General features: G+C 52.2%; 7 protein-coding genes across 8 annotated transcripts; 1 reads left to right on the top strand and 6 right to left on the bottom strand.

Annotated features, from left to right (window-relative positions):
• Positions 1-2,335: 2,335 nt before the first annotated feature.
• TUSC2 (tumor suppressor 2, mitochondrial calcium regulator) lies at positions 2,336-7,336 on the bottom strand. 2 transcript variants are annotated; one of them, XM_082487628.1, is made up of 4 exons: positions 7,173-7,336; positions 6,737-6,857; positions 4,752-5,194; positions 2,336-3,717 (listed from the first exon to the last, which is right to left on the bottom strand). In XM_082487628.1, the coding sequence occupies exons 1-3, from the start codon at positions 7,322-7,324 to the stop codon at positions 5,129-5,131; spliced, it is 339 nt and encodes a 112-aa protein (XP_082343754.1). In that variant the 5' UTR covers positions 7,325-7,336; the 3' UTR covers positions 2,336-3,717; positions 4,752-5,128. The 2 variants fall into 2 exon arrangements, with proteins under 2 accessions (XP_082343754.1, XP_082343753.1); XM_082487627.1 differs by lacking the exons at positions 4,752-5,194; positions 6,737-6,857; positions 7,173-7,336 and adding an exon at positions 4,021-4,733.
• A 581-nt stretch (positions 7,337-7,917) lies between these two features.
• Positions 7,918-13,494, bottom strand: RASSF1 (Ras association domain family member 1). Its single transcript, XM_082487676.1, has 6 exons — positions 13,213-13,494; positions 12,131-12,252; positions 9,516-9,620; positions 9,138-9,432; positions 8,241-8,356; positions 7,918-8,132 (listed from the first exon to the last, which is right to left on the bottom strand). Exons 1-6 carry the CDS (start codon positions 13,472-13,474, stop codon positions 7,986-7,988), a joined length of 1,047 nt encoding a protein of 348 aa, XP_082343802.1. The 5' UTR covers positions 13,475-13,494; the 3' UTR covers positions 7,918-7,985.
• Positions 13,495-14,595: 1,101 nt separating this feature from the next.
• Positions 14,596-25,318, bottom strand: ZMYND10 (zinc finger MYND-type containing 10). Its single transcript, XM_082487863.1, has 12 exons — positions 25,203-25,318; positions 24,366-24,474; positions 23,681-23,797; positions 22,489-22,542; positions 22,231-22,383; positions 20,025-20,113; positions 19,646-19,746; positions 18,135-18,307; positions 17,778-17,903; positions 15,886-16,007; positions 15,558-15,683; positions 14,596-14,869 (listed from the first exon to the last, which is right to left on the bottom strand). The coding sequence occupies exons 1-12, from the start codon at positions 25,292-25,294 to the stop codon at positions 14,785-14,787; spliced, it is 1,347 nt and encodes a 448-aa protein (XP_082343989.1). The 5' UTR covers positions 25,295-25,318; the 3' UTR covers positions 14,596-14,784.
• Positions 25,319-25,470: 152 nt separating this feature from the next.
• On the bottom strand, positions 25,471-29,119 carry NPRL2 (NPR2 like, GATOR1 complex subunit). Its single transcript, XM_082487864.1, has 11 exons — positions 29,011-29,119; positions 28,656-28,747; positions 27,985-28,153; positions 27,634-27,742; positions 27,191-27,327; positions 26,807-26,904; positions 26,679-26,715; positions 26,432-26,525; positions 26,240-26,357; positions 25,877-26,019; positions 25,471-25,602 (listed from the first exon to the last, which is right to left on the bottom strand). Exons 1-11 carry the CDS (start codon positions 29,080-29,082, stop codon positions 25,535-25,537), a joined length of 1,137 nt encoding a protein of 378 aa, XP_082343990.1. The 5' UTR covers positions 29,083-29,119; the 3' UTR covers positions 25,471-25,534.
• Positions 29,120-29,375: 256 nt separating this feature from the next.
• Positions 29,376-30,385, top strand: CYB561D2 (cytochrome b561 family member D2; the record flags this gene model as incomplete). The annotated part of the gene is made up of 3 exons (XM_082487889.1): positions 29,376-29,508; positions 29,620-29,657; positions 29,882-30,385. The coding sequence occupies exons 1-3, from the start codon at positions 29,382-29,384 to the stop codon at positions 30,383-30,385; spliced, it is 669 nt and encodes a 222-aa protein (XP_082344015.1). The 5' UTR covers positions 29,376-29,381.
• A 1,272-nt stretch (positions 30,386-31,657) lies between these two features.
• On the bottom strand, positions 31,658-34,584 carry TMEM115 (transmembrane protein 115). Its single transcript, XM_082487954.1, has 2 exons — positions 33,649-34,584; positions 31,658-32,888 (listed from the first exon to the last, which is right to left on the bottom strand). Exons 1-2 carry the CDS (start codon positions 34,500-34,502, stop codon positions 32,687-32,689), a joined length of 1,056 nt encoding a protein of 351 aa, XP_082344080.1. The 5' UTR covers positions 34,503-34,584; the 3' UTR covers positions 31,658-32,686.
• Positions 34,585-36,567: 1,983 nt separating this feature from the next.
• On the bottom strand, positions 36,568-237,372 carry CACNA2D2 (calcium voltage-gated channel auxiliary subunit alpha2delta 2; the record flags this gene model as incomplete). Its single annotated transcript, XM_082487826.1, has 37 exons — positions 36,568-37,611; positions 38,268-38,356; positions 38,573-38,682; positions 39,173-39,296; positions 39,400-39,455; positions 39,562-39,614; positions 39,734-39,886; positions 40,040-40,111; positions 40,479-40,526; positions 40,837-40,931; positions 41,031-41,129; positions 41,214-41,317; positions 41,465-41,527; positions 41,667-41,757; positions 41,996-42,093; positions 44,562-44,622; positions 48,221-48,297; positions 50,272-50,333; positions 50,513-50,584; positions 50,885-50,956; positions 51,131-51,205; positions 51,676-51,750; positions 52,174-52,242; positions 52,539-52,628; positions 53,507-53,556; positions 53,750-53,828; positions 54,530-54,637; positions 55,186-55,344; positions 56,165-56,264; positions 56,436-56,486; positions 58,654-58,711; positions 58,975-59,106; positions 63,018-63,156; positions 70,473-70,517; positions 81,616-81,675; positions 173,875-173,991; positions 237,292-237,372. 37 exons carry the CDS (start codon positions 237,370-237,372, stop codon positions 37,483-37,485), a joined length of 3,216 nt encoding a protein of 1,071 aa, XP_082343952.1. The 3' UTR covers positions 36,568-37,482.
• Between the last annotated feature and the right edge of the window lie 47,752 nt (positions 237,373-285,124).

Below are 285,124 nucleotides of genomic sequence, written 5' to 3' on the forward strand. Positions count from 1 at the left end.
ATCATGTTGTCCCCAAAATGGTGGTTACCCCAGAATGGTGGTGTTCCCAGGACAGTGGTGTCCCCGGAGCGGTGCTGTCCCCAGGGTGGTGCCGTGCCGGGCAGGATGTCCTGTGCAGGGCCGGGGCAGCCAGTGCTGCTGACTCAGCCACGGCCCCGAGGGTTTCCTGCCCGGGGGGACAAGGGAGGCCACGGGGGCAGCAGGGCCAGGGGAGGTTTCCTTCCCGGGGCGCCGCCGAGGCTCCAGTAGGTCCCCCCAGGTGGGCAGTGGGACAGGCAGGGCTCAGGGAGCAGCCATGTGGCAGTCCCCATGTCCTGCCTGTCCCCTGCCCGCTCCAGCCAGGGCCGGGGGCCATCGGGGTGTCCCCGTGGAGGAAGCGCTGGGGCTGGAGCGCGAGGGTGTGCCGGGGCCGGTGGGGGGAAGGAAGCGGGGCTGAATCTGCGGAAGCGCTCCCCAGCTGCCCGCCAGCTCCCCGGGGAGAGGGTGGGAGCGCCGAGCCCAGCATTGTTCGGTGCCGGCTCCCGGTGCCGGTCGTGCCAAGCCCAGGGACGCCGGCACCCACAGATGGCTCCAGTTAGTGGGACCCGCTTGGGCACCAGCTTTCACGGTGAAGCTCCCACCGAGAGGGGGACAGTACCGCTGGGGACGGGCACAGTGTCCAGGCTGGCCACTCTGAATCCGGGCTGCACCCCATGGCTTGGACTGCCCTGCGGGCAGCGCCGGGCACCGGCCAGGAGAGGGGCAAGGATGGGCTGGGCGTTGGCTGCCAAAACCCTCGGGGAGAGATTTCGGGGAGCCAAGAAATCCCAGCGCCAGCGGGCGCTGCCCTTCCCCTCCGGGCAGTAAACAGGCTCCCTTCGTTGGCAGCAGAAACGCCTAAAATTTTCCATCCTCTGCAGCCTCGTGCGCTGAAGGTAACCAGCCCCGCCGGCAGCGGGGTGACTGGAGGGGTCACACACAGCTTTCCGCTGCCGGAAGGGCTGGAAGTCCTCAACGCAACGCAGCTTCTTGCTCGGCATCGCCTGCTTTGGTTTCCCTCCTCCCTTCCCACGGGGAAGACCCTGGATTTTGGGAAGAGGCAGCCGGACAGATCCAGCCTCCCCTCTCTCATTTCGCCCCGCTGAGCGTGAGATGATGCTAAGCCGTTCCCAGCTGGACACGAGCGGAGAGGGGCGTGGGGCGGGTGGCTGCGAATCCCTCATGGATGCCGGATAACGGGGCGTTAGTCACATCCGCTCATGCCGGACAGGTCCGGGCAAGGTGTGAGAGATCAGCTTGGGGACGCAGTGGCCATGGGGCCAGGAAGGGAGGTCAGCACCCACCCCTGCCCCGGGGGGGCTGCAGGCACAGCCCTGCCCCATGGGTGACAGGAGGGGGACTGGGGTGTCCCCGGCAGACACTGAGCTGCTCACAGGGCCAGTGAGCCACAGCCATCGCCTTGTTTGACCTCCCCAAGCCATAACACCCCACGCAGCCGCCCAGTCCCCCTCGAGGCCACCACGATGTGTCCCTCCTGGAGCTGGGACCCCTATGGATCACCAGGCAAAAATCCCAGCGCCTCGTCCTCCGCAAGCCGAAGTGCTGGCAGGACATGCCGCACCACTCACTCTCATTACAGCTTTCGTCAGCGGCTCGTTTCCGAGCCGGCTTGCGCGGAGGAAATGATGAGAGGTGTCGGCGGCCACAGGAAAACATTTGCAGGACGGCCAGGGGGCACAAAGTGAGATCACACTCGCCCCACAGGCAGCCGGCACCACTCGGGGGGACGGGCAGCGTCCCAGCACAGGGTCAACCGGGTCCGAGAAAGTCGTCAGGCTCTGGTGATTAATGAGACGCTGATTTGGCCAGGCAGGCGATGAAGGAGCAGACAGGCAGATCCTCCCCCTCCCACGACACCCGGGTCCCTTGCTGACGCCCAGGTCCCTCCAGATCTCCCTCCCCACATGGACGGGGAGAGGGGCCTGAGCTCCAGCACCACTGAGCTGAACAAGAAAATTAAATATATTTATATAAACACATTTTAGTTTTATATTTAAAGGATCTCACAGCAGCTACAAGCAGAGTCACAGTCCAACAAAGTCACCAACTCCTGCTAGCGCTGCTTGACAAACTGGAGCACCTGGAAACGGCCGACACTCACGGCCCCTTCACCACCAGTTCAGCCACGTGTGCGCTGACACCCCCTCTCAAAAAAACAGGGGGCTCAGAGCGCCAGCAGCAAACAGACTGGCACAGCAAAGCCCACCTCCCCTCGGCTCTCCAACATCTTCTTCCACCCAGGGGCACAGCCACTCACCCACCCACCCTCTCCAGTAAGACAGCTCTTGGACTTGCGGGCTCTACAAATAATTTTATTGAAATTTAACAAAAGTGGACAGATGCACTGGGAGGAAGGACCATAAATAGTGTACGTTTCCCAAACCCATGGGTCCTACCCACACGCTAGAGGAGCAAGGAGCCTAGTGTTGGTGAGTATGTTTCGGCTACACATCCACACGGGAAAAACACGTCGCACAGAAATCATTAAAAAAAAAGAAAAAAAGAATCAAAAGGAAATCTTTCCTTATTTTTTTTTTTTTGCTTGCTCCAACACCACAGTGGACACAGATACTATTTACAGCGACCTTCACATTTTTAAGATCCCTACGGGTGCTCCCAAGGCCCTGCTGCCGCAGGAGGGCTGGAGGCTGGTGGCAGGGAGGGGGTCTGGGGGTGGTGGTGGAAGGGGTTGGCTGCTCCAGGGACCAGCCTGGGAAGAAGGGGGGCAGGACGCAGCTTGTTGGCAGCCTGCAGAGGTTTGCTGCCGCTCGGGTGACATGGCGGGGTGGGAGAAAGCATGTTTTTTTGGGGAAGCACGTTTGACGCCCTGGGGGAAGGGTGGGCAGCCTGTCAGGGAGGACAAAAGCATCCTCGCTAAGCCGGTCTCCGTCTCTGCCCCCCCCCCCCCGCCCCGCCTCCCCGCGGGGTACGGGCCCTGCCTCGTCAGCAGATTTTTGGCCAGCAGCCAGGCAAGGGGCTCCCAGTCCGGGCAGGGAAACGGCACCGGTCCCCTCCCCACTCCTCCTCCGCCTTCCCCGGGTACCCGAGGCAGGTTCGGTGCAGCTTCCCACGCCCTCGGACAGCAGCAGGTCAAGGCAGTACAGACAGCCAGACCACAGCTTTCTCTCCTCCTCCTGGGGACAGCAGCTCCTGCTCTCCTCCAGAGCCCGAGGGACACCCTTCCCAGGGAGATCCAGCCCGGGAGAAACTTGAGAGCAGGTGGTGCGAATAAGAAACACTTCAGTGGGGGGGATTGTTTTAAGACAAGACTCTTTCAAGCAAGCAGGAGAACAAAAGATGTTGAAAGAAGCGCCCAGCATCACAGTGTAGACAAGCTCCCTGCCGGAGCCCTGCCCAGCCCTGCCTGCTTCCCTGCCCGGCGGCAGCCAGCACATCCGCTTCACCCTCTGTACTTCGCCCTCCGTGCTCGCTCCTGTCGATGGGAACAGCGGGTGGGGGGACGCAGAAGGAAGAGGTGGTGACAGGAAGACGGCAACAGCCACGCCGCTGTTATCTCCCCGAAGCCGGGAATGTGGCCCCGCGCCCAGGCGGCTCTCAGCAGGCGCGGGGATGGATACATCCAACGTAGACACCGACAAGGCTGGCAGCCAAGTGCCAGCGGCTTAAATTAAAAATCGAGGTAGCGAACGTCTGAAGTGCTTAGAAAGTAAATAAGTTCTGGAACGAAAGAGGAGGAAAGCCGAGCTGGCTGCTGCGGCGAGCAGGCTCTGACCCAGTTTAAAGCTGTGCCCGCCGCCCCACGGCCGGTCCTCCTCTGCCTGCCCGGTTCGGTGGCAGCCGAGCAGGGAGGCAGTGGCTTCCAGCGCTGGTGAGGCGCAGCATGGATCAGGCCTTTCCCCAGCCCTGCAGCGGCTGGCTCGGCGCCCCAGGGCCCGCACACAGGGGTGAGAGATTTTTTGGTGCTGCCGAGGTGACCCCGACCTTCTCAAGTGGGAGGAAAGAGGAGAAAAAGAGCAGGACCTTCCGAGACGGAGCAGAAAGCCTCCCTTTAAAGTGCATTGCATTTCTCCTCCTGCCGCCAGCTGGGACGCGGGAGGAACCGTAGCTCACATCACCAGGGAGATTTCCAAGCCAGGGCAGGCGCACCGATCGATTGTTTTCAGGGGACAAGGAGGAAAGAGATGATTTCCTTCCTGCTCAGCTCTGTCAAGGCCCACCCCACCAGGAGGTATGTTCAAGACAGGAGCTGGGGACGAGGACCTTACAAGGAGACCCCTTGCCCAGCAGCCTGGTGCCGCAGCAGGCGAGGGACAGCGCTCGGCAGGAGCCAGCTTGCTAACAGGGGAGGCAAGTCCGCTGCAGAGCTAGGGACCTTGCTGCCACCAGTGGCGGCCGTGGACGGCAGAGATCTCCTGCAGGCAGAGGGATTTCAGGCAGCAGCGAAGCCAACATCCCCAGAGCCGGCATAAGTGGGGAAACGCACTGGGGGAAGAGACCGAGGTCCAAGATAGTGGCATCTGATCTCCATCCCCTTCCCAAGAGGAGCACAGCAGCCAGCCAAATGTGCTTCGAGATTGACCCCCCCAGCCTGCCCCATTTATCCTCCATCAACGGACCCATCCAGGGGAGCATCATGTAACACCCGTGTCCAGCAACACACTGCAACACTGGCCATCTAACCGCCGGGCCCAAGGGATGTCAGGGCCCCAGACAGCGCATTACCTTGGCCTGGCTCTCCCTAGGCCACATACCTGAGAAGCGGGGGATTTTGTCTGGTGAGAAGTGCAGGCTCGCTCTCCCTTTAACAGCTCAAACACAGCAGCTCACTTGCAGTTCCAGTTACCCATCAAACATCGGCTAGAGGCTACAAAAGGTATTTTAGTCTTCTGACTCAAGCGAGGATGTTTGTAAGCAGTTGTTGCACAAGGTCACCCATCTCCTGCGAGGAGCGCTAGCCAAGCCCAGCCCAGCCTGCTCCGTCCCGTCTCACCTCCGGGCGAGGGGTGAGCCACTGTCCCCGCCACGTGCCCAGAGTCCTCTTCAGGTGGGAACACAACGCAGCCTCGCCTGGTGAGGCTGGGGACGGTGGGACAGGGCCTCCTGCCCGCAGGCAGCAACGTCTGGCGACTCACACCTCGCAGATGATCACCGGGAAATCCACGTGAATGCGAGGGTGCTCTAGTTTCACTATGCCCTGAAAGAAGAGTCAGTGGTGAGCAGAGGAGACCACCAAACAACAGCCCCAAGCCCTGCAAGTCACCCCGTACGACAGAGGACACCGTGCCCTCGAGGAACAGGAGTCCCTAAGGCTGCTGTGACACCAGGTATGCCTGAACAGCAGCACGCAAAGTGAAAGTACTTTGCCCTTCGAACTCGTCCCTGGAGAGCCGAGGGCGGCATGGCTGGCGGCCACACATGGCGGGTTTGGAGCTCAGCAGAGCGAGAAAGGAGGGAGCTGCTCTGCCAGGCACTGCCCGTGCAGCAGCTGGTGCGTGACTGGCAGATATTGGCCGTCTGGGCTTTTCATCCGGCACCTTTCATTCACGGGATTTAAAAGAATGAAAAGAGCTCTCTGAGAGAAAGCAGTCAGGGCAGCTGGCGGACAAGAAAAGCAGCTTTCTATCCAGAGGGGAGGCTGCTGAATGCACGCTCCTTCCACGCCAGCTACAGGCGCCTTTCCCATGCTCCGTCCAAGCCTTCTCCTGTTACAGCACCGGGACGACCCGATGGCAGGTGGGGGGCTGGGGGTGGAGGGGAGGCTCAGGGATGGGCCTGGACTCACAGAGCCAGAGAAAAGCCTGGGCTAGCAAAGGGCTATTTAGTGCCGGTGTTTGCTGTCTCTGGCTCAGCCGAGCTTTCCAGCCGCGTGGTGTCAACACACAGTGAGGACAGTTAGGAGACAGTCTGCCTCTGCAAGAACCCCAGCTTGGGGAGCAGTGGCAAATTCTCCCCTCCCCCATAACTGTCTGCACAGTACTCAGACAGATCCCATCCCTCTGAGGGACTGCTCACCCCTCGGAGCACACCAGGTGCTTGCTAGAGCCATGCCTTTTTGCATATTTAAAAAAGACTCCTGCAGGGTCTCTCTCCAGCCCTGGTTTGATGCTCCCTCTTCTCCAGTTAGGCCCCCAGAAACTTCCCTACAATGCGGGCTATCTTTCTCCTGCACCGAGACCCTTAATTGGTGGCCCAGCTGCTGCCCGGCTTCACCTCAGTGGCTTAATAGGAGACTTTTGCACTGAGATGCAAAACACATAGCTGTCAAAAACACTGTCACCACTGAGCAGCTGGGGGGAGTGTGCTTTGACTGCTGCTCCCGAAGCCAGGGCCTGGCCCTCCACAGTGATGTGACATCAATTGAGCAAGTGCAACACTCCATGCCCTGGGGAAGGTGGTCAGTGATGGGACACCGCAGCAGTGCACAGCTGCCTGGCACTCTGCGCCCCACAACACACACTCAGCTGAGCTATCTTCCCCAGCCTGGCGCTGAGGCACTGTTTCTCTCTGGAAAGGGGCGCTGGAGGGTGCCACCAGCTCTCCTTCTTCTGCCACAGCCTCACTAGGTGACATGGGTGTGAGTCAGGACACACAGGAGCCATGACCCCAAGGCAGGGTGAGCAGAAAGCCTTCGCCTTCCCAACAAGATGATGCCCCAGGGGAGAAGGCAAAGCTGGGACTTCAGCTGTCACCATGGCACTTTGGGATTCACTATCACCCACCCTTCCCCACACACTACCTGAGGTATCAGGTTCTTGTGTATCCTCTTCAGCTTGGCGCGCTTCCTCCCATTCTTGGTAACGATTGTCTCCTCGTAGAACTCATGGGCGAGATCCCCATCCTCATCGTAATACATGGAGCTGCCGAGAGCAGAGGGGAGGTGGGTAGGTAAGAGCCTGACAACAGCTGCCGGCTTCCCGCGCCCCGAGCAGGGCAGGGCAGGCAGCCGGAGCAGGCCGCCACCACCAGCCCTGCGAGGGCTGCGGCGACCACCGGGAGCTGCCCTCTCCTCCGCCGGCGCCCCGCGGAAGACTAGGGCCTGCGTTGTCCCCCACCCCGCCACGCCGGTGCCGCTGCTCGGGCAGGCCTGGACCGACCCAGCAGCGGAGCCCGCCCCAGCTGTCATGGCAACCGCCCCCCTCCCTCCCTCCCTCCCTCCCTCTTCGGCCTCTCACCCGCGGCGTGTGAAGACGAAGGGGGTGGCGGCGCGCGCGGCCCGCGCCCGGGCCAGGGCCTGCTGCCCGCCGGGGCCCTCGGCGCCGCCGCCGCCCGCCGCCGGGGAGGCGAAGGGCCACAGCCCCCGCGACTTGGAGCCGCTGGTGCCCATGGCGGCGGCGGGGGCGGCGGGAGCGGGGCTGAGGGGGGGGGGGGGGGAAGGGGAGGGAAGGGGGGCAGCGGGGAAGCGGCCCGGAGCCTCCCGGCGACACCGACCGACCGCCTCCCTACGTGCCCCGCGCCGCCGCGCTGCGACACTTCCGGCACCCGCGCTGCCCCCCACACGTGACCAGGGAGGGCGGGAGAAAGGTGCCCGCGTCACGTGAGAGCGGCGCGGGGCGTGCCCGCCTCCCCGCCTGCCGCCGGCGGGAGCGCTGGGGACGCGGGTTCGAGCCCCGCGGCGGCCGCATCACCCGCGGCCCGGTGGGTGTTCGTGCCTCTTCCCACCCCAGCCCAGCCCGCCCCGGGCCTCCCCGCCAAGGACACGCCGCAGGCCAGGCCTCGTCACCAAGATGCCTTTATTGGTGCTCAACGCCCTGCTTCCCCCAGGGGACGCTCACGCTCCTTGGGGACACCCACTCCCCTGGGGACACCCGCCCCCCGCGGGGACACCCACTCCCGTGGGGACCCTCACTCCCCGGGCCAGCCCCATGGGGGCTGCGACGGCCCGGTGGGTCCCGGGGTGCCCCATTCCACCCCCCTCCCCGGTGCCCCCACCCGCCGGCGGGCGAGGGTCCCGGCGCGCTGGCTGGCCGCGGGGACAGGCGGCGTGGTCACCCCGGCGTGCGCGTGGCCAGCGCTTCCTGCATCTTCTGGCGGCAGCGGGCGTAGCGGTGCCGCAGCCGGCGCACGTGCTCCTCCTCCTCCCGCTGCAGGATGCGCAGGAAGTTGTGCAGCTCCGGCAGCGTGAAGGCGTCCCACTGCGGGCAGACGGGCTGCCATGGCAACGGGGACATGGCGTCCCCCCCGCCACGGCCACGTCCCCCGGGGGGTGTGGGTGCCAGTCCCCTCCCCGTCCCCGCACTCACGTTCACCTCCCCGGTCTCGTTCTCCTTCAGGACGAAGCTGAGCACCTTCTCGCTGGGGCCGGCCAGCAGCCGCAGCCGCAGCGGCTGCTCCTCGTCGGCCAGCTTCCGCAGGTACACTGCAACAGCGGCCACGTGTCAGGGCGGGGACACCGCCACGGGGACATCACCGCCATGGTGACACCGCCACTATGGGGACACCACTGCCACGGAAGGCAGGGGACACTGCTACCAAGGGCGATACCACTGCTACAGGGATGCTGCCACTACAGGGATGCTGCTGCTATGGGGACATCACCACTACGGGGGACACCACTGCCATGGAGGACACTGCTGCTATGGGGGACCACGCCCATGGTGACAGGGAACACTGCTACCAAAGGAGGATACCACTGCTACAGAGATGCTGCCACTATGGGGACACCCGTGTCACAGGGGAGACTGCTGCTACAGGGGTACTGACACCATGGGGGTGCTGCTGCCATGGGGATGCCACCACTATGGGGACATCACCATCGGGTCACTGCCACCATAGGGGACACCCCCCCAGCCACTGGGGACACTGTCACCAAAGGGGATACCACCATAACAGGGATGCTGCCACCAAAGGGGATGCTGCTGCCCAGGGGAAGCTGCCACTATGGGGACATGACTACCAGGGAGGACACTACCGCCATGGGGGACACCACTGCCATGGGGATGCTGCCACCACAGGCGACACACCCACTGCCATGAGGGACACCACCACCAGGGGGATGCTGCCACCACAGGGGACATGACCACCATGGGGACACCACCACCCCAGGGACATTGCCACCATGGGGCCGCCCCCACCCAGGGGAAGCTGCCACCACAGGACACAGCCACCGTTATGGGTACAGGGCCACCCCAGGACGCTACCTTGCTCATCCTTCTCAGACCTCTCAAAGAGAGCGAACTTGCGGGGGTTGTCGACGACGGTGAACTTGCGCAGGAGGGCGTCGATGACCTCGCTGGCGCGGGTGTGTGAGAGGATGTGCAGGTGCTTGACGGTCCCCTTGGGCAGGTAGAAGGACGTGCGGCGCTTCACCCCCTGGGCACGCGGCCCCGGCCGCCCCGCATGCAGGGAGGGGACCCGCTTGGTGGCCGGCACCGAGACGGGGCGCACCAACTTCAGCTGCACCTTGATGAAGCCGGTGTAGGAGCCATCCTTGTTCTGGGAGACACCAGCGGGGGAGGGGGTGAGCGGGGCCAGGGCAGGGTGCCATGACCCACCCTAGCCCTGCACCATCCCCGTACCAGGCTCATGAAGAGGTTGCTGTTGATCTGGCTGTTGTACTCCTTGATCCGCTGCTCCACCTGCGCCTGGTCCAGCTCTGCCTTCTCCCACTCGCTGGGCTCATCCTGCACGACAGCACCCAGGATGAGCAGCACTGCTGCCGGAAGAGGGGGACATGGGAGACACCCCTCTGCCCGCCCTGGCGTCTTGTCAACCCCCAGCCTGCACCGAAACACCGGCTGACACACGCACAGGCGGTTGCGTGGGGTTGCATCAGCCCAGCTGGCGCTGAGCTGGGCTGTGCTGGGGAAGCACGGCTGACCTCACCGCAGCCCCAGCCCTGCTCTGGGGATATCAGCACTGGCCACCACCACCACCACCCCCCACCGCAGCCCTCGTCCCTGAGGCTGCAGGGATGGGTGAACCTGCCGCGAGGACACCCTGGGGCTGGGTGTCCCCTCCCAGCACCCCAGATCAGAGCAATGTCCCCGAGGCAGAGCGCTGGCAGCCGCCAGCCTGGCACCCAGGCGGCAGGGCAGGCTGGGCGCCCGTGGGGACGCCCCGGGATTTGGGGCAGGAGGGCTGGGCTGAGGGGTGCAGCTCACCTGTGCCGCCGGCGCCCCACTTCAAAGTGCCGGCCCCACACAGGGTGGACCCAGGCGCCCTGGCTCGGCATCCCCACCACCAGCACCCACTAATGAGTGTTTACGTGGGGCCGCGGAGCCGCCGCGCAGAGCCGCACGTGTCCCCACGGCGCCGTGGGGCTGGGGTGCACCCGGAGGTCCGAGCCCTGACAGCAACCCCACGGCATACAGGCGCTGCCGGGCCTTGCCGCGGTCCCTGTGGGACAGGGACAGCTGTGAGGCTGCCCCGGGTGGGGGTGTCACCCTGACACCCCCCAAGCACTGTCCTTTGCCCCCTCCAGCAGCGGCTGCAGCCCCAGGCGGCCATGGGGTGGTCGTGCCAGGCGGCAAAGCCCCGTTTGCCCCACAGTGCCACATCCAACTGGGCAAGCACCCAACGGCCACGCTCACCCCAGTGGCAGGGCCATGGTCGCCCCCCCCTCACACCACGGCAAGACCATGCTCGCCCCACACCTGCCCCACAGCAGGATCGCGCTCACCCCATGTTTGCCCCCAACTTCCCCCGCACCAGGACCACCCTCGCCCGCTCCCCGGCACCCAGCCCCCGGGGGGTGCGCTCCCCCCCCCCCGGCTGACGTCACCCCGTCCCCCATGACGTCACGGCCGGCGGCCCGGGAACCGACCTGGCGGCGGCGCGGGCGGCGGCCGAGGGAGGTGCGGGCGGTGTAGAAGAGCTCGGGCTCGGAGTCGGAGTCCTCCTGGCTGCAGTAGCCGCTGCTGGTCGTGCTGCCCCCGGTGCCCCCCGCGCCGCCCCGCCGCAGCGCCAGCGCCGCCGCCGCCGCCCCGCAGCCCCCGGCCCCGCCGCCGCCCCCCGTCCCGGCCACGGGCACGGTCACGGCTGCGGCGGCAGCGGCGGACACGGCCCGCCCCGCCCGCCCCGCCGCCCCGCGGGCACACGGGCACACGCGGCCCCGCGCCAGCCCGGCCGGACCCCGGGCGGGGGCCCGGCTCAGCCCGCTCCCGGTCCCGATCCCGGCGCGGCTCAGCGCAGCCCCGCTCCTTGTCCCGGCGCGGCTCCGCCCGCTCCTATCCCGGTCCCCCGTCCTGGCTCAGCCCGGTGCCTATCGCGGTCCTGTCCCGACTCGGCTCAGCCCGGCGCCTATCGCGCTCCCGTCCCGGCTGGGCTCGGCGCGCTCCCCGGCCCCGCTCCCGCTCCGGCCCCGCCCCGCCCGTGGGGCTGACGCGGGCCGGGGGCGGCGCGGCGCGGTCCCGCTTCCGGCGGTGAGTTCACCCGCGCCCGGCGCCGCCCGCACACACCGAACCCGCCTGTGCCCCGGACCGGACCGGCGAGCACTGCCCGGGCACGGCACGGCATGGTCCGGCACAGCCCAGCCCAGTATGGCTTGGCACAGCCCGGCATGGCACACCACAGCCCAGGCCAGCCCAGTATGGCACAGCCCAGTATGGCTTGGCACAGCCCAGTATGGCATGGCACAGCCCAGTATGGCTTGGCACAGGCCAGCATGGCACAGCCCAGCATGGTGTGGCACAGCCTAGCATGGCATGGCACAGCATGGTATGGCATGGCGCAGCCCAGTATGGCACAGCCCAGCATGGTCCGGCACAGCCTGGCATGGCACAGCCCGGCATGGCACACCACAGTCCAGCATAGTCCAGCATGGCCTGGCATGTCATAGCACTGCCCAGCATGGTTTGGCACAGTCTGGCATGGCAAAGCCCAGCAAAGCCCAGCCCAGCCCAGCGTAGCCCAGCACGGCATAGCCTGGCGCAACACAGCACAGCATAGAATCATAGAATACCAGGTTGGAAGAGACCTCAAGGATCATCTGGTCCCACCTTTCTTGGCAAAATCCAACCTTTCTTGGCAAAATCAAACTTTTCTTGGCAAAAAGTGTGGCACAGCACAGTTTGGCATGACATGACATGGCCTCACACGGCACAGCATGGCACAGTCATCCCCAGCCCGGGCAGACCCCAGGTTGGCCACCCCCGACCCGTGCCCTCCCTCGCAGACACAGGCCAGGCCCTACCACGTTGGTGTCCTTCTCCAGCTCCTGCTCGGTGCCATCGTCCTCGTCGCCGGCACCTGGGGGGCCGCTGCAGTCCAGCCGCACCAGGGCCCGGCACCGGTAGTGGCAGGTGAAGCTGCAGTCTGGGGACAAGGACAGGACAGGGGGGTCAGTGGGGCCACCCATCCAGTGGCACCCCAAATCCAGCTGGTGGGATTTCAGGCTGCTTTGTGCTGTGTTCCCACCGAAGCCAGTATCACCACCAGGGCCTGGCCTTGGCGGCTGTGCCAGGGAGGCTTACCGGTGCCCAGTGGGGCAAGGGTTGGTGTGTGGTGCCAGTACTGGTACCCAGTACTCCTGCCTGCACCGCTATCGGTGCTGCTACCTACTGCCTGGGATGCCACCACGCCTGGTGCCGGATGCCTGCCCGTGCTGTGCCGGTGCTGGGGCCCTGGGGGACAGCACCCACACGGGACCGGTTGCTGTGCCATGCTGCTGGCCAGTACCGTGGTGCCCGTGCTCCCTGCCTGGGCTGGCCAGTTGGGGATGGCCGAGATGCCCAGTGCCCACTTCAGGTGTCTGGTGCCCAGAGGCCCGGTGGCCAGTGGGGGTGCCTGGTATGGGGATGCCCAGTGGGGGTGCCTGGTACCGGGATGTCTGGTGGGGGTAATTGGTACCAAGATGCCTGTGCCTGGTGCAGGTGCCCAGTACAGGGATGCCTGCTGCTCTGTGGGGCTTCCTAGTACTGGGACACGTGGTGCATGGTGGGGGTTCCCACTACTGCCTGGTGCTTGTTAGGGGTGCCCAGTAATGGGATGGCTGTGACTGGTGGGGGTGGCCGGTGCCAGGACACCCTGTGCCTGGTGGCAGGATGGCCGGTGTGGGTGCCTGGTGGTGGGATGCCCATGTCCAGTGGCAGGATGCCTGGTGGGGGTGCTCTGTACCGGGATGACCGGTGCCTGGTAGGGCTGCCCGATGCCGGGACGCCCTGTGCCCGGTGGCAGGATGCCCGGTACCGGAACGCCCGGTGGGGTGCCCAGTGGCAGGATGCCCGGTGGGGGTGGCCGGTGGGGGGGAGGCCCGGGGCGCGGCGCGGTACTCACGGCGGCACTGGAGGCTCTTCCTGCCGCCGCCCCAGACGAAGTCCCCGCAAAGGTCGCACCAGGTGTGCAGCCCCCGGCGCCGCGGCTCGAAGCGGTGTCCGGCGCCCGGTACCGCCGTCAGCCGCGGGTCGGGGTGTGCCCCGGGGCCGGGGCCGGGCCCGGGCCGGCGGGCCGGGCTGATGCGCAAAGCGTTGGTCCGTTCCAGGCGGCCCCGGCCCGGCCGCGGCTCCGGCTGCAGCTCCCGCAGCTCGATGAGCTCCATGGCCCGGCGGCCGCGGGCGCTGCGCGGCGGCGGGGCGGGGGCCGGCACCGGGGATGGGGCCGGGGCGGGGACCGGGAGGGGCCGCCCCGTCCGGACACTGCGGGGGGGAAACTGAGGCAGGAGTTGGGGGCGTCCCGGGGTCCCGACCGCCCTCCCCGGTCCCGGAAAGCCCGGCGGGGCGGGCTGGAGGCGGGGATGAAGCTCCCGGAGCCGCTGCCGGGGAAGGGGGCGGGGGGGGGGCCGCTCCGGCAGCCCCACCGTCTCCACTAGCTGTCCCAGCAGCGGGGCGAGCCTTGCTCCGTGCCTCAGTTTCCCAGCGGGGAAGAGGGCTGGGGAACCTTTCAGTGGGTGAGAAGCAGCCAAAGCTCCCCCAGAGAGCCCCCATGCTCTGTTCAGCCGCAGCCTCTGCCGAGCAGCCCCGGCTCGGGGCGAGAAGTCAACCCCTGTGGCCAGACCGAGATGGTTTCCTGCTCGCTGTTGTGGCTCCTGCAGCAGCAGCACTGGTGCAAAGCCTGTTTTGGGGTGCGTGTGTGTGTGAGATCCCAGGTACCCCATCAGAAAAGAAGATGCACCATCAACCTTTCCCAGCTGTGCTCAGACCAAGGCTCCAGCCCTTCGTCAGCCGCTGGTGGCCAGGGAGAGAGGTGGGGATGCGCCCCAAGGCAGAGCAGGCCACCAGTAAACCCTGCTGGTGGGCAGGGGGCCAAGCCCTCGGGCTAACATCACATCAACTGAAAGAGGAGCGTGTGGGGGAATCGCCCCTGCGAGATGGCAGATGACGAACACCCGAGAAATTCATCTGCTCTCTCACAGCGAGGTGCTCGTGCTAACCACATCCTCTGCCTCCTCCAGTTGCTCTAACGATGGTGGCCAAAAGATAAGAGGTGGCATGGAGGCTTTTTCACCCCCTTCCCTCCTCCGGCTCATGTGCCTCGGCTGCAGGGGGCTTGGCTCATCTGGTAACTAGTATTGGCTCTTTTTTTGGGTTCTCTGGGATTTCTGTTGTTGCAGAGGGGAAAGATGGCCACACACCTCTCTCCCTGGGTGCAAAGGAGGGGAGGAAGCGGTTTAGCAACTTGAGCTAGGAGCAAAAAAAGTAGGAGCCGAGCAGCAGTGGGTTGCATAAGGAGGTTTATTGGAGAAGGCTGCGTGGCAGGGAGGTGGGAGAGGAGAGGCTGAGCCCGACCAGCACAGCCAAGGGCTGGGAGCAGGGAGAAGGGGTCTTTGCTGGCTTCTCTCCAGTTGCTGGGCTGCACGCAGGGGGAAACTGCCTTGCCAAGCCACGGGCCAGATGCCAGTCACCGCTTCTTTTATGGGTTGTCCGCTCTCCTCGGCTCCCCGGCCATCAGGTTGCAGGCAACCTTGTGCTTCTGCCAGTGCTGCACCTGGCACTCCCTGTGGAGGGAAAGGTCATGGCTCAGGGGTTCTGCCGCAAAGCAGGGTGCCTGCAGCTCGAGTGGGGATGCAGCAGGGCCACATCCATACCTGGGAGCAAAGCAGCGACAAGGCCAAACCCTAGCACCACACTCCTCAGGGCACTGGGGAATGTAGCATGGCTGAGCATTAGCCCAACAGGGAGGTGGATGCAGCCCCCAGTTCCGCGGGCTAAGGGGTTTAACGACACAGCTATAACCAGACCAGATGGTTCAGGACCAGAGAAGATTTAATTTACTGCCACCATCCCAGCTGCCACATCCTAGCCCAGCACCCACACCCACAGAACGATGGGTGCTTTCCTCCCCACTCCTGCTCCGCCAAGGTGCAGGGGAAGGAGGGAGGGTCGCCATGGGAAATGCAGCCCATCGCTGCTGTGGGTGTGGGAACAGGCAGCTCAACACCTGGCAGTGGCGACACAACACTCACCAGCACCTCCTCCACCAGCGTCCTGGTATATCAGCCCCACTGTGAGACTCAGAGAGGTAGGTGGCGAGCGGAGAGCCAGCGGTGCTGGGAAGTAGTGGGACCCCTGGCTTCCCTCGGCCCTTTCACAGCATCCTCTGGTGAGGTCTGTCGTGCTCTGCGGAGCAGCGGGCACTGATGGGGGTGCTGCAGGGGACACTGGGGGGTGGCAGGGCTCCCTTACCGTGTGCAGTACCACTCATTCCGGCAGCGAGAGCACCTCTTGGCTGCCTCCACGCCGCACACCCCGCAGCGGGGCTTGTCGGGGGCCAGAGCCTCTATCATGTCCAGGCTGTAGGTCTGTGCCCACCTGTGGTGGGCAGAAATGGCATGAAGCTGTTCATGGGGAACTGCTGACAACTAGCGAGCTGTCCCTGCTACACCCTGCCACCGAGGGGACATCACCAGTCAGTACCACAGACCCCTCTGTCCTCCCAGTGCTGAGCTCGAGCCCCTGCTAATAGGGATACTGGCTCCACTGCGCATCCTCTGTACATGTGCCAGGGCCTCACCTGCGTGCCTGGAGCTTCAGCTCCTCCTCGGTGGGGCTGAAGACGCGCTTCACCTGGTGCTTGGCGATGGCTTCCCACTTCCCTGCATTTTTCTTGAGGATGTGGTCCCAGATGACAGGAATCTGGTGGGAAAGGCAGAGCGGGAGGAATGGGTGCTCGCAGCCAGACTGAACACGCTGTGGTACAAAGGCATTTGGGGGACAGAGGTGCAGCCAGCCCTGGGCATGAGGAACATGTCCTCCGTCCCCCCAGGGAGGATGAGCGAAGGCAGCACATGCAGAGGTGAAGGCACAGGGAGCAAGGGTTTGCTTTTGGGTAGAGAGAGGGGACAGATCCTCTTGCCATTGAGCATTCAGGTGAAACAAGGCAAAACCTTTGGGGTCCAGTTGGGAGTGAGAGTTCAGCCCCGAGGCCCAGGCTGCCTCACAGAAAGCCCCGGAATCTCAGCGCCCTGTGTGCCGGCAGTGGCGTGAACCCCATGATCTGAAGCCGTTTGCCTTAGCAGATTTTTCCACTCGTCACTTCCCTGAAGACGAACACTCGGGGAAGGGCTGGCCAGCGTGAAAGGGAAAGCGCCAGCCAAGAGCGGCGCGTGGAGTTCAGGCTCTGGAGAGGACGATGCTGCTTCAAACAGCGCTGCCTTCTCCAGCGGAGTAAAAATAGCCAGGCCTGGAAGGGGAGGAGGCTGCTCTGGGAGCAGCCTAACGGAAAAAGGCCTTTTTGAAGCTTGGCTCAGCGACAAGGAGTGAGTTCACCGCTTTCTGGGCAAAGCGGGGAGCCCACGTGTGTGCTTCCAGCTGGCTGCCCCTGCCCACCCGCGGGGCTCAGCCCCAGCCCTTGGCGGAGGCAGGAGCAGCACTGGCACAAAGGCAGAGCTACAGCGAAGGGCAGCAGCCTGGGCGAGGGCTGGATGAGGTCCCCGGCGTGGCAGCTGCCTGTCCCTGCCCCGCTGACACGCTGGCAGTTGAGGCACATGGAGCGAATCCATAACCACCTCCGCCCTGCTGCCATCCTCAGCCCCAACCGCTCGGCTTGATAGTCTGCAGCCTTCCCCAGCCCCAGCTGCCGGCACGGCCATGCCTCCGGCTCAGCCCCAGTCCCGGCACACCACCCTCCACCTGAGCCATGCAGCCAGCCACACTGGGGACGGCACGGTCCCCCTCCGCACAGCCAAAACGGTCACCGCCTGACCTACACATCTGCTCTGGGAAACGGCGTGGGAGCCTCCAGCAGTGGGGAAGAGCCTCTGCTCTCCCAGCTCTTATCAGCTGCCTCTTTACAGATCTGCCCCCACACACACAGTTCCCCCCACCAGCTCACGAGGCGGCTGTAGAAATGCTTTGCTCCAGAGGTTACCACTGCATGGATTAAAAGCCCCAAGGACCCCACACTGTGTGAAGACCCTCAGGGACTCCTGAGCCCCAGACATCAGCTGGGACCAGTTTGACTCCAGCCTCTGCCACCAGACCTTGGCATCCCTCTGTACACAGTGTGCCAAGCAGCGCTGGGCCAAAGGGACTCTTCCATGGGGAGTTGAGATTTCAGCAGGAAAACACTGATAAATGCTAAATAAAGAGTTAACTGTAAAAACAAGCCAGCAGCCACCACCCCAAGGACTCAAGGAAATCTGGAGAGCTGTTTATCACACAGCATTTATGTCTTTAGCTGTGAGACTGCTTGGCCACTGCTGCAGCAGGAGAAGTCCGTGGATGACGCGAGAGCCAACTGTGCCGGCAATGACAGTGTAACAGTGAAATAGGTGCTCGGATGATTTACCTCTCCAGAGGTAAATCACCTCTCCAGAGCTGAGCTTGGTGGGAGGACAAGGGGGTAGAGAGCTGTCAGGCTGAAAGCAGAGTGGCTGGAGAGGTGGAGGAAGAGCCACAGGATACCTGCTCCAGGACGAGATCGGTTTTGGGGGGAGCTGGCTCTGTCACCGCAAGGTGGCTCAAAAATCTCTGCAACTCCACCAGGTTGGGCAGCTGGTCAACGAGGACGTCTGTCAGGAATGCACGGAGCTGCAGTCACAGAGGGAAAAAGAAGAACGAACAGAAAGAGGTCAAGACAAGGGAGCCAGAGCTGGGGAGGCAGCATGGTAAGAGCAGGGATCTGTGGGGCACTGGCAGAGTGACCTATGGGAGTCCCATGGGGTGCACTCACAAACACAAGCTTTGCCTGGAGGTGCCTAGTGCTGGCAAGGTCCTACTCTGTGCAGCAGGGCCCATGGCCTTCATGGTGTAGGCTCCTACCTTGAGGAGCTGGCTCTTGTTGAAGCCATCGAAGTGGTATTTGCGCTGGCATTCGGGGCTGAGCAGGAGGTTGAGGAGGGCAAGCCACACCTGCCCATCAAGTTTGGTCATCTTCACCTGGTCTTCAGGGGGCACCACATGCCACGTGCCATTCTCAAACTTCTTGAGCTTGCCTGAGGGACGGAAGAACACATGGCTCCAGGGAGAGACAGCTCAAAGATGGGGATTCTGGCCTATGCCTACACTCACTTCCTCGCAAGCCCGTCTGCTTCTGTCTGCCTCAGTTTCCCCACCCCTTTGCTCAGCGTAGCAGCCTTCTTGGTACTGAGACAATATATTAGAGAGCATGAAAAGCATAAAGAATACGTATTAAAACAACAGGGCTGCGGCAGGAAATGAAAAATCCCTGTGATATCTCCCTCTGCACTTGGCCAGGAGTGCAGAGCACTGGTAGATGGTGGGGGAGCCCATGCTGCAGCAACAGAGTGGCCAGAGAGGCATGTTTTGGGGTATCAGCACAGCCAATACCTGCTCTTAGGGAGATTCTTCTGCCAGTGAAAGCCAGAAGTAGCATGAATACAACAGAAGTGACAAAACAAGCTCCAGGAGCTACTGTGCTGCTCTGGGGGGTGGAGGAGGATGTAACCCTACATCTGCACAGCCTGGAAATGCCTTTGCACTCTTGTTTCTTTCCAGTCCCTCCCCCAGGGCCCTGGATCAAAGCTGCCTCTGACACCCCGAGAGCACAGGCGGAGAGAAGGGATGCGTTTCCTGGCTGGAGGAAGGAGAAAAGCTCCCACATCCAGCTGGGCTGCTCTCGGCAGGCGCAGAGCCACGTGCTTCCCAGCATCTCTTCCTCCCCTGCCCGTGCTGTGACCCCCATGGTGCAGGATGGGGAGGGGACTGTGGGTTCCCACGCCCCAGGCTGTGCCCCACTGCTGCTCAGAGGCAGGCAGCAGGGAAGCTGGGGGGCTGCAGAGGTGCAGGAGGCAGGGCTGACGGCACAGGTGACAGCTGGTGGGCACAACCTGATCAGAGGCATTCGGCAAGAGCATGGCTCAACCACCAGCAGCTTCTGGGCAATCGGTTTGCTGTGTGGGAGAGCCCATGTCTGGCTCCAGCTCTCAGTGCTGTCCCAGAGAGGTGCATACAGGCTGAGACTGGCACTCTGGTCTATCTGCATTCAGGACCAGACTCCTCAGAGGAGCAGGTGGGGTTGGCAGATGTGCTACACTCCGACTCCTGTCCTGGCTGCAATCAGATCAGACAAGACACAGCCCTGTGTGAGGATCAGCTTTTGGGACCACTGTTGAGTCCTCAGCCCAGCCATGTTGCTTTTGAGCCAAAATGCTTCAGGCAGGGAGCACTAGCGAGAAGCAAGGGCAAGGGGCTGGAGAAGAGGGTAGAGGGGGAGATGCTTTCTGCAAGGGCTCCTGCAGCAGACCTGTCAGTGGATGCAGGTTCCAGCACGCCACCACAGTGCTGCAGGTACCACGAGACACAATAAGTACCTGCTTCCCAGCAGCTCCAGGGACAATGCTCCACCAGCTCGACTAGGAGGCAGGGCAGGTTGTGGGTATTCAGCATCCGTGTCAGCGCGCTCAGGGGCAGACTGGAGATATGACAGAAAGGGTGAAATGGCACTCGCGGACAAATGACAGAACAGATACAAACACTCCCCGAGGCAACTGGGAGAGGCAGGACAAAAACAAAGATCTGGGTTCCCACAAGTACCACAGAGCAGGGTGGAGTGCTGTGCCTCCCAGGGCACAGTGCCACTGCCACCATGGATACAGCCAGCTGCTGAAAGGGGTCCAGATGCCCGCTGTGACCACATAGGAATCTCAATTGGAGAGCTCAGCATGTCCTCTGCTGCTCCTGGGCACTTACCTCTCCACCTGATCAGTAATGAACCGCAGCACGGACAGGGCTTTTAGGGAAATCTCAAACTCCACAGTCTCTGCCTGCTTCTGCAGCTCCTGTGGAGGGACAAGCACAGCCTTGGGATTTCAGGCCTCATTTCCCAGAAGCTGCAGGGAGCCAGCCTGTTGGCTGCACATCGATAACCACAGACTGGGGAGAAAACTAGAGCCCTGCAAAACAAACTCTGTTTCTCATCTCGACCATGCCAGTGCTGCCTGTTTGCCAGGGCAGCCACAGGAGTGCTTGCAGCCCACTGTTGCTCGTCCCTCATCTCCCTACCCCTAACACATCATGGGTGGCTACCAGCAGCAATGCCCCTGCACAGGGACACCTCCTGAAAGAGGACAGTCCCAGACTGCTCCTCTCACCCTTTCTGGGATCATCTTGTGGCCCATAAGACATGTGAGGCTGAGGGAGGGGGGAGCTGCATGATCAGCAAAGGATCTGGAGGAGGAGGGAGAAACTTGGCCCTGACAGAGCTGCAGTCCTACATCCACCCTGCCTGGATCTGCCTCTCTCCTCCAGCTTGCGTACAGCCAGCTAGAATATCTGCCTGTGGTTACCCCAGCCTGCAGCTACACCACTGTCTCCAGCCACTCGGCCTCCTTCCCTTCCCAGGCAGTGTGGACACCCTGTACATCCCCCACTCACTCAGGCTGACAGTCTGACCCCTCCTCTGACTCAGCCTCTTTCAAGACCATGGGGATGGCTAGGCTGAGATCTGCCAAGTCCTCCTCCCTGGCCCAGGCAGAGCTTCTCCTCTCCAATCCCAGATGCTCAGCAGCTCACATCTTTGAGTGCAGAGCACTGACCTCAGCAACTGCTGTTCCTCTAAAGCGCAACTGCAACTGTTTCCTTCCAAATTCCTGCAGTGAGAAGCCCTGCACTCCCCATGCCGGCGCCCCACACACTACTAAGAAAGGCTTTCGGGCTCTTTCCCCCCACCTCCCTCTTCAAACTTCCCCAGTGAGGCCGCTTCCTATAGCTCCTCCGGGTACCCAGACCTCATCTGTGCTGCCCTCAGACAGGAACTGGTTTTTGCCTGTGCTTCTGAGGGACAGCAGAACAGGCCCTGCTCCAGTGTTTACCACCATACACAGTCACAAAGGACAGCAGGCTCCACAACACAGGAGAGGGCAGGAACAGTTTTTTAGTAGGGTATTATTGTATGCAGAGTCAGGAGGCACTGGAATGAATCAGAGGAAACCAGGCTCCTTGGGAGATGAATGCTTTTTTAAACCCTATTGGCTAGAAAAGGTCTTTTTTTTTTTTTCCTTAAGCCATGTCGAAGCGCTAACAGAGACACCTCTTTCCCCTCCCAGCTGGGAAAACATTTCCTGGAAAACAGCCCTATTGTGCTCTGGAGCCCTCCACTTCCTTCCCTTTTCTGGAAGAGGAGCACGTGCTCAGGCAGTAAGCCAAAGGATGGAGGCGACATGGGGAGGTACGGCCAAGCTTGCAGGCTATCACTTTAACCCTGCTTCTCCAGATGCTTCTCCTGATGTGCGCAGTTTAAGGAGGAAACTTGAGGTGCTGAGAAGCAAAGTCCCAGAAGCAAAGAGAGCTCCCACACCAGGAAGGTGTGGGCGTGTGTGTGTAGCAGCCCTGAAACACCTGACTGGGAACAGCTCCAGAGAGGACGTAGTTCTCAGAGAGCCAAGGAAGTTGGGGGAAACACATTAGGACAATTCCTAGTCATATCAGACTTTGCTTTAGGGAGGGATCCCTCTCATAGTTAACCCTGGCTAGCTCCAGCGGCAGCCTGAGCTAAGGTGGTTTCACAAGCTCCAGGCAGACATACCCATGCAGTTTTTAAGAGCAAACGGCCAAAAACCCTTTACTGAATATTTTGCTTAACTGTCAAGTCTCCACTGTCCCCCCACTTAGAACGCCAGCTCAAATCTTGTCCTGCAGGAAACCTCAAGCTGGTACTGTCACAAGAGAGGGCAGAATCGCTGCTGCGGGGTGGAGGGAGGTGGGTGCAGCCACTGGCCCAGCCAAGCTGCTGGCGTGGATGAGCACCAGCACCAGATGCCCTCCAAGATGGGCAGGAGGTGCTGGGGTTGCAGCCAAGGGGTTCTCCACAGGAAGCCCCCCCCCCCATGCCTCTTCAGGGTGCCCACATCCTCCACATCACACGTACCCCCAGTGAGCTAGGGGACTTTCTCCTCACCTGCATGGATGAGGGACTGGCCAGATCCTCAGAACGAAGCTCTGTTGGGGTCACTGTCTGTCCATTGGCGGTCTGAGCTGCGAGCAGGGTCAGTTTCCGGTGGCAATAATCAATTAAATCCAGAATGCTGTCCTCTGCTGAGTCGCAGATCTCCTTCACAATGACAAAAGGGCCTCTTCACAGAGGGCCAGCCCCCATAGCTGTGGCTTTCCACCCCCAGGGGCTTTACACTGAAAAAAAGCTGAACCTGCCTCTTACCTTGTAAAAAAACATGGTCTCCAAGAGGTTAATGATGGAGGCTTCATGATGCAGCTGAGGAAGGAAAATGGCAAGAGTGAGGTAACAGCAGAATGGTCACCAGCACTGAGGACACAGGCAATGGGACTGGGAAAAGGGCTCTTCTAAGAAGCTACTTACGTAGTTGTGGCCAAATGCAAGTCCAAGAGCCAAATACAAATGAGGTAATCTTTAAAACAACTCCAGTTCGTACAGTTCATACTAATATTTATGTTAACATGCCTATGACACTATAACACACTGATAGAGAACCACGCTTCCTGGCAAACAGGGCTCTGTCTCTGATAGTTCAGTCACAGAACAACCATAGCCCTCGGGCAAGCTGCAGCCCCTGGCCCTAGCACAGAGCCACTGCCTGAGATGTGAGAGTGCTCTGCATGGCTGCACTGCTCTCAGCCCCCTGGGACTGGGACAGACAGCCTTGTCCCGAGACTGGGAACCATGAGATAACTGTCTCAAGGCAATGCTGCGACAAATGGCTTCCCAGGGAGGATACCACTTTGCTCCAGCAAGGTGTTACCCTGGACTGAAAATGGGCTAAAACTTCCAAGCCTTGGGCAGATTGCCCTTAGGCCAAGGGCTGCATCCCTCCAAAGGGAAACCAAGTTCCCGAGATTGCTCCCTTGCCAAGAATGGCCCAAGGGACTGCTGCTCCCAGAAGCTCAGTAAGAAAAAGCTACATTTTTCTTAACCCAGAGGCACATAACCTTGGAGACCCCTCCGGTTACAGATGCCAGAGAAAACCAGTGCTCAGAGGGGGGCAAATACCCCAGGGGCACTGCTGCCTGGGAGCAAGGGTAGCACTGAGTTGCTGGGAGCTGCAAGCCAGGAGCACAGCTACCTCCAGGAGTGGCATTTGCTGCATCCAGCAGCTCTGGCAAGCCCCTGTGTGGGATTAGGCAGGGGCGCAGCCCTCCACAGAGCTGAGCTCCCCTGGCAGTAGGTCCCTGTCCCTCCCGGGAACGAGGACATGTGCTTGTCGCTCGTAGCTTTGTGAAACCAGGTGCTTCCCACTGTCACGCTGTCCACTGCAGCTTCTCAGCTTGGCAAGATATAAAAACCCAGCTCCGAGATCTTCAGGGTGAGATTTATTTTTAAGCATAGAGGTTCCAATCCAATTTCCGGGCTCGTTCCCACTGCCCTTTCTACTCACCACCACATAGATGGGGAAGGTGCTTCTTGGCTTGAAGTCCTCCAGCCGGCACAGCACAGGAAAGATCTTGTGCTTCCAGATCTCCACAGAGATCAGCTCCCCAATGAGAACAGGAACCTAGACAGGGAAGGGACAGGAGAGTGAAGCTGTCCAGACCAGTGCCAGAGCAGGAACCAGTTTTACTGCTAATGCTCAGGTGCACAGACTTCAGTCATCCCGCGGAGGAGGGTGGCCTTGGGGCACACAGTCTGTATTCACCCAGCTCAGGAATCAACAGCTTTTCCCCAAGATACCAGAGGGCAGAGAGCTCCTGGGGTTGCAAAGCAGGAAGATGACCCCAAGGAGCTGGGCAGGTCCAGGGCACCATATGTCCTGGTGCAGCCCGGCACATTCTGGGACTGAGAGACCTTGGATATAAGGCAGAGATCTGCAACCAGAGAGGGGCCGGTGCACAAGAGACCAAAACAACCTCCAGAGAGGAACCAGAGACCAGCAAGCAGAAATACCACAGCTTGACCTTTAATTATTTTTTTTTATAAAGCAACAAACCATCAAACATCTTTGTCAGAGATACAGCAGATTCATTACCATTTTATTCCAAAATTGCACATTGTCCACAAAACAACCCCAGCTCAAGGCTAAAGGCCTGGCACTGGGGATCTCCCCCACATCTGAGGAGGCTCACCTTGGCGTAGGTGACCAGCAGCTCAGTGAGGAGCTGCTCCTGGCCTGCAGAAGCGCTCAGGATGGCATGCATATTAAGCTTCTCCACGCACTCGTGCTGCCGAAGCCATCTGCAGGGCAGCCAGCAAAGACATCAGTGCCAGAGACCTGCGGCCACTGGCTTCAGGGCTCCACTGCGCTCCTGGAGAGGGTCCCTCATTCAGGGAAACCTGCTCCCAGCACCCCTATCCCCAGGAAACGCCTCAAGTCTGCCAGGCACCCCCAAGCCCCACGCTGCCCTCTGAGCCTGCACTCCCTGGGGCAGCAGCTCCACCCACAGCAGCCCCAACCCCACTCTCTCCTGCCTGCCCCCAGCAACACCCACCATGAGACACCCCACTGGGGACAACCCAAAACCTGGGGTCCTCTTCTCCATCACTCCTACCTGCGCAGACCCTCTGGAGACATCCCAGGTCTGGATCTCTCCTTGCCTCCCCACCCCACATGGACTCTCTTCTCTTTCCACCCCTTCCCAGAGGGCTGCAGAATTAGGGTCCCTCCTCTCTCCCCACCCCACCTTGACCCTCTGGGGTCACCTTAAAACTGAGCCCCCTCCTCTCTAACCTAGACCTTCTGGGGACCCCTCCTTATCCCCACCCAGACCCTCGTGCGACACCCCAAAATAGGGACCCCTCCTCTCCCCCCAGCTCACACAGCCCCAACGGGGACAAGCCAAATTTCGAGCCCCTTCTTTGCATTCCCCCACTCAGACCCTCTGGGGACACCCCAGAACCGGGGCCCTCCCCCCCTCCAGACCCCATCCCCAACAAAGCCGCCCGTCCCTCCCCATCCCTCGCACCCCTGCCCGCCGGTATCCCGTAGCTCGGTGCCCTGCAACGCCCGCACCAGCGCCTCGGCCTCGGCGGGCAGCAGCGGCGCCGGCCCTGCCATGGCGGCGGCGGCGGCGTCGCTATGGCAACGGGGAGCGCTGACGGAGTCTCTACTGCCACCCGGCGGCACGGAGGGCCCTCCGCCCTCCACGGCGGCGGGGAGGAACCTCTACCGCCCCCTGGCGGCGCGGAGGAGCGACGGCGGCCGGCGGGGGGACACGGGGACACACACGGGGAGACGCGTGGGGGGATACAGGGACCCCGGTGCGGACCACGGCCGGCCCGGCTGCCGTCCCCGCCGTCACTTCCAGCACACGATGATGTTGGGGTCGTTCTCCAGGCGCTCATCCAGCTCCTTGTAACTCATACCTGGGAGGGGGGGGCGAAAGGCAGCGGAGTGTTGGTGGGGCGTCCGGCAGCGGTGTCGGGGCGCTGGCTGTGTCCTCCACCTCCTCTCCCCGGCTGAGTGGGATTAGCAGCCCAGTTCAGCGCAGAGCCCAGCACAGAGTCCCGTCTCCCTGCGGTTTGCAGGCTCCCAAAGGGGTGAGGCAGACCCCACAACCAGCCTGCAGCCCTGGGCACGCAGGCAGCCTCCTGCCTCCCACCAGCCCCGAGAGCTGCACGAAGGAGCCCGGATCCTCACCAGTCTTGCAGCAGATCTCATCGTAGCTGTGGCAGCCCGTATACAGCCGGGCTGGGTGGCTCCGCTCGTCCCGGGCGACCTTGACAGGGTATTTCTGGAGCCGCCGGATAAGGCCCTTCATCAAGCCAAACTGGATGAGCCTCCTGGAGACGAGGGAAGAGATGGGGACCATGATGCTGAGGTCTCAAAACACCCCAGCTCCCCCCATTCCCTTCTGGCTCCACCATACCACACCACTGCCTCAGTTTCCCCATCTGCAGGGGTTGGGTATTCCCTCCTCACCCCCCCCTCCCCACTCGCCCTCGCCACCCCCAGTGTCACTGCTGCCCTTGGGGACTAAGCAGGAGGGGTGCTGGCTCTGACCTCTCATCCACCCTCTGAAGCTGCAGGGTGTAGCGGGAGATGAGGTCTCGCACCGTCGTGCCAGGGCTCAGCCCGCAGTACAGCTGGAAGACGTCCCTGAGGCTGGCTCGCTTGTGTCCTGCGGGGACAAGTCACCAGTCAGCCGCCTTCTCCCTCTGCCTCTGCCAGCAGCCCAGTGCAGGGTCACCGTACCTTGTTTGGTGACGTAGGACAGACACTCTTCCTGGAGGCACTTGTCATCCACCAGGTCCTGCACCTTCGGCGTGGTGCAGTAGACGTTGGAGTACTGGAGGGCAAAGGAACAGAAGCTCTGCTCGGCCACGGCTCCGAGAGACAGACCCGCCCTGCTCTGAACCCCGTTGTCCCCACTACATGGCCACCCTGATGGCACAGCCACACAAATCCCACTCCTGGCCCCACACTCTGTGGCATGACCTACCTGGAGTATGGAGACGAGTGTGACAACCCCGTAGTACCTGCAGAGGGACAGGGAAATGTGAGAGATGCTCTCTGCCAGCACCCACCACCCCTCCGGCGGGCTGGCCAGGCCCCCTTCCACACACTCACAGCAGGTTTTGCACGGCAATGCGCACCAAGTTCAGCTCCACGTCAGCTTCTGCAGAAATCTTCTGGACGTGCCGAAAGCCGTCGATGTAGGGCAGGATCTAGGAGGGGAGGAGGACAGAGCTAAGAGGGGAGACAGCAGAGAGACCCAAGGCATCACCCCGAAGCCCAAGAAACTCCCCTGCGTCTGGGAGCACACTGGGACAGGTGGGATTCATCCCCAGCAGCATTTTATCCTTGTGTTGGGTGAATGGGTTACTCGCCGGCCCAAGCACAAAGACAAGAGGAGCACCAAACCATGCTCATTAACATGGTGATCTCCAGACAGCCCAACTCCCCTCTTCCCCCAGGCAGGCTGGAAACAGATCTCATTCAAAGAATACAGACCTGCTGCGTGGTGAGATCCCACTGGGAGTTGAAGAAGTCATCCTTATCTTGGGTGAAGACAGGGACGTCGTACTCCTGCACGATGGGGGGGTCTGGGCGCTGCTCGATCACCTTCAGGTGGATGGTGTTTGACTCATCTGGCCAGGGAAGGGGGAGCACTCAGGTTCCACAGAAACCTCCGATCCCTCTAGAGCTCATGACCATCAGCCCCAGGACACCACCATGCCTTGTGGAGGAAGGTGTTTGCAGCCCATAACCACATCCCTCCCAGCCCTTCGAGCCACCCAGGGCAAGGCCAGCTCAGCTGCCCTCCAGCTCCAAGCATGGACAGGAGCAGCATAGGCAGAGCTGATCCAAGCAGAGGATGGCCCAGCTGCCTCCCAGCACCACCCTGTCCCGCTCCTGCCATCGCTGCCAGGCTGGGGACAGCATGGCCGCCGTACCTATGGGCAGGGTGCACCTTCCTTTGGCATTCAGCTCCTCCAGCAGGATGGTCATGATGGGAACCAGCTTCTGTTTACTCTCCTCGTTGGAAATGAAGCCACTTTCCAGCTAAAGAGAGCAGGAAATCGAGTCAGCTCCTCCCCACAGGATTACTGGCTAGAGGTACCACAAGTCTCTGCTCCCACCCTCCCTCAAACTTCAAGTGAAACCAGCACAATCCCCTCCTCACTGTAAACCTGGCCCCTACCCCAGCAATGCCCAGTGACCTACACCGTGCACCAGGACACTGGTGACTCTGTGGGGCGGATCATGAGGCAGGCAGCCTCCGCTCGCATTGGCTCAGGCCTCACCTCGAGGGTGGTGAGGTAGCCAGCCAGCTTCTTCACTATGGGTTCCAGCGCACAGGCCTTGGCTCTGGCATCGCACACGAAGCCCAGGTTGAAGAGCAGGGCGTTTCGGCTGTACTTCTTGTGCTCTATACAGACGGGGCAGCCGATCAGCTTCTTCTCCATGGCTGTCCTGTGGGAAGACAAGTATAACCTGCACCTATGCCCTCAGGGAGGCCTGAGCCCCATACAAGGCTCTTTCCCTGTTGGCTCTGGAGGTGGGGGCTTCTCTGCTTGGCAGGAAAAACGATGTCTAATCCCCAAATGCTCAGAGTGCAAAACAGACAGTCTGAAAGAAGTGCGTGGGGGGGAAAGAGTAAAGTATCAGAGAAAACAGTCTCCTTTCAAAACCAGCAGGGCTCTCAAGACTCATTTGAATTTCATGGATTTGAGGCTGGCAGAGAACCACATGCAGGACCAGCCACCCCCAGAATCAGGTACGCAACCCTCCTGCACAGGTAACTGCGGGCATCGTAATGAACCTGCTGACCACTGGGACAGAAATCCACGTGACCCAGAGCTGAGAGCTGGCACTGTCACATCACCAATCTGTCGTCTCCTGCTGGTGGAGACCTGCCCAGTTGCGGTGAGGTCAGCGGATCCCACGGAAAAGAAAAACACTTGCCAACACTCACACGGTGATCAGCTTGTTCTGCAGCTCGGGCTTCGTGATGACATACACCTGGATGGTGTCAAAGAGCTCCCGAGAGATGAAGTCCTCCGGCACCTGCAGCAGCACAGAAGGCCCCGCTCCAGTCTCACCCGCCTGCCCAGCCCCGGGCCCCCACCAGCCCTACGGCCTCCACCCGTGCCTCCACCACGTTCTCCCCTGTGGGTGCTCCAGGGCCCCAGGGCCCCAGCCCCCCAGCGGGAAGGTGTTCCCGGGCTCCGGTTCCCCGCCAGGGCCCTGCCCCGGTACCAGCCCCCGGTAGGCGCTCTCAGGCCCCGCTTCCCCTTCGGGCCCAGGCGCAGACTGCCCCCCCCCCCCACCTGGTAGGTGATTTTAGGCCCCAGCGTGGGGTGGAACTCGCTGAAGAAGACGCACTCGATCCTGCCGCCCATGGCGGCCCGCTCGGGCCCCGGACCGCCTCCGGTGCTGCGGCGGTGGGGGAGAGCCGCGCAACGCGCATGCGCTGACAGCCCAGCCGGCCACCGTAACACCGATCCGGAGGGACCTGGCGTCACACGGCCGCGCCGGAGGAGGCGGGCTCTCACTGAGTGACAGCGCGTTCCACCAATCCAGCGGCGGTGCGGAGCAGGCGGGCCCTAGCGCGGACGGACAGCCCACCTGGCCCAATCACAGTCCTCGCCCCGGCCTGCCCATCTCGGCGGCGGTGGCGGCCGTTCCCCCACCGGCCGCCATGGCCCTGACGGCCGAGACTGAGTCCCGGCTGTACCGCTCGCTGCGTGCCGCCGCCGGCGCTGCCGCCCACCTCGTGGCGCTGGGCTTCCCCACCGCCGTGGCCGTGCTGGCGCGGCCTGGATCCAGTGAGTGCCGGGGCCGGGCCGGGACTGGGCCGGGGCTGGGGGGTGGCGGGCAGGGCCGGGCTGGGCCTCTCCTCAGCTCACCTCACCTCAGCGCCTGCCCTTCCCTTGCAGGCCTCTTCTCCTGGCACCCGCTGCTCATGGCCCTCGCGGTAAGTCCCGCCGCCCCGGTTACCGGCCACCTCCCCGTGCTGCCCTCCCCTGCCCCGGGCACCTCCCTCGGGAAGAGGAAGGGGCTCTGCTGGCGGGGAGCGCCCGGCGCAGAGGATAAGGCCCCTTTGCTTTCCGTGGGTGGCGGGAGGCTGAGCCCCGGGAGAGGCAGACCCACTGCCGGTTCTGCCCGCGGTGCCAATCCCACCTGCCCTCTGTCTCCCAGTTCTCGTTCCTGATGACGGAAGCCCTGCTGATATTCTCCCCGGAGACCTCGCTGCTCCGCTCCTTCTCCCGCAAAGTCAAAGTGCGGGTGCACTGGGCCCTCCAGCTGCTCGCCCTCCTCTGTGCCCTCCTGGGGCTGGGTGTCATCACCTACAACAAGCACCTGAACGGCAAGGCCCACTTCGTCACCTGGCACGGCCTGACGGGGCTGCTGACCGTGCTGTACACCAGCGGGCAGTGCGTGGGAGGGGTGCTCCTGCTCTACCCCAAGCTGATGAAGAACTGGACGCTGGCCAAGCTCAAGCTGTACCACGCAACCTCGGGGCTGGTGGGCTATCTGCTGGGCTGTGCCAGCCTGATGCTGGGCATGTGCTCCCTGTGGTTCACCACCTCGGTGACCAGTGTCTCCTGGTACCTTGCCATGCTGTGTCCCCTTCTCACCAGCCTGGTTATCATGAACCAGGTGAGCAACGCTTACCTGTACCGCAAACGGAGCCAACACTGAGGGCTCGGTGTGGATCTGAACTTCCCCTGCACGAGCCAGCGAGGCTGGGGCTTGTCTCCGCAGGTCCCCGTGGTGGTCCCCTGCTCGCACAGGGTCTCCTCAGAACTAGATTTCTGTCTACTCGTCTCTTGTTAGTCCTGGATTGTCTGTAATGTCTCATCCCTGGGGAGCAGCTACAATGTGTGTGACACTGAGCGGGCAGGAGCTGCCCATCTCATGCCTGCCTTAGTGGGGACATTTCCCAGCACAGGTAACGCTGCTGGTCCGCGCAGCAGCTTGGTGCTCGTTTCTGGGAACTGAAGGGTTCGCTCAGGATTCCTGCTCCTTTTCCCTTCCCTTACCACCCAGGGCTGCTTTGGAGCAGGCAGGACAGGAGCTGTCGTGTTCCTGGTGAGGAGGGAAGGGAGTCCCTGCTCACCTGGCAGGCTGCAGCGGGCACTGCACTGCTTCTCCTGCTGCAAAGGCAGCTTGGCCAGTAAAAGCGCAGGGCATGCAGCCCCAGGAGGGCTGAAGTGCGGTGGCAGCACCCAAAGTGTCTGTCCCCATGGTGCAGCCCTGTACAGGGTCCTAGGGGCTCTCTGGGACCAGTGCAGACAGCCCTGCCTGACAGCTGTGGATCTGGGCACCCATTACCACGCACAAATCCTTCCCACGGGCTGGGACAGTGAAGCTTCAGCCTGGTGGGAGGTGGGGGTCATTTTACAGAGCAAATTACCAAGCTGAGATGCAAACTGGCAGCCTGCAAAGGCGTTTTGTTCTTCTGAGGGACACAGGGACCAGTGCAAGCATGGCAGGAGCAGGGCACAGCATGAGCCCTCGAGCCAGCCTGTGAAACGGCCCTCGGGAAGGCAGAAAGCAACCTCCTTGCGTCTCGCCTCGCCAGCACAACAGGCTTCCTTCCAGCCTGTCCACTATCAGGGCAGCCAGGTGCTGCAAGGCTCCATCGGCCATAGTGGCTCCTCCTTGGCATGTATCCTGCTCTCGGCAGGGCCGGAGAGCTGGACGCAGTCCCTGGGCTGGGAAATTCCTCTGTATCCAGAGCTTTTATTCAATAAAGATTTCAGGCAGCTACAGCACGAAAAGCCCTGTTTACTGCCTGGGGAGGGGCTTCTGGGGTGCAGGCAGATATTCCCTGCTGGTTGCAAAGGGTCTCTCCCAACCTGCTGGGAGCACTCTGGAAAAAATTCCCTCCCCAGGCTCCCATGCATGAGCCCCAGTGGGCTGCTCTGTGCCCACCCCCAACCCTGCCCGCACCCTGCTGCGGGAGCCGACTCTTTCAAAGAACTCTTTATTGATAACGAAACGTCTGTTTTTCCCAGTTGACAAAACCTTCTCGTGTGGTCCTTTAAAAAAAGTAATCACGACACCACCAAACCATGTCCCGGGCTGGGGACTGCCTGGGGATCAGGAGCTGCGAGGAGGTTGTCACAGGAGTATCCTCTCCATCCAGAAAAAAAAAAAAAAAGCTCACCAACACAGAGGGAGGGAAAGAGAAGGGGGAGCCCGTATTCTACCTGCAGGAAAGAAAACCTGCTGCTGGAGGAAGCAGTGAGAACCCCGCCATAAAAATTAATTCCAGCTTCTAGTGTAATCTGACAAACGGATTAGCCAGGGAGCGGCCGAGGGCACCAGCTCCTTGCAGGGCTGCCTTTGGGGGTAGGGGAGGGAGGAGGAGAGAACCTCCCACGCGAAAGCCCAGAGCTGGCGGTGCCAGACCATCACCAAGAGGGGCTGGGCAACCCCCTCCTGTCCCCCCACCTGGCAAACCTCTCACTGGTCACAGCGAGCTCCTGATGGCGCAGGGGGGAGGTTTCCCACGAGAAAGGGATTCAGAAAAGAAACCCGCCAGCCTTCCTGTTCCCTCAGTTAGGGACAAAACTACCTTCAGAAAGGAGAAAATAAGTGTTGAGTGCTCTGTCCAACTGCTGGCAGAGAAGTGAGGAAGCGCCGCTGACTTTGCTCTTGTGTGGGGAGGGGGCAGGCTGGCTGTGCACGGGGCACTCCTGAGGCTCGATCAGCCCCATGTCACCCTCCCAGAGCAGCCCCTGCTGCCGGCACCAATGTCCACGGCCCTCCCTACACCGAGGGGAGCGGCTCGAGGAGCCCTCGTCCTTCATCCTGGGTGCCTGGTGCTGGCCGTGAGCGGCAACGAAGCATTGGAATGAGGTAGCCCCCTTGCCTCTGCCGCAGGAGAAGTCCCTGCTCCCCGCTGAGCGTCCTGGCTGCACGGGGGGGACACGAGGGGGGTTAGCAGCTCTCCAGTGGAGATGGGGCGGGGAAGGGGGGCGGTGTGTCGGCCGGTCACAGCTGGGATGGGGCATCCTGGAAGGTGATGAGGCTGGACTCCTGGCTGGCGCCCTTCGCAGCCGTGCCGGGGTCGGGCAGCAGTGGGCTGTCAGCCTTCGCCGCCGCCGCCTCCTCCTCGTCGTCCTCCATGCTAGGCCAGGCTGACTGGTCTTCCACGCGCTTCAGCCGCTCGTTCAGCGCCTTCAGGGCCAGCTGCCTGCAGGGCAAGGGCAGATATGTGGGTTAACCCTGGCTCTGACAGGCAGGGCAGGGGTTAATGGCTCTGCCCCACAGGGCGCTGCACAAGCCCATCCCTGGCTTTTTCTCGGCAGGAGAGGGTGGATTCAGCAGCGCTAGAGATGACCTGGAGTGCCTGGGACTGCCCCACAGAAACCCACTCAACACTCCCAGACAACCTATGCAGAGTTTTCGTGCCACATGGTGTGCTCAGAGGCTGTCAGACGGCACACCGGCAGCTCCAGGAACGGGAAGAAAGGCATAAAACAGGGCAGGGGAAACTGGAGCGCCAACGCCTCATCCAAACCATCCTGCCGGGGCTCGGGAAGGCCAAGGCTGGGTGTGCAGGAGGGCTGGGGCATGGGGCTGACTCAGCGCCTTCCCGGGTGCCACGATGACGAGTGCACGGCTGCCACCAACGGGGGGATGGCACTTCCCCAGGCAGCTGCCGTCCCCTTTCTACAGGGACCCTTGATCCCAAACCCTGCCTGCCCCTTCCCCAGGGTCTCCCTGCTCCTCCCCTGCATTTCCACTGCTGCTCTGCATTTGGAAGAGCGGGACAATGTCCCACCAGCCCCCTGAAATGGTCCCCACCACCTCAGCAGCAAGGAAGGCAGCCCCCAACAGACCCCCCCCGGTTCATGCTGCACCCAAATCTCCCCATTCCTCCTTGTTTTGATTTTAAACCTAAACCTTGCTGCCCATAAACATGATCCCCATGGAAGTGGGGCGAGTGGTACCTTCTCCTCTCGGCATCCTGGGGGTCCGTTCCTGGCAGGCTGATGGTGATGGACGACGGGGCGCCCACATCGTAGCGTTTGACTGTCTTGCGGCAGACCTTCACCTTCACCAGGATGCTGTGCACCAGGTTGGCCACCAGACCCACCACAGGCTGCAGGATCTCGGGGAAGAAAGTGGCGAAGGCAAAGTGGTCGGACATGTCTCCACGGCCTCTACTGTGCCGCTGGTAGAAACGGAGATAGACCCAACTGGAGAGGAGCCCAAAGCCATATGAGGCCAGTACATTGCTCTCGATGAGGGTGGCGAGCCGCAGCAGAGCCAGGAGAAGGAGCAGAAGCATGGGGACAGCCTTCATTCTGACCTGGGGCACCTTCAGGACGGTGCTGTCCCCCATCGTCTGCTTGAGGGCCACCAGGACTCCCCCGAGGAAGCCCAGCCCGCCGTGGATGCGAATGGCGAACAGGTAGGCGAGGTGGAAGGAGGCCACGTAGGTGAGGAAGTAGGCGAGGGCCCCCAGGAGCCCCACCGAGATGTTCACCACCGCGAAGAAGACCAGCAGCTCCAGGGCTCCCCAGAGCGGCTCCAGCAGCCGGCCGGCCACCCCCAGCGTGGCCAGGCTGGCCGCCAGGCCCCAGGCCCTCTCCTCCACCAGCCCCTGCGTCAGCAGCGTCCAGACCCAGAAGTTGGGGGGCAGGAGGTAGCCGGGGGTCACCCCCAGCCCGTAGGCCGTGTCCAAGCCGAAGGAGAGCAGGTAGAGGAGGAGGACGGCGGCGCTCAGCGACTTCACCACCACGCTGGTGCCGGCCAGCGCCGCCAGGAAGTGCTGCCGGGCCACCGGCAGGTACCGCCGCATCTTCGGCCCCCGCCGGCGGGACGGGGCTGCCCCGCGGGGGCTACAGCACCCGGCCTCCCCCCCGCCGGGACCCGACCAGCCCCCGACCAGGCCCAGGCCCCTCCCGCCGCCGCCGCAGGCCAGGCCGCGCTCGGCCCCGCTGCTGGGCCAGGCCGGGCGCGGACAAACAGCGGCTCTGCGCACGCGCAGGGCTGGGCGGGGACGGGGCGGGGTCAGCCCTTCGGGGCGGGGCCGGGGCCCCGCCGCGAGGTACGCTGGGACATGTAGTCCGGGCGCGTCGGGCGAGTACAGACATGGGGGGCTGTGGGGAGAGTCCCGGGGGGACACGGACACGGGGGGGCGTGGGGGAGAAGCACAGGGGAACACAGGCGTAGGGAAGGGATGGGGGAACACAGCTATGGGGGCATGAGGGGGACAGTCATGGGGGCGTGGACACGGGGGGGACACGGACACGGGTGGACCAGGCATGGGAGGGCGCTTGGGGACATGGACCCCACAGGACACGGGGACATGGATGTGAGGGGCACACACACAAGAGAACACAGGCACGGAGAGTGTGTATGTATGGCATCGGGGACATGGACACAGGGACGTGGGGATGTGAGGAAGGGGGGGGAACAATCCCGAGGGAACACAGGGAGGTGGGGGAGCCCCGGGGAGGGGGGGGCGGCTGAGCCTCTGCTGCCCCACGGCCCCTCCTCTGCAGCGTGTGGGTGTCTGGGAACCCGCAGCTCTGCCTGCGCCCCTGCCTGCACCCCTGCCTCTACTCCTGCCCGCGCCCCTACCTCTATCTCTGCCTGAACCCCTGCCTGCATCCCTGCCTGTATCCCTGCCCATCAGCCTCACAGCAGAGGTGTAGGCAGGCGTGAAGGCAGCGCCCGGCTGGCAGGAGCACCCCAATGTCCTGCCTGTGCTCCTCCACCCACCCCACCCCACCCCACCCCCCCGCGGTACCGTGTCCCCCCGGCCCGGCCCACGTACCCGCACCCGCGCAATGACGCAGCCACTGCCTGTGAAGTGAAAATATGAACATTATTTAATAACTGAGTCTCTGTAATAAACCATTTGAAAATATTTTACAAGGAGTCACACGCACAATATCTTACAAATTGTCTTTTTGTTGGTTTTTGAAGTTTTCCAACTCTTCTGTACAAAAAAAAAAATTAAAACCCAAAGAAATTAAAAATAAATTAAAGAAAAACAATTAAAACCCCAATGCCTTTGAATAAGCAGAGAGAAGCTTTCAGGTGGGGACGGGGCAGGAGGCGACCCCGGCGGGACGGGGGGGCCCGGGGCCGCGCCACCTCTTCGTCTCATTGGTTTTTAACTTAAAATAGACTATATATGTATATATTTATAGGTATGTATAGTGGTGGTTTTCTGGCAGAGCACCTAACTAGACTACAGAAGTACACACACTCCCGGTAACACAGAGCCATCTGTTCAAACACGGTTCCCAGAGACAGTAACCAAACACACACTGAAAAAGCTACAAGCAGAATGACCATTAATTAACCCCAGCACTAATTAGCGCCTGGCACCCTCCCCAGCACACCCCCTCTCCCCCCAGGGTGGCCGTGACGAGGGGCGCCCCCCGTCCCCCCCCCGGCCCTGGTTGATGGGGTGGCTCTGAGTGGGGTGCCCGTGGGGGGGTGAGGGTCCCCGGGGCTGCCCACCGGGGCAGGGAGGGGGCACAGGTGATGGGTACGGCACCCCCTGCACTGTAGCACCCCCGGGGTGTCACTGCACCCTGTGCTGGCCCCCCCCAGCCCCGCGGCACCTCTCCCAGCTGGGGCGGTGGGATGCAGCGGGGTGCAGTGGGGTGCTGGGGCTGAGCAGTTCGCCTCCTCGGCACCCAGCAAGGCTGGGGGGGGACACCCCCCCCCCACCCGAGTGCCTCGTTGTAAGCCCCAGCACCTCGGGGCACCCCGCTGCAGGGGCACCTCCTGCCCCCCCCTCCAATGCTGGGTGCCCCCAGTGGGACCCCAGCAGCACCCGGGGAGCAGGTCCCCCTGCCGCAGCCGGCCAGCAGCCCCCACACCGGCACCCTGAGGGTGCCTGGCACATCCCTTCTGGGGACATGCAGCACATCCCGCCGAGGGGCACATGGTACACCCCATTTGGGGACACGTAGCACGTCCCCCTCGGGGACAGGCGGCACGTCCCGCTGGCCGAGGCGGTTTCTTTGGCAGGGCTGCCGGGGCGAGGGCGGCCGGGGGGAGCGGGCAGGTTTTCACAGTGATCTGCAGAACGGAAAAGAAACAAAATACACTTCCCCCCCCCGTCCTTTTCACCCCAATATCTGTGCCCAAGAACGCAGGAGAGCGGCTGAGCCCAGAGCAGGGACCAGGGCTCCCTCCCGCCCCGGCACAGGTGACGGCCGGTGCCCCCCACCTCTGCCCCTGCCCACACCCAGCCCCGAGCCCGCAGGGATGCTGGAGCTGCCGTCCACCCCACACGCCTGGGGGGGCTGGTACCCGCTCAAACAAATAATACTGACCCACACAGTCAAGTCAAGTCAAGTCCTTTTTTTCTTTTTTTTTTTTTCTTTCTCCTTTTCCCCCCCCTTTGTTTTTTTGTGGTTTTTTTTTTTTTTTTTTTTTTCCCCATGTGTCCTCATTGCTGACAATAAACACCGCTGGTCTCCAGGCGAAAATGTCGGAAACTCAATGTAGAAAGATCTGGTTTAAAATTTTCAGGCTAAAAAAATAGGCGAGGTGGACTGGGGGGGGGAAGTCGCGGGCAGAGGGTGCCGGCGCCACTTTCCGAGTCCGAGTGGCTGAGAGGGCACGACGCCGGGGCACCGACCCGGTCCCCGCTCTGCTGGGGAGCCCCCGCCCGCACCCCGACTCTTCTTTGGCTGCGGCATCGCGGGGGTCCCCGAGGCGGCGGAGGGGACATCGCTCCCGCTCCACCGGGCCGGGGAGGAGGATGGAGATGGAGCTTGAAAGAAAAGAGAGCTGGGGGGTGGCTGGGGGGGCTAAAGGCAGGCGGCCGGGGGCAGCGGGTGCCGGCTGGCGCTGGAGTAAAGGAGCAGCAGCTGCAGGGAGAGCAGGACCCCCAGGGAGGGGGCGAAGGAAGCCCCTCGGCCGCAGTCTGAGGTATCTTCCTGGGGTGGGGGCAAAGGGAGAGGGGCTGTGGGGCACCTCCTGCAGTGCCTCCACACCCCGGGGGCACCCGCCACCCCCCCCTGCAGCCCTGCTGCACCTCCTGCCCCAGGACCCCCGTGGCACAGCCCCCCACGGGACACCCCAGGGCGCTGCTCTCCCTGGGACCCCCATGGCTCCGCTCCCCCTCCAGGAGGGCACCCCATGGCATCTCTCTCCTAGGGACCCCCCCATGGCTCTGATCTCCCCAGGGGGCACCCCATGTCTTCCCCCTCCTCCCCGGGTCCTCCCAGGGCTCCAAACCCCCAGGGAGGTCCCCCCACAGGACTGCACCCCAAGGATCCCCCCATGGCTCTGTTCCCCTCAGGGGGACACCCCATGGCTCTGCTCCCTCATGGGGGGGAGGCACTCACCCCTCCACTACCCCCAGGGGAGAACCCCTCAGCTCTGCTCCCCTGGGGATCCCCTATGGCTCCATTCCCCCCCCTCAGGGGGAACCCACTGCCCCAATGCCCCCCGGGGGGGGCCCACAGCTCTGCTCCCCTGGGGACACCCCCATGGCTCTGTTCCCCAACCCAGTGGGCACCCACTGCCCCCATCCCTTCCCAGGGCCTCCCCCCCCCCCCCCCAGCTCTGCTCCCCCCTGCACCCCACGTACTGTTGCATTGTAGTCGAAGCAGATGTGGGGGCCTTTCCGGTAGCGGGGCCTGTCCACCAGCTCACACTGGTTGGGGTCCCTCGGGGGGGCTTTGCAGGTCAAGGAAACCACCGGGGGACAGGGCGGCAGGGGCCTGTGGGACACCCCATGGCCACCCCCAGCCCCTCTGGCCACAGGCTGGCTCCCTCCACCCTGCTGGTCCCCACAGCTCCCGGCCCCCCTGCCCTACCCCGCAGACCCTGCCTGGCCCCCCACTCCTCTGCCACCACATCCCTGGGGGACACAGCCGGGCCACCAAAGGATACCTCTTACCTCTGCCTGCAGCAGCTTGACAGACTCACACTGGCTGCAGAGGGGCTTGTCGGCCACCACGAAGAGCAGGTTGGTGTTGGCCAGCCTCTGCGCATGGAAGAGCCTGGGGGTGCGACGGCAGTGAGGACACCAGTTACCCTGTGCCCCAATCCCCCCCTGGCCCCTGGTGCCAGCCCTGCTGAGCCAGCAGGGTGTCCAGGTCCCCAGCCTCACCCCCGTCCTTGTCCCTGTCCCCAGCCTCATCCCAGTCCCCAACCTCATCCCCGTCCCCATCCCAGTGCTCAACCTCAACCCCAACTCCAACTGCATCCCCATCTCCACCCCACTCCCTGTCCCCATGCCAAGGGGCTACCCAAGGAACTGGCATCGATGGGCTTTCACAGGGCTTGGTCCCACTTGGAGGAGCCCTGGGGGCATCATCATCACCCCACTGCCCATGGGCACGCTACCGTTGCTCTCTGTCCCCTCCATACAGGTACCACAGCCCTCCTGAGCACTGCACGACATCTCCCATCGCCCCCACACAGGTGGCTGCATGGGGGTCCAGGCAAAAGCAGTCCACCTGGGTGGTGGGACAGTGGGGACAGACCCACCTGGAGCAGTTGCCGCAGTCGATGATGGCGTTGTAGGTAGCGTTGACGGTGCTGAAGTAGTACTGCGTCTGCTTCATGATGCAGCTCGTCTCCCTGGCCTCCATGCTGTCCCCCGCCACCTCCTCTGCGCCGGCACAGCGCCATGGGCCAGGGGCCACAGACCCCCCGCCATGCACCCCCACCACATCCCCTGCCCGCCCCCAGCCCGGGGCTCCCCAGGGACTCACCCGTCTGGAACCAGCTGCTATAGGTGAGGCCGTACAGGAACTGTTGGAAGAGGGACCTGGGGAAGGACAGCATGGCCACGTCAGCTGTCCCAGTCCCGGGGACACGCCAGTGTCAGCCCCTGACGGAAACAGCCCCCGGGGAGGAGATGTGGTGGGACTCACCAGGCTGCGGCCGAGGTCCACCAGGCGAGGTTCAGGAGATCGGCCACGGTGGGCTGTGGACAAAGAGGGGGACGGTGAGCTAGTGGATCCCTGTGCAAGGCACTGGGGACACCCCCACGGGTGCCTGAGCTCTGGGATCACCTGGAAGCCACCATCCCTTGTGGGTGCTCACCACAAAGACGCCACGGGGCGCAGCACCCGTGTTGCTCTGGGCCTCGGGAGCACAGACGGACTGGAAGTCGTAGGACTCCTTGCGGGCGTAGAAGGAGTTGTTGTATAAGGCAGACATCAGGTTGGCATCCACCTCGCTGAAGAACTTGCCCACCTGGGATGGGGACACCGAGTCTGCACCCAAGCAACACCTCACCACGGGGACTTGAGTGGGGCTGTGTCATGCCACCCGTGACACAAGCTTAGAGGTCTCAGCTCCCTGCTGGTATCCCATGTCCAGGAGAGCTGCCACGCGGGCACTGCTCACCTGGTACCAGTGGTCCTCCTGGTTGGAAAGCACCAGGAAGCCCCCATCGTCGATGAGTACGCAGATGAGGTCCTGGGGAAGGAGGATAGTGTCACCTACCCCCGGTAGTGTCCAGGACAAGGCAAGACAGGCAGGGCAGGGGGGTGATGGGCAGTCAGGCAGGGGGGCCAGCCGGGTGTCCCCAAGCCTGGGGGCTGCTCAGGAGCATCTTGGTGGCAGGAGCACCTGCATTGGGTGCAGGGAGCGGGAACCACCACCCACCCCGTGGGGTTTAAGAGTCCCCTGTCCAAGGTCCAGGGGGGAACACCTGGGTCTTCATCCCTGTGACAGGGGGTGGGAGCTGGATGAGCTCTGGGAGCAGCAGGGGGACAGGGGACAGCAAGAGCAAGGCGGGAAGGGGATGGAGAGCCGTTCCAGCCATCCCCTGCCCACCACCCACCTTGTTGTTGGCCTCGCAGTCCATCTCACAGCTGGTCGAGGGGTCACACTGTTAACCGAAACCGGGGCAGAGGGACAGGTTATCAGGACCGTCCTCCGTCCCCTGAGCTGTCATCCTGGCCAGGAGGGGACACGTGGGGTGGTGTCCCCAGGGTCGCCCCGAGCAGGGTGATGGGCAGAGCTGTGCTGGAGGTACAAGCCCAGCAGGACCACAGGAACTGTGTCCCAGCAGTGCTCCCCAGCCACATCCCCAGCGAGCAGAGCTCTCTCCCTGTCCCTGTCCCTGTCCCTGTCCCTGTCCCTGTCCCCATCCCCATCCCCATGCTGTGCCAGCGCTGTGAGAGCCCCAGGGGACGTACCCGGCGGGCGCCCAGCTGGTCGCGGTCCGTCCGGTTGCTTGCCAGCACTTTGAACTTCTCAGCCCAGGCCTCCAGGTCCAGCTTCACCCCCACCACTGGGACAGCAGGGAGACAGGGTGAGCCCCCGGTGCAGGGCAGAGGGACGACAGGGACCCCCTGAGCCTGGTGGTGGAGGAACCAGCCCCCTTGCCTACCTGCCGGCTTCAGTGTCTTGCCCCCGATGCTGAGCTCCACGGCTGTGCTCACCAGGATCCCGATGGTGTTGTTCTCCAGGTCCAGCCCCCGGTAGCCAGCTGTGGAGGGCAGGGGTGGCATAAGGGACATGTGGGGCCAGTGGCAGCCTGTGCCACCCCCTGCTGTTCCCAGCCAGTACCCACCATCCCGGTAGGGCGGCTTGAAGATGTAGCCCTTGTTGTCCAAGCTCCTCCGGTAGAAGCTGGCGTTGAAGGGCTCTGGTTCCTCCTCCCAGTCGTCTGCAGCCCTGGGGGGTAGCAGCCAGGGCCGTGGCTGTCACTCAGCTCCAGGGCCATAACTGTCACTCAGCTCCAGTCCCACCAGAGATGGCCCCGTGGGACCAGACGTGTCACCACAATGGGGCCTGGCACGTGTGCACCCCCCGATAACTCACTTGTTAGGGAAGACGCGGGTGATGCCCCCATCAGTGGCTGCGAAGACAGCCAGGAGGCTGTACCTGCAAGGAGAGGGGCAGGCACGCCAGCTGTCAGCGGGGTTTGGCTTTGCCCCTGTCCCCATAGCCCATCTCATCCCCCTGATCCCCACTCCGTCCCCGGCCAGCGCTGCCCATCCCCAGCCACCTCGCCCCCACCTACGTGTTGAGGTCCTGGTCCTTCCAGACCCGCTCCACCAGCTGCTGCGTGATGCCCGTGTCCAGGATCAGGTTGTGCAGGAGGAAGTTGTCGCCTTGGGAGGGAGATGGAGAGGAGGGAAAGGAGGAGGTGAGGGCTGGCCCCATGGTGGCCACCCATGCCCCCCCCTCCCCCTCCCCCATCCTGGCACTGGCACCGGCACCGGCTCTGCAGTGGCTCCCAGGACCCCAACCCCAGCACGGTTCACCCCCTGCCCCACCATCTCCCCCCATGCTCCTGTCCCCTGAACCCCCCCTGCCAGCCACCCTCCCAAGCCATCCCCAGCTACTCACACTGCTTGGAGTCTGGGGTCACCTTTTCCATGAGGGCAATAAAGTTTTCCAGGAACTCGGTGTTGTTATCCGACAAGTCGAGGTCTTTGCAATACTCTCTGGGGTTTGGGGGACAAGGTTTGTCGTTCGCGAGGATGGAAAAGGCAAGGTCAGTTCTCCCCCGGGGACGGCGGGGCAGGCGCTGGCCATGCTGCCAGCACCTTGGCTTGCTGAGGGACACGACGGTGGTGACGTGCCACCGCTCCCATAAGTGTCACCCCGCCGGGGCAGCCGGCTGTGGGCATCTCTGCAGACTGCCTGGCACCCAGCCCTCTGCAGCCCACAGTGCCACTGGCTCAGCCGTCACACCGGCCACCGGGTCTGTCACTGTCACGGGCACCGAGGTGCCGTCACCTCTCTCAGGGCCAGGTTTGATGGATCCCAGTTTGCCCAGAGCGGTACAACCCTAAGCCTGGCTTTCCCCATACTGGTGGGGCTACTGGTGGGACTGGGCACCTCTGCCACCGTACTTACCTGCTGGGCCAGGCGGGCGCCACTGTGCCCACCCTGCCCTGTCCCTGCGGCACCCCGGGCAGTGGGGGCTCCGCTGCGGGTGCGAGCGGGGGTCTGCCTCGGGAGCCCCCACGGCTGTGCCGGCGGCACCACGCAGGTGCTCGGCAGCCATATGTGCACCCTTTGCGTAGCTAGTTAGGTGCTGGGTGAGGCCCGGCCGGCAGAGCTGGGCACTCACCTGGGGGCACCGCTGGCCCCAAGCCCCTCCTCGGATGGGCACCGCGGGGGATGTCGTGTCCCCGCTTTGGTCTGAGGCCACCCTGAGTACAGGGACACAGTGTCCCCCGCTGCTGGGGACAGCCACGACCCCGTCAGTCACCGCAAGGCTCTAGCCCGATGGCACGGGGCTAGATGGCACCCACCCTGGGGTGCCGAGAGCCTCCCAGCCTCGGCAGTGGGGCTGCAGGCAGTGCCAGGGGGCTCAGGGCTCCCCTTGCTCACATCCCCTCTGCCGAGCTCCTGACTCTGCCAAAAACCTCGTTAAGAGGACAGATGCCGGAGCAGGGGGTGGCAGGGAGTGTGCCCACGGGGCAGCTGAAAAAGCTGGGGCCCCCCGGCCGTCCCGTCCCAGCCCCCCCCGCCCCCTGCTCAGGGGGAGCAGCCACCTAAATATCTACACCGACACGCACAGATACAGGTACTCACACACCCACGGGGGACGGGGGATATACGGTTTCTGAAAATTTCCAGTGGCCCGCGGGCATGGCAGATCATACAGTCGCCCTGGGTGCCGGCCCCCCTCCCTGGGCACGCGGGTCCTCCCCGCCGCCCGCTGGCACCGGCCTGGCACCCACCGCAGGGGAGGGTGCTCGGAGCCACTTTTTGGGGGGGCACCGAAGGACTCGCCTCGATTTTCAAACCCCCCCTCTTCTCTCCGGCTGCACCGGCTGTGGAACTCCACGCTGGACACTGGCCCCCATCCCTGTAGCCTGCGCAGGGCAGTTGGGGGGCAGACCCACTCCTTGGGCCTTGGACTTGTCCATCACCCCCTCATCTATTCCCTTAGCACATTTACGGGCCAATTTTTTAATAACAGGGTTTTTCTGCTTCTCATTAATCCTCTGACTCTCATGTTTCCTGGACCTCACCCCCACTGTCCCATGCATTGCCCAGAGACCAAGTCTGTCCCCACCCCCGTCCCCCCTCCCCCGAAAAGCCAGGGCTGCACAATAACTGCATTTTGGGCTGGTTTACCCAGAATTAGTGTAAGTGAGCGACGGCTGCGGCAGGCAGGGAGGGTGGGGGGTACCCGCAGGTGGCGCAGGTGGCTGCGCTGCAGCCTCAACCCGCTGCAGTCCCCAACAACTGCAATGATAACGCATCTCCTAATGGGGCGTTTAGCTGTTACGGTGACATATAAGCACACAGGTGATTAGCTGGTGATGTTAATTGGGGCTGGTTAGAGGTTGCACTGCCGTGGCGGGAAGGGCAGGGTGCCGGCAGAGCCGCAGGGCTCCCCGAACAGCCCACCGAGGGACAGCCCTTTGTCCCCGCTAGGTGACAAGACTGGGCGGCAAGACCCAGAGGAGGGGTCACGTCTGTCTGTCCGGGGGCCACTACACTGTCCTCACGTCCCTGTTTGCAGCCTGTAGCCGGCAGCCTCCCCAAACACCTGGGGCACCCCAAATTTGAGTTGAAACCTACTCTTCCTTCTCCTTACTCCCCCCCTGCCCCGCGACCAGCGCGACTGTATGATGCCACCGCCGGCCTCTCGCTCGGCGGGGGGATTTTCAGAAACTATACCTATATATGCACGCGCAGAGGTCGGGCCACAACCGGGTGCATATATACCGTGCTGGATGCAACCGGGTGGCAGAGCGGGGCCGGGGTCCCGGCGGCAGCCCCCCCTTGGCCGAGCGGGCACACGACACACACAGCGACAGGGGACGGGGACGGGGGACGGGGTGGGGGGGACAAGGCACGATGAGGCGAGGATGGGAGGCGATGGGGTGGGGGGGTTCGGCAGCGGGGCCGGGGTGGATGCACACCTCGGCAAGCGCACACGCAAAGCTACCTGGGAGCAATGAACACATGTCCCTCCGACTCAAAGCTGTTGGGCAGCAGGTATTCAAAATCTGCAACAGAAAGGGAAGGTTATCCGGCGGGGAGGGGGGACGGGGGACGCCGGGGGGCCAGGAGGGAGAGAGACGGACAGAGAGAGAGGGGAGGGAACGTGGGAAAAAAAAAAAAAAAGAAAGGTTTTGCTGCTCTTGGTAACAAGAGAGGAAAGGAAAAGGCCGTTCTGCTGTCGCTGGCACCGCACGGGAAGGAAAGTTATAGCCAAATCGGGAGAGGTTTGCCCATCTCGGCTCGAATTTGCTCGGTCGCGGGCTGAAGGCGGGCGGTTGCGTACACGCGGCCGGCGGCATGTACGCAGGGACACACAGAGACATACACACATATATATATGTGCGCACATGTATATATATGCATGTTTGGGAGGGCACGGGGGCGTCTCTCTCTCGGGGTGGTGGTGGGTGGCGGGGGGGGTGGTGGGCGAGGGCAGGGAACCACATGCTGCGCTCCTGGCCGGAGGAGGATCACCAAAACACTTGGTTGTCGGGAGGAAAAACCACAAAAAAAAAAAAACAACCAAAAAAACAAAACAAAAAAAAGGAGTTTTCAGGCATCAACATGGCCAAACGGGACACCTTGCCGAGGACAGTCCAACCAGAGGCCGCCCGCCCAGCAAAGTGCCGTGCAATGCGCTGCCGGGCGCTGGTGGCCCCCCTCCCTCCCCGGGGCAGTTGGGACCCCAACGGGGATGGGGGCCCACGCTCGCCCGCCAGCCCGGCACCTCGCTCTGCGTCAAGGGGGGGCGGTCACAGCCCCCCGGCAAGGTTTGGGGTGCCTCTCGGGGACCCCAGCAGCAGATGTGGGGTTCAGCCGGGTTAGGGGGTGCATGCGGGGGTGCTATGGGGCCACCGGCCCCCCGTGGTGGGCACCGCCACCCCCTCGCCCTCCCGCCGGCCCCCGGTGCATTGCAGGGCACAGCCAGAGGTTGGACTGTTGCTCTCCGAGGGCTGTAGGCAGGGGCTGGGTACAAGCCGATGAGAGGAAGAGGAGGAGGAGGAGGAAGAGGAGAGGAGTACAAAACACTCGTAGTTGGTCCATCAGCATTGCCATCGCAGGGGCGCCGGGAGGAGGCAACTCAAAGCTGATAGAACAGGGCTGAGGGTGACACTTCCACCTCCCCGCTGTCCTGCCCGCCTGGCCCCCATCCCTCCTTGTCCCCCTCTGCGCTGCCGTGCCCCCCCGCGGCTGTCCCCCTGCCCATGCCGGGGAGCGGGTGCTGCCGGCGGGTGCCGTGTGCGGGGTGCCGTGCGGGGTGCGTGCGGGAGGGAGCGTGGCGGCAGGTCCCCCGGGGACCATGCGTACCGGGGCGTCCCCTGGCCCTCCGTGGGGCTGTGTGGGAGCTGTGGGTCTGGCCCCACAGGGCCCCCCCTCCTGCTTCAGCGAGCAGCCAGGCATCGCGGGGACGTGGGCCAAATCCTGCCCTGGGTTGCATGGACGATGTCCCGCTCTGCTGCAGGGGGGTTACCGGCCCCGGCACCCCCCCGCCTGCCTCGGTGGGACTTTGGGCTGCTCCCGGGGGGCACGGACAACATGGGGATGCTGTGGCTGCCATGGGCTTCATGCCATGCTGGGCCCCAGGGCAGGCCACCAAGCAGCAGTGGGGGCAGGCAGCGCAGCACCCCGGGGCTCGGCCACCCCACGTCCCCACGTGGCCAGGCTGGCCGTCCCCCATGCAGCGGGGTCACATCGCCCCAGGGTGGTCCCATCCCCACCTCTGCCGAGGGCTTCTGCTTGGGGGGGCTTCCCCAGAAGAGCCTGTCCCAGAGAGCGACGGCGGGGGAGGACTGAGTCCCCCACCCGTTCTCCGTCCCCGTCAACTTGGGGCGCCCACCCCGCAGCCCCCCGCTCCCTGCACAGCCCTATCCCTTTCAGGTTGAGTTGTCTTGGGGGGGGGAGGGAGGAAGCAGAGGAGCAGAGGGGGGAGAAGGAGCTGGAGGAGGGCGAGCAGGGGGGAGAGGAGCAAGAAGAGGGAAGGGGTGGTGGGGGGAGGAAGAGCAGGGTATCAAACTAGCTACGAAAAACCTCGTGGATCGAAAACGGCAGTTTCATACAAGATCGGCTCTTGAACGATATCGAACCGGGTTTGGGAGCGATGCACGGGGAGGGAGTGGGGGGATTGTCGTGACAAAGCTCTCATGGACAGAACAAGACATGTTGCTTTCAAATAAAGGGGGAACTGGAGGAGAGGAGGAGGAGGGAGGAAGGGCGAGTCGGTGGCGGTTTGCAGGTTCGGCGTGGCAAACGGGCAGGGAGATGGGCAAGCAGGGGGGCTGGGGGGGGACTGGACACGGGGCGGGGGACGGGGTGGTGAAGGTGAGTGGTCTGAGACTGAAAATACTTGCCCTTCATTTTGATGTTTGGTACTGTGTGAATCCACCATAGAGAGAAAGCAAGAAAAACAACAAACAAAAAAACAACAAACAAAAAAAAAGGGGGTTGGGTGGAAAGGGGGAAGGGGGGCACAAACAATATTTTATTCAATCGCCGTTTGAATAAAAATATTGTGTATCATAATCATACCAAAAAGGAAACCTCTTGCAAAAAACGACATGAAAAAAAGAAAAAGAAAGAAAAACCCACTAACGAAAGGAAAACAAAAGGCCACGGTGAAATAAGAATTAAAAAAAAAATGCAAAGATATAACTAGAGAAATATATATATATATATATTCAATACTCCAAAGGAAAATGAGAGTCAGTAGCAAACAGTTGCAACAGTCTTGATATCGAAATGTCCTCACTGAGTTAGGGGGCATGCATGGCACGGTGGGCAGAGCCGGGGAGGACTGGGGGGGTCCCCCCTCCCAGGGATGGGGACAGCCTGGCCTCGTCCCCACAGGGACGCGGGGCTCCTGGCGATGGATGGAGGGGGCGACAGGGGCCGGATCTGGAGTGGGCCTGGGGTCGAGTTGCCGGAGTGGCAGAGGGGGAGAAACGGGGGGAACCGGAGGGGAGAGGGGAAGGGTCCGGTTCTCTCACGGAGGAGAGGGTCCCCGGGAGCAGCGGGGACCTGTGGTGGGAAAAAGGCTCGGGGGTCGGAGGGGGAGAGAAAGAGAGAGAAAGGGGGGAGGGGGCCAGGCTAACACACATGTACACAGACTAATTCCAAACGAAAAGTGAAACCAACTGAAACTGAACTCATAAAAAGAAGAATAAATGGCTTAAACCGAAACCAAAGAATCGTAATAAACCAAAGGAAATCAAAGAGATCCATGCAAACTTTCCCAGGCTCGCAAATTAACTGCCTGCTACAGCACCATCCCTCGTCCCCAGGAGGCGAAGAGGCAGCGGCACAGCCCCTGCCTGCACCGGGCAGCGCCTGCCTGCAGCCTGGGGCTGGGGTTTTGGGGTGCAAAGTGTTAAGGACCAAACCCTGGCACCCCGGGGCACCCCAGGCAGGCAGCTCCTTTCCCTCTGTGCCTTCACCTCTACTCACACCTCCTAATTTTTCTTTTTACTTTTGTTTTTTTGGCCTCTCATAGTGATCCCTATCTCTCTGCAAGTTTCTGCTTCGTGTTTCTCCCCCTGACAGTCGCGGGCTGGTGTGGGGGCGAGCGGGAGTGCGAGAGGGCGGCGGGCAAAGCCGGGGGCTACTTACACTTCACTTGCAGGATCTGGTCACTGAGGTTGGCCTGGATGTAGTAGGTGCTGTAAGGAGGCAGAACCAGCCCCAGGCTGCGGAGGGGGAGAGCAGACAGGTGGTGTAAGGCTTCACACCTACCCAGAGCCCTTTGCCAGCCCCCAGCCCCTGCCTGGCACCCCCTGGCAGCACCCATCCCTGGCCCATGGCATGCAGCAGTCACGCTGGCCTCCGGCACACCCTGCCATGTTCTTCTCTCCAGGGACTGCACCCAGCGCCCTCCTGGTGGCACCCAGGGTTGTGCACAAAGCACCCAGGGTCACCCTGGAGCACCCATGGCCATCATCAGAGCACTTAGGGTCATCCTGGAGCACCCAGGCCACCCTGGTGGCATCCAGGGTCATCCCCAGCACACCTACTGCCATCCTGGGGCACTCAGGTTCATCCCCAGAGCACCCAGGATCATCCTGGCTTGTGCAGGACCATCCTGGCGGCACCTGCGGTCATTCCCAGTGCACCTAGGGCCATTCTCGGAGCACCCAGGGTCATCCTGGTGGCACCCAGCGCCATCCCAGGGGCACCCCCCAAGCACAGGAGGTGGCAACCCTGTCCAGCCAAGGCTGAGATGGGCAGGAGGTGCCTGCCTGGAAACCAAGGGAGATGCACGTGGAAGAGGGACATGATATCCCTGTAAAGGAGGAAAGAGGAAAGAGACACAGCCCTCAAAAGAAGGGACAAAAACTTCCCAGCGAGAAGAGACCAAAGACAACCATTACACAGGCACCAGCTACTGGTGAGCCAGGAAGGAGAGGGATCCACCAGCCAGGGGTCTGGCACGCAGGGTGGAGGATGGGGGTGAGAAAAGAGGTGGCAGGAGGTGGTGCCAGGGCTGCTGAACCCATGGGACACGCTGCCAGAGGGAGCCGGGCTCCTTGGTGCCAGCTCCAGCGGCTGGTGGCCTCCCGTGATGCTGTTTGTGCCAGGTACTGCCAAGGATAAGGGAGCACCAGTGGGTGAGGGCCACATTCCTGACTCTCACTGGATGTCATACATCCACCTGAGCCACTAGGACCTCGACTTGTACCCCAAGCCACCCCTCCACCTTGTCCTGTATGTGCCTGGCAGCACAGACTGGGCACCCCAGCAAGCATGGCAGAGGTGGTGGCACCCCAAAGAGCATGACAGAGGTGGTGGCACTCCAGCATAGAGGGCAGAGGTGGTAGTACCCCAAACCACAGGTGGCAAGAGAAAGGTGGTGGCTTTTTTCTGTTCCATGCTGGTGCCACCCTGTGCTGACAGTGTCCCAGGGAATCCTGGGGAAGATCCCTGCTGTGGTGCGGAGTCACGGGACTGCAGGGCTGCCAGCAGCACCTTTCACCCTACAGATCAACCCACAGCCCTGGCCACAGCTGTGTCACCCCATGTCATTGTCCCCTCCTTGAAAGCACTGTTTGGCTCTGGAGGGGTGCCACCGTGGGGGACAGCACCGGGGCTGCGTGGGGGACACCTGGCAGCTCTAGGAGGTGGCTGTGACCCTTGATGGCCTCACAGCATGAAGGCAGCATGAGTTGGACAGCACAGACATGACGATGCTAGGGTATTTTTTTTTTTTTTTACACATCTGCTGGTGCAAACTGGTGCAAACTGGGCAATAAACGCAGTCCTCTCCCTCCTCAGCCACTGCCTTTGCTGCAGGCTGGGTGCACTTCACCATCACCCACTTGGGAGCAGGCAGAGACCCGTGGGAGCCCTTGACTGTGCATGCAGGTGGCAGCAGGGGTGTCCCTTGTCCGGCACCTCGCACGCCAGCCCTGCGGTGACTGTCTTGAGCCCTGGGGACAGTGGCCCAGCGCCGCAGTGCTGAATACTGGCAGGCAGCGCTTTTGGGAGTGCCCTTGAGCATCACTGGCTGTGTGCGTGCAATGATCCCATGGCACGTTTGCAACCCTGCAGCCCACGGGACACGTTTCTGGTGGCCTCAGGGACCTCCCAAGCTGCAGGCACGAGGCCAAAGCCCTGTGCTGGTGTAGGTCCGGCTGATAATGGGGTGCGCCGGCAGCGCCGCTCACCTGTAGTTGGTGCTTTTGATGGGGGCCCACGTGTAGGTCCTGAACACCTCGTCGATGTATTGCTGTGGGTCAGAGGGAGCCAGTCAGGCCTCTGTAGCACAGGGACCCTGCCAGTGCGGTGGCATGGGACACCCCAGCTCCGAGCCCGGTGCCTGACATGGCCCCTCACTCTCCGTCATTGGGGCTGGGTGCTCAGCACAGTGGTAGTTTTGGCCGTGACCCCCTCCCCCTGCAGCCTTACCTCGTCCAGGGACTTGATGAGGGTCTTGATGAACCTCTGCCCATCGTTCCCGTCAATCATGCTTCTCCGGATCTGGGGGACATGGAGGAGGCAACTGAGGGCCACGGAGCCTGGCCACCTGCCCGCGGGCACCCAGCCCAGTGGGGTGGCAATGGGGACCCGCAGGGTGCAGGGGTGGGGGGTGTCTCATCATGCTGGCACCCAGGGGACAGCGACCCAGCTCCCGTCCTCGCTGTGGCCCCACGGGAGCTGAGCTGAGGCCCTTCGGACGAGGTGCTCCCCAGTGCAGGCTGGAGGGGCTGAGTGCCCTTTGCAACTGCAGACTGGGGGGGTCCAGCCTGTACCCCAAGAGCTGCGCCCAGATCTGCCCACCTCCTCCTTGTTCTCGTCCTCCAGCTCAGCATCCAGGAAGTCCAGCGTCACCGGCTCGCGGAAATTGATGATCTGCAGGCAGAAAGGGAGAGCCGGGGAAGGGCTCAGGGCTACCGCAGCCACTGCTGAGTCCAGACAAACTCATCATATTTCCCACAATTAGCTCCTAATGACCCTGGGAAGCTGTATGTCCCACAGGGCCCAGCTAAACCCTGTTGCCGCCCCCCCCGACGGGCCCCTCCTCACCTGGGGCTGCAGGTTGGGGTGCAGCAGGACGTAGCCATTCAGGTCGATGGCGAAGACGTAACCATTTGCCCCCAGCTGTGGGAGGACAGAAGGAAGGATAAGGCTGGCCAGGCGGCTCTGCGGCATGCCGTGCTGTGCCGGTGTGATCACCCGCACGCCTGTGGGCAGAGCTTGCCCCGCTCCACCCCCGGGGCTCAGCCCTTTCTATCCATCTATTTCTATTCTCAGGCCAACAGCATCTTTCACCCCGGCTCTGGATTTTGCCCACTGCCCCTTTTCCCAGGCTGGTAAGGTTTATTCCTCGCTGACTCTGCAAGGGTTTCGGCTTTGCTCTGGGTCCCAGAGCATCATCCAGCTCTGATCCCTGCCCGCCTGCCTACCCCGGTCCCTGCCTGCAATCATGGCTTCTGCTGCCTGCTACCGCCAGCGCTGCGGGAGGTGCTATGGGGTGCTGGGGGGTGCAGCCTGGGGCTCCCTGCAGCGGGCTCCCACGCTGGGCTCGGGGAGTGCAGGGCAGGGACGGAGGGGAAGGGGCCCCCACGCACGTTGTATCGTGGCGTCAGCCTCTTGATGTCGTTGAGAGCCACGTCGATCCCCATCACGCCCAGGATGAGCTGGTTCTAGAAGGAAGTGCATGGAAAGAGGCAGCTGGGAGCAGGGCTGTCACCTGCCACCACCAGCGCAGGGACAGGGAAACAGGGAGATGGACCTCCTCGCCCTCTGGGGACGTGTGGGTCAGATCTGGGCACCACAGGGGCACAGGGTGGTCCCCCAGCAGCCCTCTATAGGATGCTGCACCCCTCAGGGACCCCAGCTGTCCCCATTGAACCGTGAGAGCCAGCCAAAGCCATTTTGGGTCCTGGAGACAGCAGCCACCCCGGTCTCATGCCAGGGAGGGGGTGCAGAGCAGGCAACACCCCAGGGGTGCCGATGCCCCCACCCCACAGCCACGTGTCCAGCATCAGGGCACCCTCCCCACCATGCCACGGCCCCACCCCAGGGGTCCCGGTGCAGCCGGGGTGGTGGCAGCCACAGCCTCCTACCTTCCTGTCACTGCTGTCCTCTGTCAGGTTGAACACTGGCAACGTGCCCGTCACCACCAGGCCCAGCCCCTGCACAAGCACAGAAGGGTGTCCCATGGCCCCTCGCTGGCCCCAGAGCTGGGGTTGGGCAGCAGAGTGGGGTTACCCCCCTGGCAAGGGAGATGGGGGCATGTGCAGTGTGGGACCCTGGGGCTGGTGTCCCCATCTGCATCCCGGGGCTGTGTGGGACCCTGGGGCTGGTGTCCCCATCTGCATCCCGGGGCTGTGCGGGACCCTGGGGCTGGTGTCCCCACCTGCATCCCGGGGCTGTGCGGGACCCCTGGGGCTGGTGTCCCCACCTGCACCCTGGGGCAGCGGGTCCTTACCAGAGCATCCTGGTAGACATTGGTCCACTGAACCTGCTTGGCTCGGTTCCCGGCCAGCACCATGGGTCTGCCCAGCACATCCAGGTACTCCTGCAGGGACACAGCGCAGGGGAAAGCATGACATGGGAGACAGGATGCCTCCCTGCTCCAACCCAGTGACACCCCTGTCCCCATGCATGCCCCAGAGATGATTAAGAGAGCGCTTGGTGCAAACCCCCTACTGCAGGCTGAGCTGGGGGGGGGGGGAAGCTACCAAACCGAGGGTAATGGCTCCAGCTGGGAACAGAACAGACAGGGTGCTGCTCTCCATCGCAGTGCCAGCCAGAGTCCCCCTGGCTCCCAGCCATCCCCGGGGCTGGGCTTGCTCCCTCACGCCTGGACCACCGTCACTGCTGTCTCCCTGCCTGCCACCACCAGCCTTTTGGGGTCTTCTCCCAGGGCAGATTTCCCTTATCCTGGCTCACCTTGCCAAGGCAGACCCCTGGGCAGGGGGGCAGCCCTTGTGCCATGATGCCAGCCCTGCCCCGCTCGGGGACCCCTGTCACCTGCCCACCGTGGCACCTCGTGCACATCCAACAAAGAAAAGGGGCAGAAAAGGGGCAGGGAGATGGGGTGTGGGGTGGAAGTGCCTGGCTCTGCCCCAGGGGTGCTGCTGGGGCCGGCCCTGCCCGCGCTTGCTCCCTGCCCACACTCGGCTCTGCTCTGTGCTGATTAACGCCTGATGTTTCATAATTAGTCACTCAAAAGGCGGCAGGTCCGTGGGGAGCTGCAGAAGATGAATTGCTTATTTCAATAGCGTGAGGCTTGGCGGAGGGCAAGGCTCGGCTCCCCAGCTCGCTGCCACACCGGCTGCCAGCCGTTAGGCTCTCCGCAGCAGGGCTGGGGCTGCCCAAGTGCGCCCCCAGGCAGGGCACCCCTGGAGGGCAGCGCTGCCTGCCTGCCTGCACCCTGCCTGCACCCAGCCATACCTGCGTGTTGATGCGGATGGCGCCAATGGAGGGGATTTCAAAGTAGTAACCTTGGAAAAGAAAGAGAAAGTCAGCTGGAGAGCTGTCTATCTGCCTGTCCAGCTGTCTGTCCAGCCCTCCAGGGCATTAGCCAGTGCCTTGCCGGCAGCGGCATGCACAGGAGCAGGGGTGCCAGCCCCCATGTGATGGGTGACCCCAGTGGCCCGCAGCCTCCTGTGCCAGCTGGGTGCCGGCCCTGCTCACCTTTGTTGGCGCAGGCCATCCATTGCAGCGGGGTCACGTCGTAGTTGTGCTGCCCAACGGAGAAGGTGAAGACCCGCACCTATGGCAGAACGCGGTGGTGAGGACCGTCCACTGGGCACCCTGGTTTCTGCACCCGGTGCTCCCGGCTGATGGCAACCTCCCGGGGACAGTGTGGCATTGCCTGCCATGGCCCACAGACCGTGCTACCCACCGCCAAGCGCAGGTGGGCAGAAGGCGGCTCCTGTGAGTGCTGGCTGTGCTGGCAGCAAGGGAGCCCCTCTCTATTCGCCCAGCCCTGGCCAGTCCTGTCCCAGTGTCACTGCGTTGGCCCAAGCCACCTACCACAGGAGTCCTCGTGCTGGGGCAGCACTGCACCCAGAGGGGTCTGTGCTCTCTGAGGGTCCCACGTGGACCAGAACTCCCCTACCCCATGGGTCTCCAGGTCCTGGGAAGCAATGGGGACCCTTCTGCCAGTTCATCTGCTTGCTTGTCCTCATGCTTGGGGTGTGCTCCCTTCAGGGCTGGCAGTTGCAGAGCCCACCAGCCCCTCCCCAGCAGCCTGTGGGGCACCTGGTCCCTCCCAAGGTGGGAGCCGGCTATAAATGGCACCAGGGCATCAGCAATCCCATTACAGGGAAGCAGCTCAGTGCAGGAGCAGGCTATCAAGGAGAGAGGATAGCGATCAGGCTAATGAGGCAGAAGCCAGCAACGGAGCTGAAGCAGCCATCTCCCTCCTCCGTGAGCAGCCCCAGCCTGGCACTTGACCCCACAGCCCCTCACCGTCTTATTGGGCCAGTTGTACTTCTCAAAGACGTCCTGCACCCGGTCCTCGCCGCCGTCCGTGAACATCATGATCATCTTGTTGCAGTTGGCACGCGTGATGTTGGACTGCGGGGCAGAGAGACGGCGCCTGAGGCCAGGCCCGGAGCAAGCGGTGCCAGGCGTGGGGTGGGATGCGGCTGGGAACCGGGCTGGATGTGGCCGCGAACAGCGGTGGGCCAGGAGGGCTAACCCTGACCCATCTCTTTTTCCCGGCCTGTTTCTCCGGGGTGAGAGAGTCCAGGGTGAACGGGCAAGAAGAGGGATGCTGTCTGCTTGGAAATGATGCTGTGGCTATTGCCGCCCGGCACCTAATAGCACCATTCATCTTTATTTTGGTTCTGGCACGTTGTCTGGCTGGATCCGGCCCCCTCCACCCAGTCCTGCTAACTTTTAATAACCCAGCGGGGCAGCAGCTCCAGCAAAACCTCTGCTAGAGGGTGCTGGGGAATGGGATATCCCCTGCCATGGTGTTACAAGGGAGGACAAGGAGCCCTCTGCATGTCAAAGCCCCAGGCACGGGGCAGCAGCCAGGTGCATGGAGCCCTCCCATCGCCCCCAGCACCCATAGGTGCCCTCTGCCACCCCCCCAGCCCCCAGCCCGGCCCCCAGCTCACGTTCTGCAGCTGGTCGAAGGCATACTCAAAGCCAGCCTTGTAGTCCGTCGTGCCCTTGGCCACCATCCCCTGCACGTCCTCCTTGAAGACCTTCTTGTTCCGGATGTTGGCCTGCACTAGGTGCTTGAAGCATGACACCGGCTTCGCCTTCTCGTTGAACTGGGAGGCAAAAAGGAGGGGAGAGGGTTGCAGAAAGGGGACCCAAAGGCAGCCCCCTGTGGGCATAAACCACCCACCACACTCAGCTCCCATGGGTGGGAGGCGGCTGGAGCATCCCATGTCCCACGTCCCAGGGATGGCGGATGCTGAGACCGGGGCTTGGCTCGGGCCAAACCCAGCACTGAGCTGCTCGGCACGGCTCGCCTGCACCGTCACTTCCGCAGGACCCCCCGGGCTCATGCAGGCAGGTGTGCCGTGCTGTTCCGTGCTGTGCTGTGCTGTGCCGTGCCGGCAGCGGGAGCAGGTGCTGCCTCTCGCTTACGGCTTCATTTGCTGGCAATAGGGCCCATTCATTAGGGGAGCAGCGATCCAGCTAACGGAGCCAGGCCAGACACGTTAATTAGCTCTGGCGTGCTTGCGGCCAGACAGGGGAGGGCCGGCATGGGCTGGGTGCCCAGCGATGCACAGATGTGGTGGCACAGCCACTGTGCTGCGTGAGGTCACGGGCTGGTGACATCGCCACGGGGGGCGTGATGTCACTGCCTGGTGACAGACAGAAGATGGCTGGTTGGGATCGCCCCCAGAGCACCTCTGCCAAACGCCCCGTGATGGAGGTGGCTTTCGTTCACCACCACGTACAGCCGAACCCTGAGCAGACACTTCCTTGCTGATGTGCAGGAGGGTGGTTAAGAAGAAGAAAAGGCATTTATCCCTCTGCAGAGCCACTGGCCAGGTGGGTCTGGGGGCAAAGGGCTCCTGCGGTGGGGAGCTGGGTGCTGCCCGGGGGGCACAGCCCAGCTGCCTGCCCCACAGCACTCACCGAGGCCACGTTGACGTAGTCATCATCTGAGAGGGTGTCCAGCATCTCATAGACAGAGGTCTTCATCAGCTTGAGGGTGAGGCCGCTCACGCTGCCGCTCCTGGCAGGAAAGAAGGGTGCTGGGGGCTTGGCAGCGAAGGGGCATGGGGCTCCCCGGCAGCACTGTCCCACACAGCTTCCAGGGCCACTGGTGGGACAGTGGCTCCCCGGTGAGTTGTGCCACCATCCTGGCCTGGCTCAGCCCAGCCATGGCCCCCACTCGTGTACTCACACGTCCACGATGATGACCATGTCCTTCGGGGAGGAGGCGCCTTGGATGTACCTGCGGGGCGCAGAGCAGGGTCAGCAGGCTCGACTCATTTTTGGGGGGGACCCCGACCCTGCTGGATGTAGCCCAAGAGCAAAGCTCTGCCAGGGCACGTGGCCGGGGAGCCGTGCTGAGAGTGTCTGCATGCCCGCGGCTGCGGTCACCCTGTGGCGAGGAGCAAGGACAAGGCAAGCAGAGGCGAGGATGCGGCACAGCACGGCAGACTGCCAGCGACCCGCCGCTCGGTACCGTATCAGCCTAATGAGCTCTAAATGCTAAACTCTTCCATCATCGCAGGCCCTTTTCTGCGCGCTGATTATGCTGACACACACATCCATATTAAGATGCTATTTACCCCCCTGGTAGCTTCAAAGGCCAGGCTGATTAGGTTATTTTTAGCAACGAGGAGGAAAAATAATAATACTACGCAAATCCTCCCCCCTGAAAACAATTAGGGAACTCTTCCTCACCCCTCGAAGCACCCACTCCCGGCCCTGCTGTGCCATCCTGCGTGGGACCGAGCCAGCATGGTGCTGAGCACCCGTCCCGGCAACGGCCAGGCACAGCCCAGCCTTCCCGCCCCACCGCGTGGGGCCTGATCCTGCCACTGCTGAAGTCCAAGGGAGCCTCATCATTAGCTTGATCAGGATCAGGCCTGATATGAATTAATTAGTGTGTTATTAGTATCAATTACTCACCATTACTGGGGAGGACCGGGGAAGGGGCAGGCTCTGATTGCTAATCCCAGGTCCTGATGTTCCCTAATTACAAGTGATTACCCTGGTGGGATGCTGGCATGCTGGCACATGGGGCGCTCTGGGCATGGCTGCCACATCCCCTCAACACCCCTCCACGCTCATGCTGGGGTGCAGGAGGTGCAGGCAGTTGCCTGCAGGCTTCCTGATGACTGGAGGGGCCCGGGGGGCTCGGTGCCTGCCCCGCTCCACCGGGGCTGGGCTGCCAGTGCGGCGAGGAGCCCAACTAAGATGCTGCCCTTAATGGGTTGTGGCAGAGCATCCATCTCTGGCTGCCCTGCTCAGATGAATACCCCGGGCTCCGCGGGAGAAGGCTGTGGTTAATAGTGCCATTCATCAAGGGAGGGGAAGGCAGGCGAGCAGCATCGGCTGCCCTGCTGAGGCTGCCGGCAGGCCCATGGCCCCATCTGGGTCTGGCAGTGGGGCGTCGAGGGCTGTGTGCCCCACCGGACCCCGGCAGAGGGGCAAGAGAGGACCCCAAAGGGGTGTCTCAGGGGATGTGCTGCCCCCCAGCATGAAGGGTGCTGCTGCTCCTCCATGGCTGGGTGGGCAAGTGGGTGGCCAGCCTGGCTAGTGGGCACGCAGCTGGGCTAGCTGGGCTTGGTAGCCCCCATAATACGCATCAGCAGGCCCCCCCCCAAAACAGCCTGCCAGTCCCCCCTCTGCCAATAACCTGCACGGACTCTGCGGCGGCGAACAGTTAATAATTAATGTGGAGCAATCAAAGACAATTAACCATAGTAGCAGGGCCATTAATTTTCTGACAAGGAGCGGGGGCAGCTCCCGGCGCGGGCAGGGGGACGGGCAGGGGCTGCTCCCCTGGGATACACAGCTCCCCAGGCACGTGCCAGAGACCTGTGCCTGCTTTCATCTCCGTGCCCACGTTTTGAGGCAGCAACCGTGGGCAGGATGGGACTGCAGCTCCCCCAGCTGCATGATAATTACCAGCTGATAATTAGCGCTGCCAAGCCGGCACCTCTACCTGGGCTAAGGGGAAGCGATTCAATCCCGCCTCACTCAGTGTGCGGCTAAATGGCCGCTTGCAGCTATCGCTTAAACACAGCCTGGCACTGCCTGGCTGCTTCCCTCTCCATCCTCCCAGCTCCCCGACTCTGTTTTCCCGTTTGGATGGGAATGCTGGCCGGGACTGAAGGCCAGCAGCCGCGGCTGCAGGTGGGACCAGGATGAAGGGCAGCTCTGCGTGCTTGATCTGTATCCAAGGATTTATCTCTCTGTCCCGCTCTGCTTTCCCAGGAAGAGGGGAGGGAAGCAGGAGCTGAGAGCTGCAGCTCGGATGCCCCTGCCTGTGTTACAGTGTCTGCTTGCCAATGCCAACCATGTGTGAAAAGAAGAGGGGAGGGAGCTGGCTGCTCCTGGCCGGGAATGACTGGCAAAGGGACCCCCCATCCCACCTGGTTCCCCCTTACCAGGGCCGCCTGCGCACGTCGTAGAGGTCGATCTTATTGGGGGCTCTCCACGGGGTGGCTGCGGGGGCAAGGCAGGCGATAAGTGAGGTGGACCTGTCCCAGGGTGGATACAGGGGGACGTGGGGGACAGGGCAGAGGGATGACCACGGCCAAGGAAGCAGCAGGCTCCGGCGGGGAGCTCACACCGATGGGCACAGTACAGTTACGTGTGCCAGGTGCCTCCCAGGGGATGCTCACCCGCATCTCACGGTGAGAAGGGCCCAGGATGCCCTTGGCCAGCACCCCCCCGGCAACCGCCCCCCGCTGCCCCCCACCACGCACCAGGGTAGTAGCGGGTGACGCCAGTGGCGCTGCCAAACACCTGCCAGAGCAGGGAGGGATCCTCCTTCCGGTTCTCGATGAAGACATCCTCTAGTGCCTGTGTCCAGTTCAGCTCGTTGAGGATGACGGTGGCTGCAGGAGACAGAGCCGGGGGCGGTGGGTGAGTGCGGGGGAGCACCTGAGCCTGGGGTGGGCTGGGAGTGATGGGGACCACGGTGTCCCCATGTTGATGGCAGGGAGGGAGAGGCAGCATGTCCCCTCTGCCCCTTCCCACCGAGGAGCCCACAGGGGCTTTGCAGCTGCTCCTGCATCCCCCCGGCCCCCTCGCTCCCATGGGGCTCCAGCATCAGCCTGCTGTCCCTTGTCCCCAGAGACCAAAGCCACCCTCCAGTGCTCCCCCGAGCGCTCACTATCCCCATCCCCTGGCTCTAGGGCAGGGACAGTCACCACTGCGGACAGCAGTCTTGCCATCTCACTCCCTTCCTGGCAAAACCCCCCGCTCCTCCCACCACCGTGCCAGTCCCGCTGCCCGGGGACAGCCACCAGCTGGGAAACCGAGGGGCTGTGTCCCTGTGGGGCCACGCGGAGCCTCCCGGGCTGCACTCTGCATTCCCGCTGGCCCTCGCACCTGATGCAAAAGCAATTAAGATGCTGGTAAACAGCAGTTTTAAATTATTCAGCTATTAAAGCAAAAGATAAGCTGCCAGCAGCCCCAGCCTGTGATTAATCAAGGGGGGCTGGCATGGCAAGGCAGGTACGGGGCTGGCCGGCCAGCAAGGAGGCTGCCTCGGGGACAGCGGGAGCTCCCCACGCTTACAGGGCCCTTTGGGGTACCCCAAATGCCACGGGTGCGCCGAACCCTGGGCAGGCACCATGGTGTCCCCCAGCAGCCCGTGCTGGGCCACCCCAGGACCACCGTGTGGAGGAGCCAGGGGTGCCACTGCCGGCAGGAGCAGGCAGCCGGCAGCACCCCGAGGCCAGGTGCTGTTCCCTCCCTGGGGGACTCCCAATGCATTTTTGGGGTGCAAGAGCTCCCTGGAGCAGCTCCTCTCCTCCGCATTGGGCAGAGCAACCGGTGTAGTGCTGCAGGGGAGCTGCCATGCGTTTGATGAGTATATTTAGCTCTCCTAAAGCTTCCTCGCACACTTGTCCCTCTTTGAAACACTGTCATCACCCATTCAAGCCTTCACCACAGCCCCGAGGCACTGGTAGGACACGGGCAGGTGAATCCCAGGTCACTCATTCCGAGCACCACCGCTGAAGAAGACTTCTTCCCTCGGGCAGCTGTGCCTTCAAACCGCGATTTACTCTGTGTCTCCCCAGCCGTTTCTCAGCACCGTGCCTGCGCACGGCGCTGTTATCTGGGCACTTAGGGTGATTTCTTGTTTGGCTCTGTCACAGGATGTGTTTTTTCCCAGGAGAAGGGGCCGCGAGCAGGCTGCCAGGCTCCTGCCCACCGGGAGCAGCCCCGGGCAGTGCTGCTGGCACCGTGCTGGGCACCGACATAGCCCCGGCAGCCCCAGCAGTGCTCGCACCCCCAGTCCCTCTGGGCCTGTCAACCACACCAGGCTCGTGACGAATGCACAGAAACACAGCCCCTATATCGTCCCTGAGCATGAACGGAGACCCTGTACATGAATGTAGCCCCCATATCATCCCTGTGAACAAACACGGCCCCTATACCATCCCTGCACACAAACACAGCCCCTATATCCTCCCTGTGTACAAATGCAGCCCCTATACATTCCCTGTGCTTGAATTTAGCCCCCATATCATCCCCGTAAACACAGTCCCTATACCATCCCTGCAAACAAACTCAGCCCCTATACATCCCTGTGCATGAAAGCTGCCCCTATACCCTCCCTGTGAACATACAGAGCCCCTATACCACCTCTGCAGGTGAACGCAGCCGCTATAATCATCCCTGCACATCACTGCAGTCTTTATACCATCCTTGCACGTGAATGTGGCCCCTATACCATCCCTGGGCGTGAATGCTGCCCCGACACCCTCCCTGCGCACAAACAGCCCCCACACCCTGCTCCTGCGTGGAGGGATGAGCTGTGGCTCATCGGGTGGGAGGTTGTGCCTGAGGTCGAGATGGCTCCTGTCCCCCTTGGTCAAGGTCAGAGCTGCCAGCCCCCCCCCCCCAGTGACATCCCCGTCCCTGTCCCCATCTCGTCTCTGTCCCCATCTGGGTGAGCCCAGCCCCGCCCCACCAGCGAGCGATGGCAGATTTAATTAAAAACAGCACAGTAAATAAAACACATATAGGATGTAATTTGTGTGTGTAGCGAGGGGTGACGGCGGAGGGCGTCTCCGCAGTGGTTTAATTAGCGTGCCAGGCAGCGATAGTGCCTCTCCGCCAGGTCCCACTGGGGAGACGCTCCCTTCCCATGGCTCTGCGGGGACTGGCCATGCTTGCCGGTGTCCCCAGCAGGGACGGGCACACAGGAGGCCCTGTGCCCACACCCCAAACCCACTCTCCGGGGTGCAGTGGCTGAGCACCCTGCTTTGCACCTTGGCTTTTGGTTGCTGGGCAGGGTCTGATCCCTGTGCCCACGCACCGCTGTGCCTGTGGCCACAGCCCCTTTGCCCCCTGGGATCCCCCACCGCCCCGTTCCCTCTCCAGCATCCCTCTCCACGTGGTGGTGAGTCCACGGAGCATGTTAAGCTCCAATTTGCCCTCATCCCATGGTGAGTGGGGTGATTTACGTGGCCGTGGCAGGGCATCAGCCGCAGCATCGGCTGGAGAGCAGGGGTGAGGAGTAATGAATATTTCATCCTGCGCAGCCCACCCCACTCGCTCGCCCGCCCCCTGCTCACCTGATGTGCTTCATTAGCTGCCTGGCCCGCGCTAGCTGGGTAATAAAACTAATTGCAAATTTCTAATCCACTGACACCACTGACACCGCGGTGAAATCGTCACACCGATGCGGCTCTGAGTGCGGCCGTGCTGCTAACAAGCCCATACTGAAAAAGTGCCACTTGGGGCAGGAATGTGAGTTCAGCCCCCGGCACCACCGTGACCACGCAGGAGCCCTCCTGCCACCAAGACAAGAGGGAGCAGGGACGGTGGTGCCCTTGGCGGTGTGGGGAGATGAGGAGTGCCCCCCAACAGCAGGGTCTGGGGCTGGGCACAGGATGTGGCCCGCGGGTGCTGGAGGATGATCTCCAAGCCAGGAGCAGTCCCCAGCTCAGTGCAGAGCAGCCACTAGAGGGAAATGGAGACCGACTTGTCACCATGTGCCACCACAGCAGGGCCAGGTAGGAGAGAGCTCTGGAAGCTCAGGGACTCTGTCACCTCCCGCTGGGGACTGCAGGCTGGTGTGGCACATCCTATCCCATCCGTCTGTCCGTCCATCCATCTGTCTGCCCATCCCTCCCTGCTCACTCCCGGGCTGGCCCCCGACCTGGTTCCCCTTCCTGGGGCAGCCCGTGCCCTCCGATCGCAGTGTCCTGCAATCACCCTCGTTGCCTTCCTGCAGGATTTCAGCTGCTCTTCTTCCCTTTTAACACCCTCAGCAGCCCGAAAACAGTGAGGAAGCATCCCTGCTTCCCCCTCTCCCACTGCTCAGCCCCGTCTCGCTCCCTTCGATGAGCTGGGAGTTGCTGTCTCTAATTGCTCCTGCACAGAGCTGCTCTGTCCCTCTGATCATCTCCGGCGCCCGCTTTGAACCTCCTTGAGCTTTGCTGAGCATTTCTGCGGGGAGGATCACAGCCGTGTGGGCGCAGCTGAGCTTTAACCTGTGCCATAATTATCAGTTCTCCTTTGCTCTCCATCCCTTCCCTAATAATCCCTAACCCCCGATTTGCCTCTTTGGCCCGTGTTGAGCTCTTGAGAGTCCCTGGGGAGGGACACGCTGTCACCTCTGTCCTAAACATGGTGACTTTGCCTTTTGTCAGCGCTGTCCTGGCACCGAGACCCAGCTGGGACAACCCTGGGGTGATGGTCCCTGGGGCTGCAGCACCCTGAGCCGGAGAGGCAGAGGCTGAGCCCGGCCCAGCAGCGCAGAGCGGAGCAGGTGAGGAGGGGCACTCACAGCCTTTGTAGATGTCCGTGGGGATCTGCACGGCAGCGTACGAATAGTTAACCTTGGTCTTGAAGTTGGTGTCATCGGTGAACTCCAGCTTCAAGGAATTGGACTTCTCCCTCTCAATCTCTTCTCCGTCGGGATCGTCCTGGGGGAAGGAGCAGAGCACACGGGGTCACTCACGGCTGCCAGACTCAGACTGCATGCCAGGAATGCCACCGCCCAACACCCACCACCATCCGTGCCCCTGCAGAGACCAGCAGTGCCGGCTCTCACCCCGGATTTGGCCCACAGCCCGTGCCAGCCCTGGCGGCGCAGGGGAGTGGGTGCTGGGAGCGGGTGGGCACGAAGGCAGGCACGGGTTACCCTCGCCTCTCCGGCTTTGGTAGCACGGCAGGTATTAAATCAGACAAAAAAAAAAAAACCAACCCCAAACCAAAAAAAAAAAAAAAGCCTTGAAAATCAATTAGCAGCAAAAGGCAACTATCAAAGAACAAATTAAAACGGAGTGCAGCTTAGCGCTCTGTCAATAAGCAATGCAAACAATATTTAATTATGGTGGAGAGATGGTGAATTCCCCACTGCTGGCGCTGGAACACACTCCCTCGCCTTCCCAGCCCTCCTCTCCCTTCCCGGGGCCCTGCTGCCAGTATGGTACCGCTACCGGTACCAGGGGTAATACAGAGCTGGGGAAATCGCCTCCACCATCCCACTGGGAGCAAAGAAACCCAGGAGATGGTGCCGGCTCTGAGCTGCCGCATCCCCGCCATGGGTCCAGTGGCCGGGGAAGGCTGTTTGCAGCTGGCTGTGAGACGCTCGGGGTCGGGAGGAGGGTGCTGCAGCACCGGCCCTTTGTGCCACCGGAGCTACATCCCTGCTGAAGAGGGGCAGAGACGCAGAGCTGCCTGCCCCATCCACGGGCAGGGACAGGCAGCACAGGAGCAGGGACATGCCAAGCCCAAGCTGGGGCACAGGATGGCTCCGGCCACCTTCCCCTGGTTCTGGCTGCTGTAAAGCAAAGGGGGTGTTCAGCAGCGGATTCGGCTGCCAAGCTGCCTGGCAAGGGAGCGAATTCTCCTTGAGAAGCAGCTCAGTGCCTCTCCCTTTGTGCCTCCTCCGGAGTGAAGTGCCTATCTCGGGGCCCGTGTAAGGCCGTCTGATTGCGGTGGCAGAGATCAGCCCCGCGGAAACGACAGCGGACGTGACTGGAAGCGCGAGCAGCTCCAGGCAGGGCTCGTGCGGTGCCGTGCTGGGAACGGCTGCCCCGAGGGACGCCGCACACCATCCTGCGGCAAAGCACCCCCACACTAGCAGGGACGAGAGGTAGGGGACGGTCCCATCCTGCTGTCCTCTGTGGCCCAGTGTGAGCAGCTCTCCCACCAGCCAGGCTCCTTGCGACAAAACTCAGGGAACAAAAGATCTGCATTTCTCATGGGAAAAGCCATATATTTAAAGGAAAATGATGTGTTTGGGAAATAAACTATGAAGCCAATTTAAAACCCATCCTGGCCTCCTCCCCATTTCCCCTCTGCAGATGACACAGAGATGCCACCTCCTCTCCCACCAGCTCTGTCCGGCCACCAAGGCAGTGACATTCCCCTGACATTGTGAGGTGTGGCCAAACCATTTGCCACAGCTCGGGAGAATAACAGGATTGATATGCAAGGTTTGGGATTTAATTCCAGCCGATGGATTGCGAGTGTAAACACGCCACCAAGCCGAGCCTGGCGCGGGGGCTCCAGCCGCCCAGAAAGATGCTGAACTCAATTACAGCCGCAGTCTCCAAGCGGGAGGCGGGCAGGGACCGTCCCCACCTCCCTCGAGCCACGTCGCCAAGATCGAAATCCAGATTATGCTCTCAATTTCATGTAAATCCGGAGAAAAGGCACAAAACCGACTGCTGGAACCCTGCAAAGCCGCGATGCCGAAGCAGAGCCAGCACCCCAGCTGTGTGCCGGGCCGTGGGCTGTCTGGAGAGCGGAGCCGGCCCCGAGCCTGCCATCAACGTGGGGGCTCAGCTCTCTGGGGGGAAGTGGCTGCACACACAATAGTTTGTCCCTGCCAACCTCTCTGAGCACCAGACGGTGATTTAGAGGCGCCTGCTGAGAACAGGCATTAGAGGAGATACAGCCGTGGCCCCGAGGGCACCCGCAGCACCAAAAACTCTGCTTTGACACTAAAACCGTTCTTTTTCCTGAGCCCAGCAAAGTCCTGGGGACACCTCCCTGTCCCTCTCCATCTCAGATCGGTGGGGCAGCCTGCCTGGGTCTGGCCCATCCACTGCCCCCCCCAACGCCGGCAGCTGGGAAAATCCAGCCCTCCCTGTTTCCCCCAGGCTGGCATGGTTATTCCCCACTTCACCCGAGCTGGAACAACTGTAGGTAATTACCACTCCTCTGTTTATCATTATTGCGTTATACCACCCACTTCTGAGGGGCTAATTTGTATTCTGCCAGGTTGGGCACTGTCTGGCTGCTCTCATTCATGTAGCTGTAAAGAAGCATATGTATAGATCTTGGAGACAAATATACAGTTATCTATACGTAGGACACTTCATGCATCACTGACACCTATACGGCAAACAGCCCTGAGGAAAGAGCTGATGTTATCCAAGCTATGTTTATCCTTTATCCATAAATCTCCTGACCTCAACCAAGTTATTCCTGTTTAAGCCAGGCTGAATTTGGCCCCTGAAACGGGGTAATTTCCAGCCGGATGAAGGCAGGCAAAGCAGTCACCAGCCCAGGCAGGGATGGGAGCATCTTGGTGCTAGGCTGGGGCTACAAGGAGCCACCTTGGGATGGCCAGAGGAAGAAATTCTGCATGAAATTTATATTAGAGCAAAGGAAAAGATGATTCAAGTTCTCCTGGATTTACACCAGTTTAACTGCGAGCATCTCAGCAGGCCCCCAGCCAGATTTTGCAGCATTTCTCATCATCACACTTCAAAAGAACTTGGAAACATCTATTTATCTGTTACAATATGTACAGCGTAACGCAAATAGATGCTACGGTTTGAATATATTATTTGCTACACACCATTAGAAATCGACTCCATGGCAATATATCAATATTATATGTATTTATTGCTTCAGCAAGAAGTCATCATGCCCCGACAGCCTTTGCCATCTTCAGCGCTTTAGCAGCTGGGTTGCCAGTCACAACATTTTCTCTTGAGTCTCTCAAAATGACAGACAGAGGGGAAAACCCAGAGATGCCCCAACACCCAGTAAGCACCAGTGGCACTACCCAACAGCTTTACTGGGGACTGCCACGCTCTCGGCGAGTACCTGCCCTCCACCGCATCCAGGCCCACGGGCACAAGGACTATATCGGGGGGTCCCCACCAGTGATGGGGTTTGGAGTTGTGGACACAGCTGGGGATGTGACCTGGCACAGCACCGATGCCTTGGCCAGGCAGCTCCCGCGGATGCAGACACCCCCGTTCGTTGCTCATCTCCATGGGAACGAGCCATCACAGCTAATGATGACTGCTTAAATGGCAGCACCGATGACAAACGCGGGGCTGATCCGGCGAGCGGCGCAGGTGGCTGCTCTGGGATGTCGGCTGGAGTTTTGCGGCTCCAGACCAGCTAGGTAGCCACAGCCTTCCCTCGCGGTGCTCCTCCTGGTACCTTTGGCACCAGCAGAGCTCCTGCGAGCTGCAGCACCCTGACAGCATCCCTGCATCCCACCTCCTGCCCCTCACACGCCCGATCAAGACTACAGCACACCGAGATCCCAACACATCCTTTTAAATTTCCCAGGAAGATGTTAAGTGGGGAAAAGCCAGCGAAATACTCATATCAACACGTTGTCATTGCTACTAATAATGAATATAAATGCCAGCCCCCAGCACATGGCTGAGAAACGCCAGGCCCGTGCAGTAGGGCCTTTCTCCTTCTTAAATATCTCAGCTTTTCCTGAAATGCAGCAATTTAATGCCGGGGAGGGAGACAGTGTGTTCTCCAGCCACGTTCCCGCTTTTATAGCAGCCCAGGTTATAAATAACAATCAGCTTCTCCCGCCAGCCTGCTCCCCTATCCCACTTCGCTTTTTTTAATCTTTGCCAAAGGTACTGTTTAGAGATCTTTCTAGACCATTTATTTTTAAATTACCAGCCAGAGGAGAGAAGAAGGGAAAAAAAAGAAAAAAAGAAAAAAGGCAAAAGGCAAAAGAAAGAAACTTCTGGGGCTGATAGCTTATCGGAAGGAAATCCAAATGTCACATTAGTTGAGAAAGTTGGAAGATTAAATTTTCCAACACCCTTCATCTGCTGCTGACATTTAGGGGCTTTTTTTTTTTCCCCTCCTCCCTCTCCTCTCCGCATCTCCCATGCAGGGTGAGCAGTGCGGCCCCTGCCTGCAGCCGGCACCGGCGCCGGGCTCTCCCCTGCGCCGCAGGGTGCTGAGGCTGGTGCATAGCCTCCCACCGCCAGCCCCGCTCTCCCCAGGGACCTCCAGCAGGCGGGTGGGTGCTTGGGGTGAGCAGCACCTTCACCTGCAAACTGCGTGCCTACGGAGGAGGAGAAGCGATGATGCTCGGTTCGGAGGGGGACAAAACGACATGACCCCACTTCTCCTCCTCGCATCAGCCCTGCGTCCTGTAGAGAGGATGGGGACGAGGACCAGGGCTTGCACGGATGTCCCCAGGCCCTGATGGATGCTGTACTGCCACAGGGTAAATCTCTCCAACCATGGGAGGAGCAGCAACAGCAAAAACTCTCATCTGCCACTTTACGGCCTGGGAACCAACAGCTACTGGGTGATGCGAAATAGAACATGAAGTCCGTAACGTGGTTCTCCAGCTGGGACCTGGGCAAGGCTCCATCAGCTCCCACCAGAGAACGGCACAAGCCAGGGGATTCTGGCCTCAGCTGTGACTTAAGCATCATCCCCGGCCATAAACACAGTACTAAAGATGGAAAATCACTTTATTTCTGTGTTGTTCTCCCTGTGATACCCAACTAAGAGCGTCTGCTGACTTGAATGCTTGTCCCCGGATAAACCCCACAGCCCTTGCTAGCGGGGAAAGGTGAAAACTTTGCTTCTGCAAACGTTTTGAGATCCTTGGGGACCCCGAGGAAAAATTTCTGATGTTCCCATTTGTTAAAAAACACTTGGAAATCCAAAATCTGTTTAGGAAGATAGCGGAGCTGAGGTGCAAGCAAAATGAATAGGAAGCTCATTTCTTTCTCTCCGTAGTTAAAGCCGGCATAAGGCTTGTGAATAAGCCCCAGTTACGTTGAATAGGCATTGTCCATCAGAACTAACTCCATTTCAGCTAGATCCTGCTCAATTTAAATATAAAAATTGAAGCTAAATAAAGAAAAGATAGAATGAGCGCTATTTAGTTCCATTCAGACCTTCAGGTATCATCTCCCTCCTTTTTTATTTCAGCGTCACCTTTTCTCTCCATTATTTTTGCCGGAATTAAATTTGCTAGGATTTCACTGGGAAGCAGCAAGGGCATTGATAGGGAAGCGCCCTCCCTGCTGAACCCACGAAGCTTGGCAAGAAGACCCCCCCAGTTTTGCTTGATTTTTCCCCAGAGGAGAGCTGAAGTCAGTGGGGCTGATGATGGATTTGCAAGGCTATTGCTCCCCGAGAACCTCCCTTGGCGAAGGGCTGGGGACCAGGGAGCTGAGCCTCACCATCCCCTGGGACACCGTGCCACGCTGTGGTGCGTAGTTTCTCCCCGGTGTCCCAGGTGCCGGGAGGGCTCAACGGCCACAGCTCCGAGGTCGAGATGCCTCCTCTTTCCTAATCCTGCCTAAAGTAACCAGGATGCTCTCCTCGCTTGTAGAAATATCTAATCCCAAAGCTATTGGCCAGGAGTTGCCAGCTCAGATTGCCACTGACACCAGCTGGGTATGGGCAACCAGGACCGGTCAGGATAACACCAGACATGGGGATGTCCATCTTCCCTGTCCCATGCCCCACGGCAGTGACGACAAAAGCCCTGCCCAGCCTGATGGATGCATCAGTCCTGTTCCTTGGCGCCCCGGGCAGGGAGCTGCACTGCTCTCTGGGCCATCTCCTGCTGCCAGCCAGTTTTTCCTCTGCTTCTATTCAAAATCTGCTTAAATGCACTTTAAGCCCATTAGCTCCATCCTCTCCAGAGCTGTAGTGGAGAACAGCATCCTCCCCTCCCTCCTTTGGCAGGCCCCCCACCCAGGCAGGGGAGGGACAGGAGACATATCCCCTGCTCCGAAGAAGTGGGACTCTGAGCAGGGAGACCCACTCGGGAAAGCAAGCGCCCTCCCCTTGGGTCACAGCACCTACCCGACCTCTCCCTTCCACCTCCCAGCTCTCTGTGGCTCTGGCTTCCCCTGCCGAGGACCCCTCCTGCTGCCACTGCCTAAGGACAATGGCACCCATGGTTTGGCAGTAGCTCTGCGTTGAAGGCATCCATCTGCCGCTCCAGCCTGCCCCGGCTCTGCTCTGGGGCATCGCCTCCACGGCAGGGTGAGAGGAGACCTGGAGCTTGGTACAGGGTGCAGTGCCCGAGCTGGTGGGAACTCATCAAGCCTGCATCCTCCCCTCCCCTCTCCACAGGGCCTTTTAAAGGCTTGTGGAGTCACCCGAGTGTTATTTTTGGATGAGGCCATGTGGTTTGAAAGCAGTTTGCTGCCAACACCACATGCTGCCACTCCTCTGCTCCCACTGCAGTACGATCCCCGACGGCACATCTGCTGCCGGCGCTGCCTTGGGGCAAGGATGAGTCCTGGGGCACCAGTGCTGGCTGGGGCTGTCCCCAGACTCCCACCCCACTCTGCTCGAGGCTCCTGGCCAGCTCTGAGGACACTGCAACACACCTACTCCTCAGTGGCCCCACACCGAGGGCATCACTGACCCGGCGAGCCCCTATTTTGGAAGGATCCCACAGCACAACATATGAGCCAGCTGACCCCATCACCTTCCAGCAAAGCGGGGTGCCGCAGGGCAGCAGCCATTGCCGGCGGAGCACCCTGCGCCCACGGCGTGGCACCTGAGTGCCGCCACCATCACCGTTCGGAGGAGCCGGAGAATGCCAGCCCCCTCGGGAACGCCGGGAGAGCGGAGCTGTCGGGTCTGTATTTAAAGCACTGATTGCCAGAAATCACAGGACGGCTGTGCTGGGAGGGGGGCAGAGAATTAGATTCAGTCTCTAATTAAAGGTTTGCTCTTCATTTGAATTTCAGATGCCAGCTTTAATTTTAGAAACTTTTGCAGGCAGTGGAGCGACCTGCCCACCTGCCTGCTGCTGGGCCTGGCACCCGTGGACAGATGCCACCGTGGCTCGGCTCAGGGGGACACGGCTGCACACTGGGCACTCACTGCCCACCGCAGAGACTCATTACGCCGGCTGTAACGAACGCTGTGCCATGCCCCACTGGTACAGTGCTGGAACAGCCCCGGCGAGGGGCTCAGCGCTGAGCCAGGGTGGTGACTGTGCCAGTGGCGCAGCGGGGACGGTACTCACGTATTCGGTGTCAGCCTTAGAGTCGTAGTACTCAATGTCTTCCTCCTGCAAAGAAAAGGGAGAGCTGAGTTAGTACCGGGCAGGGATAGCAGAGGGGTCCCTCCCCTTTACTTGTCCCCTCAGCACCTTCGTCATGCTGCTGGTAGCCACCACATCGCTGGGGACCGAGCCCTGCCCACCCCATGTTGTCCCTGGGACATGGTCGGGACCCCCCATCCCCCTCGTCCGCCCTTCAAGGACCGGCCATCGCCTGCCATGCTTCTCTCTGCTCATGGCTGCTGCTGAGCCGCAGCAGTGCGGGGCCATGCACAGCCTCCGCCATGGCCAAACAGCCCCGTGATGGTGACATTGGTGTGACCGCGGCCTCTGCGCTGCCACCAGGTGTGAGGCTGCACCATGTCCCTGTGCCCGGGATGCTTTGGTCCTGCTGCAGGCATTGGGAGCCGCCGGAGAGCCGGGCATGGGCAGCATGGCAGCAGCTCTACAAGTCAGCAGAGCTCCCCTCCTCATGCGCCAGAAACATGAAAAAGAATGTCCTTGCTTCTGCGGAGAAACGCGTGTCCTTAATTTGGGGTATTTAGAGCCTATTTAGGCAGAAAGGTCTGCTCAGATTCCTCTTCCCTGCGTGTCAGGACGCGAGGCAGCTGATAAAATTCCTAAAGAGGCAATTCAGAGAGCAGCAATGCTGTCACAACAGCGTTTCGTGTGCCATCAGAAGGGGTAATTAAAGGGCACTCGGAGACTCTTCCCCGCGTGCCGGGACACGAGCACGATGCAGGCGCACCGGCAGCCGTGGCGGCACTAACATGTCTGCCACTCAATCAGCCGTCAGCAGCTGCCGCGCAAACCAACCTTCCGCCCGGCACGCACAGCCAGCGCTTTGGGACGATTGTTGCTGTTATTATTTAACGAGGAAAGTGATCTGAGTCCAGAACAGAAACCCAGATGAAACCTTAGCAGTGCTGACTGCATCCCCATCCTCCCCACTCCTGCTCTGCTGCTGCCGTGCGGCACCCAGCCCAGCCATCGGCTCACGCCAAGGCCAGTGGCACCGTGACACTCATCCCAGCCTGGCTATGGGCTCATGCCAGGGCCGGTGGCACTGTGACACTGAGTCCAGTCTGTCCGTGGGCTTGTGGCAGGGCTGGTAGCACTGTGACATTCAACCCAGCCTAGCCACAGGCTCGTGCCGGGGCTGATGGCACCATAACACCCAGCCCAGCCTGGCCACAGGCTCGTGCCAGGGCCGGTGGCACCGTGACACCCGCGGAAGGGGACCAGCAGGTCCGAGCAGCTCACTGGGCAGCCGGCACCACCTGCTTCACCAACCCAGCCCCACCAGGAGCTGGCAGTCCCTAACTCCTTGCTGGCATTATCCTCTCGCCACAAACCTGCTCCCTCGCGCCGTTTGCTGCTGCTGCTTCCCCAGGCTGGTAAGACACAAGACCACCAGGAGGTGGGAAAGCCCCTGGAGCAGGGATGCTGCTCTCTCGGGGGCACTGGTGGCAGAGGGATGCTGGCAGGCTGCACAGCTGATGTCCCCCCGGGATGGGGATTGCAAAGGGCAGTTTCAGCATCCTGCTGGGCAGAGGGACCGGTCCCTCCCGTGGGCTCTGCGACTTAATCATGGAGATAAGACAGCACCGAGAGGGGAAAGTGAAAAAAATAAAAATCAACACAGCATCTTCCAATTTCTGCTATTAAAAAGCCTAGTCATTAAGGGAATGTACTTATTAATTATCTGTGATTTGTTGTGAAATGCTGAGGGGTTTACAACAACAAGAAAAGGGGAAAAAAATTAATTTCTCTTCAGATGCCCTCCCTGCCCTGCTCCCGGCCCCACGCACGCCCCTGCCCCTCGCCAGCACTGCCATCTCCCCGGGTCTGTGGCCATCTGCACTTCCTAATTAAAGGAACCCCCGGGAGACCCGTAACACAAACGAGCTAATTTCATGTTTAATGATCTTTAATCAGAAGTGAGTGTGACTAACAACAGCCATCCAGAAGGTGCTTTGTTATTCGTTTTGTCTCCCATTGGCTCCTCCAAAAAGCTCAAATCCCCTCCCACACGTGGTGGCCCGGCTCATGCGGTGGGGAAGAGGGTGGCAAGGTGATGCTCAGGGAGGAGAGCCGGTCCCCTGGTCCTGCTTTCACCGGCTCCAATGCTCCAATGGCACACCACGGGGAGCAGACCTCCTGGAAGTACAGCTCTCCTACCAGTTTCCCTAGGGATCACAGAGCGTTTCTCATGCACTTTTTCAAGCCCTGACAACCCCAGGAGCAGCCGAGTAAGATCTCGGCCCCATTCCACACTGCGGCTGAGATTTGCACGTGTGAGACAGCACGCGTGGGATGGTCAGCGTCACCATGGCCCTGGCCCCAGGACGTGCCTTGATGCCAGGCTCTGCTCTCCTTGCCACAATTCCACTGATGCTGTGGGGCTTGGGGGATGCAAAGGAGGGAGCCTGCGGGAGCTGGCAGGGCATCCACATCCCTGGCATCCGGAGGCTGGTGGAGCCAGTGACAATTTATTGCAGGAAGGAGGGACAGAGCGCTCAGAGATGCTCCAAGGAGATGCCAGGGGGCCTCCCAAGAGGCAACACGGAGCCCTACAACTTCCTCTCCTTAATATTTGTTTTTTAAACTGTGCTTGCCTTCTTCACATAATCCTCTCTTCCTCCTCCTCTGGTCCACGTTAAATCCAGCACTCGGTCTGTGTAAATAGCAGTGATATTTCTAGAGCCTTTCAGAATAAATACCAATAAAGAAAACAAGGGAGTGAAGATGTCGAGGGATTTCAGGGCAAAACATTGCCCCTGTCTCTTGCAAACGAGCCTGCAAAAAGCACTTGGTGAAGGGAGGCAGATGCTGGGTAGCTGCTCCTCGATGATGTGTCAACTGCTGCCCATTTTCTCGCGCCGTAATTGCCAAATGGCATTTGCGTAATGGCACTGCAAGCGCCGTGCCGCTGGCGGATAAGCACGGGGTTATTTCAGTCTCCCAAACCCTTAGTGCAAGTTAGGGGGGAAACGACTTTGGGAGTTCAGTGCAACGGCAGACAAACCTGCAAACACTGCTGAAGCCATCGCCTGGGCTTCTCTGGCAAAGCCACCGAGCAATCACCATGCCTGCACCAAACCTCTGTGGTTCGGTGTCCCAGGGCAGCCCCTGGCCAGGGCTTGACCCAGGTGGGACCTCCTGGATGGGGCTCCAGGGATGCTGCATGCTGGAGTCTCCCTGGTGACCCTACGTCCTGCTTGTCCCCCTTGAGCCCTCCCCGCCAGCCCTGTGCTCCAGTCCTTTGCTGATTTTACAGCAAAACGCCATGCAAAAAGCTAATCAACGAAAGCAAGCTGGCTGGAGAGCTGCCAGTGGCTCAAGGGAGGACCCTGCTTTGGCACGGGGATCCCTGGCCACACGCCGGCAGACTAGGTTTGAGCCAAAGCCCACGACAAGGAGGGGCATGGGGGGGTCTCAGGTGGGTGGTGAGGAGCACTCCTGCCCGCCACCCCCTGCACAGCCTTCTCCAAAAGCACTCAAATAGGTCTTTTTTTCACCTAAAACAATTCCAGCAACTAAAAATAACATGAGAAAGGTCAGTGCTCTGCCATCTCGCTGCAGCCTGGTGATGTCAGGACAGAAGGGTGCTGGCTCAAACCTCTGAGTCAGTGGTCTAACGAGGTGGCAATCAAATCACGTCATGCACACAGCTGCCACCACCCTGAAAAAGCCTCGGAAGGAGCTGCTGGTGGCACATCATCTCTTTGCTCCAGCCTGTCCAGCCGGAGCATGCAGCCGGCAGGAACACAGTGGAGATTCTGTAATTCTGTGAGAGCCCACGGGTCGCTCTCCCCTTACAGCTTTTCTATAAGACTACCTAAGATGGCTAATCCTTCTCCCACCAATCTGTTGTGTGCCGCAGGATCACTTGGAGTCGTCTTGTAAGGGTCACCCTCTTGATGGTGTACCCTGGGGACGGTGCTATTTTGCAGGTAGCTCCCGCTGCACTGCATTGATTTTTGTCCATCTCAGCCCTCCGGCTGCAGGTTTCCTTTCTCCGAACGGCACGGGTGACCCCTGCAGTCAAGAAACCTCTTTCAAGATTTAATTGGCTCTGGAAGAGCCAAATCCTGCAGTGGTTTGCCTTCCAGGCAGTCAGGAGGAGCTCGGAGGGCACTGGGGAAGACGGATCGCAAGCTGGCACCTGCCCATTTCCCGGCCACCGGATGGGGCCGGGGGCAGGGCCACCATCCCAGCCCACAGCGTGCTGATGTGGGGATGAGCCAGATGACCAGGACCCGAGCCTGGGCAATTCAGCAGGTTGGGAGAGCAAGTGGGAGCCAGCGAACCCACACAGCACCGATGGCTGTGCTCATTAGCCTATCTTTCCTCTGCCTTCAGCACTTGTAATAAGCAGTGAATATTTAGGGAGTTCTTCATGTCTCTGAACCATTAAGCACATACAAATAGCAACAGATTTTGCTTATAGTTGCACCTTGCGTACAGAAGACAGCCTGCAGCGTGTCACGCAGCTCCCGCATCTCCCATCGCACGTCTGTGCCAAGGGATGGGTGGCACCCGGGGACGAGCAGGGGGACACAGTGCATTCCCACTGCAGCGTCGCCTCTGCCAAGCCTGCCTGCAGCGAGAGGAGCGGGATAGGACTGGCCAATGGCCATGCCTGAGGACAGGTCCATGCTGGCCAGTTTGCCCTAGCTGGCAGCTGGGGCTGGAGGTCCCAGCTGGGTGAGGGCTCACCCCAAGGTCGCCCAGTCCTGCAAGAGGCACAGCAGCCTTCTCGGCTGTGTAACACGGCAAAGAAAAGAGTTTCTGTAACAGCTGCCACGGGGCGGTGTGAGGGCCATGGCCAGGAACAGGCTCCCAAAAGGACAGGATGAATTCCTGGGTGAAATTCCTACCTGCAATCACAGCTACGCCTGGCTCTGGGAATCAGGATAAACACTAGCAGCATCTCATAGAGGCCAAACCTTTTATTTCCACTGGGCTAGAGCTGTCCTTGTCCATCCGTGTCATGATGAATCCTCCCCCAGTTCCCAGGAACAGGAAAATATACATGGTTAGCCCCAGCCACCATGGGCTGTGGGATGGACCCAGGACCGTTCTGGTGCGCACCGTGCCTCTCCTGCAGCCCTTGCCGGGTGAGTCCCCTAACATCCCATCCAGCAGCAGAAGCCACAAGCATTACCCAGGACAGGTGGAAACAGTCATCATAATCTGCCTTGGCATCTTTGGTGGTTTTTTTTTAAAGCAATTTCCTCCCTCTGCCTCTCTGACAGAGCTGGGGAAATATTTAAGTGACCCGTCAACAGTTTTTTCATCTCCCCGAGAAGATGTTTTATCTGATCATGCCTCACCAGCTATCCTTCTTTACATGGCATCTCCCGTCCGCTCCCGCTCCTTTGAGCCTGCCTCCAATGAGATGCGGCTGCCTCTCCCCTCCGCTGCACTCGGGCACCACAGGGATGCCAGCACCCATGCAGAGCCAGGTGGGTGCCAGGGACCCCCTGCCCTGCCTGGAACGGGATGGGATGGGAGCACCGGCAGGAAAGCCAACAGCCCCTGCACCAAACCACTGCACCTATGGGACCACCATGGGTGTCCCGGCTGTCTTGCAGAGCAGGGGGTGTTGAAGGGAGCCCCCTCGAGCCCTGTCCTTGGCTTTTAAGAGGGAACAGCACCAACACGGGGTTTTTGTGAATGATTTTCTTGTTCTGCTTTTCGGCCAGAACGGCTCTACAGCAAGGTTGGTGCTTTAACACAGTAATTCTCCGAGCGTAATGAAAGCTGACATTATATCAAACACAATAAAGACTCTCAGTTGATGGAGATCATTCCTGAACACACAAACCCATTAAACTGAAAAAAAAAATATCAATTCTACACACTTGCCAGCCAAAAGAAAATGTGATTTGTTATCTAAAAGGGGGTTATAAACACAGCTTCAATGCACTTTCTGTGCTGTAATGAAAACTGGGTTTGAAATGGCAAGACGACTGCAAATTAGAGTATTTGATTTTATTTTCTAACTTTTTAGGTAAACCTTCTACAAGGGCAAGTGCAAGGTTACGGTGACGATCTTTCTGTTCTTGGCCGATAAGTAGGATCTGTAATTAAAGGAGGAGAAAAATGAAAGGGGGATAAGGAGCTGGCGTTCGCCCTTCTAACGCTGCTTTGAACACAAAGCCCTGCCTGCATCACCGCAGCAAACCTGCAGAAACAGCTGCCGGGGGCCACGCATGGCGTGGCACGGCCACGGCTGCCACTGCAGACACGCGCCGGGCACACCGCGGCGGCACCGGCTGGTGCAGCTTGTTGGCAGGGCCCTGTGCCCAGAGGGGTGCTGCATCCAGGGCTGTACGGCCACAGAGGGGCATCCAGCTGTGCCGCCACATCCCCCCGCTTTATCCCTCACCTTTCTTGGGCGGTCAGGAGCGCAATCTCCGTTATTCCTCCTGTCCTTCCCTATTTGGCAAACAGCAATCCCGTTTTCCCTGGAGTTTCGTTTCTAATGGAGCTTGAAATTATCTGGGCTTTGTTATTTGCTTGCGTGCTTGCAGGCGAGGGGTTATGGATGGAGGCAGCAGCGTGGGGGCTGCCCGTGCTCTCTCTGCCACCTCCGCGCACGCCGCCGCACCCCAAACCCACCCATGCTGTGCCCAGCAGTTAAAGCCTGCCCCCAGCAGCTCTTACATCCACACCTCAATGTATAGCTATTTTTCTTTCCCAAGAAGAAAGGGACTGCTGGGCTCTGACCCTTCAAACGCCCCTTTCCAGCACGCAAAAGGTGGGGAGAGGTGGGAGGCGGGGGGGGGGCAGCAGGCGGAGGAAGAGGGGAGCTTCCCAGTGTAGCGACGGAAAATGTGGCGAGAAAGGAGGACTTGGAGAAAAACAACAGTAATAAACATTTTATGAAGCAGAAAATGGCTTATAAAGAAGTCAACTTTTAAAGGCAATTTATATAATCCTGCCAAGCACACATAAATGCGGGGATGGGTCTCTGCAGCATTGGAGTGTCCCTTAAAGGGACAAATAGCTCCGGCCGCCCCAGCAGACCGTCAGGCAGTGACGATGATGCCCTGGGATGCATTTCACGGCTGGCGGCGCAGATCTGTGCCTTTGACGGCATCCCCCGGGTCAGCGCGGCCCCTGCTCCCACACACCGTGGGTTGCAGGACACCCAAGCCCCACTGACAGCGCTGGGTCGTGGCTGAAGGTCTGGAAATGCACTGGAAAACCCGGGAGGAAAGCAAAGCATGCGGTGGGAGAGGAGCTGGGAGTACATGGAGTCAGCTGAGATGCCCGTCGTGCAGCACGACAGCTTGTCAGCAAGGATGGATATGAAGGATGGCAGCAAAAACCTCCCCAGGACCTTTCTGCGCTTTTATAGGTACATTTTGCAGGTGTCACGCCCGAGCAGGGTCGCAAACAGAGGATGGAAAGGTAGCAAACAGCATCGTGGTGCAGGCTGCAGCCCTGGCACCTCCAGCTGCTGCTGGGGATGGTCAGCATCACTGACATGGCTGGGGGACACGGCTGGGGACATCTGGTTCAGGAGGAGAGCCCTAATGTGCCTTGAGGGACAGACCCCCATGGCTCTGTGCCGAGCGGAGCCAGCCTGTCCTGGCAGACCCCCTGCAGAGCCCTGCCTGCAAATCCAGAGGCCAGAAGCTTCTCACTGGGAAAACCGGTTGGCCAAGACACTGCAAACTGGGAGCTTTTTGTGGTCTCTTATTGTACCAGCGCCAGGTGGTCCCAGTGCCCCGTGGTGGGAGCCTGACCTGTGGCAACAGCACCCAGTTCCCACCTTCCTGGGGTCCTGCCAGTCTTCGCCAGCGGGTGAACCTGCATCCCCGAGAGACCCTCGCTGTGCAGGTGGGGAAGGGCACGGCCTCTCCCCCCCTCCAAATCACCAAGGGTGATACAACAGCCCCGCACTGCAGCCTGCCCTGGCACCCACCTGTCCCTGCCCAGCGTGCCACCCCGAGCGGCCACCCAGCCCTGGGGTGAAATGAGCCGGTGCGACAATGTGAGGGGGGTACCCTGGTGCCATTGCACCGGCGACCTCGGGGCTAAGAGTGCTTTTGGCCAAGCAAAGTGCTCTGGTGTGCAGGGGAGCTCTGGGGACACAGGGGGACGTGGCCCTGGCTTGGCCTGGCCAGGAGATGTGGGGGGGCCTGAGGGTGGGCAAGGACAAGGAGCAGGGATTGGGCAGGAGAGCACGGGGCAAGGGGAGTGTTTTGGGAAGGGAGAAGTGCTTTGCAAAGCCCCCCCCCGAGGCAGGAGGCTGAGCTCAATCCCTCTGGGAACGCCAGCACAGCAGGTGTGCAGCTGGGAAAGACAGGAAAAAAAAAGGAGAAAAGAAGAAACTTCCCCCGTAGAGCTGGGTCGTGAGCGATTGCTGGCAGCAGCCTCCCAGCCACACGGGTTCCTGCTCCTGTTTCCATTTCCCCCGGACTTCCATAGCAACCCATCTGCGGCGAGGTTTAATGGGGCTGCCATTAGCACTAATGCAGCGCAAACACTCAGCATCTGCCGGCGCGCCTTCGGATGGAAACACAAAAATAACCGCGCTCGCTGCAATCTGTCATCGACTCCGGCGCGAGGTTAGGACGCGACACGCCGGGAGAGGAGGGGAGAGCTGCGGCCAGAAGGAACAAGCTGCTCGGTAGGGGAGGGAGGAGAGGAGGAGCTGGAGATGCTGCGCTGCCGTCTTCCATGCCCAATGCCCATGCCAGCACCGGCAACAAGCCGCGGGCAGCAGCAGAGACGGTGTCACAGTGCTGGCACACAGGTCTGACTGTGCCCTGCTGATTTACGGCTGAAGGATGGCAAAAGGAGGCTGAACGCCGGCAGTGAGAGCCATTGATGCAGCCCCTCCATCCCTCTGCTCTGCCCGGGAACCAGGGATGGCGCAGGCAGGGCTGGCGCAGTCAGGGCTGGTGCAGGCAGGGCTGCCTGCTGGGGAGAGAGCAAAAGCCCATCACCCTGGTTACTGTGCACGAAGCCGGACCAGTCCATCAAGTGTCCCAGCCGGGTCTGGGCTGTCCTGATAAAAGCTGCGGTGAGCTCTGCGGTGACGCATCGCTGCACATTGTTTCTGGGTGACTCGCTCCTAATTACCTTGATTAAGTGGTTGCAAACAGTGCTATTAAAAATATTTTTTCTACGAAAGTGGATTTCTGAAAGGTTTGTGCCGCGAATGGTAAAACGAGCCAAGAGCTCCCCAGTGCTACAGCCTTTCCCAGACTGTTTTGTATCCCAACTTATCCCCCTTGCAGCAGAGGGGAGCTTGGTCTGGATGGAGAGGGAGCTCTGGGCCTGTGGATGAGCCCGGAGCAGGAGCGCTGGCAGCGTGGCAGCTGCCCACCCCTGCAGCCCAAGGGATGAGCAGAAGCACCAAGGACTGCTGCAGAAGGCAGGGACCTTGCTCCAGCTCTGCCCGCCCTGCCCATGCCACAGCCACAGGGCATCCACCCCTGGGCACCAGCCCAGCATGGGGACACCACCATGTCCCCAGGGTGTCCGTGGCCAAGCTTCGGGTGCTGCCCAGGGATCAGCTGTCCCGGGGCTCCGGACCCCAGAGGACAACACAGATCAGGCCAGTGCTAGGGATGGAGGTGCGAGTCCATGGGAGATGCTCACTGCTCCCCCGGTGCTGCAGCCTGCCTCCCGCAGAGCCCGCAGCCAAGGGCGTCCCGGCAGGCTGGGGCTGCCCCCGGGAGCTGGCGAGAGGGTCCAGCCTTTGCTGTGCCCCCGGGGACAGTGACCGGGACTGCAGGCAGCATGGAGGCAGAGCTCTCTCCAGGTGCCGGGAGGCACCAGCCTGTGCCCACACCAAACCTCGTCATCCTCCTAACCTCCCCTCCACCAGCCTGCCAGAAAGAGGTGACAGTAATTCGGCAGCGCTACCATGCAGAAATGTCTCAGTGACAACCAGTGACGATGACAATGGTCTGCTGGACGGGAGGGCCAGCGGGGACACCTCACCTCTCCTTAGTGAGGCTGCATCTGCTAAGGAAGGGAAGGTCCCTGCGAGCTCAGCCTTTCTGGGTGCCTATGAGACATAGCTCCCGGGGGAACGAGAACTGGCCACGAGCATCCACCCCCTGCTGGCCACGTGGCAAACAAAAGCTAAGCAGCTCAAGACTTTGCCTCCTCTGCTGCTCCTCCTGCCTCTTCCTCTCCACATCAAACCCTGGTGACCATCACCATCATCAGGAGGGTCTGCAGAAGAGGATGTGGTTTCAGGTCCTCATCTCCTCTCCTCCCTGAGTGGATCGTAGCTGCAGACAAATACCCCCCAAAACACACCAGCAAGGCTCGGCAGTGGGGCTGTCCCCAGGCTGTCCCCTCAGTGACTGCTGGGGGTTCCCCGGGGCAGGGCAGGATCCGGCCCGACCCGGAGGAAGGTGCTGGGTAGCTCAGGAGTATTTTTTATCGTAGACTCCGTTTGCACTGGAAGGAAAACAATCTTTCCTTCCTTTTGTATTATCGTTATAATTTGAGAGCATTTCCAGGCAGAATCCTTCAGGTTCCCGCTGAGCGCTATCACCGCCAGAATTACAAAGTCAAATGCAATCATTAAACCTGCGTCTTCCCTCTCCCAGCCCAGATTGCTCCTTCCCCCATAAACAGCCCCCACCGCAACTGCTGGCAGCTTCCACGGCCGTGCCGGCGCATGACCACAGCCGCTGCTGTCACCCCGCGCGAGACCCCACTTGGCACTAAACCCGCCAGCCGCTGGAGATGGCTGGGGGGTGAGGGTCTCCTTAGCCCCCACAATCTCAGCATTTAACCACCAGCTTGACCTTCACCTCCTGCCTTCTCCTTACAGAACATACTGGAAACAAGCTCCAAATGGCTTCATTTGCTCTCGTTAGTGCTGGCAGGCGGCGATGCCTGGGCTGCCTGCGTGCCGATCAGCGCGGCACAGCCAGCGGTGGCTCATGAGGGAGCCAAGACCGCGGGCAAGGAGGGAAGGAAGACCCGAGGGATGGGAGTGGGGATGGGATGAAGAGCTGATTCCTGTGCCAGGAGTCGCCCCTGAGGCTGGTGCCTCCACAGAGCTCGGCGTCCAGGAGGGAATGGGGTGAGAATGGCCAGGGCATGCGTGGAGCCTTACCCGGATGTTGTCCTGCCAGTGGTGAGCCTTCTGGAACTTCTCCGCTGCATTGGCCAGTCTCTGCAAAGCAAGCGGGAGAGAAGTGAGCCCAGGGAAAGAAATTGGAGCCCTGCATGGTCCATGTCAACGCAGAAGCACGGGTGCTGCACCAGTTCCCAGTTGGGGATCTCCTGGGACCCCAACACCTCTCTGCTATGCAAGGAGGCAAGCATGTGGGCAGCGATGCCTGGAGAAGGATGTCCCCAGACACAGACAGACATTGTTTCTCTGCTTGCTCCCGCCATTCGCAGAATCACACAATCACAGAATGGTCAGGGTTGGAAGGAACCTCTGGAGATCATCCAGTCCAACCCCCCCACCAGAGCAGGATCACCTACAGCAGGCTGCACAGGATGGCATCCAGGAGAGTTTGGAATGTCTCCAGAGTGGGAGACTCCACCACCTCTCTGAGCAGCCTGTGCCAGTGCTCTGCCACCCTCAAAGTAAAGAAGTTCCTCCTCATGTTCAGATGGAACTTCCTATGTCCAATTTTGCTCATTCCTGGAGCAAGCCAGTGTCTTCAAAGGGATTGCTGCCACTTGAACTCCATCAGGGCTGAGCCATTGCAGCTTGGCAGCTGCTGGCATTACCGCACAGGGCAAGGGCTGAACCTGGATCCCTGCGCCCACGGCCACCAGCTCTCTGCAGGATAGGGCAGACCTTTAAAGATGAAAAACCTTTCAAAATACCCCAGCGGTGGGGCCCAGAGGTATGCAGCTCTGCCCACACGGATTAACCTCTTCAGGTGCCCATGCCCTCCTTCTCCCTGTCACATGTACCCAGGGCCATCGGCTTGGTGGCACTGAGCCCATCTGCCAAACACCAGCGCTCCCAGGGAGCTGGCGAGCAGGAGAGGAACCGGCTACGAGAGGCAGCAGCTCTGCCTGCAACTGCTGCCTGCAGCGGGAGGCTCCGGAGCTGAGCTGCCTCGCCAGGTCTCACCCCAGGCTGGGGCAAACACAACCTTCTCCCACAACCTTCTCCCACTAAAGCGCGCGAGGCTTCAAAGGAGACCCAAGCGTCTCCATCCCGATGGCTCCGGAGGCAGCGGGCAGTACGGGCAGGTTGCTGCTCACCCTGGGGCAGTCGGAGCAACCAGGGCTCGCCGGGAGCAGGATGGGGCGATGCTCACCATCAGGGTGGCCTCGCTGGGCTCGGGCTGAGCCGTGAGGGGCCTCCGCAGCACGGAGGGTGCAGCAGGGCAGGGCTGGACACCAGGCAGTCCCTGGGGTACTGGCTGCACTGGGAAGAAACTGCAATCTGGCCTTTAACGGCGCCAAAGGCGACAGACAGGGTAAGAGCTCCAGGCTTTCCAATGGACCCACTGTGCAAAACGAGCGACCCAGACCTTTCCCTCCGTCCCTCAACCAGACCCAGGTCCCCGGGGGGTGCGGGGATTAGCAATCCCATTAGCACCAAAGCCCTGCTGGAGGTTGCGTGGTGCCCTGATCCAGCCTGCGGAGCCGAGGGCCACCCGGACCCCTGGGTGCCGGGCACCCTCGCCTCTCGCAGAGGCACAGGGTTTATCTCCGCAGCCTCGTGGCACCCAGCACAGCCCACCCACCCTGCTCCACACCAGCCCTTGGCTTTACAAGGCTCCTGGGGAATACACACCACAGAGGTCTCAGATCCAGGGTTGAGCAGCTAATCTGTACAGGGTTAATTAGCCATGAGACTGATGAAGCTGTCGCAGCCCAGGAAGGCTCCCTCGCCAGTTAGTGGGAGATGCACCAAGCAAAGATGTGCCTAAAGGTGGGCGCTGCTGCATCGCCGGCTCCTCAGTTCCCTGCATCCCCTAGCAGGGTGGGATGCGCTCTGTTCCATGCTCTGCTCCACACAAGTGATGCCAGCGGCCAGAGTGCGGGCAGGGAGCGAAGCCCTGGCCACCTTCAGCCCCCCGAATCAGCTGGGAGGAGGAGGAAGGGTCATAGGGTGACATCCTGGGCGAAACAACCATCCCAAATCATGGCCTGGGGAGCACCACACAGACACACGTCAGACTCCCAGTGGTATTTCATGCCCAACTTCCACACCGTGAACCACAAATCCCAGAATAAAATAGCACTTCTTTGCTCAGTGAGGACCCGGCATGCTGGTGTGAGTCCAGCTACGTCCCCAGGTATTTATTTCCCCAGGGCCTGGAGAGTGCCTGGAGAGCACGCACGCACAAGACGTCCATCTCCGGAGCCCTGGGCACATCCACATGTTCCACAGCCGCCATCCCTGCTGTCACCAATTCCTCTGGCACTCCCGTCAGCACGCAGGGATGCAAAATGCCTCCACAGCCCTTCTAAGGAGATGATCGAGGGGGAAAGGAAGCCTCGAGGCTTCATGGTGTTTCCTCCACATGCCCCCACTGCCTGCAGGAGAGCGGCAGCACCCAGCATGGCGGGAGCAGGGTGATGACGGTGAGTGCTGTATTACCAGGAGCACAGCAAAACACAGGTACTCGAAAGTAAGGCAATGAGCGGTGAAAGACATCATAAATCTGGCTCTCCCCAGCTGGAGAACGCCGCTTGTTCTTATCAGATGTGGGGAAACGCGTATCCATCACTACATAATCTCGGCGCACCCACTGGTTGAAACTTTCCTGTTTAATCTTTTCTCTTTTTTTTTTTTTTTTTTTAAATCTTGATTTCCAAATCAAAGCGCTTGCTTTTGATGGCCAGCATCCAAGGGCAAAGATCAGCTATCAGCTGAGCACTGAAGCAAAAGACCTACGGCTCCAGTGGCAGAGAGAAAGAGAATGGGAGACGTGTGGCTGGACAGAAAAGCCAAGTAATGTCAATTTTCAGGGCAGTTTGGAGGGGGGGGGGGTGTCACCTGTGCAGCCGCAGCCCTGCCACCCCCGAGCCACCTAGAAAAGCTGTGGCCCAATTCTGCACCTCAACCCCCTCAGGCTTTTGCGCTCTGTTTATATATCGAGATGGCTGATTAAAGGCGAGCATTTATTCCGAGTCATGTTTAAGGCAGCAGTGATGAAATATGCATTTTTCTATACTTGATAAGAGGGTGTTTGTTTATTATGGGCCAGGGTAAGATTTATGGACATCTTTAACTATTCATCGCCTTGTGCCAAGCGCCTAGAGGGTTGCAAATGGTGCAGTAAGGGACGGCTACACCCAGACACAACGCTTCGACAGAAGATATTTTTCCTCTGGAAAACGTCAATTCGTCAAAGTCGATCCGGACACAACTTTGTTTTAAAAAAAAACAATAAATCCAGATGTTCTTGCTTGATAAATAGCATGTTGCAGGGACGGGGGAGCCTGCAGCAGGATGGCACAGCCATAGCAGGGTGCCGTGCCGCCTCCCGGCCACCACCGGCCACCCACCCCAGGAGAAGTGTCCCCGGAGCCTCCCAGCTGCTGCTTCTGCAGCGTTTTCCTCGCTAAAGACATTTTGGTCCCGTGACCAAGATGGGGATTGGGAGGAGAGAGGGACCAAGAAGGCAGCCATCCCTCCCTCCTCTGCAAGGGGTGATCCTCTACCCACCTCCGTCCCTGCTGGGGGACACTCCTGGAGTGATGCCGTGTCGGGGGGCTCCCATGGGAGTAGCCCTGGCCCATCCCATCCCTGGCTGGAACTGTGGCAACAAGGACAGGATGCCCGAGGGAGCTGTTTAGGACAGCTTTGCTCACAAGCAGGACCTGGAGTTGTGTGTTAGGGCTGGGAAGGTGCTGCTGCTCCAGCAACCTCCCCCTGGCCACATCTCCCGGGGAAAGGTGACGGGTCTGCCTGGGGCCACATACTGCTGCAGGACGTCCCTATTAATACCAAATGAGTTCATCATGAATAATGTCATCATGATCGATACAGCTCAAGGATTATTTCTAATCCTTAATAATGATTAAACCATTATTTTTCAAGTGTTACTGATCAATCAGTCCATCTCAAGGTGCGCCGCGTGCGGGGACTGCGAGATGCCCGGGATGCAGGCAGCGTACCGGGGAGCCGGGCAGGGGTCCCGTGCCCATACCTGGCAGTCACCAAAACCTCCCAGGCACTTCAGACCTGGGGTTGCCAACTGTGTGGTTCCAGCAGCAAGAAAAATTAGAGGAATTACCAAAAATAAAGCATGGGTGTGAAATACCTGCAAATCCCCAGCAGGCTCTGGTGCAGGGACTGCCCTGGCTGTGGCACTTTAAGGAGTGCGGTTCTTTCCCCAGAAGTCACTGAGGGCTAAGGACAGGAGATTTAAAGGCTGAAAACATTGAATTGAAACGACTCCGCAGGTCATAAAAGGCCAGCAGGAGATTTGCAAGGGATTGGAGATCCTGATGGCAGGGTCTGCGAGGAGGAAGGTGCTGAGCGGGCTTTATCACTCCCCGGCCTCTTTCGTATTCTTCACGGCGCTTCTCTCCATCTCGCTGCTCACCCGGGCAGATCCATCAGGAGCTCCCTGCTCAGCGCACCAGCTTGCCCAGGATTAAGGAGCCTCAGGGATGGCACGGACTGGGGACGGGCAGGCGGCGGTGAAGGCGGCACGGTCGGATGCACGCCCTCCTCCCGAACGCCACGCGGGAAAGGAGAGGGGGGACGAGGTGGGTGACATTTGGTCTGCCTAGAGTATGGCACACCCAAACGCACGGCTGGTTTTTTTTAACCCACTTTGCTCCAGGACCTCGTTTTTCAGCCTCCATCACCCACAAAGTCACCCTCCTCATCACCCCTTCTCCCCATTCGCACCCGGGGCTCTCCTGCACTGCTCTAATATTTTTGCACAGTGATTTTCCAAGAGAAACCGGTCCAATGCTTTGCTAAATCCCTCTTCCCAGACCCCGCATGGCAATAAGCACGCCCCGGCTGCTCCCACCTCAGTCAGATCAGTGGGTTTAACTTGGGAGGCAGCGGAGCAGAGACCAGGGCGGCACAGGGAAGCCAAAGGCCAAGGTTGGATTTATAAAACAGGATTAGGGCAAACACCCTGTGAGAAGAGACCCAGCAGCCCTGCGTAACGGCAGCAATGCCACCCCTGTCTCCCCAACCTCCCCACGGACATCAAGCGCCCCACACCTGCGTCAACACAGGGGGATGCTCCTCGGGGAGCCTGGGATGGTGTCCCTGGGTCCTCCCAGCAGCCAGTAAGGAAGGGCCCAGCAATGGCCTGGCACGAAGCAGCTGCGTACGCCCAGGGATGTTTGCTCTGAGAGCGCACTGCTCCTGCTAAGCCTTCATTTAACTTCCCTCTGCGCGGCTGTTATCACCCTCATCTCGGCGTCTTCCCCAATGGCGGGAAGTGTATTAACCTCCCGCACCTGAGCGCACAGCTGGAAGGGGAGATCTTTGCTAGATTAAAATAGCCCTGTGCTATCAGGCCTGAGAGGTCCATGCAGCATCTCATCATCCCAGCCCTCCTCCCAAAGCGAGAAAACACGGGTGAAAGGTTAAACCCAGAAGGTGAAAAACAAACACACACGACAAAGCCAAGCAACCCAAGCCCCAGGCAGGAACACCCCCAGCAGCTGGTTTTGAAGCTCTTCCTCCTCCACAATGAAGGAACAAGGATGGCACAAACCCTTTCCTTTGGCACTGACCCCCCCTCTATGGACGAGGCACCCCGAAACTGCAGACCATCCATAAAGGTGAAAGCCTGTTCCCTGTGCTTCACGTGCCTCCATCCTGGTCTGCCTGCGTGCAGCAGAGCAGAGGGCACCTTCTCACAGTCCCATCTCCTGACGCCAGCTCCAGGGTGCCCCCAGCCTGGCTCTCCCTCTCGTCCCCATCCTATCCCCATTCACTGAACTCGCTGCACACCCCCCCCCTAAGCAAACCCTAATGGCACAGCGCGCATGCCAGCATCAAAAAAAATGATCAACCAGCGACAAAAGATGACAACCCCCTTATATACACATAGGGAATATAAATCTTGAGTAAACACAGTAAAGCAGCGGAGCATCTCATCCTGTAATAATCTCCGAGACAGTTGATCCCAGGGCTCTTATTACCCCCACAGCCATCATCTGAAATCCAGTTGGCAGCGGGCTCAGCCACGGCGGAGTATTGATCAAGGAGGCAGCTTCAAACACGCTGCAGCGTTTTTCTTTCAGAGCGCTAACTTGTTTGTCAATAACTCCCTCGGCAGCACAGAGGGATAGGGGTGGCCGAAGTCTGTCTCTCCTCCTCTCTCGCCCGGATCCAGTCCATCCCCGGGGGAGGATGGAGCTGGAGCCAGCACTGGCTGCTAACGCTCTCCTGCCCGTGGGAGAGAAAATAAAGCCCCAGTGAAACGCAGACCCCACGCAGGGCAGTGGCACAGCGAGCACCCGGCCCTGGGAGCATGGGACCAGCCCCACAGCCACAACTTCCATCACTTTACTGACTATCTCAGTAGCTCCCGCCTCTGCAGGCCAGCAGCACATGGCTCTTCTTCCCCTGACAGCCTCTCTCTCTGCTCCTTCTCCTCCAGAGCCACAACTTTTGCTGGTAAGAAACACCATCACCAGTCCCAACAGCCACTGGGAAGGGAGGAATGAAACACCCCAAGCAGAGAGGTACCCATGTGTTTACAGAGGAGGGGGGAGGAATAGGAGAGCGTTGCTGGCTGGGGGGAAGTTCTCCTACTCTGAAGTATCACTCAGGCCTCCAGACCAGCTTAACTTCTTGCGCATGGAAAAGCACCAAGGGCAAAAGGACAGTGCAGCTAACCAGGCATCCCACGGCAGCCGAGCCTTCCCGGGCATTCTTCTCAGCTCTTCCTCCCTTGGAGAAAAGCCCCTTCTTCTCCTTCTCCCGTTGTTTCTGCCCTCCGTGAGGGCTGATGTTTGCTTTCCAAAATCACAAGCAGCTCTGTCCCTGCTCCCCATCGCCCTGACTGCTCCCCAGGAGAGGAGGAGGAGGACAGGGGGATTGTGCCCCCGCAGGGATGCCTGTCCCTGGGGATCAGCAATAGCAAAGCCCCAGCTCAGCTGCTCAGACTCTCCCCAGCTCCTGTTTTTACTGATACAATGCCAAATAACCACTGTTCCATCCCTCCTGGGAGAGGAAGGGTGAGCACGAGGGTGCAGGATCTGTCCCCACCTTCCCTGGCAGTGAGATGGAGACATGGGATGCAGGATGGAGAGATGGGGACAGGCACAGGCAGGCTCGGGCTCTCACCATCCCCTTCCCCTGCACGGAGCCAGCAGAGGGGCTTCAGCCACACCAGCATCACCACTTCCTGCATCCTCCTGCCTGTCACCCTGGATGTATGGCAGCAAATCCTGCTCCTGCATTAGATATGCCTTTAAACCACACTGCTAAATGCCATCGTCCTTAAGCCCTGCTGGAACGTGCTTCACCCTGGCTTTGGGATGCAGCCAAGCCAGGCACACTCGCCTCTTCTGGTCAGGACCTGAGAAAAATCACTTTCCTCCGTCCCCTTTGCCGTGCTATTTGCAGTCACGATACCTTTCTGCATCTTCTACAGTTGATGGAGAAGAAAGCAGGGTCTTCTGCTCCAAGAACCCAATATTCAGCCAGAGGAAGAGCTGAGCAGGAGGCTTCAGGGGCCCCATGGCAGCACGGCTCCCCACGCTGTCCCTGCCCGGGGGCACCTGGGCTGTCCCCGCCAGCGGGGCAGGGCAGGAACGCTGCTCCAAACAGCCACACTCTGCCATGCAGCTCTGGAAAAGGCAGAGGTGAGAAACTAGACGATGTTCCTCAGCAGGTCCAAACTAGAGCAAACACTGCATGGCTCTGAGATAGGAGAGACGGTAATGGGGGACGTGCTCAGCCAGGCCAGTGCTCTGACAGCAGGCACTCGCTGGGTCTCAGCTGCAGGAGAGAACTCCTCTGGTCTCAGCCTGATCCAAACCCATTCCTGGGGCTAGAGGGTGATGGAGTTGCTGCAGCAAGCTGCTAGCGGGACTCTCGCATTCAGTTCGTTACTGTCCTCAAGAGGAAGAAGACTCAGGACTGCACACCAGGCATCCTTTTCACCTAAAATTTAGGGAATGTTTGATGGTGAGAAGAAAACAAAGGATGTAAATGGCTTTTCAAAGGCTGTTCCAGGTGATAAATCCAAGCCCAGCAGCTTTAAACTGTGTTCACTTCACACCTCTCACTCTCTTCTGGAGCATTAGCTCAGGAGATGAGCGGGGTAGAGAAAGCCCAGTCTGTTCCTGATGGAAGTTTCTACCACTTCCATAGCAGTCAGATCAGTTAAAGCCTAACTATTCCCTAACCAAAATTCTGTCTGGCAAGGAAGAAAGCCTCTCTTGGGATGAAGCTGGAATAGTGATGGCTGGCTCCTGGGAGGCGCTGAAGGGCTGGGGCACATCAGCAGTATCTCAGAGGGGCGATAGATACAAACCACCCAACGAACGCGGCTCCAGCACTGTTTGTCACACATGTCTCAGCAATGGCATGGCTGCCCAGCTTTGGGGCTGCCCATCCCCCTCTGAGCCCCCCAGTAATTGCAGCACCGCCGCTAACAAGAGGGCTGCCAGACCCACACACCCCAAAGCTAAAAGCCTGTCAAGCGCTGCTACCAATGGCTCTTGTTATCACCTGCTTTGGGGACAGCAAATGCCAGTATCCTCCTGTGTGCTTGGAGGCACCGGCATGGTGTGGACATGGTGGGTGAGCAACTGGGCACAAACACGGCATCTCGGCACGGTGCAGCAGTTCTGCTGGAGGTCTGCCATGACAGGGAGGGCTTGGGGACTCTGTCCCCCGCGGTTCTCATTAGCTGGGTGACGGGTGGCTCGCTGGCTGCACAATAAGTTTTCAGACAACCAGAAATAATTCAGGTCGAGATGCATTTGCTAAAAGGTCACGGCTGGGGAAAGGTGATCGTGGGAGGTCCACCAAGCTGGGGAGGAAGACACGGTGCTGCCCTGGGCTCCTTCCCTTTCCTCTCCCTGCTGGCTCTGGGTGAGCAGTGGGCTTGGAGGGACGCAGCTCCTGTGAAGGGATTCGGGAGACGGTGCCAGTACAAGGTCTGAGGGCGGCCTCAGCTTCTGTGGTGTCAAGAGGGTCAGCAAATACGTTAGTTGGCATCTCGCCCGCTGCTCCAGCCCCGTCTTCTCCCAATCCTTCACTCCAACGGCGCTCCCTAAACCACATTCAAATAATCTGTGGAGCTCCAGCTATGATCATCAAGTAGGACTTGTCACAGTTCAAAATCCATTACAATAACCATGAAATATTTCATCAGCAATTATAAGAGATATTTACTCTTAAAAATCAATTTTATTTAGAGCTTGGGGGAATAGTTTTTTTAATAAATAAAGGAAAACAAAAAAAAGGAAGCAATACAGCTTACCACTTGGGCAGGAGAAAGAAGAATTTGCCCAGTTAAGTCTCAGCAGCCAGAGTCTCCAAAGAAAACAATAATCCTTCATAACCCTTATCCTTCCTTATTTTGGAGAAATAAGTCCCATGTCAAGGCGAGAAAAAGTTCAAGGAGTGTCTCCCCTCCCCAGCCAGTGCTCCACATGGTACCAACAACAGAGAAGCTCCCATGAGACGCAGGAGGGCATCCCTGGGAACCTAAAGCGCAGCCGGTCATCATGCCTGTGTCCCGGCGGTCCCCCAGCTCACTGCTCCGTGGAGATGAGGCCTTTTTGTGCCTTTGAAATACTCCCCTTTATCTCTTCGCCTTTCATTCAAGTGGACGCTGTTAGAAAGTTTTCACTGGAAACCACTTACAATCGATTTATTTTAAGGCATCACCTCTTGCTGCGCTGTGATGTGCGAGCTTTAAAAAGCACCTCGTTTATTATCTGCTGCCGCGTGGGGATTTCCATACGGCGCATCATGCCACAGTGAGAGCTCCTCTGTTATTAAGTTTTTATAGTAAGGCATATTTTCAGTGCGCGCAAACCTCGCCAGAATGCACCAAAATGTCACCACCCCGCATCCCCAGCAAGCCCCAAGAGGAGCCCCCAAGATTTCCGAGCTTGAAACCCTCTGGAGACACGTGTGGTGTCCTCCTCATGTCTCCCAATGCCACCAACAACTCTCCTGCAGCCTGAGAGGGGTCAGGAACGCTGATCAGTGACTCAGGCCCCGCTATCACTGCAATATAAATGTGACCAGAGTAGTTTCAATTGCCAGTTTAAAACACCAAAGAAAAGCAACTGCAAGGCAAAAAAATCCTATAAAGGGCTTTTTAGTGGTGTTTTGCTCTAAAAAAAAGCACCGTAGTTAGAATCAGCTTTGCTCAAACTTTCAGAAAAATGGCAATCAAGCCCCAGCAGCTCCAGGCACCGGGGGAAGATTCAGGGAGGTGGAAGTGAGCAAGCTCAGCGGGTCACCAAAGGGCTCTTCCCAACGTGACAACTCACAGTGACCCCAACACTCATCCACCTACCCCCGGCACTTCCACGGGGCAAGAGGCAGCTTCCCAGCTGCAGGTGGGTCTTCAGGACCCATTTCCATCCCTCCACTCTTTCTGCGTTTTTTCCCATCCTCTTCTGCCACGGGGACAATGCTGACAGCACCCAGGTGGAGCACTCAGCATGGTCCTGGACTTTGTCAGCCCCCATGGCCAGCACTGCACGCAGCCCGGGAGTAAGAGAGGTGCCACAGCAGAGGGGGAATGGCAAACACGGAGAAGGAGATAAGATTGAGCAAAGTCACTATCAGAGGGGTGAACAGTGTCCTTGAAGACTTGAGAAGAAAGTACAATGAGCAAAGCCTCCCAAGGAGGAGCCATGGCTTTGGATACTGCCAACAGGAGCGGATGGAGCAGTGGGACATGAGGCAGAGCCTTGGAGAGGGGCTGGGCGGCCTCTTGGGGCTTGCCCATGGCTGCGGTTTCACAACAGTCATACAGAAAGATGGCCTGACAATCTATCAAGTAAATTCTATGCTTCCTTTTGAAAGTCCATCGTTATGAATTTACACAATAGGAATGTAAGCAAAAGCTTCTGGAGTTTGGCTTGGCCCCCGAGCACCAGCGATGCTGGCATTGCCACCGCGCCAGGAACACGCACACCCAGCAAACAGGGAAAAACAATAAACTGCTCGGGGAGGTAACACACAAATCTCAGGCCATTTCTCTATCCTGGCCTTGTTTTGCCAGGGCAGTTATTCCCCTTTCCTGAGAGATGCAGGAGAGTTGGCTGAGTGGTACTTCAGGCCGATGGGATCGTTCCCATTCTTTCCCCCAGTGTCCAGGTTTGAGAAAGGATCGTGAACCCCCTTCTGAGATCAAGATGCTCTCTCACCTTCTCTTGGCTCTTCAGCACAGCTCAAAGCTCAAGCTCTCCAGGCTTCATTGCTCTTTGGCAAGATGTCCCAATGTGCTTTCCCACTCCCATGCCTCCTTGCCCAAGTCCCCACGCAGTGTTTCCCTTCAGCACCCACCCCTGTGTTGATGCTTATGGACCATGCGACAAATCCAGGCTGCTGGTCGGCTGCTGTGGTGATGGAGCAGGATTGTTGTTGCTTTGGTTTTGACCTCCATTCACCTATTCTCTCTTGTTTGCAGCCTGAAATTTAAGTGTTGTTAGACTGCATTTTTACAGCCCAACTGATGACCCAGCTTCTTTGTTGTTACAATAAAAGAAGGAACCAAACAGCAGCAAACAAGCACCATGGATGAAAGGGGGTCTGACACCCACCCTTTCATCCAACACCCAGCCCAAGCCCTGGCAGAGATGCCTTCACCCCACGCCTCTCCATTTTCTGGCTTCCCACAGACGTTCCTTTAATATATTTTTTCCAATGAGCTTCAATACAGATCCACTCCTGACTCCATTATTGTTTTTCATTTCTTTCTTTCCTTCTCTTAGTCCTTTTGTAAGGACAGCAATCTCACCTCCTGCTGCAAATCCAGGCACGTAGCTCCTGTCCAGCAGATGTGGCCCCAGAAAGCATTGATGCTAATAAAGCCCTCTGTAATGAGAGCTCAGCTCCCCCTCCCTCTCCTTTGGTGAACATGACTTCCATTCTCACAGCAAATAAAGAGCTGCCCAAGCCTAGGGAGAGGGACTCAAAGTGCATTCACTCACCACTGTGCCCATGGCTTGGGCTACATCTTCACTCATTTCATCTGAGACGTGTCCCCGCTGCAGACCAGCTCCCCTAAGGAACATCTCCCTTCCCTTTGGTGCAGGATTTCTGGCTGTGCCAGCTGCCGGCTTGCTCCGGCACGGCTGGAGACCCCACAGCCCTCCCTTGGGGTCTGCATTTGTTGGGACAAATGTCTCCCAGATCAGGTTTTTCTCATTTTATGGCAACACTGGCCTGATCCCACAGCTCCCCAAGGGCAGCATCACTGCTGGGGAACCTGCAATGCTCTTCCCTTCATCCCGCTCCAGGAGCACGTTTTGGTGTTACTGTTAAACCCAAAACTCATGGCAATTTGACACTTTGTTTTAAAGACCAAGGTGGGGGAGGAGAAAGCGCAGAAGAGCTCCCCTAAGGGAAAAAGCCGTCAACTGGAACAAGATTTCAACAACTACACGTTTCTTGACCTTTTCCACAGTCGTATCTTTAATGTTTCACGGACGGATTTGATAAAAAGAAAAAATTAATAAAATAGATTTCATTTTTAAAAAAAGGTCAGGACATGTGTTAGAGGGAAAAACTCATTTAGGTCCCTACCTGCTGCTTCCTGGATGCCGAGGAGCCCTCCCCTGCCTCCCACCCGGGGCGCTCCAGCCCGGGCATCCATCTCCCTGCCTTGATTTTTGTTGCATTCGGGCTTTGATCTCTTCTGGACTTTTCCTTCCCCTGCCAGACATGGAGTCAAGAACCATAAGCACTCAGAGACACTGACAAATGCTTGGGAGCCACCAACACCTGGTGGGATATGGCACATCTAACCCGGAGAGGCAGCCAGTGAGCTCAAATGTGGAGAAGATGCTTGTCCAGGCTCCAGCAGAGCTCTTCCACCTGCTGCTGCTCAACCTGGGGGCCCAAACTCAAACGTACAGGTAGATTTTGGGGCTGTTGCAATGCTCAAGCCACAGACAACACAACGACCACCATCTGCACTCTCTTGGTCACCATGATGGCCATTCTCATGGCTCTTGCACCCACCCTATGGACATCACTCCTTGCCCCAGCCTATGGACACCAACATAAATCCAATCCGCTGTGTTTGTCAAGAGCAAGCAAAGCAAAATAAATCCCCTAAGCACAGAGCCAATTCCTGCTGATCAAGATGTTTTAAAAAAGAGATGTTATTTAATAGCAGCTCCTTCCCAGCTGGCCCAGTGGCCTGTTCCCAGAGGCTCAGAAACAAAAGCAGCCCGCACTCCAGCTACGGACATTTGTATTATTAAGCCCGCTCTGCAATTAGAGCAGATTTCCGTCTAACTTCTGCCTCTTTTCACCGTTCCCTGATTTTTTTTTATTCACTAAGAACAAAATATAATTCATCAAAGTTTGCAAGAAAATATACGAATTACCGTGATAACATCATACTAAGTTATTAAGTGGTGACAATGGGGGACAATTACAGTATATAGTCCATTATATAGCGCTGCCGTCAGGATGAATCAAAGTAAAACACATGGTGAATGGCGAGGAGCTTATTAACGGGAACATTAGTGCGCCAGAACATAATACCTGCCATTCAGCTGGGGAGTTATCGCCGCACCAGCACCGGTGGGGACCGGGAAGGAAAGTTGTGGAAAGCACTGGCAGCTTCACCGCACAGCTCAAGGCACCAGCCCCGCGCTGTGGACACTGCAAATCAACCCTCAGTGATTGAACAGGGAAAAAGGGCACAACCTCAACGCGAGGTCACCATCACATGGCATCTCCCTCCACTTCTGTTTCTGGAAGGCCCTGAAGATTTTTTGCAATGGCTCAGCCAAGCACAAGCAGACAAGGATTTCCCCCAGCTCCCACCAGCGCCCGTGGGAGCATCCTCTCTGTGCTCACCAGCACCCCGGAGGGCATCTCACTCCCGCCTTTTGGGCAAGCGCTGCCCAAAATAAGTGCACTCATATCCATTGCTCCACCACTGTCAGCAAGACTTTGCAGGTTTGGGTTTTTTTATTATTTTGAGGTTTCCTCCTGCCTGAGCTCCCATGGCAGCGAAGCGGCAGCAAAGCCATTTTGCCTCCAGTCTGCGTGGCAGCAGCTCACACGCAAGATGCCACGCTGCGGCCAGGGCAGCTCTGCAGCCTGCTGCCCTGCCTGCTCTCACGCCCTCAGAAATATATTTTTTCTTTTACTTTTAATTTTGAAAGCCCAGCAGAAAATTCAGAAAAAGGTGCCCACATGTAATGGCTTGCTGCATCTCTGAAACCAGCAAAAGAAGGGGCAGTAACGATGGTGCTGAGCAGCACGCAGCACTTCCCTGGTCCTGGAAAGCAAGCCGTGGGAGGCAGCAGGGCACTGCCAGAGCAGTGCAGGCAGCAGAGGCAGCTGAGGGGCAGTTGACAAGTCTCGTCCCAGTGTTCCGCCTGGCTCTGAATGGGTGAGAGCTACCGCGAGGCAGCAAACGCCACTGCCCCAGCACAGGGTGCCTGGCTGGGACGGCGCTGCGAACACCACCACAGCCTACATCAAAAGAAGGATATTTTTTTTGGAAGGCTTTGGGCAGAAGGAGCATAAAACCTGGCCTGTTTCCCATGCTGTCATCTCAGTGACCCCACCAGAGCATGCCACGTGGATAGCGGGTCACCGCTCTGGCTGAAACGTGTGATGCTTGCTCTCAGCTGGCTGCTCAGCATCGGGTTTGGACATCCCGATCCTACTCACTGGCCTCAGGGACATCCCGGGCTCCATTTTGCCATCACCCGAGGCTACCCCTTGCCTGCAGCATCAGGCGAGGTGGGCCATGACGCTGGGACATGCATGGACTAATCTATCTGGGAAGTTGCTGTTTGATGGGAAGGGAAGCACGGGAGAAAGCTGCACGGCCGCTCCCTCAGCACAGCAGCAACATTCCGAGGTCTGGTTCTGCACAGGGACTAACCCGCGGGAAGGGCTGTTTTTATACTCTTCCTCCCAGGCTCCGCAGCCCTCTTGAAGCCAACGCACCTGGTTGTAGTTCAGGCAGGTCCTGTCCCTTCCCTCTCTGCTAGCCTGAATTTCTTGCCCGCGGTGAAACCCTTTTCTCCTTTGCCACAGCAGCACTGGGTTCCCTGCTGCTCCCGCAGCTCCGGCTCGCTCCTTCTAAGACGTTATTTTTACACTTCTCTTAAAATACAACGCTAAGAGAGGCTTCTTGACTATATTAACATTAGGAATCTAATCAGCAATCAGACAGCTCATAATTTTCTGATTAGCTCTGATTATACTCAATCTTTAGGAATGGAAAAAAAAAAGAGGAAAGGGAAAGAAAAAAAAAGCAGGAAAAATATAAAAATATTCTCTGCTCAGTTTTCCCACCCCGATTCCCTCGATGAGGCACAGAGACATGGCAGCAGCAGCTCTGCTGTCCCTAGCTAAGCAGGACACTGTCACAGTGACGTGCTAACCCAGCACTGCTCAATAACCCAGTGCCATCGCACTGCTGATCTTCATCCTTCCGGGCTCGGCTGGGATGTTGTCCCGGAAAGGGGCTGGTCAGGGAATGGAGCAGACATCAAGAGTGCCCGAGCTGCTGACAAACCTGGAGGAGTATTGTGAGCTCTGCTCCTGGGCGTAACATCTCAGCTAATACGCTAAAAATCACGATAGAAGGATGCCACAGAGAAAGGAGATGATGTGTGTGCATCCAGCTGGCTTCAGCCTGGAAGGAGGAGCCTCTCCAGGTGACGAGGAGGAGGAGGAGGTGGCTGAAGAACACTGTGAGATGAGGCCATGGCCACACACTGGCTTGGTAGGGGATGACAACTGCTTTGTGGCAGCTCAGAGGGAAAGATCCCGAGGATTCACGACCTGAGGACTGCCAGAAGCTGGGAGGGAAACAAGGAAATAGCCTGAAGACCCAAGGTCAGGAGCAGAGGATGGACCTGGCAGGTGGATTTACCTGAAGACCAGGCAGCAGGACCCATGACAGCATCTCAGAGCAGGCTGCTCCTCTGAGCTTCTCCAGCCTCCAACAACACCAGCAGGAAGGATTGAAGGGAACTGGAGAGGCCTCAGGTCCCCAGCGTCACCTGGCCAGGGTGCCTGGGACACGGCTGGGCAGACAGCAGTTGTTGGGGAGCTTGGGGAAGATTCATGCTTGGTGTGCCTCCACCCATACCAAGGGACCTCGGAGGACAACTCTGTTGCTGGGCGTTTGCGAAGGAGGAGAAGTGGATGCCCTGGTGCTGAGCCTCACAGCTGTGGCTGGGAGGAAGAAACAAGAAGATATAAAGAAACCCCTCTAAGAGTTAATCAGTCGTACAGGCTCTGCGTAGGAGATTCACTCCTGACTGCAGCGAACGATCAGCTGATGCTGTGAAGCATGAGATTTAATTATTTGTATCATAGCCATGGCCTGCATAACTACAAATGATATTAATGGTCATAAAACTGTCCAGCTGGCTCTTCAAACCTGCCGCCGCCCTGACTCGCTGCCTCCCACGGCGGGGACCGGCTGCCTGGCAGGGACTGTTCACACCATGGCACAACCAGTGGCAAACTCCATCCACCGAGCATCGCAGCAGGCAGGCGCCATCTGGAAGGGCCATCCCACCCCTGCCCAGGGTCGCTGAGCACAGACCGTGCACTTTGTGCCTAGAAGACAGCCTTGATAACGAGAGGTGTTCCATCACAGCCCGGGGCTGGCCATGCATTTATGTCGGCTTAGGTGAACCTCTGAGGACCCTCGTGCCTGGTCGCAGGCTGGGCAGCAGCTTTGCTGGGAAAGAGAGGGCAGCCCCGGCTCCCTCCAAGCTGCTCACTGCTTGCCTTTGCTCCAGGCATTGCTCCTCACCCTGGTCAAACGGAACTCGGTTGCCAAAGATCTATGCTAAGCTATGAGCCTGCCAGAAAACAGGGTAGGATAGGAAAGGATAGGAAAGGGTAGGACAGGACAGGACAGGACAGGACAGGACAGGATAGGATAGAACAAAACAGGATAGGACAGGACAGGATAGAATCATAGAATGGTTAGAGTGGGAAGGGACCTTGAAGATCATCTAGTTCCAACCCCCCTGCCATGGGCACAGACACCTTCCACTAGAAGGTGCCTATATTCTATAGGATAGAGTAGAGTAGAGTAGAGTAGAGTAGAGTAGAATAGAGTAGAATAGAATAGAATAGAATAGAATAGAATAGAATAGAATAGAACGGTATGGTACGGTACGGTATGGATAGAACGGTATGGTACGGTACGGTATGGTATGGTATGGTACGATACAGTATGGTATAGTTCAGGTGGAAGGGACCTACAATGATCATCTAGTCCAACTACAAGACTAAGCAGATACCAGCCCAGTTTGAACCCAAACTAACAGCCCAGGCAGAACTCAACTGTAAAAGCAAACGGCCCAGGTCTGAGCAGAGTCACTACGACACCATGCCCCCAGCAGTCTGACACCACTTCTCCTGGGGACCTCCTTGGCTGAGGTCCCCAGTCAATTTTACACCAACTTCGAAGAAAACACCTTGAAATCCCCACTTGAATTAAACGGCAGTGAAGGAAAAGGCGCAAACACCCCTGGGCTTGGCTCTCCCAACCCTCTCCACTGCAGGATCTCAAGCGGGCAGTGGGGTTCAGACCCAGGAGGTTGTGCCTTCGCTGGAGTTAACAACGGAGGGGATCATCCCCTTTCACATGCTGGGGCTCGAGCCCTGCTGCTGTCATCTCCCATAGCAGACACAGTGCTGGGCACCCACACGTACCCAATGGGGCTCTCTTATTAAACTATCTCAGGGCACGCACAAAAACCCGCCCAAGTTCACGTGGATGAGGTCTCCTTGCTCCCCACACCGGGAAAGTCTCCTCCTCACACTCCAACCCTGCCATCGCCGCCGCAGAGCCCTCTTTTGTAAAGCGGCACTGGAGCTGTAATTAGTTTGAGGTGACCTCTGGAAAAAAAAAAGGAAGTTCAAGTTTAAAAAGAAAATCTCTCTGGTTAATGCTATGCAAATTGCCAGCAAGGCAATCAGGCTGACTTTTAAACACTGGCCCCCGTTGGAAGGGCTCACAAGACAGCCTTATTGTCTCACTATCAATTTGCATCTCATTACCCACAATGCGCTGCTGGTTGGAGGTAACCTTTTGGGGAACACGCCGCTGCGGCGGGAGCCTGGGGACAATATGGTTACTCCTGTTTACGAGGCTTTCTTGTGGCCCGGCACCCAAAAGGCGATGGTTGAGATGGCCAGGTCATGGCCAGCCCTGCCCGCCACTCGGCTGGCAGCAATGCGAACTCCTGTCACTTGGACCTGAGCTCGCTGTCCCATGAGCACTTGCACACCACGCGTCCTTCCCATCGGGCTCACCAGCTCCTGTTGTCCCCAGAGGCTGCATGGCAGCAGCCTACCTCCGCCTGGCTCTCAGACATTTCTGAGAGTCTTGGCACGCTTTTTCACATCTCCGCCAGCCCTCACCACCTTGGGGAGACAGTACTGAAATAGCATTTTTCTATACGAAGGAAATCTGCCACATCCTTGTCCTCAGCCTGCTCCTGCTTCTCCAACTACCTCAGCCCCTGCAGCAGCCTCCCATACCAGGTATCTCTGCCCTCTTCTCCATCCCTACCAATTTTGGGTCAGGAAACCAAGTGCTCAGCCATCATCTCACCTACACGAACCACTGCCCCCCGATTGAGCTGCCCTCGACATGCTGCCAGGCCCCATCCTGCGTTCACAGAATCACGGAATGGTCAGGGTTGGAAGGGACCTCTGGAGATCATCTAGTCCAACACCCCCACCAGAGCAGGGTCACCTACAACAGGTTGCACAGGATGGCATCCAGGCGAGTTTGGAATGTCTCCAGAGTGGGAGACTCCACCACCTCTCTCTGTTCCAGTGCTCTGCCACCCTTAAAGTAAAGAAGTTCCTCCTCACGTTAAGATGGAACTTCCTATATTCAAGTTTGTGCCCATTACCTCTTGTCCTATCGCTGGGCACCACTGAAAAAAGACCTCCCATTCCCCTGGCACCCTCCCTTTAAGTATTTATAGGTATTGATAAGATCCCCCCTCAGTCTTCTTTTCTCTAGACTAAAGACATCCAAGTCCCTCAGCCTTTCCTCATATGAAAAATGTTCTAATCCCCTAATCATTTTTGTAGCCCTTTTCTGGACCCTCTCCAGCAGTTCCCTGTCCTTCTTGAACTGGGGAGCCCAGAACTGGACACAATACTCCAGATGTGGCCTCACCAGGGCAGAGTAGAGGGGAAGGATGACCTCCCTCGACCTGCTGGCCACACTCTTCTTGATGCACCCCAGGATGACATTGGCTTTCTTGGCCACTCAGCTGCACCCCACTGCCACATACAGCAACGACCTTCTGTTCCCCAGGGCAGCAGCAAGCTACGTGACTTCGTGCACCCTTCATTAGGTCATTCACCCAGTGAGCATGGGGATGCTACCTCCAGGATGCTCACCCTGTGCACCCAACTCTCCACCGCCTCTACCTTGCTCCAGTGCCTCTGTGGGTCAAGACCAGGGATGGGACCATCAAAGCGCTGATGAAGCACTGAGACCTCCCCAGTGAAGCGGCAGAGCTTTTCTGCATCGCTTTGTGCGGCCGCCCGCAATGCCCAGCTCCCCGGCATCCCACCGGAGCAGCCGCGTGGCACTGCCGCGTTGCTAAGTGCTGGTGGGGCCCTCCGCCAATGCGCGGGTGCCACCTCCGCCACCCAGGCCGGAGGTGCCAAGGCAACAAAGGGGACTTTTAATAGGCGAGAGAGCACCACTGTGAGGAAGAAAACCCGACCGTTTAAAGCCCTTCTGAATAATGGCGCTGCCTCCCCGCCGCTCAAATCAGCTGCAGCACTTTGTTATTATGATAACTAAATACAGAAGATTTTAACAGCTGGAAATTCAGCAACAATATTTAAAAGAGTTTTTTAAATTGTTGGTATTTTATTCAATAATGGTAATGGCTTTTTTAATTTTTTTTTCTTATTTTTTCATATTTTAAAGGCACAAGGTTCCCTACTCTGCTGGTTTTGTGTGGTGCCGGTCAGGCTGCGAAGCCGGCTCTCGCCTGGTGATGGCAGGGAACAACACTGAGACACAGGGCTGCTGGAGGGAGCCGGCAGAGGCACAGCAATCACAGCTCGCTGCTCGGACAGCCCTGCTCAGCCTCACGTCTCCCTGGCTGGGGACTGAAGGCGCAAAACCCCAAAGTACAAAACCCAAAGGTGCTGGACAGGAGCAGCAGGAACCAGGCAGAAATAAGGGCAGCAGCCCTGGCCAGAGGTGAGAGCTCCATGCCTGCTGAAAGCAGGGAGAGGAATGGAGGTAGCTGCCGTGGTTATCAGCTCATGCCCTCAGATACCAGAGCCCTTCCACCCTTGGAGCAAAGGAAAATGATTGGTATCCCCGACACTGCGTGATAACAGCTGGGAAGCATCTCCAGTTCAGAGGAACTGCAGTGCTGGAGGGTGGGGGAGGTTGGAAGTATGCTGGAATCAAAAGAAACCTCTAGAGCCCCGGTGTGAGGCTGAAGTGCTCCAGCATCACTTGCCCGCACGGACGTGCAGACAGTGATTGCTCCTCTTTGGGTTTTTCAAGTGAGTGTGAGCGCAGACCTTGCTGGTGTTCAGGCTGTGGTGGTCGATGTTACGAACCGTCTGGATGAAACCTGGCGAGTCGGCAGTGGCTGGTGGGACATGAGCTCCTGATGCCCATGCAAAGGGATAGGACCCTCTCTCCTCCCTTCCAGTCCTGCAGAGTGCTGGTCCAAGGGTGGCTCATCCTACAAGGGATCCATTAATCTTGGAAAATGCACCATAGTCCATTTGCAGGGTGTCAGCGAGTAATTAAGAGAATACTAACAGTGTCAGTGTAAATAAAAAGGGACATTTTATGACATAGTATTTTGAGACGTGGGTTGTTTTTTTTTTTCCACATTGCGCTGTGCCAATTCATGAGACACAGTTGGCAGCGGCTCTCCCAGTCATCACTGAATCGCACCGGCGTCCAGCCCTGTGACCCAACATCCCCACGCAGCTTTGAGTACCCGCAACACTGAGCCCAGGCGGAAGAGCTGCCTGCTAATGTCACATCTGGGAACCCACCTTGCCACCTTGTGCTGAGGCCCTTGTTGCTCTGGGACTTGCCCCCTGGAGCCAGCAGCTGATGGGGATGCCATGGAGAGCCCAAGCAACAAATCTGCTGCAGCTCCTCCATGAGCTGAACCAGACCATCACAGCACTAGCAGGTGCTGCTCCGAAGGGGAACATCCCACAAGGTCCTGGGAGCAGCATGGGATGGAGACAAGGCTGCTGAGTGCCACTTTCCCAGTTCTGCTCTTGCTTAGGAGTTATTGACCCTCCCAGTACACCCAGCCCCGCTTGTGCCCTCACCCACACAGCTACAGCATGGTCGTGGTTACGCCTCATCCCCACATCCTCCAGCGCCCTGGCACCTCCTGGGGACAGCACAAGCAGACCAGTGGTCTGAGAGTCAACCACCAGCTCTGGGTCCTCCAACAGCCACCCCTACGCCAGACCCATCAGCTGAAGCTTCACAGCAGAGGGACAGTCCCCTGCCCCATCCAAGACCCCTTACATGGAAGCTATTAATATCACAATGGGGTTCATTGCTACAGTGCTCGGTGCTGTTGTAGAGGTCTGTTTGTCCTACCAGCACTTAAATAAATAAACCAGGGTTTGGAAGCACCAGCAAAACCAATGCAAGGAGAGCAGCCCCTCCTGCCACCCTGGTTTTGGGGACAGCAGCCCGTTGGCTCCGGGTACACCCCTGCTGCAGCAGGGAGAGACAGGATGCCCAGGAACTGTGGGGAAGGGACAGAGAGATGAAATCGGGAGGAGTGGGGGGACAAAAGGAGGGTCTGGGGTGGGGAGCAGGAGCAGTGGCAGAGGGAAGCAGGGAGGAGGAGATGGAGCTGCCAGGGAGGACAGAGCTATTCCGATGGTTCATTCGGAGGCTTTGGTGCCCTTCACCCTGATGCCTATTTAATGTCATCCTATTCAGCAAGTGTCCCCATGATCTGGTAATTATCTTTTACTTACAAAAGAGCATCTCTGTGTCACAAATGCTCCCCTCTCCGGCTCTGCCACAGATCAATATCTCCTCAAGGCCTTCGCCATTGTTTGGGGAATGGAATTGATTTCTCTGAGGCGCGAAGGGAGGAGAAATATATAAATAAGTGCTGCGAGATGTGTCCCTGCTGAAGGCTGTGCTGCGCAAGTGGCAAAGCAGAAGAAAAGCGTACAGATCCCACCTGAGCATTGCAGGTATTGCGTCCTACTGCTGTCCCTGCTGAACTGGCTGCAGGGGATGCTCGGTTGTTTATCATTCCGTGCGCAAGCATCTGAAACGCCAGAGCCAGAAGAAACCTCTAGCTCAAGGCATCACCAGCTTTCAAAGATTTTACAGCAGGATAAGAAGCGCGGAGGTGCTGGTTCAACCCTGTCCACAAAGATGTGTGCATGTCCCACTTCAGGGTTGAATCATGTGGTTGAACAGTTGCTGCTGTGACCCTGGTGGGCCCTAGAGAGGAGCCTTGGAGACATCCTTGGCTTAGACGGAGGCACCTTGGTGTCACCAGCACAGCACCAACACTGAAATCCAGAGCAATACAAGAGCCACCAAACCACACGGCGGCCGGGCTGCTGTCAGCGTGACCACAGCAAGCACAAGCTAACCCCGGCAGCGCCAACCACGCACCCTTTGTGCTCCTCTCACCTGGCTGGAAGATGACCTTCAAAATCATGACATAAAGGACAAATACAATTCGATCTTGTGTTTGCATCTGGGTTGCTAAACCTCTGGGGTCTGTGAGCTGAACCCCACCTCCCTGCATCACTCAGCTCCTGCAGCTGGGGCTGCAGAGTGATGGGGAATGGCACGGGGCAGAGGTGAAAATGCTCCTCCCGCTCACGCGGTGCAGCGGCAGACAGAAGCTGCGGCGAAGGGGATGAACGCAAGGGAAGACACCTGAGGGTTTATAAAATTACGCAGGTGTGCGAAAGGAAGAGGTGTTTGTTACTGCCTCCTCCCCAGCAACAGCAACCTTTTCTGTATTTAAAGGCTATTATCATGTTTTACCTCTGTATTCTCCAGAAAAAAACAAATCACTTCTTGCAATATCTGCGAACAGGCCCTTGCTTTCTAATCCTCTTTTCTGTCCTTCTGTCTGTCTTTCATTTTGCATCCCTCTTGACGCACGCCCCCAGGCAGCGGACCCCAAGCCAGTGCCAGCCGGGGTCGAGGAGGGAGCCAGGGTTATGCCACCTCGTTTGTACCAGGCGCTATGGGATTGTTATTTGTCTCCCCCGCAAACACCTTGGCAGGGCTGAGCCGTGCCAAGCCCGCAGTCTAGCAGAACCACCGCCATCCATTTCAACCTTTCCCATCATGTCCTAATTTTTTGTTGTTCAAGTGGGAGGAAAGGGGGAAGGAAAATAAAAAGGGTGCAGGGGAGGGTGAAGATTTGACTTGAGAAACCCTTGAGTCTTTTTTCCAAGGACCTCTAAAAGTGCGTTACTGCTCAGCTACTGAAAAACCTCACCTCCTGAAAAGCAAACGAACCTCTTACGTGCAACAGATCCCAGTTGAGCCTGGCCAGTCTGGGGAAGGCGAAATGAAAGAGGATGGTAAAGAGCACAAGGTGAAGGAGAAGGATGTCTTCCAATGCACTGGCATCAAAATGCTGGCTGTAAGATGGAATAGTGGAGCATCCTAAGTGGGAATACATATGCAGTGAGAAGGCGGCAATCCTTTACAGAGGGGAAAAACGTCAGATGGGATTAGATACACACGCAAGTAGCTTTGGAAGGAGTCAGCTCACTCAGGGAATTCAATAGCACGTCGACAGATGAAATTCAGGGCAAGAACATCCAAGGTACCGCTTTTAGGGAACAACAATTAGGACCTGTCACGCATGCTGATGCAGCTCCAAATTAACCCCAACCATTGTAGGAAGAGATGGCGGCACTCCGGAGCACAAACATCTCCGTTCAAGTGATGGTCCAAAGATGCTAGTTTGTGCTCAGAAGCCAGTGGTAAATAAAACTGTCATATTAGCTAGCAGGTCTATAAATCAGTGGGTCCCTCATCTGTGACACCACGTGCGGTTCTGCCACGCCGAGCCGGGGGAAGAGGCAGATGCGGGGCAGGGAAGAGCAACGACGGCTGCTGGGAGGACGGGAGGAACCTGGGCAGCAGCAGACTGAAAACATTCAGGGGATTTGATTCACTCAAAGGAAGAAATGAATTTCAAAGGACACAGAAGTATAAACCCCCACGTAAGAAAGAAGGCGCCTCTGAGCTCGACTATTTAAACGTTCAGATCCGACAATGAGAAACACAGCTCCCTGTGGAACTCAATGCCTGGAGACGCTGGGGACACGATAGTTTTTTTAAGGAACAAAAATCAGATTAATCAGAGTATCATCGGTTATGCCAGCTGAGATCAAAGTACAGAGGAATATAAGTGCTATCACTCAAGGATTTATACCTCCCAAGTAACTTCTCAGGATTAGAAAGAAATTTCAATAATCTGCCAGCTAAATATGCATTGCGAGAGTAATAATCCTTCTCTCCCAACATCTGCTAGCAGCTACTAATGGAGATAGTAATAAGCTAGGTGGATCGTAAACCTGACTTGATCTGATTGCTACCTTATAAACTGGAACACGAGGGTGTTACCACCTCTCCTGGGGTAACCTGTCGTCAACCAGGACCGCACCGAGGCGGGAGCTGCAGGAGCAGAGCTCCGAGATGTCTTCTCCTGGAGCTCCCCACCCGTGGGAAGGCAGACCCTTCAGCAGCACGTCTATTGATTTTTATACAATTTGTTGTAAACATTTCTAGTCGCTTCCTGAAACGGAGCATTTCCACAGCAGACAATGTATGTACAAAGCTACGGGAGGACGAGTGCTCAAACACGTGCAGTTTCTCTGTGGTAGGTCTACGGTTTGAGCTGGTGCTTGACACAGCATCAAACCCAGGCAAGCAGAATTAGCTCATGCCTTAGCCAAACTGAACCTCGCCGTCGCTCTCATTGGCTTTTCCTTTGTGTCTCTGCTTTTTTTTTTTTTAAATATGTGTCACACTCAATGGAAGGCGACCCCTTTGCAATTTAAGATTGAACATGGGGATATGGGAAGGCGCTGCCCACTCCCCCTCTTGCTCAAACACTCGATGTTACTCCAGTGGGCTGGGACACATTTGGGGTGGGACATGGGATGGAGTACACTGCCTACGTCTGAACGGCTCCAAACACCATCGGGGAGGGCCGGCCTGAGAGACAAGGTATGGAAATAGCATAGCAAAGAAACAACATGCATGAAGGGAGGAGGAAACAGAGGGAGAGGAGAACTATAACACCAAGGCATCTGATATAACCGATTTCCTCCAACCAACTCCGACTGAAAGGTTAGCTCTGGTATTAGAGCTGTGGGAAAAATGTCAAGAGTTTTTCAGAGAAGTGAATAACATTTTTATTCCCCATCATCTTCACAGAAGGTAAAACAAGGCAAAACAGGAGCGGGGACCGGCACCTGCCTGGTTCCAGCCCCTGCTCTGCACACACAGAATCAGCACGAAACACATAGGAAAGAAAAAACCATCACAGTGTCATTTCCTTCCAAATTCACTACGGTTTTGGATAGAGTAGTCATAAAAAAGATTCTTTCCTGAATCTCTTACTGGCCCACCTCCACCAGCAGATGGTCTGGAGGCAATGCCCCAGCACCTCGGTCCCTGTCCCGGAGGTTGGGGACACCCTGCCCCTGTCTCCCAGCTCCCCACCCAGCTGGGACACCTTCAGGGCACATTTGGCCCCGTGAGATGTGACACCCCAGGTCACAGGCACCAGAGCCTTGGCAGCGGTGCCAATCCAGCCAGCTGGGCAGGCTGCGTCCCCACACCAAGGTCACCTGTGTGACTCCTGCTGTGCTGCGAACGATCCTGGCTGGTACAGCAAACCCTGAGCAGCTCTCCACGCATGGCAGGCTGCACTGGGGAGGCTGCAGGGGTGATTGGGCAACCTCCCATGTCCATCACCTCTACCACTGGGTGCCTTTGCGCCAGACCTGACTGGTGACAGCCTCTCTCAGCTCCGCTTTTCATTTTTACAGGCCCTAAAATGCGATTTTAGGAGAGGGAAAGCAAGAAAGACCCTTCTCCAAATTCGTCTCCAGAGGAACAGGACACAGCCCCAAGTCCCACCAGGTGCCGGCATGGTGACACCGCTCTCCAGGCACACCTCCACCAAGCTCGGTGGAACTGTCTTCCTTGGCAGAAGAGGAGCATGAGCCATTGCAACAGCATCCACACAAGCGCACTGGTGTCGGCAGGAATACATTTGGCTCATAGCTTAAAAAGACCAAGGAGACTGTAGGAAACGCCTTAAAAGCCCTCACAGAAAAAAAAAAAAGTGCCATAAACATGAAGCACTGCTGGAGGCAGAGCACCCGTGGGGGCCAGCTCTGCATGTCATCTCCCTGCCATCCAGCGAGCAGTGGGAGCCCAATGCTGGCACGGCTCCCGGCTCCCCACTGCCCTCCTGGGACACCGACATCCCTCTCGTTAGCCTCTGGTGGCCACCCATGGCCAAGCACTGAAGGGTGACGGGCAGGAAGCATTTGCCAGTGGTCCCTTGTGTCCCATCAGTGGCTTTCCCCACCTTCGGGAGAAGGGTGAACCCTCCCTTTGCAGCGCATGTTTCTCTTAATACAAATTAATCCCCTATCGATTTCCAGCTTAAGTCGAGCTGAGCTGCTTATCCTTGCCTGGTGCAACCACTGACGCTCATGCACCTCCTGGGCCCGCAGAAGGAACGTGGTGTAGGTGACAAGGGCCAGTGCAGAGCTGAAACAGGTCGTTTGTGGAGACCTGGCACTGCGGAGAGGGTGGCTCACTCCTGGCAGAGACACCCCAAGCAATGCAGCTCCTGAGCTGCTCACCCCAGCCTAACTAGAGGGATCTGATGGTTAAAGAAACACCCTCCGTATGCACCCAACTCGAAGACACCGGGTCCTTTTCTCCACTGGAAAATCACAGTTTTAAAAAGTAGGAATGCTCAGCAGTGCAGAGAAACTGTGCAGGGAGAAACGTGCTCAGGTCAGGTGCCTCCTCTGGAAGCTTTGGCCCCCAACAAGACACCTCCCTGGAGCCCCATCCTGTGGCTGAGCTTGTTGTAAGGTGCTGGCATCAGTCCTACACTGCATTTCAGCCACGCACCCAAGGGACTGTCACCACGTGCATGGTACCGACCGCTGGAGCAGAGGCTGGAGTGAGGAGCCCCAGGAGCTCCTGGCAGCACAGCTTCTTCCCACTGACACCTACCTATGTACCGTCTGCTAGGTTATTTGTCATCTCAAAAAGAAAAGCTCCAGTGGGTATTCCCACCACTACAGCTGACCTGGAGGGTGATCCTGCAAGGGATGTTGGGGAGCGGCCGTCCCTGCCCTGCCTGACACAGCCTGCCAGCATCAAGGACAACGTCGGAGTCTCGTCATGCGTTTCACTGGGCACAAGCAGCCGAGAGAAAGCATTGCTATGGGAACAAGATATCGGAGCTGACAGAAGGTGGCCTCTGCAGGCTCCTAGGAGGACAGGGATGTGGTGCTGCCTCCCGTTTTAGGGGACTGCTGTTTGAGCTGTGCTGGGAAAATGTGCTTTGAAGGGGATTGAGCTCCAGCACCGGCTGGCAGCAGGTCTAACGGGCTCTGCCGGGGCTGGGGACACACATCAGACACAGGGTGTGTGACCAGGGCAAGGCAGCCTGCCCACTCAGACCCATCATCACCTCTATCCACTGATGCTGGCTACCTGGCACACAAGCCCTGCACTGGCTCTGCCCCCTCCTTGGAGTTCAACATCGCTTCTCCTGGCCTTGGCAGAAAGGGGGAAATCAGCACAGGAGGAGGAGAAAGAGCTCAGTGAATGGGAATGGTGAAAGATGGAGCTGAGCAGAGCCCAAATAATGGGGCTGGGAAAGACAGAGGCAGGAATAAGCAGAAGTTAACATAAGATGGTGTGCTGGACAGGAGACCTTCTACTTCAGACAGTTCAGGTTGCCCTACAGCGAGGGGAAGAGTGATAACTGAGGAGGTGAATTCCACTGTCTTTCCACCAAAGGGCCTGGTTTTAAATAAAAGCAGGTTTGCAGAGTCACCTACAAAACCACTGGGAACTTGAGGGCAGCTGGTTGTGGTGTTGTGTCTCTGGGTCCAACCATGCAACCTGTGTGTGTGCAAATCCCTTCTAGATCATGATATCCTCTAAGGCTCACCTCCAAAAGTCTCAGCACTTCAGCGTGTAGTCCGGAATTGGCAGCGAAGTCTCTTGAGCCCCGAGGAAAACGGGCAACAGAAAGAGGTAGCCAAGTTCAGTCTTTTGCTACTTTGGCGGCTCAAAGATGCAAGCTCTGCTCAGTCTTTCTGTGACCTTCGTCAAGTCATTTAATCTCTGTCTGCCCCAGCTGACTTCAAACAAGAGAGAACAACTCCCGTCTCGCAGAGTGCTGTAAGGCACTACAGGCAGAGCACAAGCAGAGATGAGACGAGCAGCACCAATAAGGTTTTTTTTTTATCATAGAAGTTGACCCTAAAAGTTAGGAAAACAACAAACAAACCAAATCTGCTGCGTGTCAACCGGAACATTTCACTTAACGTTTCCCTCTCCATAAAGCTTAGAAAAACATAGTATCATTTCAAAAGTAGCACAAAAGACTACCTTGGCTTTTTCTTGCCTTATTCTGCCCTCCCTTCCTTTCAACAATGAAATCTGTGCTTTCATGGAAAACAAAAACATCTGATATAAAACATGCCCCCCAGACGGGTACAAAAATACCGCCGATAAAACAGCAACAGGCTCCTGTGACAAAGGACTGATGTCAGAGACCCGAAGGACGCTGTGGCCAGCTCCACCAGTGAGACCCTAATCATACCAGAAGGCTTCTGCCTTGGGCCAAGACGATGCGATGGCTTTTTAATTTGCAAACTGTGCATATTTTCCTGATGATGTTTACGCCGAGCTACAGATCGGTGCTCTGCCATTGACCAGATAATTGCCAAAGAGTTAGCTCCTGTCTAGGGTACTTTAACCTTGCTGTTTATGTTCAGCAGCACAATGGTTTGAAGTCCAACTCAGAAGCACTTGAGGGTAATAAATTGGGAGAGGGGAGGGGGAGGGCTACGCTATACTGTTATGATTCTGCAAAGGTTTCTGTTTTCTTTCTTGTTATCCTAATAACCCTTTTATAGAGCACGTTGTTGGCAAAGCCCTCTGCTGAGGCAGCCGGTTCTGTGTAGGCACAAGACAATTTGCAAAAGCAATAAACTGACATTCAGCTGAAAAAGCCTGCTAGAAAGATGAGCCATCAGCAAATCCCCCTACACATGCGTGGCCTTAAAGACACACTGGGTTTATATTGCAGTGAAAAAAAAAAATAATAAAAAAAATAAAACCAAACCCAAAACAAACAGGCAGCATACCACAGCGCCTCAGCCCTGGAGGCACAGCAGCTGGGGAGGTGCCCCAGGGTCACCAACCACAGGACCTTGCTTGGTGGGAACCCCTTTGGAAACTGCTAAGGAACCTGCCCGAAGACAGGTTGGCTGATTGCCTCTGCGACCACTGGTAGGGTGATTTTCCAAAATCAGTTTCCTTTGGTGGTTAGAAACCTTCAGGTTTGCAGCCCAGAGCTATCCACTGGAAATTTCTCATTTATTCTGGGGTTGATGCTGTACGTGAGTGTGAACAACCTTTGTCCCTCTGCACATTTCCCCCCTTGCTGTATTTACAAGAACTGTATTCAACATTTTGGCTCTGACTCACGCTCACAGGCAGATGCCCCAGATGAAGCGGGGACAGGTTACCCCCGTTAGCCCCCATCTCTCGCCTCCTTGGAATTTGCCACCCCATCGCAGGGGTGGCTGAAGAGGACAGGTAGTGGCTCCCAGGCTGATGGGGTTCCCAGGGCAGCGCACTACACATATGGCTGCTGATCACAGGTTTACACCGTAAACTACAGTTCACCAGAGCCCTGTGGGATGGCATTTTCAGCCCTCATCTCACTGTGTGGGGTTCCCCTACGAGCTCCCCTAGATGTCATGTGCTTTTTCCACCAGTGCATCATGTCAGCAGTTCATGGACACCCTACAACCAACAATCACAGCCCAGCCTTTCTAGTTGGTGAAACCCACATTTGCAGAAGCAGCTCTTGCGCTCACCCATGCGCTGTGTTATCCTTCCGCACTGTGTCATCCTTCCATCCCAGCATCTTCACGTTTGCCCAGCCCTCAAGGTCATGGGGTTCCTTGGTGACAGCTTGACCCTCCTCTACCTGCACAATGCACATGGCACCCCAATAGATTTGACTAGCACATCCCCTTTTGTGTCCAGGCCATTAATCAAAAATAAGATTAATTTGGAGACCGGAGAACTGCACCAGTAACATCCTTCAACCCTAATAGTTATACGCATCCTGGTCCTTTCTGTAAGGACCTCATTGGTTTCAGAATAGGCAAGCACAAAATTCAGCTTTGAAGGGTCTCTGGCTAGCCAAGGACACAGGCTCCAAGGAATAAGTCATCAGCTGAGGTGTAAAGAAGAGCAAAATTTATTGCATTCAGAGCCAGGCTGGCTGGAGAAATCAAGCCTGAGAAAATAGAGACATATTACCAGGGCAAAGCCTACCGCCGAGTCTTAAGCCCATACTTTTGCAGACGGCTAATCCGGCTAACATTAAAACAGGAGCTGAGTTTTTTTTAATGGCAGAGCTATTTATGGAGAGCTCATCTAGCTCTTCATCAGCTCCCTAAGATCCTGGTGGAGGAAAGAGCCTCATAACTCAGAGACCTGCTGGACACGAAAGGCAACCAGATGTCAATGTGAGCAGGGAGAAGACACGGGGAGGATCTGGTGGCACATCTGATAGTCCTGCTGATGGCCCCGCTCACTCGGAGAGAGCAGGCTGGGCACAGGGTGCACAGCAACACCGCTCTTGCTCTAGTGATAACATTTACAGACTGAGCAGCTCAAACAGCTCATTGTGCTGTCGCCTTCCCTCTCCAGCCCTCTACCAAGCCTCATCCCACCTAAACATCATCGGGGATACCTTCTACTGCATCCACCACACTTCCCCCCGGGAATCGTTTCCACTAGTTGCAGACCTTCAGGGACACCCAGCCAGGTCAGGCAATGAGCGCAGGGCCACCATTCAGCTGGAGACCCTCACTGCCTTTGCAGCATTGTACCCACCTCTGCTGCTGGGACCGGCACTGGTGGCCCAGTTGTGCCCGTGCCCAGCAGACTGGTCGTTAATCAAGGAGAGAGCAGTGGCAGAAGAGCTGGAGAGCAGGTGGAGCAAGGGGGAGCAGCAGCTTGCTGCTTGCTGGAGTCCTGGCAGCCCTGCTCAGCGCTTTGTCAACACTCCCTCTGCTTAATCTGCTTTTCAGAAGAGCATCTTGTTTAAATGGGATGATTCTTATTAAGATTGTTAACTCCTGCAGTGAGAACTGACCTGACATCCTGTTACCCTGCTCTCTGCAGCTCCCTTCCACTGGGTCCACATTCCCCTTCATCCCGCACCACCCCGTCCTTCTCATGTGCTCCATTACCACTGACTCAAAGCTGCCCAAGTCCTTGCATCACTTAGCTCCATCCCCTCCCTCCACAGGGCTCTGCTGCCCATTTAAATCCCTTTTTGGGCTCCTCGCTTCTTCCTCTTGCTTTCCTCCTGCCCATCACCTTCCCAGGGTGCCACCCTGCCAGGCAGGAGGGAGATCCCACCCCACGGAGGATGAGCAGGAACAGATGCAAGACGTGGGTACCGCTAGTGTGGTCAGAAAGATGCAGCTCAGATGTCCCATTTCTCCCCAGCATCCTTCAGCCTGTCCATCCCAAGCGCCCCAGCAGACCCCAGCTCCCCAGCCTGTCGCCTTCCCACCTCAGTGCAAGCTGTTTGCCATCACACACCTAAAAGCACTCTAAGAAAGTCCATCACATCCCAGCTCAGGTAAGCAAGGGGGGGGGGGGATTTGCTGCTCTAGCTGTCATCCAGCCACCAGCGAAGCCTTTAATTTTGATCAACGGTTGCAAGAAGAGAGAAACCAAACCCCTTCTCACACCAGCACACTCACGCTCTCTCTCCCCACCCGCTTCTCAAAATAAGGGCATCTTTCTGGAGGAAAAACTTCAGGGGATGGGGAGGGCTGAGATTATTTTTTATTTTTTTTTGTCTCACGTCCATTTTATTTAAAAAACGCTTTATGCAGCTGTCAGAAACCAAAATGAGAATTTTGTATTTTTTTAGCAGTCTTTGAAATAAGGATGCTATGTGGGATCAATTTTTTATGGCAGTAAAGTAAAGGGGGAAAATAGCAGCAATTTTCTCTTTTGAGCATGGCCTATTTAATGGCATGGATGTCACAGTGCAGCTTTATCCAGAGAGAGGGAGAAAAAGCCACAAAATGGTACTGTGGTCAATCAAAGACTTCTACACTACAATCTGCTTCTCCGTCTCTCCTACAGCCAGCTGAGATTTCCATCACTTCTCCTCTTAGCCTTTCTTCCCGTCTCTCCCCGCTCCGCAGCCCTGACAGAAGTTAAAATAAAGCACTAAGTGCCCAGATCCAACAGCCCTTCCGCAGAAAACACTGGCACGCCAGGCACAGCCACTCCTCGTGAATCACAGACCGATGCAGCACGTTGGAAAGGTGCAGCTGCAGGCAGGGGGCCGGGGAAACGCCGCTGATGATGCCTACTGCCCTCCCCAGCACGGCTCTGCTGGGACAAAGCGGGACACAAGCCCTGGCCAGAGGGACATGTGTTTTCAAACCACGTCCCCGGAGGTGCTGCCGGCAGCACCCACCCCCGGGCAGCTGGTGTAACAGGCAGCTCCGCTCCATCCCTCAGCCTCCTCCAGGGACCCCGACGTCCCTGCCGTGTCCTCCCATGGAGCAGGGGCTCAGTCCCCATTCCCTGAGGGCCAGGCGGGAGGGACATCCCACCCCACGGAGGTGAAGCAGGGACAGATGCAAGACACGGGTACCACTGGTGTGGTCGGGAGGACTCAGCCACAAGCTTGTCCCAGTTTGCCCCGGGGAGGGTCTGGGGAGGAGGTGACCCACACACGCAGGTGCTGCTGTGCATAAGAAACCGCCCCAGAGAGTTTGGGGAGAGCTGGCGGTCACAGGAGCCCTGCCTCCCCCAAAACACCCCACAGTGCTCCGACACCAGCAGCGGGGAGGCTACAGGCAGCAGAGCTGGGGGAAGCTGCACTGGATACAGCAGCACACCAGCGACTCCGCTTGTCCTTCGTCCCCCACAGCGGCAGAGGGGGCCGGGGCGGGCAGCGAGGGCTCCCAGCCCCCTGCAGAAAGCCTTTCCTGGTCCTGGCCTCTTTGACACCCTCCTGCATGGCGGCAAGCAAGGCAAACAGGGCTGCAAAGCTCGCCTGGCTCCATTTATCTCCTGCCAGCACCCTGCCTGCCGGCTGGGCAACCAGCAGGGCTTGGGAGGCTGCAGCCGTACCTCCCTCTGCTGCTGATGGACAGAGGGCACGGACTCATGGCACACCGCGGGACAAGCAGCCCGACCCTGGGCACTGCCTGCCCACGGCGAGAACATCTCCTGCCAGCAGCAGGGACGGGCACCATCACCCCACCGAGCGGCCACAGCCGAGGCTCCGGGACTGGGGCGGGAGGAGAGCGGCACAGAGACAAATTTATTTCAAGCTCTGTCAGCTTGTTTAGGTCCCATTTTTAGGATACCTTTTTTTTTTTTTTTTTTGCAAACAATCTTACAGAAAACCTTATATGGAATAAAACACATGCGGGACTGCATTTCTTCCCAATTTCACTTAAAACCACGGAGCAGAGGCCCAGCCACACGCGTGCCCGGCTCCAGCAGGCAGCAAGGAGCACCCAGCCAGGATCCAACCCGGTGAAGGCTGGGCACAAACAATGTTGGGAAGGAGCGGGAATGCCCATCGTCTTGATTATTTCAGCCTTAATTAGACATGCAGCGGAGGCTTGGAGCCAAGTTTCAGCTCCCAGCTTCCCTGAGGCTTGGGAGCACTGGGGTCTGGGGTTTAGTTTTGGAGCCAGAGCCAGTTTAATTCTCATCATTAACAACACAGGGAGGGACTTTACCCCCGCCCAGACTAATCCCTGTCATAATTAGCTGTGAACAGGGAGGACAAACGGACCTCTGGCTTTCAACACAGCCACCCTTCAGATGTCAAACATCTCCATGTTCCCTGTCCTGCTCTTGATGCTGGGGTTGGAAGCAGGGACGTGGGGACAGCGGCTGCGGAGGAGCTGTGTCATCCCAGGGACTCCAGCCTTTGTTCTTCCCACACACGGCCACGGTGGGGACTTCCACCAGAGAGCCGAGCCCCGGGCGATGACGCTGCCACGCACAGCAAGGGAGCTCTGCACTTTTTGTATCGGTCACCATCAGCTTCGCTTGACCCATGGGGACAGCAAGCACAGGGGCGTAAGTTATATGCCTGAGCCCAGGCGTGAGTCAAAGGCAAAATAAGAGACCACAGCCAGACCCCACCTGATACATGAATCCCACACCCAGAACAGGTACTGACTGCATTGCGTTAAGGGTTAAAAAATAAAAATACCAGAGAGGGAATACGTGGAAAAGCCCCTGCGGGAAGGCAAAGCATGGTCTGAAGGATGGACGCAGCCCAGATCTTTGCCAGCACTTCCACTGAAGCTCCAGGACGGGATGGGGAAGCAACGAAGCTCCAGCTGTGAAGCAGAAGCAGAGAAGCACAGCCCACGAAACTGCACTCACAGACAAACCCACCCCGGGGCTGGAGCAGTGGTGGGCGCTCAGCACCGCCCGCTCTCCCGGGCTCGGGCATGGTGCAGCCCATTGCCCTCCTGCTGCCCAGGCAGCCTCCGCCACCCCCAGCTCTGCGCTTCTGCCCACTACCTCCCACGCAGGACCCACACCGGCACTCTGTGGGGACCCCAATCCCACCGGCAGCACAGCAAGCACCACTGCAGGGTGACCCCAAGGTGGCTGCAGCTGCCTTGCTCTGCCAAAGGCTTCTCGGTCTCCAAGGGCACAGGAAGGACACAGGGGCTGCCAGGGTCTCACCATGGCGCAGAGGGAGTAAGGGGCGTCAGGGCAGCCGCAGAAGAAAGGGGCTGCTCCCGGGAGAGCGGGTGGGCAAGCGAGGCTCCAAAAAGGCACGTGCTTCCCGGGCGCAATCCCTGCTACTGCCCGCATCCACCCCCGGGACCCCCAGGCACAGCTCCCCCACCCCAGGAGAAGCTGTGCAGCCCCAGGCCTCGGTTTCCCCATGCTGGGGCACGTTGGGGATGGCAGACAGCCAAGCTGAGGGTCCCGACAGCACCAGGTACCCTCCAAACGAAGGGCAAGGAGACAGCTCTGACGCAGGGAGGAGCACAGCCCGGTGACGTCTCTGCCAGGGGACGGCACGCCAGCAAGCTGCTGCTATCGCAGCAGCTCACACCGCTTTCCACCTAAAACCCTCACCTAAACCAACTCCTGGCAGCTCTGGCGGCGCCCGCATGGCCTGGCTGGCGGAGCACACAGCCCCACGCCGGTGGAGGGCCGCCGGAGCGCTCTTGCCCAGGGCCCGCCATGCCCACGTTCGCCAAGCGCTGTTTGCAGAGGCAAGCGCCCACCTCCGTCTGCAGCTCGGCTCCGTCTTCGGGAGGACGGGCTTGCAAATAATTTATGTTAACCGCCTCGTGGCTCCTGTTAACTGCTTTTGTGCATCTTAAACCTTCCTCCCGGTGCCAACCGGGGCACGCGAGGAGGACTGAAGGGGAGCAGCACTCTCCCAGACTTACTGCAGTGACCTGGAGCACCAAGATCATGCCATGACTACACTGACAGCACCGGCGCGTGCCAGGCTGCCTGATGCGAGGCGAGCAGGGGGAAGGCAGCTGGCCAAGAGAGCAGCACAATGGGCAGCAGGGCAGGAGCAGGGACAAGCCAGCCCCGGGATGGGCAGCCAGGCTGCAGGAGGTGCGTGCCGCTGCTCTGACTCCTGCTGCAGTCCCGTGGTGGCACCACAAACCCGCTGTCGGCACCAAGGTCACAGCAGGGAGGGCACCCGTGCACAGCAGTGCTCAGAGAACCCCGAGGTATCCCTAATGTGTCACGGCACTGTGGTACAGATGAGGTGGCTGAGGACCACAAGCCCATTTCAAGCGCCACGGAGCTACAACCCGCACAAGAGGAAATGCTGCGCGTCCGGAGGGGCTTTTGGCTACAGACGGGTCCTGCCACTGCAGGGGCTATAGCCTGAGCCGGGATCCTGTGCCATGGGGGCCAGAGTGCTCTGCTCTCCGGCACATGAGGAGGGTGTGTCAAGGGGACAATGCCAGGTGGCAGGTACACCTTTTACACCAGCTGCCAGGCTTTGCCCCACGGGCTACATGACCCACGTGCCAGGAGTGCCCAACCGGTGCTGCATGTACCGCCATGCACTCGCCAGCCCTGCCTGCTCTGCCTGCAACCGGTGCCACACAGGAATGGGGGGAGAGCAGGGCAGGGATGGGTGCTGGCACGGGGGGACTGCCAGGAGGCAGTTCCAAGGCCGAGCAGGTGGCTGCGGTCAGCAAGCATTAACAGGAAGGCAATGGTGTTCATCCCCCTGGGTCCCCGGGCGCCGGTGGTACCCGCTACCTGCTGACAGCCGCATCCTGCTCCTCCCGCAGCACCGAGCCTTCCAAGCAATTAGCAATTCTGAACTACAAAACATTGTCCCAGTGGGATAATAAACTCCAACATCTGTCAGAAGAGCTAGCGCCTATCAAATTGCCAAGAGAAACGTTTTTCTTCTCATTCAATTCACAGCTAAATTGAAAACAACCCCAGAAAGTATCCAGTGGCACCGGCTCACCATCCATCTCTGCGAGCACACAAGCTGTTCGCCATTGCAGGAAAAGCATCCTGGCCACGCAGTGATCACTCACTCAAATTAACAAATCATTTTATTTAGATATGAAAAGAAGCTGTAATTGACTGATGGTACGCTCCCATATGGCACCGTACACTGGAGAAGTAGTAAAATACTCAGTGCAATCACCCCCTTGGAGCATGCACTTGTTGCAGCTCTGGGAGAGGAACAAGCCAGGGGGAGAGGCTGTGGGGGGCCGGGCTGGCGATATGGGGGGCTGAGCTGCTGCTATGGGGGCCATGGTGATGGTTTCCTGCACTTCCAGACCCAGCAGCAAGGACCACCCCAGGACAAGCTGCAGCACCATAGGGGGGACCCTTAATAAAGCACCGCACCAGGGGAAAAAAAGGAAGGCACCCTAATTTTATCAATGGGGAAGCCAAAACTCATCCATGTGAATCAAGTGGGTTGACAGCATCTCTGCAGGTCTGTCTCCGGCAGGGACTGCCATGGGAGCCACAGGATGGTGTCTGCCCTGTCCCTCCGGTCATCTAGGGATGAAGCAGGCAGCTTGCCTGAGCACTGGTGGTCTCACAGGGTCCATGCAGGGATGAGCTGGATGGGAAGGGCCCACAGCCACTTAAATCCTGACTGGGCCTCCAAAGGGGCACTTTAACACACGATATTGAAATCATGGTGGGGGGGGAGGGGGTGTAACGAGCTCCTATCTGCTCTAAAACCTTCCTTCTGACAGTGACCTGGGCGCTGTCTGCCTGAACAGGCAACAGAGGGGATCATCCCAACACCACACACAGAGCTGGACAATGCTCCCACTTCATCTGAATCGATTCAGAGCATCAGTACAAAAGGCCACATTAGGAGGAATCAGAATAACACCGTCTCAGGGATGCTTACCGAAAACAAAAGACGGTGCGTTCCCCATGCCACTTTTCCTAGCCTGCTTCCCACTTTGCTGGGAAAACCCACCTGCATATCAAAGAGTGAAATGGTGAAGTGGGGTGCTCTGAACAGTTTCCCCCGGGGAAGAAGTCCTAGGAAAGCCCAGCATCCTGATGAGCTGCAAGGTGGCTCCTCCTGGCTCACTGGGGATGGATGTCCTGGAGCAGCGTGTACCAGGGCATCCGTGTGTGGGGCAGGACAGACAGCCCCAGTGCTGCCAACACGCCCAGCGATGGCCAGACTGGCCTTTTGACAAGAGCAAAACAAACCTTGGTTCTTCATCAATGACATCTGCCTTGTAAAAGTTGTTATATTTGAATGCTCCACTCCATGGCCAGAGACAAAACAAAGCCTTGCTCTCTGCCACATCTGCTAAGATCTGAAAAAGCTGCTTCTCTTCAAAATTACTGCCCAGGATCCACTTCCCACCTAACCACATCAACCCTCATGGCACATCAGGGTATACAGTGTCCAAAATCCCCGCTGCCGCTGCAGCCCCCGAGGCTCTCTGCTCCCTTAGGCATGTGCTGTATTTGCAACGCAGGGAATAAATTGTTGCCAAAACCCAAAAAGCAAGTGGTGATGCCAGTAATGATCCCCGCAGGACCCTGCAGGTCAAGGAGATTTCTCACCTTCCTGCTCCGCAACATGCTGAAAGCCACAAATATCATTATAGCTCAAACCTAACACAACACTCGCATACAGAATCCTCCAAACTGATCTGAAAGATGGTTTGCTGACAGTATGTCCAAATTAGAAATAAATAGCAAAGAGAATTTGATTGAGAGCCGTCCACCTTTATCCATGTTGTCAGCAACAGTTTTACCAACCATGCACAATGCCGGGCGAGATTTCTCTCCTTTCCCAAAATGTCAAAATCGTTCTGACTGTGTGGTCAGAAGCATTTCGTCAACGGAGGAGAGCTGCCCCCGGTGCCTGCCAGCCCCGGGATGGTGGCGGGCAGCACAGCCTGGCCTGACCCTGCAGCTACGCAGCACCGGGGGTGGAGATAGGCAGAGTGGGCGGGAGGCGCTCGCTGCATCCCTCTGCATCCCTGCGTCCTCACCACGATCCACGGGGACTGCTGGTTTCCAAACAGAGGATGGACACAAGAAGGGGAATTCTTTTCGAGTCTCTGGAGTAGAGGGAGGGGAAAATTCACAGGCCAGCAAGGCCAGAAAGGTCCAAAATACTCTGCAGGGTATCTCTGCCCTCCAGTGTGAGCATCCCCCGGGTCTGGCACTCCCTCAGTGCGAAGCCACAGTCAGCTGTGGACACGCTGGGAGCAGCGTGCGAGATTTTGCCTGATGATGAAACCCACCCCAGACTCTCTCATTCACACTGGTGATGGGGGAGCAGGGAAAGTTGGGAGGGGGGGAGCGCTTGGGGTTGGCTCAGTTTCCTCCTTTGAAATCCAGTTCAAGGGAGCGTGCGGTGTATAAAGCAAACAGGATGGGGGCAGCTGCCCTTCCTGTGCCCCGTGTGCTCAGCGGCTCCCAAGTCCCAGCCACGACCCTTTCCTGAGTCCGTCTCCATCACACCCCCCACAGCTGCAGTGCCCGAGGCAGAGATATGATACCCTTGTTCCCGAGGTGGCTTGCAGATCACTTTAGGCTCAGCAAATATAAAAGACCTTGTGGTCAAAGCCTCGCTCAGGCTGGTGGTGGTCTCAAGAGCATCCCTGCGCTGCAGGATCTGGCATGCGGCGTTACTTACTGTCACAGTAAATGAGCGCTGGGGCAAGGCTACGGTTTTGCAAGGGCTGCTCCTCCTGCACAGCCATGAACCGCAAGGATGCTCACCCTCAGCATAGCGGGGCATCTCGGGGAGCCGGGTGACATGTTGAGACCTTTGTAGTAAATGAACAAGGCAGCGAGATGATTTCCTGGAAATCATCGTGGATTTCCTCCCCTCTCCAGCTCTGCCACTGTCGGAGTGGCTGTTTTGTGGAGCCGGGAGCCTCCAGCAACACCAGTCTCACTCGGAGGGAGATTCCAGGAGAAGGTTTCTGTGAGCAGGTCCTCCACCTGCAGCAGGAGCAGATTCAGCACAGCCACACCTCTGCTGACCTGAGCCTGCTCACAGCAGGCCAGAAAGGCCAAATGGAAAATAACCAAAAGCAAAAACCCCAGCAGTCCATTCTGCAGAAGACCAGCATGATCTCAAATACAGACACATCGCCACCAGGCCCATCGGCACAGTGCTCTTCAGCTCAAAAAGAAGGTAGGGGCTCGAGGCAGGAATTACTGGCTGAAATTCCCTGGCCTGTGTTAGGCAGGAGGTCAGAGCTGATGGCTGCAACTGTCCCTGCTGGGCTTCGTGTTTCTGAACCTCAGAGAACTGGGAAAGAGGGAGAAGCTGTTCCCTGAGTGCTGCTCCTCAAGGTTAAAGAGAGGTGGAGGGATGCTGAGTGGAGGATGGAGACAGCTTGGGCACACCGAGACAGCACACTGCTGTCAGACGGCTTTTACGGTGGGTTTATGGTCCAGCAGGGCACAGCAGGATGGAGAGGAAAAGAAACCATACAGAATACACACAGCCTTGTCCAGCCCCAGGACTTCAAAGGGTTCAGAGCAAAGCTGTGAGCACAGCCCCATGGGTAACCCGCAGCCCCGGTCCTGGGTTTCCTCCTAGACGCTCTGCACACCTCTGACCATGCTTTGGCATAACAGTTGCATCTTCCCAATGCTTGCTTGCTTAGAAACCCTGGAGATTAATGACCAGAAGAAGGAGTCTATCTGGGAGATAAAAGCATTCTGTTAAAAGCATGACAGCAATTATGTCAGTATTAGTCACAAAACACTGCACACTTGGAGAGATTTTAAGTTGGACTCCTTGTTTATTTGCTTTGCTTTCCTCCTCCCTACACAGCTTTGGTATTCCTGTGCTCCCCGGAACGGCAGCAGCACTGCAGCAGCAGTGACAACCTGGCCGAGCACTGAGCAGGATGTCAGGGTCAGGGACCACCAATGGCCACCAACAGGTGATGCTATCACAGTATTTCTCATTCCCCACCTCTCTCCATGACTATCCAGCTCCTTTACATGAGGGTAAGAGCCCAGCACACCTTCATGAAGGCAGGAAAACAGGACCACGAAGGACCTTTTTGCCCTGAGATGCAGCCTGTGCCTTCCAGCCTCACAGGGACGCTGGGTGCTGCCTTGGTGACATGAGGAGCTCCGATTTCCACTCCATTTACAGCTCCTCGAGTGATACCTCCTGCCTAGAGATATCCCCTGGGAGCTTGACTCTCTCCATACCCCCAACCCTCCTGTGATTGTAATCCTCACACCTGTCCTGCACTGTGATTTTAGGGCCACCAGCCATCCTCACCCTGGTGGTACTCACTGCCGTGCCAGGTATGCCAGCCCTGCAATGGCCATGCTCGGCTCTCCATTGCTTGGCTCCTCTGCACTGTAGGCTACCAACCCACTGCTCCACTTGTGCAACACGCGCAACTGTCCCCAACAGAGCAGGGCGAAGCCACCCAGAGAAGAGATGAACCAGTTTCAACCAAAGGCTCACCCAGTCTGGCACCATCTCCTCAGTCACAGCCACTGGGGATGCCCAGGGAAGATCGTGTGGTCACACAAGCACCCACTGATGCTTCTGCATCCTTCTGACCTTCAGCAGCCCGTGGTGCAGAGATTTAGCTCATCACTGGCAGTGCCAGCAACATTCTCAATGGTATTTTCCTCTCACAAATTTGGCTAATTACTTCTGTAAGCTTTCTGAACTCATCTGGCAGCCAGTTCCACCGCTCTCCTTCCTCTTGCCATAGAGGAGCCGTCACATGTTTGCTCTGCTCCTGACATCTATTAATTTAATTCGATGCCTCAGCATCTGATTAGCAGAAACAAAGAAAAGTTGTTTCTTACTGACCTGGCAGTGCCCACCCCTGCCAGCACAGCCCCGGGCTGTGCTCCCCTGGCCACCCCTCCGCAGCTTTTAAGTGTTGCTTACGTTGCCACACCTTGTATGGATGTCCATCGCCCTTGTCACCCTGCTCTGGCTCCTCTTCTCCTTGCAGCAGGGAATCAGAGCTGCACATAGTATTTATTTCACATGCAGACACATGGTAGATTTATGCAACAGTCTACAACCGTCTTCTGCATTTTGTTTTCTCTTTGTTTCCTCAAAGTTCATTACATTCAATCTGCTTTTTTGACTGCTCCAGAGTACCGAGTCGATATTTTCATGGAAGTGTTTATCCTAATGCCAAGACGTGTCTCCTCACTGGCAGCAGCCAGGTCAGAGCCTGGCACTGCTTACGGATGTGAGGATTGTTTCGCCTCGCTTGCGTCACTCAGCTTTCAACAACGCTGGATTTTGTCTACTGCTTTACCAAGCAGCCGCTGGCTACCTGACGTCCTTTGCAACTCTTTGCACTTGACTCATTTTCACCACCCGGGACAAGCCAGAAGCAGCAGGCACCTTTGGCGTGGTGTTCTCAGCCTCCTTCACCACACCGGTATATGAAGACACTGAGCAGCACTGATCCTACAGGGAATTCAACAGCAACTTCCCTGCACTGGGAAATCTTACTCCATACCTTTTAATTTCTCATTTACCTAGTTATCCATCCTCCTTCTTATTCCAAAGCAGGTTAATTCTTTAAAAGCCGGTGCTGAGGGACCAGACCACAGTGCTCCTGACAACCCAAGCAGGAACATGACACCCAGAGTACCCATCTCCCCCAACAGATGTTTGCTTACAAACCCCTCCTTGCTGTACCCCACTTGCACACGTATCTGCTGATGCATCTGTCTGCAATTGCCCTGCACAGCAGGTGGGGACACTTCTCTGGTGTCCCTAACCCTGGTCCAAGGCAAAGACATCTCCATCACAGATGCACGTTACCAGTGACATGGAAAATTCAGAATGGAAAGGAAAGGAGAGAGATCCAGAGTCTCCAATAACGAGGCTTTGGGGTGCTGCCACTGTGCTACAAGTATAAGCCCCCCCAGTCCGGCAAACAACACCCGCAGAGAAAGCGGAGCGAGACAGCAACGAAGTGGGGACACCCACCATCCCGTCCCCACTCTGCGGCAGGTAGGGACCGCCGGCGCCTGGGCAAGGACTTGCTGTCCGCACATTTTCTCACTGTTAATGATCTCCAAGGTGACGGTGACTTTAAGCAAAAGCAGCCATCAGGTCTCATCACAGACCCAGATGTCAGGGCAGAAAGCAGGTACTCCGTGGGAGTCAGCCCCTAATGCCTGCGAACAAGCTGCCGGGCTCATTTCGCTGCTCGCTCTTCTATGCCAGCTAATTACTGGATTGTCAGGGACACTGATGCATGCTCCACACACGGCAATTCAATTGTCCTCTCTGCTCCGTACGCCTTATCAATATATATGCAGCTATATTTTCCCTGAAATCTCACAGAGGTGCAAAGAGCTGCCTACGGGAGATGGATTTTGCTCCCGGCGTACCTTGCAGGCAAATAGAACAGCCGAAAAGCCACTGTCAGTGGGAGCCATCTAGGAGCTCTGCTTGTGTTTTTGGGGGCTGTTGCACAGACGTGAGATAAGATGGAGAAACGCCCTTCAGGGAGAGCAGAGGGAGCAGGAGGAAAGCTGAAGGCAAAGAGCAGGCGACCTTGGCAAGGGGGTATTTTGAAGCAGAGAAGGCAATTCGCAAAGACAAAAGAGAGAAAAATGCCTTTGCAGCAGCCTGGCAGGAGAGTAACTCTAAGGGTGATGGCTTGGAGACCCGGGAGAAGCTTGGGAAGGGCACGCGGGAGAAAAAATGTCAAAGACAGGCAGGTCGGGCGGGTGAAACTGGTCATGGACAAGTGCTCAGTGCCTGAAGATAAACTGCAGTAAGAGAAGGTGGCAGTGAAAACCACCTATGACCAGAGGTTGTGACCATGCTGTAGAGAAGGATGGAGGTGGCAGAAACAATAGAAACAGTGAGAGGAGCAAGAAAACCAGCAACAAACCCAATTGCATGGGCACTGGAGAAGGCAGGGCAAGCTGCTGGCGAGGCAGAGGGGCTTTCAGTCATTGATGGAGAGACTCGCCCTTGTATGCCCAGAGCAGCAACCCTCACCCACACTCCCCCGGAAAAGAGGTGGTGGCTTTTGCAGTGCCAGGCAGCACGTCCCTAAGGGCTCCAGTGCCGGAGGAGACCTGGGGCTCAGCAGGACAGCAATGCAAACCAAGTGTTTGCGGTGTCTCACCTGCTTCCCAGCTGCTGGTTTGGCAACGTCCCAGAGGTCTATGGCTGCAAAGATGATCAAGGCATGACATAAAGACATTTCCATAAACCCACGTCAGGCACACATCACTCGCACCTGTGAAATCTGGTGCAAATATCCTCAAATGTCCTCAGCCAGCACTCAAGGTACCGCAGCATTAGAGAGATCGCTGCTCCATCAAAATTGCCCTTAGCCACCAGAGTGCAGCACGAGGTCAGGGTTGGTACATGAACTTCACTGAAGTTCAGAGCCGAGCGTGATACATCGACACATCTGATGTGTTTTCAGGGCGACTACAGAAAAATTTCACAACTCTCCATAAAGAGCTTGGTATTTTTAAAGTGCACAGTCACTGATCGTAGCATCATGGTTTGCAGCATGCCAAGTGCATCCCATAAGAACATAAAACCAGAGCTTCTCGTTTTGCATAATTCTTCCCAGAACTCAAATGCCTGCAAAGTCTTTACATGAAATACATATGAAACAGGAGCAAAAAGTCACCTAAGAAACATTTTTAATTTATGAACTGTCAGACAAAAATGTCTCAGAATTAAAAGATAAGGGGGTTTAGAAGATAAAGGGCTCTGCATCTGACACAGCCTGGAAGTATCCATGTGATTCCTTTCTGAAACACAGATTTTCCCACTGTGCCAGAACACAGGAGTGATGGGTTGGGAGGCACAGACAGATGTGCTCCAAGCCAGAAGACAGATGTGCTCCCAGACAGAAGTATGGCAGGAGTTTACAACTGCAGTACTTATTTAAAAGGCAGCAATGCATTATCCCTTGAGGGGAAAAAAAGAATTTAAATAGTTTAAGAAAAGGAAACAGGATGATTAATTAAACTTGCTATTTCTAGAAAGGACCTGCCAGAGCAGATGCGCTCTGGTCCTTCCCTGGGGACGGTTTATAAAAACGGAGCCCTGTGGCTTTTCGTTCCCCAAAGCTTTGTGCTATTACCGATGAAGAAAATGGCTGTATGTTCACCTTTTTATTTTAAGTTGTTGATTAGCAGGTGGCTCTGTGTGGAAGAGCCCTGTGCCACCTTGCAGAGATTACCGCCCAGAGGGGCTCCGAGTCCTGGGCTGCTGGTGGCCGTCTCCAGTGCTGGGTCAGCAACCACCTTCGTTTCAATCGAGAGCAGCACAGGAGCTTCTCGGTTCCTGCACAAGAGAGGCTCTTGCAAAGAAGAAGTCTGAAAGCTGTTTCAGGGAGGAACAGTCCCCCTCCAGGGTTAAAAGTGGGCAAAGGCAGCACTGGCTGGCACCAAAGCCTGTGCTGGGGAGGAAGGTCAGCGTGGAACAACTCTGCTCTCCATCCTCGCTGTGGACTCATATGAGGAAACAGCATCAGAGCTTAAATGGGCAGTAACCACAGTGGGAACAAAATCAGCAAGATGAAAATCTACTAAAACCCCCAAACAAGCAAAAAACCCCCAGGGACATGTTTCCTGCTTGAGGCCACCCTTCCTGGCCTCCCGCCGTGACGGGAATGTGGTCCTTCAGAGGTGGCATGCGCGGCAGCAGTTACAAACCAGTACTGTCACTTCTGTGGGATTACTGCTGCCTCCTCCAGCAGCTTCTTCGCTCCCCGCTCTCCCTCACCCTCCCTCTGCTCCAAAAGTGGGGGGAGAGAATGACAGATGCAATATTTTACAAAATGAGATAATTATATAGCAGCCACATGGGGAGATTAGATTAGCAAGAGATTTCAATGCAAGGATATTTAATAAGAATGAGACACAGGTACACGGAAACGCAGACAGCAAAAGGTCATCATCATCATCACCACGTTGAGATTATGAAACAAAACACTTATGACCTACACCGGCTTTGATGCTCGCTGCAGTAATTCTATTGTTATTGCAACACAAATAGGATTATTCTGAACAGGAGATGTATAGCCGCACGCAGCCAAGAGGAATTAAAAAATAACACTACAGTGACTACAGCAAAGTAATTCAGACGCAGGGCAGAAACTCCATCCTATTCCCAGCCTGCCCTGCTGCCACGTAAAATTTGAGTGCTGTGTTCCCATGCCAAATACCGCGGGAATAGCCAAGAGCTTGGGACTGGAGCCCTGTGCGTTGGTAGTAAAGCAGTGCAACCCCTTGCTGCAGCAGGACAAGAGGGCTCGCGCCCACAGGCAGCCCTGGCTAACCTCTGCCAGTACACCCCGCTTTCTGCGCCGGACCAGAGCATCCCCACGAGGACACTCACTCTACTGCCAATGCAGCAAGTCCTCGCGTAGGCAAGGCTTTCATTTGTCAACATCTCGGCCTTTGTTAGACGATGGATTTGCAAATCCATCTTTATGGATTACCATCTTATGTCTGTTGAAAAATTCCCTCCATGTTATCTTAAGTGTAAGGGGGAAGCAGGGAGGGGGCCGGACGAGTCACTCCCGGCAGCGTGGCGGAGCTGACATGACAGCCAAACCGCTCAGAGGGATCTGATACAGACACAGAGATATATCACACAGATGAAGCGATAATTTCACAGCGATTAAGCCACACTCTGTAGGAGCCTTCATTAAAGTCTGCTGGGGAGAAGCAGCAAGCCCTCTTTATTTATTTTTTTCTTAAGACAGCAGATATTAACTCTCCAAGCATGTTCCCAGATTTGTTCCAGAAAGGGACCATTCCCACTGCAACATCTCAGACCCTTTGCCAGTCTCGGTCCTCAAACTGCAAGTCCCCTGCCTGCCACAGATGCTGAGCTGCAATCCAGGCAAGCCTGCAAAGGCACGGCTCCGCTGAGAAATTGGGTAGGGTTCCACAAAGTCTCACCTCGGAGCCATAGGCACCGTGAGGAGAGTGGAATCTCAACCAAGATGCTGAACCTTGGACCAAGATGCAAATGCAGGACTCGGACCAGCTGATCCCATTCTCTCTACTGTGGGTCCCCAGGCATGAAACCTAATTATTTGCTTGCAGCTAGAAGTTTTACTTTTGCTGCCCACGCTCTACCGTCCTGGATATAAAAGACTAATTCTTAGTAGCTGCTTAAAACCAGGCAGAAATAACCCTCCTGCGCGATGCTGCCGCTCACCAGTGCTGTCTCAGCAAGCTTCACCCTGGGAAAATGTCACTGTGTGATTGACACCACAGAAACACCCATTGCAATGTGTTTTGAACAAAAACATCTGCACTTACTTGTAGAGCACAAGTCAGAGAGACAAGTTCCCCCTCCCCTCGGTGTGCAAAGAGAGAAGGGCTGGCCCTGCCACCTGGCCACCCAGGTCCCTTGGCACAGCAGCAAACGCAGGACTGGTGGGGACAGCCCTCAGCTGGCACACCAGCTCACTGCCAGGGGAATGAGTTTGTCCTGATAAATTCAGTAGCTCCTCACAGGACCAAACAAACCGCTCTGTGCCATGCCCCAGGGAGGCTGGAGCTGGGCAGGTCCCAGAGCTGGGCATGGCAGTGGGGAAAGAGGATAAATACTCCTCTGGAGGGATGGATACAAGTGACAGTGGCCCCACTGCCTGCAAGGAGATGGCGAGGTCAGAGCTGATCCCAGAAATCGGGTGGCTTGATGTGCTCCCAGAGGAAGGGTGGTGGTGCACACACCTCTGTCCCAGCACAGTGCGATGGGCTTGGGCCATCCCACCTCCCCACCCAGGGGCTGAGTGGTCCAGCATCAACTGCATCCCACCGGCAGGTCAGCGCACGGCTGCAGAAAGCAGGATGGCATGTAGCCCAAGAGATCGAACTCATCTTCTCTGTTTCAGGGCAGGGTCAGACACATTTCATGTGCAGGCACTACCTCCTCTGCGCCAGCTCAGCCATCGGCGCGGCTGGCAGCGAGAAAGCCACAACGGTGGGCAGGGAGCTCCAAGCAGGCAGGATGGACACAACATCTTACAATTACATCCTGAGAAATCTGAGACCCAAAATATAGACATGGTTAAATGCAGGCACGTTCATCTTCTACAAGACAAATTGCTTTCAATAATTTGGAATTATTTCTCTCGGGCTTTTTAAAGACTTCTCAAACGTATTAGGACAGCCAGGAGCACAGATGAACTATTTAGCTTCCTCGGTAAGAAAATATTCTCTTCACACAGCTGCTACGACTTATGAGAAACCCAATGGGGAAATCTGTGCCATCTTCACACAGAGATGCATAGAAATGATTAATCTAAAGTTAACTATGATTTATTGTCTCATCCCAGGCAAAAGGCCCCGAACCTATATAATGCCGCTGTGTCCAAAGCCGCTGTGTCCATGGAGTGAAACAGCCTCCAAAAAACAATTTCACCTTCAGCAGCTCTGTCCGTCGCTGAGTGCCAAATCCTGGCAGGATGGTCCAGTTAAAATGATGGGCCTTGGGAGTCCAGGAGTTAATTCATTGCTCTGCTCTTGTCCCCCTGGGTGACCCTGGTGACTCATCTAATCCCCTGGGATGTTGTTCCCCTTCTGCCACACAGGGAAAGCAACACACACACACACAAACACACACTCCCCCCAGTGCTCCTCTGCCTTCTCTATTGCACGAGCTGCATCTGCAGAATTCATTTCAGATGGGGCTTTGTATTTGATACCTCATCACAACTTTATGGCTATACTTTGAAATTTCATCTTTTTTTTTTTTTTTCTTTTTGAGCTGTGTGAAAAGGCTGAAATTTGGGATTTGGATGGTTTCATCCGAACACCTCAGTAAGCCATTAAAAAAGCAAACCCAAAATAAAACCAAGATGCATCAATGTGTTAATGTGCACAACAAGTGTTTTTGGAGAGTTTATATCACAGTATGATTTGGGTCACTTTTTTAGCCACGGGAGAGGAGTGGGTGAGGCTGGAGGACAGACGTCCTCCTCCAGCAGCAGAGTCGGACAGACGGACGCACCCCGGCACAGGCAGAGCAGCGCTGCCTCCTGGTCCCCCTTCTCTGGCGAGCATTCAAGCTCCAGTTGCACGGATTTGTCACGCTCTGCCAGCACTAAAATAAATGAGGAGGACCTCGGGCTGTGGGGTGATGAATGTGCAGCCGGCACGCCAAGATTTCGGTGGGTCACCATTCTGTTTAAGCTCAACACAATTATTTTAATTATTACCTGGATCTCAATTTCAATTGGCTGCCTAAGGGCAGGTATTTATCTGCATGCAGTGATGCAGGACAGCATTTCTGTGGGCACGTGCAAGAGCTAACGTATACTTTTCCCCGTACCAGGGATGTCGACTTTCCTTTGGCTGGAGAAGGAGCTGGGAGGTATCCCACGGGCTACTGGCACCTTCTCCCACCTCGCCAGGCACCTCGGGCTGGTGCCACGAGATACAGGGTAAAGATTTAACCCAAGTTCCTCTAATAAACAAACCGACTCCCCCAAATCCAACAGCAAGAACTTACTACAGCCTATCCTCTACAAGAGAGCAAAAAAAAAACCCAGCGCTTAAAGCGCCGAGGATTTTTCCTTGCAACCTCCTGAAGGGGAAGAGGTTGACAAGCACAGGATTGTACTAACAGTTGTGGCAAAACACTCGCCCGTTTGCAGGAGCGCTTTGATACTCTTACCAGACGAATGCCAGCCAGCAAAATGATTAAAAATGCTAAGGCTGGCAAAACCTAGGAAGCTTTGAAGAGCGTGTATCAGAACAGCTTCCACCGCCCCGACACCGCCTCGGGCTCTGCAAATCCATTTCTTTCTACAATTGTGTTGAAGTACGAGTTTATCTCCCTTGTTAAGTAACCTGTATCAAAACGATCAGAGGAATATTTTTTTTGAAGTTTCTGGTGACCCAGTTCAAAGTAACAATGTGAAATTTATTCGTCCGAGCCGGGCACATGATGCGGGGAGGCGACGCTTCTCATCTGCATCGGGGCCTATAAATATCCTTATGCAAACCGCGGCCAGGCTCTCGTTAATGCCAACACGACCTGAAAATAACGTTAAATACCGAAGGGAAAGGGAAATTCAATTACTCTCATTTGATGCAGAGCAGGAGAGTGCCCTTTAGCAGTGCAGCAGTTTATGAACCGCAAGCAGCGGAGAGGTGATGGGGACAGCAGAGGGACTGCATCTCACTGAGCTAGGACCAGGAGCCCAAGGGACCGGCGTGCCACAGGGACCCTCCAGCTAGGATTCACTCGGGTTTAATACTCCATAGGTGTCAAATAATCATCTCCAGCTTTTGAAGACAGAGGGCCTATGAGCGATTCTGCATCACCGTCTCCAAACCATTTGGAGGCTTTGCTCCTCTCGCCAGGACGCGAGCTGCCTTTGGAGCCCCAAAAATCCCCCCGGGGTTAATGGGAGTTGGGAGCGTGAGGCGAAGGAGCGTTCACGCTCATGAATGATTCACCATCAGTAATAGCAGGTGTGCGTTAATCCTCCCCCAGCACACCTCTGAGGGTTCACAGGGTGGAATTACAGCCATCACCGAACTGTCAGTGATGCCAAACTGCCATCAGAGCCCAGGCGAGCGCCGGCTCCCTCCTCTCCCCGCGCTGGGGCCGCCTGTCCCCATGATGCTATTGCAAAGATCAAAAACCAGGGTCTAATTGAAAGCACAGCGATGCTAACCCCTGCAAAAAGCACAAGAAGAAAGCCAGACTTGTAGGCTCACAGAGCCCCACACGTGTGTACCTGAGGACACGACCATAGGCAGTGCTCCGGCATGGGACAGGGACGGTACTTCCGAGGGTTTCTGGGTCAGCATCGCTGAGGGCCTCTCTGCATCCCCAGCGCTGCTGGTGATGATAGGCTGCACCACCCCAAAACCCACAAGGTCACCAGTCCCTTGAGCTCTGTAGATGCCTCTGAATGAGGGCTGATCCGTAGTGCCACTCAAAGCAAAGGGGGTCCACAACAGAGTAGGATCAGAGCTTTCCACTTCAGCAGCTGGAGCTTGCCACAAGCCAGGACGCAGTGCTCACACTGGGCTGGCCCATGGATGAGGGACGTAGGAGCCCACCCCTTCCCCTCGCAGGTCCACGGCCACCAACAGGGCTGTTCAGTAGCAGGTCCGGCTCAGAGCATCCCAAAAGCGCAGTAACTGGGATCACATCCACATGCTGCATCCACTAACCTCCACGAGCAGTGGAGGAACAGACCCCCCTGCAGCCTTTGTCACAGACCACATCTTATACGCTCTCCATGGATACACCCCATGTGAGCCGTCCTACTCAATTCAGGGGAATAAGTCAAAGGTACTGTCCCTTCATCCTGCCTTTAAGACAGCTTTGTTTGCTTTTCAAGGCAGATGTTATACAGCAGCACAATACAATCAGGAAAAGCAGCGGAGGAACGGCACCATAGCCGTAACCGCTCGCGATAAGAGACGAGCGGGCGGTGCAGCGAACATCTCTTTCCCATTAAACCTTTCTGAATGACTCTCATTTCCAATCTTGATGCACCCTATGGAAAAATATGATAGGTTGTTCCTCATCTCTCTAATGTACTTTAAATAGATGATGCTCCAGATGGTATTGACATTGCTAAACAAATTGTGAAACCCACATGCCAAAAATACTGTGGGTAAACATACTAAACCACCCTGTGCAACAAAAGAGGCTAAAAGAACTGCAATCATCATCAACTTTAAATGCTACTCACATCGCGGAACAGGGACTGGGCTTCAATTTTTGTTACTTTTAACAAAAATAAGATAGTACAATACTAATCAGAGATGAGGCTTGTAACACGCTGCCGCCAGGGTCCGGGGGAAGAGCCGCCAGCTGCAGAGCCTTCCACCGGCACGTCGATGGGATGGGTGCAGCTCAGGTCAGCAAGGACATCATCAGTGATGCTCACTGTGCTCTGTGCCTGGCTGAGGAGCTGGTGAAGCTCAGTACAGCTCTTAGTCACCCCCAAACATATCCACTCATCAACGCAACTCCATCTTTCTTCAACTTGGGGCGGCACAGAGATAAACAGGCTGCGGGAAGGCTCTGCACAGAACAGCATGGTCTCCCCCAACACCGTTTCCCTTATCTCCTTAATGTCTTCCCAGATCTCCTTAAGAAATACAGGCAACTTTAGCATAAAAGAGGGAAATTGAGTTTCAAACCAGAACAGCTGCTTGTAGTTAAGTCAAGAAAGAGCCACAGTACACTCTTTGTGCTGTTAATGCTCACAATAAAACCCTGCTCGGAGTACAAATGGCACTTGGAAAATTATTGGGAAGAACAGCACTTAGCAAGATCCTTGGGGAACCACCTCTGCAAAATCCTCTCAGACAGACGGGCAGAACAGCGGCCCTCTCTCTTGGTGTCTCCAGACACAGGTAGCACAAATAAGGCTTTGGGCAAAAACCGGTTGCCACTAAATACCTTCTCTGGCAGGGGAACAGGGCTTGTTCTCGCATGAAGAACAACTCCGACCTCAGGAGCAGCTGCTATTAAGCAGCTGAGGCTTTCGGAACAAGCTCAGCTGTGTGAGCGTGCAGCAAGCGGCACGCACAGCCACGTGTGCGCACACACGGCTGAGCGCAGGAGGCGAAGGCTGCACAGCCGCCCTCCGAGCGCCCTCCCGGCATGGCTCTCCAGCATGATCCTCAGCAGAATCTCACTAATGCACAAGGAAAAAAAAAAAGGTAATGAAGAAACGTTGCCACCCTTCACCCTGACTCTTCCCCCTCTGCAAGCACTGGTGTCTCCTAAGTGAGCAATAGTATACATGCCACAGTCACAAAAATAAAGCACCGGACAGAAACCCCCCCATTTAATAACAAAAGCTGGGACCAAGAAATCTTTGTAGAAATTCAAAGAAAAGTGGTGAGGAACAAAGGGACTGCAGGCTACTGGGAAGAAATCTGTCGATGGGTGCAGTTGATTTGTGCTGTCAGGATGCCGAGAACAACACACGCTACCTGCTCCTCTGGGAAGCTGTGTGCCACTCCCCGAAACTGCCTGAGTCAGCTTCGTCACCCTCGGTGTGGGGAGGGGGACGCTCAGCCCTCTAATTACAATACAAGTGGAGACAATGAGGATAAGAGGCTACAACCACACCATTTCCGCACCACTAATGGTGATTTGTATTTTAAGGGGCTGCTCCCAACCTTTGCACCGGCAGTTTCAGCCCAGCAAGGGCACGGGGATTTATGCCGTATGTTGTAGAGTAGCTCGGCTGGCATTTATTATTATTGTTACTATTAAGTTGTTTTACCACAGCTGCAGAGAGAAGCGTGGAGGAGCTTTGGAGCAGTTGCCTTGCCACAGGTCTCAATAGCACAGCCCAGGGCTGTTGGTACCCTCCTGCGAGGCACTCGGGGGACACTGAAGGGGCTGCTGGGCTTCCCCGGCAATGGGGGTGCGTTGAATCTGGCAGCAGCTCCCTCCCAAAACACTGCTGCCGCTCCCTCCCCTCGTGAAAGCCGGCTGCTGGCTCAGACAGATGTCACTGTGTCATTTACACTTGAGTCACGGAGACCAGAACAATTAATGACAATTTATAATTCATTTTTATACACTGTGGGTTCGTCCCTTCAGGAGGATGCAGAGGGAAAAGGCCAGCGGGGTTCGGGGCTTTCCATGGGCTGGCGTCCCCCCCGACCCCGGTGCGGTGTGGCAGGGCTGGTGCGGTGCAGCTCTCTGGGGACCCCCAGAAAGCAGAGGAGTGCTGCACCACTGCACAGGCCCCATCTCAGCACCCCTTCGCACAACGCCAGCAGCAGAGCTCTGCTCTCACAAGCTTCTGGCCATGCCTATGAACTGCTGGTGATACTCCCTCCCGAACCGTAGCCAAGATATCTCTGTCCCCAAGGTGGGTTACACACAGTTTATGAATCCAGCTGGTCTTTTATCCCACACTGACAGTTAACGGCAGTAAATACAGCCCCCACGATTTCGTCCCCTTTGCCTTTCTGCCAAGTAAAGCCTGCTCTTCTCTGTGCCCTCACCACACAAAGTTGGGATGAAAGAGGGATGCTCTTTAACCGGCATCCTTGAATCTCAGCATCACACCAGAAGAGCCCTCGGTAGCCAGCCTGACAGCACGTTCCTATACCGGCACTGCTAATTTAAACGCTCTGGACTGTGGTCACTTCCATCTCTGAAATACCAACAGGCAAACACGCTTTAATTGAGGGCAGACCACATGAGGTGTGCTCCCACTCTGGAGGTGTTGCTCCAAGGGGAGGGCAGAGTACAAGAGCGCAACGAGACATGGGGAAGGGGGGAGAACGTTAGCCAGCGCGTTTGGGACAAGGTGGCGTTTAACAGGTGCCCGCCTGGATCTGGAGGGTCAGTCAGCTTCTTGCTGGGCGACAAGGCTGAGCGCATTAAGGAAAGCAACACTTAGAGGTATTCTGCCATCACAGCGAGAGCCTGGACGCTTTAATCACGGTGGCTGTGCAGCAGCTGGACTTGGCTGAACGCGAGAGCAAGAGGGGGAACGGAAAATGCAATTTGTGGAAAGCAACAGCCCAATGACCTTGAGGTGCACAGAAAAGACGTGGAAAGAAGCAGGAGAGACAGAGCTGGGCTAGGACCTTTCTGACCACATGCTCTGACCAGTTTTTCCTTTTGCCTCGCACCAATAGCAACCTTTGGGTGCAAGGGGAGGCAGGGACAGCACAGGGACATCAAATCAGGTTCTCCTCTCCCAAAACTGCAGGGAGCACTGACGTCCCCAGGGAAGATGAGCAGCAGCAAGCCCAGTCCAGGAGGCTGCATCTAAAGGCAGGGAAGGTCTGCTCTGAGATACCTCCTGCAGCCCAGAGCTCCAGATCTGCCCCAGGAGACCTGCTGGCCTCCAGCAACAGGTCCTCCTTGCTCCCACACCTCAATCCATGGACACCCATGATCCACAGCCGCCCATCCTCCCTGTAAACCTGACCATGCTTTTGGCCTGAGCCACAGCACCTCCACAGCCATTGCTATGCCAAGTAGGGAAAAACCACCACCAAAACCACTTCCCATCATCTGTCTGAGATATGCTTCCTTCTCTTTTCACTGCCCAGCCTTTGCTCTCTTAGCAAATTAAATTCTCGTGAAAAAAACACATTAATTCCCACACTGCTGTTTCCTGTACATTTGTGTCCGTACTGCTCAGCTCATCCAGCAGCAAGTCCCAGCCCCGTTCCCATCACCACTGCTTCTGTTTTCCTACCACACTCCCGCCCTCAGGCTGCCCATTTCCAGCCCAGCCCTGCTGGGGGGTGGAAGGTTAAGGAAGGGACTAGTTTTAAAAAACATGGGAGTATCCAGGAAATGAATAACCAGAGTGAGAAGACAGTGAGAGGGGGGAGAGAGACACAGTTTGGGACAGAAGAGGAGGATTTCTTTTCCTCTCCTGGTTCTGTGGTTCACAGACAGCTGGGAGAGTCCTAAAGCCTTACAGTAAAAAAAAAAACAAACAAACAAACAAAAAAACCCAAACCAAAACAACATCAAAAAACCCCAACCAAAAAAACCCCAACTTCAGTGTCTCTGTTGTTGACCCAGATACGAGGCCGAGATTCTTCTAGAAACTTTCGGGCATCCGTGCAATTCAGGACCTGGATTCATGTGCCCAGCAGAGCTCTACTTGGGTCTAAGAACCAGGTACGCTTGCATATCTCCAGTGGAATCGCCAAACAGCCGAGGCATCAAAAACACCACCAACTCCTAAAAATTCCCAAATACCTGTTCCCCTTACAGGCAGCACCCGACCAGGCAGCTGCTGCAGGTGAGGATGAGGAAGCGCCCTCCAACAGACAGCATCCTGGCACACACAGGTTTTGGATGAGTGGGCAATCTTGCTTCAACCTTGTGGCTCATCATCCAGCAGAAATGCTGGCTCCCACCTTGCCCCAGAGCTGGGTCCCACCTTGTCCCTGCAGCCAGGTCCCCCTCTAGCCGCCCACCCCGCAGCAGGTTCCCACCACGCACAGTGCCGGGGACACATCAGGCTCCCCGCAGGCAGCCGAGAGAGAACGGGTAGCACTATAAAAAGCCAGAGATTCCCATTATTTCCTCTTCCACGACAGTTCCTCCCGCAAAGCGCTGGCTGGGGTTCAGGAATCTGTCACGGCAAACAGCAGGCTGGAAATAAGTTTCCTAATTGCCATATGTTAACAGATATACACGTAATCAGCGTGCGAGGTTTCGGCTGTAGGGTGTTTCCTCTCAGCCCACTCGAGCCGGCAGCATCCCTTCTCCCTCCCCGGGGCAGGGGCAGGGGGCTTTGCTCTGCCAAGCAGCATGCCCCTCGGCCATGAGGTGACCTGAGAATCTCAAACTCCACTTTACAAGGAAAATACGTTACTACCACTCCCGGTTGTGGCACGAAGCTTCAAAATATAATTCCTGCAACTTCAGAACTCAGTGAGGTGGGGCAGGGTTATATCCGGAAAGTTAACAGGTTTCATTTGATGTTGTTTTGAGACTCTGTCACGGTCAAAGAGACCTAGCTAAGCTGAGCACGGCAGGCCGGGCAATTACTTCAGGCAGTTTTCCAGCAGGCAAAGTGGTGAAGCCAGCCCACTCACCTCATCTTGGCCAAATTACGGCCAAATCTTGACAGCCCACCTACCCACAGGTACTCATGGCAACTCAGCGACCTCCAAACTTGCCGCTCCATCTCTCCTTTACAGACAGGGAACAGAGAGACCAAACCATTTGCGGGTGATTTGTTCAAGGTCACGGTGCTGTTGCACAGCCACGACACGCCGATGTGTGTCCCAGGACAGGACGTCACCCACAGGGCCACCTCCTCCTGTCCCATCCCCTGCAGTGCGGATGGACGATGGCTCAGCCCCACCGCTGAGTGTGTTCCACGATGGGAGGGACGGGGCAGGACGAGCCACACTGGGCACAGGCTGCGAACATAAATGGACCATTTTTCTCAAACAAATTGGTTTTCAACGGAACACGGCATCATTCAAAATAAGCAAATAAAAGCAGCAGCAGCTGGTTTAATGAAATATATAGTGACTTATTTTCAGATTAGATATAGATGCCAAGCTCAGATATGAATGTGGAGTGCCATGCCCTGCAATTACCGCAGCCAGACGTGGAGAGAGGTCTCCGCCGGGCAGCGACTGCTTGGTGCGGGCCAGCGGTCCATCAGCCCACAGCAAATCTGAAGAGACAGCAATGTTTTTGTTTTTATTTTTAAGATGCTAACAAATTTTACCCTTTCCAATCCCACTCACGGGTTTGAGGCTTCAGAGAGTGCTGGAGGAAGGGAGCACAGCACCCAGCGCTGCCTTCCCATAATAAATAAATAAAGCCTGAGCACCCCAGGGCTTTGCGATGGGTCCCACCTCCACCTGACCTCCAAAGCAAGATCCATCCCATCGCACTCAGGTGCATCTCCCATGCTCACATCGGGGTTTGTGGCTTGGCATCCTCTGGGTTCTGTGGAGCTCAATGGCTTGGGCAGCACGTGAGCAGCCTCGTCTCCCTCCCCGCATCCCTTCCCCACCTTAAGCAACGCTGCCTCTTCCAGAGCAAGGACTGGGAGGAGCGCAGGTCTGCCCACCTCCCCTGCAGCACACCACACTTGGCAACGGTCAAAGCAAAGCACAGGACCTACAGGGCGGGTGGTGGGACAGGGAACCTCCCCCGTCAGGGGAGTGGAGCCAGAGTTATCGGCTGTCCCCAGTTACCTGCCTGTCCCTAGCAGCTGGATCAGGCTCATCACAGACACCCATTGACTCAGAAGCAGGATGAGAAATAAAACACAAATAATGAATAAATAAAGGACTTTAAAGAGCCGCCTCACACAAAGCAGCCCCCCTGGGGAAAGGGAAGGCTGCCAGCTCCAGCAGCCTCAAGGGCAGCTAAGGATGTCCCCGCCGCCCCAGCCAGCCAGAGGCAGAGCGGGGCTGGGGAGGCAGAGCCGAGCTCGGGGCACACTCCCCACCCTCTCCTCCCCTGCGCCGTGACCTTCCTGTCACTCCTCATCAGCGTCGCATTGCTGGACTCCGGGAAGAAACCACAGCAGATAAACTTTCCGGCATGTAAACAGCAGAGTGAGAGGAGCTTGGGGCGAGAGGGGCAGGCGGCCTCCTGATCTGCCAGGCTTCCCAGGCAACCCGGGGAACCGAGGACATGCCACGGCAGGTTAGCAGGAGGGATGCTCACAGACAGACATCCCCCACGTCCCACCCACGTGCAAGGGAGAGGCGATGGGAGGTGATTCACATCCCAGAACCAGTCCTCCAGCTCTGGAGCAGCAACCAAAAGGGACCACGCTTCACCAGGACAACGAATCCCCAAAGAGTGGAAAGCCACAAAAGAAAAACAAGGAATGCAGTGAAAGAATCGGAGCCGATAAAAATAAGACGCTCTAGAAGCCAGCAAAACAAATAGCATCCATTGTTTGTGCAGCAAGCTGGAATAATAACATTTGCTCGCCCAGCCTCACTCGTCACCCTTCTCACTATTGTACCTCGGCAAAGCTCCGGCGAGGCATGGAGGCAGGCTGCTATTGTCACTGGAGTGGGCTGAATGCTATTCACAAAATTCAGCAAATTGGGGCTATTTTGGGATTTACTAGGCATTTGCAAACAACTCCAGTTGATATTTGAAAACATGCACGGAGTATCACAAGCCAACAGAAATGACAGCCCATGGGCTGGTATCCAAGAAGCATCCAAGAGCGCTGGTCTGCCTTTGAGCTTCCGAACCGGCCACGCAACCACAGCAGCCTAAGGGACATTGAAAGACAGGAGCAAGGCTTTCAGGTCAAAGTCATCCGTTCAAAGCCATTAAAAACTCCAGTATGGCAGAAGAGAACCTCAACCCTCCTGATTGCGAGAATATGACCCTTTCCATCTAATAGTTATGCTGCTGCACCCTTCCCTCTGTCCCTCCTGTGGGATGTGCAGAGCCTGGGCACTGAGTTCCCATGTGGCTGGATCCATATCCTGACTCAGCCACTCTAGACCTCAGTTTCCCCACATGCGAAAACACAATTATCTCAGATTTGGCCAGTACCACGTGCTACACAAATGTGCTTGGGCCCAACAGAGAGCTCAGGAGGTCCACGGGAAATCTTCACCTAGACTTTCATGGACAGGTCGGGTGTTGAGGTGCAGCAGGCAGTGTCGGGACAGTCAGGGTTCCCATGGATGGAGACTGCCTGCAGGCGCCGGTACTCCAGAGGAATATTTGGCTATTTCCCACCCCTCCTTTGTTTAAAGGGGGTAGCTTTAATAGGCTAATTCCAATATTTCTGGAAGGAAGAATGCCTGTAAAGGCTAGCTGTGATGAAACGTTGGAACAAGGTGGAGAAAAGTCAGGAAACACACTGGGAGAAACAACCCTGCACCAGTCTCCTGAGGAAGGGCTTGGCAAGCATTCCGTCCATCCGAGATACCGCTGTACCCAACACCTGTACCCCAAGGGCATCCCCCTTCCCACAGCTCTGCCAGCACCCTGCCTGACCTGCTGCCTCTCGCCTTACTCCGGCAGGGGGGCTTTCCTGAGCAAACATGGGAATCTGAACCGATCTCTGCTGTGACCGGGATGCTGCTCTGAGGACCGTGAGGAGCAAATCCGACATCCAAATCCTGGGCGATTCTGTCAACAGCAGAGTGCTAACAAGAATTTTCCAGGGCAAATAACACAGTTCATCGAAGCTGTTATCTGCTCCGCTGAAGTATGAGGGCTGAACCAGCTCCTTTGGCTGCCTCAGGACACGGCTGATCCCCGGGAAAGCTGTGCAGACGGCTGGTGGGACCGCAGCAACAGGATTCACTTGTAGCGGGAAGAAATCTCCCCAAGGAAAGCTGCACCTGGGAGAGCCCCAGCTGAGCACCCCCAGCAAAATGCCCACCCCAGGGATGTCAGGGTGGGTGCTGCTCTTAAAAGGGAACTCGTGTCAGCTTTGGGACCTGGGTTCCCCTAGCACAGCAGGGGCGAGGGCTGTTTCGGTCCCTTGCTGCCTCCGATGCACCACCACGAGAGATGCAACATGGCGAGGAGCAAACAGCGGTGCCGGGCACTCTCCTGAGGAAGGGCACAACATCCGACTCACCTGCTAACACCAAAACTCCTCGTGAGAGCACAGCCAAAAGGGGGTTGCACAGAGCATGCACGCATGCAGTAAAGGGCACTGCTGTGAAGGAGAAAGGAAGGAGCCCCTGTTTCGAGTACAGGAAGTCACAGGGCAGACTTGCCCAGGACCGGCGTCGCCGGCTGTTCTCTTCACTCGGCTGTTTCCCTCTGCAAAGCTGACGGCTGCAGAGTGACACAGACTGCCTGATGTGGAGAGAACAAATTATTCATGAAAAACACAATTGTTAAGCCGTGTGGCAGCGCGTGCGGAATGAGAGGCAGACGGGAGAGGAACTCAGACCTGGCATTGCCAGCGAGGCCGCTCTGCCTGGCAAACTGATCAGCGAAACACATTAGCTGGAAGAGATGAAAGATTAAAAATGTCACCCCGAGTACAGCATCTCCTATAATACCCTTCCAGGTTACAATCCAAGGAGCTGCCTGACACGTCAAGTCAAACCTGCAAAATGAAAGCGCCTCAGAAGGGTAAACTTGTCACTTCAGCATGCTCTGCCTTCAGACCCAAATTTGTTTACAGACGCAAGAAGGCTTCTCTGAGGCGTGCCAGGGCAGTGGCCACCAGCCAGCCACACAGGGCTATCATCAGACCGCTCAGGGCAGCTCCGGGCAGTCGTGGAGGCCATGCAGACCTCGGAGCTATTTTGAGTCCAACCACTGACCCCAGCTTCTCCAAGGCTGGGAGATGGACCCGGCTGCACGTCACTCCTCTGCCATCATGCTCAGCATCTTGTGGACGGGTGCAAGCTGGTTTTATCAGAGCGTACCTGCTCCTCAGTGCCTCCCCACCAGAGAGGACTACGGATCTCACATACCCTGCCGAGTCTATCAAACCCCTGCCGGGTCCATCCCGGCATTTCGGCATCACACATGATGAGCCTGTGCAGTGCTTTGGCTGACCCAGCACCCCTTTGACAGCCACAGCTCCCACGGTGACTGCCTAAATTCTCCTCTGGTAGCAGCGAGGGTGCACCCCTGTGCACACACACCACGTTGTGTTTTGCACAGTTGTGCAAGCGCCTACCCTTGCCCCCCGCACTGGGTGTGCACACAACGCTGCACCGCTTACGGGGTGTCAGTCGGATGGAGTAAAACCTCTGCACACACCATCCATCAGCTGGAAGAGCTCCCAGCCACCAAACAGCCGTGCAATTAGCAGGCACAAGGCTGGAATTCCTGATTGATTCCAGGGCACCCAAAGGTCTGATAGATGGAGCACAGAAACGCTATCTAAAACGAGAGGAACAGACCGGCGCCAGCAGATTAAATGCTGGAATTGGGAAAGAAACTGTTTTCCTTGCTGTGCTCTTTGAAGGACAAATGGTACAGTAACTCTGAGACCACGGTATTGCAGTGCAGAGACCATGGAAAGCAGCTTCAGTTAAGCAATGCTTGCAGCTTGGAAATTTATTGTCCTTTCCAGGTATTTCCAAGGCCCTTCGCAGCAGGGCTGGAAATTTTCACAGTCACTTATGAATTTATCCTCACAGTAGAGGACAGGGGAGAGCTTAATCCTCCAGGGTCCCTTTATATATTTAGAAACATGTCCATGTTTGCCTGGGAGGCAGCAGCAGAGCCAGGACCCGAGCCGCGGCTCCCCAGCACAGCGCTGTGACTGAGGGCCAAGCAGTCCCCGTTTAATGGAGTTATCTCCACTCTCTGCTTAACGGGTTTATCCCCCCGTTATCGCTACGGCCACGATTTTACCTCCATCAGCTCTGAGCAATGTGCCAATTCTCAAACCACAGCCAGTGCTATGAAACTGCCACTGCCGGCACGTGAACAGCTTCCCCTCTCTCTCAATGGTCAGCAACAGAGGAGCATCTGCAGCATCCTCAGGTTCAAATGAGCTCCCAGACACTGTCATACAATCAATCAACCCGATGAACAACTCACTGAACTGCAGGAAGGGCATTATCCATGGAACAACACATCGCAAATATCATAAATCATTGTGTAATGACTGGGGACGAGGGGCTGGGACCCACATCACTTAATACTAAGCAGGTAGGAGCTGCTCTCCGGGAGGTTTTCCCTTCGCAGGCTGCCCTGGGGTTGGACATGTGCCATGCACTGGGATCGTGTGCTGTCACTTGTTTCACCTTTAGGGTGCAGGGAGCTCATTTCACCCAATGGGGTGCAGCTTCCACCCCCAGACCTGTTTGCCAGCGCTGCAACGCCCTAGCCCCAGGGACAGTGGGCAGGTCCGGGGGGGCAACTGGCATCTTTTCAGCAGTCAGAGGTTGTGCAAAACAGGCACGAAAGCAAGAGCAAGGAAGTGTAAGACAAAACAAGCCCTGCAGCACGTGTCACATCGTCCTCCACGCTCCACAGTCAGACACGGTGCTGGAATAAGACTGATGTAGCTGCAGAGCCTGCTCCTTACCGCAACCACTGTCACCAAAAGGTGTATGTCTCTGGACACCACGCCTGGCACAGCCACTAAAAAGCCTTTGGGTTTCCAGCCAGCCATCACCAGTATCTAGCAGTACAGAGTACCTCAATGCACATCAGAGGGGCTCCCCGCTCACCAAAAGACACTTTTTTTCTCCTCTGGCCCTCCAACAGCAGCTCTCCACCTCACCTGTGCAGCTTCCATGAGGGCACACTGCTGGTGCGTCCGCCGTGCTCTGGTTTAGAGATTTGCCACAACTTTGAGTGAAGAATGATTTGGTTTTACTCATTTACCTGGAAATCACGTTTAACTTGGACAAATTAAGATAGAACAGAAAAACCCTGATGGAACTACGCAAAGAGAAAACACAGCTAGGAAGGTTTATAAAAGGTACTGGTGAAGGAATGAAAGACAACCACACTTCACCTCCAGCGGTGAAATCTGCCTCTCCCTCTACTACACTTACTTGCACTTATCTCCTTGTCCTAAGACCTTTAGGGGCCCTGGAGAGATTTACTCTCTCTTCCCAAAATAGTTTCCCTTTCTTCCCCACCCAGGACATAGTCTGGCCCTACATTAGAAGCAGCACAGCTTCACTTCCTTGGAGATGCAAACATCTGTTTGTTGGAGCAGATGCCATCCCGTTGGTCCACCGCTGACTGACTCGATGTTTTAGTAAGTGGTGAAATTCTCTTTATTCCTCCTCAGCTGGCCATGGACCTGGGGATGCTTAAAAGCTGCTGAGCAAGGATGGTCCCGTTCTCTTCCTCCTCTTCTGCTGGCCTCCTCCATGTGCCGACTCCACTGAGAGATGATCCAGCATGCTGGGCTGGAGAAAAGGGGCACCTCCATTTGGTTGGTGAGTCCAGGCAGCACACCAGTGCAAGGAGGTCTCAGAGTAGCTGGCCAGTAGCTAGTGCTTACCGGCAAGTACCAGTGGGTTTAGCTGTCTGCAAAACGAACATCTCTGTGAGGCAAGTGGAGGTAAGCGATGACCGTATGCAACCCAACGCTGGCTCCTGGCTGAGGCCAGACAGAGGTAATGAAGCGCTTGGGCTGACTGACCCGCCGTGTAGCTGTGCTCAGCATATGAAAAGCCCAACCACCTCTTCCCTGGCTGGCAACCAGCGCTGCCCCGGGCTGTGCTTGTGGCAGGAAACGCGCAACGGGCAGAAGAGCCTCCAAACAGTCCCTGTCCCAATGACCAACCCCTCCGCACTCAGACACGTAGCACAGGGCAGCAGTATGGCCCCACGGATACAGCTCCCAGTCATCTACCAGCCAAGCCCAGTAGAAGACTTGTCAAGCTTGCCAGAGCCTGGCTCCCCAGCAGGGATTTGCAGTGCTGTGATTCAGCTCCAGCATGTCAGGTGCTGCGTGGGCAGGAGACAGACTCAGTGCAAGGAAAACCCACGTTCGGAGGGGGACAATACTGAGGGATGCCTGCCGGCAGGGAAACGCTGAGCACACACACACACACACTGGGCTGCGGGAGAGGTAAGAGCCATCCCTTCTCCATCTCCATCCAAGCTCTCCAGAGAGACCTGGACAACAAGGGCACAGCGGCTTTGCACTCCTTGACAAGGAAGTTTCCATGCTCGGAGGCAGGCAGGATGATTTGAGAGAGAAAGCTGCAAGTGGATGAACTGCTGGGAGAGAAGAGGGTGAAGAGTGACAAAATAGGGCAGAGCTGAAGATCTGGGGAGAGCCTCGAGGCAAGGCTGCGCACCCTCGCCCTGACCTTCCTCCCCCTGGCTGCAACATCCCTCTTTCCTCTAGCATCCTCCTGCAGCTCCTCCTCAAACACCTGCAGGTCAAAACGAAAAGCCTCACAGGCCTTATTTCGAAAAGAAGCCGGTGATGCTCAGCGCTTCCCGAACTCCTGCAGCTCCAGCAGATTTCAGCCATTTGCTCTACAAATCACTGCGTTTTCGGCTTACTGACTTCCAGCCCTCCCTGACACAGCAAGGGAAGCCTCCTGAGCAGCCCAGCCCCGGCTCTGCCTCCCCCCACAGCCACCCGAAAGCGGCAGCCGCCATCCGTCTCCCTGCAGCGCCCGCCTCCTCCTCTGCTCTCCCTGCAAAGGCTTGCCCTAAAAAGAACAATACTTGAGAGCGGTCGGCTGCCTCCAGACATAAGCGAGCGCTCTTCTGAGCGCCCTAGTTAGCAGGCAATGCCCCTTGCACGCACTTAAGCAGTTACATTTGGTTTTACTGTGTGGAACACAAATTTATTCAATGTAAATTTGACCTTTTAGCCAAAAAAAAAAAAAGGAGACATAAATCACAGATTCACTCACTCTCAGCTGCCCAGCCGAATGTTTAACCAAATACACTTGCCCATCCTGCCTCCCTGCCCGCGCGCCACAGAATGCTGGGGAGACTGGAAGAGTGCCAGCGCCGGCTCTGGGGAGAGGAGGGGGTCCAGTAGTGCTCCCTGCCATTGCACTGGTGTTCGTACCAGTGGAATAACTCCACCTCTTTGCTTTCCAACCCAGAGCGGGAAGCAAGTCAATGGAGAGAGGAACTAAGGGCTGACACTGGGGACCCTGGAGGTACGCAGCACCACAGCGGTCAGGTGTAGGAAGAAAGACACTTACTAATAAGGACACTTCCTTCCATAAGAGAATACAATCCATACATGCCAGTATGTTTATTTTTAAAGAAGGTAAAGGGAAACTCTTCCAGCACAGCTCAGCCCTGAGGCTTGCAAGCCCTCAGCCTCCTTTTCTGCGGCACCGTACCTGGATGAAGCAGAGCCCGGATGGGAGGGCAAAGGCGGCCAGGCATGCACAGGCACTTGTTTTAGACGCAGGAAGGCAGCGCTGACGAATGCCAGGTTGAGCTGTGGGCTCCAGAGGGGCTCGTTTTGGACACAAGACACGAGGCTGTCATTCTGGTCCAGCTGCCCTAAGGCAGCCAACTCAGAGGACTCCAGGTCTTCACTCCAGACACAGAGGTTTGGGTCACAGCTATGCCAGGAGCTGCCTCTGGCGGATTCTTAGTTATTCTTCTGCATTCACACACAAATTAACTCCCTGATGGCCAGGGTGGCACCCTGGAATCGATCATTCAGGGAAAAAAAAAACCAAACAAGCAGCCAAGGGAGCTGTCAAAGCCTACGAGCTGATGGCTGATGGCTCTGCCATTGCGCAGAGCAGAAAGGGACACGGGTGACGTGTGGGCAGCGAGGTCGCTCGCTGCCACCCCTTGCATTGATCACAGTGCCAGGATGCCATTGCTCAGCCATGCCTTGCGCTCAAACCTAAGCAGACTAACTTCTCCTCACCAGTCTCCATGCCTGCCTGGCCTTCACAGAGCACCTGATGGCCTTAAGCATCCAGACGCTTTTTTCCCTCTCTGAATTTAGCTCTTTTCACGGGTTGGTATCTATCTGAACCCTTCCCAAATGGCAGAGCTGCCTCCCCATTAACTGTCTGTCACCGAGCGACTCCTCGCTCCCCGAGCCAGCTGTATGCCGCCGTTAACTGCCGCGCTCAGCCATGCGCAGGTGCCAGGCACTCCCAAGTCAAGCTGCCGATGGACGCGGGGCTTCACTTGTTTATAGCTCAACTGCAGATTTAGGAGTACTGAGCTAGCCGTTAGCTGCTTAGCCTTTCCACACCCGTCTGTATTTCGACATTACAAAGCATGTTTAACTCCATGAATACTCCCAGAATATTCCTGCTGACAATTCTCCCCCTCTCGCCTGCCCATGCTGGACACTCGCACTGCAGCAGCATTTTCCAGCTGCTTTTTTTTTTTGACTTACAGACTTCTACCAGTTTTCCAGCTGAGCTGTATGTTCCAGGAAGGGAGTTTAAGCTTAATAATTCAAGACTGGCTTTTCTCAGTTGTCTTTTGTAGACCCACGCCGGAAGCCTTCAGCCCATCTTCTGGGGCACTGTCACTGCAAATGGTACAGTGGCACCAGAGATGTCCACCAAAGGGCTGGAGCTCAGTGGTGCTACAGAAGCACAAAGAAAAAAAAGCCCCGCATAGGTAAGCAAACCTGGCAGCGTTTTACATCACTGCGTGCCTCTTCACACCGCACTCGCAGGTCATGCAGTGATGTACGGACATGGGCAACACGGCTTCCACCCCAAGCCACCTGCTCTTTGGGATAGACACCTCTTGGTGGAAATACTGTTCTCGTTTGTCCTCGTATCCTGCAATGGCAGAATGTGGGCTTGCCATAACAAGTGTAATCAAAACATTCCCACGCATAATAGCTGAAAGCATTATTGAGGGATATTTTTCAAATCTCAATTAGAAACAAACTATTCTCTAGTCTCAGTTTTGTTCAGTCTCCGATTGGCGGGGATGTGGCATTTTTAATTTCTATAAAAGAAAGGACAAATCTCAATATAAAGAGAAAGGAAAAAGGCAGACATGCTGAAAAACAAGAGGATAAAAGGAAGAAAATCCGGCACAACAGCCCTAAACAGAGCTAGCAGAGCACAATGAGAAAAAAATAGCACCAACCATTTTCCTTGGTAATTTACTTAAGAGATTGAGAGCACAGCCCTAAAACTGCAACAACCATGCTTCCTTAGAGGACAAGGAAACCGCTAGGCACAGCGGCCTGGAGACAAGCAAACAACGTTCATTCTGCTCGCCCGCTGTGCGAGTACTGCAGCGGTTTTGTGCTGTGATGGTACCCAGAGCTCTCCGGTCCAGAGACCTGCTGTGCCAGGCGGTGTCTGTGCACATCCAAATACACACACATGCGTGTGCAGGAGAGAGTTCCTAACCCAGAGACCTTACAACCTTATCAGACAAAGGCAAGCCTGGGACTCCCATCCACTGGAGACATTACTGGGCCTTAATTTGGAGACAGTAAAGCTGGGATTCTCCAAGGCAAACTTCCCAGTTCAGGGAAGGTGTCTGCCCTCATCCTCCTTCTCTCTTCAAACACATTTTTGAGCATTAAACTGACAATTTAAATCACCAGCAGCCACATAGAGGCAAGAGGGAAGACTGGGATTCAGAATTATGGCTCCCACTCCCTCCCTTCCTTCTCCCATGCCGCCTGCGCATCAGGAGACCCCAGATCCTGGTGGGATTCTACACGAAATAGTCTCAGCACTATGGAAGAGAAATGACAAACCCTCTCTGTGCTTTGGCAAATGTAAGTTAATGATTTAAAAGCCATCCCCACACACTTACACCCTTCTTACTGAAGGCAGCTCCCACGAAGAAGTGCCAGACCGGCCACCTGGGAAGGCAGGAGGCTCTGTCCATGCCACGTGCAGTACAGCACGCAGCAATGCCACCGGGCCCCCCTGTACCACCGTGGGATTGCAGGGGAGGGGGATAATGGGGTACCCTCACCTCTTTCCTGATGGGTGCCAGGTACTGTCAGCATACCAGTGTCACAACCTGGAGGGTATCTAAGTTATTTGAGTTGACATCTAAATTTTGTGGCCGCAGAGTGCTGGGGTAGGAGGTGAGGCAATAATTTTAGGGGTGCAGAAACTGCCTCCCAGGTGAGGAGCGCTATACCAAAAAAACCATGTGGAAGAATGAAGAGAAGTGCAGACACCGCATCTGAGACAGTCCAAGGCAGCAGGAGTGTTTTTACCCCTCCTGACCATGACCAGAGCATACTGCCTGATCTTACTAGAAGGGAAATGGATCAAGAAGTCTTTCCGGACAAAGGCCAAGAGCAAGGTCTCGGACACGCTGCTCAGCAGCAACTCAGGCATTAGGCTAGCAGATTACTCCATTTTCTTTGGAGGTTGGTGAAAGACCTGTTTTCATCCCCATTGCACCCAACAGGAACGTCTGATTGTTAATATCATTGAAGATCGGTGGAATCCAGTAGCATGTAAGTGAATGGTGCAACACTAGCAACTTTTGGGGTAGACTTACTGAAATGCAAAACATATTCTTGGCATTAAAGTCTCACCCCTTTCAGAGATCTCTGAGCTGTGGTGATTGTAAAGTAAGACTCAAGCTCTTGGCTCTACGATGTTCCCAACAGGCTGGTGTTTGAAAAAACTCATGTGTAAAACTCTCTGGGTTCTACCAAAATCTAAAGAGTTGTTTCTCCTTCTCTCTGTCTGCCTCTGATGACAGATTATTATACTTCACATAGCACTTTGTGATGTTTGGGTGATTTGAACATAATCAGGCTTAAATGTAGGCAATCAAAGAGAATATGCATTTCATAGACACTGATTTCCACACACTGACTACCAAATTGGCACAACTTACTACTTTTATCCCAAAAGATGAAAATGGAGGGGTCAAGATCTTTTAATAGACAGAATGGGTGAAATGCATGAAAAACTACTGCCTGTTTAAGAAACCGTCTCATTTTTAAAGGAAAAGACTTAGAAAGCGATAATGAAGTGTAGGGTGAGAAGAAGTGCTGAAGATCAGAGCAGTGGGCTTATTCTCATCTCTCCTGTTCACCATTCTCACTTTAGTGATTAAAAATAGATGTTTTATATCCAAACAGTTGATAGAGTTGAAAAGGCGGAGCAGCTCTCGGGCTCAGCTACGAAGGCAGGTGTAATAAAAGCTACTCCTTGTCCCTACCAATCGTGCTTTGTAGACACAAAGCAGTCTAGAGCTCAGTGAAATAGGAGATACCTGCTTGGGAGGGCCTCTAGAGAGGGTTATTGCCAGGTGGTCTTAGTCTGTGGTGTGCTTCTAAAGCACAAATGGGAACGTTTTAATGCATCTTTCAGGAAAAGCAGAGATGGCTCTAGTGGAAGTGGCCTGGAGTCCCACCAACTTTCGCATCCTGCAAATGGTCTAGAGGAAAACCCAACTCTCACCTTCTCAGCCTGAAAGACTGCAACTACATATCTTACAAAATCCATCTGCAAGAAGGGAAATCATTTTCACGGCCTTGCTAATTATTGCCTTAAATCTTCCCAAAGCAAGAAACAGAACAGCCTTGGTCATTTATCTTCTCCTCAGGTCAATTTACAGATATTCACATTGATCTCGAAAGCCTCCATCACTCAAGTAAACCCACTGCTACAACGGCAACACTACACAAGTGAGGATTATCACCACTACTGCAGAATCAGAGTTACTGTCCTTACTCATAACAATCTTCCCCTCTTTTTTGTGTCTTGCCAAATTTCTTTCCCTGACAGCATCTTTGAGCAACAAGTTCTGCCAGTTAGCTACAAGCTGTATTAAAAAGTGTTTCCTTTAACCTGTAGTAGACCTTTTGCCTTTTAATTATACCAGGTGCCCTCTGCTTTTGCTTTCAGAGCAGGGGCTAACGGGACCAGGCAAATGGTCTCTTTCAGCACATTAATGGTTCTACCTTGTCGTCTCTTTGATTTTCAGAACTCAATAATCTTAATCTGTTTCATCTAAATTTTAAAACTGGAAGAAGAGTGATCTGGGGAATTAGTCTAATTTCAAGCCTTACTAAAACAGTGGAACAAACATTAAGAGAAAAGCCCGAAAGGATAATAGAATTGAACAATGAGCACCAATGAGACAAACTTGATTGCTTTCTTTTATAAAATTACAAAACCAGTGATCAGAGGAAAGAGGTAGACACCACATTTGGTTTTCGTGGAGCTTTGATACAGCATCTCAAACCCCTTGTTCTCAAGAATAAATTACTGTTGTTTTCCGTAAGAGTGCTGTTACTTTAGCTGAAGGACCAGAAACAAAGACCACTGGGTCACTGTTTAGAGCAGAATCCTATTAATTAACCCTTTATAAATAATTAGCAAAGGTTATGAGCATGCCATGGAAATGAGCGGTATGTGTTACAGACGGTTAGCAATACCTCAGCAGAGGAAGTTCCAGATGTTAATAAGATATGGCTGTGGGCGACCCGCTGACCCCTCCGCTGTGAGACAGCAATGAATCATTCATTCTCCCATTATAGCAACAAAACCACAATACAAAAATGCATCCAGGCAAAGGACCAAATCAGAGAGGGATGCAGTGAACACACTCCAGTGATGAGTTACTGCTTCTCCACGACTTGACCAGGAAGAGAGGGAGGTGAGGAACCCACCACCCATGAGACCAGAGTTTCTAAGGCACAAGTACGAGTTACTTGGCACATCAGAAAGGCTGAATTTGTAGAAAAAAAAAGAAAATCTTAATTTGAAATTTGCTTAAGTAGGTAATGTAGATGGAAAAGGGCTATGTAATGGGACTCGCTGCACTTTAGTGCTTACAGCGATTGAGGAGTGGATGTAGCAAACTAATTACAAGATTACAATAACGAAAGACAGCAAAAAACCCACTTCAGCTGCAGACTGAATGTGCAGAGAAAGCCTGTCAGGGAGCAGAGAAATTCCTCTTTACCATGGATCAGGTGTGTCAGCTCCTGGTATATTCCAGACTCTGCACAATTCAATTTTACAACCTTACCACACCCCACACCCCCCTTCACTACAGTAAAAGCTTTGGATTTAGCAAAGCGATAAAGGAAATCTTAAATAAACTTCCATGGCTAAAGAGCAGGCACACTGCCACAGTCCACTGGGGAAAACACTCCAAGTCCATCGGATGCCCCACCTGAAGGGCCAGGTGAACCCCACCCTGGTGTGACTCCTATGTCCTGGAAGCACGTACTGAATTTACCAGAAAAAACAGCTAGACCGATTCTTTCCCTTCTCTAAAATGTTGTCCTACACATGTTACTGTCATCAGTTTGGCAGTCCTCGTGCTCCTGTTTAGTTTCCCTGCACTCCCTGTTCTGGCTGCTCTGCTGAGTGCGGTCCAGCACAGTGCAGTTTTGCCACTCTGACTCCCTTGTTTCCACCAGCCTCCTCAGAAGCAGCATCTTGACAGCAGTCAGCACAGCCCACCCTGCCAACGCTGATCGGTGCTCTCTGCCGCTCAGGCTGAATGGCTGGGTTATTTCCTACAACCGTGAAAAAAGCCAGTTTAACAAATCATGTATTATTTTAGCTCTGGCACATGAAATCCACACAAGACCTATAAAGTAAGTCGGAGACGTGCTGTTCTCCTGATGACTTCAACAAAGTCATCCGTAAAGCTCCCTCCTCCAGCTCTGCTTGGCTGGAAGTCAGGAGTGGGTGTCCTACATACCACTCGCAGCTTCTCTTCTACCACTCCTGCACCACCACCAACCCTCCTTCCCCAGTTCAGAGCATGAAAGGCCACTTTAGTTCTCTCAGACAGAAAGACCATCATATGTCCAAGTCCTGGTCCCCATTCAGATGGGGTCATCAAGTACTGGCACTGGACTGTGTCCAGTTGAGTTTTGAGTACTCACAAGGATGGAGCCTCCACTACTTATCTGGGCAACCCATTCTAGTGTTCAACCACCTGACACCCAACACTGGGCAACAGGAATGCTCAAGCACAGTTACACTGTCTCCCCTGGTGACAAGCGAGCACCAGAGCAGGCAGGAGGGTCTCTCCATAGCACCAGCAGCAGGGAGGAGTGCCCTCTGCTTGCCGGGTCCAAGTCCACAGTGACATCCAGCTCCCTGTTGCAATCCAGGGTCAAAATAATTTTTGCTATGAGAGAGTTTGGGCAAATCCTGCTTGAAGCTATTTGCATAACCTTTTTTCCTGAATGAAAAGAGGTCAAGAAGTCGTCTTTGGAACACAAGAGTTGATATAAGATGGGGCATCACCTAAAACACAGGATATGTTTGCAGGGCAGGCCAGAAACGGAGGTACAGGGACAGAGGGTTATGCTTGTTGTTGATTCAAAAACACGTGGGGTAAAGGAGCCAAAGAACAAAGAAAAAAAGAGGCGCCAAGCAAGAAATCACCCGAGGGAAATTCTTTAGACAGAACAGATAGGCTTTGGTACTGACAGGGGCTTTAACCACTCCTGCAGCTGCTGGAAGGGCAACATGACAGGGTGCAAGCAGTTCAACACGTTTCTGGAGTATACTGAAACCAAACTCTATTCAGACATGCACAGGGATGGGATGAAAGGCAGAGGACGCAACAGGGCAAATGCTGATTAGATATCAGAAGAAAAAAAATCATGTAAGGTTGGTCAACACTGGAACAGGGACCCAGAATGTAGGAGCTCCACCCTTAGAGGTCTTCAAGCCCAAAAGACAAGGCCTGAGCAACACATCTAACCATCCTTGCGTGGGGTCTAACCATCTAACCTGTGCAGGGGGTTAGAACAGAATCCTGCTATATTGCCCAGGATTTTAAGAACAGCTTTCCAAGCACTGTTCTAGCAAGAATTTCATGCCACTGTGAGCAAAGACATATCAGCAGAACCAGTCTTGGTGTGCGATCAGGGAAGCAAGGAGTGCATCACTAGCTCCATCAACAGACAACCTACAAGCATCAAAGTATTAGCTAAGCAGCTAGACCAGAGCAACAGCAGCACAAAGGAGGTTCAGGTCCAGACTGCCAGAAGGCATCGCCTGCGGAGCTGCTCTGGGACACCGAGGCACTCTCGTCCCAATCATCAGTCACAGCAGAAAGCAGAAGGCAAAAGGAAAGGACTGCAGGGACAAACTCCCAACTCACAAGCTGTTTCAAGCAGTGCAACAAAATTTGGTTTGTTCTGGTTTTCACCGTGTTCCTCTTTTTCATAAGATGCAGAAGCTGTTAATCCATCAGTGATCAACTGAGCAACCCCATGTAAAGAACAGATCCACACATCAGGTCCTGAACCCCCACAAGAAGCACAGCAAAGGGCTTGGCAAGAGGGAGCCAGATTTAGGCTATAAAAGCCTTCCAGGTCCATAGCAGAGATGACACAGTGCGGACTCAGGACACTTTACAAAATGTCTGTATCCTAACAGAGAGAGGGTCCTCTAGGTGTGGTTCCTGCCAGGGAAATTCATCTTCTTAGGAGCCTGCAAATGTTGGGTTTTCTTGCTAGGAAGTCACCAATGCCCCTGGAGGTTAATTCTTATGCTATCTGCCCTCACCAGGAAGAGAGGGAAGAAATAGCCAGAAAATAAAGCAGAATGTGAGATTACAATTTTTTTTGCACCCCAAGTAGGAGTGGAGACCAGAGAACCATGCAGCGAGAGAGCTCATGTCTCTCTCACAGGCACGCTATCCCCTCTCCCTCCCAATGTAAATTGCAGCTGCGGCGTGATGACAGCCGGCACTTTCTCATTTCGACTCAGCGCTACGGATTAGGTAAATTAGCCGGCAGCTTTCTGCAATACCGCAGCCAATCAGTCCCAGCTCCCTGCCTCGTTGGCCGCAGCCATCAGAGGGGAGTCTCACCCAGGAAAAGGCCTGCAGGGTTCAGATGGGTGGAGGAGTTCAGAAGCAAATGCCTTGCAGTCATCACCTCTTCCCAAGGAAAGGGTATGGCTGAAATCCTACCACGAAAGATTCATCAGACATTTAAGAAGCTCTCTGGCTGGCTAGGACAGAGTTACCCCAGTGGGATGCTCGTTCCACACCCGAGCAGGAGAAGATGGCTCAGCCAGAGTCTGACGGGGTGCCTGGCTATTTGCCTAATTTTTCAAGGAAACCTTGTGATAGGACCTGTAAGGCTGCTCTGTGGGCATGGCAGCATGGACCAGGAGGCCATGCACTCATTGGGGACTGTGTAACTGCCCCATTGGCTGAACTTGGGCAAACCACTGGAAGAAGACGACTTCCCAAGAGTCCTTGTTATAGAGGATCTCAGTAGAAAGGTGACCAGAAGGCCAAGAACTCTATGAACAGGGTTCACTGCCTCTTATCCCCCTTGTTTCTTGTTTTCCACTCTTCCCTGTACGGAAACATCCAACAGTAAAGTAGCTGTTCAGAGAAGAAGACAGACCTCTCCCATGCATTTATGTACAGATCTTAAAGCTCTTCAGGTCTTGCAGATCTTAGTAGCTTTGATTCCAGAAGAAATTTCCTTAATGGAAAGACAGTGCCATTGTAACCAGGAGTTCATGAAATGAGTAAGCACACATGTACGTGCCTTGCAGCCTCAAGGCCTTCTTCACCTTCTCACCATCACACCAGGCATGTCACCCCAACCACCTGCACTCACCTTCCAGGTATCACAGCCAAGTCACGACCCAGGGCTTACTCTCCCCGCCTGTAAAATGAGGACAATGGCAGCAACCTCCCTAAGAACAACTGATTTCCTGGGCAGCCTGCTCCAGCTCACCCTGCTTTGAGCAGGGGTTCAACTGGATGATTTCCAGAGGTCCCTACCAACCCCAATGGCTTGGTGACTGACTTGTATTGCTGCTCCGGGTGGTGGCACCCTAACCACGTGTCACCTGGGATTCATGGGTACAATGTCACGCGCCTGTCGGGAACTGAGCACGGCCAACTCCTCTAGCCTTAGGAGCCACCAAAAATACAGTGTCGCTCTAATCCAAGCTGCAATGCACTCACCCACTATACCCTGCATGCACTACCATCATTTTCAACCCAAGATTGAAGCAGTAGGCTGTCTAATTTACCTTCATCGAGGATGAATTTTAGATAAAATTCAAACTGATTAATGAAGAGGAGGTTAAGCACTTCCAATCAGGGTGGTGAGAAAGGTGCTGGAACAGCAAAATTGAATCCCAGACTGTCTGTCTCTCTACACTTTTTAAAGGTGGATAAGCTGGGAGGGGTCCTCTAAGCTTCTTCCCCACATCCCTGTTACTGTGGATGGATCAGATCAGCTGACGGTTCATGGCACACTGGGATGCCACCATAAACCAGGTGTCACAGGGACACCAAACGCTAAAAAATATGTATTGTCAATAATGCAGAGTGAGAGTTTCTTTTCAAATTATTTCCATTTATATTCCCCATTCTGAAAATTTCACATTCCTACCAGCCAACTGCCAGGACTGTAAATAGTGACAGTATTGTATGATGTGAAATCGATGGCCATGGCTGGGTTTTATCATGCTTTCTGCCCTGAAACACCTCGCAGCAGCCATATTTTGCAGACCTTGGTGAAAGTGGACTTCACCAGAAGAGGATCGCTGCCTGGCGGGATGCGGCAGCTGGTGGGCTGGCAGAGCAGGGCTTGCTAACTGGTCCTACCAAACACATTTGGGTAAGGCAGCACTGTTGTCCCTACAACAAGCTCTGCCACTCTACAGACTGGAGGACCTGCTAGAAATATTTGCGACACCGTGCTATTGGATGCACTGCAGGGCATAATTTTCTGCACCATGAAGACCAGGAAGCCCAAGGCTGAGCTGGTGACCAAGCACGTGCAAGTAGCAAGGTGTCCATCTCCTTGCTATGCTATCATCGTGCACCAGGTCCTGCCCTCGGACACACACTGCCCACCTCTCTCAGGAGCTGTGACGGCACAGTGCTCTGCCCTTTCTCGAGCACGAGGAGGATGGGAATCAACAATAGTCCCTAGAAGACCTGGCCTCCTGCCCACCCACACCAGGGAGCAGGGAAGGCATGTTTCCTCCCAGCAGCTCTTCTGCACTTCCAGCAGAACAGGACCTGTCTGGGGTGACTCCAGCTCCCTGTGGAGATTAGAGAGCCTCTGCATTAACTCTAGAGAAGATCCACTTCTCTGTTTCTCCTCTGGGACATTCAACATCTGCATTTGCATAGGGGAGCAGCCACAGCCTTTCCAGTCATTGCTCTGACACCACTTGCTCACCCGACAGTACTGAAGATAGACCAAGTGCCTGGAGTCAAGCCAAAATCTTCCCATCACTGTTGGCTGCAACTTGCATCCGAACTCTGGAAGAATTTACAACCCAGAACTCCAATAGGTTCTCCCTTGCCAAATCTTCAGCAAACAGCCAGAGCTCCACACACTCCCAAGATTTATAGTACGATAGCTTAACATAGCAATCTTGGGGGGAATAAAGAGGAAAGAAGAGAGAGGGAGAAGATATTTATGGAAGGACCAAGAAGGAAAAAGTGTCAGTAAAGAAAGGCATCTACTATAAAACAGCGGAGATGACAGTTCCCACCAATAATCAGAGGATGGAAAAACACCATTATCAATGAACATGATGTATGCAAACTATGCAGTCCTACAGCAGAAAGGTAGTGAACTTCTGTCCGTACGCTGTTCCTTCAACTCGTATTAAAACTTTAACAGCAGCAAACTGCAGTCCTTTTCAAAATTCTCTTCCTGCCTCTCTGCCCCAGACAAGGTATTAAAGATACGAACAGCACAACATAGATTTTAGTATTTCTAATCCTCATGTCCTTGGTGAGCACGCAGTCATAAAGGAGGTGATGGTCTTTATTCTGGATGACCCAGAGGAATTTCAAAGCCTAAAAGAAATTTTCCCCTGGATGGATCTCCAAGAAACACTCACACCATATAACCATCCTCTTTGCGAAGAGATTCTCAGACTAAGAGAACTCTGTATTATCTCTAATAATAATTCCCCATCTGAGTCCTGGGAGAAGCTACAGAACCAAACATCTGCACCCACAAACAGCAGCAGAAGTCTTCTACTGGACATCTTAGCAGAACATCAATCCACTGGGCTTTGTGAAGCAGCATCTTAAATATATAAAACAAATAAATGTAGAGTCCTAAGGGAAACAGCAAAACCAGTGTGCCACATCATGATTAATCTCAAGACAGAGCCTTGGGGGTGAAATAAAGATAAACGCAGAGAATAGCTTCCAGCTCAGATTCAACTGTATCTACCTGCTTGTAGGCACACCTGTACGACAACATGCACGGTAACAAGTGAGACCAGGAGGCTGTGTGTGATAGATCAGTGAGGAAAAGCAAAAAATGTGGGGCTGGGACTGTCTTCATGCACCTGAACTTCTCCGCAAAACAAGACAGGTGCCAAATGTGTCCTGGAGCGAGCAAGGGGCAGCAGGAGGAGCTAAGGCTCATCTTCCTCAGCATGTGGCATGAGGCCCATTTCACTGGAGCAAACTCAATTTCATCCTTCAACGTTTCCAAATCACAGCCATGACTCCTGTACCTAGAAGGCATCCAGATTTTGAGTGTCCTTCAATCCGGTCAAGACAGTGAAGTTTTTTCAACTCAGGTCCCATGTTTGCACTCAGCAAAGAGGCAAAATTGAAGCAAAAAAGATGCACCTTAATTCAAGGCCAGGCAGAGCTGACAATGATCTTGCCCAGCATCCCCCGACTGCTCTGGTGCTGGATCAAGAAGCCTGCGTCCTCTTTGTTAAGAGATATAATAAAGCAAAATTGCTGTCCTAAATATTACTAAAGCACTGGCTGGCATGTTTAATAAACCTTTCCATTTGGGTAAATTAGCACTCATCTGGACAAGTGCTGAAGTGCTGTTACTTGAAGAAAAAAAATTCAATGCTCGGAGTCTAATTTAAATAATTATCAGCATATTTCTGCTCTGACTGTTTTGCTGAAATTACCAGGAGACTTGATGCAGTCTGAGTGTAAGTGCCTTTTGTCTGCATGTAATTTATTGACCCCATTTCAGTAAAGTTTTTGGCCCACTCATCACCGTGCTGGAGCACTTCACACCATAACCAGAAAGGACTTTACAGCCAGACACAGTAAAATCAATAACAACTGATGTACTTTTATAGATCTTGAAAGGGGTCTTGATAAGTTACCTCCTCGTGTTCTCCACGTGAGCTAAATCTCAGATCTGTGATCTTTTGCTATTGCCTTAGGTGGCCATCTGGGGACCGTGGGCATCCATGGGGAAGACCAATAAACTGGCCAGGGACGATGGTCACCTCATCCCTGGAAGTCAGACCTTCAGGCATGGACAAAAACTGCCTCGCAACAAACTTGCGCGGTACTGGCATGTATGCTGAAATATTTGAATACATCCTCCAAAACCCAGAGTGTGGATATCAGGTCTTCAGCACAAAGCGCTTCACCCTACAGACCTACTGCCTCCCACCGCTGTGCTCCGTCAGGGATGCAGCCTGCAGCACCAAGCAGCTATGAGCCTGTGTCCCAGGAACAGAACAGCCCTGGGGATACAGCACCGACCTACAGCCACGCTCTTTGCAGGCAGCTGTGGTACCCAGCACACCACACGCAGTATTTTATTTCTAGCAAGGCAAACATAGAGAAAACTCTTGAATTCTCCCCCCCACCTTTTTTTTTTTTTTTATAAGAACAGCACAGATGTTTTTGCCTTTTCTTCTGCCCTGCCTCCAAGGCTTCCAGCAGAAAGCATCACAAGACGTCTTGCTTACTCAAAACGCCCCCTTCCCTGGGAGTGGCTCCGACCAAGCCCCCAGCGCCGCTGGTCCGGAACGCAGAGCCATCCCGCTGCACAGCCCTCGGCACTGGGTGCTGCTGCGAGGGAGGGGACAAGGTCTGCCCTGAAGAGATAAAGGTGATGCTCTCGCCTCGCTCCCCGCTTCCCAGGCTGGGTATGCATTCAGCTAGCGCTCCCGCCATCTGCACCTTATGGCTGCTGTGACGAGGCAAGCTTCCCTCCGGGGCACGTTCTGCAAACCTCGCATCCACCAGCTCATCAATCCTTGGCTCTCATCAAAAGACAAACTTATAAACAGGCCCAGACGCTTCTCTCAGGTTTAATGGAGGCAGCTAAGGAGCTGTGATCATTCGATGTTTTCCAATGATAGTGGTGATGCCTGAGGCCAGCAATAATATTACCATGAAATAAATCTGCAGTGATATAATTAGCAGGGATGCTATTACAGCTCAGGTTTTAGGGATGCTCAGCACAGAAGGAGCAAAACAGCTACTCAGAATGGGACCTTGCAGAGGTTCCGGGTTTGAGTAGGGGCTGGAGGTTGGAAAGACAGAAAAACACTCATATCAAGGCAGCGAAGACTACCTACATTAGTCTGTATGCAAAATAAACCCGGTTCTTTAGAGGCCAGAGGTGATGGTAAACACAGCTCCGCACATATCTACGGGTTAAATCTAGGTGACTTTCTTCTCGCCACTCCAGATACTGAGTGACTGTCAAATATTTGTGCCATGTTGAAAAACGTCAAGTTCTGACCAAACCTACAAGGTGGGTTGCAAGCAGGAGTTTTGCTGCATCCCGACTTCCCTCCCAAGGGGCAGATCACCCTTCTCTTTGCATCTCCGTACCACCCTCGCTCTGCGCAGTGAGAGGGGCTGCAGCGTTCAGATGGCGCTTGCAAAGCAACTGCCAGCATCTATCTGGTCTGTGATGCGCTTTGTGGTTATCTAAATGAGGACGGGAGATGGAGCAGGTAGACGTGAAACAACACAACTCTGAAGTCCAAGTCTGGTGGGAGAAGGAGGCTGCTGTTTTCTCTGGCGCGCTGCATCAAACGAACAGCTGAGGCAATGAAGAACAACTTTTTCACTGATACATATCAAAAGTAGACAAGTATCACTAGGTAAAACAAGGAGGAAAAGATGGAAGGGGCTGGGTTAGAAAAAGGCATGCTACTGGTATCTGAAAGGAAGAGCTAAGTAAAGAGTTGGCACCTACCCAGTGTTTTCTTTTACTTGCAGACTTAGCACTAAAAGTAAGAGCATAGACAAAGGATGTAACTAGGGCAAAATGTTTAGGGAGCAATGCTCATGGGGGAGAGGAAGGGAAAGAAGGTGGTCAGTATGTGCCTGGATTGATCCCCAGTTTTGACACGAAATCCTTAGGGCAGTTGTTTTAAAGCCACGCTTGGGGAACGGGGTGTTCCCCAGGACTCCCAGCTGGGACAGACGCCCTGGAAGGGTTTCTGCCCCATACGCAGGACACAGACTCATAAGCTGGCGATTCTGTGCCAATGTCCACATGGCACGTCATTGCTTGGTTATAAAAGGTGATGTGCTAGGTAAGAGTCCGCACCGAAACCGGGAAATCATCCTTTACCTCGGCTGGGCAGGAGAGGCCCCACAGGAAAACCCTGAAGCGGGCAGTCTGCCCTCAGCAAAGCTCAAAGACTCTTCATAATTTTTAGGTGTGTTTCTAGATCTGCAGTCAAATCCTTCACCTTCCCTCTTTTTTGCTACAATAAACTTTATCTTAGAATGTAATCTAGTAATAAAAATGGTTTTAAAGTGATCTGACAAGCACTAGAAACCCCATTTCTTTTAGAGTGACAACTCTATTTACAGCAGCACATACATACACTCTGTTTTATATTCCACGTGCACTCCAGGCCCTCAAGATTTGGGATATATCCTTTCCATCCACTTGCAAGAATCAATTTCAGCCATGAAAAGCAGCTCCTCAGCAGGGAGAAAGCAGGAAGAAAGATTGCTTCTAAGGCTGGGTTCTCTGCACATCTCCCGGGACAGGGACACAGAGGGACCAGCAGCCTCCCTCTCCCTTTCAGGGCTGTCCCTTGAGGAGCCCTCCCAAGCTCCAGTGGCCACCGTTGAGCAAGCCCCACATGCCCAGCCTGAATGGGCCAGAGCGCTGCTTTGGCTTAGGGAAGGTGTGAAACAATTGGGCAGCATCATGCAGGGAGATTTAAGGCCAAAACCTTTCAGAAGGGTGTGTTTTACATTTTCTGCTAAAAATTTTCACGTTCAAAGCCTGAACTGGCCAGGGAACAGTAGTTCCAAACCCAAGCAGAGCAGAGACAAGGAGCTTTGAGCTCCAGGGAGATGTTATTGTAGTAACCAGGCATGAAGGACACCTTGTAGCTAAAGTCCCAGAAGTTAATTAGGAAGCACAGCTCCTGTTCCCAGGTGTATCAAAGACAAAGTATGATCTCTCCAGGCCTCAGTTTCCCCATGCATAAAGCTGGAGCTGTCAAATACATTTATTCTAAGGGAATCCATCACTTGCTGGAATGTGCCTGGGAAGCCAAATTACCACCACGTTGAAGTTTGCTTATCTGCTTCCACGCTCATCCAAGAGCACAGCTGCTTACCTCCTCTTCCCCATCATCGTTTCCCACTGCCCCCCAATGTTGCAAAGCTCAACATCTTCTCCTGTCATCTTATCCCACTTCCTCAATCACAGGCACATCAGCAGAGATGTCTTTATCTGTGTGAGTGGAGAGCAAGGCACGGCTAAGATTAGCAACAGGAACGGCACAGACCGGCATTTTCTCCCTATATAATTAGCTGATATAAAAGCTGTGCCATCTACTGGCGTGCAATATGAAACACCGCTCCCAGCACAACTCCAGAAAAGTTACTGTTGCTACAGCAGCTCTTTGTGTGGAGCTGAGGTGGGATTCCAACTCACGCCTCTTACAAGCCGCGGGATGCAAAAGGCAAAGACAGAACGGCCAAAGACTCCCGCTCGTTCGGCAGTGCCAGAGTCGGGTGATCAGCCACTGACAGGCAGCAGTGCTAGCGCCCGGGGGAGCCCTGCGCTACCATCCCAGTCTGGAAGTGGGGTTCAGTCCCAGCCTTTTTAATCCACCACCTGCTAAGAAATTACCAACTTTACTTAAAGAATTTTTTTTCCCCATTTTCATGCCTGCAGAAATAAAAAAAAACACAAAAAACAACCACCATTTAAAATTAGCTTTAATTCCCATTATTATGTTTACAGTTTTAGGAAGGTGTTTTGGCAGGCACAAATACCGACCTACAGCCAGCAGCCCTGCACAGTGCTGAGAGAACGGGAGTTGCCACTTCCATCAAACCTGCAAGGATACTTCCAACAGCCTTTACCACCATGCTCCCCGGCCACTTTCGGGGACGCAGCGTATCAGAAACAGCAGAGGACGGACAGAAAGCAAGGACGTAAAGCAGAAACGCCAGCCCAGAAAACTGGGCACTCCGGCCAGTGCAGGCGAGCAGAGGGCTGTGTTTCGGATGAGCTCCCATGCTCTCGCAGGCACCGCTGCAGCCCAGCTCCGTGCCCACGGAGCCGCTCCTGCTGCGCCAGATCCCCCAGCTAACCCAGTTCCAGCCCCGCACGTCCCAGTCCAGCCGGCTGCTCCACACGCGCCATCAGGCAGGCGCGCGGGTGAATATTTCTACTCACATCTGTTTCATCTCGCTTTCACTTCAGACTGTGCCTGTGAACGCTGACAGATTTCTCATCACATGGCTGTATTAAGCTGCTTTTTAATTGCATTTTGAGGGACCCAAAGGCCAGCAGGCAGAGGGGCACTTCATTTTTCCAAAGAATGTTATTTTTATTATAGTGGCAGGCAAGGTTTCCATTAATCCCCTGCGAGCAGACAGCTTCCATGCAGCACGCCGGCTGCAGGGATGGCCGGTCCAGAGGACTGGGACGATTTGAGCTTTTTCTGCTGGAATACCACGGGCTCCCAACACCTCCTCTTTAAAGAACAGATCACAGGCTTTGGCACTAAACTTGCATTAAATTGATACAATCTCTTTAATGTTATCTCTGGCTCTTTATCACAATTGAATGCGCAATTTACATTCTTGTCGCCTTTTTTTTTTTTTTATTAAGATTTGCTAGATCCTTATCACAGATATTTTACACATTGTTGTGGTGTCACTCAAACATTTAATGGACATCAGCTGCTCCGGGAATATATAATAGCTCCTTCCTATGGGGTAAGGCTGGATGCTGACAGGTTTCAGGCTCATGCCGTTAAAGCTGCTAGTGGATTCAAAGCGAAGCTACGCGGAACAGAAAGCACGGTCCCCACTGGACACTATAGTACAAGACAGCGCGCTGGCGTGCCGGCTCGCGTGTAACGGCACAGCACCACTTGCCCAGAGCCAAGCTAAATGCTTACTTACTACTCGAGCCATCTCCACCCCAGCCTCCCGCTCTGCACCTGTGGCTATCCCCACTGTTCCAGGCACAGGACTCTTGCGCAGAGACCTACCGAGACGAACTGTGCCAAAGCCGATTTGCGTTTTGTGGGCTGCAGAAACGAGACTTGCCAAATCCACTTTCTTTAGGAAAAGAAGGTGGGTTTTGAAGAGAGCTTTTAAGACAAAAAAGCTTTGTGCAAGTCCATTAACCTGCAGGACCAAGCTTCCACCCCCTCAATCATTAGTCTTTAACTTCACTACTTGTCCATAAACAGAGCTATACAAATAATTGATTTTTAGTTCAACTAGGGGATGAAACCCTTAAAAAAGATAATCCTCGTTCTACCTGAATTGAATTCAAAACGATTCAGTTTTTCTTCCCAGGTCAATTATTCCCATTCAATATAAGAGCCTTCCATCCCAGATGATGCATTTCAAACATTCAGAGGAAAAAACATGAAACAAGAGAATAAATTGGGGGGAGCATTTTCTGCCCAAGACCTCGGGCTTCAGAGAGCTCTTCAAGGATGCACAGCAGCATGGAGGGCAGGGGCCGAACTCCCACAGACTGAAAGCAGATCCGTAAGCGCAGAGGTACACATTCCCTGCAAAACTACAGGCAACCCTGGGGCAATAAAGATTCTCCCCTCGCCCTCTCCCACCACACACAGATTATGAAGCCATAGCACAGGGCACAGAAGCGATTCTAGCTACCAAACTGCCATGAAAATGCATTTTCTCACGCCAAAACTAACCAAGGAAATTCAAATAAATCCCTTGTTCATTGACATTGTTTCTTTTATTTTGCTATCATTGCAAATATTCCTTCCCAACCATGTTTAAAGGTTGTTTTATAAAGAATTAAATGGCAATTCTCTTCCCTAGCACAAATTCCCTCGGAGACCCCCTCCTCTATTGCATCACTCACCATTTTTATATCTCTATCTATCTAGATAGACCAGTAAGTCTTGCTCATCTTCTTTTATCCTTTCAACCATTCCCAAACGCATCCCCTTAGTGCATGGAATAAGGCAGCCCTGCCAGGCCTCGGGAGATCGAGAGGGTAAGGACCAGGCTGATGGATCTGAGCTTTGAGACAGCCAAGAACTACAACTGCCGCAAATCCCTTGACAACACTAATGGCTTTAGTTACCTCCACCTCTGCTAAAAGCACTGCTTCTGCGCTGAAGAAGCCAGGAAAAACTGAAAAACAACATACAAACTGCTGTCAAATACACAACACAGTTTTAGGAAAGGAAGTAAAACACTCTTTTAAGGACTATTTCATCCTTCTCTTCGCTTGGTCTCAGCAGTCTCTGGGTTCCTCACACCGCAGGGTGCAGAGCGCAGCAAGGCAAGGCATGTACAGCAATTAAACTCTCAAGGAAAGGTTAGTTCCCCTTACAGGGAGTTCATAGTCTTCCTCCCTGTGTGTGCAAACCAGCCCAGCAGGGCTCGGAGAGCAGGCACCAGTGCAAGCTTGACTCACACTAAAATCTCCCAGCGCTGCTGCATGACCTGAGACCATGTACCTCAGCCCTGGATGCAATGCAGGGACCAGCAGCATGCTGCAGCTCCGCTCGACCTGCCAGCCTCGGGATGAGTGCAGCACATAGCCCCTGCCAAAGGGAAGATGCTTTGGGGCAGGGAGGAATCCATAAGCCTAAAAATCCATCCCTGGGCAAAGGCATCAGGTACAGAGCTAAGTGGTACAGACCTGGAGCGTGAGAAGCGGGGTAAGTTCACCTCCTGGCTGACAGCTAGCTGCCAGGGCAGGGAACCAGAGGGATATTTCAGTTTTTGTGAAGGAGAAAGTCAGGAAACTGTTTATTTGCACAGGAAAAGTAAGAAAATTCCACTCTGGGTTGGAGAACTGTACTAAGAGACACGCAAGCTCATTCACAGAAATGGTTTTGCCTCCTCTTTTGCTCCAGGCCCTGGGAGGGCAACCCAAAAAACCCCAAAGAGGTTTCTTCTCTGAACTGCAACCATCCAAACTTCTTAAAGCGAATACCCAGAAACAACAGCCTTAATCTGCCGCTGGACAAAGGTTTCTTCATTTGCTCTTTGCCAACAGCCAGACAAGCCCACGGTGCCTGAAGCCTGACAGCACAGGTATGGGGCTAGAGACCTGCTATGGAGACTTACTTAATATTTTAACAGGTCAGGACCACTGCTTTTCACTCCCCCAATCCAGGACACTAGGTGCATTTGCAATACCGAGTCCGTACCTTGCAGGGGTGACCCCAAAGGGGATCGTCCCAGGAGCCCTCCAACCTCCGGCAGTGCCGGGGGAGGCAGCAGCAGGAGCCCCCGCACACCTCCGCGGCTGCGCAGCGCACCGAGCAGCTGCCCAAGTTGTAAAGCCCATCGGGCTGGGCTGCTGCCAAGCCTTCAGGGGTGAAGAGAGGGAAACATTCAACATAATCTGCATGAAAGTGCCGGAAGCCCTAAATCATGTTAGCGCTGTTAAGAAAGCCGGTTACATTGCTCGGTAAACTGGCCCAATACAGTTTTGATAGACTTGTTACAAACATCTGATTGTCCCTGATTAGATTAGACAATAAACCCCCATCCCAGTGTGCGGGCATTGTTCGTCTCCCCTCTGCAATCTGTAAATTAGAATTCCAGACCTGGGAGATTGGATTCAAATTGGATTACTGGAACAAGTCCAGCACAAGAACAATCGTGAAGCAGGAGAAGACTCACACACAAATGAATAAATAAATAAATAAATACATGGGGACAGTCAGTCAGGATTTGATTAGGAGCGAATTAAAAATAGAATTAAAAACAAAAGCCACCAACCAGCAATTAGCAAAGAAGCGGGAAGAGGGATAGATTTGTCACTACGAATTAACAGAGCACAGAGATCATACCTTTAAATGTTTTGTACTTGAGCACGTGCAAGGTTGATGTTGGTTGTGGTCCTTCCTCCATGAACACAAGAGCTCCTGTCCGTAGGCGTGTGGCTGGAACGGGGCGGGCATGCACAGGGCAACGGAGCCCTGCATCACACCAAAACCACAGGCTGCATCTTTAGCAGGCGAGCCTGCTGCTTTAGCAGGGGAGTTGGACTAGATGATCTCCAGAGGTCCCTTCCAACTCTGAAACACCGTGATTCTGTGATCTGAGCTCACCTGAACTATGTTTATTCCCTCCTTCCTCCCCCAGTTTGCTGCCTATGTGAGACAGGTAACCTGTCCCTTAGCTTGGACACTGGTCTGGGACAAAGCAGGCCAGGATGTGACTGCTGGTGGCCTTCTGGCATGCTCAGAAGTCAAGGTAAAGTCCAGGGCTGTATCGCACTGCAGCAGAAAACCCCACCAGGGCCACGTGTGTGGCACCACGTGCTGCCATCCAACCCGACCCCCTGAGGCACTGCAGCTCAGGAGGGTCTCTCTCCTGGCCTGGGACCCCTCTACTTAATCACACCGACGACTTGGCCAACGAGCACCTGGAAGAACTTGCTTCAGACAGCTCAGCAGGGCAGCAAGGTGGCAATGGAATCCAGCACTGCCAGCAGCGGAGGACAAACCCAGTACGACCCCAGGGCTGCTCCTGCTGCATGCTGACCCCCTTCGCTGCCTGCCCTGAAGACCAGATGCCACCAAGACCAGAGGAGAGCAACACCCCCAAGAGTGGAGGGAAAAGAAAGCCTTTGTGCCTGCACTGCCGATTTCCGACCAGCCCACGCCGCGACAGAGGTCAGCATCTCTGCCGCCGAGAGAGGAGGGAGTGGGGAAATGCTCTGAACTGGGCTGAGAGATGCTTTGCTGCATGCCAATTTTTGCAGCTCTTTAGACAAGTAAAACCTTTTATTGTCCCTATCAGGGAGCAGAAGAGCTGATAAAGACTCCATTCACCATATACCTGCAAGGGAAATCTCAGGGCTATCAGAATTGTTAAAGGGATAAACCTGTCCAATTAAATCCCCTCTGCACTCTTGATATATGCTTGTGCCAGACGTAAATGGAGCTTGGAACTTGTCCCAGCTGAACAGTAATGCACTGAGCATTCAACTGGGACTAAAACCACAACCGGCCTGAGCTCCTACCTCCCCTGATGCCCTCGCTGACCAGCTCTCTCCCCCAAGAGCCGGCTTGGTACGTGCTTCATGGTAACGCACCAGACTCCCGCCTCGCCCTCCATCAGAGAATCCTAAAACATGGCCAAGTACTAACTGCACCGTCACATCAGAAAGAATTTGCAAGGAAAAAAATGCCAGCTATATGGGAAAACCCAAAACCGAGGGGGGGTGGGGGGGTGGAAATCAGAGACAAAACTGAGAAATTTGCTTAAGGCAGTAAGAAAACCCAAGCCTTACTCATCTCCAGATCAACCGTCTTTGCCGTGCACCAAATCCCAGCTCTTCCAGCCACCTTCCCTTAGGATCCAAGGCAAAGATGGGAACACCCCAAACTCCTAGAGCCATGTTCATCCAGGCTTTGTAGCCACAAGAAACACAGCCAGACGTCCCTGCAGTATGCTTTCAAAACACAGAAAATCCCCAGAGTCTTGTCCTTTGTATTTATTTTTCTGCCAAAAGAAAACTTCTAATGCCAAGCATATATTTTCCTGCCTTCGTTACAGGAATATATGAAAGTCTTCAGTGAAATATTTTGTGAGCTCCTACACCTTGGCTGAAGGAATAGGAGCCTTGAACCCTCCTACCAAACCCCTCCTTTCTCCCAAACGCTCATCCCACACTGGAGCTAAATACCCAGCAACAAAAATATGCAGTTAAATTCCACAACAACAGAAAAAACAAACCCCACAAACTTTTCTTTTAACTACTGGTAAGTGCTGTTAGTTATGTCATCACCAGAGTCATGCAAGGTGGACCGAAACTACTACATATACACACACCTATGTAAAATACACACACATATATAAAATACACACATATAAATTCTGAGACGCGAAATGCCACTTTGCTGCACTTCTGCTGAATGCATCATAGCCAGCACTGCACACAGCTGAGGTCCATCAGAAATATAACAACCTTCACCTTAATTTTGCTGGTAATGTACAATATGCAAAACTAATACAGCTCTTTGGAAAAAATACCGGCCCAACCATGCCACCAGCATCCCACGGGGGCAACGCCAGAGCCCATACACCTTCATACCATGTTTTATGGATAGAGAGGTCTCTAGAGATGGGGGAAGACCACCAGCACAGACAGCAGTCTTTAGGCCCGTCACGGTGTATGCATAGATCACTTCAGGGCATAACCCACTCAGTAAACTGTGGGATGTGCTGCTCGCAGGAGGCAAAGCAAATTGTCTGTGGTTAAATATGTGAAGGATGAAGCAGTCAGCATGCAAAAGCAGCCTTCACAAGTGCTGTATAAAATGTAGAAACAAGCCTAAAACATACCCTAGGATCTAAAATTTCCATCTCAGCCTCCACCTCCATCAAATCACAATTCCCTTCTCCCCCAGTCTGCAGAGCTCCAGGAAAGGCATCACTCACGCACTTCACCTAGTATTATAAAAGAAACAGAACTCGGGTGTCCACAGACCTGAAGGAGAGGGGGGAGTACTCTCCTAGATCCTGCACCACAAGCAATGACCTCCTCCTGTTCCCCCACCACGTCTTTATTGCACAGATGCTTTTGTGGCAATAGAAGAATTTCCTGAGGCATTGGGCTTGCACAGCAGAAGTGATGCAGCAACCCCTCAGCCGCTTGCAGCGATGATTTCCAAAGCCTTTCATCACCTCAGCAGCCCCCCCCCACCCCCACCCTCTCGCTTTGATCCATGCTGTTTGGTCTTGCCAGCACAGGTGAGGAAGCGGGGCTGGGCTGCTAAGATCTCCTTGGTGGCCACAAGCAGCAGACAGGGCTGGGGCATCCAGGGACACGGCGTGGCAGGAAGGAGCAGCCTGGGTCTGCAGGCACCGCATGAAGTGGGAACGGCAAACAGCACAGGGAAGGGATGAAGAGATGTCTTTGTGTTCTGGGGACATGGAGAAGGCAATGGGCTGGACTTGATGGCAAGGGAGGCTCTTTCCAGTGCCTTTTATCTTTGCTGCTTCCTTTGCTTTCTACAGAGAACCATCTCATCTTCACCAACCTCACCATACACAGCCCCTGAGGCTTGAGAGGAAGGGAAGGTCTCACCACTCCTGTGAGGAGCCTGTCCCTCCTAGACAGGCTACACTGAGAGAAAAACAGAAAGGGGAAGAGAGAAAAATGCCCCTCAGGTTTGGGAATCCAGAGCAGGCAGCTGCCCTATGCCCACCCCCAGCGACGGCTTTGCCCTGGCTCGCTCAGTGCTCCACCAGCAGCAAAGTCCAACGGCTCATCTCCTGACCAAGCTCACCAAAGAAGCCCCAGCCTGTAGGTACACATCTCTCTGGGCACATACAAAGGCAAGGAGGGATCCAAACACACTGAGAGATTGAAGAAGAGATAGGAAATTTAAGTTAAAAAAAAAAAAAGCGGCAAAAGAATCTCTTTGGCAAACAACCAACCTGTTGAATCCCACTCTCAGATGATATGGATCCACGAGCCAGCCAGCTGTGATTCCCAGCACAAGGAAACCACAACAGTGATTTGCAGTCATTTGACAACCTGCCACCTTGTTCCTTTCCACACGTGAAGGGAGATGTCTGTCTTAGCCCTAAGAAGGGGAAGCTCATGAGCATGGACAAGAGCAGCCCCTTAAACTTCTGCCCAGTCAAGAACATACTGACTGTTTCCATACGGCCCACCTACAGCGAGATCCCTGGAAGTTCCCCACAATGCAGTACGCTGCATGAATTTAAAATCATCTTCTTCAGGAGTTACTCCATCTTAGCAATATCTTTTACTTTGTTTCAAACGAGAGTAGCTGTATGTTTGGTATTGAAGACCATCACTTCTACCTGCCCTCCAGCTAAAGCTTGGGAATAAAAGGAAGCTGGAACTACAGTGCCTAGACTTGAAGCAATGAAATTGTCGCAGAGAAAGGAGATTGGAGGATGCTGGGGAAAAAGGGCAGTAAATGGTGATAAAATTTCATGTCAAATAGAGGCCACTGCATGGAACACGGGGTAGAAGTCCCCCAGGAGCCAGCTGTAGATGCTCTTCTCTAGTGCCAGCTGGAACAGGTGGGTATTGCAAAAAGATCTTCCTAGAAATTTTTCTGTCCCATGATGAGACTGTCATCAGATATGATGGTCTGGAACAAAAAGGGAGGGAGAGCATCCAAATAACCAGCCCCTTGTAGATGACTGTTATTTTAGGAAGCAATTACTCTCTTTGCTACACACCCCTGGCTCTGGTGCTCCTCTGAAAAGCACATGTGAAATCCCAGCATCCAGCTAGTGCCAGACCCACGCCACAGCACTGCACCACAGGTCTCAGGGCCAGACAGCCCAGTTCAGCTTCCTAGTGCTTGATTTCTGCTTCTTAGAAATGCAACGCACAAGGTAAGAAACTATGTATTATTGATAAGTGCTCTGCATGCAGTTTAACTTTAATAAAGAAACATTAACATTTTCACTTGGAAACAGAGGAAAACAGGCTTTTTGATGGCTGTGACTGAATCACTGCCTAATCCGAACGGCACTCTTGAAGCGTGTGTCCATCATGCGTGCCCAAAGGCTAGCTACCACCTTCCTACAAAGCCTCACCAAAGCACAGACAATATCCCTTCTCCCTCCTGCAGCAAAGGGAACAGGGAGGCATCTTTTCAGCAGTGAGTACACGAGTGATGTGGCAGTTCATACTTCAAGGAGAAGATCCGTTTCTCCCTCCTCACCTGCCCTCGCTGATACACGGATTCCCGCCTGAGTCAGATGCTGAAAAATGTATTTCAAGAAGTCATCATCGCTCTCGTGAGTCATGAGAGAAGGGGGTGAAATGACTCCAGGAGAAATGATTCAATTAAGGGGAGAGTTGAGACAGAAGGAAACACAGGCTGGGAAGTGGAAGAAGCTGTGAGAGCCCCACTGCTTCGAAAGAGCTTAGCACAACATGGAAGAAATTCAGAAGATCCAATTTCTCCTTCTCCCAGCAACTTCCCCATTTCCAGATTTTGTTGTCAGCACCACCAATCTAAGATGCCAAGAATTTATATGCAAGCTGGGTGTAAGAGACTGCTCCATCCAGCAACTGCACTCTGAATGAGTCCTCTTGAAGGGACTAATCCAGGTCAACGGATCATTGTTTCCACTACAATAAAACAGCACCAATGCTCCTTATCTAACCAGTGCTGCCAGAATCACTCCTCTGTGTCGGGTCCAGCATCAGGTGAGCCCTTAACAGTGCACCAACCAGTCCTGCCCCAAAAACCAACAAAAAGGAAGTCAAACTGGAAGACGAACAAGGTTATCTGTACTATGGGGATAGGTCATTTCCAAACTCTCACTGCCTTAGTTACACCTTTTATTGCAACACCTTTTCCCTCACCACAGTACTTTTTCCTGTGCTGATCAGGTTGAGGGGTGACCAAGTCTTTTTGGCTATAGGCCCTCTGCAGACACAAAAGCTATGCTACCTGCTCTGAGCCTTCCCCTTGTCTATCGCCCCACAAAAGTGCTTCTGGTTAATCAAGCTGCAAGGCATGCCAGATGTCTATTGCACAGCTTCATCCTGCTCACTACAGTCAGGTATTTGAGAGGATGTTACAGCTCCTGGAAGTGAAACTCTTATGTGGCTCCCATACCCCTCTGCAGCAGAGGGGGTATCTCCATCTCTCCAGGAAGGCAATTACTTGTCTCTGCCCTGGCAGCAGAGAACGCTGTAGCAGAGCACAGCCCCACTGCCATCTCTTTACAGCCACCGCTGCGTTTTACTGGCCAGCACCACAAGCTGATTACCTCGCTCCACTACAGATAAAATGAATTCGTTTTAAAAGGAGTGCTCAAAATGGGACAATGGATTGGAAATGTATGAGGGCAACTCACACACGCAGTCAATCACATGATTCAAGTGCCAGGCACCAGCACAAACATTTAAGCACATCCTCTCCTAAACAGGACAAAAAACCCTACTTGTCTGAAACACTTCCATGAGCTATTGCAGGGACACCGCAGTACCTCTGTTCCTGCTCACCACACCCCCAGTCAAATGACTGGGCCGAATTTGCTACCAGGCTTTTGCTGTCACTTGTATTCTTGTGGCAGCAACTTCAGGTGTTCACACAATGGTGGGAGGAAATAAAAAGCAAGAAGATACCTCACTTTACCTCAAGTAGATCCTCACATGATACATTCTTGCCTCACACCCCAGATATACTCCATATGAACCTGTGCAACTGCAGGATGCAGTTCCCAGAAAAGGCCACACAACCATAGAACTTGCTTTGAAGCTGAGCTCGTAATGCTATGCCAGCACCAACCCTCTTTTTTAAACCAAACATAGACAAAGGATCACCCCATAGGCCCATCACCTTACCTTTAAAGCACGGACTTTCTTGGCCAAGAGGCTCTCAATGTCCCCTGCGACCTTCTCCACCAATTTCCTGGGCACATTCTCTTTGACTTCAAACAGGTTTCTATTCTCATTGTAGATCTAAGAAGAGAAACAAGAGAAAGAAAGACAGTCAATATTAGAGAGAAGTACAGTAGTCTTCCCATAGAAAAGCTGATCCTCTAACACAGAAGAATTTTAGCAATGTGGATTAGGTAACAATATCAGCTTTTGAAATGAGGGGAACAAGGGAAGAAAGACTTTGCAACCAGGAAAAAAAGTAATAATGCATTCAACCTGCTGCTCACACCATTGGCTTTATAGTTGCCTGCCTTCGTGCTTGCAGGCTATGAGCATCCTCAGCTCACTCAAAGGCTGAGGTGCCCACCACACTTCCCACCTCCCCATCGCTGCGGAGCCAAACCGGCAGCACAGGCAGAGCCACCACACTTCCTCCTGTGCCCACCCTCACCCAAACACATCCCCTAAAGCCCACTGACCACTCACACGTCCCCTCCCCAAGATCACCTGCTGGGTTTTGCCAACGCAAGACCAACCATCTGCCTGCCCCAACCCCTGTGCGCTGCCCACAGGCTTCCTTAGGTGCGGAGCCCGGCAGTATGGGCACAGGCAGCAGTGGGTACCAGGAATAGGAGCAAGGGGGTCACATGAAGTAGGATAAAACCTCATCTCTAAGCAATCCATAATAAAGCGGCACCCTCAGGAAACCCAGATTTCTACAACCAGTCCAGAACTTGGCCAGGCTGTGGTGAGGAGAGGAAGGGGGGGGGGGGGGGGGGGCGGGGGGGGAAGGCACAGATCTGTACTGGGATTATCCTGAAGACCAGATGCAATTACCTGGATTTGAATGTTTGCGCCCAAAGCGTGCAGCTGTGACCCGTGGGCATGCCCTTCCAAGCCTTCCAAGCCATACCACACAACTGCAGAGGACAACGCCAGCCCCAAGGGACGTGCTGTTAGCATCAGCACTGCCCCAGTGAGAAAGGTTTGGCCCCACCACAAGACTTGGCAACCACCAAGCCCTCAGTCACCTCCTCAGATCATTTTCTGACTTGTTAACTCTGCCTGTCTGCAAACTCAGGTGCAACCAACACAGGGTAAAAGAAAATACCTTTTTCCAATCATCTGAGATAAGGAAATAGAAATATCCTCACACCTTATCTATTCTTAAGTAAGATACATGAAGAAAACCACACAGCAAACGGGATTCTGCTTCTCTCTGAATCCTCGGGCTACTTGCAAATACCTGCAATTCCAGACATGAAGACATCCAGCAGCAGAAAACCCTCCAAGGAGAGCTGGACCTCCCCAAGGAGGTACCTGACTCCATGTTTAACTGTGATTCCCATGCTAAGCAGGTCTGGCACCTTCCCGAGCTTGCATGATCCTTGGGAGCTGAATCATTGCTTCCCACGGGACTAAAAACCCTCTTTGCTGGAGCTTCATTAGAGGTGAAATACTCTGCCTGTAACTGCTGGTTTGTTGCAGACCTGACCATTATGAGAAAGGAAAAGACCAGGTGGTGCAGAAACCATTTCTCATGAAACATCTGCCTGCCTCTGCCCTGATCTGCCCTGGGTCTTGGAGCACCCAAACACAAACAGTAAAAACCAGCTTCCACAAGACAAACACATACCTCAGATCCCCCCGACATTTCATCCCACGCTGGCAGCACGAAGGCAGGACTAAGGAGAGGCTTGGCTAGAGATACCCACCAGGATGATGCCACCACAACTTTTTCTCTTGGTGGAACCAGCAAAAATAAAGGTATGGGCAGGCAGATGCCCAGGATCTGGACAGCAGCACATTACACAGCTCAAGAACAGGATGAGAGCCTCCTGATATGTTGGGAAACTACGTACTCCACCCTTTTTCTTTACCAGATGTTAATGAGCAGGAAGCAAAGGCGGTCACTGAAAGGCAGCTGGCAATGAACTCCAGAGCCTGAGCAGAGACAGCCTCCCCTTTCCTTTCATAGTTAAACAAAGCGGTTTCTAAGGTTGAAGCAGCAGGAGTCTGCTCAGAGACTAAGCAAAAGGCTGCTCTTTTGGCTTTGCACGGTCCCTCCAGACCTACAGAGTTAATCTTCAGGCTTCAACTTTGCTTTCTGCAGCTCTCCTGGGATCCCTGTTCTGCCAGAGCTCCTCCTTTGTTCCATGCCACCAGGAAATTCTGGACAGCACGCCCCTCCCGGCAGCCTTGTGTCCACGTACATCATTACTCCATCCTAGCTCTACTCCAGGCAACTGGGATTTTTTTTTGTGGTTTGTTTTTTTTTTTTTTTCCCCAAAAAAGGCTCAAGGGATTTGAGCGCAGTGACTCCAAAGAGGATGCTTTAGTAAGAGAACACATTTTAGAGGCATCCTCGGACTCCACAAGAAATTATTTCTAGGTGTTCTTCACATCAGAGCTCCATTACACCCCAAGCTTCAGACTGAAAAGCATGTATTGCCAACAGCAAAACATCCTGTGGTAGAGAAAAATGTCTCACATAGAACAGAAAGGGTTAAAGTGAGGAACGCAAGCAATATTCTCTCATACTCTTTTTTTCCCTTTGGTAAGTACCAGCATAGCAAAATAATGTGTTTGGAAGGCGCGCACTACCTCCAGCTGAGCAGCAGCAATTAGGAAAGCAAAGAGCAGCAATCTTCAAGGAGAAGGCTTTGGGTAAGGAGGGCGTCCTGACATTAGTATTTTCCTGTTATGAAACAGAAAATTGGCTCCTATTGGTTACAGACAGAAACGGTGCCTGTCCACAAGGGAGGAAAAAAACAGAAAAAGAAACCAGGAGATGTTCCTCGAGCCCTCTCTGCAGCTGCAGAGCTCCGCAGTCTTCTTGGCTGAACAGTTCATCGGCGTTAATTAGAACAATCCAGCATGAATTAACAGTGACCATACGAGCACAAGAACGTACCAGACAGGCGGGGGAATGAATGGTAGTGCTCCAGGCAATTAAGATAGCTTCGAGCTCTCCATTGTAGCATTTCGCTACGGGTTGTTCAGAACTTGTCCGCATTTCACTTATCTAAGGTGACATTTCCCATATTGGGTTTTTCCTTGAGCTGAATTGGAGGGCGAATTTTCTGGCCACAGACATCCCAAACATTCCTCAGCAATGGCAAAAGCCCTTAGTTTTGTCCAGATTATAAAGCCATTCTCATTGAAATTCTCCTGTGATGCAGTGTTTTGGGACCTGGGTTTGAAATTTGTAACAGCAGTGACCTCTGAGTCAAGAAACCACTGCTTCTGATTCCACGTAGGTACACTCATACCCCGCCATACCGGCACCCTTGGGGAGAAGGGGGGTACAGGTTGCGCACTCTTGGTAGACTATGTTTTACTTTGCAACCCTTTCGTGAACACACCCCATCCCCTCACAGTCTGCATGTCCCCCCAACAGGCAGGGCGAGCGGGTGGCAATGCAGGAACATGTGAGTGAAGCCCAATCCCTCAATGCCCCAGCCACGCTGAGACAAGTAACAATGCCCCCAGCATAGCCCTGCTCAACCTGGTTGGCAAACTTGAAGCTACTGGACAGGAGAGCGGCTGCACAGAGCCCCTGAATTACCTATGGAGGTACCAGCCCTCGGGCAGCACAGAGGAGGCAGCTGTTCTGTTCAGGGGATGGGGGATCAAGACCAAATTATAAACTGCAAACCTCAATAAAAAGTTTGGGAAGGGCTGAAGCTGGATGCATCAGCCAGAAGATCCAGGCATGACAGTGGAATGAAAAGTCCAGTAGTGGATGCTAAGAGTGAACTAGTAAGTGGCAAGAGCAGGGGGAAACATTAACACAGGCAAAATATCAGAAAGGACTGAGTAGAAAAAAAAAAAAAAAAAAATTAAAATGGTGCCAGGGTGGGGAGGTGGGGGGAATCAAACAGCTCAAGACAACCTGCAACATGAGAAATTTAATCCCAAATACTGCTAAGCATAGTGCAACTATAAACAGCTGAGAAGATGATCTAAACCAGCAGAGAAGTGCTAAGCAGCCTTACTAAAAAGCAGAGCTGGTAACACAACCAATTGCCAATACACATTCACAGCAGCAACTGTATAACCGAAGAGGCAGCTCTGACATTGCCTCAGAACATCCATTCTCTAAATTCACTTGTTTGCTTTGCTCCTAATGCACAACAAATGATGCTCATCTCTGCTATTAATTCCCTCTGTGCCTATATATCCAGGGAGCTGTCAGTTCAGAGAAAGCATTTACCACTCCCCAATTCTCCACAAGTGCACCCAGCACCGCGAAACTGGGCAGCCTGGAACAGAACAGAAAAGGGTGCAGAAATACTCCCACGAGTGCCAAAGTCACTACTTGATCTGCCAGAAGAGGACCCAGCACCTTCCTGCGGGTCGAGGTACCGGATGATAAAACATGAAGGAAGGTAAACTTCGGGGGAGCTCCCTGTATAACACCATTAGCACATGTGCCTTTGGGTACCAGTAGAAAGTAAAAACTGTCTCCTCAGCCCCAGCCTCGCTGTCCCCCGCGGGTGCTGGCCTCCCTGCACAGCGGCAGGGCCAGTCTCCAGCCTCCTTGCCCAGGACAAGAGGGAGGACACCGACAGGAGGACTGGGATGGTGGGGTACACACACGATCTAAACCAGACCCCTTCTCCTTCCCTCTTCCCCCCAGCTCCATTTCACGTCCCCCAAGCAGCAGCCCTTCCCCAAAAGCAAGCTGCCAGAAGGGCAGCACTCTGCTCCACTTGCACAGCAGCATCTTCAAGACTGCCTTGTCCACCTCGCTTAAAAACAGCAGTGACAACTACCAAGAAGCTGAACCCTAACACGGCAGCAGGTAACCCCAGCAGCTCTCAGCATTTCTGGTCCAGGACACAGACTGTACCCACAGCTCAAGCCCCAGCCGGGGTTTGCTGGGGAACAAGCCCTGCACCCTACTGGGAGAGGCTGCGGCGCTCTGGCTCCTGGTGGAAAGGCGTTTGGTCTGGGTTAACAGTCATCTTCCAGAAATTATTTCTTTTTTTTTTTTTTCCTCTGTATGAATCTAATACACCTGGTTTGGACAGCTGCAGTCCAAACACCAGCGTTTAATCACAGTGCAAACCTGGCATGTTTGCAAAAGAGCGAAGTACTATGTGCAGCAACGGAGCGGGCTGCATTCCTGCTCCCAGAGCATCCCACCCCAACCCAGGGGTGCTCCAGGCAAGGGAGGCAAAGAGCAAACCGCACCTCGACAGGCATGACAGCCGTGTACACCTGAGATAACCCCTCACACCCCAGAGATGGGACTGTGCCATGTCATGCCCTACAAAAGCCATACACCTGGAAAATAACAGGTTTTTTCCACCTGGCGTTATTACAGGGGGTAGGGAAGGTCTCTGTTCAGGGGGGTACTTCCAGCTCCTGCAGCCAGGTCCGTGCTGATCGGCTTCATACAGTGACCCAGATATGGTCTCTGCAAAGGGAATTACCTGGTACAGCAAATACTGCATCAGGATACCTGCCCTTAGAGGAGCTACTTGCTCAGGTGCTCCCCTAGTGCTTCTCCTGGAGCTTCAGGATCTGTTGGTCTCCACCAGACAAGCAGCAGTCTGGCCCATTTTGAGCCTCAGCTCACCTACAGTGGGGTCCTGCCAGCTGCCCATGGCTCAGGGTACCACTGAAGAGGAATGGGGGAATCCTTGAGCAGACTTGCTTGTGCCTCGGGCACACCGAGCAGACCCCTCTGACAAAGAGGGAGCCTAGAGAAGAATGCCCAGCACCATAAGTGACCAGCAAGAGTACCATGAGATGGTCCAGGCGGAGCAAGGAGCACTACAGCTGGGGAACAGGGAGGAAAAGGAGTGCAAAACCCCAGAGATCCTGCTGGAAGATGGAGACTGCTCAGGGCCACAGGCAGAGAGCAGAGACAGCACGATTCCCGTCTCGCCCCTCGTCCCTGCTGCACCTACTGTTGTTAAATTTCATAGTCTGGTGCTTATAGTTCTTGCAATGATGGTAATCATCGTGGTGTCTATATTACATTAGGAGGATGTCAGCCTCGGCGCAGCGTCAGGGATAATCAAGCAGGCAGTGATAAGAGTGACAGTGGCCTCGCTGACAGCCCGCCAGGACAATCGGTGCTGCCTGTACCACGTTGTACAGAGCAGATCACACACCACCGCAGGGACAAGGGGGATGAGAACTGGCAGAGGGCACAAGGATGGCCTTCTGGCAAAGCAGCCATCAGCCAGGAAGGGGCTATATCCCCGTTTTCCCTGTCCAGGAGTCAGGAGGGGGGAAGGCAAAGGGAAGCGGCCGCAGGTGAGCAGTGGTGCCACAGTCCAGCGAGGGCTTTGTGAATCTACCCCATGGCAACACCCAGAGCCGGTACCATGGATGCCACCAGCCCTGGGGACGTGCCACCCTCTCTGCCCTGTCCTCAGTGAGAGCCGCTGCTCATGCAGCCTGTGGACGTGCTTGAGTGTGCGCAGGAGGCAAACAGCTTGACATTTACTAACCCCATCTCCCTCTCCCCTCGCACAGTGCCATTTCCCTGCTGCGCTCCTTCCTTCCACCCACTGAATAAAAAGCAAGCACCCTCTGAGCAGCTCTTCACAGCTCTCCCGCAAAAGCAGGACAGGAAAAAGCGCAGTTTAGCTGCTCCTCAGGGATGGTCAGCTATAATTGAAGCAAACAAACTGTAGAACTAAGGTCTCCTTCCTTCACTAAAGAGCCTGCTAGAAGGCAACAGTACCACAGAGGACACGGTGGGCGAACGGAAGGCAGCCCACCCCACTAGGGATGGAGAGGTGGAGCTGCTCCAGTACTCCCCATCCAGCCGTGTCCTGCACTGGCACCGTCTCCCATCCTCTGAGGCACCGGTTGGACTTTTGCTCGCTCAGCCCAGGATCACGAGCCTCTGCAGCTGAGACTTCAGGCCTGCCAGCCCTGAAGCAGACCTGAGACTGCTATGCATAATTTAGCAACTAGACAGGGATAAAGGGCTATGCACGGTTAGCCTGGATTATAGAAAACCTCTCCTGGCCTGGAAAGCTGCTTTTAGTCTTCAGCAGCCCAAACCCTTGTATGGGGAGCTCTCAGAGCAACAGACCTGCCTGGGCGTCTGCAGAGCGTGAATCTTCTGCGAGGTAATTTGGTACCACACAACTTCAAACTCAGCCTTCTCCTTTCAGATACAGGGCTGTAAAAATAAATCACTGCATAGTTGAAAACGTAAGGTCTCAACCAGGGTGGGAGCTCTGCCCCTATACTCTGCACACCCACAGCCACTTGGATGGCATGGGTCTCACTGCCAGGTCAGAGCACAAGCCCACCAGAGCCTGCTGTGCTAATGTATGAGAGGAAGAGAACAGCTACAGCATCTCAGACAAATGCCCAAATGCATTCAGGAATCACACGTTCTCTGACAGTATACACTAGTACAGTAAAACAGAAACAAAACAAAAAAACCCCAACCTGATCCTTCACTCTGGCTGCTTTCTTGGTTATACGGGACATAAGAAAAGCTTTAGTAAGGAAAACACAGTATTTTTAAAAGGTATCTCAACTGCTTTCCTTCAGCATATACGCAGACGCATTTAACCAGCTTGATTAAGTCACATCTATACAGAACAGCTGTACTTCAGATCAGCATCATTAAAATTGCACCTAGAATACCATAGGAGGGATGTTGTCACAGATGAAGATGCACAAGTCTGCTATATTTCATCTTTATACTATTTCTATCAGAGTCAGTGCCTTCACACTATGGATCATACCGGGTTTACCCTGTTGTCCCTAAGAGAATGAAATTATGTTTTACCACAGCAAGGGATAGGTCAGATCAAAAGCTACATTGATACAGCAGTGCAAATCCTTCCACATAAAGCTCTTCCAGAAATACATGCTTGATTTATATTGGTTCAACAGAACTCAATTTCCCACTGGTTTACCTATAAGCAAAAATTAAAATCAATTTTGGAATGGATCGTCAGCTTAACTGAAAGAGGTTAAAGTGCTCTCTGGCAGAGAGGCACACGGTCCACTGAAGCACCACGCCAGACCCACCAGGACAAGTGCAGGGGTCAGGAGGAAGGGGACACCAAAGGAGGGTTCAGAGGAGAGGGAGAATGGAGCAGAAAGCCCAGGCAGGGGGAGACGGTTTGTGCTGGAACTGACAGGTTCAGAGAGCACGTGCTTAGGGAAAGACAAAGCAAGAAACTTCTCTGTTTCCCAGATCACCCCTGGACTCTGTGTGGCTGCAGTTCTGCCTTTCTCGCAGCTGCTGGACGGTTGAAAACTTTGTTTACCTTTACTGTGCTGCTTCTTTTCCAAGGCTAAACGTTTAGGACAGTGAAATTACAAAAGCTAATACAGACCCAAGATGGGATCTCACCGGACTCAGGTTCCCCGGCAGCGAGCAGGGTGAGGAAAGGAGCATCGCTGCTACGAGAGACGATGGAAAGCGCTGCCCCAACCCGCTGGTACGAGAGACGATGGAAAGCATTGCCCCAGCCCCTTTTGCTGAAGCACACCGGGGGCAGAGCTGCCATAGCCGGGCAAAGGCTGCTCCCTGCAAGGGTACCCCAAGCTTGCATGGGTCCCTCACTCGCTCTGCATTGCACGATGCAAGACTCTCGGATCCTCAGAGACATGACTTTAAATAAATAACCAGCCCTCTTTCCCAAAACAGCTTTATCTTCTGTTCCAGAAAAGCTGCTGCTTCTTGTAGGAAGGGCTGTGGAGAAAGGTTGGGCTGTGCAGCCTCTAACACTCAAGCTCTCAGACATATTTTGCAGGTTTTCCTTCTAACTACACCAAGAAAAAGAGTAACAATTACCTCAAACTGCCTTTTATTCTCATTGATGGCTACCACATGCCACATTCAGCTCTCAGCTGCAGTGATGCAAATTTGGGCTAACTCCTCCAACATGGAATTAAACTAAATCTCTTATTAGAGCTAGAGCGATTGAAATCTAGGCCAGCATAAGTCAGCACTGTCAACAGTTACCCCTACAGGTTTCTGCAGAGTAATGATCTATTTTAGAGAAATTGAACTTTTAGAAATAGCAACTTTGCAATTCTCTTGATTTACCTTCTGATGCGGGTTTGGGGGCTTTCTCTGATCTTCAGAGATTCATGCTTACAACCTTTTCTCCCTAATCTCAAGCACCCGAAGCATTTCTGTAAACGCACAAACTCATTGGAAGCAAGGCTGGAAGAGATCCACTTGTCCAACCCAACCCTCTGGCTCATGGAGGGTCTCCCTAACCCTTGCCGTCCAAAAGCCCTGCTCTTGTCCACTGGTGGTGAAGAGCCCAGGCTGCCCTGGCTGATGTCCTCCAGTGTTTTCCTAACCACCCTGTTAGAAAGTCCTTACTTAACGTTTAACATAAAGTCCTCTCTGTTGCGGCATAGGCTCATAAAGCTTTGCCTTGTCCCCAGAGGATACGGAGAATAGATTTGTAGACAGCTTTATTCCGCTCGTTTCCAGAGTCATCCTTTCTCCTGCCAGTGCCTCCCGGTCCCTGAACCTGGGGGGGCAGAAACTGAGACTTTAACAAAAATACATCACATACTTGGAGATTTTAATAAAGAGGTGATCCTCTGCAAAGTCCTATCAGCTGAGGTTTTCAACTTATTCCCACCTGCAAAGCCTCACCAGCAAGACTTGAACAGCAGCACCAAACCCTCCAGCTGAGAAACACAGCCCAGGTTTTAGTTTTCTGCACAGTCTTGAAGGAGCCCAGGGAGATCCCACAGGATGTCTCTTCTGAAGGCAACCTCCAGAGATGCAAAATCCAAACAGAGAGACTCCACTAAGAGGTTCAGAAACCTCTGCAGCATCACAGAGAACAGGGCTGGAAGGGATCTCATCAGCCTGCTCAGATACTACCTTCCACTTGGGGTATCATGGAAATGTCATTTCTAACATTAGTATCACAGATCTCTCATTCCTAACATGTTCCTCTGACCTATTCTTAAAAACATCCAGCAATGGAGATTCCTGCGCTTCACTACACAAAATGCTCTGGTGCTTCATGATCTTACTTGAAAACTTCTTATGATGCCAAATCTGAAAATCCCTTGCTGCAAATTAAAACAGTGTTCTTGGTGGAAAGACCCAGAATCAATGAGGAACAGGCACTTCTGCCTTGTGCTGCTGTGCCCCATTACATATCTGAAGATTTGTCCTGCTTTAGTTTCTATGTTTGTAGGCTAAAAAACTCAAATTCATTTGTTCTTTCCCCACAAGTTAATGCTTTTCATATCCAAGTGTTCTGTGTTCAAACTGCAATTAAAACAACTGTCCTGGTTTGAGCGACACAGGACTAATTTCTCTTGTAATGCTTGGTAAAACTGCACTTTTAGAAGACTCTACTGTCTGAATTTCTGAAAATATTTACTTTATAGCCAGCTATGGTGTGTGGGTTTCAAGGTGTCAGTGTTTTTGAGTTAGCCAGGCACAGGGATGAGGAGGAGTGAGATCCAGGGTCAAGTGACCCAAGCTGGCCAACACGATTATTTCATACCATGAATGTCACATTCCATACAAATTACAAAGTTTTCTGAGGAGTTCTCTCTTCTATAATGGCTGCCATCCTGAGAACTTCTTGCCCCTGAGGCCTTCCCTTCCTCCCGAAGCCACAGCGCTCAGTGTCTGACATTTTTGGTCCCCTGCTGGGAGTGCACAGCTTCTACTGATAGAATAGGCTGAGTATAGTCCTTGCATATTTTATATGGGTATTGGGATCAATATTGGTTCTTTCATGTTATTAATGTTAATTATTTAGTCTTATTCTATTAAATCTGTTTATATTTCAACCCTTGGGCTTCCTTGTTTTTTCCGATTCTCCTTGCCAGGTAGGATGGGGTCATCAGGTGAGAGAATAATTGTCTAACCGACAACAAATTGTTGTGGGTTCCTCAAACCAGAACAGCAACAAGTAGGAAGTGCTGTAGGTAGATTCTTCACAAGGCTGCTATTCAAAACAGTCCCCAAAATATCCAGTCATCGGTCAAAGCTGGGCACTTTCCATCAGATGTCCCAAACCAGAACTTTGGGGGAAAAGAAAGCACAGATCAGAAGGGGGGGGGGGGGGGGGGGGAGGGGGAGGAACAGAGCAAAAATGGAGCCCAAGTCTTGAGCATAACAAGGCACGCATTATTTTTTTTTTTGATGGAAGGGCACAGAGACAATATTTAGACAGGAATTGCAAGAGCAGATTTGAGGAATTCTGAGATCCCCAGTCCCGATTTGGTTACTGATGAGAGCGGGGCAACAAGAGGCTTCAGCCTGCCATGGAATAACAGAGTAGGAGGTAGAGGTTAGCAGTGATGTTCAATGGCAAAACTGTGGCGATGGGGGGCTTCCACGGCATCCATCTGTGCTGCGTTCCACCCTTTCCTGTTCCTCCACCTTCCTCATCTTCACAACCTCCAAAATATGCGATTATGCCAGCGGAAAACTGCAGGCGTCAGTCAGATGCGCCTGCTAAACCCAGCCTGCTGCTGCAGCCCCCCACTCCACGCTATTTCCGCGCAGGATTTGCTAGCACGCAGCCTCCCAGTGCCACGCAGGTGCAGCCGCCGCATCCCAGCCCTGACAGCCTGCTGAGGAGCCCTTCAAATTAAAGAGAAAATACAGCAGGAACCTCTTAGCAGAGCAGTAAATCGCCCTCTCCCCTGCACCAGCCTTATTCTCAATCAGCTGCTCGTTTAGCTGTGGCTGTGACAAACAAGCAAGGCACAGGGCTGCCCGCCGTCATCGGGGGAAGGACCAGACATGGACTCCTCCTCAGTGGGGAGCAGAGGGTAAGTGTCCCATGGATCCACCCTTCACAGACCCCACGAGGTTCCCAATACTTGGGTGCTTGCTCACATGGCTGCAGGCAGAAGTTGCTCCCTGCTGCACCCACCTCCTGCCAACCTCACCGAGTGCCCTCCCTCCCAAGCCAGCCACTACTTAGATTTTGGGGGTTAATGATGGTAAATTCTCCTCCATCAGCCCTGAATGGTGCAGCAGCGACTCATGGGCTGTCCCATCCTCTCCCTGGTATCAGCCAGAGCAGGTCAGCTTCAGCTCTTGGAAGGGCGGTCCTTAACACAAGAGGAGGACCAAGGCAAAGGAAAACACTCACGCTTTGCTAGATATAGCTGATCCATTTGACTGGTCTAGGTGACTTACTCACTAGGAGATGTGTTACAGGCTTGGGGCAGAGAACAGAGGGTGGTCTGTTTCTTTCCCAGGCAGAGCCAGACTTACAGGCTTTGCAGAAGCAGCTATATACGAGCTGTGAGTTTCTGTTCTCCATATGGCCGACGAGGAGACAGCAGGATGACGTGCAATCCTAGCATCACTCCTAGCAGCCAACAAACTCCACCTATGTACACTGCTAAGATCGCAGGAGGGCTGTCCCAGAGATAGGGAAGAACTCGATCCCCAGGCCCCCATCACACCCCCACAGTGTGGAAGCCAGAGGGAGCCAGCACCCCCCAGAGCGGCCAGAAGTACCCACTCGCATCTACTCAAACACAATCACACAAATCTGCACGCACACTTGCATCCCCACCTGCCTTGTCCTCTCCTTCTGTAGGTTTTTCCCCAATATTTGAGGGCTCTAGTCCCTGCTGTCCCAGCCCTTTCCCCTTGCACATGAGCGCCCGCAGCTGAGCTCCAGACCCATCCGTTCTTGCAGGAACGGCTCTGCCTGCACACTTCGCTGTCGACACGCAGCGCTATTTCAGCTCCATACCTGCACTCTCCCTTGGACTGCAGGCAATCTTAATTAAGCTTTAGGCACAGGTGGGGAGCAATTGTCTGGCACTTACGGCTGAGCAAGGGGACTTGGGCCGTATTCCCCCTTTGCCACACACAGAGTACTGATCTGCCTGTGCAATTATGGGCAAATCACCTTTTGTGTCCGAATGGTGTCACCAACCTCCCACATCGAAAGAATTTACCGTTAATTTTTGCAAAGTGTTGTGGAAGCATTAGAGGAAAGGTAGCACAGGAACGGAGAGTATGAATATTCCACCAGGAGCCTCCAGGGACCAACCGGTGCATTAAACCTACTACAAACAGAAACAAAAGTTTTGTATGGCTCAAGACAGACTCCCAAAGCACCGGCAGATTTTTTTTACAGTAGTTTCCACCAGCATTAGGAAACATGTATGTGGCCTGTCATTACACCCCCAGAGCAACAGCCCTGCCACTGGGATCTAAGATAACGTAACAGGGGAGAGCAGGACCGGGGATGGATTCAGATCTACTCGGTGTAAGAAAATGTTGCATCAGGCAGCGTGTACGGTGAAGTATTAGTCTCCTGCTGTTCCAGCATAAAGTTAATCAGGGACAGAAATTAATCCCTCCTGACAGCATGTTGCCAATTTCTGATTTCATCCCCATTTGCTTGTAGCTTATCATCAAGGGAATGGGAAACTTGTAGCACGGACAAGCCTGCCACATGCCTCCTCCTTTGGTAACGGCTCGCACGCACCAGCCGCGGGTTCACCTACACTCAAAGCGACACGCTCCTGCTCTGCGCACACGCAGGTGCCCTCACATCCATACAGATTCACCCGCTGTTACACAGGTAGTCACAGTGAGAAGTTATGCATACGCTCAAGGCAAAATATATGCCCAGCCATCAGCTTTACTCCAAGACAGTGGGAGGGAGGGGTGGAAAACAAGAACAAGAAGAAAGAAATCCTCTCCCCAGAGGGATGGTGCCAGAAGAGCAAAGTGGCATTTACAAATCATAAGCATTTCCCTTCCCCACTCTCCGCTCCTTTGCACAGAATGTTAATTAGCATTACTCTAAACAGCAGTGGCAAAAGCTGAAACCCAAGCAGCTTCGATTGCTTTAAAGGAAACCTGGTTGGGAATTCTTTCAGATGAGACATTTAAACTCAAATGGTGAGACATCTGATGGCGATGCAGCAGGTGCTTTTTAATGCCACCTTACAACTTCCCTCCTAAAACAAAGGAGCAAGCTTTAAAGAGGAAACCATAATTTCCCAGAGCTGTAGGATTCTGCCTCATGTTCCAAAGACTAGGGTTTTATTCTGCAGCTTCTTCCCCCAAGCCCAGTGGATCATGGATTGAGCCCCACAGCATGGCATGGGCACCCTGCTCACTTCTGCACCCCCGAAGCATGTCACTGTCCCCTAGCCTGGGCAACCCCAAAGGCTGCTTTGCAGTGGAGTTTAGCTGATCACGTAACAGAAATGCAGGTTTGCTATTATATTCATAAATAATAGCGCTGACTTGGTTTTTTATCATAAATAAAACTTCGACAATTATATAGACCACATAGATCTCTGTGTGTTTGGATGATCAATATACATCTTAAAGTATCACCAAATTTTAGCAGGAAATGTGCTTCACAATTTACTTCTCCTTTTAGTGCCGTTCCCTTTCCTACCATTTATAAATCCCCACATCCAACTTATCAAAACTACTGTCGTCACCAGACAAATCCTCTGCCTCAAGTGATCGATGCCGTGTTCCCAGCACACCCAGTGCCACAGCTTACACAGCCAGGAGGAACCTGGACCTGATCTCCTGAATAACACAGGCAACAAGGCTGCTGGAATTAATTCCTGCTGAAAAGAGAAACTCAACAACATCCCACGGACTGAAACAATCGGTCTCATACACATAGACAGCAGTTCTCAGTACCAAACCCGCACACCACTCCACACCAGCGCTAGGCATCCAGACTCTGTGGTGATGGGCGCATCCTGAGCACCTGGACAAATAGGCAGCGAACATGCCTTCATCTCAAAGGGGTCCCAACACAACCCCATACCGAAAGCAAAAAAACAAAGAACCAGCACAGTCTCCTCTTCGAAAGCAGAGTGCGCACAGCATAGGACCATCCTCCACAACGTGTTGCAGGAGCATTCAGCCCCAGTACCTTAAAAACTGAAGAGCTGTTGTGAAATAAGCACAAGAGAAATTGGGGGAGGGGGGGCGAAAAACTCCAGTAGACTCTCAGCCATAAAACCATTATGAGAGCTAAAGCGCGCTCCCAGCCATTCGCTGAGTTCACGGGAGAATTGCTCTCCTCTCTCCCTCCAGCAGCCCCAGCTGCAGACCACCGACCTCCGCCTCACCAGCCGCTGCAACCCAGCCTCCCAAATCAGGCAACGGACAAATCCATGGCCAAACAGGTATTTCTCACGTCTCTGGCTCGCATAGGGTTCCACCCTCCTTCTGTCTTATTTTTCCAGGTCTGCTATCAGGCCGAGGAATTTCACAAGTAAGTGGTTCTGCATGGGGCTCACTCAATAGGACATAATTGACTCTTGTTGCAAAGAATTAAGTGCTCTCAATAGAGATGTCCATTTTTAATGCCTTTTTTATTCTTACTAATGAATTAAGCCAAGATAACACCAAGTAGTTCCCAGATGAGACTGATTGTCAAGCAGATGAGGATTTTATCGACAGATTTTTCCTCCCCCCTCTTTTTTATGCTCAACTCAGAAAAATCATAATAAAAAAAAGATACAAGCAACCAGAAATGCCTTTTCCTCCCTGAAAAATCATACAGTAATCTCTCCAGGAGATTACTTTCCCAGCTATATTAGTTATTACTGCCTCTGCATGGTTTCTAGTTACGTGTGCATTTGAAGAAAAAGGGGAAAAAAATGCCCGAGTTCACAAAACTCCTTTATCTCAACCTCAGGATGCTTCACTGAACATTTTGAATGAAATGACCCATAAAGTGATTAACAGTTTATTAACTTGAAGGGCAAGCCACACCACCACCACAGAAAAGCAACACACTATTTCTAGACACACTGGGGAGTTTGCTTATGGACACTAATGTTCCCACTGTTCGGGGTTTTTTTTCCCCCTCCCCTCCTTTTTTAAATAAAGGTATGCTTCCATTTTGCCCTCCTACTCTCACCTCCTCACAAGCCCACTACCCCTCCAATTCATGGACCAGTATCCAAACCTGCCACAGACATTGCTTCCTAAAGATCACTCCTCCTAATTGCAGAAAACACGTGCTCTCTATCTCAACTTGCTCCAAAAACACCTCACATGCAGCCTGGAAATGTCAAGCGCTGTGGCTCCTATCACCCATTTGCTACATTTCAAATGCTTTTGCAGATCTTCCCTGTGCCCTGCTACTCAAGGTCCCTCTTCTTGTCTCTGCACCTCGCTCATGGTCCAAAAAGGGTCCACCACCCCTCACCCCTTTTCCAAGCAGCTCAGGGCTCCAAGAGGAAGAAGACCACTGTTCCTACTGGGGAGGCCATCCTGGTTATGCAGGACCTTCAATCTCCATCTCCAGTTGCGGTTCCCCATATGAGATGGGGACCTGATTTACAGAGCTGGTTGGCAGCCTATATGACTCAGGCTCATCTCACTTTCTGGAGAAAGGAAGAAGGGCAGGGAATGAGGATCGCCTCGAAGCATTTCATAAGCAGAAGGACGTACGAAAAGGACAGGATGAGGCACATCAGAAGAAACCACAGCTGGGAAGCCAGGCTGATCTGCTCAGGAATTCACGCCAGTCTGTGCAGCCAGGCTGGACAGATGCTGGGGTTGAGCTGAGGAGTTCCACGTAGCAGATGGTCAAGGAGCTGTGATTTGCAGGTAATCCAATAATCAAGTAGTCATATCAGTGAGGATATGAGCCACGGGGTCACGAGTGGTTGGCACACTTCCCCTGTTTCTGTAGAAGTCATTGGACAGTTTAAAGCAAGGACATTAACTGTTTAACTCCCAGCTACAGCCAGCAGCAGCTTCCCTCAGGGAAAAAAGAAAAAAAAAATAAATCACTGTAGGGCACAACCAGGAGCTGAAGAAGCTACGTTGGCACTCACCGTTACCCCAGTCTCCATAAGTGGACCAAAGCAACGTGCAACTGCTACTGCCATGGGGGCTGTCACCTTCTCCCTTTCCCCCTTACTCCAACCTTGGTGCTGACCAAGCGATGGCAGCAAGTCTGCCCAAGTCACTGATGCAAATAAACTAACCCTATCAAAATTTCTGGTTGGGAATAAACAATATCAAACCCTGAGCACATTATGCCACCTTGAGGCCCTCGGAATGACAGGGTTGACTTCTTCACCCTATGCCACTGCGCCAGATACAGGAGACCTACGCTACCAGTGAGGGAGGAGACAAAAATCCCAGGACAAAGCCCTCCAGTGAAAAGGAAAAATATGTTTCCAGAAGTGATGGAATGCCATCTCTCACTCTCTACAGCCCCCAACAACAACAAAAAAAATCCTTCAGATTTTTTTTATTAACTGTCACAAAATGATGTAATGCATATAGTGTAATTATGCTTAAGTGCTTTCCATGTTAAATGTCATTTCAGTTATCACTTTTTAAATGCAATTTTTATTGAGTGCACAATAATAATTTAGCAAGTAAACAGGCAAGTTACAAGAAAAGAGTGGAAGTGCAGGGGGAGGTGGGAGAGCCTCAAGTGTGACAATGAAATGCACTGGGGTACATGGAGCTGTTACTTCTGAAAGCTCGGAAAGAATTATAAAAAAGCCATAAATTACAAGGTTGCAAAATGCAATAAATTACAGCCTCTACAAAAGGCAGATAATGGAAATGAGAAAGGATAGAGGGAAGGGGGAGGAATCTACATAATTTGTCACCACTGACCCCAGACATCTGCACAGCCTGCAAAGAGCACTGGAAATATTTGGGTGTTTCAGTCTCCTCACAAACAACAGTCCCCCAAGGCCAGTGTGGGGGTCAGCTTTAGGGACACTTCCCCTCTACTGGCACAAACACAGGAGATTCGTTCTCCCTGAAACGTGCAGCATTCCCTGCATCAAACGTACCTTGGGGGAACCAGGGGAGCTCCAGGCAGGAGACCAACAGCTCTGTGCTTTGTAGAAGCTAAAGCCCATCAGTCTGCCAAGACATTGGGAACGGGGTGCGAGCAAGTGCTGACACACTCAGCAGGGAGAGGTATGACGGCACTTAATCCAGCCATTAATTAAACATGGCCTTTTCAAAGATATGACCCTTTCTCCCCGCCTTTTGCTTTGCAGAAAAGGTCCTGGGGGCCTTGGTGGACACCAAGTTGACCATGAGGCAGCAATGTGTCCTTGCAGCAAAGAAAGCCAACAGTACCCAGGTCTGCCTTAAGAAGAGCCAGCAGGTCGAGGAGGTGATCCTTCTCCTCCACTCAGTGCTGATGAGGCCACCCCTGGAGTGCTGGGTCCAGTTCTGGGATTCCCAGTAGAAGAGAAAGATGTAACTACTGGAGAGAGTCCAGAAAAGGGCCACTATGATGGTTAAGGGACTGGAGCATCTCAGGTACAAGGAAAAGCTGGGAGAGCTGGACCACTCAGCCTGGAGAAGAGAAGGCTGAAGAGGATCTTATCAGTGTCTATAAATGCCTGAAGGGAAGGTGTAAAGAGACAGAGGCAGGATCCTTTCAGTGGTGCCCAATCTGAAACACAAGAGGGCTCATCAAACCACAAGAAAACACTTCTGGGTTTGTTGTTTTTTCTCCCACTGTGAGGGTGACCAAGTACTGGAAGAGGTTACCCAGAGAGGTTGTGGGGGTCTCCTTTCTTGGAGATACTCAAAAGCCACGTGGACACAGACCTGAGCAACCCCCTCTGGGTGACCCTGCTTAGGTAGGGGTGTTGGACCAGGTGACCTCCCGAGTTCCCTGCCAGCTTCAACCATTCCGCAGTCTGCGATTCAACCACCTTCCCAAATCCACACGATTGACCCCAGCTTTAGCACAGTGAAACTTTCACTGCCATTAAGGCTATAGGTAGCCATTGAACCAAAGATGGCAGCAAAGACAGACAACCTTCTGCACAGCGAGTGGGAGTCGGCAGCCAGGAGATAGCCTCCTGCTACGACAAGACACGTTCTCGTGAGAAATGCTCTTCAGCAGCAACACGTGCCAGCCATGCCAAAGCCATTTGGAGGAAGACGACAAGCCACTTCTCAGGAGTGGGGGGCAAGCGCAGGCGAGAGGGTGCCAGGTGCTGGGAGGCACAGCTCCCTATCCATCTGACGGCCGGCCGGGTCCTCGGGAATCAATAAACTCAGGGTATCAGGATTCTCAAAACAAAGCCACTGACAGAAAGGAAAAACCCACCGGAGTAAAACCTACAAACAAAATGAAGGCAGCCAAGTTCTGAGAGTGGAGATGAGCAGGATCTTAATCTCTGGAAAATTAAATCAGAAGAAAATGGAACAGGCGCAGACTTTGGCTGACAGAGAGCATTCTCCTTTCAGGAGCGCGTGTGCCAGGCTTATTTGATTAAAACTTTTCAGGATGGAGAGCTATGGATGAGAAGGGAGTGTTTTCATTACTAAAGTGGGAGTGAGGAGGAGGAGGTGGCCTATAGTTGCTATCGGACCATTTTTACTACTAATGGTAGCAAATAGTCCCGGAGGATGGGAGTAAAATGATTTTACAGGTTATTTCACTCCCTGGGGATGGAATTTTTTTGCAGAAGCTAGATGCGGGCTTCCTGGCGTCCATCTGAGCTCCGAGCTGACACCACAAGCTCTGAAATAGCCTGGCAGTTGCTTTTACTGCCTCCAGACCTCAGGGAAGAGAAACCCAGACTCAGTGCTTTAAGGGGTTGACTGAGAGCCTAAGATGAGGTTTTACTACTGCAGTGGCAAGCCCTGGACATTCCCCAGCCAACGCCGAAGGGCTAGGACAGGCTGGACACTGCCAATGGCTCCTCAAGGGCCTTCTTGAAATGAGTTTGGCAGGGCTCGGCTTAACTCCCAATCTGTCCACTCTTTTCGCTCTGTCTAATCCAAGTCCCACCTTCCAAACACCACCAGAAGAAATGCCGGGACGGCATCATGAGCGTCAGCTGAGGGAAGAAAATGGCTTCTCAGCCCATGCCGGCAGATGGGCAGAGGGAAGGGGAAGCCTGCCTCGCATGTGCTCGTGCCTCCATTATAGGAAAAGGGGGCTAAAGAAGCTCAGGAGGCAGAGCCAGCCATGAACGGCAGGGCACGCCAAGGCAAGCCAGCAGGACACGGGCAGGCAGGCTCAGCAGAGCCGGCAGCAAGCACCGCAGCCGCGATGCTCCGCCAGCACGAGTAAACCAGGCAGCAAGTCTCCTCAAAGCGAGGGCTGAGATCTCCCCATGCTGCCCTCTATCCCACGCTCCCCGAGGGGCACTGCCTCCTGCACTGATGGGCTCCGGCACAAATTGCTAATCAGGGCACAGCGCAAGCAGGGACCGGCAGGCGCTGGGCTCCTGCACTTTTTTCCCAGCAAGAGATGAGTGCCAGCACTTCCCCTGAATTAAAAAAAAAAAAAAAAAAGTCTCTGTTTCAGATGAACTGGGGGAAAAAGGCTTCAAAGGTTTCCAAAAAAATGAAGCAGAAGGTTAAAGGGAATGCAGTTCTCATGGAGAAATGGTTAACCCCAGGGTCTGAGCGGTCCTGCCACCCTCTCCTCCACGCTCTGCTCCCTGGCCTCAAATCGCACTGCAGCATCATAATGACCATCTGCCCACACCAGCACTGCTGCCCACAGGTCCCCAGTTCAGCCCTGTCCCAGGACCTCTCTGCCACCCACATCCCTCCTCCAGCCACGCCGTGAGCACTCTGCTCCTCTTTCCCCAGCCCTCCCTTGGCGCCGCTTCCAGGAGACCAGCTAACAAGGACAGTGCTTTTAGAGCCCCCTGAGCTTAAGTTCATCAGCTCTGTGATGCCAAGTGGAACAGAGTCACTGAACTTTACTAGAGACGCCCAGAGGTGCTGCCAGCCCTGGCAGCTCATACCATCCTCTCCTGCAGACAGCCCCTCTGTTGACGCTGGCGGCCACCAGGCCAGGATGCTCCTCTGCTCACAAGCCACTGTCCCCCAAGCACAGGGAAGCAGCAGAAGTAACCTAGCCACCAGTGACTGCCTTAAGGCAAGCAGGAGCCAAAGCGCAAGCCAGGATCCTTCCAACAAGATCCCTGTCCAAATCCTCTCCAGTCCCTTCAAGCCTCCACATCTCCATGCTGTCCTTGCTTTCACCCTAACGCACTAAGCAACACAAAACACTCCGCAATCCTCCTCATGGTGACTGAATCCAATGCTGCTGAAGATGCACTGGTTTCTCCCACATCTAATGGGCCAGGATAAAGGAAAGTCTGTCCTTATGCTGCTTTTTCTCCTGCCCTGCTCTCTGCCTCCACAGCACAAACACCCCTCTGCATGTGGCCAGAAGACTATTACCGTATTGGAAAAGTCTGCAGAGTTGGAAAACTCCTCAGCCTTCAGTCTATATGGACAATAGCTATAAAAGCGGTTTCCCCATCTCATTTCAGGATTCTGCCAGCAGCTATAACATGGAAATGAGGGAGGCTGGTCTCCCGGTTGCAGCCCTTAAATACTTTAACTCACTTTGGTCAGGGTCACCCACCTGACTTTGCTGCCAGTGCCACATTGCCCTTACCCAAAGCACTCAGACACCCAGACAGACAGGTTTCCAAGGGTTTGGTACCTGGGATGGGATTTTTATAAAGTTTCCAAACAGGTGATGCACACTAAACAAGGGCTTGGGCCCAGAAAGCTGGAAAACCCATTACTTGCCCAATAACCCTAGATCTGGTCCCCACCTCTTCATGCCTCTGACCACGACTCATTCCCACAGTGCTATACCAGCTAGAAACGGTGGCCTTTTGGTCTTCTTGGTCACCATTCAGAGCTGCTAAATTTCTCTCCCTTCGCTTTCCTCTCCGGCTCTTGTCCAGCTCTCCCTGAAACATCAAGGAGACAGAATCATCCTACCAGCTCTTGATTTTGGGAGACAGTGAATGATGGCCCAAAAGCAATCAAAACAGAGGGCACAGAGCAGGAAAGCAGGGGAGCTGGAGTCAGACTAAATAAGGGGTGCACACTTCCAAACAGCCCCTCCTGGGACAGGCTGCCCCCCAGCAGCGGCTGTCACCTCTTCGCATTTCAGAAACAGAGGGTATAGATTAGGGCTGCTGAATGTCCCCATGAAAGTGAGCAGAAATCAATGATGTGCCATTCAAGCCCTTGAGATAATCCTATCTAATCAAACAGACCCAGAGAAAACAGCATCTTACGGGCCATAAAACACCAGAGGCTTATTCCCCTCATAAATACTGAGCTGACACCACCACTGCAACAGCCCCTTTGGCTCTTCCTTCCTCCTCTCCCATCCTTCCACTTGAACGCTCGGCTGCTGACAGCTCCTAATGATTTGGACTCCGATGCGGTCCCTGACTGCCTAATCAGGGTTACATTAATGAAGCGGTTATCTCATCCAGCCTGACCCCAAAACATCCTCAGCAGAGCAGTGCCCGTGCCCAGCACACCAGGGAAACGGGTACTTCCAGCAGCAGCCCTTGGCTGGTGGGTTCAACTCCACAGCGTGAAACAACCCTTAGGCAGCCCGAGGGAAACCCTGGCTCTGGCTCAAGCCTACACCAGAGCTCCTTTTACAGCCGACAGGCTGATGTTTCATTCTCATTTCAACTTTCAGGGTCATAACATACACTGTCCCTACCGCTTCTCCCACCAAACCTTCCTCTCAAGAGCTACCAAGGAGTCACCCCAGGCACAATATCAGGGCATTCTTCTCACACCTTCTGGTTTAGGGTGAGGACAAAGCACACATGAGACTTTTGAACACAAGCATCAGATGGAGCTTTAGCTGGACCCCTCATAGAAGAAAAATTTGACACTTTTCATCTGACATCGTGTCTTTGTTGTCCCAATTATTGCCTTAAAACTGTGTGCTAAGGTTAACTCCTAGCAAGCCCTGAACGCTTGGCAATGCACGTCCAAAGGAGACCAGTGATGTGCCTGTGTCACAGCCAAATGATGTTCTGACAGGGGACACAGGCTGACACTTCCCTGCCTGCTGCCATCCAACATAACTAAGGTCACCTGCTAGTACCTGCAACGCAGATGTTGCAAATAACATGAAGCTGCTGAGCTCCAGGACACTTCTGCAGACAAGCTTACCAAGGAAGGTGACGTGTCCTAAAGCTGAAGAAAAGATCGATGGTCCCCCCATCCATGAATGGAGAAGTTCCTCACCAGAGACTTGGCAGCTCAGGAGCTGCCTGAAAGCAACCCTTCCCCTATTTTGCAAGAGAGGACTACTGGTGGGACTGTACCCATGTGGGCACATCTGGGATGCTACGCTACCTGGAAGAGCCCTTGTGTAGGGTTTAGTCTTGTTTCCCACACTGGCTTCACCAGTTTTGATTTCCAAATTTCCAGGCGTCTCCCAGCATGCCCAGTCTCTCCGAGGAGGAAAGCTCTCCACGCTAAGGAGAAATCCATCTGCTTCCTGGAAAAGCAGGAGGCAGCATGCAGCTGGCAGAGGTTTTAGGACCTGTTCCCTCCTCCTCCTGCAGGGTAATGGAGTTTCCCACCACCCCCCGGCACTGTGAGCCTCCGTGGCACCCCTTGTGCCTCAGGGGGCTGCAGCAGAGACCTCTCTCCCTTCTCCTGCCTCCCCTCAAACAGGGCAAGGAAGGTGGGAATATCAAAGCCAGGGGGAAAAACAAAACAACAAAGCACCGTATAATCTGCATATTTCACCATTTGGCAGAGGGGATTTTTTAATCATTTAATAGTTTTAATCCTTTATCAGATGCTCATCTAAGAGGATTTTGCTGCACATACAAGATTTGGTACAAATTCATTTGCAGTAAATATACTCATTTAGCAAGTTTATTTCCCGCCTGGGCACTGAGCGGGGCAAGTTTGGCTGCTACTTGACAAAGGTGGCAAGACCTTGCTGGAACTCCTCCATGCTGTATTTCTCCCAGTTTTTGCAAGACAGCATCTCAGCTATTGGAGAAAAAGGACATTTGTCATCCTCCCAGCTCAAGGTCCCGCAGATAGCGGGACACACCTTCGAACAGCACCCAGTCCTGCGCTCCCAGCCACGGGGTATCTTCCCCTGATGTGCAGATGCTCACCCTGCCCTACACACTCAGTACTACTGGAGATTTGCTGGCTCTTTCTACACCAGGAACTAAAGAGGACCACAGCACAGGCTATAGCACTGCCACCCCACCACCATCCACACCAGAGCAGACAGTCATGGTCCAGACCCACCAGCCCTCTCCCCAACATATTTTGGCAGCGAGACAGTCCAGTTGAGGTTACTATGTTTTGGGCAGGAGAGATCAGCCACGAGGACATAGAATCATAGGATCATTTTGGTTGGAAGAGACCTTTAAGATCATCAAGCCCAAGCATTAACCTAGCACCGCCAAGTTACCACTGAACATGTCCCTCGGCACTACTCCCACAGGTCTCCTAAATACCTCCAGGGATGGTGACTCAACCGCTTCCCTGGGCAGCCTGTTCCAATGCTTGACAACCCCTTCCATGATTAATTTTTTCCTAATATCCCATCTAAACCTCCCTTGGCACAACTTGAGGCTGTTTCCTCTCATCCTATCGCCTGTTACTTGGGAGAAGAAACCAACCACACCATGCTACTTGTCTTCAGAGCCAGAGAATGGGCATATTTTACTTATTAGGATAGATACAACATCTAATGAAAACCCACAGGTTTGAGGCAGCAGCGAAGGCAGGCTGACAGGGCAGGCTGCTGCAGCTCTGAAGCGTTCGGCTGCAGCTCAGGGTAGCTGGGTTTTGCTCAGTCCTGGTGCACTACTGACCTAACCACCTCCTCTCCTGCCATGTGGCTGATGGTCTGTCGAGGCCAGCTCAGCAGAGCCCGGCTCACAGTGCCGGGTGACTGCGAACTGCGTTGTGAAGGGCTGCAATACTTCATTGCGTCTGCAAGGGACACCCAAGAACACAGCTGAGTGTTGGTGCCTCACCAGAGTGCCCCTAGCCGGCCTCTTGTGGGATAAAAGCCATCCCCTCTCCCATGACATAGAGCCTGGGTGCGGAAGTGACAATTTGCACACACACAGAAAGAAAATCCCTTAGTACCTGGACTCTTAAATGCCCATGCCAGAGGGCCTGTCTGTATGACCAGGCTTGCATCAGATGCATGCTCCAGCAGGCTGTACTTAGCAGAAAGGCCTCAAAGGACATGAGATATCACAAATGAAACCATTTGTGGCTCCCAAAGGAGATGCACCCACCTGCCACGTCCCCTCAGCAGAAAACCAAAGGTGACAGAGGTGCAACTTGCCAAACAGTTTCACCTTTGCTTAAAGAAACACCAGTGACATACAGCAAGAAGCAGCTATCTTGGGTATAAATCCGACAAGGAGCGACTCTGGAGACCACCTGAGCCACAGGACTTCAGCAGTGAGTACCACCTTACTTGCTGCCTGCCAGCATCAGCACACGCCAAAAACTGTAAATCTGCTTTCCCAAAGACAAAGGAAAACACAACTGTAACTATAATGTCCCCTCTTGTCCACAAAACCTGCTGTGACAGTAGCTGCCCAGTAACACCTGTGTTCACAGCAGCCCTACACCAGAGAGCAAACCACATAGCTGAAATCTCCAATTCTCAAGCTAGTTTGAGGGGAGGAAATGAGAATGAACACTAGAGGGAATTTACACCATTCTGAGGCTGTCTTAATTTACAAGTGGCCAGAAGACATCATCTATATTATCTATATTATGTGCTCTGTATGCACGCAAGGCAACTGTCGAGGCACAGCAAAGGTTTTCCAACTTGAATACAATTCTAAGATATAACAATACTTCTTTAGATGGCTTAAAGCTACAGCAAGAGCTTGCTGCAGGGCTGATTGCTTCTCATGTTGTCTGTAAGCTTCAGTTTCTTTATGTGTTTGCTTTCGGCCAAATACTTAGAAATACCCTGTAGGAACTGAAGCTGGATCCCCCAAATGCCAACTCCATGATTAACCAATGGGTCGTTCCACCACCAGTCTCTCTCTTCTCATCTCACAACCTCTGATCTTCACCTAGAGAATGGAAGGAAAAGTCTCCCCTTCCCCACAGCTGCCAGGGAATGCACAAATCCCTCTTATCTATCTTCAGGTCAATACTGAGGGCCCCTTTAAAAGTATTTCCCTGACACTTTACACCCTCTTAGGACAAAAACTGAACGCCACGTTTTTGTGTTCACAGACCAGAGAAAAGGACAAGCAGCACCAATGCCAGCACAAGGTTGTTTTTTTCTGGGTTGTAACATCTTACCACCTGAGCATCTCAGCTAGACAAGGGGTAAGAGCTGGGGAAAGGGGATGTCCTCAGCCTCTGTGGAGCTGCCAACAAACCAAGTCATGCTGATGCACAGCTTTTGGATGGAAGTCTTCATCAAAACACAGGAGTCATCTTAGCTGGATTTATACCAGGAGCTTCCACCCAGCAAGCTACCTTTCCTTTCTCTGGGACACCACTGACGCAATCCCAAACGCATGGTCAGCTTTTTAGACAAAAGCAGCTTTTTGGCTCCCCAGTATGTAATTCCTGCTGGAAGCACTGTGGGGCAGAAAGCACACCTCCCCAGGCAAGCAGAGCGTACCACGTGTGCTGCAGCCAGGCATAAATTCTACTGGAGCATAAGTAAGTCATAAAAATATTGTGCCCAGTTCAAGCCATAGTTAATTCAAACAAGCCCACCAGTTTTTGACAGCTTAGTTTGAATGCTCTGGTGCTTGAAATGCAAAATACAACATAGTCCATTACCCTGCGTCTGCAGAGAATTATATCTTGTTTTTTGTAGTTTATTCAACAAATCCAATAGACTGATCCTATCCTATTCCCTCTGCCTTTGAGACAATCCAAGAATCTATTTACTTTCCTCTTTCCACATGGATGGCAGCAGTGATAGGTGCTTTGGGAGAGAGAGTGCCCACTAACATTTATTTATGGTCCAGCAGTGGCTGCAGCGTGCCGAGTGCTGCCTGTGTGCACAGCGAGATACACTCCCTGCCCCGCATCCTTACAGTTCATAACACTTCCTTAACCTTTATCTTTGGGATAACAAGGACATAAGAAAAGATTTCCTGGGGTAAATTGCCTTCTGCACCTCTCCAGAGGTGGCCCCTTCCAAAGCCCAGCCACCAACCCAGACCCATTTTGTGGATGGTGAATCTAAGGCATGAAAAGGTGAAAAGGTGAAGAGCTTCACACTTGATGAGCAAAACGAGCCTTTAGCCTTTCAAGTATGCTTTCTGCTGGAAGCACATCACCAACAACATTTTGGGTCTCAAGACCTGCACCTGGCAGCATCCAGGACGAAGCTGCCCCAGGAACTCATTCGGCATTACAACCAAGGCAATATTCTGCTCTTTCACAAAGGTGCCGAGCTTCAAACCACTTAAAGGGCCAAAGAGCCCTCAACGACTGCGAGGCTTTTAATCCACGGCCAGATCCAGATCAAAATTTAGCAGACAGCTGCTGCTCGGTACAACATACAGACCAAGCCCCAGCCCAGGATGCAGCCCTGCTCATACTTCTGCAGGGCCAGAAGGCTGATTCAAAATCTGCAGTTTGGGGCTTTTACATCTCTGCATAGAGATATCTGATGCATTCAGGTAGCAATGTGTATGTGCCACCTCCAGGGAATTTATTTTCCCCCCATTTGCCAAGATAAACAGCATACCAAGCATGAAGGGGGGAGGAGACAAGGCTGATTTAAGTGATTTCACTTTGCAATTTTCTGTGTTCTTTTTAAGTCGCTTATCCATTTCAGTGCTCAATATTCAGCTCTTTCCCTAATTAGAAAATCGCTAATCTGCTCTGAAAAATGTAAAAGTGAGTCTTGCTTACGTGCATTGCTTGGAATATGCAAGTGTGTTAGGTTTTGTGTTGCTTTCAAGCTCTTTTTAAAAAGCTTCTGGTGTCTCCAGCTGGCATCACTTGCTCCTGTTGATCCCTCCCCGAGTCCACGTTCAACCCCTGTGTGCAGAGCAGTGCTACGCATACCTAGCGCCTCCAAGAAATTATTCCTGCTCTATTCCCAGTACACATATTAAATCTTTGGCATGCCTTTAAGTAACATCCCCATCCCTTTCCCTGCCTGGGAGACACCTCCCAACCAGAACAGGACAGCCTTTCCACACCACATCCCAAACACCAGCGGCCCTAAAACCCTGGGCAGGGACAAGCGAGAGCTGTGAAGGCAGAAGCTCAAGAAAAGCAAATTTTCCAATTGGACTGGCCAATTGCTAAGGGTTCAACAGCAGCATTGAATGAGCCTGATGTTACCCTACAAGGGCATGTCTAGTGCCAGGGAGCAGCAAGAGTGGGGCTGCTCTATGTAAGGGAAAAGCCAGGAACTGTGGGTGACCACAGGACAGCCCTCACCAACCTGGCACAGTCCTACCAAGTCTGAGCAGGGCTGGGAGGTGACAGGTCCCACAGACAGCCCCAGGCAAGGTCAGGTGACAAATCAGGGCCAAGGTCCACCCACCGAGCTCAGTCAAGAGCAAGAAGAGAGAGCCAGAGACAGAGCTGTAGAGGCTACCTGCAACGTAGGTCCAAAGTCCTTCCAGGAGACGGTGTTAGAGGCCAAGCTACCTGCAATGTCACTCCAACATCCATCCAGGAGACCCAGCCAGAGGCAGAGTTGCAACAAGGACAGGCAATGTGGGTCTGGGGTCCACCCAGAAGCCAACACAGCAGGGACTAGTGCTGGGGACAGGCACACCTCCAACACAGCTCAGGAAAACACGGGGACCTGAGCTCAGATGAAGCTCCTGAGGCTGGGGCAGCAGGTGAGGCTGGTTAAGGCAATTGAGGCCCGTTAGCACACTGGGGCTCTCACAGCTGGTCATTATCTACCACCTCCCCACCTCGCGTGCTGCTGCTGGAGATCCCAGCCTGGGTAAGCAGCAGCGGAGGCAGGGACAGCCAGATAATTCAATCTAGTGCAGGACAGACAGCAGACCGGACTGAGCAGCTCCCAGCTCAGCACTGCTCCGTGCATCAGGAATTCAACGCCTGCTCTGAGGTATAAATCCAACTGTCCTGAAGGTCAGCAGCTGGTGGCCTTAGACAGCAGTGTCTAGCCTGGGTGATTCATCACTACCCTTTCATGGAAGAAATCCCATTAAGCAGGTACCAGCGTAAGCCCAGAGGGTGAGGGGTTGGTCATTAACAGCTGACCCCGAGCAGGCAGCACAGAGACCAGGCTCCTCTGCAACAAGTGAGCGCACCCGCAGAACATGACTGCTCCCCAGGAACACACCTGGTCCTCCTGGGCAGCACTGGCTGCACTCCCACCAGAGCACATAACCCTTCACAAATCCCAACACTGTTCAGCCAGCAGTTGACACTGTACTAAGAAAAAACCAACCCACCCACACACTGCATAACCAGCAATCGGGAAAAAAAAAGAAATCAGGAGCAGCTACCCTGCAGTGCTCTGAGCCTCACCTCTAACACGGTACTCACTACCTCAGAGGAACGCTCCAGAAACCTCCTAGCTACGAACATTGCCTGTTTTAAGGACCATCATCCTTCCCCCCCCCCCCCCCCCCCCCCCCACTGGTATTTTAGGGACTTAATTTTTAATCACTAGCTTGCCAAGACAAGGAAGATTTCTTGCCTAGGTACCTACACAGCACAGAAGTGGAATTAAAGACAGCCAGGTACCGTCCCAGTCAGGACAGCCGCGTGCTGCTCAGCCAAGACAGCCTACTCCTCACCCTTCGCACTCCTCTCCCAACTGTTATTGCCGTGCTCTGTCACACTTGGCTACCTGCACATTAATATGGGCAACTGCTTGCCCTGCTCCAGCGTCCTGCTGGCAGTAGCAGCTCTTACGCTGCAGCGCATCTTCAGCTTTTTTTAAATCAGTTTCTCGGTGCTCTTGTACCCAACCCTCATCCCGTGCTGCAAGAGCCATCCCGATGCCCTCGCTCACACCTTCCTCTTCCGGCTCTGACCAAGGGCAGCACTGCATCGTCTCGCTGTTTTGGGAAGAGCTCTGTACATGGCTATGATGTGCCCATCGCTGAATTGCTATAGCTACCTGTTAGAGCCACACCAACTGCCACATACCCAAAACACCCATCATCTTGTTGTAGACACGTGCTGGCTATGTCTGTCCCACAGGAACAGAACCAAAGCAAGAGGAAGAAATTGTGTAGATATAACTAGCAATAGTGGATCTAAATAACTCGGAGCCCTCCTGTTACACCATTTTCCAGGGGTGCTATTTGCTCACAAGCTTTTCACAACCAACTACTTTACTGGGAAGAAGAGTACAACTTAAATGGCAATTAAATAGTCACCCATCCTGCCTTTGTTCCCAAAGGATCTCCAGCAATATTTTGGGGAAAAGACTGGGAAAGTTAATCCAAGGCCAACATACTCATCTTGCAGCTACACGGACAGTTTTCCACGAATCCTCCCCTGCCCAGACTGCTCACAGGAGAGGAAGAGAACACAGCTGCTATCATAAACCTTTCCAGCCAAACCTCCCCGCTTCATTATAGTTTGTCACCTGCTCAGGGAAATCACTTGTCACAAAAATTTTCTTTTCCACTTAATGACTTCAAACTCAATTTGAGGATTGGCTCAGTGGACTGCAGCTGAGGTGCCTTTCAACTGGAGCGTACGCTTTCCCTGGTTACGAGCTGAGGGCTGCACGGATCACAAGGGCATCTTTGGCTCAGGATGCAGAGCTGTCATAAGCCCGGCGTAATTAAAGGCCTGACTCAGCAAAGCACACCGACCCTACCGACACTAAGCCCGCACGTACTGTTTAGTAAGGATGAAATCAGTTGAACTGGGGCTGGTCAGGAATGGGAATTCATGGCAAGTGATCTGGAGAGCAAGGTAGAGGAAGAGGCATTCCACTTGGCCAGACTTGAAGCATTTACACAACAGCGCATGGCCTGTTGTTGGTGGGGTCAGGATCAGCCCAAAGCTGTTGTAGAAGTTGCCCTAAAATGCAGAATTTCCTTGGCAGTAAGCAAAAGGAACTTTTTCTCCCAGACCTGTGCAGCAGTTCATCGCTGATGAAGCACAAGTACAGCTTGAGTTGCCACCACGTACTCAGATCGGTACAAGATAGCATCAGCGGGCAGGACAGGCCAACGCTCCTGGTCATCGTAACTGTAGAAATAATGCAAATACCACTCTCAAGCAAAGTCACAAATAAAAAAAATACATTGTGAAACAAGGGGAGCCAGGAAGACTGAGGTGCAGAGAAGGTAAGCATCTTTCCTCCAGTCACCAAGCAAGTTTCAGAGCACCGTTCTCCTCACCCCACACTGCCTCTCCAACGTTTTATGCTACAAACATAGAGACAAAATCTCCCTACCACAAACCTACTTGAAAATTATTCCTACTTACTGCAACTGCAAAAAACAATTAGCAACAACTACTGTGGTTGGTCTAGAATGATGTGTTGAAATTCTGCATGTTAATGCTGTTGAATATAAGTGTAAGGTAAGAGAACACTGAGTCCACGTTCCCAGTGAAATTAAGAGGCCCCGTGTTACGATGGAGCAGAAGCAAAGTCATTGCTAGGACTGAAGCAAAGCCATGATTTATTTAGTTAGCTTGCACTGTTCCTAAGTAGCTGCACACAGAATATTAGGTAAAGTTAAACACATATCTTGTTACTTTCGCAGTCCAACAATGGCAATCACACCTCTTCTAAAAGCAGAATATATTGAACAGGCAACTGACGGATCAGCTTGAGAATCTTCTCACCAAAGCACTTTCTTCCTTGCAGCTGGGACAGCCACCCCATCCCTCCCCTGCAGGTCCTTGGCAGGATGGATGGAGCACGGAGCTGCTCCTAAAATCCACGCTCGATACTCCCAGGTTGCAGGCTGAGGTCACCCCCCTGCTCTATTTGGCTCAGCAGCCAGCAGACTGAGTGTGTTGTCAGGAGAGAGCAGCTCAAATTAGCACATTAGCAGAACTGCCAAGAATTGAAAGCCCGTTGCAACCAGCTAAACACTTGAGATTTGCTCCAGTGGCTGCTGGAGTAAACCCTGCAGAAGCCACAGCTAACACAGCGTGCCGTCTCAGCGACACAGACCATGCCTGCCACCACTGATCCTGCCCTACACCAACCCAAACACAAAGGCCACGCTCTGCAAAAGCATCAGCCCAGGTCCTGAAAGCAGCCCCATACTGCAAGAAAAGCTAAAAAAGGTGCCATGTTAATGGAGAGTGCACCAAAACCTGCTCCAGGGTTTGCTGCACCTCAGCGACCTCATCCCTGCATCGTCCCCCTCTGCACAGCGCAGAACTGTCCCTGCTCCAGCAAGCGGCAAAGCACCCCGGAGCACTGCTCCTCCCCTTGTACTCAACCGCAGGGGTGGTCTCCAGGAGCTAGGCCACCATCCAGCCTCCTCCTCTTCTCCACCCCCCACCCAGAAACCCAGCAAAGACTTAGGAGAAAAGGGAATTTAAAAAAAAAACAAACAACATTATCATCAAGAGTTAAAAGGACTTTCTTCAGTCGACTGCAAGGCAAGCAGAGGGGACAGCGTTTACTACAACATACAGCTGCAAATTAAGATTCCCGCTGTAGAGGAAGATCTGGTGCTCTGGTAGTTACAACATGTTCTTTAAACCCCTGGAACAGAGACTTATTTCTGCTCCTCTCTCCACAATGGGTCTTTAACTTACTGGTAACCCCACTACATTAGTTACACAAGCGACCAGTTCCCTTCTAATTGGTTTATAGGACAGCAGGTCTCCCTTTTTAATGGCTGATTAATTGCTTCACTGCCCAATGCAAGGCTGTGATTCACTTGTCTCTAGCAGGGAAGCCTGAGGCTTCCACGTAAAGGAAGGGATTGACACAAAAAAAAAAAAAAAAAAGTTGCCTTGTGATACAGGCAAAACTAAACCAGCCAGCAGCCCTTCCCAGTAACCTTCCCACCAACCTCCACCCTGCAAAAGTTAGGGGAAATAAAGATACTCCCCTTTTTAAGGCAAAATTCCATGTTCATCAGGGAGATGGAGCTCATTTAGTTTTTAATTTTTCATTTACCTCCAGGTTAAATCCAGGCAGGGAGCCTGATGTTGAAATGAATTGAAACAACTGTTTTAACACAAACCAGCTTCCTTCACAAAACTCTTCCATCTCCCCACCTGCTGCCAAGAGAGGGACCAAACCGGACAAGAATAGGGAGATTAAATAGAAACAAAAGTCGGAGTCAGCACAAGGCTGGGTTAACGTGGGCACAGTTTTCTGTCGTTGTCATTTTGCTGTTTGTTGTCTGCAATCCTTTTGAGGTGGCTGCAGCTTGCAGCCAGCGTAATCCTGATTTTGGGTTTGTTTTTTTTTTTTTTTTTCCCCTCCTCCTTCCTTTTTTCACATTGCCAGCAATTGATTTCATTTAACATTTTCATTCCTCTGCCTGCTGTAAATAACCACTTGGCAGTTGAATTTCTCAAGTAGAACAGGCAGCGGCTGCTTACTCTCTTCCTGGCAGCTGGGGGGGAATCTGGCAAGCACTAAAGCAAGAAGCTGTTTCAAGTAGCTTTGAAATGTGGAGGAGATTACACGGGGAGTACTTGGAGTGGAAGAAGTCACAATATGGAAAGGCCGAGAACTTATTTTTGAGACACCTAGTGAACTTGGTGGCAGAGAGACTGAATTCATGGGTTAGAGATGAGCATTTCACTCCCAGTTCATGGCCCCATGTAGCCACGGATGCCAGCAGAGCAGGGTACCAGGCTGCTGCAGCTGGTTGTTGCCGTAACCTGGCAGCACACTACTGCACTTAAACCAGCACACAAGGTGCAACCCAAGAAGACAACCCAACCTGCCACCCCCATGTGCTCTGCAAACCACTCGGGCTCATTGCTGTGCTCTGCTGCATGCATCAGCAGGGATGAGATACTGCATTAGTGCTTGTCACGCCAGTCCTGCTTTCCTCCTGGGAGCTGGATTCCCATAAATTTCAACAGACAAGATACCTGTGACCTGCAAAAACCTCCTGCTGTACCAGTACCCTGTCTTCTCCCACTGGCTGGGCTGGGCAAAGCATGTCCACCCTGCCAGGACATCTCAAGACCAGAAATGCAAAGAACTCCACATTACCATCTAGTTCAGTAGGCATAAACTTCTGTTCTGGCTCATAATCCTACGGAATCCCTGACCTCACTAGAGTCAGAAAAACTTAGAGCCACAGCAAACTTCACTATAAGTCAGCCTTTGCATCGGAATAATAGAGGAGTCAGAATCAATGACAACTGGCATCAGATGAACTCCCCAGTTTCACCTCAGTTGTGTCAGCACAGTATCCCTGTAATTCCTTTAGGCTTCAGTTTACGTGTGTTTTATATGAGCTTACAGGAGGGAAGAGTTGGGTCAAGAGGGAAAAGAGCTGCTGTCCCCCAGTTGCCAGGCTGCCCTCAAAAACACAGGAGCTCCCAGTACCAGGCTGAGCTGAGCACTTCACAGCCACGGTGATCAAGCAAGGGAATTGGTATTTACCACTCTGTACGGCTGCGTGCATAGCTAAGCGAGCGCAAAGTATTAATAATGATTAATTTGTAAGGGTTGCTTTTTAGCTTTTGTTCAGGAAAAAGTCAGCATATTCTAAGCAAAGCCATTAACAATACCAACAAGCAGAGCTCGTACCACAGGCTACATGGCCTAATTCCACCCTGCTTTTCTGATGCTGCAAAAGAAATAAAAAAGCTACGGTAAAAGATATCAGCAGTGACAGGATCCTGGCACGCACCGGCCCCCACCTTGCATTTCAACCCCGAAACGCTCCTCAACAAGAGCTGCTCGCTCCTCCCCAGCTCCCGGCCCCTCCAACCCATGCTGGGAACTACAGCAAACGTCTTTGAAAATGCCCCCGCTGAACTCGCAGAGGCAGAGCGGAGCAGGAATGACAAAAATCGGAGCTGGCAGCTCTGCAGAGCGAAGCCCAACAAACAGTAGGTTCACCTTTCCCTTCCCCTCTCCGACCCACCACGAGCGGGAGGGCTCAGCAAAGGGGACGGTGCAGCCAAGGGAACACCAGGCAGCCGGCAAGCAAGGGAGGGCAGGAGGGGAAGGCAGGAGACAGAGGTGGGCAGCAGCTGCATTGTTAACATGGTGACGCAGATGCTCTCCTTGCTCCGAAAAAGCACTTGCAAAGGGCACGGGCACACAACCGATGCAAGCAGAGGCTGTTCAGGAGTCCCTTGAGATTCAGTCTAACCTATAGCTACGCAGCAGGGTAAAACACTTGCTCCCCGCTCATAAATGCATTGGGGACCCCAAGGGGTGCAGAAGGAGATCAACCACGGTCCTGGCCAGGTCTGTGGATGATGGTTCAGCCCATCATCCACAGGCAGGAGGGCTGGCATCACCCTCTGACCGCCACCATCCACACCTGCTTGCCAAAGGGTAAGCATGAAAAAGGCAACCTCAGTCCCACAACATTCAGAGCCCACTGTGCTACACGGGAAGACAGGCAGGGCTAATCCCCTTCTCACAACCTGCCACACTAAGTACATTAGAGGCTGTTTTTCTATTCTTCTTTTTTATTGTATTTATTTTAGCAACTTTGCTTCACCCCTTCTTTTCCCCCAGCAGACAAACAGCGGAGTAGAGCAAGCATGGATAATTCTCATCCCATTTTATTTTATTTCTCTGTGGCGTTTCTCTGTTTGCTTTGGAGAGGAGGGGGTTGTTGGAGCATGTGTATTGCTTTGCAATTACAAATTAGCTTTTTAAATGAAGTGTGCTGCAAAAGGCCTGATATGCCATGTGGAGCGTGCTACTCAGCCTCTGATGAGAAACAAAAGTGGGTAAAAAACCCACCCTACAAACAACTGCCTCGGTGCTGCTCACAGAGCCCCGTCTGAGTGGGGGCTCTGCACAAGTGCCTGAGCAGGGCAAGGAGTGGTCACAGTCATGGGCTCCTCCTGGGAGTTTGGTTCCCACAGCCAGCAAGGAAGATTTTTTTCTCAGAGTAAATGGGAGCACTTGGCAGCAGGAACCAGGTCAAAGCACAGCTCTGCTCCACTCAGGCTTCAGGGAGGCTTTGAGTGGAGGGGAGGAGACGGGGAAAGGACATCCTCCTCTCCTGTAGAGTGGGGACAGCTTTCCCCAGACCTCCAAATCGAGAACACGCCTGCCAGCAGCACCCTTTGTGCAGGGGAGTTCCTGTAGAGCTGAATTTTACATGCGCCAGAGTACAAGGGTTGGATACTGAAAAGACCTGCCGTTTCCCATCTCTCTTCCATGAAAATCCTCAATGGCTGTAGCAGCAAAGTCAGGTCCCACACACATATCTCCCAAGGGTTTCGGCACCGTGGATCACCACCACTCTTGAGAATGTGTAGGTCTGCTCTGGATCTGACACCTCTGAGGCAGCTGCTGATGGGAAACACACCTCCAAGAGCAGTTCCGCAAAGGCGATTTGATATGCTTTCAGTCTGCCCACAGACTGAGGGAACTAGTAATTGCATGTGAAGACTGGAACCACCTCTTTCCCGATGTCTGTTATTAGCAAGCTGAGCGAGTACCCTATTGTTGACAAATACTCAATTGCAGATGTGCAGTAGCCATGTCCCAGCCACTCTTCTTTCACCACCTGCAATTGTTGCAGCAGCTAGTCAAACGGGCATAAATGGTATGAGTTTTCAGCAAACACTATCAGATATTCAGCACAAAAGGGAAAGTTGACAAATAATCAAATGTGGTTGCATCTACAGTCTGCTGCTCACAGACAACTGACAAACGAACACAAGTGGCAACATTCCCTCTCCGAATTAAAAGGCACTCCGAGAGCAGCCATTCAGCTCAACAGCTGTAATAAAAAACCATACCCAAGAAACCAACAAAACTAAAAATCCCTTGTTTGTTACTCCCAGAGCTCCGTAAACTTCAGTCCAGAAGCCACTCCTCATGCCTGGGTGAACACAGAGAGCTTGCTCAGATCCCCACGGTGAACCTTGTGGTACCACTTTGGGGTTTCCCTACAGCTGATGCTTTTTAGATACATGTGGGCTTTTATAGTTTATTTTGATTTAGGACACGAGCAAGAATCTACTTGTAGAATCTTACAAAGTGCCTGAGTCTTCCTTCCCAGGTCCTGACTGCTTTACCCTGTCCTTTCCCCTTCCATTTCACTGGTCTCTGCCCAACTCACCCAACCATTAAGGAACATATTCTGTAGCACTAACCCACCATCCGTGGCCTTGTGCTCTCATGTGTTCTCCTCCATCCCTCACCTGTGAAGGACTTTATCTGCTCAGACCAGCAGGGACTGGTATTTTCCACCGCACCCTCATCTTCTGCCCTGCAGAGCTGGGTGCGCTTTTAAGGCCCCTGTGAACCACCCCGTGTCCTTTTTACTGCTGCCAAACTTTTTCTTAGAGCTGCTAAATCATGAATCTCTAAACATCTAGACATCATGATTTATGTTTAAGAAAATAAAACTCATGTTTTATAAAATACTGGCAGAGTTCTGCCCTCTGTCCTTCATTAAGCCTTTTTGTTTCACATGACATGTCCCCATGCAGACTGAAGCAGCAGCAGTGTGCAAGTTCAATGTAGGAAGAATAAAAAGCTACCTCGAGATTCACAGTATATTAAAATTAACAGCCACTGCAGTCAAACACTGTATCTCTCTCTCCAATCTCATTACGAACTGCTTGTAACATAAAACAGGATCCACTTCACAATATTTCATAGAAAGATCCACAAGGAAATACGGAAAAGACAAGTACATGCCAGAGTTTGCTTGAACAAAGAACAAGAACATGAGGGGAAGGAGAGGAGCCAGATGGCCAGGGAGACGCTAGCCATGCTCTGCTTTCCTGCACAGAGCAGACTGCACCCCACTCACCGCCTCTGCCTACAAGAGCACAGCTGGGTCGCAAGGGCAGAGCGTGGGGAGCTCAGCTCTGGGCTTTCTGCTTCGAATCCAAGAACAAAACAGTGAAAAATAAAGGCAAAATACATGAAGACACTCTAAGCCTGGAGCAAACCAAGCAGGCCATGGGCTCTCATCTTCACCAGTCACGCAGTCAGTGTCCTAGTTCGTCCTGGTCATCTGTGGTTAATTGAGCTCCTGAGGGTTTCTTGACCTCATTTCCCAAGACACAACCCACAGCTCTGCCCTTCCCAGGCACCTCACTTCAACCAGCCCCGGCGATCCCTCTTCATGGGGAACACGTGCCCACCCATCCACATTGCACAACCAGCCACGCTAATCCCATCAACCAAAAAGAGGACGTATTTTCATGAAATGCAATAAAAGCAGATCTAGGGAGCCTGCAGAGCAAGGCACCCTGGAGAAGAGCCACAGATAGCGGGGGTTACCCCATGTCAGAGCACCCCTGCCCTGTGCCTATAATCAGTTCCCTACCATGCTCTCCTTCCCACCCAAGCACAATCTTTCACCCCAGCACATCCCAATCAACTCATATGAAGGAGAAAGGATGCTATTCCTCCTGATCAAACTCCCCCACTCCCACACCTTTGGAAGTCCACATCCCCAAAGCTATCCTTCCAATGTCTCTCTTCTCAAGGGCACAATGAGTCTCCCAAAAAGCCCACCTTTTCTTTGGTAGTGACTCCTTTGAGAAAGGAGGGGTGGTTTCTGCCTCAAAGCACACCCAGCTGGCTCGTCCCATCCATCCAGGCCAATTGAGTTTGCTAGAGATTCAGCAGCCCAATGTTTCTTGGAGAAAAAGTGGTGCTGTCAAGAACTGCAACAAGGGAAATTGCTCTGGTAGAAAAACCTGGCAGCACATGTAGCCTGGGAACTCACAAGCCAAGCTGAGAGTAAGAGGGAGCTAACTCAGAAACTGGTGAGCTCTGGGAAAGAGCTGTCACCCCCATTTGGCCACTGGAAATCCCTTCCAGCCGGAAACGTGTAAGCAAGAGCTGCCTGGGACTCGGCTTGCAGGTGGATGGGGACTGGGGGAACAGACACAGGGGGAAGCACAGGGTATGTGGTTCAGTCTATATCCAAAAAAAAAGCTGTTGCAAAGACAGTTACAATGATGCACAAAGGTTAGAGACTTTATTCATGCAGAACCAGCTTGTGGACACCAGCTCCCTGGATAGCCCCTTCCGTCGCACCTGACCTCCACAGGCAGATGCACCCAGGGAAACAGCCAGACTGATGTTATTTCTCATGGTTGTTCCCCCAAAATCACCATCCCTTTTAATCCTCTCTGGCAGCCAGTTTCCTTGAGAAACACAGGGAGCTCAAAACCTCCAGTGCAGCCTCCAGCATCATTGAGTACTCCACGTGCAGCCACGGCTCAGACAGAAGCGGCTTTCATCAGGCTGGTAGACACAGCATCATTTCGTTGGGTAGCTGGATGTGGTTGACTTGGATTCGCTCTCTCCCAGGAAATGATTGTGATTGTCAGAGGAGATTGGTATATGATTATTAATAACACCACCACAAGGAAAAATAGAAGGCAATCAGCTGAGCGGGGCCGGGAGAGGAAGCGGGGAGGGTTTGCAGCGTTAGTGCTGGATCCCGCTCAAGGCTCGGCGGGGCTGCGAGTACTGTGCTACATGTGTTAGGCTGTAACGCAACTTCATCTTGCTTTTCCAATGAACAAATTCCCCAGATGCCACGTAGAGCAAGTTAATAAACAGCAGAAGCAGTGAGGAATAAAGAAGCGCATGCAACAGGGATGGGGTCTGAACAGGTGATCTGCAGAGAACAAGTAGCAGAGAGTGAAAACTGGTGGAAATTGCTCAAGAGAAGCGTTCTTACACCAAAACTGGGCATAAGAGAGCACATGAAATGGTCAAAAGGAGCTCAAAGCTAGATTTCAGGTCAACATCTATTGCTTGCATAAAAAGAAAACACACACGCAGTCTCATTAGGCCTCTAAAAGCCAGAAGGCCTATGTTTTTAGAGAGACTGCAGGGGTTTCCAGTGCATGAGACGCTGCACGATTCACAGTTATGAGTGTAAAGACAGGAGACAGAGGTGCTTTGGCTTCTCTGCTTGCTCGGGCGCTGCCCTGGGCTGCTCTGCAGCCTCCTGGTTGCAGCCACTCGCTCCCAGCCATTCCCCGCCTGCATATCTCCCATCGGCACGGAGAGGTCTGGCCCTGCAGGGGTATGGCAGCAGCACACCAGCCTGTGACACGCTCACCTCCGCACCTTCCCTCGGCCCCAAAACCACCCCCATCCTGCATACAGAGGTCCCAGATTAAATTGCTTGCCCAAGATCAGACGGGGGACTCCCAGCATGAGGCAGCAACGCACAGCACCCACCAAGTCTTAGCTCAATGCCTTCACCCCCAAAACTTCCCCCCCATGCCCTCTTTTCCCAGCTAATCACCCCCGTGTCTTCACATCGGCACTAGAATTTCAATTTTATGCTGTATTTGAGAGAGAACACATTCTGGTAACAGCAGATGAGCCTGAGACAATGCAAATTAACCCCCTGTCCGAATGGATGCAAACCTCTCCCCTCCACTCACAGAGGGATGGCAGAAAGGCAGGAGGAGGAAGAGGAGGAGGAAAGCAGCTCGCTGTGAGCTGTCTTACAGCCTCCCCGGGGAAGGGATGCAGGCTGCCAGGCGGGGGCAGGGGGGGCGCAGGTCTTCAGCCTGTAACTGTGCAAACACTAATGCTGCAAAAGCTAATTTTACAGAGTTCCACTCTGCAGACTCCTCTTTGTCCCAGGATTCCTCAGCCTCGGAGATTAGCAGTTTAGAGATGGAGAAAAATAAGTTATTTTAAAATTCAGCATAAACTCGCTTGGACTCAATGAGCAAGTCAGTTTGGGAGGGTGGGGACAGGCGCGGGAGGGAGGGCTCAAATAAATGAGAAATAATTGAAAGACGAGGAAGAAGAAAGAGCATATCTGCTACCCTAGAAAGCTCAATATTCGCTTTCATTTTTATTCTCGTCTTCATGCCTCTTTGCAGCTTACTTTCTATCCTTTCCAAGCCTTCCTTGATCTCCAAACAATATTCCTGTCTCTAGCTGTGTTTAACTCCCTACCCACCAAACTCCAGCCATACTGGGTATTTGCTACCACACCACAGGCTCTCCAATAGTTTTCCTGAGCCCATCGCTGGGATTAGACTGTCCAGCCTGCACAAGAAATCCCCGCAGCGAGCACATTATCTTCTGCAGGTTCCTCCAACCCCCACCACCAACCCCATCAGTACCTACTTGGACCTCACAGATACTACATCCTCACATCTCCATCTCTGCTGCATTTATCCTTGCAACACACTGGAGAGGGATGGAGGGAACCACTGTGGGAGCAAGATTACAAGTTAAAAACCACAGCACAAGTTGAAACCACACAAAGGAAGCCATATGTGATGCCCCATGCCTGAACTCTCCAGACAACAGCGAAACCTTGGGACTACAGTGCACTGGGTGCTTGAATCCTCCTCACTCAAGAGTAACGCAAGCGCCAACAGCAGCTTGCACCCATCCAGCCACACACGTGCTTCCAAGCAAGGGAAAGACAACAGAGAAATGGCTTCAGCAGGAGTTCATTACACTTGTTTATCTTCATTTCGCCTGTAACAGATGAACAGCATAATGACTTTGGCTTTCCTGGATGCCACAAACCCAGAAACATCCTAATGAAAAATAAATGTATTTACAGGGAGACGTCAAAACAGCCCAAGACAAGGCAAAGTAATGTGCCTGCGTTGGGAGTGAGTGCTTTTATTTCATCGCCCCTCCATGGCCTTCAAGCAGATCACGCAGCGGAGAGAGATAAATATTTTAAATAGCGACACTTCAGCAATGCACGGTTGTGCAAGACAGGGAATAATTAGAAAATAAATTACTTTTTTTAGCACGGTAATTCCAAATGTTGAATGAATTAGATTACTTGACAAACTTCAGACCTGTTTCAATATCGAGGGTCCTATCTAAGGAGATACAGGGAACCTGGCCTTCAAAGAGAAGCCAAAACACAAATAAATGCAGCTTAGAGAAAGTGTTTAAGATCTGCCTGGCAACCTCCATAAATCTAAAAGATGGAAGGTTTCTCCTGGCCTCACACCAACAGTTTGGTCTAAAAATAGGTTAATCTTCCCGAGAGCAAAGGAGCCGTCACCAACACAACACACTGAATGCATGCACATATCTCCTGCCCCCCGCAGCCACACGCCGCTTCCCTGGGCAGGCACAGGCACACAGGTGCACAAAGGCCGGTGAAATTATTAATTAATTGCCAAATCCCCTTCCTTAATCCACCCCGTGGAAGTTCACTGTGCAGTCCGCCAACCTGCTGCATGGAGCGAGGAGAGTCGTCGTGATTACTTGGAACAGTTTCTCCTTGCTTCATTTTTTGGAAGACCATTTGCGTAGATGCAAATGTGTTTTCCCCCAGTCCTGATTAATTATACAAATGTATGGCTATACAGGTTGCGATGAATATGCACATGCACCCTTTATTGTTGTGCTGACAGAGTGTTGCTTATTTGGGGGGAAAATAGTGAGATTTTCACTTGTTCCAGTAAAGAAAAGAGGATTATATAATCTCTCCTCCCTTGTCCCCTCTCTCTTTGTCCAATTTCTGATTTAACTTGGTGGATGGTTTTATACCTGAATTACGCAGACATATGGAGACAGTCATTTATAAACTTCTGAAAACCACGGCTAGGACACTTCTAGAGAAAAGCCATTCAAATTCAGGAAAAGGGTGAATTAGTCCGTGCAGGGTTGCGTCTTCTTGATGTCACTGTGTGGGCTATGCAAACACAAACCTACCTCCTGTACAGGCACACACCCCAGACATTGCTGGTTAATTTGAGTTAATTGGTCAAGGACCTGCTAAAAAGCTATAAAGCCAGGGGCGATTTTGCCTGCCAGAAGCTTTCAGTAACAATAAATATATGTTAAGATAGAGCAAAGTGGAAAGAATACTTAACAATTTAAACATAAGAAATCCCTACAAATCCTAAGGACTTGTCATTAGTCCCCCAAAAAAGCATTATAAAGCAGAGCAGGCATATCAGTAATTTTAGATTAAATATTTAAAAGCAACTGTGCAAGACCACACATTATGAAATCAGGAAATTTGATGTTTTAACACTAGACTGGAAAGAAAAGCCAGCAATGCCTGCAACCTGAAATATACAATGAAACCATCCAAAAATTAAATTGTGTGTTAGTTACGTAATGCGAAACTTGTTTAAAAAAAAGTATATTATGTTTTGAAATATGTTACTTAACTTGGATTCTTAAACCTTAATCATGATTGTTATGTTTTTGCTTAATACTATTAAAAGAAGGGAGAGTAGGAAATTTCAGCATGAAGATAAAGATGAAGTAACCACAGTCAATTAAAAAAAAAAAAAATGAGCCCTTACACAATTCAATGAATTCTAACAAGAGTAGACAAATAGTACTAGTTTGTGAGAGGGCAGAATTGAGATTTCTTTTGTTTTTAGCCAAGAACTCCTTAGCTGAACAGAATTATACATCATAACGGGCGTTCTTAATTGTGCAAATCCTGGGTTCAGAACTGACTGTTGGAATGGCAATGGTCTGTTCAGATTGCACTGATGGGTGCTCTGAAACATCATTCACCTTAGCACAGTATTTCCCTGAAGAATATCCTTTGTTTTCAAAATTATTAAAAAAAAAAAAAAAAAAAAGTAATCAAGTAGCCTAAGGAGGAATTTGCAATGCAGTATTTTTTAGCACTTTGAAGTTAAGCATCAATCTCAAGCCATTTAAAAAAATGCTTTTAAAAGGCAAAGCTACTAACACATAAAAGCAGGGGGAAGTAACAGCAGCATAAAAGCTGAATTTGCAGCTGTTTTGTATCGCTAGAGCAGCTGAAGTGAACTCATGAATCTGGCCTTTAATTTGTAATTGATTTTATGACTTCGCAGTGAGCGCGGGAACACAGGTCTCAATGTAGGAGGAGACCAGGGAGACATCAGTCCTGGAGACTCGACACCTTTGTGTTTTCCGAGTGCCCCACTCAGCCCTTCAGCCCCCGACCACCACCGCTGTGGCACGCAGTGGAGCACAGCAGCTCTACCCTGAAGGATGGTGGATATCTGGTCTACCACTGTGCAAGTAGTGGTCACACATCTCGGAGGCATCAGCCATGAGTCATTAGAACAAACGCACTGCACACAAGCTACCTGTAGAAGAGGTCTAATATAACGTTAGACCCCGCTTCGTAGGTGCTATGCTGCTGACTTACCTTCGTTGTATCCCAGTAATTAGATACAACAATCTTTAATAATTTAACCAAAGTATGACCCAGTTGCCTCAAATACAGCCTGTACTAAGCTTTCAGTTACAGCTATGGAAAATTTGTCTTCATTATCTTGTTGTTACTGTCATTCGGAACACAGAAAAAACTGAGCCAAATTCCTGAAAGGACCTGATAATTAATAATCAATCTTGTTAAGATTTGCTTATAGACTTTCAGAAAATTCCTTTACCCATAGTCCTAAGTACTACAAACTTGGATGCTATGCTATATTTTCAGATTAAAAAGACTATGAACTTGGATTTTTAAATGAAATAGTTCTAATTTCCCACAGCTTTGGTACAAGGGATCACCACTTGTAGCTGTTGCCTAGATCTTTGTACTGAGTGGGTGAAGTCTGTGCTGTACATGCCAAGAATTATTATTTATTATTTACTTATTATGTATTTATTATTTTTATAAGTCACCATCAGCCTTTCGTCCCTGGTGCTAGAGGCAGAATGTACCAGTAAGACACAGCAAGAGAGACGGTCCTACTGACATCTATCAACCATCCCAGGTTTGTCCAAGCTGGCGGTGTGCTTTGTTCAGGACACAGGGAAAGCTGCTCTGCCTCCTTTTGCTTTAAGTGAGCGAGGTATAAATATAGAAGCCTTGGAAAGGTGCCTCGAGTTTACTGCACTGCAATTGCCATAACAATTGGATTATGATCCTTATTTATCCTCATTGACAAAGTAATTGAGTTTGGTCAGCTGGATCGCTTCCCTTCCGAGGGGACGACAGATGGGTGACACAGCCCCAGGTCTCCCCAGAAAGCAGCAGAGGTCCAGCTCTGGTTGACACCCAGCGATCTCCAGGGCATTCCTGGGACAGTTTGGACAATCCCGTCGAACTACCACTTGCCGAGTCCCTCTGGCTGCAGAAATTAGAGCCGTGAGCTGCTCTTCAGAAGAGGTGGCAGAACAGATAGAGGAATGATTACCCTGCACACCATGGACGTGACACAGACCCATCCCAAATGCTACACCCTTCTGTTGAGCTGGAGCAAACAAAAGGTCAGAGATGAAGAGTCGCCAACCTCTCAGTTAACTCAGTGTCGTGGAATTCCTCTGACTGGCCTAAAATATCTTGATTTTCTACACAAATGGGCAGACAGGCAGGAGAGCACTAGATGACAAATAAGAGAAATTATCTGCCACCAGAAACATTGGAGTTGCATGTATAATGGGTGGGGTGGCACAGGTAGGGGAAGATTTGAACAAGACTTCTAATGTTATTCTCAGAGAGAACTTGTTCTGCCATGGTTTAGGGTGCCTCAATATTTGACCAAACCATTTTTGGGTAAATCCAAAGCATGGAAAAAATAAGCAGGAAAAAGCAATGAGAAATGTGATCAAGTGGTAACAGTCAAAATAAAATCCATCAGTCTCCACCATGAGGTGGAGATTCTATTAGAGATTCTATTATGGTATCATCTATGAAGCAAAAGAGATGCAAAGAAAGAAAAGTAGGTAACAAGATTCCTAAAACACCTCCAGACATCTCAAAGCATCAAGACGCCACTTGATAACAGCTAGTGTCAGGACAGGAGAAACAAACAGCAAACAGGAAAGATTTGCAGGGGAAATACGACAGGAGCATATGCAACAAGCTTGAGACTGTAGCTACCGTAGTTGAATTCCTAAGTATCTGTTGGACAACAGACATAGCTGAACAGGAGCCACCAGTGAGAATCAGAAGATACTGAGGCAACCACTGCTGTACTGCTCCTCTCCCTTCTGCTCCCAACACCACAAATACCATGAGCGGGAACTGCAACTGCAATTTGAAGTACCCTCAGCTCACAGGTGCAACACTCGGAGAAGGACATCTGAGGGAGAAGACAAACAAAAACCTGCTCTAAGAGTAAGACAAACTAGGAGGAACACTACACATTTAGAAGAGAATAGATTTGCAACAGACGTGTTATAAGACCATGGCAACATAGATGGAAAGAAAGAAATATGGTGAATATTCTAGAGCACACACAAGCAGCCCTAGAGATGTACCAGAACAAATACAGAGGAAGAAATTGCTACATATAGCTAGGAGATCCACATTAGGAATGGTATTACAAGAAAGATTACCCCTGTCAGAGACAACCCTTGGAGACCTTCTTAGGCTAATGGTTGTCCTCAACAGCTGCTCTTAAGGTCCTTATGAAATGGGGACAACTTTTATTACAGCACCAATTTCACTTCTGCTCAGTCTTTCATGAGAAAAATAACTAAAACTGAGGCAGACTTCAACAATGAGAAGCAGCTTGAGCCTTAAACCCCCACTTAGAAGCTTTGGAGGGGAAAAGATTGAAGTGAGTTCACATGTGTGATTTTTCCAAGGTTTTCTGGATCTCTATGAAGAGGGTTATAATAGCACATGAAGATGCTGAAACTAGAAATCTGCCAAAATGTACTTTTCTATGAATACTAGCAAAGCAGTGCAAAGCCCTGTTGTGCCCAAAGTTTTTCTTTACTTTCTGTTCAGGCTAATTTCTACCTATTGAGTGTCAACTTCAAAACATGAATTACAAAACACTCACAGTATGCTTATTTTTCTTTTGGTTTCCTGTTAAAAATAACCAACAGTGTGCAATTTATCCCTAGATATTTCTGTGGAGGGTGTTACTAACTTCTCTCATGCATTGAGGATTTCTGAATTCACACTGGATGGAAGTCCCTTAATATATTTCTACAGCAGCTTGATGCACAGAAGTCAAGGACCTACCCACGCTCACAGAATAGGCTCAAGACAGAGACAGGGCCCAACAACAAATGTCCTGACCAACTACTTCCAGCAAATCAGGTCAAGTTTGTGCCCTGGACTAACTGAAACTTCACAGACCTACTGATCCAGAAATAAATTTTTTATTTGTCATGAAATCCTAGACCAAATGCCATGCAAGGAAAAAAGGTCAAAAATGGAGTGTGCGATTCCACCAGATGCAAGTGGCTTACTTGGATAACGAACAGCCCAGAAAGCTCTACAACATTCTCACGCCATAGAAATGCCTAGAGAAATGTTTCTGTCTACCTCATTACAGCAATAATAGGAGAGTCACTATGTGATTTTTCTCGTCAGTCTATTGCAGCAAGGGTTAAAGCTAGCCACAAAGTTTAGACTGGGATGTTGAGAGCTGTTCAGATGACAAGTTTTTTATTCATTTCAGATTTGGGCTCGAGCACAAGCATTATACACTGCAACAGCAGTTGTTTATAATTAATTGATTTTTTTTCTGTATAATAATTTCCCTTAAAAAAACACTTTTGCTTTCCGGCGAAATATGTAGACATGTGCACGATAACTATCATTGGTTCCCATAAAACAATAATCCAGCACAGAATATAGAATTTGCAATTTAACAGGGACCTACACTTCTTTAAGGTTTTTGTTTTGGTTTGCTTTTCCTTTTTTTAAACTAGTCAACAAGCCACTTCTAAATGAAACAAATCTTGTTAATGAGAAGCTCATGCTGGAAAAAAACAGAATATTCTACCCTTCTGTATTTTAATATGAACATGCTTCTCTTTTGTGCATGTCCCCCCATTTTTCTCTTGTCCATTTTCAAAGGGATTCATGTGCATGCTTGCACTCTGGAAATGTTAAGAGCACATTTAAATGGAGGATGGACGGCTATTATCACCATCAATATCTATAAAACCAGCAATTTTGGTAAATCCAGCCCCAAAGCATTGCTTTTGTATCACAGGAGCCACCAAGTATTTTTATTCTGTTCAACACAGAGGTGCCAAACGTCTTACCTGCCGGTTTTCCTTCCACTGAAGCACAGCACGTAAAATAAACCAGTGGAGAGAGGACTTGATGGATTATCAGACCAAAGTGCCTAAATTCTTACTTGAGCTTTTCCTCCTGCTTTGTTTTGGACTTGGTCAAGTGACCACAGGAGATCCTGTGCAGAGGGCTGCAACTGAGACACCAGAAAGAGTCCCCGTGCACATGGCATCACAGCATATTGCCAGAGCAAACCAGCTGCTGGAGGGAAGAATTCAGCTTTGCCCCTACTACACATTTTAAAGTTATTTGCAGATGGATTTTTTACAGGTTTGTTTATTATTCCAAATCATATAATAAGCTGCTTTTGCCAATGCATCAGCTTATCTATATTGCAGAGTATGGTTCCTGGATACTCATGAACTGGGTGACAAGGCTTTGGAGATGCCCTCTGCAGTGTCACATAAGACCATCTCTACCACCTGGCTGAAGAAATCCAACAACCAGAACCCGACACACTGGTCTTGCCAAAGAAACCCAACTGACCAAAAAAAACCCAAGAAAACAAAAAACAAAACCCCCACACAATTGACATGAAGCAACCCCAAGTGGACCCTGATAAGATCAACCTGTAGCTTTATTCAGACAGGTGGATTGTTCAAATAAGTGCGTAGACAAATATATTCCGTGTTAACTGTGAAAATGTTGGGGCACCACAGATTTGAGCATCTAACTTCCTCCACTTTCAGCACAGCAGTGGCACTTGGGAGAAAGCTCATAGTCAAATAGAAATACAGTATCCGCAGTAAAATACATACAAAATTACCAGGAAAGTAATTGCTTTTGGTATAAATGGTCTTCTTCAAAGTTTTCTCTAGCACAGAAGTCCCTTCAAAAAGAACAAGAATAAATTTACTGCATGTGAATTTATTCAAAGCTAGTAGATTCAGTATAATGAAATCCTCCTAAGTAAATATCTGATAAAGAAGCAAATGCTTAGCACTTGACCCCAGGAGCTGGGATTTCTTGACACACGGCTGTAATGCAAAGCAGCAGGAACCTCAGGACTGCTGGCACGGAGGAGTCAAGCCAGGAAAATCTCAAACAGAGGGCTCAGCTCCTGGGAGGCACAGAGGCAGATGGCACGGTGCACAGAGCCGCACAGGGACCCAGGCAGCCCACACCTCGGTTTCCAAACTGTCTGAAGCTACCAGTCCTACCAGAAGATGTTCTCCGTGGGGGACTCTGAAACCCCCTCCTAACTCACAATCCATGCTGTATCCTTCCTTTGCCAAGGGCCACTAGAGACCCTGCACGCATCTAGAATGATGATTTTTGCTGAGTTCTTCCCCAGACTTCTGTGTCCTGTTGCCCTAGATTTAAGCAGCAGCACACTTTGGTTTTACCTACACAGTCAGATGCTCCTTGTGAGAACTTTATTAATCTGTTAAATAAGAGAGGAAAAGAAGATGCCATTCAGTTGCATCAAAGGATCTTCACTCCCGTGACCCCTAAACCTTGTCCAGAGCGTTGTCTCTCTGTTAGCAGACAATCCACCAGCTCAGGAGCTGAAGGGCTTTGATGCCCTGCAAGGCTGAGTACCCTATGCTGCCATTCAGCAGGCTCCCTTGTCCTTAGGATGGGATTCCCTGTGCCACAGATCCTCCCATATCCCAGCTTCACGGTGTATCACTGCTCGTACAACAAACACCACAGGAGTCTTGCTGGTTATGGGTGATAGCTGGGGTGGCAAACCCTGCTCCTGTAGAAGTAACTGAGACCAAGAGCCAAACTCATAGTGACCGCTTTCATAGTACCTATGATATGTCATAGAAGATGAAATGCAAAAGCTCTCTGAATTCATGTTATCTCTGCATACAGCATGTCATTTAATTGCCCAGAAAAGCCTCTTGGAGAAGCATATGGGAAGTTTTCCCATGAAAAATGACACCGCTCAAAGTCTTCTCTAGCTAGAAACCACTCAACAGTATCTATCACTACTGACATCTGGGACATAAGCTTCAAAGAAGTTAATTTACAATTTTAGCTAGAGTCAGTTTCCTATAGACATTGATATCCAAAGTAGATAATTGTTATGCCAGAAAGCAGACTCATTAGAAGAGGAAAAAGGTAAAGAAGAAACCCATGCAGTAATTCCAGAGAGCGGTGCTGCCACTCCATGCAACACATCTGCCAGCACTCAGGTCACAGCCCCTGCTAGGGCAAACCTTTGACCACCCCAGTCCATATGAACATCCACACACTGACCCTCCTCCCAAGTGCTGGTGCCCACTTATGTCCCTCCACATGAGCTCAAGTCACACAGGTGAGATGGTGCAGTCCTGCAGTGTGGAACCACCGCTCTGCCGTGGACCATGTACGTGAGTGTTTCTCCTACAGTACCCAAACCTGCCAAAGCTGCATTTAGGATCGCTGATGACCCCCTCTGTGGTCTCCCACATTACTGGACTAGGTATTCTCCAAGATACTGCAACACTTCTATGAGCTATTCATGAACAACCACACCAAGACAACCCCCCAGCTAGGTTCCAAGCCAGAAAAATAAAGCCTGTGTGCATATCTGTTGGTACAACTGCAGATCACCTTTAGCACTGAGCTCAGCTTCTCAGCTGCGCTAATTAATTGCTTAAGGAATTCTCACCATCTCCCCATGACGCAGAGCGAGCAGCCATTCACACTCCTCCACTCGCTGCCGCAGTCACATTACCTGCTCTGTCTCAAGGACCTGCTAAGGCTGGTCTCCCCATCTGTCCCTTTTACAGATACCATGCACCCCTGCTCCATCTCTGCAGGCAGTAACTGTAAAGAGCCAATTCACAGCAAGACTTCAGAAGCACATGCTTCCTCTATCCATCCTTATCGCATCCCCGTCTCTGCCACCCCAGCAGTTAGCAGGAACTTCAGTCCACCTGCAGGGTTTCTAACCACACCGACAGTCCAGGGGCAAGGCTGGGTCCTCAGCCTGATGTCCCACCTCCATTTGGCACTTGCGGCTGCTGAGAACACAGGCAAGGACCTTCTGCCTAACACACAGCTTCCCCCAGATACTCGTTTGCTGAATTCACAGCACTCACCCCTACCATACCCATAAAAATCATGTGGTGACCAACAACAGAAAAAAAGCCTGTTAAAATCCCTAAAATTTGCTGCAATAAGGCCCTGGAAGGGCTGAATAACTCCCAGTACATCATTTGTCTGTGAATCCTTTCCCCAGTCCTTGCCCGTGGCTCCAGTACTCTTTCCAGTCCATGAGGCTAGGACCCACAATAACCCTGATCCTACAGGCTAAAAGCATATGGTTTCCCCCCTACTAACACCGTTCCTGGGGATGCCCACAGACAGCAGATGACCTGTAAAAACATTCCATGGCCCTATCAAGCACGGCACAGTCCAGAAGTCACATGCCACTTTACAAGCTGACAGGTGGACACCCCATGTAAAACCAAAACCAACTCTATTTTGTGACTGCACCCGGGCAGTAATCAGCTTTTGTTTAAAAACGGCTACCCTCATTTCGGAGTCTTGCCTTCAGAGTCATATGAAGAACACTGCTGGTTATTTTGTTTTTAAAGGTGAACCAACACTAATTCAAACTTGATAGTAACTTAATGACTCCCATCAGCACGTCTGCACAGGGCAGACCAGCGACCGACAGAAGGGCGTCCACATGGCTGCAGGCACAGTCACAGCTGGGGTGACGCACCGCAGCTCACCTTTCACATATATAGGTATCTTCTTCTGCCAACAAGAACGGTTGTAACTTGCACTGGATATCAGCATATGTTTTAGAAATGAATCAGATTGTAACCAATATGTTAGGAAGACAGGCCAGACTCCTGGAAGAGTGGGGCTGGGAGATGGTTTCTGCTAGCAGAGTGCTTTCAGTTTGAGGTTTGAATTGAAATTGTTACATCTACAGCTGTGATGAAAAATCCTTCTTTAATACTGTTTTGCAATAGCAGGAGAAGCCCGATTCCTTATTGAGTTGTGTAAGCAGAGAGGCCAAGTCTAGAAGTGCCGAAAAACTGCAATTCCCTACCCTCCTTTGGGATGCTGCAGGTCAAGGTGGAAGTACAATGGCAAGTACGTTTGCCCTGATGCTGCGTTTGCTCTGTGGGTAAACAGAGACCATCTACTCCCTGGGCTGTCATTCTGGCATCTTTCATGAACACTAAACTCTCTTTTAAAAGAAAAAGGAGGTTTTATTAGAAAGTTAGTGGACGATCCAAATGTCAGAGTGAAAAATCCAGAGGAAGGTTAAGGATTTTTTTATTTTTATTTTTGATACAGCTGCACTGGAGGTGAATGAACACCAGAGCGTTTTGATTTCCTGCCTGGTTTCAATAAATGTTGCACTCCCAGGCACCCAAGGGACTGCTGTGGTTTGTCAAAACCAATTAATTTTCTTCCACAGAATGCTTCAGGCACCTCAAAATGTCGTTCGAGAGCTAGCACACATCTAAGGAGGAGGGAAAGCTAGCAATAAACTGCTGCTCGGGATCTGCATCAGGAGCACAGCCCTCCAAACTGGCACCAACAGCAGAGGCAAGGCGAGAACGAAGGCATATCGCCTGGTCATGGGAGGGAGCTGAGGGCCGAGCCAAAGAGAAAATACCGCGTTATAAACCCTATGAATATAAACAAGAAGCTGCCACTTGTGAAACGTGCCAGAAATAAGTTTCCTAAGGGGGAATTCCAAGCTGAAAGTTTGTCTCTCTCACTTGTATTTCCTCGGATCCATTGCTCAGTGCTAACAGATGTAGTAATGAGCCTGAAGTGACAAACTGAACAGTTGTTATTAAGGAAGCCGTTTGGAAGATAAGCCCTGGTGTCAGGATTCACAGGCTCCCTCCCTAGCCCTCCATCAGACTCACTATTCATAGTATGGATTTCCCTCACCCGAGCCTCAATTTACCTACTTACAGCAGACAGGCTGTAATGTTTTTCTTCTCTTCTGTATTGAGATGTGAGAGCAAACTTGTTTGCAAGTAATTTTAATAATCAGCCATGAAATGCACTAGATGTAAGCATGGTATTATCATGCTATGATTTCTTTTTCAATGAGCACCAAGACACTGAAAGTTTAAGAATACACTGGAGCTATCATTTATACTCAGAATCAGACATACACAGTACTAATGCTATGAATACATATATACCTGATGTCAAATAATTATCACTGGATCCTTTCCCCTCTATAAAAGGCAGGGATGGCGACAGATGTTTTTCTTGCATGCTAGCACTCTGCAAAAGGGGCAGAAGACAAAAGACAGTTTGAATTTTAAACTATTTGTCTTGAGCACCTTGGGGTCACAGGCAAATCCCTGCTAGAGGGGGAAACAGAAACAACAACTGATGTTTCCAGCAAACACTATGGGAAGGCTCAGCCCACTCACAATGCCCAGGGGAACTGGGAACCAAGGCTCCTTTGAAGATCCCAGGTCCCTAATTTCAGGTCCAGTGTCATCCTTGCTGGACCACTGACAGAAACAGAAACAAAGAACTTCCAGAATTAAAAATGGCAGCACGCTGAGCAGTGAAGTGAGCTTTACAGTGTAACAAATCTTTGGAAGAACAAGGAATAAATCCGCCTTTCTTTTTCTGTTCACCAGCCACAGTATCTTCAATGACCTACTTGTTTTTAAAAGTAATCCAACATTTACCATTACAATCTTCTTTGCTCCTCAAGTCACATAAACCCCCCGCCGTCTCCTCCTTCTCTATTTACCTGGCCTTACAGTCACAGCAGGGAACTGAAAATCTGCTCCCTGCCTCCTAGCTACAAGCAAAGGCTTCACTTGGGCATCCAACAGATGATAACTAATGCTACTACTTAAACAATCCCTACAGTGCCTCCTCTGACACTAGATCCTGCTACTAGTCCAAGACAAGTCACTCAGACATTTCAGGAACTGCCCCGATAGAAATAGCCCTGCCTCTCATTCACAGCATCTCTTTGCACAGGCAAATCTCATGTTTCATTCAGACAAGATTTTTCTCAGCGCTCTTACTTACTATTTAATATTTATACTATGGTCAGTGTCCAAAAAACATGACACTATTGGTCATGGTAGGTGCTGAACAAACATACTGCATCTGTCTTGGACGCTTACAGGTGTGAAAGGTCAGTCAGAAAAGGGGAAAAAGTCAATAAAATCTGAAGCCCAGTGACTAACTGAATCACAAGGACCAGACACAAATATAAATCCCCCCAAATGAAACAGAAATCCTCCAAAATATATCAAATCAAAGAGGAGATGGTCCACTTACATCAGTTGGCACTGATAAGCCCAAGAGCAACAGACGGGAGAGGAGAATTCATAGCCAATAGCATCACCTTCCTGCCACATTTCCTCCTTAGTCTGTTCATCTTCCTTTCTCCCTTCATTTCCTCTGCTCTGGATATGACCTCTCAAACTATGACAGTGCCTTATCCCTAAGACACAGAATAGTGTGGAGTTTTTCAAGCTCATTGTATGCAGCATTGTCCAAGTAAGCTGCAAAAAATACAAGTGTTGGAAGGCTACAGATCCCTGAAGGTTACCAAGAGCTGAAGTCTCCCAAGCAGCAGTTCCTCTCAAAACTCTCCAATATAAGCAGATCATCTGGACCTCAGTGAGGAAGGCAAGGCTGAGCTAATACCAGGCTCCACTCTCTCTCCCTCCCTTACACTAATATTTTAACTCTAAATAATTAAAAGGAAATAAGTACCTATAAAACCAGCAGAATCATTGCAGGCCAATAGGGCAGCATGGCTGGGTGTTTGAAATAAGGGGCCCATTCAAGTTATTCACATCAGATGTCAAAGGTGATCTGTTGTAATGAGAAACGCTAAATATGCTCACTTAACATGCAAGCTCGCAGCTGCAATCTACCAGGTTGAAACCACACTAGAACATAAACACCACAACTGTGCCCTTCAGAAGTCGCCTCCACCGTATTCTCCCCACCTTCCTGAGCCATCCTGCATTTTTGCATACAGAACAAAGGAGATGTGACACATCTTATTGCTCCCTCCACACAATAACCCCGAGTATCGAACAACAGTTTCCTGCTTTAAACCTTTCAGTACCACTGCGTATTTCAGCACTGGCAGTTGCAGGCTCCTCCACAGTCCAGCATTTGGAAGCAATTGATCAGCCGCATGAAAACCAGGACTCAGCAGTGTCCGATACCACGCGTTTGCTTGGCAAACCGACCAGGAAGAGACATGCAAACTCCACAGCCTGTAGCATTTCAAGTCGAGGGGGCACTTACAGCCTATAAATAATATTTTAAATCTGAAACTATGATGGAATACATATACATGTTTTCTATTGTTTTTGTATCTTCATCAGCAATAGAATTGCATTTTTGGTTATCAGCTCTGCTCGCAGGAGACTGAATCCCAGGCTACATCAATTCCCCTGTGAATGTAAAGGAAAAGAAACATCTGGAGAGAATAATAAAACAATTAACTTTCCATTAAAGAATAATCTATGTATGTTTTTAAGGAGGCAAACTTTAATGATCTCCACCTAATTATTCATCCCGCATTCTGGCAGGGTTGGTTTGGCTTTTGTCTTGCTTGTTTTTAAACGCAGTCTGAAGGTAACAATTTAAGCTGGGACGGATGTGGGGACCACACAGGCTCCTTCAGTCAGGGGCACGACAACCTGGCTGAGGGAGGTTTCCAGAAACATGGATCGAGGTCTCATCATTCCCATGGATTCATATGGCTGTGTAATGGCAATACCATCAATTGTAAGAGTGTCACTGAATATTCATGAGGATCTTACAAAGATGGTTGTTGACTGGTTTGGTAAATCAGCTATGGTTTTGGACATGAAGCACAGGGCAGCCCACTCAGGAGATGCATGCACCTGAACAGCAGTCTATTGAATGCTGGGCTCATTTAACTTGTCACTAACAGCAATATAAATCAGAAATGACTCCATAAAACTCAACAGCAATCCCCTCTGATCTTGCTAACTCACCAACTAGCTGCAAGTGTATTATCTTTACTAAGTAATTCTGTAAAGCACAAAGGGTCAAAGCAGGGGCTTTACAGACTATTACTATGCCTGTTACCCTTCTAAACACATACCCCTCTAAGGAGCTGCTGGCTGTACACGTGGTGGAGAACAGTCCAGGCTGCACCACACATTCGTTATGCACACTCGCTCAGCTTAACCACCTGCCTCAGTTTCCCAGTGGATAATACTAATGAGCTAGTAAGCGTTCATGCCTGCATTTCATTCCAGTTTACGCAGTGCTTTCCAGCCAAGGCTCTCAAACATTTGGAAAGGACCAAATATAGTTTAAGCTAAAATTAACTGGAACATAAATACGATTTCAACCACTCGGATCACTCCTTTAGAAAACCTACCTGGGACTCTAGGCTTTCCAGCATGAAGACTCCCATGCTAAAGAGCTGGTAAATAGTGAGACTGTGCCCAGGCAATCCTTTGCTACTATTTATTGACCGACTGATTGAGATCAGACTCCGTGACACAGTACAGGCAAGTTTATTCCTTCCCCCCTGCAAGCTGCTAAGTTTTATGATCTGAAAAAGTCATTAAAAAAAAAAAAAAAACAACCAAAAAAAAAAAAAACCAACAAAAACCCAACCATAAACCTGGCACACAAACTAACAAACTAGTCACACCTGAGTCCTGCTGGAAAAATCCCTGCCTCAGCTTTCAAATGTTGCAGAACATTTCTATTCACAGCTTCTGCATAAATGGAGCAAGATTTGAGCCTAAGAGTCTAAGGCGTTTTAGCCTCTGAGACTTCTAGCCTGCTCTTCCCCTACAACTGTAAAAGCCCATCTTTCTCCACTAAATATATATGCACACACAAACACACATACATATATATATATATATATATATGCACACCCTGATCTCTCAAAGCAGGGCTCCTGCATCTGCCAACAGGCTGCACGCTGCATCGGCACAATGGCTCTGGTGCAGGATCTGCACCACCCACTGGAAAGGATTTAGCGAGGGGTGCTAACGTCACACACTGAGCAGCCACATACAGCTATAAATTATTCATACACATTACTCTAATTATGCAAATGTACTAAAAGCTGGAGCATATGTTTCCCTGACATCTCCCTGTACGGATGCAATATGGTTCTAGTAGAGAGAAAGAGTGAGGAGTAAGACGATGGGTGCAAGGGGACTAATGATGGCAGACACTGGCCCAAGCCAAGGGTGGCAGAGGACCTCCCTCCTCCAACCAAGCCCCTGGAAAGACTAAGGACATTTAAATGCTCCTCCTTGATAATATATTGTTGGCTTTGCACTCGGTGCTGAACAGAGTGCTGAGGCTGCTGAACGGCCCAGGCAGATTAAAATAAACCCAAGCAGTTTGGAACAGGAATGTGTTTATCTGGCATCGCACACTTCCTCTTATCAAACATGAGGAGCAGGGGAGGGCACAGCGATGGTGTGCGGAAGCAGGCTGTGCGCACGCTGGCAGGAGAGGGGGAGGGAAATGGGGGAGAGAACTGCAAGGATCAGGCAGATAATGCATGAGCTTGGGAACCAAGAGCATGGAGATAGGCAGCATCTCACTGGGGTACAGAGTCCATACTCTTGGTCAGCCTCCGGACAGGCACGAGCTGTTGGAAAACTCAATTAGGTCCTTTCTCCCTTGCAGCATTTGGAAGAAGGCAGGCATTCAGTGCTGCAGTAGCTTAAGCAGCTGGCTGTGTGTGTTTCCCAAGCTTTGGGCTCCAACTCCTTCTCTCAGCTCTTGTCAAGCACAGTGCAGTCACTGGGCATCACTTGTCTCCCGCTCCAGAGGCTGGGGCTGACTCCTCAGAAGGAAAAGGCCAGATGCACTCTGCTACGCTGTTTTGAAGTCCAGACTGGGGATTATGATACTGGATTGAATATCAGAATATTAGCATCTCATTCCCAACAATGCTATCTCTAAGGACCACATCGCTGTCCTGTAAATGCCCACTCCATCTGACAAAGCCCTTTGGAAGCAGACGTGCTCCTCACACACTGTCTGCAGAGCACTGCGCAGGGGGGCTCTGGTTCTCTAGCATTGTTCATTTAAAATCCCATAAACACTTTCCACATTCTCCAGCCCTACTGAATGACCAGGTGAGTGTTTCTATACCCAGAGAAAACAAAAGAGCAAATTAAACATCATGTAATACCACAGCTACTTGGAAGATTTTGGCTATGTTACTATTATGCCAATAGTTACCCAAGAACAAAAAAGCTGAACAGAAAACCTCAGCAGGTCCTTTGATAAGAGCATGTCTTACCTCCTAGTGCTGGCATTAAAGAGGCTCTCTAGCTCTGTACCAGCAGTCTTGCAAGGGATGCACTCACACAGCCACCTGAAATACTCGGTACTGCAGAGACCCCACCACAGGAGGAGTGTTAGTGACTGCAGTAATATACAAGGTGGATGCCAGTTCAGCTCTTCAGATCCAAGCCGAAACTCTGCTAGTATACTTTTTTTTTTTTTTTAATCCAAGTTCTTATTTGTGTACAGCTCAACCACAGTTCCTCACCTGGCTCAGCTCAAGGATGGCCGTGCTTTGAAAACAAGAAATGATGTATCAGAGAAGCAGCGCCGAGCAGAAGGGATAGGCAGGCTGCAGGTGATGCTGCAAGGCAGACAAAGGTGGGGACGCCTGCATAGATCCTGGTCGCTCTGCCCAAGCCCTGGCTAGCAGAATTCGTCCTTTCCTTTCACAAAAGACCAGATGAATGAACAGCAGCACTTCTGCCAGGCAGAGATGCCAAACTGGCAAAACAAAGCTGAGAAAACAGCACAAGATAGCAAGCAAGAATAAAAGACGGAGAAATTAAAAATCCACTTAAGTAAAATAAGATGTTGATTGCAAGGACCAAGTCCAGCCACTTATGCTTTGCCACATTCAGCAAAGCCCTTATGGGTAGCAGGCTACATCCCGAAGGGCACCCTCTCCCTGGGCTCATCCTCCTCTCCGTGCAGCCCCATGTGTTGAGGACCAAGCACGGCTCACGCCGAGGCTTGCTGCCTGCCCAGCTCTGCCAGCAAGCTGCTCACCACACCTCACCCTGGGCTTAGGTTTGGGGCCACCTGGACCTTTATGGACTGGGTGTTTCCCCACCACCAAGGTATTTATATCTTCCAGTTGTATGGTGGTGAGTCAGATCCAGACATTATCTCTTAACTTCCCTTGATGGCCCAGAGTAAAGGGCAGGAGAGTGTAAAACCAGCTTGCCAGACTTGAAGCTCTGTTCATCCAAACCATGGGTCCAGCTCTGCCACTCACCCTGCCCTGGCTAACACCTGTCTGCCCAACAGGGAAAGGCCGCACTGCCACCATGCCATGCCTCTGGGTGAGCGCTCAGCCCTGCTACTGAAGCAGTCCTCAGGAAAACAGCCGGAGAGAAGGGCAGAAAGGAAGACAGCACAGAAAAGGGGGCTCAGCACTTTCACTGCTCTGGTTTTCCCCATCTCATTCTGAAGGTTTTGGCTTCCCCGGTAATTGTCAGCAAAGAAGCAAGCCCATTAACAGGCAGCCACAGATAAAAGGTACTAGAAGAAGAGGAGGAGGTGGTCTGACCAGCTAGCTGCTCACCTCAGGAGACATGGGATCAAACACAATTTAAGTAACAAGCCAGAGGATACTTGCAACCTCAGCCTGGCTATCTTCTCCGGCTAATCGCTCTTGACCACAGAGTCTACCTGGGAGCAGGTTTTGCAACATGAAGAAAACATCTAGGCTGGAAACACAACAAATTTGTCCACTTTTGACTAAAGTCAACAACTTCTACTTGTGCCAAAACACCAGAAGAAACAGCAGTTTAATGCAGTGTAGCAAGAAATGTCAAACCCAAACATTTTCTTGTCCTGCAAAGTGATGAAGAGTCCACTGTAGCCATGAAGAAAGTCACTAACAGAAAAAGAACAGAAGTCAGGGGAGCTGGATATTTAGTGTACTATTCCTTATTCTAGGAGCAATTATTTAAAGAATTTCATCCAGCATTTTAGGGTTCCACATATCATTGTGCCACTCAGAGTTAAATTAGCAATGATTTGTGATCTCAGTTATTTCTGGTGAGCCACAAGGGAGGCGAGGACAGAGAGGCAAAGCAACATTCTTTAATCTCCAAGTGCTGGGATTTGTTTTGAGGCACGCCAGGAGCAGCCGGCCAGCCAACACGATGCTGCACCACGAGTACCCAGAGGGCTGAACACCGACTTCAATGGGCAGAGAATCAACTCAGCGAGGCCACGGTCCTCCCTACAGCCCCAAGCCCACAGCGTTCAGATATACACGTAGCCCCATCACAGCCAGTCTGACCAACAGGGACATTTGCACTTCAGTGTTTTCAAGATGTGGATATCAGGAGAGAAATGAGGTGGTGTCTCACAGCTTAAAGGCAAGCCCCTGACATGACACCCCTTTGCCTCTCAGAGCTTCTCACTCTCCTCTAGATTTGCTACAGAAAAACACTCCACTTGAGCAAAGAAGCATCTGAATGGTGCAAGCTTGGATAATTGCCCCAGGGAAGCATACGAGATGACTGCCTGTCCACCCTGCAGGAGACGAGGGAAGCAGAGGTGGTTGACATTTAGTACCCCACCTCTAGGAAATGACTGAAGAGTTAGAATAAAAATCATTCTTGGGTGGGCAGCTCTCCAGCAAGATAAAATATTCAGCAGTGTTATGTTCCTGGACACCATATTTCTGACAATAAATTTCATGCCTCATATGCCACAACAGTTAACGATTTCAGTCAATAACCAAAGAACAGGTCCACATCCTTTCACAGCAACCCAAGAAAAAAAATATTCATAAGTTAACCTGACAAACCTCAGAGGAGGGTATTTTTATTGTTGTTAACTGGTCTGTCACTTTGATACTCAGGCCTGAACAGGAAAAGGAAGATCCGTTTCTGGCATGGCACCACAGCCCATGCTTACAGGCTTCATAGCCCTATGACAGCTGGCAGTGGGACCCACCGCCTGCATGGCAGACCCTACCAAATTCAGAAGGACCAGTCTGGTCTTCAGTGACACTGGAGCCCTTTTCCCCCTCCCTCTAAAATCATTCCCTATGCACTATGTACCAGAAGCCCCACCCCCACTGCAGACACTTTGAATGTCCCAGGCTAACATGGCAACCCAAAGGAACATCAGCAAGTTTGGGGGGCAAAAAAAAAAAAAAAAAAAAAAAAAAAAGGCTCTACTTGCCCCATTTTTCTTTATTCTTCCTGCCTCACATAGATCTATCCCTGCCTACCTTCCTGAGAAACTCCAGTGGATGGAATTCGCTTCCAGCTAGATGGACGTTTCAGCTCTCACGGCTCCTCAGGCAGTAGCTTTCCCTTCTCCCCTGAGCCTGCTCACTCTGTTGGGGCACACCGCAGCTCTGCGGGTTGGTACTGGACTCCAGCACCTGCATCCTGGTTGCAAGCCAGCATGATGATAGAGCAAGGCGAGATACAATGTCCAAGTCGTGCCCAGGCAGTGCCCTTTACAAGAAGGGAAGCATGGACCAAGTCCCAGCCTTAAAAATTAGTTGCCACCCTCTAAATTTCGAGTGCAGTTGCAGCAGAACATAGTTTAAAAATAAATAAATAAATAAATAAATGTCTCAAGAGTGGGTTACAATACCACTTTACAACATTAAACAGTTCCCATACTGCAGCCCAGATGAACCTGTGTGCAACTGGTAGGTGAGAGGACTCCCTGCAAGTACAGCTCTGAGTTCTTGAGGATGAAGCACATCAGTGAAGCTATGCTCGTTTGCACTAGCAAATGACACGGTCTTTAAGTGTCACTCACTTGATATTGCATTTATGGTTCAAACCTGAACTTTACATCCCAAATTCCCCCCTGGAGATCCACAGACAGCCTCTACTAGTCCATTCTCATGTTCCAACAGCTGCATGTTGGAATTTTCAGTAGCTTATTTTTTGGTTTCAGGTGGTTTACGCATTCATCAGATATACAATAATCGTGCACAGCTCCCTCCCTTCACAAGAAGGTTCCAAAACACCCCTTCAATCCCTCTGTAGTCAGTTTGTCTGGTATTAATCCATTAAAATGATGCACTATCAGAAGCATTAAACAGAAAAAGTGGGAAGCTCTTACCTGTAATTGACTGACTGGCCAATAGGAGTCAAGTGCTGGCAAATTGGAGGTGTAATTTCTATTTAATTACGGCATTAAAAAAATTACATGATATACCTATTTAACATGCAAAGGAGCAAAATCAAAGCTAATAAGAATAAATTGTAAGAGAGGACATGTACAAAATGTAGTAGCAGTCTTTTTTTTTTTTTTTTTTTTTTTAAATGTGCTCTGCTAAAGAGTACGCTGGCTGTTGCACCTATGGATTGCCTGGAAAACTTGCAACCCCGGCTCTGATTCTAAGACTCTGCCATCATGCAAAACTGCATTGCACAAATGCACAGATACAATCAAAAAATATTTGTTAAAACCAAAGCACCGTATACACTTTTCATGCTGCGCATGAAGTTTACATCAATCAAGTTGTTCAATTGAAATGAATGCAAGCAAAGCCCAAATAGACCATTCTAGAGCTCAAATATGAACGTGAATGAATGGATGAACTATGAAGAGTTTTTCAGGCTTTCAATTAAATTAATTTTAAAATGCATTTAAAAGAAAATAGTGTAACTTCTGTGTTTAGACAGTGGGTTACAACCAACAGTGTAAAACATGAACGGTTCTGTTGAAGCCAGTATAGCTATGAGTGTAAGAGAGAGTCAGAGGCCCATAAATAATTGGCATCTGAGAAGAACATGCCACTGCCATGAGAACGCACAAATATACCCCATGCTTTTCTCTGGGGCAACATGTTTATGACGCTCGAGAAGCCTATTCTCTTTAGATTAATACCATAAGCTTAGTTTCAAATTACTCCATTTCAAAACAGCACAACAGTGTTGGGAAGGGAAAACAGGATCTTACTGGCAAGAGGAAACAGAGAGAGTCTTAAAGACCCTTTGATCCACAAACCTAATAAACCACGACGACGTTGTTCTGTAATTGCCCTAACCCGACCCAGAGCGCTGCTGCCAGGAAAAGAGGAGGTCTGGCTTCCGCCGTACTTAGGCCCTGGTGCTAAGTCAGGGGGCAGATGCCACCATCAGTACAACATTTTGGTTTGTGCACTTGGAAACAGAAGCCCAACAAGAATTACAGTTTTACCTGCAACGCATATTTAAAAACACAGAGCTTCCAATGGCTAGTCAAATTATCCTTTGAACATTTCCTGCTTTGTCAACAGAAGTTTAAAATTAAAACTCAAACTACCTTCAGTCCCTGGAGGAAAGATTAGTTGGATTTAAGACGCATTTAGTGTGTCATACAGGAAAAAAGAACACCCCACAGGTACATGCTCAGATAGCAGTGACATGCAGCCTGAGAGACAGACAGATACAAAACACACTCACTCCCACACACTCGATAAATGCATCAAATTGACCAGCAACGAGAAGCACAGCCAGCCATGACCCTGCACATGGAGTGAGCCGAGAGGGTGACTTATTGCAAGTATTCACACAGGTGATTTCTGCAGATGAGAACATTCATTGCCACAAGGAAGGCAGCACAGGTAACAGACAGACAGCTTACCCCTCTGAGCTGTTGGACTCCACCAAATATCCTCATCACTCCATCAATCTCCTGCTCCAGCCTCCTGGCCCAGTACTGCATACTGCAAGAGACGGAGAGACAGCGAGAAAGAGAAAGGGAGAGAAAGAAAGAGAGAAAGAGTCAGAGCCCCAGCACTTCACAGATCAGCAAGGCGACTGAAGGCAGAGGGAGGAAATCAAAATCGGTGCCCTCCGCTAAGTTAACTGCTCTCTTTCTGCAGCACCAGGTGCAGGCAGAATACCAAGAACATGCAGCTTTGAGAATTATGGCTGGGGCAGGTTCTAAACTTCAAGACTTCAAAATTTATGCACAAGGCACCACAGAGAGAAAAGAGGGAAAAAGGTACAACCAAAATTGCAAGGCATGAGGTGGTTTGGTTTTTTTTCTCCTTCTTATATAAACAGTCGCAGTAGATAATTATTTAAGCCCAGAGTGATTAACAAGGTCGAAGTGCTGTGGCGTACAGAAAACAGCTTACTGCTTCAGCAGGGCTCTGTGGCAGAGAGCAAACACAGAGCCACGGCAGGACCAACAGTGCCTGTCGTTCTGCGGCGATGGATTATTGCTGCAGCACAACAGAAGAGACCCGGGCAGAGGCAGGAGCCAAGCACAGGGCATCGAGTGCCCGAGGGCTCAGCTGCTTTGCACCTTCAGCTAAGCCCAACCTGAGCCAGCAACTGATTCTGCCAGGTCCGCTGTGGGTAGAGCTACCTCCTCGGGCAGCCGAAAGGGCCAGGAGCAGCCACGTGGCACCTCCTTCATCCTGACCCCTGTAAGGGAGCTGGCTGCCAGTCCTTCCAGCACCCTCCCTATATATTCAACTACACAGATTTCCACTTAGAGCAATAACACCAAGTCAAAACAACAACAAAACCCCCTCTTCTAAATCCACAGAACTTGATAACTCTCCTTTTAATGAGATTTCCTGACTCCAGCCGCTGGCCACGCAAATGTCAAATCTCCCATCTGACCTGGAAAAGCAATGCTCAATTGCCTCTGCACCACTTTGGCACTGCCCTCAGTGCTTCTTCCACAGCAACATTCATCCCTCAACGCTACACCGGAGAAAGGAGGGATGGAGAACAAGGAATAGAAGGTAAGGCCAGCATCATGGCAGAGCGATGGTGGGAGGGAGCAGACCAGGTCAAAAGTTTTGCACTTGGCTTCGGTTCACCGTGTGATTTCATTCCTCACGTGAAGAGACGCTCCCCAGACAGCCCACACATACTCTCCCACCACCCACAAAACCATGGAAGAGTGTCTCCTGGAGATCAAGGAGCAAAGAAATCCAGCTAAGAGGCAAGGCCACAGAGAACTGAATTTTACAGTATGGCCCAAAAACTGGGCAGAAATATCAAAGCAGAAAGATGCCCGAGACGGCCAGCAGAACGGAGCTGAAGCATCACTTGTGAGGGATGGGGGGATGAAAGGAGGCAGAGGGAGGGACTGGCAGACAGACGTGTGTTACTCACACAAGCAAAATTCATGCCAGTTAGTAACATATGAGGCTGTGGATGAAAACAAGATTTAATTGCGCATGCCAAGTCTTTTCAGTATAACTTATGGTATTTCCCACATTCCTGCAGAGGTAACAATGCCTCTTCTCCCCTGAGAGCCCGGCTGGGGAGGAGGTAACATCCAGTGATGGAGATGGGTGAAGACATCTGCAAACCCACCTTTCTGCCAAAAGAGGGAAAGCAACGCCTTCAGTGGAACTGCCAGTGTGAAGGTAACAGGTCACAAACAGACCTGAGTGGGGTTTTGGGTTGGTGGTGGGTTTTTTTGTTCCCAGTCAAACATTTTATTTGCCTTCAAAGGTTTATTCAGGTTGTCCAAAGTTACCCATAAATATTCTGAAGTATTTTCACCAAAAATTATTTTTACACATCATTAATTTAAAAAAATGCCTTGAAACACCAAAACTGAATTATTTTTTTCCCCTTCTCCAGTTTGTCCAGTGAACTGGAAAAAAAAAAAAAAAAAAAAAAATCAATTATAGGCTCATACTCAGCCACAGGTCTAAGAAACCTCGCTGAGGACTTACGGAGCTGACACCTTTCCGTAACTTCCAGCTCTGTGCAAGATCCTCAATTTCAGTGACATCTGCCTGTGTCATCTCCCTCCAGGAACACCTACAGCACCATGGCAAGGGAAAATTACCATCCATCTTGAACTGTATCCATCAACATTAACAACTGCTCATATCCACATAAATGTCACATATGGCCAAGCCTTCAGAGAGGATAAGTTATATAGGAAGACAGAGGCATCAGTATTACTCTGTTGGTATATGCAAAAGAGACACTGAGTGCTCAGTTGGGCTGGGATTTAAAATGAATTTAAATTTAGTCAGCAGATTTTTAAAAAAAATTGTATTTTTTTAAAACTTATTCCACCCCCTGCCTCCACCCCAAGAAGTACTACTATTTTAGGGAAAAGCCATTGGATTTTTCATTCATGAGAAAGACTGCAATTCTCTTTAATTGTGCAGGCTTATGATATCTTGCTCTCAACCTTGCAGACTAGCAGTTTCTCAAAAAGTCAAGCTAAGCCTTGTAGTACGAGCTTTAGATACCACTATTAAAAAAAAAAAAAAAGTATTACATTATCAAAAAAGGGGGAGGGGACTTCTGCATAGCTGACACCAGGTTTCTAGATTTAAAAACAATAGCAGAAGCCACTTTTTTTTTTTTTTTTGGTGTAGTATGGCTATAGGAGAGCTTTTGCCAGTGGTAGTAAAAATTTTTTTGCAACTAGGACATCTCTTAAACACAAGGGCTTTTGCCAGTTGTGTGGCAAAAAGCCATTACTATGTCCCTCTAGCCCTGGTAATGTCCATGACCAGAGTCTTCAGAGTGGGCCACATCCCAGAATTTGGAGGTTTCATCTCACTTGCCGTATGCTGGGTTGAAAGCTAGCATTAAAAAAAAAAAAACAAAAAACAAACAACCACAAAAACAACCCCAACATAAACCCCATTATTATTCTGTCTCAGTTGACCTTCTGCCTCTTGTTTCTCTCCCACGGCCATTGCACTTAAAATTTTATGTAAGATGACCGTAGCAAGGATGAAGAGGGTAAAGAAACTGATAGCCCATTATGAACATGGAGATTTCTCTTTGAAGCGTGTCTCCTATGGAAGCTGTAAGCAATAAGACATGACAGTCATTGCATTCTTGGGCCATTACTGCACGCCTCAGGTGGTGTTACAGGGCTTGAGGAGCAATAACTCCTCAAAACACACAGCCTGAAGTGCCCTACTGCTCTCGTGAAATGGCATTTACAAATAAAGCATAAAGAAAACAGCTGACGCACAGACTGGGAAGCCACGAGCATGGATGTAGTGCTGCTCACAGAAAGCCACCAGACCCTCTTTATGAGCCACGTGCACAGTCTCTCCCTTAAACCGAGTACCACTTTAGTGTCCTCTGTAGTGGATTAACATGGGCGAGGAGAAAAACCTCGAGCTCAAGTGTTTGGGATTGCATTCGGTAGCTCTGTGCCTACAGGAACCACATGCAAGGCAGCCTGGCAGCCCCGCCATCCCCTGTCCCTTCTTTAGCAGTGACACGCACAGCACATCCCAGTGAGCCACCATCACCTCAGCTGGCTCTGCCTTTGCTGGGGAGACTCCATAGGACTCTTCCATCCTAACTACTCTACACTATTGTACGCACAAACATGATCACACAGATCCAAGATATACATTAAAAGTTTCTTGCATTGAAATAAATGGTTTTCTGTCCTTCCCCTGTATATTTTACATCCTCCTGTGCAACAGTTAACAAGGGACATAAATGATTTTTGAAAACACACCACCATTTATCACTGCCTCTCCAAAGAAAACTACAAAAATGCTAATTGATTTCATAATTTGCATATTTGATTTTTCTTAAAGATGAGATAAAGTAGGCTTAAAAAAAAAAAAAAAAAGGCAGCAGAGCTTCAAAATTATTTACTGTGACGAGCAGCACATCAGGAGACAAATCACTGATCTTGCAGTCAGGGCCAGGAAGCAAAGCATCCCACCTGTCCCACTCCTGCCCAGTGGGCGCCTGTGCTTCGCCACTGGTCACAGCAACCCTGACTTAGGGTTAGGGCACGTTTCCTGCTTTAGGTGACCCAAGCAGTTGCAGAGACTTCTGTGCATGTCCACATTGGTTTACGAGGCTACACCACTGCTCCAGCTGTGTGGCTTCAGAAGAAAATGAGGATTGCCTGGAAAGACAGGAGACAGACTGTCCTTGGCCCACATCCTCCCACACTTGTGCACATGACAGACGGCAGCTTGCAGTCCTGGCCTTCTCTACAGAAGCTGAAGACAAACCACTGGTGTCAGCCACGCACCGACAGCCTGTGGCCAGCACCATGAGGACATACCACTGCAGCTCAGCCCAGGGTCACTCTGCCCCTTGGTGGCTCAGGGTACGTGGGACATGTTATATGTTGATCTCACAAAATTGACGTGAGACAGAGTCAATTAAAATTTGGAGTATTTATTAGCAAGCGGCAGCAAGCAAAACAGCGCTGGGCGGCCCGGGAGTCTCACTCCACCGACGGCACGCACTCAATGCAGCGGCCTTCTCAAATATATATGGTACTTTTTACATAATCATAAGATCTCTTAATACGGCTATACATATGCATAACCTATCCCCGCTTCGTATTAAAATTAGCTTTAAGAAGTCATTTTCATAAACTCCTCCTAACTGCGCTTGCGCAATGCTTTGTGGTGGTGGTCGCTGAGGGTCTTGAGGATGAAGGCTGCAAATTCTTCTTCATCACTTCAAGTAACCTTTTGTCCCTGCGCAGACTCAGTTTTTCTTTTTGGTCTCTGTCCAGACTGCAGGGTTGGTTTCAGCCGCCTTTCAAGGCCTTCTTTTATTTGTTATCAGGAGCTGTCCTTGGCAATGCCTCAAGACTTCTTGCTTCGTCCATTTTTTATCAGGCCTGTCTTTTAGGTTATGAATTACTACTAGTTAATTAGTACTATATCTTTGACTTAGTCCCCCCCCTTTTTCTAAAGAGTTAGTAAATTCTATAAGGATTCTTCATCTAACATTTTCTCAAAGTATTTATCTAAGTGCTATAGGTATCTCTAAAACTCTGGCAGTACTAAACGAACACCTTTAAAATTACACAAATGAATATCTTAAACACTAGTATTGCCAGTGGTCTTGGGGTGAAGGTTTCTTTCCTTCAAGTCTTTTCACAATTTATTATACTTTGTCTACATAACTTGACCCTGCAGCTTAGTCTTGCCTGCACAATCATGCATATCTTGTTTACACAGTAAAATGTTGGCCATCTTGCCACCTCTTGTTAAGCAGTTGCCTTCTTGTGGAAATGTAAGTTTTTAGGTTTGGTGAACAAACGATACTGAGTTTATCACAGGACAGACCCGTCATGGTCTGCAGTCACACCTCTTCACCTCTAACCTAGCAGTGGGGCAGGCAGTTATGCAAACTACTAATGAATATAAGCCTCATTGCAAGTGGCTTCTCACAAAAGCACGTGGAAAGGAGAAGTAAGAGGAAAGAAAATTAGTTGTCTGTTTGAGGACGCTTTTTTTTTTTAAAGCAGCCTTAGGAGAGGGTTATTTGGCTGCAAGCAAGAAAGGATGTATAAAAAAAAAGAAAAAAAAAAAAAAAAAGAGACTTGGTCCTTTTCTCTTGCTGCCTTCCTGGCTCAAAACATAAGAGAAAGATTCACACAAACATGAACGGACAAGAGGAAAAAACACTTGCTAAGTAGATATACTGCCCCAAAGCTTACTGGGTTCTACACAGAGAGTGTTCTGTACAAGTGTCTACACTTCACGCAGTGTGTTCAGCCAAGAATGCTTCACTCTGATTCATACGCTTTGGTTCAGTGCCCAAATATTGCTATTTAATAAGGTTATTAATTACTGTGTTGTCTAATTTTTGCTGTGCAGGAACTTCTTATAATTGGCTTATTCCTTCAAGATGCTTAATCCTTTAACTATAATAGCGCATGTGTCAGTGCGCACGCATGCATGTGTGTATGTGCACGCTCATCGCCCTCCAAGTTCTCTTAATTTCTTACATACCTAAAACCCCATATGAGCCAATATTTGACCACCAAGGAAAAACAAGTTGCCTTTTTTTTTTCTCCTGAAGATACAGCTTCCAGAGAGCACCTGTTTCCTACAAAATAACCAAATAATTTACTGACCGTGCTTCCAGACATTATCAAGCCTCCCACACTGTCATTCTATTACTCCTTTTTAATTTAAAGTATGTGCACAGGTGTTTATATAAAGGAGGGGTAGGAAAAATTTGCCTGCTGGATTAGTCTTTTCTTAATATTTATCAAGGCATTATTCACCTCTACCATCTGGTCTCCCCTATAGTAAGAAAGCATCTTTGACATTATTATAGGAAGGAAGGAAGGGACAGATTAATATTAAAACTATATCCAAAGGAAGATCTTCAAGAAACATGAAGGGGAAAGATAGTGGAATAACATGTTCTACATTCAGCTCTGTCACTAAATTACTTTGTTCTCCTTGATTCAAACACTAAATTTCTGCGTCTGCTTCTCTGTCCTATCTTTTGTCTGCTTCATCTTTACAATTTTTTTTACAGCAGAGTATGTCTTGTGCAAAAACAACAAAAAAAAGCAAGTGCCAAGCCCCCTAGCAGATCCATCCTGATCCCCGTTTGATGCCCCAACAAGTATTACAATACAATTAGAAGGATAACCAGGGAGTTTTTTGCCCAGCTCGCTCTATCGTGCAGGTTGAGAAAAGTGAGGGGAAAACAGTCTGACAATTATACAGAAAATTTGTTTCATTAACAGTTCTTGAGCACAAGTATTCTTGTAGGTACCTGTGGGAAAACCAGCAGAGTAACCACCAACTTGCCACCAATAACGACATTTAGCGCAACAGGAAAATTGTTCCTTAAATACAATTTCTCTATCAGAAACCAGAAGCATTAACCATTTAAGGTCTAACTCCACCTAGAAACAGAACATGTTGTAGGTGTTCAGTCACAGACATGTGGGATGGCAGGGGCTTCAGGAAGTCCTCTTCCACCATTAATTGCACTGCGACGTCTAAACGCCTGAACCCTCTGCATGAAGTATTGTCTAATCTGTTCTTTAAATCCTCCACCAAAGGCGAACCCAAGATCCCCCCAGTACCTTTTTCCAGTTCCATTTTTTACCGTGTGGTGAAAGAATTCCCTTCTTATCCACCCTAAGTCTCACTTCCCTCTTCCCACTTTTCCCACCTACAGCAGACACTGAAAAATTCTTACAAACAGCTCCTAAGAACTGAGACTCTTGCATCCTTTGTCCTTTGATTATTTATTTTTCTACTCCAACCTCAGTTTTTTCCAGCTTTCCCTCTTTTGCACTGTTTTCTAAACACTTCATCCTTTTTGTTTCCCTGCTCTGCATTCTCTACAGTTTACATACATCTCCAAAGGCTCATGCCAAAAAGTGAGATCAGGTACTCCAACAGAAGTCAAACCCAGTGCTGCATGAGGCGGAAAACATCACCTCCCTAGTCTTGTCCAAGAAACTACTGTACACAGCAGAATGAATGTGCCCTTCTGCTATGACAGCACTTCATTGACTCAAAGTTTGTGATGCATGATAATTCTCAAGATCTTTTCTGCCACACTGCTACCCAGACAGATATTCTTCATTCTGTATTTGTACATTTGATTTCTCCCTCTTAAGTGCAGCACTTTGCATTTGTTTTCACTGAATTTCATTTTGCTGATATCCAGCTCACCGTTCAATTTTTGTAGATCATTTTGAATTCTGATAATGCCTTCCAAAGTACATCCAAGCCCTCCTCGCTCAGTGTCGCCTGCAAATTTTATAAGCGTATTTCCCATTCCATTGCCTAACTTATTAATGAAACTATTGAATACAAGTAGGTCCAGGGCAGATCCCTGCAGGACCCCACTGGAAATGCCTTCCCAGTATGACAAAGAGCCACAATAACTATTCTTTGAGAGCTATGTGTCCAATCAAAATATCTTGAATTTCAAACTTTATAAAAAGCTGATTTGGAGTATTTGATATGCAAAGGAGCTGGAGGCCAAAGGATAATTCAGTGAATAATTTAAAGCCTTAGTGTAGGTTTGAGGAAAATCGCAATCTGTTGGTGGAGGATTTGCCAACAGAAAGAGGAAGGAGAAGTCACCGAATGTGTTAGCTGGTACATTTGCCCAGCAGTGCTGCGAAAGGCCCCCACACAGGCACTGCATTCTTTTGATCAAACGTGTGCACACGCCTCTCATTGACACAGCAAGGAAAAGAACAAATGGCAAACCAACCACGGTAAATATCTGCTTCAGACTGTACAGCAGAGGAGAGCCCTTTTCCAAAATGCACTTCCAGCTATGAACTCCATCATCAAGCTCCTCTCATCCCTATCAGCCTAGAGTTCATCTTCAGGCCATCATGCAATGATGTGGCCATCCTGTGATGGATACTTGGATGGTAAGAGAGTTACTTGGCAGAACCTCCATATGAGGATCCCCAAATACATTGAAAATGTGCAAGAATTAATTCTCACAGTCTTAAGGGGTAAATCCGATCTCAGCACATTGTTACCAACTCATACATCTCTAAGTGGAAGCAGAAGTGGGCACCTCGAGATGTTACACTAGTTTGCTATTTTCAGCTGGGAGACAGAAAAAGTTCAGCAAGAAGTCCTCTGCCATGCTGGGAGTCTAATCAAGCCACGTACCAACTGTATAAGCAAAACTGAATTTGGTTGCCTTACAACAGGAATAAATTAGTTACTGCATTTATATCCAGAAATCCAGATCAACTGTTCCTGCTGCTATGGGGAAGGTCCTGAGAATGGGAACTTTAATGGGTGGCTCACATACTTTGACCTCTCCTGTGATGATGGCAGAAGCACCAGCACATGACTCCAGGATTGCAACACGAGCAAAATAAGCTAAAGGCAATTGCTACCATTATTTGAGTTGTACCGGTGATGCCAGCAACATGCTACCCTAATGAATGAACCTAATGCTTTAGTCTCCCTCCTTTTTTGAAAGCTATGCTCTTATTTTACATCTTGAAACTAGATTCCTATGGCAAACTGGTTGATATGCATCAGGAGCAGGAGATGTCTGTGGGTTCCACCATGTTGGCACTCTCGTCATGCAGCATTAGAACTGGGCTCCTGATCGCAAAGCCTGTCACAAAGCTGGACTTGAAACACAGTGAATTAATAAATAAGTGAATAGGTGTCAGTTTTATGAAGCACACTACCTGCATAAATTTCCCCCAGTGCAGCCACTTGTCATTTTCAGCACCCCTGGAGACCCCCAATGGCTGATAACTCTTGCATGTCGCTTTGCAACCCATTATACAGATGAAGTTTTATGATAAAACCTTCCTCCTCGCTGACTGCTTCTATTTTACAGATGCAATCTGAGTAGAAGCTGAAGAGATCCCATCCCCCACTGCAAAGATAAGGTTACAGAGGGTAGGTCTTAGTAAGGATTTTGCAAGCTGCATGAATTATTAAAGTCCTTTATGATATAATGACAGACATATCAGGTTATTTGTTTATTCTGTGTATAATTCATGACTCTCTTGGGAGCTAGACAGAAGTAGGATAGATTGTGGCATCTTCTTCATTCCAGTAAATCCTCATCACCAGATGGAAAGCTGAACCACCCCAGAAGACAAAACAGTCACACCTTGCAGGATCTGCACTTCTGGTTGGAGATGGGAGAGCTTTTTTCACAGCCTGGAGAAATAAGGAAGCTGTCACTCAAGTACATCAGGCTAGAAGAAAATAGTCCGGGTAGTGTTCCTCTGTCATGCCACCAGAACACCGTCATCTAAAGCATGTGCAAACAGCTTTGTGATTAGATGCTGTGAGTTGACTCATGCTTGTGTATCATTGCTGAACAACAGCAGGACTATCCAAGCTGATGCAGGCTCCTGCAAGACTTTAGGATAGTTCACAACAACTACCTCCTGCCTATGCAAATAGTAAGATATTGGACAAAGCAAAACAGTTCCCCTTGCTCAGGTCATTTTTGTAAAGAGTCTGGTCAAAATAAAGGGCAAAGCACGATGAAGGAATGCTATGTCCTGATGGCTGGAATGGAATTTTGAATAGTCATCTCTCATTTCTCTAGTGTGCTGTTCAAAGGGTGAGGGAGAGACATCATGCCATAGTGGCAACCAGGGAATAAAGGACTGACTAAAGCTCCAGACAAGAAAGAGCTTCCCAGCGTGCTCTTGTTCACGCAAGGTACTCCACCCAATGATGCTCCTACTGCCAGGAAGAGTCATGCCACTATGGAGAGTTGCGGCAAAACACAAACGTGGCCAAGCTGAAAACAGCACACTGGGTAACTCTTACTAGCCACAGGACACTGGAGGACTGCTTTCAGCACCCAGCCTTCCCATTGCAGATTTCAGCTGATCAGAAACTGACCAGGCACACAACAATTAATCTGATCACTAAAATAGAAGCCATATTAAGGAGTCTGATGGAGGACTATTGGCTAATCAGACCTCTGATCAATTCGTGTCTACAACTTCTCTCCTCAGCAAGAAAAGATATCATTAACCTCTGCCACAAAGACCTCCTGCTACAAGAGCTATTTAGTGGCATCCATTGCCATTATTCTTCAGCTTCTAACCATGTTAATCCAAGTTTCCTGGGGTTTTTGGAGTAGCCTCCCACAGCATCATATGCAACATTCCTCAGAGGCTTTCTGGGTGTCACTGTCACTAAATGTCTATCTAGTTAAATCCCCCATCTTAAACAACCCCTCTTCCCACCATCCCCCTACCTGAGAGATTCCTGACTCCTAAGAGAGCATTGTAATCATTGTTATTATAAAGCACTTAGCGATGCTCACTCATTGCATCTCTCACCAGCCAAACACCCAGAACCCTGTTATTTCATATGCAGTCACCTTCATTTGCAGAAGCTCTTCATTGTATTATTCCCTTTCAGCAAAGAAAAAAGGGGTGGGGGTGGAGAGCATTAAAAAAAATAAATAATAGTTTACTGCATTTTATGCCATTACCTCACTACTTTGTGATACACATCTAAAAGCTGTCTGCAAGACCTCTCCTGTTGTAAAATGGCATCCAGACATGCTCCAAGGCAAGGACAGTGGAAGCATGAAGCCCAGTTCGGTTTGGTCCCAGTGCTACTGCATCACTCGCAACACTACAGGAACAGGGATGAAACCGTCAGCTTTCACAGGTCACATCCTGTCTCCTTCTCCCCATCCAGCTGGGACAAACACTACTCCTTCCACAGGGGAACAGCGTATACATGCAACCTTTCCTTTGAAAAGGATAGAAGCCTATGAAAATGGAGGTGACTGAACCACCTAGAAATACCCAGAAGGTACTACAGGATTTGCTATACGTGCTCAGGACATTGGTCCATCAAGCTCAGTTTCCACATCTCCAGCTGCAGCCAGCTTTTCACATTGGAAAGGATGTACCTCCTTGTCCTGGGGGACCCCGTGGAAGGAGGATGCTGTGCTGGAGCACCTTTAGGAATGAGGATGCTGTGCCAGAGCACCTTGGGAGTGCCCCCTTCTGCAAGAAAACTCCACCCTGCAACAAGCCGTCTTCCCTTTCAAAAGGGAAGGGTCAGGAGGAAACTCTACTGGAGCTTAAGCACAGATGTGTCCCTTTCCTTGCCAGATGCCTCAAGCTAATAAGCCAGCAGTGCACCCACAACCTTGCTTCACAATTACCATGGTTATCGTCCACATTCCCTCACCATTGCAATATCACCATTGCAATATCACCATTAAAGCACAGATCGTGCAACGGCCCATCAAACATCATTTTGAAGGGACTGATCAACATTAAACTGTCAAATCGTCCTAATATGTGTGACAAAAATATTTTTTCAGGAGGGGAAAATGGAGCTACAAAGGTGAAGCAGTAGTCTCAAATCCAGACAGACTTTTGGGAGTAGAGTCAGAACTCCAACTCAACATCCTAATGTTAAATTTGATGTTTGCCCTTGGAAGACAGCACTCGAACACCAAAGCAGGAAAGTCACACACCTGTGGATACTCTGGAGCAGGTCTCCTCAAGCCCTCACACACAATATGCTCACATGTAACTGAAATCTAAGATTACAAGATAATTCTCTCTTCTGCTTTTCTAAATTAGTATTGTCATTAAAACCAAAAACGGCTGACATCCCAAAACCCTAGGAATATAATGCCTCAGCCTCTTTTCTGTAAGAGAGAAAAATCCTAGTCTCTAATGTGGTCCTCTCAATGGGACCCACGACATCACCAGCCCCTTTCTATTTAGAATAATGACTTCTTCCACACGCCAAGAGATTTGAAATTACCTGTGAAATATATTTCCCTAGGCATAGGCTCAAGAAGCATGTAAATTACCCAGCTTAATGGCCTCTAGAATTTCTCTCCGAGACACACACAGGGACTGGGAAATGTTCAGATCGTATCTCAGGTACTGTCCGAAGGGATAAACATCCAAGGGATGGTCGGGAGCTACTGCCCTGCAGTTCCCCCAGTAACCGGTCCTGCTGGTGAGCGCTTGCCACAAGGAGGCAATAAGCACAAGAGATCCAATTCTAAATGAGTGCATCATCAGCACAAAAATGCAATTTTAAAGAGAGCATTTCTTGGGAAAGGTGCCTGACCATAATTTACATGGCACAAGCAGCCAACATAGGGCTTATGCAGCAGAGGGCACCCATTTAATTTGCAAAAGCCCAGTGCTGAGCACACTAAGCACTCGGGAGCAAGCCCTATCGCCCTCCGCCTAACTGTACAGCAAACAGTACTGCCCAAGCTTTGATGTCCAGGCATTTGCCAGAGAATAGTGTCCTTCAGAGAAGCTTTTCATCCACAAGGACAGTTCCCACTCTCCCAACACCAAAGGGACAGATACTGGCCCTGGAGTCCAAATCCTCCCGGCCACATTTCTGTTCTTGCAGTTGAATCTGATGTCGTGTTAGTACGTATCAGAAGAAACATTTATCCCGACACTAATACCACGGATTCATTCGGAGGAACAGAGGAGGAGGAATTATGTGATCTGGGTTGCGTTTCCCGCTCCACCGCTGACATATTGGATGCTCTGAAGCCTTAGTTTCATCAGCAAAATGAGCAATAGGAAAGCGCAAGTGCTATTACAAAGCGCGTGTAAAAAAAACCAAAACATTATAAGGAGTGGAAGGCTGAGAACAGGACAAGACGCTCATACAGCAATGGGGAGGGGGGGACAATCCCAAGGGCGCCATGAAAGAATTACTTGCCTCCCCAGGGAACAAGCCTGAGGCACACAAGCTTTGCTCCTGATGCTAGCCAAGACTGACAGGTTGGTCACCTTTTAATGCATAGTGGATAGAAAGTAGGCCAGAAGATCAATCAGGGATAAGAGAACACCTGGAAGATAGGCCTGGCAATGGAAAAATGGGCCAAATTCTCAGTGTAAGTCTCCTCAAAGCAAAGGTGTAAGACAAGGTCTTTGCTGAGACTCTTCCAAAGTGAGAATCTGCCCTCGTTCTCAGCCACAAGCATCTTGCTAACCCACATACTGCCAGAAGCTGTGGTATCACAGCAAAATTAACACAGGAGCAATTTTAACAACAATTTCCAAGCTAATTTCCTCACTCAAGCGTGCCACCAAGGGCTGAAGTCTGTCTGGACTCCTCACAGCTCTCTGTGCTCAAGATTAACTATATGTCACTGCCGGTAATGCAAGCACTCCGCTATTCAGAAACTATTAGAAGATAAATACTAAACCTCAATGTCATAGCAGTAGAAAAAAAAAAAAAAATTACCAGGAATGACATTGTAACAAATATTGCAGCCAAGTCAAATGAGGAAGCAAGGTTAGTTTCATGTGGAAAGTTAGACAAAAAAAATATACTATATTCTTGGAATAATCCTTGCTTTGGTCACGGGATCTGGACTTTTGTGCATTGAACTTCACAATCTTCAGAACATTTCAACAAACTGCAGTTCGCCCAGTACTACAAGTCGGCTGCTCTGGTGAGGGATGAAACAGCGCTCTCACCACCAGTTCTACCCAACCCCTGAAGCACCAGGCTTTGCACATGAATCCTTCATCCGACAAGGGTCATATGTTGTTAATTAGAGAAACTGCAGGTATACACATTACTTGTGGCCCCAACATGGGCCTCAGGTAACACAACAGCTGGAGCATCTCACCCGCAGCCCATAGCAGGTCCCTTTTCAGCTCACCACCACCACACTGCAATCGCTCTGATATTCCTCTGCAAGAAGGACAGGTACTATTTACTCCACCTTTAATTTCTGCAGCTGTTTGGTTTTCTCTGGAAGAAGCTTGACATACAAGAATCCTGGTGCTATCTTGTGGGATCTAATAATAACTGAAATGGCACAAACACAGCAATAAGTAGATTTAACTAAGAATGAACGTCAAGTACTATGCAAGCTACCGTGAAAACACCACATCTTTTTTTCTGGCAAGGGGCAAACCTGCTCTTCCACCAGCCAGCTGTGACTCCAGAGAACAGGACGGGGCCTGACAGCCACTTCCCAATGAGAAGGCAGCCATGCGCTCAGTTGCCTAAGAGTCACCAAATAAGTGACATTTATTAATCGGCCCTTATAAAATAAAAAAAAGAGTGCTTTCAGCACACATAATCTCGTTCATAAACTGCACAAACCAGCAGTGCTTTCAGCACAGGGCTCTACTTGGAGTGGTGTCAAGAGAAGAAAGGCAGGAAAAGAAGATTCCCACACAGCAGTGGGTGCTCGAGCAAACGTGGCACCAGCAAGGCTGGCAGGACAGGGCTGTAAGAGGAGGAAAAGGCAGGAGCTAGCTCAGCAGCCCCAACGGTGAAGTGAGACCTCGTGCCAAGATGCAGCTGTCGGAGCCCTTTTGTACCTGGCTGCTGCATCCTCCCGCCTGGGCGGGGAGTGCAGGGAAGCAGGGGGAAGTTGAGAGTATGAGGTTCACCTGTGGAAGGAGACAATTCTCATGAAAGAGAGCCCCAGCCCCTAGCAGACGGTAGGAGCGAGACAGAGCTGGTTAGATTTTTCTCTGTAAAGTAAGACTAGATCAAAACAAATAAACATAGCGAGGAACAAGTGACACAGAAGGGTTCAATTTAGCCTTAAGATGATGGGTAAAAAGGCGGTATTGATGTCAGAAATGCCAACACAACATTTTCATTGCCAGGTCAAACAGGCGGGCAGGTGCTAAATGGGGTTATTTAGAAACTGAGACCAAAGCATGAGCAGATAGTAGATGTGTTAGATGCGTTTCTTTTCTCTATCTCACAATAAAAAAATCACATCCGAAGTGACCACAACCACCATGATATCGAAAAGTTAGAAGACAAAGGCTTGAAAGTTGTCCCCAGCATAATCCCACAGCATCATTACATAAGGGATGAATTTGGCCCAGTATCTCAAAAATTTTTGTTATGTTTCTCAGCTTTTAAACCTAACATAGCTATAGCAGAGTACAGCAGGCAAGACTGACAACAAATTCTTCTGCATCATAACAAATCCAACATCATGAAGAACAGCTCAATCATGAGCAGTCCCATAGCACATGGCCAAGGAGGGTCATGAAAACATCCCTGCCTGTGCACAGAGAGGGCCCCTTTTGGGCTGATGCTCTTTTGGTCTGTGGTCTTGGAAGTGCTGTCATTCCGTGGAAGGCAAAATAATGTCATCAGTTTGGTCACTGATCAACAATTATTAAGATTTCCCAACAAACAAAACCAGAATAAATAAAAAACAAGAGCCACATGAAAAGAAAAATATTGATTTTTTTTTTTTTTTTTTTCCATAATCATGTAACCTACCCTCCCTCCAGAGCAGGCAGGGGAGCAAGGGAAAGCAGAGTGCCCACAAAGCTTCAACACATGCCTAGCTCACTGTCCTGAAACTCTTTTCAGTTTGCAGGTCTTGAATAATTAAATGCTGTTTCTTCCACCCTTTCCACCCCTGGTATGCATGACACACTGCTGCAGAAGGTTTAGTTTCACCTGGGCAACGGGCATCCCTCCCCCTGCAGAGGTCCTGGAAGCACATGAGCCCACACAATACATTATTTTTTCTTTTCCCCCACTCATCCCAAGAATGTGACACTACAGTGAATGCTTAGTAGAGAACTCTAATTTATAAGACTACCTCAGACATGAGGAAATGGTACTTTGGCTCCTCCTGGGTCTACTGCATTTGTAATGGAGCAATAAAAAGATGTTCAACCACTCACAGCCCAGAATCTGACTCAATCTTCAACACCTGATAAAGCTGAATATTAGGTGCTCCGCTTGGCTTAAGTCTGTCTCTATTTTGGTGTCCATGTTACAGCTGCCAAAAACCTGACTGTGAAACCCACCATACATTAGAAATGCAAACAAGGCACTCCATTCATGACCCTCACTGTGTCATACTGTACAGAAAATGTTCATTGACCACAATAAAGAGATACTATTACATAAAATTCAATAGAGATGAGCATTCAAATACAAGAATATCTCTGGTTCATCATAAATTAAATCAGTGAGAGTTTTATACATTTTTGAAGCGTAAGTGGCTTATACAAGGTCAGGTCTGAAAAATATTTTGAAATATGCCTCTTGTTTTGTTTTCTTATTTGGAGGCTGAATATGAACTCAGACTTTGGATATTGGATTCTTCTGGACTGAGGGATATTAAGTGCCCACTGGAGAAGAAACAGACTGACAAGAAACACACTGGCAGCTTGTGACAAGAGAAAAGGCTCAGGACCCAGCTCTGTTATGAGTTGAAAGGCATTGGTATTTATAAGGAGAATCATATCCTCATTTGTCATTCCAATGGAGATGGATACAACACTTTTTCCCAATTCTTTCCACCAATTTAGCAGTTTAAGGGGTAACTTTGTTTGTGCTTGGAAAGCCAAGAGGTTCGGAAGCCTGAAATCGGAGGGGGGACACCCTCTATTTATCAACAAATCAGGTACACAGTGGCAGCTACACCGCAAACCTGCACTGTGCCTCCCGCATCACGGATTTTTTACCTCTGAAACGGTATTCCAGCACGGACTGACGCAAGCTAACACGCTGCTGCCAGGACTCAGAGTCTTACTGCCCTCACTTTCCCTGCTGGATAACACCGACTTAATGCTCCTGTGGGCCACACATCTTCCAGGTTATCCTGAGCAAACCCCTCTTGTCCACAGCCACATGCTCTGCACGCTCACAAGCCTTCCAGCCGCCAAGTGCCACGCAGAAAAGCCAGGCCAGTTCTGGCTTGATCCTTCCTTTGAGAGAACTCAGATAAGGAAACCTCACCGAAATTAGTATATACTTTAAAGAAACTACCCCTGCAAATAACATTCCTATGGATGGGAAGCTGCCAGCATTTCGGTCATGAGATTTTCATCCTTCTCTGTCCTTGTGCTTTTACTCCCCATCCTTCCCCCCCACCCTCCCCTGAAGCATAAGTTGCTTTCTAACACTACACAGATTTTTGCTCCAATGCACAGCATGATCTAACTAATTCGCACTTCATTGCTCTGCACACCTCATCATCTGCACACGAAAACAGCAGTCTCTCTCTATCCCTCCACTTGCTGCCTATTTCTTCCTCCTCCTCCATCCCCCACCTCCTGTACCTTCTCAGCAAAACTCTACTACGGAAGCTGCAGTGAAGAGGCTCACATTACCAGGACTCCATTGCTTTTACAAAATTTACTAGCATGCTGTGAAGCCTCATAAATAATTCAAGATAGACAACCTTTGTCAGGTAAATGAACGTGCCTTTTGTAATCCATCACTCCGGGTTTTCTATCACAGCGATACGCATACTCACTGTAGGCACAACCCATATTGATTCACAAATTCCCCAAGTGTCAGCAGAGACAGGGTAGCAGAACAGTTTTGGCACCAGCAGAACCTGAGGAAATCCAAAGTCTGCCCAGTGGAGGGCTTCAGTGGATTCATAACAGATACCCACTGGTACAAAAGTAGCTCCAGCCTCGTCCATGGGAAGAGTGGCTCCATTCCCACCCTTTGTGGACAATGAAAGAAGGAACATGATTGGGGGGCAGGAGACTCGTTCTGATTAAAGGTCTCCTTTTCATTGCAAGAACGTCAGGGACTTTTGACACAAATTGGAGGTAGAAATCATATTGCATCCCATACTTCTTGGGTTTAACTCCACTTACTTCAGTGGTGTTACTGCACAAAGGCACTTGGCTAATTAGAGATATGCAAACTCAACTTCTGTTTTGGCAACTGCGCCCAAGGCTTTATCATCATCAGAGCTATTGCACTAAATGGTTTATATCCCTATTTAGCACCCAATCTGATTGCTATCAGCAATTACCTCCTCTGGAGTTCTCAGCCTCAACTAGAAGCGAGGGGAGGGGGTCTGATGCTGGTTCTCCTGAAAGGCAGTCTCACAAGGTCCTGCGAGAAGGTGTGCTGTACAACAGCTCCTGCGCTGTCCCCGCCAGACTGAGAAGCAGCTTCCGAGGAGGCGGCGTGGTAGCCTAATCACAGGCAAGAATAACGACCTTGCGCAGAGTTAATGAATAGATACAGAAACCACAGAGCGTGCAACCTTTGTCTGGCCTGACTGCTATTCAGATCCTTGTGTCTCTTGCCCGGCAGCCTTTCACCCGTCACAAGCTGATCCTCATCACCCGTGCATCAGTCAATGCAAGAAACACTTTGCTTTACAGCTGAAGAATTAATCCTTTGCTCTGGGTAAATATCTTTTATTTCTTATTATATTTATGACCAAAAAGATAATAGCTGCGACAGAACTGGAAGGGTCGTAGGACGACTGTCAAAGTTATGAAGAAAATCCACGCGCATCCTTTGAAAGATCAAATGATTCAGCGTAAAGAAAACTACGTCAATAGCTTGTTGATACAAACTAACTCTCCAGTAACAACAGTTTGTACAACCCCATTCCCCATGCAATCTGGCAATAAAAAACTTGAGGATGCAGGCTAGATTGCAGGAACAGCTCTGGAACAAAGTACTACCAGCACCCCAGAGAGGAAAAAATAATTTTGCTAACAAATCATACTTTGCTTTCAGGAGGCTCCTGGAAAAGTAAATATCGAAACATTCAGATACTGTCCTTTCTTGCTGAATATTTCACTCAAGTATTTTGCTTGGTAATGACTTTTTCTTTTATTTCATCCCACTTGAGTATTTCATTGGCTGAAAAAAAACATTGTCTAAATCGTACGGTTTGTGCACATGTACAATGTTCCAGTGTGCAGATGCCCTAGCACTTAAGCCCTCAAGAGCCTTTCTGATGGCTTTTGAAGCCAAACACCAGGAAGCTCGTTTTCAAGGATAAATTTTCAGGTTTCCATTTAGACCCTGTGTAACCACCTTCAGCTTTTAAGGGGCTACTGCACACACGCATACAACACAAACAAAGCTTCTTTACAATGATGCTCCAAACTACGCCTGTCAAACACCAAGCACGAGTCCATGTCTACCTTCATGTCTATGTGCAGAAGCCTTATTGACTTCAGTGGGAACCCACACGCCCTCCCAAGAGAATTTAAATTAACAATTTTTCAACATATACAGTTGAAAAGCTCAACCTCCTGAAACCACAATCTTGAAGGGGATCACTGCAGGCAGTGTATGGGGTTGAGGTGTCACCAGGACAGGCAAGAAAGCGGTCATGCCCTGCTCTGTGATGCCTGCCCTTTCCCCATGCGAGAACTGAGCAGGAAGCATTCAGGAACAGTAACACGTGTGGAGAAAAAAATTTAAAGTGCCAAAGAAATATTGCAAATGGCTTTTAAAAAACATTTGGTCCTTTCCCTGAGGCTGTTCTTCTACCTGTGGGCAGTTCAGGTTGCCTCTGCACACCCCAAAGTGGATTTTGCCACTGATGTACAGCCCACATGGGGCTGTTACGGGGACACTGGGTGTTTGTGCCTCCACTGGGTACCAGTTCTCATGGAGGCTGCTCAGCCCTCGCAGGGGTGAAGCGATGTTATCTGTCAGTCACTCACTGGGGTAGATTGCCCTCCCAGGGAGCTGTCTCTCTGATCAGTCAAGTGTAGCAGAAGACAAGCAGGGCCGTCTCCCCACTTCTTCTCTGAGCCTTTCTAGACAAGTTCCCTTCCCAAGCATCAAAATCATAATTGGAAGAGATTTTCTGACTGCACAGCAGGTAGGCAGTAGAACAAGAGATGGAGCTTCCTCTACGTGGCATCCCGCAAACCCTAAAGCATCCAGTCCTAATAGAGTTATTTAGTTCAAGCCCAGCTAGCCCAGATGTGCCATCACTACCAGTATCATTAACCTCATTCGGGGTGAAATAACACAAGTACAAATCAAAACGTGGTAGAAGGAAGCAATTAATTTGGTAGAGGCAGCCTCAAGATCACCTTCCAGTGGTGATGAGCACAATGAGGCCTTACTGCTCTCAGCAGGACCTGCTCACTATCGCACAGGAACACTGGTAACACCTCCAGCTTGCTGCTCAAAACTACTGCCTGCATCCGACAAGTGTTAAATCTTATGCCAGAGAGGCAGGACCAGACCCTGGTCCCCAGGCTGGCACTTTCCCCTGCGGGCATCCCTTTCTCCTCTGGCTGGCTGGTCAGAGATGCCCTGCAGAGCAGCGATGAAGCCAAGCCTCCCCAGCGGATGCGCAGCAATTCTGTGCACACCTGCTTCCACACAAGAAGCAAATGGCTCGCCACCCTCTAGCAGATGGCAATTTTCTTTCAAGTCCAAGTGACAAAAAGCCTTTCTGCAAAGTGAGGAGAGGGTGTGTTCTGCTCCTGGGCGGCAGCGCTGGCAGCCACATTCTCCAGCACTCACATGCATAAAATCCCAACTAACAGGAGGCGACGGCACTACAGGTGCAGGACTCCCCTGATTGACCAGGCTTTCAATCATCTAATACCAAATCTCTCAGAAATTCAGAGGTTTTTACTGTGCCACCACAGGAATCCCTCTGTGTACTATTAAAATAAAAGAATAATAATAATAATAAATTAACTGCAACCAACAGCCTTTCTTTCCACAGCCATAAATCCCATTGACCACACAGATGCGCATTCTTGTATGTGACCATTCCTAAAAGGAGCCTTGTCAGTCAGTGGGCATCACCTAACGCACCCACTGCAATGGGTTTGTTCCAATCTGGGATTTTGCTTTTTAAATCTCAATGAGAAATTCCCCTTTGGACAACTGGCTGAGCCGAGACTTCCTTAGCTCAGCATAAGATGATTAAAACCATGCTGCCCGGGAAGAGAGAGATAATGTGGAACACCAGCGATTTATCAGGGACGGAACGAAGAATCAACACACAGAATGACTGATGATAATTAATACAATTGTAACAAAAAAAAAAAAAAAAAAAGAAAAAAACCACAAAATTAACAAAAAAAGTTCATTATCTTCTTCTTTCCCCCCTTTAGGCAAAATATCCTAATCAGTCAGTCTGCTGCCTGTCAGAATGAAACAGTTCTGAGGCTGCTTAAAAAAGCAGCCTCATTTTTGAGAGTCCTATAGTGAAAGATGACTTAAGTGATTTATGGAGAAAATCTGCAAAGACAAACAAGGTTTCTAATCAATGCTCCAAATCATTCGCTGTTGTTACAAGGATGCATTGTCCAAAGCAGGAGAAAATTGGCTCATAACAGGAAGAATTTAACAGCCCATCTCTTCAGCTCAACTCAGCTTCTGAACGACAAACCTTCCAAAAAGATTTGTTATATCCAACGTCTTTAAAAACACGGAGGGTGCAGACAGGGAGCTACTCATCAGGCAACAGTCAATTAAAGTGTGTTGTTCAAGCCTTGGTGCCAGCTACCATTGCACTCTTTACTCCCATTAAATATTTCCTCCCCGAGAAACAATCACGGCAGCCCTAGGGCAGAGCTTGCGAGGCATTTCAACCCGCATGTTACAGCATTAACCTACTGCCCAGCAATTGTGCATCATCATCAAATATCCATTCATGACGCTTCTCTGGGTTCACAAAACAGGTCATAAGGGGACTAAAATGAGCAAAGTGATACCAGGTCAGGCTGAGGTCTTGCAGCCCTCCTGTGTCTCTTCTCCAGATGCAGCCAGACAGCCAACAGAGGCACGCACAGAATTAGTGGCCTTTTCAGGACCATTCCTTCACATTTGCAAGAAATTGTCAATCTTTGCCATCGGGTTCACTTTTTACTCATCCTGCCTCTCTCAGTACAGAATCAGGCCCACCCTGATAAGACGGCTGATAAGAGAGCACAGAGCTAAGGAAATCTATCCTAGTAAACCCCACCAAATTATCTGGAATAAAAATGCTTTAGCTAAAAAGCTGGCACAGTTTATTAGAACAATATAGATAATAATCAGTCTGGGTGAGGGAAGGCCAATGCATTATTTACAAATTATACGCCTCTCTTAAGTATGTCTCTCCTGGTATAGGAACCTTCTCATAAAACTTTCTGCTGTTCAAAAGAAAACGCAGTTCTGACTTGTAACTTGGTACCCAGAAGAGATTTATTCTATACTATGATTCTGAGTTGCAAATTTAAGAGGAGAAAGCAACAACTCACAACCCTTGAAAAGCTGCTGAAATATCAAAAATGTTCTACAAACTTTATCTGTGCTTCACCACGTACATAATGCCTTTTGCTTCTCCAGGGATTCTCATGGAAGTAAAGATTATTCATGTGAGAGCAACGCCGGATCAGGCCATAAGGCTGTGGCACTTGGAAGAGAACCGGCACGTTCCCCTTCCTCTCCTCCCCCTGTAGGTAGACATTTCTCAGGGTCTTATTCTGAAGAATTCCTGCATTTACGTGGCAGCAAGGAAAAGGAAGCCATCGGCTCCCAAAGGTCAAAGATATTTAGACATATGGATACAAGACCCAAAATAATTCAGAAAGAATCCGTTTGAATGGGAGGTATTTCTGAATAAACAAGGAGTGCAAACAACCGTGCCTTCAGTGAAGCCAGATATTAACACGGTAAGCTACAGCTCTCCCAAATAAACAACGTTTCTTCTGCCGATAAGCCTTCTTTTCAGAAGGCCTGACTACATGCCTGTAAAAATGTACTTTGAGATCAAAGATGTTAATCTAAAAGGCTTTCAGAAATACTCCCTATGACATATATATATATATAAAAATGTATTTCTATTCTTAAGCAAATCAAAACTGACAAGAAAATTGTGACATAAAGCAGTGCACATCCACTGGGGCAGCACAAAGTTAAGGGCAACACTGCTATTATTAACTCTATGTCATTGAAATCTTTCCCCCACCTTCAGAAATGCAGACTGTAAGGACACGGTGTCAGCCTTTACTTTGAATCGTCTGGATTTTTTTTTTTTTTTCAGTTTTGTGTCAACAAACCTCAGCATTTCATAACGGAGATGACAGCCTCTTAAAATACATCTCAGCAAGATTTCGCATAGCTGCGTGGGGGGGGGACAGGGCTTCGGGGTTATCACGGTATGCAAGAGAACCGAATGTGATAGCAAATATTCCCAAACATTAACTTCCAAAACGCTCACTTTCTTCCAAAAAAAAAAAAAAAAAATCTATTTATATCCTTCCCGCAGCGACTCTCCAGTCCCCCCCACCCAAACGAGCTGCTTTCCGACTTTCTCTTTCAATAGATTACAGTCCATTTCTGCCGGTCCAAAGGGAGCGAGAGGACGACCCGCCAGCTCGGACAGCCTGTGGAACTATCCATCTATCACTAGTTCATGCCCCAGCTCCGGCGGGTACAGCGGCTTGTGGGTACCATATTGTGTGCTTGAAACAGTGGGGGGGGGGGGGGCAAGAAGTCCTCTTTCGTCTCCCACCCCCCGCCCGCCACATTAATGCTTCGGTAGCCGCCCTGCACCCCGGCACCCGCCGGGGAAGTTTGTGCTTTGCAGCAACTTTGGGTCCGTTTCTCGCCCCGCCGCTCCGGCGGCCGGCAGGGAGCGGGCGGAGACCCCCCCCCGCGCCCGCCCGCATCCAGCGCGGCGCCGCACGGCACAGCACAGCACGGCCGCGGGTACCGGCACCGGCAGCACCCGCCGCCGCTCCCCCGCACGGCGCCGGCAGGCCCCGGGGCGGCCCCGCGATGCGCCACCGCGCCGGGCCGAGCCGCGGGGCGAGAGGGGGGTGGGTGGGGGGTGTCCCGGTCGGGGCGGCGGCACTTACGTGTGCTGCTGGGGGAAGCTGTAGCCGTGGGCGGCGGGGGCGGCGAGGAGCAGCAGCAGGGCCAGGTGGCCGCAGAGGGCCGGGGCGACGGGCGCCGCGCTGCCGGTCGGAGCCGCCATCGCCATGTTTCCATTAACGGCGCGGCGGGGAAGGGGCAGAGGCGGCGGCGGCCCCGCGGGGCGGCTCCCCCCGCCGCCACTCGTGCGACGAGCGCGGCAGTCCTCAGCAGGGGGGACCGGGTAAGGGGGGGGGGGAGGAGTTGGGGGGGGCGGGCAGCGCCGCGCCGGCTAGCGGGCACCCACCGGCGGCCGCTCGCCCGCTGCCTCTCCGCGGCGGCCGGCACTGAGCGCCCGCCAACCGCTACTTTCCCTCAAATAGGCGGGCAGGCAGCCGGCCCGGCCCGGCCCAGCCTCCTCCTCCCCGCCCGCCCGCCTCTCTCCCTCCCTCCGGCCCCCCGCGCCGCTCCGGCCCCCGCCGCCCCGCCGCCGCCGCCGCGCATGCGCCCCGCTCCGCCGGTTCCCCCCCGCCGCCCCGCCGGTCCGCACCGGGGAGGTGCGGGCGCGCCCCGGCAGCGGCCTCCCGTCGTCAGCCCCCTCCCGGGCTGTCCCCCGGCCCCCGCCGGCGGGGGGAGGGGGGGGGGGGGGGAGCAAAGGCGGGCGCCTCGCCGGGCACTGTCCGTCCCCCGCCCGGCCCCCACCGACGGGGCACATCGTGGGCTCCATCCTGTCTTCCAGGCGGGTGGTACCCCCCGCGGACCTGTCACTGCCATGCTTGCCGGGTGCCGCGTTTTTTCTCCGGGGCCACCTCCCGGGGACAGGTCGGCGTGTGGGAATCTCCAGTTATGTTAAATAATAATAATAACAGCAGTGATGATTTATTTACTTTTTTTTAAAGCACACTGTGACTCTAGGGAGCGTTTGTGAGCGCGGCAAGAGGGCAGGCTGAAATTCCAAAATACCAGAATTAATAAACAGCCCAAAATGACCGGGGTTTCTGAGCCAGACTTTTAAAGGCCTGGATTTTGCAACCCTCTCTTCTGGGTAGTGGCAGTGTAATTTCATCTTCTCTAAATCCAAACCCAAGCTGCTTGGCTTCATTGAGACTGACCCCTGGCGAGTCACAGGGACAGCTGGCAAAGGAGAGGCAGGGACGCCTTCCGCATGCTCCCCAGTTCCCTCCCCAGATAGCCTAAACCTGGACAGTCGCAGGCCAGGCAATTCGTAGCTAGCACTGCTTTGCCCTCTCCAACTTCACAAAAGGTGTAACATTGGCAAGATTGTCGGTACCTGGTCAGACCTTGCGAGGAAGAGCTTCACAAACTATTCATCAGTGCTTTAAAGATGCAAAGGCTCCTTGGTCCCAGGATGGGAGCCCCTGGCTGCTTGGATCTCAGCACAGAGGGTTGAAAGCCTTCCAGGGTGGGAAGTGAGGAGGATTTCGGGAGGGAGAGGTTGCTTCTCCAAAGCGCTCCATGCCCTGGTTTGCAGGAGGGGTATTCTTTTGCTGATGGATGGAATTGCCTCCATCCTTTGTTTCTGATGGGAAAAAGAAACATTTTGGAGTGACACAGACCCAGACTCAGGTTCCCACTATCCAAGGAGCACCAAGATTGCTGCCTGAATTCAGGTGGTCACTTCCAGATGCACCACAGATGCCATGCAGTGAGGAGCACTGATATACAAATGGAAACAACGAGGATTTCATGTGCTGACTCCAGCTTGAGCTGGTTCACAGAGACAATTCTTCTTTTAATGAGGTAGAGAAACACTATAATTTTCCCAACTCATGTTGGAAGTCAGCAGTAAACCCCAGAATCCAGAAAATTGGACTTGCAAAAACATCAGACACTGACCTGATGTGTTCAACACAGAGATGGATATGCACAGTAACTTAATACTTCTGAGAAATATTAAGAAATACTTCAGTATTCCCTTTCTAGCTCCTGTACCAAGTGCAGACTATGGCTCTTCTTTGCACACCCTTTGGGATATGGTCTGGTTTTGCATCCTGTATTTCAGCACATGTAGTTTAAGCCAGGTTTGCATGGGCTATTACAGTTGAAATCAGTTACTGCACTGTCATACAGAAGTTTCCAATTTACAACCTCCAAGTGTGTTTCAGCAGTGGTAAGTGGATAATCTCCAGCGTATACACAGGAAACAGAGCGACAATACGATAAACAGCTTGTCCATTGCTGGCAGAGTCAGCAGCAGATACTAAACACTCTTCATTGTGTAGAATTTGGCTTTCCAAATTCTTGAAAGACAAATTCTGTTGTCTGTTACAGCCATAGTTGGTTTCCCAGAGGACCTGGGTTAGCATCTGTCTAACAGACAAAATTTAACTCAAGATATGGGCCCCCAGGGTCCAAGTTTTGGATTCCTATTCTAACAGGATACCCAGGGTCTATGTGGCAACACTGCAATTGCCAGATATCCTTTATAATAAGGGATTTTTCTGCATTATGCAATCTGATCCTTTGTCCTGTAAGAAAAGCTCAGGGACACAACTGTGTCTTGCCATGGCTATCAACTGCTTTTCCAAATGCCTGGCATCCAGCAGCTGGCTGCTCTACAATTGCAAATGCATCGCATGTACGCAGCAGCCCCAACGCTGGATGCTCCAGCCAGTTGTGCTTGAACTGTGCATGTGTAGAGAGCAACGCTCCATCGCAGGCACAGTAACCCAACACATTCAGAACAGCGGGGGTGATTTATTTCTTTGAGACGTGGCTCTCCAAAATCCTTACAATTGTTCTCTTTTAATCCAGATATCAATATCCTTCTGAGCAAAATTTGACCTTGCAGTCTTACAGTAGGAGCGGACCTCTAGGTGTCAAGTAATTATTTTCAAATGTTGCTGTTTGGGTTTCCTAACAGTAAAGCCTTGCCTGATAGGTCCCTGTTTTTAAAGAACAGTCCTGCACTGCTGAAATTGACATTTTGTTTTAGTTTTGTTGTGTTTGGTTTTGTTATTTTGAATGCTTTTGACTATGTGGTACTTGTTGCTGTGATCTCTGCAGTCCACGCATGGATAAGTTAGTTAGTAGCAAGATGCTTGGAAACAGTCTTAAATGTAGCACAGCAAAATCATGGAATTAGCCAAGATACATGGCAGGAAAAAGTGTTGATTCACACCTGTGTGCTGCTAGATTAACCCAGTCACCTCACAACCAAAGCCCGTTTCTCAGGGCACAAATGTATATGAATTTATCAGGGGTTCCTTTTACTACCAACCTTAAAAATGCTATAAAATTATTTTCCAAGCTGTGCACAGGAGAGAGGAACATCCAGGACCTGCATAAAACTATGTATTAGGAAGACCGTATGCCAACAATTTGCAAAATCAATGCTGCCCTAAAAGGGAGGGAAGCAAATCGGTGGAATCATCTTCTACCTGGTATTGTTGAGAACGATAGGAAAGACAGCATTGCTACAGACGTTATCCTTCACATTTTCTGCAGCAGGTGCTGCTGCACTGTGGTCTCTTTGAAGCGCTGTCCGACCCGCAGCACCAAGCCCCACCAAGGCACACGAACATTAGCTTGAACATGGAGTTCAAGCCATAGCCTCCAGAGCAGCTTTTAATATGTCAGTGTAGGTTCTCAGAGCAAGTGTGAATCGGCCAAAGGTCACAGTGAAAGCACTGTAATCTGTACAGGACCCTGTGAAATTCAGCACAGTATCTGAAATACTGACAAGGTTGCAGCAAAACAGGCAGCACCACTGTTGTTCTCCCACATCTTTTAGTGGAGAAGACATGTAGGAGGAGGCTGTCTAAGTTGTTCTTATGGCTGATTTATTTGCAAATGCAGGTGAATGCTAGAGAAGGTGTGAGTTTAACTCTCCCTTGAGTAATTGTTTCACAGGAAAAATGTGAGCCTTTGCAGTCAATAATTGCTGCATGGACATGTTTCTTTCCTTACTCCTTCAGGTAAACCACGTTCAGCCTTCCCCTGCCTCTCTTTTCATGCAGTATATCGGTAAGAAGGGAGACTCATCCATGCTATCCTCACAAAGCACATCCCCTCTGTGCAGACCAAGTGACAGGAATTAGACAGCGAGGCTACTTCTTTCCCCCTCTTAGCAATTTACAGTGAAACGCCACTGCTTATGTATTTCTGATGGGCAGCTGTAGGGGAGATTCCAGCATGTCTAAGGGGAGCACAGCTCTGCACAGGATCCCCCCATGAAGGTGAGTCAGTGTCCCAGGCCACAGGCTTCAACTTTAGGCAGATTGGCACAAGCACCTGGCGTGGTACATGAAAGGTAGTTCAGCAGAACAAATATATCCGTTTAAAACTGAAGCACTTCCATGGAATTAGTCCAGATCCACACTTGTGTAATTGCTAGTGCAGTTTTGCCCCCCATGGCTAAACACACGCCTGTAACTGGAGCAAATGTGTACCTACAGTCTTGACTAATCAGTTGCTGAGTGAGAGGTTAGAAAATGTTGTTGACATACCATTAAAGGGAGACAAATAAGGGAAAGAGGTAATTAAGAGTGAGCAAATGATAATAGCTAATACACATCCTGACTTCAGAGGTTTATTCTTATTCAGGGTTCTTAAACCCAAGCTCCTCAGCCAATGATGTATAGGGTTGCTTGGTGCCAGATGTTAGTGTTTCAGAAAAAGGAGGAAAGAATGCACTCAACGTTGATAAAAACATAGTAACTGTTGCATTTACCACAAGTCATGGAAGGCCACGTTGAGTTTAAGAGCCCAAGGAGAGACGAAACAGCATCATGGATGTTTGCAGAGTTTCTGAGCTGGAGCGAATAAGGACCTGCAAATAAAAGCAAAGAGACCTGAGGATACCACCATGGATGGGAATGAGAAATAGCACAGGGACGAGATAAAAGCTATTCCAAAATCCTTTCCCATCTGTCTCCAAGGGGCACTTACCCACATGTTTCAACGCCTATGCTGGCCTTGCCTTACATTACTGAGCCTTGAGAGTGTACATGTAGAGAAACATACAGGTTCTTTTCCCAAAGTGATGTGACACCAAGGCAAACACCTGGTCTGAGTCCACAACTGGAACTGATTCCTCAATTCCTCCAATGCTATCATTTTGTACTGTGTATATTTTCTCGACAGTCTATGAAGTACACATGCTCCATCTCAAACTGGCAAGTCTCAAGACCTTTCTGGGTGATATTCACATTTACAGAGGCTTTGGGCATGACTGGAAACCTATTGTGGAAGTGTAATTTGGATTTTCATGTTGACTTAACAATATTATTTTTTTTTTACTTTCAGTACAGGAATGAAAGCCCTGTCCATGACTGTAAACTTTTACAGCTCTATAAAGACCTAGCCTCATTGCCAAAGGGCTGATGGGCCAGTATGTAAAATTGGGTAGAGTTCCACAATTGCTTTGGAGGCAAATGGGACAGCTGAAAACTGTATTGTCCTCCAGCTTTTATCTGTACTTGCGCTAAAAGTACGGGTCTGCTGTGGCAAAAAGAAAAAAAAAAAAAAAGGAGCATTCAGTCAGTCAGTTTAGCTCAAGTCCAAGTCATCCACCATTGAATCATTTATCTTTGGGATCCAAGTGATATTTCTGCACAATGTGAGGGTGAAACAGCTGAGGTCAGCATCGTATCAAGTCACACAGCATTGCACTCAGTTACCTAATGTAGTCATGCCTCACTATTGCTTTAATTTAAAACATGGTTACTTCACAACAGTAATCAGCACTTGTTTCAGAGTTCAGTACAGGAGATACTCAACCTTGACCCATATCTAACATGGTATTTTTTTTTGTTTAGTTGGACAATGATTTAGGATTGCTGTCTTGTTAAGTGCTTCTACTGTCCTCAGCAAAGTCACTAATGTTGATCCCACTTTACAGTTGTTAACATATATAGTTTGTGGAGGACTATATACTTATGGTATATATACTCGTGGTATTTTCATCCTGTAGGTGAGCACCCAAGAAACAAAGGAGCTGAGCGACATGTGCAAGGACACGCCAGAAATCTGAGAAGTAGTGAACTCCAGGTTCCTAAACAGTGAGCCCTAAAAACTGTCAGTTCCTCAGGGCCTTGCTCTGTGATTGGGGCCTGTAAGTGCTAATACAAAATAAATAGATTTTTCTTATTATTAAATTCAGAAGACCTAAAGGTGATTTGATTAGATCATATAAGTACCTTTATCATGAGAACACAGGGGTTTTTAAAGGGCTTCTTAATCTAGTGGAAAAAGACATATTACAAGAACCAATGGCCGGAATTTAAAGCCAGAAAATTCAAATTAGAAACAAGGTGCACAATTGAGGGTTTTCTAACTGTAAGGATGATTACATATTGGAAGGACTATCCGGGACTTATTTGCCTTTTGAATTCTTCACATCGAGAGTAGATGTCTCTTTGGAAGATACAATTTCGTCAAACACAAGTTACTGGGCTCAATACGGGGGTAACTGGATGAAATGTCTGGTCTGTGCTAAGCAGGAGGTCGGATTAGATCATCTAATCATCCTTTACAATCTTAAATTCTATGAATCTATGAATAGTAATGACCATCATTGTACGTTACAGTTTGTAAAACAGCAAAGAGCACGCTGCAACATAGCTGGGAGACAGGATAAAGAAGCACGTTATAAAAAAAAGCACTTTGCTCTGGAACCGAACACGTGACTGGTAATTATTTAAACTTCAGCCATGTGTTTCCAAATTTTTCCCCCAAACAATACTTTAACTAGGTTTCAATTATAGGGCAAAAATAATAATCCACTGATCAAATAGGTACTACCTTATCCAGAGCAGCATTGCCAACATTCCTGCATAATGTTTAAATGCCCAATTGATACAGAAATAGCTGCCGATTTGCAGGAATTATACATAGGAAATCTGTAAAGGAGGGCTTTTCTATAAAAGGCTTTATAGGCCTGAACCTGGGATTCCTCTATGATATTTGAGTAGCTATAAAAACTTTTGTGCTAGATCATAACATTCTGTAGTTGTGAATGCAACAGATTTTACAGAAAATCTGTTTTAGAAATGTCTCGAGTAGTTTTTCAAAGAAAGACATTGGCACTGCTTTGTGCTTCTTTGCCTATAAAGCAGAATTCTGTTACTGTTATGCCACAGCCTTGATCTTAAACTTCCACATCTGTTTAAAGGCACACCCAGAAATCAGGACTTGCATGTCCTCCCTTGGGGCTGCGAATGGGATACTTGTTTGTCAGATAGGGGCCTGAATAAAATCCGTGGAAAGGGATCTGTGAGGCCTTCTGTTTGCATATTTGTCTAACATTCATCTCCAAATCATAGCATTTGAGCATCTCACAGTCTTCAACAGATTTATCTTCCCACCACTTCCGAGACAAGAAAAAGTGTAATTCCCACATTACAGTTGGGAAACTGAGATATGGGGCACATGAACCGGTATTCCTAACATTAAACAAGACATTTGTAGCACAGGAGGGGCTGAATGAAGGTCTTGTGATTCTGAAGAGGTGTACCTCATATTCTAGATTGTCTTCACCCTTCTGCATTTGTCTGGCATGCAAATGATAGAAAGAAAAGTGACACAAAAAAATCAAGTTACGCAAGCAAATTTTCCCTACAAAGCGCTGCCTTTTTGATGCGGGGAAGGTAAGAGGGATATTATGCTTCGTGAGCTTCTGAAAATCTCTACCAAAGTCTTTCTTAAGAACTTCGGACATTGGTTTTACATGTGAATTTTGGAAGGAAACACACACACAGACACACATGCACATAGAAGTCCTTCTCTTGGAACAAGAGCTAAAACTATAAAAGCAAGAAAATGTAGAAAGCAGGCCTGGAGCAGTGTGGGTTGATATTCTGTCTTTAAATCATTCTGGCACTTGTTTTTTTCCCCTCGAGGTGGAAGTGGTAAGCATCAAGGCAGAACTGCAGTAGCCCTAAATCAGAACATGCCTCTTTTTCTGGGTTTACCAAGCAGACTCTTTGCATTCCCAAACAGAAGTCTTGGTAGTTCTCTGCAGTGGTATGAAGACAGTTTCTGCACAGCTGTTCCCTATATACAAGCCAGCTTTCTTTCTTTCTCACTATGCATATTTTAGTACCGTTGACATATTCTGATATGACCATTGCCTTCATTTCTGGCCACATACAGGTGGCCCCTAAATATCTAGTATTTGAAGGACCCGAATCTATTGTGCTACTTACTCTGGAGAAGTGAAAACTGTATAATCCTCCTGATTTTATGATATAACTTAAACTTTGTGAATTCTTTGCTATTTTAAGAGACTTTTTTCTCCCTCTTTTTTTCCTCTAAATCTGTATCCTATCCCTTTGCATCTTCCCTCCCATTACTTATCTTTCCTTCCCTTTTCATACCTGCCCTATTGAGCTCTTTAGTCCAAAGATGAGGTGACAGTGCTGTCTTCCCTCAAATCCCCTGGATCTTTCCCTCAGTCTCCCTGGCTCTACCAAGCCAAATTCTCTCTCCTTTTTTCTCTCTCCTCCCCAACGTTACATCTCTCCACTTCTCTGCGTTCCCACATCTGAAATACTCCTTTAAAGCAAGAGTCTGTCTTCTTGTGTCATTTTGATCTTCTCAGTGCTACCGATCAGGCTGTTCCAAAATGACAGAAAAATATCTCTGCCCTGTTCATCCCCGTTAGCGTTACAGCAAAAGCAGGCAGCTACAGCAAACATTGAAACATCAAGAAGAGAAGGGTATGTTCAAGGGGCACCCCACTTCCAAGCTAAAGGATGGTGAATCAATGTGTTCAGCTCACTGGGAAGCAACAACATATTGTCATGATGTTGCATGATAATATTCCACGGTGAACACTGAAAACTGGTCAGATGACCCCTGAAGCACCCCTTACAATGTGGACTAAATAAGAAGCCCACAAAGAGGTGCTTCCCACAAGGTGTGTTCTCCCAAGGAGAGACTGGATATTATTACAGCTGGAGGAGATGCACTGCACATGTCTCTAGTGCAACTGCATGCATCTCCCAAGGTTAATTCTTTTATGAGCTGTGGGTGGCTGTGGCATTTTTCCATAAGACAGACATCTGCCACAGTTCCCTGAATTATGGCCAAGGTTGCTCATGATTCATGCATGCCCATAAGCTTAATGTAGCAAGTGCTTGGCAGGGCTAAAGTGTCAAGCGTAGCAAAAAGACCAGGGGGAACAGCAGTGGGTCAGGCCCTTCCAGGTGTGCGGGTGTAAGGGGGGCATAAAAGGGACATGAAAAGCTAAAGACAAATGCAGGTTATCAACACACAATGGTGAATGCATTCCATGTTTAACCATCCCAGCCACTTCTCTTGCCCTCTAAACACATTCTGCCTTTCACTGGGTATCACGCTATTGCTGCAAGCAAAGCACTCAAGAAGTGAAACGCACTGAAAAAGGAACACAGCCCACTTACACCTTCCCTCTACCATGCTCACGCCACCCACAATCATGCCATAACGCAGTCTATGCATCAAATTGACGAGTGCGCCAGCATTCTGGACACAGGCAAAATTAAATAATGGTACTGGCAATGAAAGTAAAGGTCATGGCCGTGAAAAGAATTTGGAACAACAAATAAACATTCAGGTGAAAATATAGCTAATTATTTTCTTTCTTAATATCTCCCACCTTGCCAAAGTGGCTCCTGCCACTTCCTGGCAGAGGTAACCACTTGTTTTGTACAGTCCTTGAAGACTACCAGATTCATATTTTAGTGAAGTCTGTAGGGTTTTCTGTTCTGCTGACAATCTTTTTTTTTTTTGCAGAATCCAGACCATCTTCATGTGCCATGTGGCAAATCATTCCTGCAATGGGGCAGCAATATCCCGTGCTACCCAGGGCTCAGAAAAGCAGAGTGGACTTTTCAGTGTGATTGACATATTTTTGCCTTCAAACTGGCCTGAGCTCTCTTTGGCTTATACAGCAACAGAGGGAAGAAAAGCAGGATTTGAAAAAGAGTAAGGACCTCAATTTCCATTCCATCCTCGATCCTGCAGAGAAGGAACTGAATGAGATACTCCAGATAGGTGCAGAATGGGATTAGGCTGTGGCGGTGCTGTTTTATGAAGAAAGGGTGCAGCAGTTCTGCTGTGATATTTTCTCTACACTAGGCTATGAGAGATAATAGGTCTAATGGTTAAGCTAAGAGTATAGAGAGACCTTATTTCTAGCCCTAATTATATCAGAAATTATCTGTGTTTCCTTAGGCAAATCCCTTGGTTACATAGTGCCACAATTTTCCAGTCCGTAAAATGTTTAGACACCTCTAAAGCACTGAGATGCACAGATGAAAAACATTACTGTCATCACGTGGCACAATTCACTCATGAAGATTCATGCATGTGAAACTTCTGACCAAAGTTGATGGCCAAAGTTTGCCATGCTTTATTACATTCTGAATTGCCTCTTTATTAGTTCAACAACAGTATCTGTGAACACTCTATTTTATAAGCCCCGTGATACCTTCTGTGGCTATTGGCTTACAGTTTCTCAAGTCTATCTAAGTTTGTAAGTATGTTTATCGCAAAATGAAAATCAATAAGGAGAGCTTTTTTTAAAAAATGGCAGTATTATATGCTTAGATAGAAGGGCAAGGAATCCTGTGCACCTGCACTGCTTTTAAAACTACCTGACAATAAGGTCTCATCTTTGGCATAGAAATTGAGCTCTTCCGTAGGTACATTGTTTGGGCTACATACAGCGTGAATCTGTTTCCCCAATCAACCCTCACTCCAGGTCTGTTTGCTGACACTGGCTACCACCATACTGTTGCAAAGAAAAGAGGTATCCAGATATCAACATGATTCAAGGGCCTCAAAGGCCGCGAGGGAGAAAAAGGGTATTTTCTGAATCAGTTCCCCATGAAATCACTGGAACTAGCCTTGTCCTGGGGGACAATAGAATGGATCATTAGGTGCCTTAAAAAGTTCACATTGGATTTTGAAGCCACCCTGGAAGATGAAAAATCAGTAGTTTAGGCAAATAAATAAAAGTCAGTGAATCCTCTTTAAGCTGTGAACGCAGGGGCAAATGGGTTGTAAGAAGAAAGAGATTCCATTCTTCACAAATTATACGTTTTAAAACTCCCCCCCCTTCCATCTCAAATCCTTCTTTCTCTTCCCTGGTGATTTAATCACATAAGATACTGTAAATCAAATTGCTTCCTTTTCTCCTCAAGTATGAGTTAGGTCTTAATTAGGCTATTGGGCAAAAATGAAATACATCCTATTAATAGCTTGGGATATCCTTTGTGTTAATGTAAAGGTTAAAACCTATCTTTTCAGTATTTCAGCAGCGCGATTCTGCTCTTGCAGACAGATGCTTTACCTATTGCTGAATTCACTGGAATTCATTCTGATTTACACACATGTAAAAGAAAGAGTAATCAGGTCCACAGTATTTAATTTTTCTATTTCAAGCTTCTGTTCAGATAAGAGAAGTGGATACACAGGACTGAATGCCAAGGTGAGCAACCACATCATTTGGGCTCAATTATTTTCATTCTGTGCTTCCCATATGCACATCAGCGGGTATAATCTAACATCCATATGCAGATGAATCTCAAACTTGACAGGAAGAATCAATGTACGTATGGAGGTAATTGGACATTATTCTGAGATACTGCTCCCTCATGACAAACAGGCGTTGCTCCACAACATCATGAATTAACGTCATCGTGCAATGACAGCACCAAGTGATGCGATGACATTACATTGAGTTGTGATGGCATCTCCTTACGAGGAGAAGCTATCCTACTCATACACTGAGGTCACCAGTCAGAGGAACAGAGCCTACAGCAGCTTCTAGTTGACATCAAGACTGTGTGGACTGGCTTAGCTATGCAGGGCCTTGGATGAAACCCCTGGCACACATCTAAGGCAGATGTGGAATTGATGGGATCCGATTCGGTCTGACAAAGCCAGCATCGGAGTGGAACTTCTCCCAGGCTGGCCTGGGATAATGATAATATATGTCTTCAATTTACAGCTGATGAAATAAATGCACAGAGTTATTGTCGGCATCCAGAAATACAAACTAAGAATTCTGGTGCCTCTAGACAATGCTGACTAATATTTACTGCTAAGCTTATTCTTTACCAGGAGATATTCACCAAGACTCATATAAGCCTCAGTTATGAAAAATACTTCACAGTCAAGATTTTTCATAGGATGATTAAAGATGTCCAAGGGAAAGGTGTAAACTTTGCAGACTTCTTTCACAACACAGATTTGGATTGCTTGGTCTCTTATATCCTGTTTCAAATCAATTGCTGCAGTTTAGGATAGCTCTTTGGAACGAAAAGTAAAGCCTTATCCAAGATACTACACTGCTACAAACTCCCAACAGAGCAAAGCATACCTAACATTTATGCTCAGAAATAGGTCCTTTTCCACTGCTAGCTGTTTTTCATGTGAGCAGTATAAAGCAAAATGGAAATGATTCCTCCACTAGCTAGTGTGACTCGGCTTATAACATCAAACAGGAACCTAGAGAACAAAACATTAGTTTCATGCTAGCTACAGTAAACAACATTAGACTGGCTGAAAGCTGTAGTTGGGTCCCAGGCAAAACAAGGTCTTTGCTAAACAACATCAACACAGTAACTAAAATGTGAATAACTAAATCATACACTGTGCAAACTGAACCACCAAATGAAAGTAAAGCGCTGAATTATTTGAATGCTCTTCAAACCCAATTTAAATTTCACCCACTACTGAGACCTCCATTTACTGGCATCATAACTAATAATGGGAATGCTGCTGAAACGTCAGTTTTAGCGAGAAGCCTATTAAGAGAATGAGGAGAAAAAAAAGAGACATCATACAAGAAAACCAGCCGTTTACAACATGGCATATAAGCTCCTTGCATAGAAATACAAAATAGCAGGAAATAAAAGCCAGGCAGTAAACTGTCCTTTTTCCAACATATTCAGTAATCACATCCATCCAGAGCTTCACACAGGAAGCCCTGAATATAAATATTCCACAGCAGATGCTGCACTACCATTAAAGTTCCCTGTTGAGGGACTGGATGATTCAAAGGGTAGTAGAAAATCTGTACGCCTTTAAGATACTGGTCTGAAACCAGCCCAGGTTAATTTTGGTATGAAAGTCATTTCCATCTGAGAGGATTTTTTAGCCAGCTGGAAATGAACTGGAGGTCTACTACGTCCCAGCCTCAGCTGGCAGCTCTACAGAGATGCTGTTATATCAGGGAGACTGATCTGTTCGTAAATCCTACCAAGGTTTGTGCCTTGTGTAAGCGTGGAGCTGTTCAGGAGGCAGGCATTCCTGTGCAATGCTGTGAATGCATGCTCTTACTCCAAATTAAAGGTTATGGAGACTGAACAAATCCCTGCGTGTCAGCTGAGCTGTGTGCACATTCCTATCCTCTGCCCCCAGCTGTAAGGTAAAATATGCCAGCATAAGCCACCAGCAACAGAAAAGCTGGTATCATGGGCTCAAGTGGCACACAGGTGTTTACACATACCCTCTTACCAAGGGCAAACTGCCCCTTTCGGTGTCTCTGTCCAAGTTTGCTCAGTTATTTAACCAAAGTGAGTATGAAAGGTTGCACACAGGGCTAAGATTAGGCTTCACAACATCGTGGCTGAACATTTATAGAAATATGTTTTCTTCTTTCTTTGCTCTGCTCTAGTTCCTGCCAACAAGGATCCCAAAGCCCCAGAGAGTGCTAGAACACTCCATGTCTTCTCTAAACAGTCAGCTGTGTGAGCTTGGGATTTTCAAGTGCTTCATTTCACATTTTCCCATGTTACTGTCCATCAACCATATTCTAGCCCATACCCTTGACATATTTTGTGCTTTTTGAAGGAATTGTCTAGCAGATTCTTTGAAGTTAACAGCATTTCTGATGTTAGTGTCATAAAAAACACTGTTACTCTGCATGCAGCCTTGTTCTTGGTCACTGGGGAGCTGGGAAACTATGCTGAGGGTCTTTGCAAGCGACCTACGCCTGTAAGAACCTGGTGGCTCCAAGAATGACCTCCTCATTGCTCATCTCTGTTTCAACACATGGGACCTTCTTGTGCAGCTTGAGCTGACAAAGACTCCAGCCCTTTGATAGAAGATTTTTATCAACGGCTTTCCAAGGTCTAAACAGATAGAAATGTCATACACATTCGTTTTATCGGCTCTCTTACTGACCTCACCGTAGAGAGTAATTAGGTTAGTTTGGTATGGGCTGTTTTATGTACAGTTCTCTTGATCTTCTTTTATTTATAAATCTTGCTATTTCAGCCTATTCCATCAAACCATCTTTTATAATAGGCTCCACAGGGCTCAGCTCTCCACTCACAGGAGGGTAAGTAGGAAATGTTTGTATTCAGCGAATGCTGCCACCCCAATTTGAAACCATGGTCCTAATAATTAGTCAGTCCTCATAATTTTGTCAAATATTGAAGCTAAACTAAATGAGTGATGCTTACATGGTTGACAACTTTTTTTTTTTTTTTTTTTTTTTTTAAGATGGGTTAACATGAGATGTCTTCTAAAACGAACAAATTGCTAGCAACACGAAACATTACACTCACACTGGCTGGTCTACTGCCCCTCGTCTACTATGTCCCTAAAATATCCCAAGGCAGATATGCCACATTGCACACAATATGCTTATTAGCACAGTTAGGAGCCATTAGGGAGAACTAGCAGAAGTGTTGTTAAAAGGCCTGATGAGGATGTAAAAAAATTCTGGTGGCACTCAAGAAATGCAAATATTGTAGACGGCATAAACAGACTGGGCTTATGCCCATTATGGATACTGCAGAAAGGAAGAATTTGGTGTCAGCATCCAGCAAGTTGGGAGCTCCTTTGCCCCACTGGAATGCAAATTATTTGAACCTGGTAATTTTAGGTCCACATTTTTTAAACATAGTCAGCATGAACCTGATTTCTCAGCTTGTAAACTCATCAGGGCCAGGACAGCCTGCAGAGATGAGTTCAGGGGATCCTGATCCCAACTGGTGTTACTGAACAAAAATAATGAAAAGCTAGTGACATCTTCATCCATTGTGCATGCTTGTAGCTTGTTTATTTAGTAATCATCACCACCCTCCTTCAGACAACTTTACTCAGTTCCTCTGTCTCACAAATTGATCTTTCTTGCACCAATAAACTTCACACAGACTCCCTCCAAAAGGGTTATGACATCTTTCCACATATTCTCAGTTATGGTGTTTTTATCGATTATCTGTACTTTCACAATTCTACATTTCTGAGCGGCTGACAAGAGCAGGCTACACACTGCTCCACTGCAGCTGTCCAAGGAGCAATGCTGGAGATGAATAAAAAGATTTGATTAAAGCTGGTCAGGAATGCTCATTCTGAAAAGAGCCCAACTGCCAGTATGCATCATCTATCTGGGTGGGACTTGGCAGGCTGAGGTGAAGGTACAAAACTCACGTTGGTGTTGTCTCCAAGGCATGAAGACATCTCACTCCAGAGCTCTGTGAACTGTGCATAGCCCATAGACAACGGTTGGCCCATGTCTGCAAATTAGCTCAAGGTGAATCAGTTTCCTTCTCTCCTACTTCTCTGACAAAATTCCATTCAAACAGTAATTAACAGGACTTCTCATTACTGCTCACTCTCTCTTGAGCTGTTGGAAAACTATCTACTCTTTGGCAACTATCGTATTAGTTTGTCAAGGGCTTCCTACAGGAAGATGCCTTACATGGAGGCAGCCCTCTGGGAGCTGGCTATGGGACAAGGCTTGGCAGAAAGCGGTGGGCGAGACCCATGTGCTGCAAGCGGATACAGACTGCAGCTTGGGATTTGGAAGTCTGAAGAAAACACGCATGCACAGAAGAATGACATGAGAAAAATCTGAGCCGGAGTGCCACTTTCATGTCCCTCTTTTGGACCACCTTGCTTGGCAGGGCTAAAATTGCTACAGTGATGGGTAATATACTTCAGCTTTGGGGTTCAAACCTCTCTAGTTTTGGCTGCCCTCATAGGGGAATACTGGCCCAAGACAGTCTGCCTTAAACCCGTGCAGGTGAGTGCTCAGAGCACCTCCGCAGGCACGCAGAGCTCACTGTGTTCAGACCATTTGATTAACAATGAAGGAAAGTCTGATGCATCAAAACCCCCACAGTCCCTTGGTAGTTGTCGGATTCAATAACTTACACCTCTTTACTACCTTACAGGGATCTCAGCAGATTTGCTTTATGCACAAAGAGTATTGGTGTTTTTTGTTATATTTTGCATAGTATCTGGAGATTCCATTAGGGAAAAAAAGGAATTTCCTTGTCCTCAGGGTTCTCATGCAGGCACATGAACCAGTTTTGGAACCCAGTATGCAAACCTGAAGAACAAGGAATTTGTAATTTTCAAATTTTCATTTCTGGGGAAATTCAGAGCTCTAATATTTTTTGAATAGCAAGGCTTGATGATATTACATTTAGCTTCTTACACCCCTGGGAAACGTAAATATTCTCATGTCAGCTTCACTGTTGTAGAAACTCAAGAAAGTTCCCATTGTAAAGTCACTGACATTACTGAATCTTGGAAAGTAAGACTGGGAGATACCTCAAGAGAGCATCTAGCACACTCCCTGGCCCCAAAGCAGGAATAGTTATATGTATACCTAAACCTCTACAGTCACTAGCTCTAACTGGGACTTATTTAGTGATGACTTGAACTGCTTTGGACAGCAGTTTTCTTATGTAAAAGAAGCCAGTATTTATAATCAGTTGACAGTTTTGACATGCATAATATCTGCTATAAAATGTTCACTGGTTAATAGGATCCACATTGCCCAACTGCTCATGTTCTGACCTAACCTTAGAGTATACTTTTACTCCTTTAGTATTTATTAGAGTTTTTCTTCTTAGCAAATGCAGTCGTCTTCTATTCTCAATGGTAATGTAGGAGCACTAGTCTGTTACTTCTGTGTGTATTGCTGGCACCAGGGACAAGACTGTTCCTTTTTCTAGTGAGAACCAACCTCAATATACCCTGATGCCTGCCTCTGTACTCTGTCCGCAGGCTGCCTACTGCAATTATATCTCACGTAGTAACTTGAAGCAGAAAGAAACAGGTACGTGTTGGACAGGTGGTGTGAGAAACTGCAATACTAAAAGACAGTACAAGTATCACTAAATATGTAAAATAAATTGTTTAAGAGTTAATTGGCCCATCCCAGAGATGAATAAACATACCTGGATGTTTCTGTCCACTCTCACCAGACCCACTTGCAAACAGCTTAATGAAAACTGCACTGCATTTGGATGGTTTTGTATGGCACTTTTATGTGCCCCATATATTGTAGTTTGGTCTGCAGTAGTCAGAATTCACATCGAGAAATTCTCTTTGATCTGGTATCCTTACTGGCATTTTCTACAGGAAATTAAGGAAATCACGCAGACCAAACTGGTCCTCGTGCTCTCTGAATTGGTCTCTCCAATTTTATATAAAGCAGCACTTCCACAGTTTATGTTATTTATACCCATTCAGTGGATTATACAAAGTATAAAACCCACATCTTTCATCAGTATAAAACTGGTTACGACTTCAGTCAAAAAAAATCCCAAACCCAAAGTATCACCGGCTTGGTGACTTATATTCTCCCACTGACAGGCAGCTTTTAATTCAATCCTGGTTCCTGCATTCCTAAGAAAAAGAGGATTCAGAGAGCTCGCGAATCTGGCCCAGTAGTTACAACAGGAGCTTGAGACATATGAAAGCTAGAATCTATGCTTTGCTTTGCTATTATCTTCCCTGTGACACTTCCTTTCCCTGGAACCATTTCAGCTCTGCCCTATTTTTTGTCTGGTCACCAAGGCTCTAATGTAGTAGTCCTAATAAAAGCAACACAGTAGGTACAGGGACTGCAGGCTCATCTTTGCTCAGCAGTGCAATAGCTTCTTGGAAGCAAGCAGAGGTGCAAAATATAACTAACTACCTTTCCTATCAAAATCAGCAGGAGAAGCCAAAGCTATAGTGTCATCCTACTTAATGCGAATGAGTCCTGGTGCAACACTCTTCTGCAGCAGTTTGATCAGTACTGCTATCTCTGTCTTAGAAAACTGAAGAAGCTGAAGAACGTTGAAGCTAGGTGATTAGTCCAGGATGCACCGACAGTCTGTTTCAGAGCTGGATTAGAATAAGAGCACCTGGTCCTTTGGTCAGACCACATCTCATTCTTCGTGTCCCTCCACCACAAAATACTGAGGTAAAAAATAACCGTCCAAAAGCCCAGAACAGCAGTCACCAATGAAAGAGCAATTAGAAGCATTATCTGTAAGAAACCAAGTAATACCTGCCTGTTCAATAAGAAGGGGCACAGAATATGCTTCTTTTGAGCGGTTTGGATAGGACTGCCCAAGATTGGCATACAATCCACCTATGTCATGCTGTGGTTTGTTCTTTTTTTTTTTTTTTGGTTGGTTTATTGTTTGCTTTTTCCCCTACAGCTTTTGCCTTTTATTCAATCCATCTTCTATTTTCTTATCATCGAATTAAATTATTTTGGTAATTTAATGTACTGCAATCTTTAGATCTAGTTCTTCTGAAAGCATATTGTGTGCCTAAATAAAATATAAATATGTATTACTAGTAGCAATGCCCACAGTTAAGGTTGCTCAACTCTTTCTCACTTATGACACTGGGAATGGGAATAAGTCTTTTGCCATTCTCCAGGGGAAAAAAAAATAATGTAGTAAGGCAATAAGAGGCACCAGAGTTAGAGCAAGGAGCCAAAAAGGCACAAAGAGGGGAGGAGAAAGAGCCCCAGGGTTGGCTGGAAGTGCAGAAGGAAGAAGTCAGGTTACAGTCCAAGTAGATGGCAGAAGATGAGGTGTGTAGGATTGAAAGAAGGTTCAGAGGGAAAGAAAGCACAGGGTGACTACAAACTAAAAGGAAGGAAGACAGAGGTTTGGAAAGTGAGTTGCAACTGATGGAATTTTGCTTGTTGATAGAATGAATGAAAAAGGAGATCAGGAGAAAAGCTGGGGAAAGAGTTCTCTCTCTCAAGAGGGGAGAGAGCTGACCGAGAGCAAGGAAATTACAACACAGGCCTAAAACTGAACCCATCCCTCCTGCATCATCTATTATCAGCCAGGCTTGTGAAATTTCCTGACAGTGTGCATCTGATTATTTCTTTATTCTGCTTCCTTTAATGTCAGGATCATATGACATATAGCAGTATAACAGTGTACACTGTTAGCTCAAGTGATAGAAGTGTGCGCTAGAGATCTGAAAAAAGCAATGTTAAACATCAAAATCTTGCTGACTGGGGAAAAACCATCTCTTTGCTCTATTGAAGAAAGTTATACTATAAAAGTTTTTAAAGACTGTTAATGTTGCAGCTCCTCTGATCATGAATGCGTACACCAATCAGGTCCCGAAGATCAAAAAAAAAGAAAAACTTTGTTCAAGAGACTTTGCAGCTAGGACTTGAATGTGTGCACATGTCCATAAAACTAGAGACAGAAGGCATGGGGGCTATTCTTAGATCTTGCAAAAGAACAGTATGACCTTGGGCAATCTATTAACCTCTCCACACCTCAACTTCCCCATCTATATAAAAGAATGAGGATGACAGATTTTGTACTTGACAGGTTTGTAGATCACTAAGACCTATGAGATATACCCAAGGGTAGCTCACATTGACTAGCTAGTTCTGCACCTCTGGGCGGGAGAGCTGCCGTTTCCATTTTATGCACCACCCAATGCAGTCAGAATTATGGTCAGAAGTCAGCTCCTGTGGTCCATTAATACACAGCCTGGCATCTTCAATGCTGCATTCGAGAACTAATCTGCCTCCAGTCTCGGCTAATTGGAAAAGGTTTTTTTCTCTATGTTATGTGGATTTCCAAAGTTAAATCTTGTGTGATAGACAGTGCTGTCACAGCAGCATTAAGTGTTTAGAGAGTGATTATTCTTGAAAGACTTTCATTTTTCAAACTTCTGCTTTTAGAAAAAGCTGTGGAAATAAATGAGAACACCAAGGGCCAAACAACACTTTGAGCTTTACAACAATGATCTCCAGAAAGGGGATGCAATAGCCCAGAGCCTTGCCTACTGCATTTACAATTACAAGAATCTGCAGGTTTCCTCATATCACTGTTGGCATTTAGGGGCTTGCATCATGTAAAATCCTATTCATAACAGTCAATGTGCTCCGGAGAGGAATCACTCTCAAAACGTCAATATACTTTTTTGTAACCTTTCTATTTAATAAAAAAAAGAGACAGCTTCAATTAGTGAGGAATATTCCATATAAATTAGATTATTTTAAAAGTTCCAGCAATATTAAAAGATATTTTTAGTAAATGAACAGCTGTCACTTTGGCAACATTTGTAGCTTTTTACTCTTTTTTTTCCTTCAATTTTGATACCTGGTCACTTATTCTGTATGAGTCAAACCCACACTCAATTTCTCACTACAGCGAAGGGAAACTATGCCTGCTGAGAAGATGAATAAGGAATATTCAGTATTTATGATCCCACTGCCACCAGAAGCTAAACAGCCAGCTAGGTGGAAGCTGGAACTTGCCCTGTGCAGTCTGTATGTTATTGATCCCTGGATCAGCATAAGTGGGAGCAACTCCATGGAAGGCCAGAGAAGGGCCCGGTTTAGAACAGCAATCCACCTCACTGTCTTGCCAGAGGAAATCAGCACATTGTGCCCTGATGATGCATGGACAGCCCAGCTTGTAAGCACTGAGCAGTCAACCCTGCCAACGTACCTACCAAGATGAACATGCTAGCTGCTAGGAGATTAAACCCCAAACCTTGCTGTCAGCAGAGGTGGAAAAGCAGGTCCATTCCTGGCAGCAGAGCTTTGACATATCTTCCTCTTCTCTTCCATTCTCCTGGCCCCCCATCAGTACCAGGGCTTAAACACTTCCTTACCTCTTATTCCCTAAAGGAATATTTAACTTGCATTTTAGCAAAACCCCTTTATTATTATTATTATTATATACAGATTTATCAGTGAAACTCTTCAGGGGGAAAGCTTTTGTCATCCGTGAAAGTGCAGCACAAAGAAACCTGGCCTTATCTTACTAATTACTCCAGTGCCTCCCCAAATCCTATCAAGCTGCTTGTTATTAATCAGTTAGAACAGTGTTGCCTGTATGGCAATATAACATATGCCAGGATGAGATCTGTTTACAGAACTTCAGCTTTGGCAATGAATGGGGAGATGCTGATGCCAAGAGAAGCAGTCTTGCTGCAGTCTATCAGCCGGATCAGAGGCCATCCAACACGTGAGATTTCAGGTATTGGATCCAGAGGGCTGTGGATGCTGTAGATGTGGGCACATCTACTTTCCCCACACTGGCCCTAAAATAACAGTATATTTTGAGTTAGCCTTGAGCTAGAAGAAAAATTACTGGACAGATGTGCATATAACTCTGTCAGGGGTATCAAACACCATGGTGCACATCTGACATCCCATGAAAAGAAAGAGGTTCTTTTACCCTTCTGCCTGCCTGATGATTTTATACCTGCATCCCAACAGTGCAGAGGAAGTCAGAAAATCTTATCACAAAGTTGTTTTACTGTCAACATCCTGAAGTTTCTCTGTGACAATATATGGAATATACATGGGGCAAAAGTTATTCTGTTAATCCTATCCTACCAGCATCTTCTCTGGTGGAGGCTGAGAAATTCACTAACAAACTAATGGACCCAAGCCCAGAGGTACCAAGTCCTAATGTGGTGACCAGTGGCGTGCTCTCTCTTCTCAGAGGAGCGGGTGCAAGCTCCTCTCAGATGGGTTAGTACCAGAGTCTTGACTTAGCTCTTCAAGCAAATTCCTGCTTAAGGGAAGTGAGAATTTTGCCCCAAGAAAGGCTGCTGCAGTGATGGCAGAGAGCAAAGCAAATCTGCAGCATTCCTTTAAAAGACAAGTGGCTACTGAGGAAAAAGCAGCACAGGTTGATGGAGAAAGTTGGACAATAAGGTTTCACTGGAAAGTGATTGTGATTTTTGCCAAATCTAGACCTTTCATTCTACAACAGAACTGTTTCCTTGGGGTAGGGATAAGGAAATATATAAGAAACAAGACAAGTATCATGTGATCTTTCTCTTGAGACATCTTTCTACTTTCTGGCAATCGGCAATTCAGAATGAAGATGCAGCTGAACCCAGCTCTCTTCCCACTTGAGAATGTCAAAACATTTTGTTAACAGTGGCAGGTCAAGTTTCACAGCCAGGCTGAAAAACAGCAAATTATTACTATTGCTATTTACAGGTCATGAAATGGAGACACAGAGAGATGAAAGAACTTGCCTACAGTCCATTAGTGGCAACATTGAGAAGAGAATCCAGGAAATCTTGTGGCTGATCATCTGCTTTGTGCATCATCCCATTTTCTTTCCCCAAAAGGCAACACACTGTTATAGGTATACCACATTCAGTAAATACTCTTCAAACAATAGTACACAGTAATCTCACCACAGTGTTGTTCCTTATCTTCTTCAATGGTCAACGCATAATATTGACTCTTTCATTTTACACATTGCTCCTTCCCAATTCCAGGTTCAGTATTTCCAGTCTGGAAAGATACTGTTTTCACAAGAAAACAGAAGTAATTCTGCTGACTTCAAGTACAAGCTGGTCCAAGTCTTTTGTAATGAAGGAAGAATGCTGGCTAGATATATAGGGTTATCCTCTATTCAAGATGTCCTGTGGGATCTTAAATATCCATCAGACAGGACATGGAGAGAGCAGGTGGGATTTCATTTTGGCATTTATCCTAGCAGCAGCATTCAGTAAGGCAGCATGTCTCAGTCTGAACCCCAGCCCTAACTTAGTAAAACCTAAGTTGACCTTCTAGCCAAGGAGTAAGAGCACTGTTGAGTCAGCTGTACAACAATGCAGAAGGAGATGGCAATGGCTCATAAATCTGTTTTGTATTTTAGCATGCCATTAATCTACTCATAATTAGGACAACGCACAGGATGAAACCCTAGGCAAGCACTGATGCTGCCCTTATTACCTGTGGATTAATTCTCCTCTCACTCATGCTGGCGTTACATCAGTGATTCGCCAGTGTTTCTCTGGTTTACTTTGCTGCAGCGAGGATATGAATCTGGCCCAGAGCTCTAATATATGTTCTAATTTAATTCGTGTCTCTGTCTCCACATGGGAATTCTCATCTAGACACAGCCCCCTTTGGGCGCTGTGCTATTTCCAAATATAGGACCTTTTCCCATTTCTGCCAGATTTGGTGGGAAGCCCACCTTACTCTAGTTCATTCACATGACTTGCAACATGTTTTAAGGTTACATTTAAGATATTTCTCCCCTCTGCCTACAGTCCATTTTAAGTACATTGCATGTTTTATTATTTTGTGCAGTTTTCTTGCACGTAAATCAATATATAATGAAGGTAAGCACTTTTACACTTGCCAAGGCACTGTACAGACATTAACTCTCCTAGACCCCTGGGAGGTGAGTAAAATAAAGAGCATTATTAGCCTGTCTATCTAGGTCTTTCCAGTGCATTCCACAGCAGAGTAGGGACACGTCAGATTTTACAAACAGACAAAACGAGGCTGGGAGATTAAGGAGTGAACTGTAGCAGGACAAGGAAGAATATGACCCAGAGAAATCAGCACGTGCTTATTGCCGCTGAAATGTGCTGAGAATCCACACCCCTGTGCACCATGAAGCTGTGCTCTCAACAACAGACTTTGGATACAAGTTAGAC

This window comes from Vanellus vanellus, assembly GCF_965231255.1.
Source record: "Vanellus vanellus genome assembly, chromosome: 9".
Lineage (NCBI taxonomy): Eukaryota > Metazoa > Chordata > Aves > Charadriiformes > Charadriidae > Vanellus > Vanellus vanellus.

Excerpts from the sequence above, each read along its gene's own strand:
- ZMYND10 (XM_082487863.1), bottom strand. The coding sequence starts at position 25,294 with ATGGCAGGGCCGGCGCCGCTGCTGCCCGCCGAGGCCGAGGCGCTGGTG. Across the intron at positions 24,475-25,202 it reads CGGGATACCGGCGGGCAGGG|ATGGCTTCGGCAGCACGAGT; the intron begins GTGCGAGGGATG and ends GCTGCCCTGCAG. Across the intron at positions 18,308-19,645 it reads CTGGAGCTGCTGGGAAGCAG|GCAAGCTCAAGAAGTTTGAG; the intron begins GTACTTATTGTG and ends TCCGTCCCTCAG.
- TUSC2 (XM_082487627.1), bottom strand. The coding sequence starts at position 3,434 with ATGTGCTGGCTGCCGCCGGGCAGGGAAGCAGGCAGGGCTGGGCAGGGC.
- RASSF1 (XM_082487676.1), bottom strand. The coding sequence starts at position 13,474 with ATGGAGCTCATCGAGCTGCGGGAGCTGCAGCCGGAGCCGCGGCCGGGC. Across the intron at positions 12,253-13,212 it reads GAAGAGCCTCCAGTGCCGCC|ACTGCAGCTTCACCTGCCAC; the intron begins GTGAGTACCGCG and ends CCTTGTCCCCAG. Across the intron at positions 9,433-9,515 it reads GCAACCTCTTCATGAGCCTG|AACAAGGATGGCTCCTACAC; the intron begins GTACGGGGATGG and ends GGTGTCTCCCAG.
- NPRL2 (XM_082487864.1), bottom strand. The coding sequence starts at position 29,082 with ATGGGCGGCAGGATCGAGTGCGTCTTCTTCAGCGAGTTCCACCCCACG. Across the intron at positions 27,328-27,633 it reads AAGGTGCACCCTGCCCATAG|ATGAGTCAAACACCATCCAC; the intron begins GTACGGCGGCCA and ends TTCCCTGGCCAG. Across the intron at positions 26,716-26,806 it reads ATTGCCGTGCAAAACCTGCT|GTACTACGGGGTTGTCACAC; the intron begins GTGAGTGTGTGG and ends GTCCCTCTGCAG.
- TMEM115 (XM_082487954.1), bottom strand. The coding sequence starts at position 34,502 with ATGCGGCGGTACCTGCCGGTGGCCCGGCAGCACTTCCTGGCGGCGCTG. Across the intron at positions 32,889-33,648 it reads CAGGATGCCGAGAGGAGAAG|GCAGCTGGCCCTGAAGGCGC; the intron begins GTACCACTCGCC and ends CTTGCCCTGCAG.